Below are 286,541 nucleotides of genomic sequence, written 5' to 3'. Positions count from 1 at the left end.
GATGAGAGCCTGAACCAGAGCGAAGTAAGTAGAAATGCAGAGGAGGGTCACCACAGGGATTAGAAACTGCCCCACCTGAAGACTAAGAAATAGAGAAGAAATGCACACTGGGGAAAAGGCAGGGCACTGTAGCAGATAACACAATGGTTAAAGCAAGGACTTTAGATTGAGATGAATCTGGGCGTTCGGATTCCTGCTCTTCTGACTGTGTGGCCTTAAATGAGTTAATTTCATTGAAGCTCAGTATTCTCTTAGCAAAATAGGATAATATCTCCTTTTTGATCAGGGATCTTAAAGAGACTGAATGGAGTAATGGAAAAAGTGTTTACCTGTTGTGCCCAATACATAGCATGTAAGTGCTTGACAGGGGACAGTAGGTAATTGTGCCTGGTTATTCATGGTGTAGTGACCATGCTGGTGAAATTCAGCAAAATAGAAAATTCAGGAGGAAGAGCAAGTTTGGGGAAGTGATAATGATATTAAGATAGTAGCTCATATTTGTACAGCGCATTACAGTTTTCAAATTTCTTTTGTGTCCATTATCCCATTCAATGTTCAAAAGAACCCTGTAAGTCTACTTATTTCATTTCTAGGACTCCATCCTAGGAAAAGTATCCAAAATGAGAATAAATCATGAAAAAATGCTTATGAGAGAAGGTAAATTTTTAAAAAGCAAAATGAAAAATCGTATATATAGGATAATTTTAATTACACATTTAAAGTAGACTGGAAGAAAATAAACCAACATACTAGTTTTTTCTAGATAGTGGTATTGTAGAAGATTCTTTTATTTTTCTTGATGTATTGCTGCATTTTTCAAATTTTTTATAATGGATACATATTAGGGCGCCTGGGTAACACAGTTGTTTGAGTGTCTGACTCAATTTCAGCTCAGGTCACGAGCCCAGGGTCGTGGGACTGAGCCCCAAATTGAACTCCACACTGAGCACAGAGTTTGGGATTCTCTCTCTGCCCCTCTCCCCTGCTCATGCTCTCTCTCTCTAAAATAAAAAAATAATGGGGCGCCTGGGTGGCTCAGTTGGTTGAGTGTCCGACTTTGGCTCAGGTCATGATCTCACGGCTTGTGAGTTTGAGCCCTGCGTCAGGCTCTGTGCTGACGGCTCAGAGCCTGGAGCCTCTTCAGATTCTGTGTCTTTCTGTCTCTCTCTCTCTCTCTCTCTCTCTACCCCCCCGCCCCACTCACACCACTCTGTCTCTCAAAAATAAATAAACATTTTAAAAAATTAAATTAAAAAATAATAATAATTTTTAAAAATAATGGATATGTATTATTTTGGTAATGGACGAAGAAATGATTCACTTCTGTTTTGTTTTTCTTTGTCTTATTAACAATGACCTGTTGGGGTGCCCGGGTGGCTCAGTCCGTTAAACATCTGACTCTTGATTTTGGCTCAGGTCATGATCTCACGGTTCGTGAATTCTAGCCCCATGTCGGGTTCTACGCTGACAGTGCAGAGCCTGCTTGGGATTCTCTGTCTACCTCTCTCTCTGCCCCTCCCCGACTCACTCTATATCTCTCTCAAAATAAATAAATAAACATTTAAAAAAAACCAATGACCTGTTAAGAAGATTGGTTAGTCATTATTATCATCTCTACTTTATAATACTAATACTGCTATTGATAATGACTGTAACTAACACATATAGCACTTACGACATGCCAGGCATAGTCCTAAGCAACCTAATGGATATTAAGTTTAGATACGAGTTTAGAATTTATTAGAATTGTAACATTTTTATGTTTTGGGCTGTAAATAATAGAAATGTCTATTCAAACTGGCTTAAACAAAAATAATATTTGTTGGCTTATATAACTGGAAAAATCTAGAGGTAAAGGGGTAGAGATCAGGCATGGTTCCAGTCAGGACTTCAGCTCACATCTCTGTGATTCTCCTGGTCCTCCTCATGAGGCAAGCTTCATTCACAGGCTAACAATGAGTCATTTGTAAAAATTTTGGATCCTATGTTATACCAACACAAGAAATTATCCAGAAGTAGAGACAGCTTCTACCTCAGCCTTCTAAACAAGAGCCCTGAAATTCTCAGGTTGAACAACTTAGGTCACATACCTTCTCGTGAATCAATAACCAAGACATGGGGTGGGAGTAGAAGCAAAAATGAAATGTGCTGAGTGTCTTAAGTAAACCGGGACCTCCAGGAATTGAAGGTGGGGGCAGCATGGAAGAGGGGTGATAATTGAATGAAAATCAAACATGAAGGGAGAATTGGGAAAAGGATACTAGGTAGGAAATAGACAGTATCAATGATCCTATTTCTCAACAATTTAGTTTGGATCTTACTGCTAGGTAAACCACAAATTTCATCTTTCCTCTGTCCCAAATGTCCTTCCTGGGGTCCTGATTTTAGTTCTTTATTTGGTGTTCTTTAACATGTTGATTAAGTAGTCTATGAAACTCCTCAGCTTTTTTTTTTTTTAATGTTTATTTTTGAGAGGGAGGGGAGGGGCAGAGAGGGAGACACAGAATCCAAAGCAGGCTCCAGGCTCTGAGCTGTCAGCACAGAGCCCAACACGGGGCTCAAACCCATGAACCCGGAGATCATGACCTGAGCTGAAGTCGGTTGCTCAACGACTGAGCTGCCCAGGTGCCCCGAAACCCCTCAGCTTTAAAATTACTTGATCTGGAAAAAAGTATGGAGGTTCCTCAAAAAACTAAAAATAGAACTACCCTATCACTCAGCAATTGCACTACTAGGCATTCATCCAAGGGATCCAGGTGTGATGTTTTGAAGGGACACATGCACCCCCATGGTTATAGCAGCACTATCAACAATAGCCAAAGTATGGAAAGAGCCCAAATGTCCATTGATGGATGAATGGATAAAGAAGATGTGATATATATATATATATATATATATATATATATATATATACACACAATGGAGTATTACTCAGCAATCAAAAAGAATGAAATCTTGCCATTTGCAACTACATGGATGGAACTGGAGGGTATTATGCTAAGTGAAATAAGTCACAGAAAGACAAATATTATATGACTTCACTCATATGAGGACTTTAAGAGACAAAACAGATGAACATAAGGGAAGGGAAACAAAAATAATATAGAAACAGGGAGGAGGACAAAACAAAAGACACTCATAAATATGGAGAACAAACTGAGGGTTACTGGAGGGGTTGTGGGAGGGGGGATGGGCTAAATGGGTAAGGGACACTAGGGAATCTACTCCTGAAATCATTGTTGCACTATATGCTAACTAATTTGGATGTAAATTTTAAAAAAATTAAAATTAAAAATTAAATAAATAAATAAAATAAAATTACTTGAAAACTGGGGCCCCTGGGTTGCTCAGTCGGTTGATGGTCCAACTTTGGCTCAGGGCTTGAACTCACGAGCCGTGATCATGATCTCATGGCTTGTGAGTTCAAGCCCCACATCGGGCTTAGACTGCTCAGAATCTAGAGGCTGCTTCCCATTCTGTGTCTCCCTCTCTTTCTGCCCCTCCTCTGCTCATGCTCTGTCTCTGTCTCTGTCTCTGTCTCTGCCTCTCTTAAGAACAAAATAAACATTTAGAAATAAAATGAAATAAAATAAAATAAAATAAAATAACTTGAAAACCTTTGAGTTGAAGATAAGATGTAGGACAAGCTAATATGACATCTTCTTCTTTGGCTTATTTGGTTGTTTGTTGTTTCAATTAAGAAATGTCAGAGAGAGGGAACCCAGCTGATTTCTCAGGCAGAGCCTCACAGAATAAGAGTGTCAAGAAGCAGACTCCAAAGCCTATTCTTGGTTTTTTGTTTGCTGTTTTGTCCTGTTTTTTTTTGTATAACAGCTTTACTGAGATGTAATTCACCTACCATACAAGTCAGCCATTTACAGTGTACAATTCAATGGTTTTTTAGTATATTTATAGATTTGTGCAGCTATTACCACAATTTTAGAACATTTTTATTACACCAAAAAGAAACACTGAACCCATTAGTGTTCACTCTTTTCCCCCCCCAGAATCCCTTCCCCCAGCCTTAGGCAACCACTAATCTACTTTCGATACCTATAGATTTGTCTTTTTAAGACATTTTATACACATGGAATCTTTTCTTTTTTAATTCTTTTAAATGTTTATTTATTTTTGAGAACGAGAGAGACAGAGCATGAGTGGGGGAGGAGCAGAGAGAGAGGGAGACACAGAATCCAAAGCAGGCTTCAGGCTCTGAGTTGTCAGCACAGAGCCTGATGTGGATCTCGAATCCACGAACCATGAGATCATGACCTGAGCCGAAGTCAGACAGTTAACTGATTGAGCCACCCAGGTGCCCCTCACATACATGGAATCTTAAAACATGTGGTCTTTAAAAAAAAAAAAAAATGTGGTCTTTTGTGTCTGGTTTCAAGGTCAACCATGTTGCAGCCTGTATTATACCTCATTCCTTTTTATTGCCAAATAATATTCCATTATACATGTATACTACTTATCCATTAATCAGTTGATGGATATTAGATTGTTTCCAGATTTTGGTCATTATGAATAATGCTTTTATGAACATTTGTGTACAAGTTTTTGGGTGGATATGTGTTTTTCTCTTGGGCATATACCTAAAAGTAGAATTTCTGGGTCATACGGTAGTTCTCTGTTCTGTAGATCAGAAATTTGATCTTTTCTGAACCCTTAAAGTACTATCTTAAGATAACCAAATCCAAGAGATTGCTTTTTGTAGATCTAAGAGATAGTACATTAATTGACAATGGGGTTCAGATTTTAAGGAGACTAGACTACTGAATACCATTTGAGAACATTCTTTCCAAATATCAAGGTATATGAAAAATTGACAATCACTTCATTTAGTTTTTTTTTTTAATTTTTTTTTTAAACGTTTATTTATTTTTGAGACAGAGAGAGACAGAGCATGAACGGGGGAGGGGCAGAGAGAGAGGGAGACACAGAATCGGAAACAGGCTCCACGCTCCGAGCCATCAGCCCAGAGCCCGACGCGGGGCTCGAACTCAGGGACCGCGAGATCGTGACCTGGCTGAAGTCGGACGCTTAACCGACTGCGCCACCCAGGCGCCCCCATTTAGTTTTTAATTTAATACAACAACTCTCCGCGGCTTAAGAAGACTGGAAAATTTGTTCCAAGTTACATTGAGAATAGGTAGAAACAACAGGGTTTGAACCGAGGTCTCCCTCTTTCCAGAACTCTTTCTTAAGGACTAGACTAGACAGAGATTGCTTAAACAACACCAAATATTTTACTGTTCATTTGTTGGAAGTGAGTTTTTCCCATCTTTTCACCCACAACACTATTCAAGCGGATGGCTGCTTAGTATGGAAATGCTGACTTTCAGTAGCTTTCTCTGCAAGAGGTACCGTGGTATCCAAATTCTGGAGGCACCTTAATGTGGCTCTGTGTCTACTGACTTTTTATGAGAAGTGGTTCCTGATCACATTTTCTGGCACACCTCCTTAAAAGCACAGTCAGCAGCATTCAAAGCAGCTCCTGGATGCCTGCCCTACAGGGACTTTTGATGATGTGTGTACTATTTTGAGATAAAAAGGGTTCTGCATGCAGTAGTCCAGAAACGTATTCTAAATCAGCCTTTAAATCCCTCGTTACATTTTACATGATGGAGGCTGCTGAGGACTTGAGTTGTGTCCAGATATGCCATAGCAAACTAGGTTTCACCCCTCTTTGGGATGGGTCACAGACCAGACAGGGAGCTAATCACCATGTAGAGAGTAAAGCTACTGTCATGCCTTCAGATGTTTCTAATCTTGGAACGACCAGATTTGTTCCAGATCTTTTCAGAAAACCAGGGTTGTACCACCTGTACTTTGATGGTAGGTACACACTAAATTATACAGCCGTGATAAACTATTATGAAATGAAGATTCATCTTGAGGAGTTTTGTTACATTTGTTAGATGCAAAAATAGTATTGTGGTGTCGTGAGAAAAATACTTTTTTTCCCTTGTAACGCATACCAAAGAGTATCCAGGGGTGAACCTGAAGAGCAAGAGGGCGCCCCTAAAGGAAGAGCTTGTGAAAAGCAGACAGGACTGAATAGCTGATACAAATAATTTAAAAATGCTTTAGAACTGCTACTTGAAACATTGAGATTTGACTCTGTACGCAATCTTTCAGATCTGATAGAAATTATGCAGGGGCACCTGCGTGGTGCAGTCGGTTGAGTGTCCAACTCTTGGTTTTGGCTCAGGTTCATGGGTTTGAGCCCTGCATTGGGCTCTGCATTGACAGTGTGGAGCCTGCTTGGGCTTCTCTCTCTCCCTCTCTCTGCCCCTCCCCTGCTCGTGCTCTCTCTCTTTGTCTCTCTTTCTGTCCGTCTCTCTCTCAAAATAAATAAATAAACTTTAAAAAAGAATTAAAGAAAAAATTATTTACACTGAAGTGCATAGAGAGGTAAAGTATAAAGCAAATGTATCAACTGACCTATTTGGTGTGCGTAAGTGGTACTTGGAAAACACAAAATCAAGTTAACATCACCAAATAAAAAGACTGTAACTGTTTCAAGTTGTAAAGCCTGATGTATGCGGCAATAACTCATCCTTGCAAGGGAAGTTTTTCTTGTAGTGGTTGTTTTTAATCTTTTGCTCTTGGCTGCTGCCCTAGATAGATTAAGGTTGAAGTTTTCAGGATCTATGAGGTTGAAATTACAGTAACAAAGGGTGCAGATAGGTCTGCGAATTCTTACTTTCAAGAATAAGTCAATAGTGGCTTTCTATCTACTTCTTCGTCATACCATTTGCTTAGTTCTTTGTAAAAATTTTTGGGCTGTATAATTCTAAATTCTGTTTTTTTTTTATCATTCAGCTATGTTATAAGCCAATTCTCATTTGAGTTCAGAGGTATCTGATGAAAGTCAAAGTCAGTTCTCAGCCATCCATCTACTTTATGTGTTATTCATGACTTCTTAGTTTCTCAAACTGCTAACTCTCTTTTCAGCCATTCCTTTGAGGAATACAAGGAGATATATATATATATATATATATATATATTTTTTTTTTTTTTTTTTTTTTTTTTAAGTTCTAAGCCCAGTGTAGGGCCTGAACTCATGACCTCAATATCAAGAGTCACATGCTCTACCAATTGAGCCAGACAGGCTAGCCAGACACCCCAAGGATAGATAGATAGATAGATAGATAGATAGATATAGATAGATGCTGCTTTTTTCTTTTAAGAAATAGCCCCTTTATTTTTTTGAACTTTTTATTTATTAAGTAATTTCTATGCCCAGTGTGGGGCTCAAAGTCATGATCCTGAAAACAAGAGTCTCATGCTCTACCAACTGAGTCAGTCAGGCACCCTCTAAGGATTTTTTTTTAAGTTTATTTGTTTATTTATTTTAAGAGAGGGAGAGGAGCAGAGAGAAAGGGAGAGACAGAGAACCTCAAGCAGGATCCACACTCTCAGTGCAGAGCTTGATGCGGGGCTTGAACTCATGAACCATGAGATATGACTTGAGCCGAAGTCAGTTGCTTAACTGACTGAGCCACCCGGGTGCCCCAGAATATGTTTTTTTTTTAAGTCAATTTTACCCCTGTTTGAGAAATCCTGGCAAAAGGAAATTGAGGCATGAGGAAAAGAAAGAGATAGATAAGATAGAGAAAATCATGGTGAGACAATCAGTTAAAGCAAACTTTGGGGGGGGTGCCTAGGTGGCTCAGTCAGTTAAGTGCCCAACTCTTGATTTCGGCTCAGGTCATGATCTCATGGTCTGTGGGTTGGAGCCCCAAGTTGGGCTCTGCGCTGACATCGTGGAGCCTGCTCAGAATTCTCTCTCTTCCTCTTTCTCTGCCCCTCTCCTGTTCATGCTCTCTCTCTCTCTCTACCCACCTCCCACCCACTCATGCCCTCTCTCTCAAAAAATAAACACTTTAAAAATAAAAAATAAAAAGCAAGGTGAGTTAAAAAAATAAAGAGGAAAAAAATAAAGTGAATTTTGGGGATTGTCTGTGGCTTTCCATTATTTAAACTCCATTTCTTATCAAAAACTAATGCAGTAAGACTGGCCTTGTGCATGCTGAATAAATACCTCAAAATTTCCCGAGTTAGTAGCTATTTTTGTCTGCCACTAAGTCACTTTGAATCGCTGAGCATTAATCAACATTAAGGAAAACTGGAAACTCTCAAGCAATTGCTGGCACTTTAAACATGAATAGGCTATAGCTACCCAATTCCTGAGCCAAAGGTATTTTATATTTCTGTAGTGATTATATTTTCTAAAGGTAAAATTGAGATGTACGATCAGATAATGAGATGAAATATTTTAAGTCAGACCATACCTACTTGACAGTTAAAATACTATTTTCCCATTCTACCCCTTGTTCATAATTGCTTTCATTATTGCAGATTGGGCAAACCTGACCTTAATCAAAGCAGCAAAATAACCAGAAATCACATTGCTTAGATAGTGAATATTCCTCAACAATGTCAGGTCATTTTTTTAAATGTTTATTTATTTATTTTGAGAGAGAGAGTGCAAGCAGGGGAAGGGCAGACAGAGAGGGAGACAGAATCCCAAGCAGGCTCTATGCTGTCAACATAGAGCCCAACTCAGGGCTCCAAGCCATGAACCATGAGATCATGACCTGAGCCGGAATCAAGAGTGGGACTCAACGGACTGAGCCACCCAGGCACCCCCATTTTCTTAATTTTTCTTTCTTTTTATTTTTTATTTTTGAGAGAGCATGAAGGAGGGAGGGGCAGAGAGAGGGAGACAGGATCCAAAGTGGGCTACTCACTGTCAGCACAAAGCCGGACGTGGGGATCCAAACATGAATAGTGAGATCTCGACCTGAGCCGAAGTCAGACGCTCAAGTGACTGACCCACCTGGGTACCCCACCCCTCTTTTTAATAAACTAGTTTTTAGAACCGTTGTTGGGCCATTTAAGAAAAATGGGTTTAAGGGCAGCTGGGTGGCTCAGTTGGTTAAACCTCCAACTTCAGCTCAGGCCATGATCTCACAGCTTATGTATTTGAGCCCCGTGTGGGACTCTGTGCTGAAAGCCCAGAGGCTGAAAGCCCTCTCTGTCCCTCCCCCGCTCGTGCCCTGTCTCTCAAAAAATGAATAAACATTAAAGTTTATTAATAAATAAATAAATAGGTTTACAATTCTGACAGATCTGATTTGCAAAAACAAAAGAGAGAAAAGGCAATCCTGCTATGTTCAGCATCAGGAAGATTATTCTTAGAGTATTGTGCACAATTTTGTTTTCCCTAATTGAAGAAAGATGTGCACAACTTGGGTATAGTCCCAAAAAAATCAACCGAAACATTCATAGGCTAGAGAGTAAGCCATATGGAATTTGTCATCCAGATATACTCACACAAATGGGAAATAGTAAATGTTCAAGTTTATTCATTACAGCATTATTCATAATGACAAAAGATTGGGGTGCCCAGGTGGCTCAGTCAGTTGAGCATTGGACTCTTAATTTCAGCTCAGATCATGATCTTGCAGTTCATGGGATCAAGCCCCACATCTGGCTCCGTACTGAAGGCATGGAGCCTGCTAGGATTCTCTCTCTCTCTCTCTCTCTCTCTCTCTCTCCCCCCCCCCCCTCTGCCCCTCCCTCACTCTCTCTCATTCTCTCTCTCAAAATAAATAAATAAGCTTTAATTATAAATAAACTTTATATATATATATATATATATACACATATATATATATACACACATACACACACACACACACACACACACAGTGACAAAAGATTGGAATCCACCTAAAAGTTCATCAATGTGAGACTGGTTTGATGAATTATAGCACAACTATACAATTGTATTTATTGTAGCTGTAAAAAAGATTGAGAAAATTCTTCATATTGTATTATGGAAGGAGCTCTAAGACATATGTTAAGTGAAACAAGCAAGTGCTGAACAGTGTATGAATAATGCTGCTATCATGTTAAAAAGTAAAAGGAAGGGCATCTGGGTGGCTCAGTCGATTAAGCATCCAACTTTGGCTTAGGTCATGATCTCACAGTTCATGAGTTTAAGCCCCGCATCCAGCTCTGTGCTGACAGCTCAGAGCCTGGGGCCTGCTTTGGATTCTGTGTCTCCTTCTCTCTCTGCCCCTCCCCTGCTCATTCTCTCTCTCTCTCTTTCAAAAATAAATAAACCTTAATTTTTTTTTCTTAATTTTTTATAGTAAAAGGAGATGGGGTGCCTGGCTGGCTTAGTAGGTGGGGCATGCAACTCTTGATCTCAGGATTATGAGTTCGAGTCCCATGTTGGGTGTAGAGATTACTCAAAAATAAAATTTTTAAAGAGGCTCCTGGGTGGCATAGTCAGTTAAGCGTCCAACTCTTGATATCTCTCTCTCTTTCTGTCTCTCTCTCTCTCTCAAAATAAATTTTAAAAAATCTTTAAAAAGAAGGAATAGGAGGGATGATATATTTATATCATATATATATGACAGCTATATTTATATCTATTTGTGTATGCATAAAGACAATCTCTGGAAGTAGACACAAGAAATCAATGATAGTGATTACTCACAAAGAGTAGGTGGGAATTAGATGAATGGGAGATCGAGAGTTAAAGAGACTTTTTATATTATAGATTTATATACCTTTTGAATTTTATTCTTGCAAATATGGTACCTTTTAATAAACCAAATAGATCATTCAAGTGGACAGCAAAAAAGAAAAGAAACAAAATGAAGAATGGTAAAGGGGATGAAGATTTAAATTTTGTCTACATCTATGATGAGCCGCAAGTAACACATCTTATCTGAGTATCTCCATAAGCGGTGTAAATTACCTTATGGTTAACTCACTTGCAAAGACAAACAATGAATGAATTGATTGTGCCATAATATAGTTCACTCATGATTCAAAGATATAACCCTAATTTGCAAAAGAGAAGATTGAATTAGTATTGGATTTTTCCAAAATGACAAGGAATTGGTCAATAAAAGAATAATATAGTTCACCATTCCCTCAACTTAATAATGTTTGTAAAGCACTTTATAATTTGAAAACTGCTTTGACATATTTTATCTCATTGGGCACATCTTTACAAAAACATTATGTGGTATATAAGACAGAAATTTCTGTTTCTCATTTTGCAAATTGAGAAATGGAAATAAAGAGGAGACAGATACTTGTGGGTAGACTCGACCAATAGAACAGGATACATGAGACCAGAATTAGCTTGCAAAATGAGACACCTATGATCACTAAGGTATTGCCAAGTCATTGGACTCCTTAGATGTACTTACAGCTTTAGAGTTTTTCTACTTAGGCTCTTTGCCTAGAGTTATTTCTCAATTATTAATTTCCCTTTGTTCTGGTTGAGAGATTTAGCTGAATTTCTGACTCATGTTGTTTCTTCATAGTGAAATGCAGAGAAACTCTTTATCTCCCATCCTTTCAATCTTAAATTTTAACGCAAGAATCATGGAAGATGCAGATTCAAATGCAGATTCTTAGCACCTCTCCCCAAAGATTCTGAGTCACTGAGTATCAGGTGGAGCCTAGGAATATGCTTCTTTTATAAGCATGTGGCTATACTTGTCCAAGTGGTCTGAGCATTGCCCTAAATAATATGCTCAAAAAGAAGTGCAATCATTTGTAACTAAGAACTCTGTGTGGCTGATTAAAATTAAAAAAGCTTCTCAAATCCTCTTTGCAAGCTCATTATTGTTACTGAAAGAGGCAAAGGCGAGGAGCTGGGAGTGATGATTAGCCTCTAGTGAATTGAAGAAAAGTCAATGGTGGCAATACACCTTGCTAATATTTGCATAGCATTCCAGGGAAGATGCGCAAAATTAAATTGAAACTCATCAGATTTATTTCCTTTACCTCCGAAACTCTGAAAGTATGAAATTGAATTCATCTTGGAGGGTTTGAACAACCTGCCTATTTGCTTCTAAGAAGAATTTTAAGTGTTGACTGTGTCTATTAAAGACCTAAGTGGTTTGAGACTTGGTTACCCTAGTGACTGCCTCTTTCCCTCTGTAGGGCTGCAGCAGTCTGAGATCTGGCAGGGCACATCCACAGACACGTCCCAAATTCCATCCAGGAAAGAGGGAACGGAAAACCACAGAGGCCTCATCATGGAGGACCCTTGTTTATATAGCTTCCTTCCCACTCCAATCTGGGTAAAGCCCCTCATCTGACTTCCTTCAGAGTTTGGACCAACATTTATCTTTCTTCAGCTGGCTTCTCCATAAGGGAGTATTTTGTGAAAACTGCTTTAAAATAATTTAAAATGGTTGAATGCTCAAAGTGCACCTTTATCATCAGTTGAAGGCTTTTATGGTTTTACATAACTTTCTGAGTGTTTTTAACTTTGTACTCATGGCCCAAGGCAATTATCACAAAGGACATACTTTTATTAATTGAAATAATAAATACTTTATAAGTGTTCTAATAAAATGTGGTGATTTAAAGTTTAAATGGTATATTGAGTCATTCAAGAATAGCCATGGAGCACCCTTCTGTGAAAGCCAAATGGAAAAATACAGAGGGAGAACAAACTCAATGAAAGGTTAAATCATGCTGCACCAGGTGAACTCACAGAAACAATGGAAAGAATTGTAAGAAAAATCTTCTCATGAATTTTCAAAAGAAACATTCACCAGAACTTTCATTTGCTAACTATTTCTCTTGGGTTCAAAGATTAGCGGATGCAAATTTATCTTGCTACCCTGTCAATAGGGCATGTCCTCTACAGAAATAAGAGTCACCTGAGTTGTACCCACTTATGGGCCTTACGGAGTTATTGAAAACATATTGGCCAATTTCCTGTTCTCCATACTCTGCCTCTATTAGTTAGTTGATCATTAATCTGCTTTCTAAGAAAGAGATAGATACAGCGACTAGAAGTTTGTCCAAGGGCAAAACTGGGTTACCTATTACATTCGTCTCCAATCCTTAAACTCTCTTTCACAAATAAACATAAAAAGGAGCCTTACCTGGATGGGTTTCTTCTGTTTCTTGGTAAGATCTTTATTTGAAAATCTTACGGGGCACCTGGGTGGCTCAATTGTTAAGCATCTGACTTCAGTTCAGGTCATGATGTCATGGTTCGTGAGTTCAAGCCCCACATCGGGTGAGCGTGAGCCCAGGGTGAGCTTGAGCCCCGCTTCTCACTTCCCGTAAAAACACAAGCCCCGCTTAGGGGGAGCCCTGCTTCTCTCTCCTTTCTCCCTCTTCCTCCCCTGGGATTCTCTCTCTCTCTCTGCCCCTCCCTCACTTGCGCCCTCTCTCTCTCTCTCTCTCAAAAAAAAAAAAAAAAAATGGAAAGAAAGAAAAAGAAACTCTCAGAGATGCAGGACAGAAAGCCTAAGCGGCTTCCCAAAAATAGCAGTCTCCAGGGAAGAGCGGCAAGGGCTCTAATTAGCTAGCTCTGCCTTTGTCATTCATGTACTATCCAGTTTCCTCACCCAGAGTTGCACATGCAGAAGATTTTTGAAACCAGGAAGATGGAAGTGGGAAACTGGAAAGTGCAGGAAATGACCACAGCTGCAACATAATTCCAGACCAGCTCTGTCCAACGGCTCTTTCTGAGGTATGGACGTGTTCTGTATACGTGCCGTCCAACACAGAAGCCACTAGCCACATGTGACTGTTGAGCACATGAAAACCTGCCTAGTGTGACTGAGGAACAGAAATGAAAATTTTTGTTTAGTTTTTCTAAACTTAAATAGGCACATGTAGCTAGTAGCTGGTAGCTGCTATAGTGGACAGAATTACTGTACTATTCACATATACAATCCTAAACCAAGTAGATAAAAAAGAAAAATGTAGTTGATCACTTGAACATGTGGTATCTATACAACACCAAAACCCTATTTTGCTTTTTTTCCCCCTCTGAACTGAATGGAGTGAATTGGCAGATGAATTTGGCATTATGTAACACGGTGAAATATAAATGAAATACACCCAGCAAGCCTGAGTGGATGTGGATTACATTAAATATTTACACACTACACAACAGATCTTTTGTAAAGGGCAATGGTATAAACCAGAAGCTTCAATAATAAAGGGGTGGTAGGGAGGGTTTTATTTATATAAGACCTGTTGTTTGACACCTAGGCCAAAGGCAGTCCAACCCAGCTGCCAGCAGGTGACTTGGGTATCACAAAATAAAATGATCCAATTGGACTTAAACTGCATTTGTATGATGAATAAAAAAGATGGGAGATATATAAACCAATCAATATTGGCAGTGGTTATTTTAGCTAGGTTTTTGCTATTGTTATTGCCTTTATCCTTTTGTTTTCTCCAGATTTTCAGCATTGAGCTATAACATTTTTTTAAGAAAAGAAGTTTTTTCTTCAAAAGAGGAAAGCACAGGGGCGCCTGGATGGCTCAGTCGGTTAAGTGTCCGACTTCGGCTCAGGTCATGATCTCACAGTTCGTGAGTTCGAGCCCTACGTCGGGCTCAGTGCTGACAGCTCAGAGCCTGGAGCCTGCTTCACATTCTGTGTCTCCCTCTCTCTCTGCCCCTTCCCTGCTCGTGCTCTGTCTCTCTCTGTCTCAAAAATAAATAAACATTTAAAAAAAAAAAAACAAAAGAGAAAAGCACAGAGAATAATATCATAAACATTCATGTGCCTACCATCCAGTTGAACAGTTGTTCACAATTTGGTGTATTTGATTTGAATATTTCTTTCTTTTAAAAATAAAATAAAATACAGGACACGTGGGTGGCTCAGTAGTAGGTTAAGCGTTCAACTTCGGCTCAGGTCACGATCTCGGGGTTTGTGATTTCCAGCCTCCTGTTGGGTTCTGTGCTGACAGCTCGGAGCCTGGAGCCTGCTTCAGATTCTGTGTCTCCTTCTCTCTCTGTCCCTCTCCCAAACCCTCTCTCAAAAATAAAATAAGACATTTAAAAAATAAATAAAATAAAACACTATAGCTACAGGTAAAGTCCCCCGAGTCCCCGTCCCCAGTCCCACTTCCTCTTTCTCCCGAGAAGAACCATAAGTAGGAGTATAATATGTTTCCCCACATATTTGAAGTACTTTTTCTATATATGTATATATTCATGAACAACATATAGCACTGTTTTCTGTGTTTTAGAATTCACAATGTTCTTCAAAGAAGACATATAGAATGTCCAAGAGGTACACGAAAAGATGCTCAACATCATTCATCACCTGGGAAATGCAAATCAAAACCACACTGAGATATCACCTCATACTTGTTACAATAGTTATCATCAAAAAGATAAGAGATAACAAATGTTGTCCAGGACGTGGAGAAAAGGGAATCCTATTGGTGGGAATGTAAAATGGTGCAGTCCCTGTGGAAAACAGTACGGAGGTTCCTCAAAAAATTAAAAACAGAACTACCATATCTGGATCCAGCAATCCCACTTCTGAGTACATGTCTAAAGGAAATGAAATCACTACTCAAAAAGAGATCTATACCACCCCCATGTTCATTGCAGCATTATTCTCTATAGCCAAGACATGGAAACAACCTAAGAGCCTATCTACAGATCAATAGATCAAGAAAATGTGGTAATTAAATGTAATGGAATATGATTCAGTCCTTAAGAAGAAAATCCTGTCTTTTGTGACACTACGTATACACCTTGAAGACATTATCTTAAGTAAAATAAATCAGACAGAGAAAGAAAAATACTGCATGGTCTTACCTATGTATGGAACCTAAAAAAGTCATACTTAAAAAATAATAAAATTAAATTGAAAAGTCATAACTTTTAAAAACAGAATGCTGAGGGGCACCTGGGTGGCTCAGTCAGTTGAGCATCCGACTTTGGCTCAGGTCATGATCTCGCCGTCCGTGAGTTTGAGCCCCACGTCAGGCTCTTTGCTGACAGCTCGGAACCTGGAGCCTGTCTCAGATTCTGTGTCTCCCTCTCTCTCTGACCCTCCCCCCTTCATGCTCTGTCTCTCTCTGTCTCAAAAATAAAAAAACGTTAAAAAAAATTAAAAAAAAAACCAGAATGCTGATTGCCAGGGTTTGGGGAAGAGGGGGGAAGTGGGGAAATGTTGGTCAAAAGATACAAGCTTCCAGTTATAAGGTTAATAAGTTCATGGTGACTGTTAACAATAGTTAAAAATATTGTAGGGGTGCCTGGATGGCTCAGTCATTTAAGTGTCTTACTTCAGCTCAGGTCATGATCTCATAGTTCTTGCGTTTGAGCCCCCTATCAGGCTCTGTGCTGACAACTCAGAACCTGGAGCCTGCTTCAGATTCTGTGTCTCCCTCTCTGTCTGCCCCTCCCCTGCTCGCACTCTGTCTCTCTCTCTCCAAAATAAATAAACATTAAAAAAAATTTTTTTTAAACACTGTATTGTATACTTGAAAGTTGTTAAGAGAATAGGTCCTAAATGTACTTATCACAAAAAAGAAATGGTGATTGCGAGGTGAAGTGAGGAATGTGTTAACCAACCCTATTGTGGTAATCATTTCACCACATATAAGTGTATCAAATCATAAGACTCTACACTTTACACTTACATAGTGTTACACGTCCATTGTATTTCAATAAAACTAGAGAAATAAAATTTACAATGAATTACATTGCATATGTTTCTACAAATCACTCTTTTCATTCACTTTTATGTTTCCAAGAGATGTTGAAATATACATGCCTTCCTTAATTAGATAAATTATTTTTTTTTAGTGCTCCATTAAAAGCCACCACGATTGGGCACCTGGGTGGCTCAGTTGGGTAAGTGTCAGACTTCGGCTCAGGTCGTGATCTCATGATTTGTGGGTTCGAGCCCTGCATCAGATTCTGTGCTGACAGCTCAAAGCCTGGAGCCTGATTTAGATTCTGTGCCTCCCTCTCTCTGCCCCTCTCCCTCTCACACTCTGTCTCTCTCTCCCTCAAAACTAAATAAACAGTAAAACCCACAACAGACTGCTGGGTGGCTCAGTCAGTTAAGCATCTGACTCTTGATTTGGGCTCAGGTCATGATTTCATGGTTCCTGAGCCCAAGCCCCACGTGGACACAGACTGACTCAAGCTCAGAACCTGCTTGAGATTCTCTTTCTCTCTGCCCATCCCCCGCTGGCACACATGCTCTCTCTCTCTAAATAGATACACTTTAAAAAATAAAAAATAAATATAAAAACCACCACCACAGTAATGAAAAGTAACATTTTTTAGCAATTGGAAGGTGTAAGCTCCAAGTTCCTTCATCTGAGTTTCAAAACAAGCTGGGAAGGAAATGTTACTATTAAGCCCATTTAACAAATAAAGCAACGTAATTCAAGAAGTTCAGGTACTTGTCCAAGGCTAAATAGGTAACAAAAGGAAGAACCTGCCCTCACACCCTGGCTTTTGCAGCCAGGAGTTTTGGAGAATAATTTGCCTGCTGTAGATTTTTGGGTTTTTTTTTTTAACGTTTATTTATTTTTGAGAGACAGGCAGAGTACAAGCTGGGAGGGACAGAGAGAGAGGGAGACATAGAATCTGAAGCAGGCTCCAGGCTCTGAGCTGTCAGCACAGAGCCCAACGCGGGGCTCGAACCCACAAACCAAGAGATCATGACCCAAGCTGAAGTCAGACACTCAACCAACGGAGCTACCCAGATGCCCCTGTAGTTTCTTGGGAAGCTAGAATCCTGGGTTTTCAGTTAGCCCCAAGAACCACCAGGTAGGGTAAAAAATGCTGGGCAGAATTCTCCCTTACTGACTAAAGAATGGTGAGAGCTGAGAAGTCACTAAGAGGGAAGAAAATTAGAGCAATTGAGAAAAACAGAATGGGGGATGGGGGTGAAGAGAAAAATAATCATTTTGGTCAGGTATGTCGTGTTCCCAAATTTTGCCCCAGATGTCCATAGCTCGGAAAGGATAGGCCAAGGTTTAGGAAGATTGAGAGACGTGGCTTAGATATTCTTCCACATTTTCAGCGTCCCAGTGGGCGACCCTAGGGCTATTGGGTGGGACAGAAGGTAACACTGCATTTCCCTAGAGCAGTGTTTTCCCAAATATAGGAAGTACCAACATTTTTAAAATTTTATTTCATTTTTAAATGTTTATTTATTTTTGAGAGAGAGAGTAAGAGCAGGTGCATGAGTGGGGAAGGGGCAGAGAGAAAATCCCAAGCAGACTCCACACTGTCAGCACAGAGCCCAACATGGGACTCAAACTCACGAACCATGAAATCATGACCTGAGCCGAAATCAAGAGTCAGATGCATAACTGTTTGAGCCACCCAGGTGCCCTACAAAGATAATTAAAAAAAAATTTTTTTAATGTTTATTTATTTTTGAGAGAGAGAGAGAGAGAGAGAGAGAGAGAGAGAGAGAGATTGAGAGTGCAAGCAGGGGAGGGGCAGAGAGAGAGGGAGACACAGAATCTGAAGGAGGCTCCAGGCTCTGAGCTGTCAGCACAGAGCCCAACTAGGGGCTCAAACTCACGAACCGTGAGATCATGACCCAAGCTGAAGTAACCGACTGAGTCACCCAGGTGCGACATATATTTTTATATGTTACAGTATGGGTGTTAGTTGAATGGCAGAGTCTTAAAGTGAGGTCTTTTTCAGTTGTTTGAATTCCTCTCTACTCAGTTTATTGAACAGTCTGAATCAAGTGGAGAACAAACATGAAATGTTTTATTTTTCCCCTTCTGCCATGCTCAACCGAATCTCTTTTCCCATTATTTTGTGAAAGAAAGGAGAGGGGAGAAATGTGTCTCCCTTAAATGATGTCTGACCTTCTGGCTGCCTTGCCTCTCTGGCTAAAACTTACTGGTTACGGATGCCCCTTTGTTCCAGTATCCAAATTCTGGTTCTCACATTAGCGTGAGGGTGAGCGCTTCAGTGCGGCCTACATCATTCCTGGACATCAGAGGCTCACTCGGCCTGAACCACTTCAACCGTCCCCCATCTCCCATTCCCAAGGGTCTCAACTAGGGTCGTGTACACATCCAGCTCCAGGAGGGTCCACCCAGCCTCCTCCAAGGCCTCTGTCTCCACACCCCGTGCTGGCATAGCAGCTCAGGCCAGGGAGACTGATTCCAACCTCAGTGAGGAGGGGAGATACCCACTCCTTTCTTCCTCTTCCGTGGTTTCTGTGACTGATTCTCTCAAGACCCTCACTGCCTCAAGGCAGTAGCATTCCTGAACTGCCTAGTCATCGTACGTCATACCTGACCATGCCTGAGAAGTCAGGACTGATTTCCTCCAGCCCCTCTCTCCAGGCATCTGCTTTTATGGACATATAGGGACATAATGATAAAGTAGCAGAAGCAGGCTCAGGGGCCTCCTGATAAGCCCTGAGAAGGTATCTGGACTTTATTGTTTTCAACTCTGTACAGAAGGTTGGGGCACAAAAAACCTCCTTTGTTCTCAGCCTGGGATCCCAGTCGCAGGTTCTGATTACATCAAGGAGAAATTCTCTGTTGGTGTTAGTATGTCAAAGTCACCTCTCTACATTTTCAGGCTCCTTTTCCAAGCAGAGAGAGCAAGGCTTCTTTAGGCAACATCTGTCTGCAAACTAAGGCCATTTGGCTTTTCTTGTGTTTATTCTCACAGAATTTTTTATTTATGACAAGTGATAATGGATTTTCCACTCGCCATAGCAAGAGAATGTTTTATTTTTAGATGGCCTTATATAAGGTTTTCAAAAAGTAATTTGTTTAAAGAAAAATATTTGGTTGATAATTATGCAGATGTAAGTGGACATGGAAAAATAGTGAAAGTGGTATTTGAAACAGTGAAACTTTGTGAAACTTACAAATGTGCCTTGGGGCTCATATATATATGAGCCTGGGTGGCTCAGTCAGTTAAGTGTCCAACTCTTGATTTCAGCTCAGGTCGCGATCTCACCTCAGGTTATGATCTCATGGTTCGTGGGTTCGAGCCCCAAGTCAGACACTGTGCTGGCAGTGCAGAGCCTGCTTGGGATTCTCTTTCTCTCTCTCCGTCCCTCCCCAACTCACATGCTCTGTTTCTCTCTCTCAAAATAAATAAATACCCTTAAAATAAAAATAAAAATAAATGTGACTTAGAAATAAGACTTGGGGTCCCTGGGTGGCTCAGTTGGTTAAGTGTCCAATTCTTGGTTTCAGCTCAGGTCATGATCTTATGGTTCATGAGGATGAGGCCCATATCAGGCTCTGTGCTGGCAGAGACAGCTTGGGATCAGAGACAGCTGGCAGAGACATCCCTGCTTGGGATTCTTGCTGTGCTCCTCCCCTGCTTGCTCTCTCTCTCTCTCTCTCTCAAAATAAATAATAAACATTAAAAAAAAGAAAGAAGGAAAGAAATGGGGCACCTGGGTGGCTCAGTCAGTTAAGCATCTGACTTTGGCCCAGGTCATGATCTCATGGTTCGTGAGTTGGAGCCCCATGTTGGGCTCTGTGCTGACAGCTTAGAGCCTGGAGCCTGCTTCAGATTCTGCGTCTTGTTCTCTCTCTGTCCTTCCCCCACTCATGCTCTGTCTCTCGATCTCAAAGACAACAACAACAACAACAACAACAACAACAAACATTAAAACAACTTTTTAAAGAAAAAAGAAGTAAGAGTTAAATTGAGCTGGGACATGAAATGTATTTAAAGAAGCTTACTGACACCTGGCTGGCTCAATCTGTGGAGCATGCGTCTCTGGATTTCAGGGTTGTGAGTTCGAGCCTCATGCTGGATGTAGAGATTACTTAAAAATGTATATATTAAAAAAAAATTTAATCTTACCAATAGAAAAAAGGTAGCTTACCAATAGATGTTTATTAAATGTTAGTGATTTATTATAGTACTGAATATCACATGCCTGGTAGGTTTATTAAAACAGACTTATTACTGAGGGTTGGTGGGGGGTGGGAGGGAGGGGAAAGTGGGTGATGGGCATTGAGGAGGGCACCTGTTGGGAGGAGCACTGGGTGTTGTATGGAAACCAATTTGACAATAAATTTCATATAAAAAAACAGACTTATTGATGTATAATTTATATACTATACAATTCTACATTTTTTAGAGAAATGCTCATTTTTTTAAAATATTTTTTTTTATTTTTGAGAGAGAGAGACAGAGCACGAGAGGAGATGAGAGGAGATGGCAGAGAGAGAGGGACACACAGAATCCAAAGCAGGCTCCAGGCTCTGAACTGTCAGCACAGAGCCCGACGTGGGGCTCGGACCCACAAACCGTGAGATCATGACCCAAGCCGAAGTTGGATGCTCAACCTCCTGAGCCACCCAGGTGCCCCTAAAATTCCACATTTTAAGTGTATTTTCAATGACTTTTAGTAAATTTACAGAATTGTGCATCCACTACCACAATCCGATTTTAGAGCATGTCCATCACTCCCCAAAGATCCTCCATGCCACTTGCAGTAACTCTCCCACCGTCCTCCCCCAGACCCCCGCCACTCTAACCTTCTTTACGTCTTTATAGGTTTGTCTTTTCTGGATTTGCCTTTCCTCATGCAATTGGACTTATAGAATACGTGATTCTTTTTTGTGTGTGGCTTCTTTCACTTAGCACACTGCTTTTGTGGTTCACTCATGAATAATATTGCTGTGAACATTCACACACGAGTCCTTGTGTGGACATATGTTTTCATTTCTCTTGGATAAGTGCCTAGCAGCAGAATTGCTGAGTCGTATGGTAAATTTATGCTTAACTTTTTAAGAAACTGCCAAAATGTTTCCAAAGAAGTGGCATCATTTTCCATTCCTACCAGCAAAGGATGAGAGTGTGGGGCGTTGTACATGTATTATTTTGCATAGATAGGTGTGATCATATCCTAACCACTACTTTATAGGTGGGAAACCTGAGACTGAAGAGGTTAACTGACTTGTAGCCTTGACAAAGCCAGTATTCAACCATATCTGATTCCAAAGCTATCCTATTTCTACTATAGGCTTTGTGCTGGATGTTTGTTTCCTTCAGCAGAGACGGGGGAGGGTGCTTTGCTTTTGGCCCCCTCACTCTGTGGAGCCCCACAAGAGACCAGGTGACTAATGGAGCCTCAAGCCAGGGAAGGAGGCTTTCCGGTTTTTGCCCCCTGGTCCTGGATGCCAAGCCCCGGAAACGATTTACATGACTCATTTATTTCTTCAAGTTTAGAATGAAACTTCAGTCCCGCTTAACGGGTGACACAGCAAATGAGCAAGCTGGGCAACAGAAACAGGTCTCCATTACTGTGGACTTTGACAGTCTGGTAATCGCTTGGCTGGCCACAGAACAGGGACAGGAGAGTTTTGCTTTCCTCTTGTCTCTGAGTCAGCAAGTAGTTGGTTACTGAAATCACATCCGCTAACAAGTCCAGGCAACTGCTGACTGCATTGTTCCCTGTCTTGTTTTGTGTGGTTGATCAGAACACAAACAGCAAGATGTGTAAATTGATTATATAAACACATGGGCGACAACATAGTCAAACTGAAAAGACCAAGCAAGAGTGCTTGCTTTCTGTAATCTTTACCTTCAGCAGGATTTTAATAAAAGTCTATCTTCTCTTACTCAGACCTTCCCACTTCACCTTCCCCCAGGGCACCATGTTAGGGTAAACAAGCATGGAGTCTGGCATTTTCCTTCATTCATCCTTCACAGCAGGGACTGTGTCTTGCTCAGCTTTGTGTTCCCTGCTGTGCTTAGCGTGATGTCTTGTAACATCAGACCTTCCTCATATCTCACCTGGACCGTGGCAATCAATCTCCCAGTGGTCACCCTCCACCTCTATCTCCTCTCTGCAGTCCATTTTCCACACTGTCTCTTGAATTATCTCTCCAAAACACATTTTTTATTTAAAGAGAAATGATTCCATTGTATTATTTAATTAGATGCATGGTGTTGCAAATATGGCAAAGTTAATGCCATATATGTCTGTGCATTTAAAGATGCCCGCTGATTTATGGTGTGGCCCAAAGAAAAGAAAAAAAAATATTTTAAAGCTGTCAGTTGCTGTGGGGGAAAAACAAATCCATATTCTTTAGCAGGTTATAAAAGACCATTTGTAACCTGGCTCAGCAACCTGCAGGTTTGATTTCTCACTATTCTCTTGCCCCCTCTGCTCCAACTAAAAGAACCACTGGAGCGCCTAGGTGGCTCATTCAGTTAAGCATCCATCTGACTCTTGATTTCAGCTCAGGTTATGATCTCACGGTTTGTGGGTTCAAGCTCTGCATCCAGCTCTGTGCTGGCCATTCTCTGGCCATTCTTTCCCTCTCTCAAGATAGATAAACTTAAAAAATAAAATAAGATAAAAGAACCACTTATTAAGAGTGCCTGACTGGCTCAGGCAGTGGAACATGAAACTCTTGGTAACATGGGACTCTTGATCTTGGGGTCATGAGTTCAAGTCCCACGCGGAGCATAGAGCTTGCTTCAAAATAAATAAATAAATAAATAAATAAATAGGAGGCTTCTGTGTGGTTCAGGAGGTTAAGCATCTGATTTCGGCTCATGGTTCATGGGTTCAAGCTCCAGATAGGGCTCACTGCTGTCAGTGGGAAGCCTGCTTCAGATCCTTTGCCTCTCTCTCTGCCCCTCCCCTGTTCACGCTCCTCTCAAAAATAAATAAAATTTAAATTAAAAAAATAGATAGATAAATAAATCACTTATTTACTCTGTTTATATTTCCTAGCACCTGCTAGGCTTGAACATAAAGGGGGGCTAGACAAATATTTTTTGGTAGTTGTTTTGACCTGTTAAGAGCTATATTAATTCAATAAGGTTTCTTTTTTTTTTAAATTTTTTTAATGTTTATTTTTGTGAGAGAGAGACAGAGCATGAGTGGGGGAGGGGCAGAGAGAGACAGACACACACAGAATCCGAAGCAAGCTCCAGGCTCTGAGCTGTCAACACAGAGCCCAACTCGGGGCTTAGAACTCATGGACCGTAAGATCATGACCTGAGCTGAAGTCAGACGCTTAACTAATTGAGCTGCCCAGGTGCCCAATTTAATAAGTTTTCAAAGGAGGCTTCTACTAATTCCTAGGTCTTTCTTCATAACAGAGAAGGTATAAAAATGATAAATAAAGGACACTTTTTTTTTGTTCTCTGAGTGAAACTACTAATTCATTCAATCTATGTCTTAAATGTTTAAAGTTCTTTTTATATCTTTATTTTAAAATTTCAGAAGTGTCCACCCTTCAAAGTAGAAGAAGTTCATAAAGAAATAACAAGGGGCGCCTGCGTGGCTCAGTCGGTTAAGCGGCCGACTTCAGCTCAGGTCACGATCTCGCGGTCCATGAGTTCCAGCCCCGCGTCGGGCTCTGGGCTGATGGCTCAGAGCCTGGAGCCTACTTCCGATTCTGTGTCTCCCTCTCTCTCTGCCCCTCCCCCGTTCATGCTCTGTCTCTCTCTGTCTCAAAAATAAATAAAACGTTAAAAAAAAAAATCTTTAAAAAAGAAATAACAAGAGTGCTAATTTTCCTAACGTCAGACAGTTTAATGAAATGCAATTGAAAAGCTTGAATGGTCATTTAAACTTGACCTGCTAATTATTTTCTTGAGAAAACATAACACAACAAAGAAATAAAGAAAAAAAAACATACATGAAAGGTCTCATATAGGGTATTCGAGATGGCTCACATTTTACAATCCACATGTAGGTCAACATTTAACGGTCCTGTGGATGCCATTCTTTGAAATGGATGAGTTAAAACCACCAAGAGAGGGCCACCTGGCTGGCTCAGTTGGTTAAACATCTGACTTCGGCTCAGGTCATGATCTCAACAGTTCACAAGTTTGGGCCCCACGTCAGGTTCTCTGCTGTCAGCACAGAGCCTGCTTCAGATCCTCTGTCTCCTTCTCTCTCTGCTCCTCCCCCATGCTCTCTCTCTCTCTCTCTCTCAAAAATAAATAAAACATAAAAAAAAAAAACCCACCAAGAGAATCTTAGTGTTTAGCCAATTTCAGATTAGCATATACATTTGTAAATTTCATGATACATTAATGATTTTGCCATCAAAATGTCCTATTATGTGTATGACCACCCTCATAAGCAAGTTGACACAACAGAGGTTATTATTTTTTATTTTTTAACCCCCTTTTGTTTATTTTTATTTTTTAACCCCCCACCCTCTCAAACCCTTTAATAAAATACTTACAGGTATTACTTAAAAACTAAACCATGTGCCAAAAAAAAAAAACTAGTAAAAAAATTGTAGCACATTTGACAACAAATTAATATATTATATAAAAAGCTATTAAATGAGATAGAACCCTGTATCCAACAGTGTTGATGGGCAAACGGCTTGAAAGACAGATAAAGGAAATAATAGGATTAATAGATGATATGAGAAAGTCATTCAGTTCTTCACCAGAAACCAAGATACCACCATTTGCTGAGCAAACTAGCCAAAGTTAAAGAAAAAAATTAGTTTTTCATCCATGCCTGGTGAGTATGTAGTAAAACAAGGAACTAATATATTTCTGGTGGCAATATAAAGCTGGTACGGTACTTTTGTAAAGCTATTTGGCAATACGTGCCAAGGATATCTAAGGGAATAATCCTACATGAGGAAATAAAGAAATATAATATGCAGAAAGATATTTGTCAAAACATTATATACAGTTGCAAACTACCTAAATATGCAACAGTAAGAGACACAAGAGAAATTATTATGTATTTATTTGATGAATAGGACAGAGCAAATATGAATTGGCATGAATGACTCTCATAAATATTATATCAAAAAGAAAATAAAAGCAGATTGTAGGATACATACTGTATGGTAGTAATTATGCAGGTGAAGCTACTTAGTGAGGGATGCATATGTATGTAGTGAAAGTATAGAAATGCATGGACTGAATAGTTTCTTCCCCTCAGATCTGCAGTTTTGGGGTAGGGCTGAAAGTAAGAACTGGTGTAGTTCTTTTTTTTCTTCCCATTTGAAATACTGGATGACTTTCAGAAACACGAAAGGAATGATTTCGAAGGACCTGGTAAACAAGCGTGCGGCTTCACACAGAGTAAAAATCCCGATGATTTGGTCAGACAGTTGGGTCATAGAAGATGCGTCTCAGTAAGGGGGGAATTGTTAGTTTATTTTTTTGTGTTAAGTTTCAGATGTTGGCATCTGATATTGATAATCTGGTATTGATAATCTTGGGTAAGTCAATTATAATAAGAGATGACAAGAAAAATAAAGTGAATATATAAGATGAAATGATCTTGTCCCTACTGAAATAATAAAATGTGTTTGTTTTATGTATTTCTAAACCTGTTTATAACAATGCTTTATAAGCCTTGAAAAAGAGAGTGCAGTATTTTACAGTTTCGAAGATAATGGGACAATGACTTTTTTTTCTTGTTTTTATTGCCAGGAACACCATCAATTTATGTCTATCTGTACTTGGGGAATGGACAGCATCTTATTAAACTCTCTCTAAGGAAACCATTCTATGGATGGGAGGAATGGTGGAAAAAATGCAATAGGAAATACAATCAGAAAGCTTCCAATGTTGTATGACATCTGCAAAAACTGACTTCAGACATCCAAATAGTGGGGAATGGTGTAACTTTTCATCTCATGAATGTACTCTTTTTTCCAAGTTTGGCAAAGTCAGTGCTGCTAAGTGTTTATTCTCCTTTCTTTGTCGGACCTTAGGGTATACTGACCAGTAAGTATTTGATTCTTCTTTTTGAACTTTGTTTTTAAACATTTATTTATTTTTGAGAGACAGAGAGAGACAGAGCATGAGCAGGGGAGGGGCAGAGAGAGAGGAAGATACAGAATCTGAAGCAGGCTCCAGGCTCTGAGCTGTCAGCACAAAGCCTGATGCGGGGCTTGAACTCACAAACTGCAAGATGATGACCTGAGCCAAAGTCGGTTGCTTAACCGACTAAGTCACCCAGGCGCCTTTGAATGTTCTTAGCATATGAAATTTTCTGAACTCTGCATAGGGCCTTGCTTTGGGTGTGTCATTTTTTTTTAAAGTTTATTTATTTATTTTGAGAGAAACAGAGAGAGCACAAGTGAGGGAGGGTCAGAGAGAGAGGGAGAGAGAGAATCCTAAGCAGGCTCCATGATTCCAGCGCAGAGTCTGACTCAGGGCTCAAACTCACCAAACTGAGAGATCATGACCTGAGCTGAATGCAAGAGTCCGATGCTTAACCAACTGAGCCACCCAGGCTCCTCAGGTGTGTCATGTTTTTTGACATTACTCAAAGTGTGGTCCATGCACCAGCAGCAATGGCATCACCTTAGAATTTGTTAGAAATGCAGAATCTCAGACCCCACCTCAGCCTTTCTGAATTATAATCTGTATTTTCTACAGGGTCCCCACATGACTCATATGTGAATTAAAATTTGGAAAGCACTGATGTAGCCAATTAAGAAAATGAAATTCAACATAAAAGTCCCTTGGATTTTAGTAATTATTAAAAGGCAATGATTCTTAGCCTTTATGGAGTTTTGGACTCTTTGGAAGCTGCTGGAAACTATGAAGTCTTCCCTCAGAAAAAATGCACATATGAACTGGAACATGATATTTAGCATAAAGCTTTTACAGAGACACAAGCGTTTCAAGGTTAAAAGCTAGGGCCCTATTTTTCTTCTCTAACCTGGGAGAAAACTTTTCAACAATTTGCGTATGAATGGACTGAATGACTAGGGCCTGAACACGACCTGAATAGTAGAAATGTTTGTGTGAGCCTGTGACTTTTGTATGAAGATACAAAAGAACCTAAAAAGATTTTTTTCTAGAAACATAGTGACCAGCAATGACTGCATTTGTAGGTATTAATGATTAATGTTTCTTCCTGGTGAGGAAATAAATTTAAACTTAAAAAAAACTTGATTTTCTTTTGAATACAATGAAGAGATTGGATGCCATGCTAGAATTTGAAAAGGAACCTTGATAGAAAAGAATCCTGCTTAATTCTCAAGTTTTCTGTTGGTTACTTTAATATGATAAGAAAGCAAAGTTAAGAGAATATTTACATTCCATGACCACAGGGGTAGAGTGAATAAAAAACACTGTTAAGAAGGAGAAAAGGTCTTACTTAAATTTAAATCTATGTAGAACCTGCCTCTTGTTAATGTTTGCTGAAGAGCAAAAGCTCAGCAACTTAAACTCCAAACATAAAGTATCGTGATAGCCATTAAAGTACAACAGACCTTTCTCCTCCCTTTTTACTGTGTCCTACTTTTAATAATCAGAGAAGTGTGGTCCTTACTAACAGAGGATTATTTCTCTAGCCAATGGTACTGTTTTCCTCTCAGTCTTTAAAATTATGCATCCATAGCCCTGGTAACAAGATCACTGTGTTTTATTCTTCTTTACTGCCACATGTACTAGAAAAATCCATCCAAAATTTTTTATCTGATTTGCATCAGCAATATCTATTTCTGAGGATTATTCATGGATTACCCATATATATTCAGAACAATGTTTCTGTGGATCTTAATCTGTGCTATATTTGGCTTAGTGTTTTGTTTTCTAAAAGATTTTCCATTTCCTTTCTCCCATTCAGTATAAGACATACCCCAGTTTACTGTTCAGCCAGCCAATCAATGTATTTGCAATCTCACTCAGATCAAATGGGGCCACATGAAAGGTTTAGCAAGCGTAGAACACTATACAAAAAGAGGGGTTTAACTTAAAATAGAAATTGCCCTGTATTGATTTTTTTTTTAAATTAAGCTTTAAGTGAACCAAAAAAGGTGCTCCGAATGTTCTAGTGCTGAAAATTCTTAGAAAGTATTTTTTAAAATGTTTTCTGGGAGCTGTCTTTTTGGAAACCGGTTCTTCGCATCTTCTTAGCCTACTCCACTAAAGGTCCGCCCCTCACCCCCACGCCCCCCCCCCCACACCCCTGCTCCATTTCGCTACCCATACTACTGCTCCCACCACTGACTCAGAATCTGCACCTGTCTTTCTCTTCCATCCACCGTTGAGTCCTGTTATTTTCTTCCATATTTGTGCAGTCAGAGGTTAAGAAAATTTGTATTTATAAACAGGAGGGAAAAGTTGGTAAAAGGCCACAGCTTGTTTAAAACAATCTATGTTTATTGTTTTAAGTTTTTATTTATTTATTTTGAGACAGAGCGTGCAAGCGTGCGCAAGAGAGTTGGGGAGGGGCAGAGAGAGAGGGAGAAAGAGAATTCCAAACCTGACACAGGGCTCGAGCTCATGAACTGCGTGATCATGACCTGAGCCGAAATCAGATGATTAACCAACTGAGTCACACAGGTGCCCCAAAACAATTTACCTTTAATACAGCTCTCTCTTCTGCCTAGAAAGTAACTTTCACTAAAAAACAACCAGCAATGGAGCTACTCTAATGGTTTAGCCACAAATGAAAGCCTACCTGCATGCTGCTACTTACACACCGCTTTGGAACAAAAGGTGTGATCAGAGAAAAGAGGATTTTAGATCACAATTTGTGTTTCCTACTCTCAGTGACGAGTGCAGAGAGGATCATAGGTAACCTTGGCAAGGGAGCAGACCACAGGCAACATGATAAAGCAGGTCAAGTGTGTGTGGAGCAGAAACCTCAACCCCTGGGATTCCAGAAAATTCTTCTTAATAATTGATGCATCTCATACATCTCATTTCTGTGGAGTAGGCTCTTGATGCCTACATATTTTTCTGTGGTGTTTCCTATGATTATTGTTACTATTTAGGAAAACTACTAATCTGTATTTAATTAGTAAAACCTTGGTTTGGGAGCATAATTTGTTCTGGAAACACGCTTGTAATCCAAAGCACTTGTGTATCCAAGCTAATTTCAAGAACCATTGGCTCAGTTGTGATCATTGACGTTAGGCGTCACATACTACTCGTATTGCAAGACATCGCTCATTTAGCAAGTTAAAATTTATTAGAAATGTTTGCTCATCTTGCAGAACACTCGCAGAACAAATTACTCACAATCCAAGGTTTTACTGTATTTTGCATCTGGTCACCGTTTCAAAGTCTCTTATAGACTCGATTGCATATCAACGCATCTCCTTTGGATTTCTGCACATAATGCTGATTTTGTTTTTTCCCTTCCAAGAATTATCTCTTATTTCTGTTTTATATTTTAGTGCATTGGTTTGAACTTCCAGGGCAGTGTTAAATCATTGTGTAACTGTGGCATTGTTGTTATCTTCTTTTAATGGAAATGCTTCAGTCAATTATTATGAGTTGGATACTGTAGTGGGTTGAGTTGTGTCCCCCTAAATAGATATGTTAAAGTCAGAGCCTTCAGTATCTGCGAATGCGATCTCATTTGGAAATTGTCTTTGCAGATGTAATCAAGTTAAGGTGAGGTCATACTGGATTAGGGTGAGCCCTAAATCCAGTGATTGTTGTTTTTATAAGGAAAGGGAGATTTGGAGACACACACCAACACACAGAAGGAAGACAGCCACACTAAGACGGAGGCAGAAATTGGAGTGATGTCACTATGAGCCAAGGTACACTAGAGATTGCTGGCTACCACCAGAACCTAGGAAGAGGCAAGGAAGGATTCTTCCCCAGAGCCTCAGGAAGGGACATAGCCTTGACAATGCCTTGATTTTGGACTTCTAGTCTCCAGAACTGTGACAGATGTCTGGTATTTTAAGCCATCTAGTATGGTAAATTGTTCTTAGGAAACTAATACAGATATTGTTTGTGGTGTGTGTGTGTGTGTGTGTGTGTGTGTGTGTGTGTTTACACAGATTTTTAAGAAGAACACTTCCACTTCTCTTTGCTTTTTTGTTTTTATAATATTTTTGCCTTTGGAGGGTGCCTGGGTGGCTCAGTTGGGTAAGTGTCCCAACTCTTGATTTCAGTTCAGGTCATGATCTCAGTTTGTGAGTTTGAGCCCTCAGTTGGGCTCTGTGCTGACAGTGGGGAGTCTGTTTAGGATTCTCTGTCTCCCTCTGTCTCTTTCAAAATAAATAAATAAACTTAAAAAAAGGATTTTTATTTTGTAAGTAATCTCTACACCCACCGTGGGGCTCAAATTCATGATCTCGGGATCAAGAGTCGCAGCCAGGCATCCCTCTTCGATTATGATATTTTAGAAAATTGGGGCACGTGGGTGGCTCAGTGGCTTGAGCATCTAACTTCAGCTCAGGCTCAGGTCATGATCTCACATTCTGTGAGTTCGAGCCCCGCATCAGGCTTGCTTCTCTCAGCACACAGCCTGCTTGGGATCTTCTGTCCCCCCCCCCGCCGCCGTCCCTCCCTCACTCACACTCTCTCTCTCCAAAATAAATAAAACACTAAAAAAAAAAAAAGAAGATTAAAAAGTAATGAGTACTCTTATCTATTAAATACTCACAAAATATTTTCAAAATATTTTTATATATTCATATACATATAGATGATTTTATGTAAATCCATAAATGTGAAGATAGGATATATCTTGGATTTTATGTTTTTAAATTTTATTATTTTTAATATATATATATATATATTTAACGTTTATTTAATTTTGAGAGAGAGCAAGCAGGGGAGGGGCAGAGAGAGAGGGAGACAGAGGATCCAGAGCAGGCTCTGCACTGACAGCAGAGAACCCAATGCGGGGCTCGAACTTGCAAAATGTGAAATCATGATCTGAGCTGAAGTCAGATACTTAACTGACTGAACCACCCAGGCACCCTGGGTTTTATGTTTTTTATATTGTAGTTTTGTTTTTTTTTTAACTTGGCACTCTCCTCCCCTTCTCCTGCCCCTCCACCCACGTCACCCCAACCCACACACCTAGGTAACTGTTGAATTATTTTTTCTCCATGCTCAACCATATACATAACACATATGTCATACATATATTCACAAACATACAGATATCTGTACATACATACATGCACATAAATATACAGGGGCATTCTCATTATTTGCTTTCCAAAAATGAAACATTACACATGTGACAGTCAGTTATATGTGTCAACTTGGTTATTCCAACAAACACTAACCTAGGTGTTACTGTAAGGATATTTTGTAGGTGTGATTAAAATCCATAATCAGTGATGTTAAGTAATATCCTGGGTAATCTGGGAGTGCCTTATCCAATGAGTTGAAAGGCCATAAGAACCAAACTGGGACTTCCAGGAAAAGGAAGAAATTCTACCTGTGAAGGGCAGAGAGTTCCAGCCTGCTCTTCTTAAATGCGTGTCCAGTGGAATTTGGAATTACCTAGGCCAGCCCCCACAGTTGTATATGCCAATTCCTACAATAAGTCTGTTAATATATGTCCTTACTGGTTTTGTTTCTCTAGTTGAGACCTGGCTAATACAACATACTTTTTTCATTTTGCCTTTTTAATTCAACAGTATTTCTTGGAAATCACTTCCAGCCCACTGATATGGCTATAGTTCACTCTCTTTAATCACTGTGTGTTCTATGATGTGAATGTACCACTATGCTTTGACTGTTTCCAATTTTATGCCATTATGAAAAATGCTGCATTAAACACCCTTATGTTGGTGATTTTCTCCTATAATATGTATATATATACATACAAATTTAATTTTAATTGGTGTTACTACCTTGCTTTCCAAAAAAATTGGAACAATTCATAATGCCACTAACATTATATAAAAGCACTCCAACAATAGATGCTACTGTTCTTTTTAATATTTCTGATTAATATAAAGTCATATCTAGGGGCTTCTGGCTGGCTCCGTAGTGCATGTGACTCTTGATCATGCAGTTGTGAGTTTGAGCCCCTCGTTGAGGATAGAGATTACTTTTAAAAAAGTTATATCTAGGGCACATCTGGATGGCTCAGTCTGTTAAGTGCCTGACTTCAGCTGACTTCAGCTGGCTTCGGCTCAGGTCATGATTTCACCGTCTGTGAGTTCGAGCCTGGCATTGGGCTCTGTACTGACAGCTCAGAGTCTGGAACCTGCTTCGGATTCTGTGTCTCCCTTTCTCTCTGCCCCTCCCCTGCTCGTGCTCTGTCTCTCTCTCTCTCAAAAATAAATGAACATTAAAAAATAATAATAAAATTTAAAAAGTGATATCTAATAATTTAATTTTCATTTCCCTGATACTTAAAGTTTGAGCATCTTTTAATATGTTAATATGGTTTGGAGCATTTGGATTTGCTCTTTCCTGGTGTTTTCTTATTACCCTTTGTCTATTTTACTAATGGGTTGTTAACCTCTTTTTATAAACTTATAAGAAATTGCTTTTTGTTTTCTGCATAGCAAAATTTTCACATATTGCTTATTGACTTAATATACGGAATATATAGCTGAAGTTTTTATTTACAAGGAATTAAAATATACCTATTGTCTTCATTTTAGCTTTTTTTTCCATTACACCTTCCTGGCTTCAAATCTTGGTGAAGAATGTCACTGATACCCCAGAAGAGGTGGTACATATAGTATCCTAGATTATCTTAGAAGATTTTTATTTTTTATTTAGATCTCTTAGTAATTTTTATACTATGTTTACCTGAAAAACCCAAGAGACTTTGGTAAAGCCTAATCATATATAAACATTATAAACAGATAGAGACTCTGTTTTAAATTCTCCTTAACATACTCTTAACCAATTTAAAAGTTTTATTGAATTATGATTACAGTTTTCAGAAACTCCAAAGATAATCTTAACAACTTTATAGAGGTGTAACTGACATACACTAAATGCACATGGTGGGGCGCCTGGGTGGTTCAGTCGATTAAGCATCTGACTTCAGTCAGGTCATGATGTCACAGTTCGTGAGTTTGAGCCTGACTTTGGGTGAGCATGAGCCCTGTTTTGGGTAAGCCTTGCTTGTCTCTCTCTCCCTCCCTCTCTCTCTCTCTCTGCCCCTCGCTCACCTGAGCCCTCTCTCTCTCAAAATCAAAAATCAAAAAACCCCACAAATAAAAAAAATAAAATAAAATAAAATGCACATAGTTAGGGATGCCTGGGTGGCTCAGTGGGTACAGCATATGACTCTTGATCTTGGTGTTGTGAGTTTGAGCCTCACAAAGAGCTTACTTAAAACAAAAAATAATAAATAAATAAAATATATACATATATAAATAAATGATACACATGTTTAAAGTAGGCAACTGAATAAACTTTGCAATTTGTACACATCCATGAATCCATCACAACAATCAAGAAAGTGAACATACTCATCATTTTCCAAAGTTTCCTTTTTTTAAAGTTCATTTATTTTGAGAGAGAGAGAGAGACTATGAGAGGGGAGAGGCAGAGGGAGGGGGAGAGAGAATCTGTGCTGTCCACTCAGAGCCTGACTTGGGGCTCAATCTCACAAACTGTGAGATCATGAGTTGAGCTGAAATTAGGAGTCAGATGCTTAACTGACTGAGCCATCCAGGTGTCCCCTTTTTTATTTTATTTTATTTTTTAAGTAGGCTTCACACCCAATGTGGGGCTTGAACTCACAACCCTGAGGTCAAGAGCTGCATGCTCTACCAACTAAGCCACCCAGGCTCCCCCAAAGTTTCCTTTTGAACCTTTGCAATCCACTCCCCATGCCTCCCTCACTCCCCACACCCTAGACAATCACTGATCTGCTTCCTATCACTACTAATTAATTTGTGCTTTCTAGAATTTTATACAAATGTAATCATTAAAAACATATTCTCTCTTTCTTGGTTTGGCTTATTTTACTTGGCATAATTACTTTGAAATTGATTTATGCTTTTGCATGTATCAATGGTTTATTTCTTTTTCTTGCTGAGTAGCACTCCATTGTATAGATATACCACAAAATATTTACTCATTCATTTGTTAATGGACATTCCAGTCAGTGTTGATTCTTATATGTACAGCATTGTTTGAAAGTTGAGAGTAGGCTTTTCCATACATTTTACATTAGTGTTTATTACCTGTATGGGTTCTTGCATATACAATAAGCAGTGTGATCTGAGAGAGAAGACTTTTCCACCCTTTGTACATTCATAGGGTGTCTGTGTCTCTTCTATATGAATGTTGTAATATTTAATGAGGTACAGCTTCTGCTGAAGATTTTTGCACATTCGTTGTATTTAAAAATTTTTAAATATGTATTTTAGTTTGAGAGAGAGAGACAGAGCATGAATCGGGGAGGGGCAGAGAGAGAGGGAGACAGAATCCGAAGCAGGCTCCAGGCTCTGAGCTGTCAGTACAGAGCCTGATGAGGGGCTCAAACCCACAAACCTCAAGATCACGACTTGAGCTGAAATAGATGCTTAATGGACTGGGCCGCCCAGGCATCCCACATGCATTGTATTTATAAAGCATCTCCCAAACATGAATTTTCACTTGCTACTGAATGTTTTTCATATTCCTTACATGCATAGGATTTATCTGCAAGTATGACTTCTCTAGTGTCTAATGATGCTTGACTTCTGAATAAAAGCTTTCTCATACCTACTACATTCATAAGATTTCTCTTTTGTATGGATTATTTGATGAATAACCAGGTTTTTACTTTTGGCTGAAGATTTTCTACATTTATTGCATTCATAGAGTTTCTTTCCAGTATGAATATTTTGATCTTTAATGCAGTATTACTTTTAGCTAAAGATCCTTCCACATGGGTTACATTCAGGGGTTTCTTTCCAGTACAAATTTTCTCATGCTCTGTGAGGTTTGCTTCACTACTAAAGGCTCACTTTCTTTATATGCATAGGGTTTTTTTCCAGTACATCTTCTTTAGTGTCTAATGAGTCTTGGCATTTGAAGAGAAGCTTTTCCACATTTATAAGGTTTGTCTTTCGAATGATGAGTATAAAGTTTTTCTATTACAGCTGAAGGCTTTTGCACATTTATCACTTTTATATGATTTCCTCCCTTTATAGATTCTTAAATACAGTGAGGGATGAGCTTCAAGAAAACACTTAAGGTGTGCCTGGGTATCTCAGCTGATTAAGTGTCCAACTCCGGCTCAGGTCATGATCTCATAGTTCGCAGGTTTGAGCCCCACATAGGCCTCTGTGCCTACAGCTTGGAGCCTGGAGCCTGCTTCAGATTCTGTGTCTCCCTCTCTGCCCCTCCTCTGTTCATGCTCTGTCTCTCTGTCTTTCTCTCAAAAATAAATAAACATTAAAAAAAATTGAAGAAGTAAAGAAAACATTTGAAGAAAGACAGAATACTTGACTACGTTCAGCACATGCATGAATGCACACTTCTCCAGTATGCATTTTCTCATGATCTTTGAGGTATTGCTTCAGGCTAAAGGTTTATTACATTCATGAATTTTTCTCCAGTATGAATTTTTTTTATGTGTAAGGAGATTTGAGTTGGCTGGAGGCTTTCCAATATATCTTATATGCTATAGTTTCTCTTTTGGATTAATTCTCAGGTATCTGTTGATATTGTATTTCTTTTTTTTTTTAATGTTTTTATTCATTTTTGAGAGAGAGAGAGACAGAATGTGAGTGGGGTTGGAGCAGAGAGAGACGGAGACAGAATTCAAAGCAGGCTCCAGGCTCTAAGTGGTCAGCACAGAGCCCGATGCAGGGCTTGAACTCATGAACCTCGAGATCATGTCCTGAGCTAAAGTTGGAAACTTAACTGATTGTACCATCCTGGCACCCCCAACATTAAATTTTTGAGAGAAGACTTTTCTTACAATGATTACCCTTAAATGAGGTTACTGCAAATAAGATGAATCATAACATACTCATTATAATAATTCTTGCTTACACAGCTTCCCTCATATCAAAATCCAAGTTACTACCCCAATTTTTCAAACTGAGTCACATCCATAAAGGTATTTTCTTGAAATAACAGTGTTTGATGGAAAGCACTTTTCCATTTGATACATTTTCTGCTTTTTACCTTGACTGTATTTCAGGAAAAAAGATGCCACTTGAGGAAGGGAAGCAAAAATAATATAAAAACATGGAGGGGGACAAAACATAAGAGACTCTTAAATATGGAGAACAGAGGGTTACTGGAGGGGTTATGAAAGTGGGGATGGGCTAAATGGGTAAGGGGCATTGAGGAATCTACTCCTGAAATCATTGTTGCACTATATGCTAATTTGGATGTAAATTAAAAAAAATAAAATTAAAATTAATTTAAAAAAAGATGCCACTTGACTTAAAGTTTTCATAATGCTTCCCTCTCTGCTTATTAAACTACCCAGGCTTCTTCTGGACATTATCTTCTTTCCAATTCTTTCTCAACATGCATGACTCTGGTTGTTTGAACTGAAGATCATGTCTAGTTTTGTGACTTAAGATCTCTAGGAGTCTGGGGCACCTGGCTGGTGCTCTTGATCTCGGGGACTGTGAGTTCATGCTCCATGTTCGATGTAGAGATTACTTAAATAAATAAAACTTTAAAAAAAAAAAAAGATCTCCAGCAGTCTGGACCACAAACAAAAGCAAATGCCCTGTAACAGCAAGTTATTTTGCAGTCATCTATTTTTTTGGAAGATTTTAATTTTTTAAGTAAGCTCTACACCTAACGTGGGACTTGAACTCACAACCCTGAGATCAAGAGTTGCACATTCCACTAACTGAGCTAGCTGGCCATCCCTATTTTTTAAGTTGATTTTATTTTTTCTCCATAATAAGTATACTTAATTTTATACAAAAACATTTAAAAATATTTATCTGTTCAGTTCCTTTTCTTTTCAAATCCAAAAAACAAACAAAAACAAACCCAAAACTGTTATCTCATAAATGCTCATAATCCCAGCCATCCCATTCAGTACCTACCCCACTCCAACACACACAACCTTGTACCCATATAGCTTCTTACTCAAGTACCATAAACTAGGTGCTTAAAACTGTAGAAATTTGTGGGGCACCTGGTTGGCTCAGTCAGTGGAACACACAACTCTTGATCTCAGGGTTATGGGTTTCAGCCCCATGTATGGTGTAGAGATTACTTAAAAATAAAATCTTTTTTAAAAAAGTGTATTTATTTATTTTGAGGGAGAAAGGGAGAGAGAACATGCATGAGTGGGGTAGGGGCAGAAAGAGAGGGAGAGAGAGAGAATCTCAAGTAGGCTCTGCACTGTCATCATAGAGCTCGATGTGGGGCTTGAACTCACAAACCATGAGATCATGACCTGATCAAAATCAAGAGTCAGACGCTTAATGGACTGAGCCACCCAGGTGTCCCCACAAATAAAATCTTTAAAAAAAATAATAAAGGGGCACTTGGGTGGCTCAATCTCTTTTGCCCTTTTTATATGAACACCAGTCGTTATGTTAAGGCTCAACCTATCTAGTACAACATTATCTTAAGTATTTATATCTGTAAAGATCCTTTTTCCAAATAACTCAGTCACAAGTTCCAGATACGAACTTTGGAGGACACTGCCTAATGCAGTATAAACGTCAAATACCCAGTTATACGCATAGTCACCCCACACTTGAACCCTCTTAGGTTTCTTTCTGAATGACCCCTATCTAAGTGTGAAGCTCTGAAAATTTCTGACCTGGTCACAAACTCCTTGATTCTTTCTCTGCAGCCCACCCAATTCCAATATCAGTCATCCCCTTTCCTCATAGTGCAGACCTGAAGCCAAATGACTGGGCTTCTGGGTTTTTTGTTTTTGTTTTTGTTTTTGACTATTATCATGTTTTATTATTTTGAAATGATAGAAAAGTTGCAAAAATAGCACAGGAATTACCATACACCTATCATGCAGTTTCTCCGTATGTTAACATTTTAACCATATGTACATGGGAATTTTTTTCTTTTTCTGAACTGTTTGAGAATAAATTGCAGATACATTTTTCCTTCATTTGGTGTATATTTCTTAAAAGTAAGGATATACTTTTATCAATCCACAATACAATGCTCAAAATCAAGAAATTCACATTTATACAATATTATTATCTCATCTACAGATTTTATTCCAATGTGGCCAGTTGTTCTCTATATGTGAAAAAATGTTTTTCCCGGTCCAGCATCAAAATCCAGGGCATTTAGTTGTTATGGTTTTTTTTTAGTCTCCTTTAGTCTGGAACAGTTTCTCAGGCTTTGTTGTTCGTGACATTAACTTTTTGTTGCTGTTGTTTAAGTAGTCTCTAGAGACACCCAGGTGGCTCAGTCAGTTAGGCATCTGACTCTTGATTTTGGCTCAGGTCATGAACTCACAGTTTGTGAGACAGTGCAGGGATTCTCTGTCTCCCTTTCTCTCCACCCCTCCCCTGCTCACTCTATCTCTCTCAAACTAATAAATAAACATTTAAAATAAATAAATAAATAAATAAATAAATAAATAAATAAGATATGTTAAAAAAAAATAAAGTAGGCTCTATGCCCAATGTGGGTCTTGAACTCATGACCCTGAGTAAGCCAGCCAGGTGCCCCATGACATTAACATTGTTTTTAATGACATTAACATTTTTAAGGTGAGTACAGGCTAGTTATCTTGTAGGATGTCTCTCAATTTGGGTTTGTTTATTGTTTCCTCACAATTAGGTTCAGGTTATTAATTTTTGGCAGCCATATTGCAAAAGTGAAGTTGTATTCTTCTCAGTGTATCATAGGCAGAGGCACATAGTCCCTAATGTCCTATTCCTGAGGATAATAACTTTGATCACTATGATGGTATCTGCCAATTTTCTCCACTGTAAAGTTATCTTTTCCCCTGTAATTAATAAGTATCTTTTGTGGAGATATTTCAAGACTGTGTTGACATCAAACCATCAAATTTTCATCTGTTGGTTTCAGCATACGCTGAAAATTCTTGTTTGAAAAACTTTAATAATTGTTTCAGTTGCTTGTCAAATGGTAGTGTTCTTTTCCCAGTGTTCCTTTTTCTTTATTCCTTTGCTTTCCTCTATAATGATGAGCTTTCCCTTTTCACTCACTGACTTTGTTGTTAACCTTTATCATCTCCTCACTCTTGTCAGCTCTGTGATGCATTTAAAAAAAGTCTTTTTCAAACAGCAGATACAGCATTTTTGATGTTTTTATTGGCCTAGTTTATCTGCTACACTATGGGCAACAGATTCCAATCATCACCTCCCATTATTTCTTCAGGCAACTCCTACTGTTTCCCAACCCTCTCTTGAAATTGCTATTAAGTTACAAGCTACTTGCACCTCCATCTTTCCAGATCCAAAGGTTATCTGCCTCTATCTTTCTTTACCTCTCAGCAAAATTAGCTGCAGCTATTACCCCCTTCTCGAGACACTTCCTTCCCACAGCTTCTCAGACATCATCCTCTTCTGTTCTCCTTCTGTTTTACTGGCCTTCACAGTTTCTTTCTTCACAGTTGGATCTCCTCCTGTCCTTCACCTCTAAATTCAGCAGCTCCCAACAACAGCTTAATCCTGGACCTTCTTGTGTCCAGAGAGTACAGATACTCTCTTCTTCACCTAAGCCTTATTAGATGACCTATCTATCTAATTAGACTTCACGTAACCTTACGTACTTAAATTTTTTAAGTAGACTCTATGCCCAATGTTGGCTTGAACTCATAACCCTGATATCAATAATTGCATGTTCCACTTACTGAGCCAGCCAGGTGCCCCAACCTTATGTATTAAAAAAAAAAATTTTTTTTAATGTTCTATTTATTTTTGATAGAGACAGAGTGTGACTGGGATAGGGACAGAGAGAGAGGGGAACAGAAGATCTGAAGCAGGCTCTGTGCTGATAGCAACAAGCCCGATGCGGGGCTCAAACTCACAAACTGTGAGATCATGACCCCAGCTGATGTCAGATGCTCAACCAACTGAGTCACCCAGATGCCCTCAACCTTATGTATTTAAATACAATTTATAGTCTGATGAATCCTGAAATTGTGTCATAGCCCTGATCTCTCCTTGAATTCCAACTGTCAGTACAATACGACCAGTTGGGTTTTAAAATATATACTTCAAATGTAACATGACTACAAGGGAATCCTGCATTTTTTGACCATTTCTCTCCCAATCTTCCCAATTTATGTGAAGCCATCGACATTTACTTGGTCACCCAATTCTCAATTTTTCTTTCTTTTTAAGTCTTTTTCAAGCCATTCTTTTTTTCTTTTTTAATGTTTATTTTTGAGAGAGCGAGAGTGGGGGAGGGACAGAGAGAGGGAGACAGAGGATCTGAAGCCAGCTCTGTACTGACAGCAGAAAGCCCAATGTGGGGCTCAAACCCATGAGCCAGGAGATCATGGCCTGATAACCTGAGCTGAAGTCGAGGCTTAATTGATTGAGCCACTCAGGTGCCCCTTTTCAAGTCATTCTTGATCATTCTCTTGTCATCACAGAAACCCCCACTCTGTTCCATTATTTTATCTACTTGCAAGTTCTGTGGCTTTACCTCCAAAATATATCTCGTGTCCACAAACGTCTCCCATCTACACTACTTCTACTTTAGTCAAGATCACCAGCATTTCTTAGAGTATGCTGCAACAGACCTCTAACTACCCTGTCTCTTACTTCTTGCCTTCTCGCCAACAAAGTAAGCTCCCAAGAGCACCAGAATTATCTTTAAAAAATGTTTAAAAGTTATACCCCTCCTGAAAGCCTCCAACTACTTTATTTTTAATACTTATTTGTTCTTGACAGAGAGAGACAGAGCGTGAGCTGGGGAGGGGCAGAGAGAGAGGCAGACACAGAATCCAAAGCAGGTTCCAGGCTCTGAGCTGTCAGCACAGAGCCCGACGGGGGGCTGGAACTCACAGACCGCAAGATCATGACCTGAGCCAAAGTCAGCCACTCAACCGACGGAGCCACCCAGGAGCCCCTAACCTCCAATTACTTTAAACTGCACATAGAATACAATAACAATGTCAATACCACAGCCTTCAAAGCTTTGTATGATGTACCTGGCTCTTGCTATCTCTCCAAGTTTTCTTGTATCACTGTCCCCCTTGTTTTGGATTCCAGCTACCTCACTTTCTTACTGTTTTTAGTGTGATAGAGTGAAAGCTCCATAAATGCAGGGATTTTTGTGTCGAGTTTTTCCTTTTGTTTACAGTGTTGACAAATCCCAAAGCACCTAGGACATTGCCTGGCATATCATAAGCATTCAATGAATACTAATTCAGTGGGGGAATGAATCAATATGTGCACACCATGCCTTTTTTTTTTTTTCCTCTTACGTTTTTACATTTGCCATTTTCTCAGACTGGAATGTTCTCCAAGATCTTAGCAAGGATGGCTTTTGTTTCCTTCCTCCAAGTTTTTATCTAAATTCTAGTTAATTAACATACAGTGTAATATTAGTTTCAGATGTAGGATTTAGTGATTCATCACTTACAACACCCAGTGTTCATCACCACAGGTGCCCTCCTTAATATGCATCACCGTTTAGCCCATCCTCCCTCACAACTCCCCTCCAGCAACCCTAAAATCCTCAGCGTTCTTTGCAGTTGAATCTGTTTTATGGTTTGCCTCTCTCTCTTTTATTCCCCTATGTTCATCTGTTACATTTCTTAATTCCACATACGAGTGAAATCATATGGTATTTGTCTTTCTCTGACAAACTTATTTTGCTTAGCATAATACTCTCTAACTCCATCCATGTCATTGCAAATGGCAAGATATTCTTTTTTATCGCTGAGTAATATTCTATTGCATCTCTCTCTCTCTCTCTCTTTCTCTCTCTCTCTCTCTCTGTATGTATTCTACTTCTTCTGTATCCATTCATCGGTCAATGGACATTTGGGCTCTTTCCATAATTTGGTTATTGTTGATAGTGCTGCTATAAACATTGGGGTGTATGTATCTCTTCAAATCTGTATTTTTGTATCCTTTGGGTTAATGCCTAGAAGCGCAATTGCTGAATTGTAGGGTAGTTCTATTTTTAACTTCTTGAGGAACCTCCTTACTGTTTTCCAGAGTGGCTGCTCAGTTTGCATTCCCACCAGCGGTGTAAGAGGGTTCCCCTTTCTCCACATCCTTGTCAACATCTGTTGTTTCCTGTGTTGTGAATTTTAATGGCTGCCTTCCCCCCCCCCCCCCCCGCCCTTCCCCCATTATTCTAGTCTCAGCTCAAACGTTAGTATTTTAGAAAAGACATTTTTGACACTCTATTTAAATTGTCAGCATTTCCCTCTCCTTTGCTTTTTCCTGCTTTAGTTTCTTCACAGCACTTATCATCGCCTGGAATTATCTTGTTAATTTTCTTCTGATGCCTCTACTACATACAGTACATATTCAATAAATACTTACATGCCCAAAGGGGTGAATTTTACTGAGTGTAAATTTAAAATTAAAAATTTATATGAAATGCAGAGTCCTGAGTTTCACTCAAGGCCTTCTGAATAAAAAAATCTCTGGGGTGGTGTCTCCCTGTAATATGTGTGCACTCTAAAGTTTCAGATCATTTCTCCAAGTCTGTGAGGGTAACTGGTGCTTTGCAGTCCAGATGGCCCCATTCCTCATGGCAACTTCCTCTTTTGGATTCCTTGGTGTTATTTCTGGTCAGCGGACCTCATTTGGGACCATTGTAACCCATTAAGGGGCATGTAATGTCAAATATCAAAATGGGGAAAGTTTTCTCTAGAGGTCAAGAGATACAAGAGCGGACCTGTCCAGTCTCTGGCATTGTTTGTCTGCTTACAGCACTAAAGGGGAACACTGGAGTGACTCTTTTAACCAATACAGTCTTTGTTAAGGCAACTGCTTCCAAGTGTCTGTCCACTGAAGAGTTACTAGCATCCGCCTTATCAGGCCCCAGATTACGCTTTCTTCTCAATTAAATTCAAGTGTTTAAGGATCGCTGAATTCTAAGTCCAGCGTGACCTCCATCTCTGTGGAGGAACAAGACATGGTCTAGTCATGGTCTACCTTACAAGGTAATCAACTGTCTTGAAGCTTGAAAAACACTATGTTCTTCTTTCCACTGTTTCCAGTGTTTTTTTTTTTTTTTTTTCGTTTTTGTTTTTAATAAACGAAACAGTGAGGAGGACATTGCTGAATGAATTTTACAAATTCCCCTCCCCACCAGTGGGTGTTTTCCAGTCTCAAGTCTTTTGCTTAGTTGTGCCTTCTTCCCCTTCTTCTTGGTTAGCCAATTAGTTTAGCAGTTTTGTATGTCTTATCGTCATTAACACCCTCTATTCGTTTGAGTTCCAGCGTGGGAGGTACTTTTACATGCAAATCTGTCTTCAAAACAATGTAGCAAGGTAGATGTCTTGGAAGGGAACACTCCCTGAAGGTTCCAAGGTTCGAAGTTTTTTCGAGATTTAGTTGCCATTCTTATTCAGGGTGTGTAACGAGGGCTGGGCGTCTTGCTCCAAAGCTTGGGCTCATTTCTGTGCACTTGGCTGCCCTTTGGGGAGGCAATTTTAAGGGATGGTAGGATGTGGAAGCCTGAGGTTAAGAAATGAGTGATTGAGTTGCCGGTTCATCAGTGTTGGATAATATTTCGTGTTTCTGAAAATCATTTCCTTTTTCAGAATGGGAAAGGGTAAAGGAGAGATGCAGTGAGGGGCTCCAGGGTTGGGCAAGGACTGAGCAAAGACGCAGTCGCGCGGTCAGAGGTGGCGGCGCCATCAGCCCCAGGAGGAGCGGCGCTCGGATCGCGCTGCACTCCGGGAGGCTGGAGCCCGAGGCCCAGGAAGGCGCTTGACCACCGGTCGAGGCCGGCGCCGCCTTCGGAGTTGGCGCGTAGCATCCGTACAGCTGAGCCTCCGCAGGCAGGTCGGCTTCAGGTGCAAAACTGTGTGAGGGCGCCAAGCAGGAGCACGCCCGTAAGCCGCCGGCGCGCTCCCCCCGCCACATCCCCTGGTGCGGCTGCTCAGCACACCGAGCATCTCGGGTGCAGGGGGCTGGCTCGGCCCAGAAGAGCACTCCAACCCGTCTAATCCGGCCACCGAGGTTGAACGTTTCCCCACCTCCGCGGCCACGGGACCCTCAGGGCCGGCTTGACCCTGAATCCTAAGAGTCGGGTTTTCTGATTGGCTGAGAGTACAAACGCAAGCGAGCGCTGACTGAGACCCGCTCTTTGATTGGGTTTTAAATGAACAGCAGAGCACGAAATAAAGAGGCCTTCAGTCATTGGGCCATTGTGTGAATCTCCTTTTGGCTTTCTCTGCCGCCTGAATAAGCGTCTCAGGATCTTCGTCATGAGTCTTAAATCTGGGCCTGTCAGTTCGCCCCAGCATTACTCGTCTCTAAGCAGGGCATGGGGTTTACGCAGTTCAACCAATCATATGACGTCGAGATCAGGTTGCCAGGCAGATTATGCTAATAAGGCCCCGCCTTTTATGCTGCTCCCACTCTGCGGCGGGAAGAACCACCTGGAGGTGGCGGGGGGGGTTTGATTTCCATCACCCCTAGGGAGAGAGGATCGGGGACCCGCTGATCTTCCAGCTCCCCTCACCCAACGTCGTGTAAGTACCTAAAGGATTAAGGGAACCGGATAAGCCAGCGTCCAGAGTACCCCATCGACTGGGAGGGTGTTTCGTCTTTGCTTAGTCCCACCCAAAATGGCGCCAAGCTCTTTCCGCGTCTCAGAGCCCGGCCGGGGCCAACCGACCGCGGACCCGGGTGGGGGGGGGAAACTGATGGTGGTGGTGGGGGGGAGAAATCCCGGCGGCACCGCCCGATGGTACAGTCCAGCCGGGGCTGGGACAAGGCACCTCACTCGGGGTGGGGGGTCAAACCATCTGCACCTTCTAAGGGGAAAGGGGCAAAACCCCCTAAAGGAGCCCCTCCTGGCGCTGCGTTCAGCGATGGCTTCGGCGCCTCTTGGCCCCTGCCTTCCCCGCGCGCAGCCTCCCCTCTGCGACCCCCGAGTGGCTCGCACGCTCCGCCGGCCGCGCGCACCTCTCCTCCCCTGCCCGCGTTGGTTGGGCCGGGACGGCAGTTTGGCGCCCTGCGCGCTCCTGCGGCGGCGGTTGGGCCGGCGCTCGGGGTGCGGCGGCCGCTCGGGGTGCGGCGGGCGGTCTCCGCCGGCCCGATACCCGGGGGGCGGCGCGGGGGTGGCGGCGCGGTCCGGGCCTCGGGGCCAAGCGGACGGTCGGCCCGCGTGATGGAGGGCTCCCGCGGCTGGGGCGCCCCGCTTTGTCTCGTGAGGCCGCGCCACCCACCTGCCATTGATTGCCGGTCCCCCCCAGTCCCACATTTACAAGCTGGCGTCGCCGGGACCCGGGGAGGCCGGGCTTGGAGGGGCGTGGGGATGGCACGTTTGGGTCAGTCTCGGTAAACAGCGTCCCGGGGGTGGGCAGGGCGCTGGCCGAGGTCAACCTGCGCCCGGTGTTGCGTGCAAAGGCGTGAGCCCGAGGCCCTTTGCGAGCGGGTTGGTTGTGTGTAGTTCCAGGCGATCATCAGCTTTCCTTAAGCATTTCTAAGTCCGCAGCCAGGTGTTAGGTACTCTACCAAGTAAGATGAAAACGCGGCGCTGTTGAATTTTTGTGTGCGGGCGTGTTTAGCCTTGTTTGGAGGATTTGCTGGATTTCAATTTTCAAACAGTGTTTGTGTACATTTAAGCACAAGGAGGGCTGCTGGTGGTGCTGTCATCGAGGATTAAGTGTGCGACGAGTCCCACCCAGCTCAGCCCTGTGCCGAAGTCTGCGCCATCGTCTGTTCAAATCTCGTCCCCCCAAATTCTTGATCCTCAACAGTACTTACCTTCATTAAAAACCAAAAGAATCACTCGTGACTGTACTGTGGCCTCTTTGCCCGACCCATTCCTTTGACATCACTCTAGCTTTTGCAGTAAGCTCTTTGAAGGCAGGAAGGTACACTGTTTTGGGTACTCTTCTCCGCACTCCACACCCACTCTCCCCCCCCCCCCCCCCCACCTCAGTAGTTTGCACCTTCAGGAACCATACTTCTATGTTGCCGTCCAATTCAGAAAACAAAATTGTCATTGTTGGCGGCAAAGCCCTGTTGCAAGCAGTGTTGATTCAAACTGGTATATTTAGAAAGTTACTTCTACGTTTACTTTTTTCGTGAATTGAGGTGAACTTGACAAATGAGCCGTTTTAAAGCGAACAATTTAGTCGTCGGTCTACATTTTAAAATTTTCGACCAAGACATTTTTCCCACCTTGAGACTCCTTAAGAGGAATCAATTAAGATTGATTTATTCTTTGAGCATTAAACTGCTTTCTGTTTTTCTAAGTGAAGCATTTTTTAGTTTTCTAATGTTTTGCAGCACAAGTATTAATGTGTGCATCTGTATTGTACGCGTGAATATAATCAAGATTCTACTACAGACAAGGCATGGGCCCTGAATGCTTTCTTCTTAGATTAGCGTGGTATAAGGGATAGCCTGTCAATGCAATATAATCCTGTTGATTGGCACTGCCTCAGATTCCACCTGTCTAAATTTTTTCTCCCTAGTTTTAACAATAATACGTGATCGTTGTAGAAAATGCAGAAAACCTAGGAACAGTATAAAATACCATAACTGAAAGTAAAATTACCAGAGATAATCCCTGCTGCTATTTTTAGTGTGCTCCAAATCTTTTGTGTGTGTGTATGAAACATTTTTACAAACTCGGCATCGCGTGTGTGGTTTTTGTATCTAGTTTCCGTTGTTTTTAATGTAGATGGGTAGGTACCCTGAGGACTTCGCTGATGATTTGCCACTTGCAGTAGTTTTCCCCATTACTTGAAGGGGCGTCATGAAATCCTCTGAACTGCAGGAATTACAGCGTTTGATTTCTTTTACTTTTTACAAACGTATCCTGATGGGATGAGTTTCTGTATAACAAGCAGAATTGATCAGAGTGCTTAATTTTACCTTTTAAGCACTAGTCAACACATCGTAACTACATACTTTGATTTGGTAAAAGTGATAAACGGTGAAACTCTTGTTTGCAATGTTTGAATGGTTTAGTGCGAGTCTGTTTTAAAATTGAATGCTGATGTACTTTGACCTATTACCACATAAAATACATAATCTCCGACCCTACCTCTTGCCCAGAGAGTGGAGACACGCCCTGTCCAGCAATTTGTATGTATTTTTACAGGCAGAATTTACTGATTATTGTCTAAATTTATCATAAGTACTTCAATAGATTAGCAAATAAGAATTTGATCTGGTGTCTAGATCTTAAGACCCAGTGAGTTAAGAAAAAGGAAATGGGGGCTCCAGGGTGCCTCAGTCCTATGCAGCTCAGTTCTGGGGTTCCAGCCCTGCCTCAGGCTCTCTGCTGTCAGCTCAGAGCCGGGTTCAGATCCTCTGTCCCCCTCTCTCTCTGCCCTTCCCCCATTTGCTTGCACTCACTCTCTCTCTCTCTCTCTCTCTCTCTCTCTCAAAAATACATAAAACATTAAAAAAAAGAAAAGAAAAAGGAAACGTTTGCTACCACCAAATCTTTGCTGAAGGGTACCTCTGGAATTCTCCTTGGGTATTGTGTGGGAGGAGGAGGGTGAGAGGGGAGCTCTGACTTCATTATTTTGGTTCTTCTCTGTTGAAGCCTTCCTCTCCCTCTTCTGGCATTTTACCGTTTACATGATTTACTTAAATCACTGCTAAATCTAGCCTCTGTCTTTTTTTTTTTTTTTTCAAAGCCACATTCCTATTTCAAGATTTATGTGGAACATTCTGAACAGGTGCCTTTCCAGTTTATTGCCTACAGCACCTTCTGTGACATTGATACTTCACTATTAGTACTGAAACATTATTTCCAATTCCCTTTTCCAAATCCTTCAGAGGCTTACACATTACCTGTGTAGATTTTAAATTTGTTCAGGTTATGGAAAGCACCTGGAAGTAGTTTTTTTGTTTGTTTTTATCTTTTGTTTTTGATAACTTTGAAATAGTTTAGAGATTACTTGGTGGGGGTGGTGAGGAAATGGGGAGGTAGGGGAGAAATTATGGATAATTCCAAATCACAATTATAGCAAGACTAGTTACAATGTAGAGGAAACAAATATCATAAAATCAATACTGTACAATACTTTAAGAACCTCCAGTACATTGCTGAAAGGTCATTATCTGCTAAAATGGCCCATTATTGTTTGTTATTCATTTCCTAGTTGAACTCTCATTTATTTCAACATTAGAATATTGGAGCTACATGCTCCTTTTCTTGACCCATATCCTTCACTTTCTGGGTCTCTCTGGTTGTGATCCACAGCCTCTTTCCGGCTGTGATCTTTATACACACACACACATACACACATATATATATTTAATTTATTTTTTTAATGTTTATTTATTTTTGGGAGAGGGAGAGCGAGAATCCCAAGGAGGCTCCACACTGTCAGTGCAGAGCCTGATGCGGGGCTTGAACCCACCAACCGTGAGATTGGGACCTGCTCTAAAATCAAGACTCAGTCGTTCAATCTACTGAGCCACCCAGGTGCTCCATGTTGTGATCTTTGAAGGGCTGCTCCTGGGGCACCTGGGTGGCTCAGTTGATTCAACGACTGACTCTATTCTAGCTCAGGTCATGATCCCGGGATCATTGGATGCAGCCCAGTGTCAGGCTCCACACTCAGCTTGGGTTTCTCTCTCTCTCTCCCCCTCTCTCTCCCCCTCTCTTCCTCTGTCCCTCTCCCCACCGTGTACCACCCACCCCTCTAAAAAACAAAATAAATAAATACATTTATTCAAAAAAGAAAAGAGCTATTCCTTAGATCTATGCCGTCCAACATGGTAGCCAGTAGCCGTATGTGGCTATGGAGCACTTGAAATTTAGCTTGTGCTGTAAGTGTGAAAAACATGCTAGATTTTGAGATTCGGTATGAAAAAAATTCAATTTATAAAATACTATAAAGTTTAGTATTTTTAAATTAAGAGAATTCTTTAAGTTTACTTATTTATTTTTGAGAGAGAGAGGGGGACAGAGAGAGAGGGAGAGAGGGAGAGGGGCAGCTAGAGGGGGAGAGAGAGAATACCACACAGGCTCCATGCTGTAAGCATGGAGCCCAACCTGGGGCTCTGTCCCACAAACGTGAGATCATGACCTGAGCTGAAATCAAGAGTCAGACGCTTAGCTGACTGGGCCACCCAGGTGCCCCTATTTATTTATTTTTAAGTAATGTCTATACCCAGTGTGGGGCTTGAACTCATGACCCGGAGATCAAGAGTCCCATGCTCTTCCAACTGAGCCAGCCAGGTGCTCTTAAAATACTGATTATATGTTGAAATGATAATATGTTGCATATACTAGGTTAAATAAATATATAATTGCAGTTAATCTCACCTGTTTCAACTTTTAAAAGATGTAGCTACTTAGATTTAAAATTACATATGTGGCTTGCATGTATGGCTTATATGATATTTCTATTGAACTGTGCAGCTTTAGACTTAGTTTGATAGGGGTGGGAGTGTTTCTAAGCAGTAAGCTGTAATAAGTAATTACCTATGTATTAATTAATATGTATTATTACATACACTTAGTACTTAATATGGAGTAAGTAATAAGATAATGTATTATCTTTTCCTTTCTATGGTTTCATCTAATAGATACTGCTAATGTGTACATGTGTCTGATTTTTTTCTTAGTGCTTATGATAGCTCTCTCAGACACATTATTCTTTTGAAGAAAATCTTAAAACCACCTCCAGATAATTGAGTTAACTGTTGAATTAATGTATTCAATTAATCATTTGAACTTAAAATAATAAAATGGAAATCTGTTGAGCACATAATCCATTAAAAAAAAGTTGAGCTAAGCATAATCAGCTGAATTTTCTCAAACTTGGTCTGCTACTTACTCATTGATTTTTATAATGAATCACTTTTGCAAAGATTTAAGAAATATTTCTAGGCAAAACTTGAAATTGAGAAAATCAAGCTCACAGTTCTTTTTCTCCTATGACTTAGGAAAAGCCCATGATAATTTGATTTCAATTGTGGAACATTTTGGACCACCAGCTCATGGGACAATTGTCTTTTTGTTTTGTTTTGTTTGTTGTTTTTTTAAAGTAGGCTTCATGCCCAGCGTGGAGCCCACCATGGGGCTTCAACTCACGACCCCGAGATCAAGACCTGAGCTGAGATCAAGAGTTGGATGCTTAACCAACTGAGCCACCCAGGTGCCCCTGGGATAACTGTCCTTTTAAACACAAAAGAGTCATAGCCTACAGATAAAATCATATCCCTTTTACACCTATAATTGAAAACATTGAGAGTTTTGCCCCAACTTACCTTTGTAGAAATATTTCCTTTTACTACCCTGTATGGAGGTTTGATATGGTGTAGCATTGAACAGCATGGGCTCTGCAGGGAAAAGAATCTAGATTTATAGACTAGATTCACTTGACTCATCTTGGGTCCATTACATAATATCTGTAAACTTAGTTTATCAAATCATTTGGCTAGTTTCTTAATTACTATTATTTGTTAATTTTTTAAAATGCTTATTTATATTTGAGAGAGAGACAGAGAGAGCGCAAGCCAGGGAGGGGCACAGAGAGAGAGAGAGAGAGAGAGAGAGAGAGAGAGAGAAAGAGAGAGACAGAATCTGAAGCAGTATCCAGACTCTGAGCTGTCAGCACAGAGCTGGACACGGGGCTTGAACTCAAAAGTGGTGAGATCATCATCTGAGCTGAAGTCGGATGTTCAACCAACTGAGCTACCCAGGTGTCTTGACTAGTTTCTTAATTGTTAATGGGGATAATAATAGTATCCCTCTCATAGTCTCAGTGTGAGGATGCTTGTCATTAATTAGTACAGTAGTATAAACAGCTCAATAACAAAGCAAATAGTGATCAGTGGGTCAGTATCTGTTTGCCGATTTTTGGACCCTCTGCTTCAGCCAAACTGGTCTTCCCACTGTCCTTGCAGTATTCTGGAGATTTCCTTCATGTTTTCACTCCTTCATTTCTCAAATGGAATGTTTGTCTTCTCCTTGTACATCCCCACTCCCCTGCCCCCAACCCAGCCTCCTCCTCCAGTTCTGCCTACCAAATTCCAATCCATCCTTCTAGAGCAGTTGGTTGGTAATTTTTTTTTTTTTGTTTTTTTGGTAAAGAACCAGGGACTAAATATTTGTGGTTTTGTGGGCCATATCGTCCCTGTTACAACTATTCCTTCACCCCTGTCGTGTGAAAGCATGGCTGTGTTCCAATGAAACTTTATTTATGGGCCCTGAAATGTAATGTAATATAACTTTCATGTATGATGAAATACTCTTTTTTTTCTAAGTCTTTGCAACTATTTTAAAATGTAGAAACCATTCTTAGCACACAGGTTATATCCAAAAATAGGTGTCGAGCCACACTTGGGCTGTAGTTTGCCAACCTCTATGCTAGAGCAAGTCGAAAGCACATAGTCTTTCTTCACTGAGGCCCTATTTGACCATGTTACTTGGAAGTGATCCTTTTGTCTCTGTCCTACAGGATTTTTGTACTGCTTTGTAATTAATAGTACCATTTATTGAGTAATTAATCTGTATCACGTAGCAATTATTTGTGCTTATGTCTTGTTTCCTAAACATGTTATAAATTCCTAGAAGTGATGGATACTTTTTTGCCTCCCTCGTCATATAGAATGCGGTACAAGAATGCCTTTTACTTACTGGATTCTAAATGTTTGGAGGAATAAAGCAGTGAGTGTAATTAAGGTATTCAAAGTGATTTCTGAAGTTTTCTTCCCTTCAAAATTATTTTTTTTTTAAGTTTATTTGTTTTTGAGAGAGAGGGAGAGAGTGTGTGAGCATGAGTGGGGGAGGGCAGAAAGAGAATGCCAAGCAGGTTCTGTGCTGTCAGTGCAGAGCTGGATGTGGGATTCGATCTCACGAAGTGTAAGATCATGACCTGAGCCGAAATCAAGAGTCCGATGCTTAACCAATTGAGCTACCCAGGCACCCCATTTTCTTCAAAATTCTTATTTTTGTGTGCAAATCTCTACCATTTTCTTAGCATTGCTTGAAGATTTTGAGGCCAATCTGTTGGGGGTTATTTTCAGTCTTGCTACAAACCATGATTGTAGGCAACCTTAGTCTCATGTCCTTCTGGTAGTGGAACACCTTTGAGTAAATGTTGCTTTGTGTTTTTGACCAACCATTTTAGTTGTTTTCTAAGGAATTTGTTTATGTTTCATCCTTAATGTGTGACATTGACAGAACCATATTGTAACTACTTTACAAATGGAAAAAAAGGAGGCAATTTTAGCAAATGATTTAAGAGTGGTGGGAGCTAAGGCCAGGAGCAAGGTGTGTGGGTTCTCAATCCCAGACAACAGTGTGTATATTAACAAGATTTCAGTCTCTTACTTATTTATTCATCCTGTCTTGAAGTTGATGAATGAAATTATTCTGCATTGTAAGTACTTCATACATTGATAACTATAAGGACCTACAACCAGTAGGTGTTTAGGCCACTTGTTTATGTGACATATAAGTTTTCTCAACTACATTAAACCTGCTGAGGTGAGATATGACATAAGTACAAAATGATAATTCTAGAATTAAAACTAAATTATGGGGTGCCAGTGGAATGTGTGACTCTCGATCTCAAGGTTTTGAGTTCAAGCCCCAAGTTGGGAGTAGAGATTATTTAAAAAACAAAACAAACAAACCCCAAACCTAAATTATATAGCTGAAATTGTACTTTGATGAACTTTGTTTTATTGAAAAATTTTAAGTATGTTTATATTCATTCTTTTATATATGAATGATATATGAGTTATCCCAAACTCTAGCTGTCTCATCAAAAAAAAATGATATATTTTTATACATCATTTAAAAAATCATTTCTTTTTTCAGACTATAGGAGCTGTAGGACTTCTGGTTGGCTCAGTCAGTGGAGCATGTGACTCTTGATTTCAGGGTTGTGATTTGGAGCCCCATGTTGGGTGTAGAGATTGTTTAAAAATAAAATCCTAAAAAAAAAAGTATAGGAGATATATTTTAAGTCTAACAAAATATGTATAAAAGACCTTTACAAAAAAATTCTAAAACTTTATCGAGTGACTTTAAGTGAAGTCTAAATAAATGAAGAAGATACACTGGGTCAAGGATTGGAAGATTGGATATTGCAGTATGTCAGTTCTTTGGAAACAGACTTATAGATTTAATATAATTCCAGCAAATTAAAAAAACAACAACAACTAGACAAGCTGATGGGGTGCGTGGGTGACTCAGTCGGTTGAGCGACCAACTCTTGATTTTGGCTCAGGTCATGATCCCAGGGTCATGGGATCGAGCCTTGTGTTGGGCTCTGTGCTGAGTGTGGAGCCTGCTTAAGATTCTCTCTCTTTCTCTTCCTCTCCCTTTGTCCTTTGCCCCCCCCAAAAAAAAACAAAAACAAAAAACTAGACAAGCTGATGCTAAAATATCTGTCAATGCCTAAGAAAAGGCAAGAGACTCTTGAAAAAGAAAAAAAATAAATTGGAAAAACTTCTCTACTGGAAGTCAACAAAAGCTATAATAATTAAGACAGTGTAGTATTGGCACCAAGATAGACTAATTGATCAGTGGAATGCCGCAGGAGTCCAGAAACAGATTCACATGCATTCAGACACTTAATTTATGACCCAGGAAGCATGGCAGTTGAAAGGCAAAACAATAAATCTTTTAAGTTAACATAGGAGAATATATCCATGACTCAGTATAGGTCTTGAATATTGAATCTTATTGTAGATAAGATGTTACCTGCACTAATAAAATAATGGGCAGAAGTCTTGAACGGGCCCTTCAGAAAAGGAGATATCCAAATGTCTAATAAACCGATAATAAGGTGTTCACCCTTGTTAATAATTAAGAAAATGCAAGCTATAACCACAGTGCCATATTCCTGTATACCTAAATTATAGTTGGCAATAACAAATTCTGAAGCTGTGTTGAGCAATATGAATATTCACACCTGGCCGATGGGAATATAAGTTGCTATGACTACTTTGGGAAAGCAGTTTGGTATTACCTAGAAAGTAAAAAAATATGCAGTCTCTAAAGCCCAGCAATTCCAGTGTTAGAGAAATGCATATACATGAGATAACCAGAAAGTATATTTGGAGTAATTTTCCTGATATGAGCTGACTCAGTTAACACTGAGTATTTGAGGGCTGCTATTTTCTGTTCTGTACACACAGGTAGCTTTTGTTTTGGTACAACTGTGAATTAATGTTATTTATATTTTCCCTTTCTGATGAATATTTTAATACAATCTTCCATCCAATCTGTTGTTTAGTTCCTAAAATAATGCTGGGCACAAAATTGGCATTTAATAAATATTATGTTTCTAAAAATTGTTGTTTGAATTTTTATTATTTTTATAACTTTGTAGTTACCTCCACTCTCTGGCCCATTTAAACCTCTTTGTGGGTTTGGTAAATTATAACCTCTTTGGGTTCCTTTGAGATCAAGCCTACCCTAGTGATTGCATCATCTGGTAGGAGGCCAAGGCAACAGCAGCAGGTCCAACCCAAGCGTGGGTTCTGGCAGCTTTGCCTAGGAGGACGCTGTGCAGCAGAGAAGGAAATGATCAAGCTCTGGAGTCAAAGGGATCTGGGTTCAAATCCCACCTACCAGCGTTATGACCTTGGACAAGTACAAATTTTTGGTTGTTGTGAAGATTGAAATTGAGTATTTTTAAATTTTTTAAAATGTTTATTTATTTTTGAGAGAGAGACAGCATGAGTGGGGAAGGGGCAGAGAGAGAGGGAGACACAGAATCTGAAACAGGCTCCAGGATCCGAGCTGTCAACACAGAGCCTGATTCAGGGCTCGAACTCATGAGCCGTGAGATCATGACCTGAGCCAAGTTGGTCGTCCAACCGACAGAGCCACCCAAGTGCCCTGAAATTGAGTATTTTTTAATTTTTAATTTTATTTAAAATGTTTATTATTTATTTTTGAGAGAGAGAGAGAGAGAGCCTGAGCATGGCGGGGGGTGGGAGGGCAGAGAGAGAGGAGAACAGGGGATCTGAAGCAAGGTCTGTGCTGACAGCAGAGAGCCTGATGCAGGGCTTGAACTTGTGAGCAGTGAGATCATGACCTGAGCCAAAGTCAGAAGCTTAACAGATTGAGCCACCCAGGAGCCCCAATTGAATATTTTTTATTTTTTTTAATTATTTTTTTTTTAATGTTTATTTATTTTTGAGACAAAGGGAGACAGAGTGCAAGTGGGGGAGGGGCAGAGAGAGAGAGGGAGACACAGAATCTGAAACAGGCTCCAGGCTTTGACCTATCAGCACAGAGCCCGACGCGGGGCTCAATCCACGAACCGTGAGATCATGACCTGAGTTGAAGTTGGACGCTCAACCGACTGAGCCACCCAGGTGCCCCTTGAGTATTTTTTTTTAAAAAGGCCATCTCACAATGCCTGGCATGTGATAGATGCTCAGTAAATGGTAATAGCTATAATTATTACTATTCCCTTGGTGTTTACTTACTAACATTGGATTTCCACAGTATACATTTTCATTAAGATGGACTATGATTATGCTGAATTTTAAAATAAAAAACTGCATCCATTAGGGGATTCTAATTTTGTGGTTTCCGTTAACTACTTCACTGAATTTGCAAATGAATCCAACATGTTTTAGTCTACATTTGAATGAAATGGTTTGTAGAATGAAAGTGTTTGTAGAGTAGATATGGCTGAGCTTTCTAAACAGGAATGCAATGCCACTATTTTGTTTCTCTTTATGGAAGAAAATGCTAATCATGTAGTTTTAAAATTCTATCAGTTTTAATTTGAAATATACACATTTTCTTTTTTTTTGAAATATACATATTTTCTTGTGAAACATATCAGCTGAGAACCCTTGCTTATAGTTAAGAGATATTTATTCCCAAATCAATTGTTTAATAATGAAAACATATTAAAATGTCTTTTAATTGGAAGTAAAACTTTTCTGGATATACCTTTATGATCTAATACTTAACCTGGGGTGATCATAACTTTAATAGTTATTAACATTTATAATATGCTCAATACTATTGTACTATATTGTAACTTTTTACTTGTCTTCACATTCAATATTTTCACCTTGCTCTGTACTTTAAGAAATGTCCTGGCTTGAAGAAGAAAGGAAGGATGGAAGGGAGGGATAGAGAGAAAGAGAGAGAGAGGTAGACAGAGAGAGAAAGAAAGAAGGGAGGGAGGAAAGAAAGAAAGAAAGAAAGAGAAAGAGAGAAAGACATGAAGGAAGGGAGGGAGGGAGGAAGATAGATAGATCCTGGCTTATAGAAGACAATTGTGAATACTAGACCATGCTGGCCTCCTATAGTTAGTTTAAGATGGAGGAAGTTGAAATTTGAAGAAGATTGAATTTTGATTACAAGTCTTACTCATATGCCAGTAAGATAGAGTTTTTATGGAGACAATAACTGCTTCCCCTTGTCATCCGTCTTGTTAATCAAATGCTTGTTTTTGACCATTCTGTGTTTTATTTTTAAATTTGCAAACAAGGGACTGAGGTTGAGGAATGAAAATTTGAAAAGGAACAGCAGGTGAGACCCACATTAACCTGTTGTGGGGGAGTGAATTGGATATAAAGGGAATTACTTCAAACTAGTATCAATTTGCTTTTTGTCCTGGGTCAGCGCCATGGTCCCGCCATGGTGCTGTGTATATTTCAGGAGTTGAAGTAGCCTGAACAGGTAGTCACGCTGTTTTCTCTTGTATTAAACACATAATGTTAATTAAGGAAAATTGTGTTCCAGAATAATTTCCTGCAACCAATTTTAATAGGAAATTCTTTTTTTTAAGTTAAAACAACTTAAACCACTTGAATTTAAAGAGACAGCTTAGCTCTGCCCCTGCCCTGCTCGCTTTTGCTCTCTCTGAAATAAGTAAACATTAAAAAAAAAAGAGAGAGAGAAACAGCTTAGTACTTAAGATTATGCTTCTTTACATTATCCAGTAATTTATCCTAACAATTTGGGATTGTGATGGTTGAGTCATCGTGACGATGGAGAACCATCTGTAAGAAAGGCTTTTAGAGCTTCAGAACACCCATCTGCAGTCTCCTACTTAGTTACTGCAATTGCTAATTCAACAGAAGAGCTTGAGATATTTGGGCCAGATAGCTTTCTGTGTCTAGGTGTGCCAAGGCCACAGCAAGTATTTGTACCCCTGCCAGTTGTCTGGTGAAGCAATGCTACTGTTTGAAAAGGGAGCTGGGGTTAAATGCTTGCAGCTATGTAAATCTATTATCTGAAGTTGAAAAACATGGGTGCTCAATATTACTTGATGAGTCATTTGTAGCCATTCGTATCCATCGTTGAGTCTTCAAATGTTCCTCATACATCCATATTTACTTTGGAAGCTCTTTTCAAATGTTACTCATTAAGTAGACAGAACAGATTTGCTTGTTAGCAAGTGGTGAAGGGAAGCTGGAAAATCAAATACCCATCAGAGCAAGGTGGTTGGCAAGGAAGACGACCTAAATTAACAATTGCCTCAACCATTTCAGAATTCTGACATAAATTCCGCAAACATTTTAGAGAGGCTGGTAAGTTATGTATTTTGAAAGGTGTCGGGATTCTTGCTTTTTGTTTAGTAATAAAGCGTTTTACTTTGTTTTGTTTTTTTTTAGGTGATGACTTATAGCACTGAAAGTTTGTGTATGAATGTCTATTAATGTCACTAAGCCCCAGTAAGAATTCAGAGCTCTGATCCTTCCTTGCATATTAAAGGCAGGTCTTGGCCTAATTATAATCAGTCTCTCATATTACTTCTAGAATGATTTTCAAAAAGTGTTACTGCTGTGATAAAAGATTTTTCTTTCCTCATTTGTCCAAGGGTTGGCCAGATTTGGCTGACATCAGAATCACTTGGGGACATTTACTTATTTAGTTTTTTTTTTTTTTTTTAAAGTTGATTTATTTTTGAGAGAGAGACAGTGCAGGAGCAGGGGAGGGGCAGAGAAGAGAGGGAGACAGACAACCCGAAGCAGGCTCCAGGCTCTGGGCATCAGCACAGAGCCCACGAGGGGCTCAAACCCATGAGCCGTGAGATCATGACCAGATCCAAAGTCGGATGCTTAACCGACTGAGCTATCCAGGTGCCCCTATTTAGTTTTTAAAAATATGGAACACCACGAGTCTGCGTGCTATCCTGGTGTAGGGGCCCTGCTAATCTGAACGTCGTTCCAACTTTCCTATGTGTGCTGCCGAAGGGAACACCTCCTGGGGATGTTGAAAAACTAAAATTCCTGTGGTTCCCGCCTATGTCTGCACTGAATTCTCAGGGAAGTGAGTGCAGGGCTGGCTCAGTTGGTAGAGTATGTGACCCTTGATCTCAAGGTCATGAGTTCAAGCCCCATGTGGGGTTTAGAACTTACTTAAAAAAAATTCTCAGGAGTAAGGCTCTGGAATTTGTTTCTTTGCCTAGCTCCCTAGGTGATTCTGATAAAACCAGTTCGTGAACTTTGGGAATTGTAACTCTTTTACAGGCTCATCCTGTTCCAGACTTTTCTCTCTCAGTACGCCCTGAGCATGCCCTCAATTCCTCTCAAGTCTGGAACTTTCTTAACCTGTTTTAATATATATATATATATATATATATATATATATATATATATATATATATACACACACACACACACACACACACACACAGTAATATATAATATATAACAATTACATAATAACATAAATATTATGTATGTACACATATGTCAAAGTTCTTGATGTTTATTGCCAAATTGCTTCCTAGAAGGTCTTCACTGATTTAAATGCTCATCTTTCTTTTTCTTTTTTAAAAATGAGTTTATTGAGGTATCATTCATATACTATACAATTCACTCATTTAAAGCATACAGTTCAGAGGCTTTAGTATATTCATAGAGGTTTGCAAGTGTCACCACAGTCAGTTTTGGAATATTTTCATTACCTCCAAAAGAAATTCCATAGCTCTCATCCATGTTGTCCTAATTCCCCATCTTCATTCTGCTGCCTACCTCTATTCATTTGCCCATGCTGCGTATTTCCTACAAGTGAAATCATTCAGTATTTGGTCCTTTGTGACTAGTTTCTTTGACTTAGCAGAGCACTTTGTACCTGGTCCTATCAGACATGCCATACTACAGTACTTTCCTTACTGGTGGCCACAAATAATTCCAGTTTTTTTTTTTTTCCTAAGTTTATTTATTTATTTTGAAAGAGAGAGAGAGTGCAAGCAGGGGAAGGGCAGAGAGAGAGAGAGAGACAGACAGACAGAGACAGAGAATCCCAAGCAGGCTCTGTGCTGTCAGTGCAGAGCCCGACATGGGGCTCAAACCCATGAACTGTGAGATCATGACCTGAGTCGAAACCAAGAGTCGGATGCTTAACCAACTGAGCCACCTAGGCACCCCGTTTCAGGTTTTTTTTTTTAAGATTTTATTTTATTAAAAAAATTTTTTTAATGTTTATTTGTGTGTGTGTGTGTGTGTGTGTGTGAGAGAGAGAGAGAGAGAGAGAGAGAGAGAGAGAGAGAGAGGGCATGAACAGGGAAAGGGCAGAGAGACGCAGAAGGAGACACAGAATCTGAAGCAGACTTCAGGCTCTGAGCTGTCAACACAGAGTCCAATGTGGGGCTCAAACCCACGAACTGTGAGATCATGACCTGAGCTGGGGACAGATGCTCAATGGACTGAGCCACTCAGGCACCCCTTATTTATTTTCAATGTTTGTTTGTTTGTTTGTTTGTTTGTTTAGCGCCTGTGTGCACCCGCGCACCAGTGCAAGCGCAGGAGGGGCAGAGAGAGGGGGAGAGAAAGAGAATCCCAAACAGACTGAGAGCTGACAGTGCAGCTCCCATGAATGGGGCTTGATCTCATGTACCATGAGATCATGACCTGAGCTGAAATCAAGAGTCAGACAGTTAACCAACTGAGCCATCCAGACACCCCAGTTCTTCCATTTTTGATAAACACAGTCATCAGATAGAAGAGGAAATGTTTTCCACAGTCTCATATCTTTGGGATTGCCCTCACTTTCCTACTGAGGGAAGCAGCCAGCCAGGCCTTGAGGGATCAGATCCTGGGCAGAGGGGATGTTTATGAAAATGAGCCCAGGCTTTCTGCACCTGCTTTTCCTCTTGGACCATTTTTCAGTTCTTGGGATGTATCAGGAGTCTCAGAAGCTGGTTGGAAGGGGCTTGCTGAGAAGTCTGAGAGGCAGAGAATCCAAAGAGCTTTAGGTAGTCTCTTGGGACTGGAGAGATAAAGATCCGAGTTGAAGGGAGTCATAACAGGAGGGCCAACATTTCAGAGGCAAGGAACACACAGAGAGGTGAGCCTGAGACTAGCACTGGTTTTCCTCTGAAGGTATTCACTGCTAAGCTCTGCTGGTCAAGGGGCTAACAAGCACAAAAGCAACAGAACAGAAGAGCATGGATTTTGGTAGTCTCACATTGCTGGGGTGATAGAAACTGGAACTCAGAGCCCAGCAAGGACAAACCTCCCTAGGTGACACCTCAGAGTCTCTGCTGCAACTCCCAGAAGGTCAAAGCTAGGAGCAGACCCAATCTTCTAGTTTCATAGACTGCAGAACAGCCAGGGGTCAGCTCCCTGGGACTCAGTGCCCTGTCCTCCCGCAGCCTGCCATGGGATGGATGGATCGTGGAGGAAGATGGTAGCTGCCTGTGGGAGAGGGCACCATGAGGCTTTCAGGCGGTGGTGGTGTCCTGTTCCTTGTTCCACCGCCTTTACTGTGTGAACATCCCTCAAGTCGGATGCTAATGATTTGTGCTCTTTTCTGTAGGCCTGTGATACACTCTGCTGCTTTGAGGTTCCCTCCTAAAATCTTGTGAGAGGAGAATAGAGGACTCCTGACAGACTCTCTTTGAAATTGCTTTCAGGTTTTACCAGCCAACTAGCTATTCTTTGTAAAAAGGAAAAGGCAAACATCAAGGTTTAGCATTCTTTAGAACTCACACTGAGTGGTGGTTCCTTTTGAACCCTCAAGGATTTTAATGTAGAATTGTGGGCTCAGACCCCCAATAAGACTCTTAGCCAAGGTTTTTCTTTTCTTTGAGGAAGGAGGAGGACTCATTGCCTGGTGGGAAGATTTCTGCATGGGAAGTAGAAGGGCAAAGGGACAGATAAATGGAGGGGGAAAAGAAGGCCAAGGTTACCATTTCAGTTCTGCTTCATACTGCTTGATACACTTCATTCCTTGCTTGTTTTTGTCATCCTGTGTTTTTAATCTTTATTGTTATTATTACTTTTAAACCTTAGTTCAGTTCTCTTCTGGTTACACAGTGTTGTTCTTGATGACGGCCAGAAACGAATTAGGAAAGTTTCTTTAGGATATATTCTGCCGTGGTTTTTAGACTGTAACGCATCAGCCTTGTAATATTAAAAGTGCAGCTTATTCTGAAATTTGCCTGCCATCATTGCTCATTTACCCCATTTCGGAAGTTTTTTCTGGAGTTTTTTTTTCCAATGGCATAAAATTTTACCTGGAGGGGCACCTGGCTGGCTCAGTTGGTAGAACCTGTGACTCTTGATCTCAGGGCGGTGAGTTCAAGCCCCATATTGGATCTGGAGCCAACTTGAAAAAAAGATAAATGAATAAAATAAGATTTTATCTGGCGGAGTTTTTCTGCAATCTTGAACTTTTCATTATTTGCTTCACTGTTAACACTTATAACAAATGTTAAATGTGAATGGTGTCAGTAAAAATACCTGGAGGACCCCACTGTTATCACTTGTCAATTTTTTATCTTTACCCTCAGACCTCTCTGGTGATACGGAAATATTCCAAATCCATAACAGCTTACTTAGAAACACTTTTTACCTTTGGAACCTAGTCAGAGGCTTGTTGTTATTACATTTTAAGTTTGTTGAAAGCTTTTATGAAAGCCGAGTTTCCCTCATTATTTTTCCCCCTGCTCGCACCTAACTGGCTTCCCTGATTATTTACTTTCTCAGAAACCCTTAGTTCCGTAGGCATATTTTCCCTAATTAACATTGTGTTTATTTTACTTCACTGTGGAATTAAAAATAATATTGTAGTCCTGTGACTCTGCCCTCAAGCATGGGTTTGCAGTAGCCCTTTAGCTGGGGCAGGGGGGCACAGTAGGGTGGGGCTGAGCCCTGGCAAACAGAGGGGGCTCAGGCTGACCAGACCCACGGCTGGGCAAATTATGCCACCTCTCCCTGCAGTCATTTCTCGCTCTGTGAAATGGCACACAGTGTGGCCTTAGTCTCTTCCCAGGGTTGAGGTCAAGAGCAAATCAACAGCATCTGTCGGGGTGCTTGGAACCTCGCTGGACGAGGTTCTAGTATTGTTCTTTTAAACGTCTCATTTCTAGTTTTTCTCAATGTTCCCAATTTGTTGTGAATTTTTAAAATTGCGACACTTACGTGACAGCTTGTTTATTAGACTTCCTCTTCCCAGCAAGATTGGAGAATTTGTGCTGAAATTTGTATAATTTTGGGATTTGCCCGTCGCTACTTGCGCTACCAGTTCCTGTTCCTCCTTTAGAATGGAGTCCAGTACTTTTTTCTTTTCTTCCGAGTTCCGAAATGATCTCTCCCAGAAATCAGTTAAATGTAAAACCTCTACTTGCCATTCTAAGTGAGTGAACATAACAGAAGCCCTTTATTTTCACTTCACTTGGCCTAATTTTATAGCTTTCGAATTTCATACTACACCTCAGTCATGGAGTGGTTAGCAGCTGTTCAGAGCGCTCGTTTATGACTCTGTACTGTTGTTTTCTGAGTGATGAAGGTATGGGTTTTAAACAACTTCATTGGGTTGTTGTGCTATTAAATTGATTCACAAATTGATAAGTGGTCATTGCTTACACTAGTGACTATGGCACGGAAGGCACTCAATACACGTTAGCTATCCACATATCCTGTCCCCAGGGTTGGCCCTGTGCACACTGCGCCCCCGGGCCATGCCCCGGGCACAGTGCCAGAACCAGAGGGCTATGGTTAACAGTAGATGCTCCCGTGGCTGGTGGGATAGGGAGTTTCCCAAACTTTGCATTAAAAAACATGGTGTAAAACCCAAGATGAATCAGGACAGGGGGCTGAGATCCAAGAAATAAATCTAGAACCAGAGTCAGGGAGTTTGTGGGGTAGGAAACCAGGATGTGAGGGAAAAAAGGAGCAGTTGAAATAGGTCCACAGGGCGGCCTGTACTGACTGGGCCTTTAATAAGAAAGTGAACTGAACTTGGCTTCCTTTGTACCCTCTCACCCACCCACCCTGCTCCCCCTAAAATGAAAGTCTCAGAGGTCTCTCTTGTCAGGGAGGTATTTGTACCAAAGAAGTGGGAAGAATGAGACTAAGGTTGGACAGGACGTTGGCAATAAGAGCAGTCACTTCTATTTATTGTTCACCTACTGTGTGCCAGACACTTAGGGGGTGCTTTATATGGCAACTATCCGGCTAGAAGAAAAGAACAGCTAATAGGCTGTCAGGAATTCCAGAGACAGGTGTATTGGAAGTCAGCCCCTTTGACCTGAGCTGGGAGTGATTGCAGTGGTGACCTCAGGAGTGCAGGTTCAATCTGGCTGGACGGAGGCCATTGGAGGGCAGGGTTCATCTTGGATGGGAGAATCGATTAGGGGCCCCGAGTGACCATGGGTCACTTCATGGTCCTGATGTAAAAGGGACCAGTAGAATCCCATGTCCAGCATGGTGGAGATGGTTGACCGTTACTACTGCAGCCATATGGTGTATTTTTATCTTAATTTGTTTTTGTGGTAAAGTATACATAAAATAAAATCTGCCGTTTAACCATTTTTCAGCGTACAATTCAGTGGAGGTTAAGTACATTCACGGTGTTGAACAACCATCATCGTTACTCATTTTCAGAACTTTTTCATCACCCCACACAGATACTTTACCCATTAAACAGTAACCTGCCCAGGACCTGGTAACCTCTCTTCTACTTTCTGTCCTGATGCATTTGACTATTCCAGGTACCTTGCCTAAGTGGCGTCCTACCATATGTGTCCTTTTGTGCCTGGCTTATTTCACTTAGCATAATGGCTTAGAAAAAAAAATTTTTTTTTAAAGTTTTTATTTAAGTCATCTCTACACCCAACATGGGGCTTGAACTCATGACCCTGAACAAAGCTAGATCAAGAGTCACATGCTCCTCCTACTGTGCCAGCCAGGTGCCCCCTTGTCATAATGTTTTTAAGGTTCATCTGCCTTGTAGCATCTGTCAGAATTTCCTTCCTTTTTAAAGCTGAGTAATATTTCATTATATGTATAAACCACGTTGTGTTTCTCTTTTCATTTGTTGATGGCACCTAGGACGTTTTTAACAGCAGTGTTCTCGGCACTTTACCAGGGTCCCATTTGTTCCCAAAAGGTCACTGTACTTAGTAGTCTGAGAATGGTGGGAGCCTAACAGGTGTCTCCTCCCCCAAACCTGACTGTAACTGTTGGGCATCTTTTACCTCAGGAAATCTCTAGCATGGGAATAATCTCATGTTCGGCTTTCCCTTCTAATTCTTACCCAGTTAGCTCAGAACAATCAGATTCACTTTTTGTCTTTGGCTTTTCTTTCCCTTCTCCTGCCCATCCCCCCTCCCCCCTGCCTATTTTGCTTGTTAGTTATTCCTTTCTTAGATTTCTCTCCACCCTGACTCTGTTTATTCCTGTGTTTTCCCGCCTCCTTTCCTCCCAGTCTTATCGCTGTCTTCTGGAATACTCGTATCTCCTTCTGTTTCCTTGTTGCTTTCCTCTCTTTTCTTCTTTTCTTGCCTTACTCCCTTCTCTCTTTCCCCCAGTTAATTTCTTCTTGCTCTACCAATTTTAATTTATGGCTCAGAATTGACCCTAATTATTACCTCTTTCATTTAACACCTAAAGTGCTGACTATATTCTAGTGTTCTACGCACTTTGCAGATATTAGTGCCCTTAATCCTCTTTACACCTCTACGAAGTAGATCCTGTTCTTGTTTCTGTGTTATATATGATGACATTGAGCCACAGAGAGGTTAGGTAATTTGTGCAAGGCCAACCGTTGGTGAGGGGTGGAGCCAGGATTCGAACCCAGGAGTGTGGCTCCAGCTTATGGGCCTGACCCACTTTGCCACACTGAATGGCGTTCCCTAGCTCACGGGCAGAGGGGTTTTGTAGTTCATGGTCAAGTTAAACGTAAACAATGCTTGTCCCACCAAGCTCTAAATATTTACAGGTGCCATATCCAGAAGTCTCATTGTAGCAAGGGCTCAGGGGCACAAGAGCACCTGGCCGGGGGTCCCAAACAGGGCACGCTGCTCACAGCTGTCAGAATCCAAAGGCAGAGAGAGCAGTGGTGGGGAAACAAGAAAGGAATTTATTTCAGTGAGGCCAACACTGGGAAGATAGTCCAGTGTCTCAAAGACTGTCTCCAAAGTGCCAAAAATAGTTGCAGGTTTATATAAGGAAAATGTGGGGCAAAGCTGGGTGGGCACGTGCAGGTGGGCAGGAAAGGTCAGGTCAATCATTGTCTTGGGGTCAGTCACACTGAGTCTTGTGTCTTGCTGGCCCAGGGCAGTCCTTACTTCTCGAGGGGGCAGGTTCGGTTCCCATCAGGGAAGGTTATGCTCTCAGAGCCTTCCATCCTCTACAAAAAAGAACCCAACTGGAAAGTTTAAGGTCAGAACAGAGGCAGTCAGAGTCTGTTTTCATCATCTTGTATCTTTACAGGAGTCTTTACAACTTTTATCTTACACTATTTGAACCTGTATTTTTTTCAAGTACCATGATTTTAAAAAATCATTTAATCTTAATTATAAAGGTGAAAAGTATTTTGACAAACTTATTTTCTAAAGAGGTAACTGATTTTCCTTAATACATTTAGTTTTGTTTTCTAGCTTTGTTTAATCACTGACATCTGACATCATAACATAACAGATGGTTCCTTAAATTTTTATTTCAGCTAAATTTATGTTATTTCAATTAAATTATTAGTAAGTGAACTTTTTTATTATCCAGGGAATCAAAATATAGTACGTAACATAACTTTAAAGGAAATATACAAAGCATTGTCCATCAATTTAAATTATCACCGTTTGGAGTGTAATCCATGTCTAAGTTGCTTTTTGTCTTCTACTCATCTTTACTGGGAAGGTTTCTCTAACTGGGGAGTCAAGGACAATAAGCTTAAAAAAAAAAAAAAGGAAAGCTAAGATAAACAGTTTTAGGCAGTGTAAGAAATCTCTGCCTAAAGCATCTTCTAAATCTTTTCCACATTCAGTCCAGTGGGGGCAGTGGGGTGGAGGGGTGGAGGGGTGAGAGCCCTACAAGTCACCGGCTCTGCTTTTTGCGCTCTTTATTTGCTGTGTGACTTGAAGTGATGCACCTAATCTCTGGTTTTTCAGTTTGTCATCTACAAAATAGAAGTTGCTCCAGATGGGTGGTTCTCAAACTACTCCCCGCCACCCCGCCCCTTCTGGCCCAACACTAGTGCTCTACAGCTGTACCAAGGTGTTCTTTCTTTTAAATAAAAATAAAGGGTACAATTTTCTTAGTTTTGAGTTTTTACCACATGAAATCTCATTAACCTTTTGTTGCTGTTTCTGTCAGTTGTCTTAGCCAGCACTAGGAGGCCACAAAAAAGTGGCAAAAAGAAAAAAAAATCGGGGAAAACTTGGAACCCTAGTCCTGCTTAATTGATAGGTCTTTCTTTCTTTCTTTGAGGAGGGGGAGGGGGAGAGGGAGGGGGAGAGGGAGCATCTTAAGCAGGCTCCATGCCCAGTGCAGAGCCCGACATGGGGCTCCATCCCATGACCCTGGGATTATGACCTGAACCAAAATCAAGAGTTGGACACTCAACTGAGTGAGCCTCCTAGATGCTCCTATTTGATCATTTTTGAAAAAATTATAAAGTGAGGTCAGATGTGATTTTTATGTAGTTTATGTAATGGAGTTATTTGTGCTGGAATCATAACACAGGTGAAGTGTTCTTAGTTTATAGGATGAGAAACAGTGTAGAATAGTGGCCAAACACACGAGCTCGGCAGCAGGATCACTCAAGCTCATATTGAGCTCTCCTACTTACTCTCACTAGCTCTTACTAGCTCAGTTGCCTGGACAAAGCATTTTACCTCTTTCTCAGTCCTTCACCCATAAGGTGGAGATAATAATATACCTACTTCATGATTATTGTGAGGATTAAATGAATCAATGCATATTAAGGTGCTTAGAACATGCCTAGCACATAGTAAGTATGTTACAGATGTTAGCTATTGTTATTCTGTAACAAATGTATTAATATCTAATGGTACTCAGCCAAGAACATTGATTTCCCGAGCTCTGTCTTTTAAACCTATTTGAGAGCCAAGGGCCTGGAATTTCTCTTCTTGTTCTGAAATTCTGTTATTCTATGTCATAGAATTGGATTCCTATAATCTTCTTGCTCCCTTTTTATAACTTAGTGCCTTACTGAACATGTTTTTTCTCTATACATAGAGTGAACTCACTTTTTTCATTTATCAAGTAGAATCTAATCTTAAATAGGGCTTTAGAAGGGTTTCCTTTCTGTTTCTTGACGTAAAGGTGTTTTTATATTACATACATTAGTTATAATTGTTACCTATCATTAAATACCTAATATACTTTATTCTTTGTCCTTAAGGCTGAAGAATCTGAAGCTCAGAGAGAGTAAACAAATTGTCAAAAGCTCTAAGTGGCAGATCCAAGATTCTAAGCCAGGCTATCTGACTCCAAAGCTTGCCCTGCTAGAAATACAGCAAATCTGAGTTCCTATTCCAGTTGCTGTAGTGTTTATGGAAACTAATTTAAAGCAAGGTCAAGCAGCTCTCCTTTAAGTGGCGACTAATTTCTATGTGAGTATTCTATTTTTTTTTTTTTTAATGTTAATTTTTGAGAGAGAGGGAGTGTGGAAAGGGCAGAGATGGAGGGGGACAGAGGATCCAAAGCAGGATCTACACTGACAGCAGCGAGCCCAGTGTGGGGCTCGAACTCACTAACTGGGGATCATGACCTGAGCCAAAGTTGGACGCTCAGCTGATTGAGCCACCCAGGCGCCCCTCTATGTGAACATTCTTGAGGAATGATCTTTTTATACAAGGGTCAGCTGAAGTCACCATGTAGCTGTTCATACTCGTTCAAAGAAAGGTGAAAGATCGAACAATGACCATAAGCAGTTGTTTGTGTATCAGGTCAGCGAGCCTCTGGGCCCAGCCACATTCTGCTTGCCCCAGAAGAACCTCTTGTCTGTGCACACTTCTGTCCTCACCCCGAGGGGAGGCAGCTAGCCAGTCTCCTGCCTGGCCTGTGGCCTCTCTGTTTGCCACCCAGCCTTCTTGCGCTACCTTGAGGATTCCTCACCTCTGGCAGCACCGGGCTGGCTTCTGTGTTCCTGTGTGGCAGTGATAATATAGGTACAACGTGGGCAGTGGGAGCTCAGGGAAATATTAGGGCGAGATCTACACAAACACTCTGCCTCCTCCTCCCCTTCTGTGGTGACTGGTCCCCTTCTGTTCCCCTCATGAGCCCATCCACAGCTCCTTCTCCGGATTGAGACCCCGCTTCCTCCATTTTATTCCTCACACTTTTTATGTGCATTTTGCAAATCTGTCAGTCTCCCTCTAGCTTCTTTCTATGGTGTGTCTAGTGTTGGATTTCAGGGAAGGAGCCAGCAGTTTATGATAATTAGTCAGTTTGTAATGAGCCAGGAAAGTTAATTTGTAAGTGCACTGTCTGCAATGTGGGACAGCTCTTTCCGTATGAATAATGATGGCATATAAGGTGCCAGGCCAACACAGAAACCGCTGTTGAATTCTTAATGTTTCTGAGTTTTAATAATGTACCAATAATCCTATGGAATTTAATTTCTCTGTGTAACAGCATTTTCTTTTTATTTTTAATTTTTTTCTACTTTAAAAAATGTTTATTTTCGAGAGAGAGAGAGAGAGAGGGAGAGACAGAGAGAGAAAGAGAGAGCACATGTGTGGTGGAGGTGGGGGGAAGGGCAGAGAGAGAGAAAGAATCCCAAGCAGGATCCGAGCTGTCAGCACAGAGCCTGATGCAGGGCTTGATCCTGTGAACCATGAGATAGTGACCTGAGCCAAAATGAAGAGTGGGACACTCAACCCACTGAACCACCCAGGTGCCCCAATAACTATGTATAACAACATTAAAATTTTTTAAAATGTATTTCTTTGTTTATTTATTTTGAAAGGGAGAAAGTGTATGTGCAAGTGGGGGAGGGGCAGAAAATGAGGGAGAGGGAGAGAATGCCAAGTAGACTCCACGCCATCAGCACACAGCCCGATGCGGGGCTCCACCCCACGAACCCTGAGATCGTGACCCGAGCTGAGATTAAGAGTTAGACGCTCAACCAACTGAGCCACCCAGGCGCCACTGTATAACAACATTTTAAAGTGAAATTGTGTTTATAGTTCAACCCTTATCTTAGGTACACATCTACCTTTGAAGGCAGACCTGTGCCTTGTCTAACACCTCTACATTCAGGTGATGAAGTGAGAGTCTCTCAACTTTAAGTCCTGGGCAGTTCTGGAGTAGTGGCTTCATTTAGCGCTCTAGGCCCAGTGGTGGTGGGAACTAGGCTGGTGGATGATGAGGGGGTATGGCTCAGGGGTGAATGGCAGGATGGGAACTCTAGGAAGTAGGAGGAGGGCAGGCATTTGGGGAGGCTGGGCACAGTAGCACGCTCTATTGACCTGTTTAGACCCAACCTTATTAGTGAACTGGCTGGAACAGCAGGCATGTATCTTTCCTTCTTCCTTCCCCTTACTCTTCAGTGTGGTCAGTCTTTTCATGCAAGTATTACTGGGATGAGCTGGGAATTGGGCCGCCTGTCTCCTCCACCAGACTGTGAATTCTACAGGAGCAGGGTTTTTGCTCACCTTTTTATGTGTTTGATGTTCACAAAGCATGAAAAAATATTGCTACCATTTCTTGAATGTTCATCATTATGCTATGTTATCCCAAGTGTTACCATGTTTTATTGAATCTAAGATGTCTATGGTAAGATACATAATTGCTTTATGTATTGTTACAAAAGAAAAGGCCTTGCCAATTAAACTCTGATACAAGTGCTTTTGCCGCTTAGAATTTTTATTGTATACTTACTGAAAGAGCTCTTGTAGATTTATTTAAACATGGATTTTTATCACATTGCTCTTATGCACACATAAAAGGGAAAATGTAAGTGAAATAAATTGATTAAGGTATTCCCCCAATTTTATCACTTCCAGAGTCTGACTCTTCAGAATCTTTTCTGACTCAGAGTCATTGATGTATCTCTGTGTCATCAAGAGTGTTGGTGATGCAGTATTTCTTAAAAGAAGGCATACTGTCTCCAGGAATCCCCTCCAAGCAGCTAGTACCCATTCTGGGAGTTTTAATCCCAGTGTTTTTTCACTCGATCTGTGGCAGGCTAGTGTTCCCCGTATCCCAGTAATAACAGTGCATATTCATTGCCATCACTGTCTCCCCAGGTCCTATCGGCCATTCCCAGTGATGAATATTTGCTTCCCTAATCAGATTTATGCTCAGCTGCTGTTCCCATGCCTTTCAGTTTTAATGCCAAATTATAGTGTAATCTTTTTGAAGACATTTAAAATGGCAGTTAGACTCAGGGTGTCCAGTGTTGACAACATCATGACTCAGTGAAGCGAGGACAGAGCTAATGAATGGCTGTGAGCAAGGTCACACGCAAGCAGGCAGTGGCATCCACATCCTGACTGCCACCTGGAAGATAGTGACCACAGGACACAACAGTTGTAAAATGGATTCAGAAGTGTTAAAATGTGGGGAAAAATGCACTATAGGCTTGACAAAATATAGATTGTTAATTCCAACAACAACCATGCTGGGCAGATCATTTGGATTTTCAGATGAGAAAACTGGGGATCAGTGTGTGGCTTATAACGTCAGAGCTCCTAAGCACCTGGTAGATTTGGGAGAGTAGAACCCAGGTTTGTCTGATTATAAAGTTCATACTTTCAACTATACAACATTATTCAAGAAAAGATAACTAGACTAGAAGCTTCAAGGAGGCAAGGATTACTTACTTATTTTAATGTTTATTTTTATTTTTGAGAGATAGAGACAGAGCACAAACGGGGGATGGGCAGAGAGAGAGGGAGACACAGAAACCGAAGCAGGCTCCAGGCTCTGAGCTGTCAGCACACAGCCTGACGTGGGGCTCGAACTCACGAACCACAAGATCATGACCTGAGCTGAAGTCTGATGCTTAACCGACTGAGCCACGCAGGTGTCCTTGTTTTTGTTTTTGATACACTGATGTTTCTTTTTTTTCTATGTTTATTTATTTATTTATTTATGAGAGAGAGAGAGAGAGAGAGAGAGAGAGAGCGAGCATGCATGAGTGGGAGAGGGGCAGACAGAGAGGGAAACAGAGAATCCCAAGCAAGATCCGTGCTATCAGAGCAGAGCCTGACATGGGGCTGAACCCATGAACCACAAGATTGTGACCTGAGCCGAAACCAAGAGTTGGACACCTAACAACTGAGCCATCCAGATCTTAAGGACCCAGAATTGTACCTGGCATATACTAAGTACTTAATAAATAGTTGTTGAATAAAGTCTTTAGAGAGAGGATAGAGATGCAATCATGTCCTATTTTCCTGGAAATGAAATCTATACATTTTGGACAATGGGTAAAAGCAGGGAAGATGGGTGACAATTTTCTAGACAAAGTGTAGTGTGTAGTTTACCAGTTCTTTCAGGTCTTAGAAGAAGCACAATGGTGAGGAATGGAAGGATGTCCATCGCTAGCTAGGAGGCTGTCAGCACCAGGCTGCTGGACAGCACTAAAGTAGTTCCTGGACTCTTCCTCCCCATCTCAGATAAATCAAGATCAACAAGGGAGGTACCTAGCTGGCTCAGTCAGTGGAGTGTGTGACTCTTGACCTTGAACATGAGTTCGAGTCCCATGTTGGGCGAGGAGCCTACTTAAAAAAATAAAATATTAAAAAAAAAAAGATCAACAGGACTCTATGAATTGTATAGTTAAAATAAATAAAAATGGAGGGACATCTGGGTGGCTCAGTTGGTTGAGCATTGGACTCTTGATTTTGGCTCAGGTCTTGATCCCCAGGTTGTGGGATTGAGCCCCACATTGGGCTCTGCATTGAGAGTGGAGCCTGCTTAAGATTCTCTCTCCTCTCTCTCTCTCTCTCTCTTCCTCTGCACCTCTCCCACACTTGCATGGGCTCTCTCTCTCAAAAAATAATAAATAAAAAATAAATAAAATATTAAAAAATAAGGTTTTAAAAATAAAAAAGGAAAACAAATCTGAGAAGACTTACTATCCAGGAAATTTGTATATAGGGCATATGTTATTGGATCAATTGCTGGGTTTAAGAAAATACATGAAATGTTTTGAAAATTCTGAAAGTCTTATAGCTCATCTGTAAGATATAAAAGTTGACATATTTGGACACTACTATGTGCTAGATCTTGTGCCTAGAAGTTTTTCATATATCATGTAACCCTTATAATAACTCTAGGAGGTGATTACTGTCTTCATTTTACATATGATGATATTGAGGGCAGACAGTAAGTGATTTGGCCAAGGTTATATACCTGTGAACAGTTGAGCCAGTCTGGGAGCCAGGATGTTCAATTGGGATTCTGTGGATTTTCTTCTGCACTCTGCTGCTTCCCCTCTAAGCTGTTTTCTTTTAAGTTTTTATTTATTTGTTTGAGAGAGAGAGAGACAGATGGTGTGAGCATGGAAGGGGCAGAGAGAAAGGGATAGAAAATCCCAGGCAGGGCCCGAGCCGCCAGCATAGAGCCCAATGAGGGGCTTGAACGCACAAATCGTGAGATCATGACCTGAGCAGAGACCAAGAGTCTGATGCTTAACTGACTGAGCCACCCAGATGCCCCTCCCCTCTAAGCTTAAGTCAGGACTAGACTTTAGAAACCACTTTACACTCTCATTTTACAATGGAGACACTGATACTAGGGGATATAAAGTTACTTAGTAGTGGAGTCATGTCTAGAATTTAGGTGGCTTTTTTCTTAAAGATTTGATTAAAAATTTTTTTAAATGTTTATTTTTGAGAGAGAAAGAGCATGAGCGGGGAAGGGGCAGAGAGAGAGAGGGAGACACAGAATCCGAAGCAGGCTCCATGCTCCAAGCTGTCAGCACAGAGCCTGACGCGGAGCTCAAACTCACAAACCTTGAGATCATGACCTGAGCCGAAGTCGGATGCTTAATTGACTGAGCCACCTAGGCACCCCTAAAGATTTTATTTTTAAGTAATCTCTACACCCAACGTGGGGCTTGAACCCACCACTCTGAGATCAAGAGTCACATGCTCTACTGACTGAGCCAGTCAGGCACCCTTTAGAATTTAGTTTTCTTGAGCAATTTATTAAACAGTAAGTAATTATGGAATGTCACACTGGTGTTTTAAGTAGTTTCGTAGCTACAGAAGCTGAATAGTTTTACAACTATATTTTAAAGAACAAGAACTACCAAGTGAGTATTCTAGGGACTGCTTTGGATTCCGGACACTTTCCGAATTAAAGAGTTCTCACCCTCTTGGGTTCCTTTATTTGCTAATGGTATTCTAAAATTATTGGGAAATGCGACTGTGAGCAGTATTTCACATCCTCGTTGCTAAATTTTACTGGCAAGCTTTCCTACGTGTAGATTAACTATTGCGTTGTTTTGCTCCACATCTGCTAAGTAGTTATTTCCTTTTTTTCTGCCCTTTATCCTTGCCTTGTGTAGCTTACTGGTGTTTTATGCCGTGTAATGCCTACTCCCTTATTTGGGTAAGATTAGAAACAAGATGTTTCAGTCTGGGGCAAATGTCCTGTCCCTTCCTGTTTTGCTTTTCTGCTCCTCTCCTTCCTTCAGGTGCCCTCTTCTCTGAGCCCCTTCTTGAGCACCCATTTGGGACCAGGTGTCCTGTTTTCCCTAGCACACTGGAATTGCTTTGAACACTCCATACAGATTATTGGGTACCTGGCACATGGCAGATCTGGAGTTCCTCTCATGAGCACACACATTCCTTGGCCTGTAAGAACTTAATAGTTGAGATTGGAGAGCCAGACAATTTGATAGAAACATGATTGAATACCTTTTTTTTTTAAAGCTAATATGTGAGTGTTATGTAGCAGGCATTGTGTTAATAAGCACTTCACATTTATTATATCATGTCATTCTCTCAATAACCTTATGATTCCCATTTTACAGAGAAGGAAGGGGAATTTAGAGAACTTCTGTGTTCTGTGTGAGGTCAGTTATGTTTCAGAATTGCTACCCAAATCCAGGTCCAGAGCCCAAGCTCTTAACCACTGTGTTCTTGTACTGACTACTGCCTCTGCACAGGTCAGAGGACTTTTCCCTGTGTGTCCCCTGTGCCCTCACTCACCGTGTGCCACGGTTGGAATTTGAAAACTAGTAACAACTTACGAGTCAGACAGCCTCTCTAAATGATTCAGCATCTTCCCTCAGAGGCTTCAAAGGAATTCAAGATCTGAACAAATGTAAAACAGTGTCCAAGTTATTATCACAGTATTGCTTGTAATAGGAAAAGATTAGAAATAACCTAAGTGTTGGGGCGCCTGGGTGGCTTAGTCGGTTGAGCGTCCGACTTCGGCTCAGGTCATGATCTCACAGTTTGTGGGTTCAAGCCCCGTATCAGGCTCTGTGCTGACAGCTAAGAGCCTGGAGCCTGCTTCAGATTCTGTGTCTCCTTCTCTCTCTGCCCCTTCCCCACTCATGTTTTGTCTCACTCTGTTTCTCAAAAATAAATATATGTAAAAAAAATAAAATAATAAAAAAGAAATAACCTAAGTGTTGATCAAAAAGAGATTGATTAAATGAATTAGAATATATTTATATAATGAAGTGATGCAGCTGTGCTAAAGAATGAGGAAATAACATATAGATGTGGGACAATATAAAAGGTAGGGCATTATGTGGAATAAACATAACTTAGAAGAGATGTTACTTTGCATAGAATCAATAGTACGCTGTCATTTGTGGTGGGAGAAGCAGAGAGTATATGTATGTATGTATGTATGTATGCATGCATGCTTGTATGCAAGCCCTGTGTCCAATGTGGGGCTTGAACTCACAACCCAGGGATCAAGAATTGCATGCTTTACTGACTGAGCCACCAGGCAGGCACCCCTCTATTTTTGTTTGTACATGCATAAAATATCTGTGGAAGGATAGACAGAGATTGGTAATATAGGTTACTTCTGTAGAGTGGTTAAGGGATTCCAGGTAGGGAGATTGTCTGCTATATACCTTTTGTGTGTCTTGAATTTGGATTTCAAATAATAAGCACCTTCCTAGAAATGAAAACAAATACAGAAAGGCTTTCAAGGCTGTGTATGTTTCACGAATGTGTGGGATAAGCCTGCCTTCGTCCTTGCTCCATCCCAGTGCCTGGCATAGTATGTACTTGCGTATTTGTGCAATCAATGAACCGCGTTGAGAAAAATATCTCAAATTCCTGTATAGGAAGGGTACAGCATCTCTTTTGTGGTATGCCTGCTAAAAATACATATCCTGGATCTAACCATGAAGAAACATCAGACAAACTCAAATTGAGGAACAGCCTGAAAAATAAATGGCCTGTGCATTTCAAAAATGTCAAGGTCATGGATGGCTAAGAAAGACTAGGGGACTGTTCCAGATCAGAGGGGATGGGGGGATATGACAACTGAACGCACTGTGTACAATGCCAGATTGGATCCAGGGCCAGAAAGAAAGTTGTTTCTTTCACCATAAAAGACATTAACTAGACAGACAATTAGCAAAATATGAATAAGGTCTGTAAATTAGGCAATAGCACTGTTACATTGTATCTTCCTGATTTTGATAGTAGTACCATGAGAAAAAGTCCCATTTTTAGGAAATAGGCACTTATGATTTTAGTAGTAAAGTGGCATTGTCTGCAACTGACTCTCAAGTAGTTCAGGTAAAAAGCAAAAGAGGGAGGAGAGAGAAAGAAAGAATGGTAAAGTAAATGGGGTAAAATGTTACCATTTGGTGAGTCTGAGTGAAGAAATACAGGTATTCTTTCTACCATTTTGTAGCTATTCTGTCAAACTATTAAAAAAAAAATATTTCCTGTATGGAACATTTTGTGATTTTATAATACTGAGCCTTTTATATCCTCTTATACAATTTTATGGTTTTCTTCATGTAGATCTTTATATCTTTGGTAACATTTAGTCCTAGATTTCTTTATGTATTTGTTCCTTTAAAAAAATAACAGGTGGGGTGCCTAGGTGGCTCCGTTGGTTAGATGTCTGATTCTTGGTTTCGGCTCAGGTCATGATCTCACAGTTTGTAGGACTGAGCCCCACAGTGGGCTTTGTGCTGACAGCATGGAGCCTGCTTGGGATTCTCTCTCCCTCTCTCTCTGTCCCTCCCGTGCTTACACACTCCCTCAAAATAAATAAATAAACTTAAAAAAAAAATAACAGCTTTGTTGACTTATAAGCCACATATTGTATAGCTTGCCCTGAATGTCTTTTTATACATGCTTAAATGGCACTGTTATATAAGGAAAGTATGCTTTTTTTTAAAACAATAATAAACTTTTTTAGGGTATAATGTACATATATTACATTTTTTTTAAATGTTTATTTAGTTTTGAGAGACAGAGAGAGAGAGAGGGAGGGAGGGAGCAGGGGAGGGGCAGAGAGAGAGGGAGGCACAGAATCTGAAGCAGGCCCCAGGCTCTGCTCTCGGTAGTACTGAACCACCCAGCCTAATTTGCACATATTTTAATTGAATAGGTTGACGACTTTTTTTTTTAAGTTTATTTATTTACTTTGAGAGAGAGAACCCTCAAGGAGGGGCAGAGAGGGGGTTGGGGACAGAAGATCCGAGCAGAGAGCTGGATGCTGGGCTAGATCTCACAAACTGTGAGATCATGACCTGAACTGAAGTCAGACACTTAACCAACTGAGCCATCCAGGCTCCCCTGTTGACACATGTATTCCCTCTGTAACTACCCACCAGTCTAGATAGATACAAGATAAAGAATATTTCCATTTATGAGAAAGTTCCCCAAACCCCTTTGTTTGTACATGCACCTGTTGGTAGATGTAGGTGTTGTTTCTAGTACCCTCTGATGGAGAGAAGAGTAGGCTGTATGGGGGGGTGACTATGTGTGGTGGGTGTGGTTTCTGTGGGGGTAAGGCTGACAGTGCTGAGATGAAGCAGGAACAGTCTCCTCAGAAGATCAGAAGAGGCTGCCAGGCGGTTGGGATGTGGCAGTTCCTGTATTCCGGAGTAAGGCCCAGACATTGGATGTTCCCATCTTTTCTTTCTTTCTTCTTTGGGTCTTATTCTGGTTCAGAGGTTGGAGGGTGTACAATCTAAGAATGTGCTTCTTGGCTTATTTCCATTGATAATGGGGAAAATTCTGACTGAATCTGGTCTTCCTTACCTTTGGTTTAATGGTGTTCTGAGCAGTTTTAACCTTTTCTGTTTACGTATGCTACTTTCATGGGGTGGTGGGAGGATGTATATCAGGCACAGTTGCCCTATTAAACAGCAAATCTCACGTGATTCTTAATATGTCAGTGTTTTATCATTATGAAAAAGAAAGATTGATTTCCTTTTTTTTTTTTAATTAAAAGAAAATTTTTAAATGTGTATTTTTGAGAGAGAGAGAGAGAGAGAGACACTGAGTGTGAGGGGAGGGGCAGAGAGAGAAGGAGTCACAGAACCCGAAGCAGGCTCCAAGCTCCGAGCTGTCAGCACAGAGCTCTCAGCACAGAGCCCGACGTGGGGCTTGAACTCAGACTGTGAGATCGTGACCTGAGCTGAAGTTGGACACTTAAGTGACTGAGCAACCCAGGCACCCCAAGAAGATTGATTTCCTTAAAACGCCTATTTTGGAAAACAATAGGGTTTCAAGATGCAGAGTTAGTGCATGTTGATGTTTAGTAAGGCTTGTGATTTGTTCATTAATTGCTCCTGTATTGACCAAATGCGAAACAGTCTACATTTGTGTTCACCAAATTGTGAACTCAGAAAACTCAGAAAACTCAGCCCTCCTCGCCTGCCATTTTTCCCTTGTTTTGTGACTTTTATGATTCTGCTATACATTTCAAGTAGGGGGTATAGGAGGTCAGTGTTTAAGCAAGTGTGCAGGGGAGAGCTGAGCTGGGGCCGTGCAGCATTCAGGAGTGCATGTGAACCCATCACTTATCTGTGTTTACCACCCAGGAACTTCATTCTCCTTATCAGCAGAGCTAAGAGAGCTACCGTTAGCTTTTTTCCCCTCTCTATTCCACATTGTTGACCTTCGGTATTTATTCATTCATTTATTTATTTTTTAAGTTAACCCTACCCCTAACATGGGGCTCGAACTCATGACCCCAAGACCAAGAGTCGTGTACTCTGCTATTGAAGCCAGCCAGGCACCCCAGACCTTCAGTATTAAAAAAAAATTTTTTTTGATGTTTGTTTGTTTATTTATTTATTTATTTATTTATTTATATAATTTATTGTCAAATTGGTTTCCATACAACACCCAGTGCTCATCCCAACAGGTGCCCTCCTCAATGCCCATCACCCACTTTCCCCTCTCCCCCACCTCCCATCAACCCTCAGTTTGTTCTCAATATTTAAGAGTCTCTTACGGTTTGCCTCCTTCCCTCTCTGTAACTTTTTTTCCCCCTTCCCCTCCCCCATGGTCTTCTGTTAAGTTTCTCAGGATCCACATAAGAGTGAAAACATATGGTATCTGTCTTTCTCTGTGTGACTTATTTCACTTAGCATAACACTCTCCAGTTCCATCCACATTGTTACAAAAGGCCATATTTCATTCTTTCTCATTGCCACGTAGTATTCCATTGTGTATATAAACCACAATTTCTTTATCCATTTGTCAGTTGATGGACATTTAGGCTCTTTCTATAATTTGGCTATTGTTGAAAGCACTGCTATAAACTTTGGGGTACAAGTGCCCCTATGCGTCAGCACTCCTGTATCCCTAGCAGTGCTATTTCTGGGTCATAGGGAAGATCTATTTTTAATTTTTGGAGGAACCTCCACACTGTTTTCCAGAGTGGCTGCACCAGTTTGCATTCTCACCAACAGTGCAAGAGGGTTCCCGTTTCTCTACATCCTCTCCAGCATCTATAGTCTCCTGATTTGTTCATTTTAGCCACTCTGACCGGCGTGAGGTAGTATCTCAGTGTGGTTTGATTTGTATTTCCCTGATGAGGGTTTATTTATTTTTGAGAGATAGAGAGATAGAGAGAGAGAGAGAGTAGGGGAGGAGCAGAGAGAGGGAGACAGAATCCGAAGCAGGCTCCAGGCTCTGAGCTGTCAGCACGGAGCCCGACGTGGGGCCTGAACCCACAGACTGTGAGATCATGACCTGAGCTGAAGTCGGACACTTAACCAACTGAGCCACCCAGGCGCCCCCAGACCTTCAGTATTTTAAATGAGGGTTACACCTATTTAATGAGTGTGTAGAACATAGCAAGCATGCAATACATTGTATTATCATTATAAATAATTTCTCCATTTTTACCTTTTTGTCCAGGTGTGTTATCTTTTACAAAGCTCTTTTTTTCTCTCTCTCTGTGGTTGAAACTGCAATTTACTAAAATGCATTTATCTATTTAAAGACGTGGTTCCTTTTCTCTCTCTTTCCAGGCACGTTGCAGAGAGGTCTTTCTGTCCTTCATGAACACGCGCGTGGTGGACAGATGACTGTCCCCCACCCTGTGCTGTTCTAGGTGCCCTGGACGTGGAGCTGTCCAGTAGGGGGAAGGATGGATTCCAAAGATGACAGCTCACACGTGTGGTCTACATCTGCAGAACATGAAGAGAATGCTGCACAGGTGAAGAGTGGCCTTTCCAGCTTGGTACTGATAACAGTTTTTCAGCTGGGTACAGTTTGCGGACAGCTACAGAAATTGCAGCTTCTCTGTAGGGATGAGTAGCTGGGAGGGAGCAGCACACAGGACTTGCACAGGAGGAATAAGGAGGGTTTTATCACTTTGAATGCTCCATCAGTGTGAGTCACTATGATTTAGAGGAGCTCTGTGACCCCCCCCACAGGCTTCTCTGCCATTTCTGCAACTTATCGTCATACTTTGTTTCACTGTTGTATTTTATGTTATTGGCACTGAAAGCCTCCAACTGTAGTGTGTTTCTTTTATGTTATCTCCTATAGGGTTTTGATTCTTCACGTGTAATGAAGCACAAAGTATGTCTGTAGAGTGGCTTTTTCTTTTCTTTCAAATTCAGAATGTAAAGGTCTAATTGAAAGTGGTCCCATTGAGTCAACCTCTTTCGAGGTTAGTCACTTACTAAAATGTGGCCATAATGGATGATCACTGCCTTTTGGACTGTGATCATAGCCAGCTGCATGTTCTTTTGAATATTCTTAGCAAAGGCAAATGTCTGCTTTTTTGGTGTGGATTTGAATTTTGGGAACAGTCAGCAGTCATATGGAACCACACGTGGCCAAAGTATAAAACTTGATTTTTAAGCATTGTAATAAATATGCAATTTTAATTCAGTGTTTTGTTAAATTACATAACCTTAGTATTATAATCAAAATCAGGCAGTTAACATTGAGATCCTTAAATATACACATTTCATTTAGCTTAAGTAGTATGACAAATGTTACAATAAATAAAGTTGATCTTCAATACTTAAAAACAAACAAACAAACAAAAAAACGTTCTAGTGATGCTTCTAGCGGAATAGCTGAGAAAACTGTGCTGCTTCTCATAGAAAACATTTTGAAGACAACTTTCATGTAGCTATGTATTTTGGTGTATTTTGTTTATAAACAAAAACGTAGTCCATTCAGAAACAGGGTCCCCATTTGTAGGTAACCAGATAGTAGAGCTCAACACCCCTCATTGAAGTCCCCCTTCTCAGTTGATTCTTTTCCTAGCCAAGAACTCTGATTTAGCAAAGTGCTGAGTGATGGAGACCAAGTTTTGATGTTAATGAACAAATCTAAAGTCACAAAATTATCATGTAGCACTTAAAACTGCAAATATGTTATAAGCTTAATTCTTCCAATAGACAAATTATATCTTCATAGACAATCAAATTTGTGTAGAAACTGGACTAATCACTGAGTATAGAAGTGGAGGTTTGTTTTATTTCTCTGATGGTTTGATTCTGTTTGGTCCCCAGGTTTCTTTCTGGGGATTAGATTTGCTTATTTCATCTTTGGAATCTACTATTCTCCACTGGAGAACACTGGAAGAAAACAAGTTAGGTCTGAAGCCAAGATGATATAAGAGTAAAGATCCCAACCTAACTTCAGTATCAGCACATAAATTATTTCTCTCCCAAAATGTGTACTTGGCCATCTGCTTCCATACCTTCAATATCAGGCATCAGGCTATGTGCCAAGCTCCAGCCTTCAAGAATTCAAACCTCCAAAGCTGACTACTCAGAAAGCATTTTATAGAATTCAGTTTCTGCTTTAGTTCTTGGTAGATAGAAAATTACTTACCTTGGTGATAACTGCAGTAGTTTTCCAAAACCCCTTGAAAGTGCTTGATTAGAATTTCCTTACTGGCAAGGAAGAGTTCAGTTACACTCACTGATGTAGCAAACGGTCACTGACATGTGTCCATATAGACTTGGATTGTGAAAAAACATGTAGGAAAGAAAGTGACCTTGTGTTAATGTGTCTCCCGAAAGGCACTGTTAGTTATAAAGCATGATATTTATGATGTGTTGAGAGCCATTGGCTTTTGAGTTGACATTTTTTTATATTACAGAATAATTTGTATTTTGTATTTTGGTCATATCGACAACCAGGAATCTTCAGTCACATTTCCAGGTTTAGCTAACTGCCCCCTCAGGACTCCCCAAAAGAGATGTCTGCATTGGACATTCGAGGCAAAGAGAGATTTATATCAGTTGCTTAATATAAAGCAGTAAATGATCTGACAACAAGGTCATTGGATCCTGTCTCCAAGTCACTAATAGTGTAGATGAAGGTGTATCAATTCTTCTTTCATTGGGGATGTTTTAGAAATACAACCGTGTACTGTGCTTGGTCAGCCATACAGCTTTGTGAGATTGGTTTTGTTCTACAAGGACACTTTCTACCTACTTGCTGCTTTTTGCCCCAGGTGCACTTTGTTCCTGACGCTGGAACTGTGGCTCAGATTGTCTACACTGATGACCAGGTTCGTCCACCCCAGCAGGTGGTATACACGGCAGATGGTGCCTCCTACGCTTCAGTGGACGGTCCTGAGCATACGCTGGTGTACATCCATCCTGTGGAAGCTGCACAGGCATGTGAAGGATTATTGTTTGTAGTTCGTTTGTTAATTGGTTAATTCACCAGTGACTTCTGTGTTCATTCTCTGCCAGTCACTGTGCTAGGTGTGGTGATGTATGATATGCTTCAGATAAGATTTGTGCTCTTCAGGAGCTTATAACTATCTTGGCAGAGGAAGATGTGCTTTGTTTATTTAAATTAAATGTGATGAGTTAGAGCACTGCCTTCCCATGAGTTCTTGTCCCAGTCACTATTGACTCTCAACTTGTTACTTTTCTTTGTATCAAGAACCAGGTCAAAAATGGCATTTAGTTTCGTATAGCTTAATCAAAGACAGATCAGTGAAAACCATACAGACTATTTCAGTTAAATATGTAAGCAAAAAGTCCTACTAGCTTATTAACTACTATTTATTAATTTACTGATTTGTAGAACTGCGATGGAAGCAAAGGTAAATGCTGCAAATTAGAATTACTTTTATTTCATTTTTTTCTCAGTGACTTGGGGTGTTAGTTTCCAAATGCATGACACATATATATACACGGGTGGGCACCTGGCTGGCTCAGCTGGAAAAGCATGTGACTCTTGATCTTGGGATTGTGAGTTAGAGCCCCATAATGGGTATAGAGATTACTTGAAAATAGAATCTTAAAAAAAAAACAACAAAAAAACCCCCAAACCCCCACAAATATTTAATTGTTAGTTTGTATGTTACCACTTTAGAATGCACAGAGCACTTCTAAATGTATTTACAAAAAAGTTCCATACTTTTATAGTAGAATCCTGGTAATAAAAATTTACCCTCATCCAATATTTAATCAAGAGACTCTAGTCACTCTCAAGAAGAAACAGGGCCCACCTAATTAATACCTTTCAAATTTATATGAAGGTGAAATCACCTAATAGTCAGATGGTACTTTCAGAATGCTTCTGCTGCATTTTAGTCACATAACTATGTTAAAATAAGGTCATATAGTTTATGTAAAGAGCCCAACTTTAGTTTATTACTATGTTACTAAATGTCTGATTATGAAGAGAAGTACAAATGTCTGACTTACTAGAAAAATTAGATGTTTGACTTATGATAATTTTTTTCAGTTTATTTAAATTTAGTAATCTCTACACCCAAGGTGGGGCTTGAACTCACAACCCTGAGATCAAGAGTCACCTGTTTTTCTGACTGAGCCAGGCTGGTGCCCCCCTGACTTAACGATAAGTTTTAAATATCAAGTCTAAGAAATCTTACAACTGGCTGAAATTCTCCTATGTGTACCTCTGGAATCAAAACTCAACTACAGTTCTTATTCCCCTAGGTTTGCTAAAGGCTTGAACAAATTAGAGGAAAGAAAACTTTTCTGGATTGGTGATTTTTTGTGGTGCCCTGGCTAAAATAACTTTGAAGATTTTCCTTCTCTAGTTAGCTTTGTTGTATCATGACCCAAATTATTATGTGTTTATAATGAGAACTTTTCAAAATTATGATTTTACTGGCTTTATCCAGGGATGAATCTGTGGAACATTAAATTCAACTTATTTTCCTTCTCGTTCTTTTTTGCTAATGAGCATGCATTGTGTTTGAAAGATATCCTTGTGTATATACTAGTTTTCTGTGTGTCTGTGTCTCTATCCATTTTCGCTTAATCACGAGTCTCCTCCTGTGATGTATAGTGTCATGTGTGAACGTATGCACTCTTGTTCATGCCATGTCTTTTACGTTTCTGTGACATACCCTTTTAATTAGTGCTGACATTCAACCTCAAGAGAGATTTTGCTTAAGAGTAAAATTGTCCAGTATGTTAGCTAGTTGAGATGGTTAACTTATACAATCTCTTTGGAGCCCTCTGAATGAAAGGCTTTAGCTAAAAGTACGATTACTATCTTTATCTTCTTTATTAATGAAGGATTATTACTAGCTACATGGGAACAAAGCCTGTCAAGAATTTTTCCTGTGCAGGCAAGCTGTCTAAAGATTTATTGATATGTTTTTTGTTTTGTTTTGTTTTTTGCCTAGACTCTGTTTACAGACCCAGGGCAGGTAGCTTATGTCCAGCAGGATGCTACAGCTCAGCAGGTAATGAGTTGTTTTTTTTTTGCCTTTTTATTGTTTACCGTTCCCTGGAATGTGCCCCCCTCCCCCACCCTATGCTGTGCATTCTCTGGTTGTCTATTTCTTATGTGTTACAAATGGTCTCTACTTCCTTTGATGAAAACAAAGCAAAACATAGCCCGAACACATTCCAATCAGTACATATTGAAATAGTCTGGTAATAAGAAAATGATTCATCAGGAAAATGTGAAAATTAAGTCTATCAATAAGATATTGATTCAAGTTCCAAAGAATAATCCTGAGTTAAAAAATGTCTCTTTTTGGAAATTTGGAAACATTTTGGTACTTTTCCTATTTTTAAATATTAGGGAAAACATTTCTATATGTAAATTTGATAGCACCCTTTCTTATCCTAGCTTCTGAAAAATTGAGATCCTTCTTGGTTTTCTTTTAAAATGTTTTTTTCCCCTTTTATCCATATTTCTAGTATGTTCTATTTTACTTTGAGGGATTTCTTCCTTATTTTCCTCCAGATTGTGAAACTGGTAAAGAAGGTATAGAAGCTAGATACCCCTCAGTCTTACTGTAAAGGAGCGATGGATCCAAATGGTTTTATTTCCATGTTGGCTAGCGTGACTGTTACTTAGCGGTACTACTGAGTGTCATGAGTGATTATGAAGTAAATTCCCATTAGTAAGCACTTTGTGCATTTAAATTCTTTTAGTAGATGATTCAGATACTTCCATTTGAAATATGAACAGTAGTTTTGTTAATGTTATTTATGAAATCTAGAGAGAATTCTTAGGAGTCTTTGTCATTTAAGTTATAGTTGAATTTATTCCTGATTGATAATAATCTGCAATTTTGTGGTGTCTGTGAACTTGAATGAGAATTTGTCTTAATCTGTTGAGGCTGCTGAAATACAATATGATACACTGGGTGGCTTATAAACAACACAAATTTATTTCTCACAGTTTTGGAGGCTAAGAAGTCTCCAGGTGTCTGGGGATGCCCGTTCACGAGGGCTCTACCTTCAATACCTAATCACCTCTCAGAGGCCCCACCTCCTAATATCATTACGTTAAGGATTAGCTTTCTTTATTTTTATTCCCTGTGTAGCTAATATACAGTGTTATATTAGTTTCAGGTGTGGGATTAGCTTTCACCATACAAATTTTGGGGAGACACAGTCCATAGCAGAGTTATTTTATTTTAATAGTTTTAAAATAATTAGGTATATTCTTGACAAATCATATCCTTTTCTGTATTTATTGATTCCATCAAGCAAACAAAGGCTAGATTTAATTAGTTTTGACAACTTGGCAGAAAAAAAATTTTTTGTCTTTCCTAGGTGATTAGTTCATTTACTCAATTTTGGGGTAATGATTTTTTTTTCATAAAATATTGAAGCAATACAAAAAACAAAAACAAAAAAAAAGAAGTACATAAAAAAAAAAACCAAATTCTGTCCAGAAACATCCTCATTAACTTAATATTTGGTGACTATTATTCCAGACATCCTTCTAGACATACAAATAGATAAACAGGCATGGGGGGGGGGGGGGACAAATGGCATTGTGCCCTAATGCTGTTACGAATCTAAATGCTTTAAACTTAAATTGACTTGAGCAGAAGAAACAAAACTGAGGTGAAAGTAAAGGAGGTTGGAGTCATCATGTTCTCCTGGACTGCACTTGAGCTCTAGTCCTGTGTTGTCCTTGGCTCCTGCTGTGATAAGAGCATCACTGACGCTGACACTTCCTCCCAGTGTCCTCACCACTGTTCTGTGTCAGGTGCATTATTATTGTGACTCATATATTTATGTCCTGCTCACTAACCACAGTTATTTAGAGTTTAGCTGCATTCTCTACTGGCATTTCAATCTGTAGAAATCTTGAGTCTAATTTTGATTATTTTCCTCATTCCTTCTCTGTCTTCATGCCTATCTGATACTTTATCCTTGAAGTTTTCCTTGGAAGTCTAATGACTTCGCCAGCATATGAATCAGAATTTCCCTATACAGTGTATGTCCTTGAGATGTATAGGTTAAGACTATTTCAGGAGCGTTTTCATTTATCAGACTTTTGAAAATCTTTTCAGTTTCATTTGATATGTTTACTTTTCAGGAACATCAGTCACAAGTATATTGACTCTTCTTCTAGTTCTGTACCTAATCTATTCTCTATAATCATTTTTATATCTGTTCTCTTCCATGTTATTGTGTAGTTTCCTTTGTGTCCACCGTGTGTGTGTTTTTCACTTTTTAATGAACTTACAACATACATCTAGAAAAGCACAAAAGATTGTAAGCATATAGCACACTGATATATTGTGAAGTAAGCATGCAGTATAACCAACACACAGATATATAGAACATTCCCAGCTCCTGAAAGCCAACCTCATGCTTCCTCCTAATCACTTCTTGTTCCTTCCTCCTCAAAGTAACTACTCTCCTGCTTGCTAACATCGGAGATTAATATTCCATGGTTTTGAACTGTATATAAATGGAACTATTTAGTCTCATTTCCTTTCTTTGTGGCTTCTCTGGTTCAGCATAAGCCCCCAGAGATCCGTTTGTGTTGTTGTGTTGTTGTTGTGTTGAAGCTGTGGGGTTTTGTTTCCTTCTTGTTTTATTGCCATCTAGTATTCGGTTTTATGAATATACCACAATATATATTCCAGAGTGTGATCCTTTCTCCACTTTGTTCTTCAAGAGTTTCTTGGCCCCTTTTCCACATGCATGTTGGAATCAAACTGGAAGTGTCCACAAAAGTCCTGCAGGATTTATTTCGCTTGGAATTTCATTGTATCTATGAATCAGTTTGTGAAGAATTGACATCTTTATAGTTTTGAATCCTCCAATCTGTGGACATGATATATCCCTAAGTTTAAAATAAAAGTTAAAAAACTATCTTCTGAGTAGTGAATCTTACACATCCTTCAGTGGACTTATTCCTGGATATTTGGTGTGTTTGATGATATTATAAGTGGTATAATTTTTAAAGTTTTCATTTTTTTAAATGTTTGTTTATTTTTGAGAGAGGGAGAGACAGAGACAGAGTATGAGCAGGGGGAGGGGCAGAGAAAGAGGGAGACACAGAATCCAAAGCAGGCTCTAGGCTCTGACCTGTCAGCACAGAGCCTGATGTTGGGCTCAAACTCACGGACCAAGAGATCATGACCTGAGCCAAAGTCGGGCACTTAACCGAAGGAACCACCCAAGCGCCTCTACAGTTTTCATTTTCTAACTTTTATTTTGGATTTTCTTAACAAACAGTCATGTTGTCTGTGAATACTGACACTTTTCTTTCTTTCTGATACTTTCTAAACCTTATGTCTTTTAATTTTATTTCTTTTTTGTTCCCCTTTTCATCTATTGGCTGGGATCTCTAATACATTGTTGAACAGAAGTGGTGCTAGTAGGTTTCTTTTTTTTCCTTCCTGGTCTCAAAGGAAAAATTTTCACTATTAAAAATGATGTTTAATGTAGGATTTTTAAAATATATATATTTAAATGTCTATTTATTTATTTTGAGAGAGAGCACATAATAGGCTTAGAGAGAGGGAGAGAGAATCCCAAGCAGGCTCCATGCCTGGCGTGGCAGGGATCTCAGGAACCATGAGGTCATGACCTGAGCCAAAATCAGTAGTTACATGCTTAGCAGACTGAGCCACCCAGGCGCCCCTATGGATGTTGACTTTTCTCAAATGCTTTTTCTGAATCTGTTGAGATTTTTCTCCTCTTTTCTGTTAATATGGTGAATTATATTAATTGATGTTTACAAATTAAGTCAGACTTGCACTCTGGAATAAACTCTACTTGATCCTTTTCATATATGTCTGAATTTGGTTTGCTAATATTTTTTTGGATTTTGCATATTTATTCAGTAGTCGATGGTGTTTTCAACTAGAGTATTTGATTTTTTTCTTTTAAAATGACTTTCAAATATCAAATCATTATGTTGTATACCTGAAACTAATATAATGTTATATGTCAATTACAGCTCATTTTTTTAAAAAAGAAGCAAAAACAGAAGTAGCTTTCATGTTGATTTTCTTCTTTTAATAGCATCCTGAAAAGCTACATTGTCATTATTGACTGTATAGCATGTGTGTGTGTGTGTGTGTGTATATATATATATATATATATATATATATATATATATATGTATTTTAATGTTTGTTTAATGTTTTAATGTTTAATATTTGGAGAGAGAGAGAGAGAGAAAGCATAAGTGGGGGATAGGCAGAGAGAGAGAGGGGGACAGATGATCTGAAGCAGGCTCTGTGCTGACAGCAGTGAGCTGGATGTTGGGCTTGAACTCATGAACCATGAAATCATGGCCTGAGCCAAAGTCAGGTGTTCAACTGACTGAACCACCCAGGTGCCCCTGTATAGCATTTTATTATTTATATTCTCTGTTTATTGTTTTATATGTAAGTTATTTTCTTTTTTTGCTACTATATAGAACATTGCCATAGATATCATATCCACTTATTTCCTTAGAATAAATTCCCCAAAGAGAAATGATAGAGACTAGAGGTATTCATATTTAAAGTTATTTAAGAGCCAAGATTTTTTGTAAAAGTGAAAAAAAGATACAGATGTAAAAATCAAACAAGTTAAATAAAATCCCAGAATGCTAAATCTGAATTAGAATGTCTGTGTAAACTCATAATGTGTTTTCTCTTAAAACACATGTTTTCTAGTTTGGACCACTGAAAAGGTTTAGCCCGAGTCATCAATCCAGTAACAATGAGCCAGTGTGGTCTCTAATACAATTTTCCAATAAAAGGGAAATGGCAGATTCAAGCTCTGGGACAGGAAATATACAGGATGTGCCTCAAGTGTCTTGTCAGAATGCAAGGAAGGTAGTGAAAACTTCTGGGGTCCTGTGGAAAGAACTCACAATCCAGCTTGAAAATGTCAAAATGGGACATTTGACCTGTAAAAAAAGGAAAGCATCAACAATAGATTGAAATACATCAAATGTATTTCAAATCTGTAAGGTCATTAAATAGTAAAAGAAATAACTCATTGGTCACTCTTTGAGGATGTTGGGGACGACCACATTATTTGAAAAACTGGTAAATGTTGGAAAGGAATCCAGCCTTTCTCTCTGAATGCACTCAGGTAAATAATTACTTGAAGGAAATTTCTTTATAGGAGCATTCCAACTAATAAATAAAGAGAGGGTGATTGGCTTGGAATATCACCATTTTTCATTTCCTAATGAAATGGGGATCTAGGCAATGATCATCAACAATAGTCTGAAAGCATCAGGAAAAAGCTGATGAGGCACTTTATAATGGATGGCTCGACCTAACCCTCTGGACGTAGTTAATATCACTGAGAAGAGAGAACCATTCATTATAGGCCTCCTGGTGTTGTGTACCTCCTATTGCATTTTATAACATATGAAGTGTTCCTCCCCCAACACCGAACACCTGAATCTCATTACATCTCCAGATTCTACTTTCAGCTTAGAGGAAGCACAGTAGACAAAATGGAACAAGTAAAAGACACAAAAGGATGCAGTCAGTGTAGTTGGACTGTGGGAAGATCTTTGGACAAATGGCCTATTTTCTTCCACATGTAAATTGTGAAGGAAAAGAAGAGGAACAGGAATTTACACATTCAAGGAGTCTTCACAGACATATCCATCACATGTGATATGTGGACCTTGAGTCCTGATTTGAACAAACTAACTGTTCAAAAACAGCAGCATGAGGGGCACCTGAGTGGCTCAGTCAGTTTGGCGTCTGACTCTTTTTTTTTTTTTTTTTTTAATTTTTAAAATTTATTTTTGAGAGAGAGAGAGCATGAGCAGGAGAGAGACAGAGAGAGACACACACAGAATCCGAAGCTGGCTCCAGGCTCTGAGTTGTCAGCATAGAGCCCAATGCGGGGCTCAAACTCACAAGCCGCTAGATCATGACCTTAGCCAAAGTCGAATGCCTAACTAACTGAGCCACCTAGGCGCCCCACGGTGTCTTGTTATTGGCTCAGGTCATGATCTCATGGTTATGGGATCCAGCCCTGAGTTGGGCTCCATGCTGAGTGGAGCCTGCTTGGGATTCTCTTTCCCTCTCTCTGTCTCCCTCTCTCTGCCACTCTTTCTCTCTCTCTCTCAAAATAAATAAATGAATAACTTTTTAAAAATGCAGCAGTGTAAGACAATTGGGGAAATTCTAACACCAGCTACATATTTGATATTACTAAGGAATTGTGCATACAATACAGAAGTTCTTTTCTTTTTGAGATATCTACTAAGCCATTTATTTATAGATGAAAACGTATCATGTCAGAAGTTTGTTTCAAAATAATTTAGTGAAGGGGAAAGTGAGTGGCAGGATAACTGAAATAAGGTTGGCGTTCAATTGATAATTGTTGAAGCTGAGTGATGGGCGCATGAGGTTTATTATACTGTTCTCGCTAATTGATGTGTTGAAAATTGTTTTATTTATTTATTTTTTATTTATTATTTTCTTTCTTTCTTTCTTTCTTTCTTTCTTTCTTTCTTTCTTTCTTTCTTTCTTTCTTTCTTTCTTTCTTTCTTTCTTTCTTTCTTTCTTTCTTTCTTATGAAATTTATTGTCAAATTGGTTTCCATACAACACCCAGTGCTTATCCCAAAAGGTGCCCTCCTCAATACCCATCACCCACCCTCCCTCCCTCCCACCCCCCATCAACCCTCAGTTTGTTCTCAGTTTTTAAGAGTCTCTTATGTTTTGGCTCCCTCCCTCTCTAACCTTTTTTTTTTTTCCTTCGCCTCCCCCATGGTCTTCTGTTAAGTTTCTCAGGATCCACATAAGAGTGAAAACATAGGGTATCTGTCTTTCTCTGTGTGACTTATTTCACTTAGCATAACACTCTCCAGTTCCATCCACATTGTTACAAAAGGCCATATTTCATTCTTTCTCATTGCCATGTAGTATTCCATTGTGTATATAAACCACAATTTCTTTATCCATTTGTCAGTTGATGGACATTTAGGCTCTTTCTATAATTTGGCTATTGTTGAAAGCACTGCTATAAACATTGGGGTACAAGTGCCCCTATGCGTCAGCATTCCTGTATCCCTTGGGTAAATTCCTAGCAGTGCTACTGCTGGGTCATAGGGTAGATCTATTTTTAATTTTTGGAGGAACCTCCACACTGTTTTCCAGAGTGGCTGTACCAGTTTGCATTCCCACCAACAGTACAAGAGGGTTCCCGTTTTTCCACATCCTCTCCAGCCTTTATAGTCTCCTGATTTGTTCATTTTAGCCACTCTGACTGATGTGAGGTGGTATCTCAGTGTGGTTTTGATTTGTATTTCCCTGATGAGGAGCGACGTTGAGCATCTTTTCATGTGCCTGTTGGCCATCCGGATGTCTTCTTTAGAGAAGTGTCTATTCATGTTTTCTGCCCATTTCTTCACTGGGTTATTTGTTTTTCGGTGTGGAGTTTGGTGAGTTCTTTATAGATTTTGGATACTAGCCCTTTGTCCGATATGTCATTTGCAAATATCTTTTCCCATTCTGTTGGTTGCCTTTTAGTTTTGTTGATTGTTTCCTTTGCAGTGCAGAAGCTTTTTATCTTCATGAGGTCCCAATAGTTCATTTTTGCTTTTAATTCCATTGCCTTTGGGGATGTGTCAAGTAAGAAATTGCTATGGCTGAGGTCAGAGAGGTTTTTTCCTGCTTTCTCCTCTAGGGTTTTGATGGTTTCCTGTCTCACATTCAGGTCCTTTATCCATTTTGAGTTTATTTTTGTGAATGGTGTCAGAAAGTGGTCTAGTTTCATTCTTCTGCATGTCGCTGTCCAGTTCTCCCAGCACCATTTGTTAAAGAGACTGTCTTTTTTCCATTGGATATTCTTTCCTGCTTTGTCAAAGATTAGTTGGCCATACTTTTGTGGTTCTAATTCTGGGGTTTCTATTGTATTCCACTGGTCTATGTGTCTGTTTTTGTGCCAATACCATGCTGTCTTGATGATTACAGCTTTGTAGTAGAGGCTAAAGTCTGGGATTGAAAATTGTTATTATAAACGGGAAAGTTATTTGCGGGGATGAGAGGGAGTTATTTTGTATATGTGCTGCGGAAGTGAGCACTTGGGAAAGTTATTTTGATAAGACTCTCTAAATTGCTTTGCAGATGCTGAAGAATTTACCTTCCCACTAACGATACGTGTGAATACCTATTTCCACTCACCCTTGCCACACTGAGTATTTGCATTCTTTTCAAATTTTGCCAATCTGATAGGCAAAATGGCATTTTGTTGTTTTAATATCAAGGCATAGTTTTAATTAGAAGTTTTGCTGCCCTTGGCACCTCAAAGAGCCCTTCATTTTCTCTAATCTCCAGAAACAATCTGCTCCTCTCATGTTTTGTAGTCGGAGAGCTCTCTGAGCCCTGGTGTTACGAGGTGGTATAACTATTGGCTTAGCACCTTTCCTTCTTGCAGTTTCCTTTCAACCAGCATGGCTTTTATTTCTGCCTCTAATAAATACCTTAGAGATGGTCAGTTCATTCTGTGACCTGGAAAAATTCTAGATAGGAAGTTAAGAGTGACAGTTTACCACAGCGGATGAGTGCTTTTTCCCCTCTCCCCTTAGCAAAAACTTTCCTATTTTCAGTTGTTTATAGTGGTGGCAACATTCATCTGAAGCCTTTTTCATATATGTGCATCCCTTGTCCTTAAGGAAGACACTGGCACTCTCCAGACCTAGAAGCACGCTCTCCCCTTTGTTTCTGAAAATGAACATGTGTGACTCCCCACACACTGAGAAGGAAATATGCTACAATGATAATTGGTCTCAGTAGGAATCCAGAAGCATTCTGTTGTGTTTGCTGCTGTCCAATGTAGTTTCATATTTCACTTCTGGGATACATTGTATCCTGAAATGCATTATGTAATTTCAGAAATAATTACGGAGACTGATATTAAGTGGGCAGGAGAAAGTGTACCATAAGTTGAACACATTCTTTTTCCTTGTCCTGTGTTTTGTTGTGCATGATAAAGTGCATAGGATTAACATATTTTTGTTGCTTACTCACTTCCTGTGAGTGAACTTGGCACACACAGCTTGCCTCCTCACTGCCTGGTTGGTGCCTCCGGAGCAGGTGTGGTTACCTTGTTGCTCTGGTATTCAAGGTGTGTGTGATGTTTACCTCCTCTGGTGCCCTCCTTGAACAGACTTAACCACATAGGTGCCACTGTGACGGAGTGGAAAAAGCAGGGCAGAGTCTGAATTTGAATTCCCTCTCTGTCACTTAGGAGCCGTGTGGTAGTGTTACCCGACCTCAAAGGAATTTAAAGACATGCCTAGCTCTCCAGAAATGTCAGTTGGCTTTGAATTATTAATTAAACAAATTTGTAAGGTGTGCCCACTGTGTATTAAGGTCTGTGCTACCTAGAAATACACTGGTTACCTAGAAGTGATTATCATCGACACTAACGCTCACAGTATCTCGCGTGATTCTGGTCTATACACAACCTCTGCTTTAGCGTCAGTTCTTCAAGCTAATGCTGAAGGATTCAAGCCTTTTAGTCGCTACAGCCTTTCAGGAGTGTTCCAGCACGGGGGAGGAGGAGGTTGTTGGTACTATTTTAATGTCAGCTTTCTCAGCAGTGGCCAGAAGCCAGCGGTAACCTTGCCCAACCACAGTCTCTCTAGCAGCATCTGTTGGGAAAAAATGCATCACAGCTTCACTGGGATAACTCTGGGTTACTGAATTCATTCGTTTCGGTTGGCTCTGCAACGTGATAAAGTATTTATGTGGAGTAGAGGTGGATATATATGCTTTAGTTTGTTCAGTGTGTGATAACATTCATCACTAACGCTGGCATGAAATTTAAGTGGCTTCGAATAAAGGGTGATAAGGAAAACGCACTCTGAGATAGCAAGAATAGCTTGGTTGCAGGATCAGGAGAGGATCCGGGGGGAGGTGACGCACGCAGTTTCATTGCCAGAAGTCCCTCGTTCTTTTCCTTGACGAGTCTCACTTCAGTGGATGTTTTATCCTGTTTTTATTGTGATGCTGAAGCATCTCCCAGGATTTTGTTCTCTCATATAAAAGCTTCTAAAAGGCCCTGAGCCAGAGATGGAATGTCATATACGAGTCTGGCTCCTGGGTTAAATGAATGCATGTTTAAACATGCTCATGCTATTTTGAGGTAACTGATTTTATCTGCTCTCTGGAGCCTGAGTGCTTCAAATATTGGGCAGTAATCATAAGCTGCTGTACAGCTGTCCAGGTCAGATTCTGTAAACACAGACAATACTGTTTCTTCATGGAGTTTGAGAAGTTCTTAGAAGCACGACTGAGGAGCACCTGGGTGGCTCAGTTGGTTGAGCATCCTACTCTTGATTTCTGCTCAGGTATTGATCTCAGGGTCTTGGGATCAAGCCCCTCATCGGGCTCTGTGGCATGGAACCTGCTAAATGTTCTCTCGTTCTCTCTCTCTCTCTCTCTCTCTCTCTCTCTCTCTCTCTCTCTCCCTTTGTCCCTTCCCTCTCCCCTGCTCACGCACACTCTCTCTCTCGCTTAAAAAAAAAAAAAAAGAAGCACTACTGAAAAAGGACTTTCTGTGAATACAGTAGAGTTCCTTTACGTGGCTGAAGAGATTAATGTCATTTCCTAAAGGGCCAAATGTATTTCTATAAATGAATCTTCATTGAATCCCTGCTACATGCTCTTTTAAGGTTGTGGAGGAAGTATGTGATATCTCAGTCCTTAAAGAACTTGTGATAGTAGTTGATTATTATTAAATCAAGCAGTTACTAAATGCCAGATACTCTACTACTGGCCTCATATACATAGTGTTTCATTTTATCCTCACAACAACTAATGAGGCATGTATGACTATGTCCATTTGACAGGTAAAGAAACTGAGGTTCAGAGAGGCTTTAGTAACTCACTAGTGGGGCCGGGATTTTAATCCAAGTCTGTGTGAGTCCAAAGCCCATGGTCTACTTCCTCGAGGTGCAGTTGGAGAGGCAAGAAGGACTCACATGCAAATGCACGCTAATTGAAACCTAGATGGTGTTTGGCACTGGATACAAAGCTATGAGAAATAGCTAATGTGTGAGGCGTCAGAATCAAGACTCTAAAGGATCTTGGCAGACTGGAAGAAGAGAAAAAGTAACAAAATGAAATTACTGGAGATAAATGCAAAATCTGCCTGCCCCCCTCCCCCCCCATTTAAGTAAAAATCAGCTATTTAAGTCATGAGGAGGAGTAAAATGGTTTAATAGCACTCTGTGGGAGGAAGAAAGGACTCAGGGATTTTAGTTATTTTCAAGTTCAAACTGGGTCAGTAGTGGAACAATGGCTGTCATCAATGCTAATGTAATCTGAAGCCATATTCATTTGAAAATGTGGACTCCATTGATGAATACTTGAAGACAACAGGATGGTGAGGGATCTGGAAATTTGGCCATGTGAAAATGCTTGAATGAGGTAGGGGTTTTGGTCTTGGAGTATTTGCAGAGCCTCTTATCTTCGCCAATTCTGTCCTACTTGAGAGGAAAGGTGCAGGCGCTGCCTCCTGCATGGAGACAGGGAGAACTCAGAACTCGGCCTCACGGAACCATCACTGAATGATTCCAAATGATCTGACCTGTCTGGTGAGATGATGAAATGTTGGAGCAGAGGGATGTTGTAGAATGGGATTCCGTGACTCCAAATGCTACAGGGATCAGAGCAGAGGAGAATCAGGGAGGACTAGAGTGGTCAGAGATGGTTCATGGAGAAACTGCAACACGACAGGGTTTGGGAGATTGGTGGGGGAAGAGCCTTCTGGGTGGGGACGGCAACATATGGGAAGATAAAGAAAAAAGGAGTAGGCATTTAAAAAACTTGCTTTATTTATTGAACAGGAAAGTGACATGACTTGAGTATGGGCAGTGGAAATAAGATTGGATAAAAGAACCTGGGGTAGCATATAACCCCGTGACACTTACTTAGGTAGGGAACTTTTTAAGGTGTCTTAAAAAGGTGTCTGCACTGTCAGTACAGAGTCCAACACTGGGCTTGAACCCACGAACTGTGAGATCATGACCTGAGCTGAAATCAAGGGTTGGACGCTTAACCGACTGAGCCCCCAGGCACCACCCCCGCCCCCTGCCGTGTGTTTAGTTTTAAAAGTGAAGTGGTTGAATATTGGTCAAATTATTACTTACACTGTGTTGTGTCCACCCTGAAAAGGCAGGAGGGGACCCCCCCCCCCCCCCCACACACACATACGCACACTCAAAATTGAGTTCAGATGTTGAGACATGACACCACGGATACACTGAGAAGGTATGGAAAGGTTTGAAATCTCTGAGGAGACAGGGCAGGCACTAAAGCAGGGAGCGCCCAGGCTTTCTTAACAGCTTTCCCAGATGTGGGGTAGAAATTGCAAAGATGAAGGCAGCCTAGAGCTGGAAATAGTTTCTTCTTCAGGGTCTTGAAGGGAGCTGATGTGATGAACATCTTCCACCAGAACCTCGTAGTGTGTGTGTGTGTGTGTGTGTGTGTGTGTGTGTACCAGCCAGGTGAAAGCAAATGTGTGCTAACTTTATGGCTAAACTTTGTCCAGGCCTCATTACCGGTGCATAACCAGGTGTTACCTTCAATTGAGGGTGTGGACGGTTCAGACCCTTTGGCAACACTGCAGAACCCTATGGGTAGACTGGAGGCCAAAGAGGAAGAGGATGAGGATGAGGATGAAGACACTGAGGAAGAAGAGGAGGAGGATGGTGAAGACACAGACCTGGATGACTGGGAACCGGATCCGCCTCGGCCCTTTGACCCGCATGACTTATGTAAGTATGAGCTGTTCCTTGGGAGTGTGTGTGGTCACAGCAACATGGTTACCATGTGCTGAGGGCTTCCTGTGTGCAGATGCCGTGCTTCCTGCTCTGCGTGTGCCATCGTACTCAGTCCCCGCCGCAGCCTGTGAGGGAGGCGCTGATGCTTTCTCGTGGGTTCAGATTTTAGTGATGAGTGAACCGATGGTCAGAAGAAGCTAAGCAGCCTGCTCTGTGAGTGGTTCACGTCACGCAGGAATGAGTGGTGGATCGGGTTCGGAGCCCAAGTCTCTGAGACCAGCCCTTGAGCTGTCACACCACTGGGGTACGTTTGTCCAGTCCTGGAACTTTCTGCCACTTCAGCTTCAACAAGTTTGCTTTGCTGTCTTGCCTCTCTTCACAGTAACCTTTTAAACATGCCTATTATATTGTAGGCACCGGTGGTACATTTTCTGAGTTACTTAATGCTTTCCATAGCCTTTTGATGGGGTTGGTCGCTTTCCAGAGATGATGTTAATTGAAAGTCAGGATTGCAGCTCAGGTGGTCTGGCTCCAGTGTGACCCCCGTTAACTGCCACACTTACTGCCTCTCTGTACTGTCTGCTTTGGGAGAGAATGGGAGGGTTCCTGCTTTCACCTACCAAATCATTGCTGCTTTTCATCGATTTTCATGCTTACATGGCGAAGTTCGTATCTCATTTAGTTGAATTACTGAGGCTGTTCAGAACTTTGTGGACGCGCCAACTCTTTCCTGGGACCTTCTGTGTGGTGATGGGAAAGTCTGTGTGCTTGGGGCCAGTGCTCACCTCCATGGGCAATAGAGAACTTCCTCATTTTGTTTTTCCTTGAATTCCTGAGTTTTCAAAGCAACTCCTTAGTCAAATACACATAAGGTTACTTTATCTTACAAATAGTAATACAAAGTAACTCTCTGTTATTGGAGAATTGTAGGAATTGAAAAGTACCTATTTCCTAAGCCAGGTCATCACACAGCTGCAGTTGGGTGAAAGACGTTTGGTTAATTAAATGTGGTTAAGGGTCATGAGTAGGATGCCTGTGTAGTCCAGGCACTTTTCTCTGTTTTGTGGCCATTTATATCTAGTGCTGGCAGTTAGCTTACAAATAGGTACCACTGGGAAAGAGAGACTGAGTGTAGATGCTGAGTGCAAAGTTATCACTCCTAGAAAGAGCTGGAAATGTGTCCTGTCTGGTCTGTGCTAACTATCATTCAAGAGAATGCAGGATGGAATGCTAAATTCATTCATTCATCTTAGCATTATCTTCCCACAATATGCATTGAAATCTCAAACTCTGCATCGTGCTCTGTTTGAGTTAGACATTCCCAGACAATGAGGCTTCTATGACTCCCTTTGAGGAAACTGATTAAATGGTATTGTCAGGGTTTTTTAAATAGCTTCACTGAGCTATAATTTACATACTATAAAATTCACCTATTTTGTCTTACCAGATTTTGCAGCATTTATCCTAATAAGCTCTTCTTTTTTTCTTTTCAGAACTGTTATAATTGATTTGTAAATTTAGTGGACTACTATGTGACTTAATCTCCAGTAGAGAAATAAATCACTGCCTGTGTATTATTTTTGATAGGCACAAGCAAATTCTGGCTTTTAGAGGAAAGGGACAGGATTTTCTTGGTCTACAGTCTATGAAAGCTGGTATATTACAATTGAACGGGTAGTATAATTGTAGGAGTTAATTGGATTTTGGCTTGCAACCTTAGATTGGGGGGGGGCAGGCTTCAGGTTAGAACTTTTTACTTGAGATCAGGTGATGTTCAGGAATTTGACTTTAAGATTTTCTTTCTTTTGCAGGGTGTGAAGAGTGTAATAACGCTCATTCTTCAGTGTGCCCAAAGCATGGCCCCTTGCATCCAATCCCCAATCGGCCTGTGCTCACTAGAGCGCGAGCGAGCCTCCCCCTGGTCCTCTACATCGACAGGTTCCTTGGAGGGGTGTTCTCCAAAAGGCGCATTCCCAAGCGCACCCAGTTTGGCCCTGTGGAGGGACCCCTTGTCAGGGAGTCCGAGCTGAAAGACTGTTACATTCATCTGAAGGTAATTTCTGCTTTATTATAGTTCACTCTTGCTCTTAATACCTTTTAAAGAGGCACATGTTTTCCTACTGATTTTCTTAATTCCATAGCAGTTGTTTGCTAGTATTTTCTTTCCCTGCTGAATTTGTTTGGAAGGGAAACATTTTCTCTCTCCCCAATACATTGGAGACTGCAGTTTCAGCCCCCTCCGGGATTATTCTGAGAGGTGGCCATTCTCAGGGGCTGCATTGTCTGCTGGAGCTGCTGTCACAACTACCACAGTCTGGGTGGTTTCAAGAACAGAAATTTATTGTTTTTCATAGCGCTGGAGGCTGGAAGGCCAACATGCAGGTGCTGGTGGGGTTGGTTGCCTCTGAGGGCTCTCTCCTCGGCTTGTAGACAGCCTCCTTCTCTCTGTGTCCTCATGCCTTTCCTCTGTGCGCGCACTTATCCCTGTGTCTCTCCATGTCTCCCAATCTCCTTTTCTTTCTTCTTTTTGTTTAAATATTTATTTTTGGGAGAGGACAATTTCCCTAAAATAGGAAGACTACTTTTCAGTTTCTGAAACAGGTCTGAACTGTTGAAGCTGTTGTTAAAGAACGGCTCACCTAATATTAAAGTGTATTTATACTGATCCCTGTTCTTCACATTTGATGCTTTTGCTTGTATCCAACCTCTGCGCTGTCTGCTTCTTGGACAGCCACTCTGGAGAACCACGAAAGGGCAGCAGGAAGGGAGAATATTTGGGGTGTGGTTTTTGAGAAATCATCTGTTGTCATGGGGAGGTTTTCTTTGGTGAATGCTCAAGATCTCCAAGAAAGAATGTTACTTTGTAAAGAGAAATACATATCACTAGGCTACTCATAATTTTTTTTTTAAATATTTATTTTTGAGGGAGAGAGAGAGAGAGCGCGTGAACGGAGGGAGGGGGGCAGAGAGAGAGGGAGACACAGAATCCAAAGCAGGCTCCAGGCTCTGAGCTGTCAGCACAGAGCCTGACACGGGGCTTAGACCCACAAGCCCTGAAATCATGACGTGAGCTGAAGTCGGGAGCTTAACCGCTTAACCGACTGAGCCACCAAGGTGCCCCTAGGCTACTCATTAGAAGTGAATGCAGTTGAATCCCTAAAGTAAGTAACTTGTAAGGAACTAGAGAGTATTTTGCTTTGATTTCCCGGCTTATTTACAGCATTTTTTTGATGTGTTAGTTAATGATGAAGCCTCAACTGAAGCTACAGTGAGATTGTTAACTTTAACATTTTGCCAGGTAATTCTCAGAAAATGTCCTTTTCCTTTTACATTTGGCAAGACACAGTGCCTGTATCTTTCTAGATACAAAAGGAAGAATAAGGATACATGGTTAATTTAAGGAGCAGTGTTTTGTATATTACTACACTAATGCATGTTAAAAGTTTTGTTTGTTTTTTTGGTGTGGCTTTTTACGTTCTCTTTGGTTACAGGTTTCTCTTGAGAAAGGGGACAGAAAAGACAGGGATTTGCATGAAGACCTGTGGTTTGAGTTGTCTGATGAGACCCTGTGTAACTGGATGATGTTCGTACGTCCAGCCCAGAATCACCTGGAGCAGAACCTGGTGGCTTACCAATATGGCCACCATGTGTATTACACAACAATAAAGAATGTAGAACCCAAACAGGAACTGAAGGTACAGTGCTGGGGGCCGTGGTACCTTTGTCAGAAATAGTGATTGTTTCACGCTTTTCTTCTTATTTTTTCTCTGAAGTGGGATTCTTATAAAAATGTTCTTTTCCTTATAATTTGCTTACTTATTGAGTACCTGCTGTGTACAGTACATCTGTGGTAATTCCATAAATGAAAAAGAATGAGGGGCGCCTGGGTGGTTCAGTCAGTTAAGCGTCCAACTTCGGCTCAGGTCACGATTTCACGGTTTTTGGGTTTGAGCCCTGCGTCAGGCTCTGTGCTGACAGCTCGGAGCCAGGAGCCTGCTTCGGATTCTGTGTCTCCCTCTCTCTCTGCACCTCTCCCACTCACACTCGGTCACTCTCTCTCTCTCAAAAATAAACATTAAAAAAAAAAAAACAGAATGAAAAGTGTATGACTTTGGGGTCTGTCCAACGCCTACAATAAGGCCCATGGGTAAAGAGGTAGTTGTGTTTGGGGAACAGACTGGTATTTGTGATGGAGTGATTAAAGTTGGGGTCACTTAATGTCATTTACACACTCTGCAGAATTGGTTGGAAACAGGAAATCTTATAAAATCAAATTTAGATGTATAGGCAAGATCTCTTTACCGGATTACTTCGTTTTACCCAAAGAATTCTATGCACTGCCTTCTGATTTCAGGAATCTATTTTGGGGGGATAACCATAGAAATTTGTCTAAATATTAACTCTTGATGACATAATGAAAATTCTGCTGTGATTCTAAGGAAAAATTCTTGATATAAATGAAAAAAGAGGTGAGAAATGATTTTATCAGTACATGAACACTGAATTGCACAGTGCTTCAATGGGGTAAGAGTGAGAAATACGTACCTTTTTAGGGGGAGAACAAAGACCTAGGCTTTGTTCAAAAGTTATACAAAACCCGTGTCTTTGAAACCATCAACTAGATGATTCATTAGCCCCAAAGAAAATATACGAAAGGAGATTCATATCTCATATTATCCATCGCAGTAAATTCTTGATACCAAAGTGAATACTTCTCGACTGAGGAAGGGAGATTATTTTCTCTCTTAAATCAGTAGATAGAACTGTAGAGGTAAAGACAGGCAGAAACAATTAAATAAGACTATCAGTGTAACAAACAACCAAAACAACAGATGCAAAGGAAGCAACAGGGTGGGAGAAGTATTTGTAATACACGTTAAAAGGTTTAAGATAAAAAACAGAGAAAACACCTCTACCCTTTTTGGTATCCACACAGACACATGACTGAATACCAGGAACAGACTTTATTTGGAGGAGGAATCACTAGTAAAGAAATATTAAAAAATGTTTTTTCAATGTTGATAATTATAAAACCCTTAAAACAACTCTGAGTTACTATTTTTATTAATTTAAATTAGCAAAAAATAAATGGATGTAGTACAATGAATGTGAGGGTTTAAAAAATAGGGATATTTGTTACAAAATTGCAGTATTTTATGGGATTATTTCTGGCTGTGTGTAGTAAAAATGTACTTGGCTTGGTAAATCCAGTCCTTGAAAATTAGTCTGAGGAAATAATTATAAACAAAGATAGAACTAGATACATTCTAATTTTGTAATGCCGTGTTTCACTGACTCAGATACCCAGGACTTGAAGATGAACCATTATTTTATACACCATTAAGAAAAAATATGTTGCCACTTTAAGCTATGTTATTGTGCTTATTTTTATCACCAAAAAGAGTAATTTTCTACTTATTGTAGGAGCTGTGTTAGACTTATTTAGAGATAATTTTGAAATCATACCACATTTCTGCATACTTAAAAAGGCACATATACGCAGAAAATTGGTTAAGGTATAAACTGCCTTTGTGTACAGTGTAACTTTTTTTTAAGTTTATTTGTTTTGAGAGAGAGAGTGAGAGAGCGGGGGGTGGGGGGAGTTGCAGGGAGAGAGGGAGAGAGAGAATACCAAGCAAACTTTGAGCTGTCAGTGCAGAGCCCAACTTGGGGCTCAATCCCACAAACTGCAAGATCATGGCCTGAGTCGAAATCAAGACTCAGGTGCTTAACAAAGTGAACCACCTAGACGCCCATAACATTTAAAAAAAACCCAGAATCACTGTTTTACTTTGTCATGGATATTTGTGTTTTGTTTATCTGTTGTCTTCTGTGCCATCAAGGTGTTTGTGATGCTGTAGTATTTAAAAAAAAATGTTTATTTATTTTTGAGAGAGAGAGTGTGTGCAAGTCGGGGAGGGGCAGAGAGAGGGAGATACAGAATCCGAAGCAGGCTCCAGGTTCTGAGCTGTCAGCACAGAGTCCGATGCAGGGCTAGAACCCACGAACTGCGAGATCATGACCTGAGCCGAAGTCGGACGCTTAACCAACTGAGCCACCCAGGTGCCCCGATGCTGTAATATTTTTAAAATAAATGATCTACTGTTGCCTCTTGGATATTTTTCCAAACTACTGATGGCATTTCTGTGCAAGTTTTGACCCTATGCTTTCTCACTGACTGAACCCATATGTCTTTTCCCTCAATTAAAACACATATTTTTGGAAGTTAGGTGGTTTTTCATTAAGTCAGTAGGAAGTTTCTGACAATTTGATGTTTGGTATATTCATAGAAGTCCTGTAAGGTGATCACACCAGCCTTGCATTTCTTTGACATTTCCTTTATTTATTCTCAGGGAGATGGCTTTTTTTTTTTCTTTTTTTCTTTATTTTGCATTTCTTGTCAAGTGTTAATAAGTCATGGAGTGCCGGTGGGGCACACAACTGAATGAGGTGAAAACAGTGTAAAGAGCATGGCCAGGTTTGTACAAGAGAAACGAACAGGTAGTGAAAGAAAGCTACATTACAGCAGTAATTGCAGAATGCCATGGATAGTGAGGTGGTCTGAGATATTAAAATAGGAGAAATAAACATCTTGGAATTGATGGAATAGGGTAGAATTTATAACAGCAAAATGATAAACTCAAAATCCAACTACAGGTCCTGGTCAAGTAAATTACAGAACACAGATTCTGTAGAATATTATTCCACAATTAAAAATGAGGTCTCAAATATTTCCATATAGTTAAAATAGTGTGTCATAACAATTATACATGATTAATTCATTTGGCAATTAATATATTGAACTCCTGAAACTCTGTTTCAGACACTAAGAAGAGACAGACTGGTGCCTGTGTTCTAGAGGGAAAGTGGGCAGAAAGATGTAAATAAGCAAATACAGTTGAGCCTTAAACAAAACGGGGAGTAGGGGTGCTGACCCCGCAGGCATTTGAAAATCTACACAGAACTTTTGTCTCTCCAAAAAGTTAACTATTAATAGCCTACCATTGATTGGAAGCCTTACCAATAACATAAACACTTGATTAACATACATTTTGTATACTGTATGTATTATATGTTGTATTCTTACAATAAAGTAAACTACAGTAAAGAAAATACTATTAAGACAATCATGGCGGCGGGGGGGGGGGGGGGGGCGGTGTGCCTGGGTGGCTCAGTCAGTTGAGCGGTCTGACTCTTGGTTTTGGCTTGGGTCATGATCTCGTGGGTTCATGGGATTGAGCCCCATGTCAGGCTCAGCCCCATGTCAGGTGTGGAGCCTGCTTGGGATGCTCTCTCCCTCTCTGTCCTTCCCCCTCTCTCTTTCTCTTTCAAAATAAATAAATAAGTATTAAAAAAAAAAAAAAGACAGTCATAGGGAAGAAAAAGTGCATTCACAGTACTCTACTATAAAAAAAATTGTGTATAAGTGGACCCATGCAGTTCAAATTCCTGTTGTTCAAGGGTCAACTGTAATATCAAATAGTGGTAGGAACTATGAAGGAAACAAATGGTGCAGAAAGAGCAGATAGCAGGCAAGGGACCAATTTAGAAATGCTGGAGAGGGAAGGCCTCACTGAGGAGATGATAAGTAGGTGAGGGACTATGGAATGGGAAGGAGCCAGTGCTGTACAAGGGCTAGGGGAGGTGAAGGGGAAGAACCCAACACTCCTGATGGTGGACCAGCAAGGGCAAAGGTTGGGGTGGGAAAGATCTTAGCCTGTTTGAGAAACTGCAAGCAGGCCCTCTTGCTGAAAGGCAGTAAGGGAGAGTGAGAAGACCTGGAGTAGATCATGGAGCCCTTTAGAGACCGTCATCGAACATGGCATGTTTTTTATGAGTGAGAAGCTGTTTAAACATGGGAATGATGAAATCTGATTATGTTTTTAGAAGCCTTCTCTGCTCCTGTGTCAAGAATGGATTGGAGGGAGCAAGAGTGGAAAAGAGGAGGCTTTTAGAACAACAGGCAAGAGCGCGTCTTGGCATGCATCTTGGTGGGAGAAGCAGAGTTGGAGAACATTTGAGCTGTTCACAGTTCTTGCTGAAGGATGACAGAAGGACACTTAGAAATATGAGATACCTTTTAGGTTTCAAGTCTGAGCAGTTGGTTGGAAGGCAGGGTATTTATTGAGATGAAAAAGATGGCCAGGGGTAGGGGTGCAATAGGGAAGCGACTAGAATTCAATTCTGGACATGTTAAGTTTGAGCTGTTTGTAAAGCATGCCAAATACCAGGTAGGCATGGAATGTATGTAGAAGGAACAGAGAGGGAGGGTCTGGGATAGGGATATTAATTTGGGAGCTGTCGACGTAGAGTTGGCTGGAAATAGATGTGGTCACTTTAGGGAAAAATAAGAAGGCCCTGGACTTGGATTAAGCTCTGAGGAAGCTGAGAAAGGAAGAGTCCGACGAGGAGACTGAGCAGAAGCAGCCAGTGAGATTGGAGGGAGGAGGAGACTCAGGAGAGTGTGGTAGCGTTTGAAATCCTCATTGGTGATCCCAGCAAGACCATTGGGTGACATGTTGGGGTGGAAGCCACTATGATTCCAGCTGTGTGAAAACCCGTGTTTACATACAGATAAAACAACCAGAAGGCTATGCTTTATTTTGATGAAGAGACTATTAATATTATCTCTTGTGAAGTTGTTCTGATAACAAAAACAATTTTTTAAAAAGGAAAAAGAAAACACACAGTGAGTGTGTCTTGGCATGTGAGCTTCCTGACTGACCATCTGGTGTGAAAGAGATCGGCTCCCAGTGCGATCTTTTTGTTGTTTGTTTGTTTTTTGTGGGTTGTGGGAAAGCCTGAATTGTTTTATGCAAGCAGGAGAAAGAATTTACGCATGCACAGAACATCTGGTGATGTCCTTTAGTTCTTGATGCCATACTTGGTTCTTGCAGGTGTGGTATGCTGCATCCTATGCTGAGTTTGTGAACCAGAAAATTCATGACATTTCTGAGGAAGAAAGGAAAGGTGATTGGACTTTTTTCTATTTTCTATATGAATTGTAAATTGTATATATTACATCATTATGCAATCTCCTAATTTTTCTACCTCTATATATCTAATGATATTCCAGTATTTTTTTGTTTTGTTTTGTTTTGTTTTGTTTTTCCAGCTACATATCCCTGTCTAATTCTAGGATCAAATGACAGGGACATGTTTACATTTCTTTCGTGGGTGCTGGAAAACAGTATTTAATATAATGAAAACCTCCAAATACTAAATTAGAACCTAGACCAGAGGATGATCTCTATCTAGATTTAATCATCTCTGAGGACATTAGCAAGACAGGCATTGACTTTGTTTTTGATATAAATATTAGTGAAGTATAATTTACATACAGAGAAATGCACAAATCATAAGTATACAGCCTGATGAATTTTCATAAAGTGAGCATATCTATGTAACCTGCATTCAGATCAAGAAACACAACATGAGCTGTACCTTGGAAGTCCATTGTGCCTTTTTCCAATTCTTCTTCACTCCCAAGTGTAATGGATCTCCTGACTTCTGATACCACAGATATAATATGCTTGTTACCAAATTTCATAAAAGTAGAATTATATGATGTATGTCTGGGAATATTTTGCTCAACATTTATTTGTACAATTTATCCATATTGTTGTATATTCTTGTAATTCGTTCATCCTCATTGCTATTTGGTGTTCTCTTGTATGAATATACCATAATTCATTTATCTATTTAACTGTAGATGAAAATCTAGGTTGCACAGTGCACTTCTGACACTACCTGGGTTAGGTTACGTTTTTCCAAGTTAAAGGCCACGTCTTTTACAAGACTCTCTTCACTTCAGACACTATCTGCAAGCTTGGGGTTCCCATGCTACCTGTATTTCTGACCAACTAACTACAGTTTAGGGAGCTAGTATCTCCTTAGGCTAGATAATTTACCAGAGTGACTCACGGAACTCAGAAAAGTGCTATACTTAGGATTATAAAGGACACACATCAAGACCAGGCAAATGAAGACATACTTAAGGCAGGGTTTGTGAGGGTCCCAAATGCAAAGCTTCCATGTTGCTAGGCCATGTGACTTCCTTGGCACAGTGATACGTGATTTCCAACCAGGGAAGCTCTCCTGAGCTTCAGTGTGCAGAGTTTTTATTGAGGCATCACAACATAGGAATGGTTGATAGAATCATTTGGGCACACGATTGAACTTACTCTCCAGCTCTTACTCCCTGGCTGATACCACCTGTTTCAAAGCCCCAACCCTGTAATCACATGGTTCAGCTTTCTGGCACAGGCAGCCCCCATCCTAAGTCATATTAGCAGAAACTCAGGTATGGTCAAAGACCACAACGAATAACAACAAACACTCCTATTACATGGGAAATTCCAAAGACTTACAGGTTATTTGCCAGGAACCAGGGATAAAAGCCAGCCAAATTCTTTATGATGCAACAGGGTTGTTTCCAGTTTTGGGCTAATTTGAAAAGTGCCACTGTGAACATTCTTCTACGTGTCTTTAGCGAACATTTGTGTATATTTTTGTGGGGTGTGTATTCAGGGGTGGAATTGCTGGGATCGGGTGTGCCAATAATCAACTTTAGTAGATATTTAGTAGATACTGTAACATTTTATTATTGAGCATTGACTTTTAAGGTTTTTTTTGTGACAAAATATGCCTTCAGATTATAAAACCTGGATCTGAATCACTAAGGTATCTGAATCCAGATTTCCATTGTAGCACATTTCTGCCTTTCCGGTGTGGTGAGGTTGTGTGTGTGTGTGTGTGTGTGTGTGTGTGTGTGTGTGTGTGTCTGTTGGGGAGGTGTCAAAGGGTAGTATGACAGAGTTTGTTCTTTGATGTCATACATGAATGTAGAAGAAAATAAGATCCTAACAACTACTCTTTGTCAAACTGTAGCCTTTGATTTTATCACAAAACAGTAATGCAAACAGCAGACACTACGTTTATGAACGCTGGGCTACCCGTGAGATGACATTGGTGGAAGTACTGGGCACTTGAGTTTATCACTGTCTGTTGAGCATTAGCCTCTATGATTTCTCTCCTGTGACTACAGTTCTTCGCGAGCAGGAGAAGAATTGGCCCTGCTACGAATGTAACCGCCGATTTATAAGCTCGGAGCAGTTGCAGCAGCATCTCAATTCCCATGATGAAAAACTGGATGTGTTTAGCAGGTATAATGAGAGAGAAAGTTTCACCAACTCAGTTTTTAAAGGTCCACATTCATTTCCATGTTTTCTGTAAATTAACGAGTGTTTCTGTGTATAGACAGGTAATCAGGTGGGCTGCTGAGGGAAATTATTTCCTGTTCTTCTTCTTCTTCTTCTTCTTCTCCCCCTCCTTCTTCTTCTTCTTTTAAATGTTTATTTATTTGAGAGAGAGAGAGAGAGCAGGGGAGAGGCAGAGAGAGAGAGAAGAGAGAGAATCCCAAGCAGGCTCTGTGTTGTCAGTAGAGAGCCCAAAGTGGGTCTCAAACTCATAAACCGTGAGATCATGACCTGAGCTGAAATCAAGAGTTGGATGCTTAACCGACTGACCATCCAGGTGCCCCCACTGAGGAAAGTTTCTTATCTGTCATTTCCTTTGCCCCACCCCCATCCTCATTTACTATTTACTTCTTTTCCAGCATGACCAGAGTACCCAGCAATAGGAGATCCTTCCCCCTCAGTTATATCTCCCCTAACTTGAGATTCTGGGATAGGAATTCTTAAGATAGCACATTCTGCATCTTTGATTTGTAAACTTTTTTTCAGAAGTAGGATTTCTTCATCAAACTTAATCATAGGTTTCATTCCACTGTCTGAAAGAAATAAATCAGAGAGAATCATATAGGATGGGGTAGGCTGGAGCCAGATCAGGTAGGCTTTGTGGATAATGGTAAGAAATTTGGATATTATTCTAAGCATGATAAGAAGTCTTAAATGGTTCTGATCAGGGAGTACCTGTGATGTGAATTTATGTGTTGAAATGTCATGCTGGATAAAAAAAAATGTCACTTTTGCTTTCATTGGAGCAAGAGTGAGGACGGGAGGCCAGCTGGAAGCTATTTCAACAGTTCAGGTCAAGAACGAGAGTATGTTGGACTAGGGTGATGGGACAGATGTAGGGTTGCCAGCTTTTACAGGACTTGAAAAGAGAAGAGATGGTGTGACAAGGCATTTAGGAAAGTAAGAAAGTCAGTGTTCTAGGGAGGTACAGCATGACTGCCTGCAAGGTAAGAGCTCCCTTGAGGTTTATGGTCATGACATTAAAATAAGACCACTAGCATGCTGGGTGTCATTTTCCAGCTCCGTTTGCTGCAATAATGTCAGTGCAGAGCAGCTGGAGAATTGGATTGCACAGTAGTTTCTCCCAAGCACGTGCAACACAGCAAAAGTGATGGAGCAGGGATGGCAATCGAGAGCATACACGAGGGAGTGCTGACAGCGAACGACTTTGCTTAATGTGTGGAAAGAAGGGAGGGAAAACATCAAGAAGACTTAAGACTGCAAATAGGTGACAAGGACTAGATTGTAGGTGGTAGTGAGATAGAAGGATTTTTGAGTCCAGGTATTTGAGGATGTGCGCTAGAAAGCTAGAGATAGCTTTAGAGTGGACGATGCACAGAATTGGCGTAAGGCGGGAGGCTCTGCACTTATTGAGGATAACAAGGTCTAGGATATGACCATGGGAGTAAATGTCTGAAGTGGGTGGAGGACACAGTGAGAGTTGAGTCATTTTCTGTCAGGTGTCCCTAGAACTCTGTTCATGGCTCTATTATAGCACTTTTTGTGTTTTATTGTGATTTTTGCTTTACGTGCCTGCCGCCTCTACTAGACTTCTGAAGGTAAAAACTGTCATATAGAACTTGTCTTTATTGCCTAGCACAAGCGTGACACATGGTTGGTAAAGATATTTGTAGGCTAGCTGTTAAAAAGAAATTTGAGACAATTAGGAAAATTTCAACTTTGACTAGATTTAATAATATTGAGCAACTATCAGATTTTTTTTAAGGTGTAATAATGGTATTGTGGATATATATGAATCTTTTTAAAGTATTTATTTATTTTTGAGAGAGAGAGAGACAGACAGAGCATGAATGGGGGAGGGGCAGAGAGAGAGGGAGACAGAGAATCCAAAGCAGACTCCAGGCTCTGAGCTTTCAGCACAGAGTCCAACGCGGGGCTGAACTGAACCATGAGATCATGACCTGAGCCGGAGTCGAATGCTTAACCGACTGAGCCACCCAGGCGCTCCATAATATGAGTCTTTATGTTGTGGAGACGCTTACTGAAATATTTACGGATGAAATAACATCTGGGACTTACTTCACAAATAATCTAATGGGGGCGCCTGGCTGGCTCAGTCAGTAGAACATGCGACTCTTGATCTCAGGGTTGTGAGTTCAAGCCCTATATTGGGTGTGGAGCCTACTTACCAAAAAAAGTAATAAGTAACTAAGAAAAAATCTAATGGGTGTTTGTGTGTGTGAGTGAAATAGTGGGAATATGATGGAATAAAATTAGCCATGAATTGCTAAGGATTGAAATTAGGTAATGGGCACATTGGTCTTACTCTCTAGATTTGCCTAGGCTCAGAATTTTCAATAGTAAGGAGCCTTTTAAAAGTTCTGGAACAACATATAATTTTTGTTAAATTGTGAAATAGATGAGTGGAAGAATAAAACATGATCTGATTAATTTTATACATATCTCTCGTACACATCTCCTTTTCTTTTAATTCCAATGTAGTTAACATACAGTGTTATATTGGTTTCAGGTGTACAACATAGTGATTCAATAATTCCATATATTACTCACTGTTCATCAAGTAAGTGTACTCTTAATCCCCTCACACACGCATCTTCTGAAAGAGATTTTAATGATACACTTTCTGAATTCGTTTTATTAAGGAATTTTTGTATGCTAGGAATCTATTAAAGGGGATGAAATTGATTTGGTGTTTACTAGGCATGTTATGGAACAATTGAATTAGAAGTTTGTTTTGAGCTTCCAGAAGCTTATGGTAAAACAAGAAAGTTCTTTTGAAGCCAGCCACAGTTCTTGGAAGGAATAGGAAGTGAAGCAAGGAGACAAGAAGGAAAGAATGGAATCTCGTTTCTAGGAATGGCTATAAGGCTTAGCGCGTTCTGTCCTGTCTGCATTTCTCATGGCATTTCAGAGATATGTTTGTGCTTCCAGAACTTTCAATAATGAAATGGTGTCAGTGCTTTGAGTTTTTATAGCTCCTTTTTTTCCTGAATAATGTAAGAGCTATCTAGATGGCAAGGATGAGACGTTTAGAAAGTGTATATTATCAAAATGACTGTTCCTGTTAGAAAAAGAATCAAGACAAGTAGTAAAATGAGAGAAAATCAAGATTCAGGGCTCATCAGGACCATCGAGGGAAATATTTGTTAGTGAGAACTGTGTAACCATGACTGTTTATAACCCAATCTTTTGTCCCCAGAACAAGAGGCAGAGGAAGGGGACGAGGCAAGAGGCGATTTGGCCCAGGTCGACGGCCAGGGCGCCCTCCAAAATTTATCCGCTTGGAAATAACCAGCGAAAATGGGGAAAAGTGTGATGACACGACACAGGTATTGGGCGAGGGAAGAGCTCCTTCCTTGTCAGATGCTTGCTTAGGGGACCTGGAGCAATTACCAGGTTTCAGTACAAACATCCCCCCAGAGGCTGAGCATCCTGCCATGCTGGTGCTTTGCCGCCTGTTCCTTAAAGGGTGACCGGAGAAAGGCAAGAAGAACGTATTCTTTTTTTTTTTATTCATAATTTATTTATTTTTTAATTTACATCCCAGTTAGTTAGCATGGAGTGCAACAATGATTTCAGGAGTAGATTCCTTAATGCCCCTTACCCATTTAGCCCATCCCCCCTCTTATAACCCCTCCAGCAACCCTCTGTTTGTTCTCCATATTTAAGAGTCTCTTATGTTTTGTCCCCTTCCCCTATATTCATCTGTTTTGTATCTTAAAGTCCTCATAGGAGTGAAGTCATATGACATTTGTCTTTCTCTGACTGACTAATTTCACTTAGCATAACACCCTCTAGTTCCATCCACGTAGTCGCAGATGCTAAGATTTCACTCTTTTTGATTGCCGAGTAATACTCCATTATATATATATATATATATATATATATATATATATATATATATATATATACACACACACACACACACACACACACACACGCACACACACACACACACCCACGCCACATAAGAAGAACGTATTCTTGAATGTTACAACAAAAACCCAACATTGCTGCCCTCAAGATTTGAGATTGATCAGAGATATTACTGGGGGACCCTGTTTAATCCGTTGAAACAGTTGAAATGATTATATTCCAGAAGAGTTCTCCCATTAGAGTCCTTTCCTCAAGAAGTGATCTGGAATATCTCCTAGTTTTCACAGCCTGGGGATGGTTTTCCCAGAAGGAGAATTTTTTTTTTTTTTTTCTGGGTATCATGACTCTAGCCATTTAAAAAATCATGCAGGAACTCTGAATCTTAGCTGACGATCTCTGTAGCACGAGTCTCTACCTAGGTGGGGAAATAATTCCTGGTTGTTGCAATTTCAGGACTTGCTACATTTTTCCACCAAGGAGCAGTTTGATGAGGCTGAGCCAGCGACTCTGAACGGGCTGGATCAACCAGAGCAGACTGCTCTCCCCATCCCACAGCTGCCACAGGACACCCAGCCTTCTCTGGAGCATGAGCCAGAGACTCACAGCCTGCATCTGCAGCCCCAGCATGAGGAGAGCGCGCTGCCTGCCCAGAGCACTCTGACGGCCGATGACATGCGCAGAGCCAAGCGTATCCGAGTAAGTGGGGAGCGCGGCTCCTCCCTGATGAGGTGCTGCCCTTTCTCCAGTCAGCTGGCTTTCGAGGCGCCACGTTTCCTGACTTACTATTCACCGTCCACTTCGAAATCCTGCATCTAACCTACCACGTGCTTGATTCCCTTATTTCAGAAGAACGTATTCACTATTTCTCAATGTCTTTGTGTCCTGTGACAGGCTGGAATGGCTGGTCCTAGATCCCATCAGTTTAGTAATGACACAGAAGCCTGGCTTTTGGCAGCTTCGGGACAAGAATAGTTCAAATAGGATCACGTTCTGGATCCCTAAACTCACAGATTGGAAATGGGGAAATAAGTCCACTTAATTATAATAATGATTTACAGCGAAGCTGTATCTGTGATTTACAGCGAGGCTGATCTGTGACTAATGAGAGCTCTCAGGTTAATTCTGGGTAAATGAACTTGGTTGTCTACAGTTTCCAAGGGGAGACTGGCAAATGTCATTACTCGTCAAAGCAAAGGGACCCGTGGCCGAGTTGATATGGCAGGTACGCTTTACACACCCAGGACAGCTTGAAGTTTAAGCTCCAGGTTCAGAGTTGGTCAATACCTCACTTCTGTGGCCTGCGTCTTGACTTTAGACCATGTGGCCACGGGACCTCCTTGGCTTCCAGATCAGATGCGTGTTAGTCTTTTTTTCACAGATAGCCTCAGAGTCTGAGTTAGTTGCTGCAGGGGATGCATGTGGAGAGCGGGATAAGTGCATGTGCTGACCAATTTACATCCAGAAGACAATTACTTATACCCCTGTCTGTGGCAGCAGGGTATATACTTTTATTGTACTTTATATGTGGATAGAAAGAGGGGTTTTTCTGTATAACTTCTCAGGCTTCACAATTTCTAGATAGGTGATTGTTTTAGCTTATGTTTCTTTTGGACTTCTCATTTGCCTATGGGCTAGAAGGGACCTTGAAAAATAGTTCAGTCCATGCCTTCATGTAAAAGTACATTTAAACACTTTCAGCTGTGTAATAGTATTCAAACATCCTTTTTACGGGTCCTGTGATGGAAACACATAATACTCTTGGCTCCATGTATATTCTTTCAAAAGGACATGTAAACATACACAAACATAGACCAGAAAGGCAAAAAGCTGTGAATTAATACCTTCCCATCTGTCATTCTACATTATTTCTCAATCTTCGTTTTACTCTCCTGCTCAATTACTGTCTTTTCTGCTTTGGCCATTCTGAATTTTTACGAAGTTCAGAGAAATGCTTACCAGATTTAATTTTTTTTGAAGGAAAAAAACCAACCTCAAAGCCCACACGTGTAGTGAAGTTGTGGTTGTATAAGCGTAGTGTGGTTATAACCATACTTGCATTCTTCAGTGAGTTGGGTGACTGGTTTAGGTACAGGGTTCCTTGTGTCAAAGCCAAAGCCATGTGCATGTGGCTTCTGGAGGTCAGTCTTAGTTGAGCTTTTGTTCTTTTTCCTTTCACACATTCTAAAAAGTAGGGCTATGTATTTTTTCATCTTTTCTATCCAGGTTGGTAATGACCAACTGAAGGGAAGTCTTCCAATCCAATTGGTAATGTAACTATTTTTCTCTCCTCTAATGCTGCCTGCTCAGTTGGAGCTGCAGGTAGGTTTGTTTCCTGTGTCTCACATAACAGAATGTTATTTAAGTGTTTGCCTGACCTGCTCTTCTTTGCAACCTGTACGTGCTAAATCCTGGTGGAAACTACAATTTGGTTGCTACAGTGAATGCTAATTAGTTAATGAGCAACAATTGATCTTCAGATAGGTCAGTGAATAAATTGTGGGCGGCATATTCCTCCTACACAAAATAAAGGGTAGGACCAAGCGATCTCCAAGGTCCCTTCCAGCTCTACAACGACTTGAACGACTTGTGGGATAGTCGTGAGATCTGACTATAGGCTCGGCACTGTGCTGGGGGCACAATACAATTTTCACATGAGTCCTGTCCTCTAGGAGCTTATAGTCCAATTAGGGAGATAATGGTCATGTAAGGTGGCTTACAGTTGAGTGCTAGGTTTAAAAGTGTAACCTGTAATTGTTACCAAAACTGGGAAGCTAGGAAGGCCAAAGAAAGAGGAAGCAGTCAGGGAATATGGATGCAGCAGTTCATGGATGATGTGAGATTTAAACAATCTGGGAGAGAGACGGGAAGAAGGTAGGCTGTTTCTGTGGATGGTGGCCATAGGATCAAAGGCCAACACACGGGCATGTGCTTGGAATGGTTATGGGACAGTGCACATGGTAGCTTGACCCTAGTGGGTGCCAGGTGAAGGACAGTGGAGAGTGAGATTTGTTGGCTAGTCCACCAAAGGCTTTGAAAGCCGGGTAGAAAACAGACAGAGAAAAGTTAAAAGTAAATTAATTAATTAAAAAGCCAACAAACAGGGCCCCTGGGTGGCTCAGTTGGTTAAGCATCTGACTTTTGATTTCAGCTCAGGTCTTGATCTCAGGGTTGTCAGTCCAAACCCCAAGTTGGGCTCCATGCTGCATGTAGAGCCTACTTAAAAAAGTCAACAGGGGCGCCTGGGTGGCTCAGTTGGTTGAGCGTCTGACTTTGGCTCAGGTCATGATCTCGCAGTTTGTGAATTTGAGCCCCACATTGGGCTCTGTGCTGACAGCTTGGAGCCTGGAGCCTGGTTCAGATTCCGTGTCCCCCTCTCTCTCTGCCCTACTCCCACTCCCACTCTGTCTCTCTGTCTCAAAAATAAAAATAAAACTTAAAGTCAACAGGATTTATTTCTTTTTAGTGTCAAGATCAAAATAATATGCAAATTGATCAATTAAATTAAGTTCCCTTTAGCTATTAATATCAAACTTGAGAATCATTATAGGTATTTGTCTATAAAGAACGTTGTCTCAGAATTCATTAAAAATTTTTTTAATTAAAAATTAAAAAAAAATGTTTATTTACTTATTTTTGAGAGAGAGAGTGAGTGAGTGCAGGGGAGTGGCAGAAGGAGAGGGAGAGAGAATCCCAAGCAGGTTCTGCACTCTCAGTGTGACCCAGCACAGAGCTCAAACTCAAGAACCATGAGATCAGGACCTGAGCCAAAATCAAGAGTTGGATGCTTAAACGACTGGGACACTCAGGTGCCCTTTAATTTTTAAATGATCTTATTTTATTTTTTAATTTGAGAGAGAGAGAGAGAGAGAGAGACAGAGAGAGAACACTCGTGAACAGGGGAAAAGCAGAGGGAGAGCGAGGGAGAGAGGGAGAATCTTTTTTTTTTTTTTTTTTTTAATTTTTTTTTTCAACGTTTTTTATTTATTTTTGGGACAGAGAGAGACAGAGCATGAATGGGGGAGGGGCAGAGAGAGAGGGAGACACAGAATCGGAAACAGGCTCCAGGCTCCGAGCCATCAGCCCAGAGCCTGACGCGGGGCTCGAACTCACGGACCGCGAGATCGTGACCTGGCTGAAGTCGGACGCCCAACCGACTGCGCCACCCAGGCGCCCCGAGAGGGAGAATCTTAAGCAGGCTCCATGCTCAGTGTAGAGCTGGATGTGGGGCTTGATCCCACAACCCTGGGATCATGACCTGAACTGAAATCAAGAGTTGGACACTCAACCACCTGAGCCACTCAGGTGCACCTAAGAACTCATTTCATTGTGGGTTGAATCCCTTATCACAGGTTTTAGCAACCATAACATTGTGGTACCATTGAGGATCTTATATACCAAATAGTATGGCATGGTTGGCTGATGGCAACTCAGGGATCTGAAGATCCATAATGGATCCATCTGTGCTGCTTCTGCCACTTTTCGTGGTTTGCTCTAGAAATATGTGCCAGCACAGCTCTGAACTACAGAGGATACAAGTGGCCTGGAAGTGGGTTGGGGTGGGGACAGTTTTCAGCACTTTCACTGCCCCGTGCTGTGTGGATTACATGAGGATCATTAGATCAGAGAAATACGGTCTTCAGGGCTTCATGGGGATTAGAAAGATGACAAGAACAAGGTTTGTGGACAGAACTAAGAATGAGGAGCCCGGTGGCTGGTCAGTGATCAAGTGTCTGAGGACACTCCTGCTAATCAGGAATGGCAGAAGACTTATTAGCATAATAGTCCAAAACAAAATCGAGTTCTGAATTTGGTGCCCAAAAAGGAATGGAATCCCTAGTGGGACCAAGATCAGTGGTACATTGTGTCTGCCCTTGGAAACCTTATCAAACTTGGATAAAGGAAAACTGATTCTTACCTGCCAAAAGCACTCTAAATCTTGAATGTCTGAACCTCAGGACAGTATTTGTTTATTTGCAATATTTCCATTAAGTTTTAGAAGTAGCCAGAATAGTGTAAGCTTTTATGTAAAATAAGTATTTGTTCAGGCAGAGTAAAAAGATTAGGTAACTGCTGAACCGTATAACAGTGCAAGAAAGCTCTGTGGCTGACGTGAAAAAGGGCTACTGTTTAAGATCTCTGCAGATACTATAAAAGAGACCTTGAAAAAATTCATCTTGATTTTCATATGGAATACATTTCATTAATTCTGAAACTTTTATTGAACACTTCCTATGAGCTAAGCTATATGTCAAGGGATTTGGATACAAAGGAGAATAAAATATGATGCAGTCTGGAAGCAACCTCAGTCAACTTGGGAAGACAACAGAATTTCTAAATACCTACTTGAGATAAATGAGTAGGTAAAATGTCTCTCCCAGCCCTGTGAGAGACCCCTGAAGAGGAAGTTTTCTGTCACATAGTAACTGTGTTCAGAATTTCCACTAACTAAAACATAATTATTTTGCTTTTCCCCGAATGATTATTTCACTTTAAATTCAGTTTAGACATTGCTTCTTGTAAGTAATTTGAAAGTAAGGGGTTAAGCATGGTTCCTTGTACTTTTTTCATCGCACAAATAATGCGTTAAGGTCTCCTTTAACCCTTCAATTACTATTCCCTCATAGTTTCATAAGCATACCCACTCACAGATATATTTTTTTGAAGGATTATTTTTCCTTCTCCTAGCTCTCTAGAGCATTCTCTCTGGCCTTTTGAGGAACTAATGAATGAGTCTTCATTATAGTATAACTAAAATACTGATTCAGAATTCTCTGTGTGAAAGATGATTCTGTTGATTTGCTCTCAGTAGAGCATGAGCTGTTTTTCCAGCCGTAGTGATGAATTTGCATTGAATATCCATCCATAGTCTGCCACTAGGATTCCCTGTAACAATTGCATGAATTTACAAGATAGCTAATCAACATTAGAAGTGCGATCTGTGACTGAAAAAAAAAAAAAATTGGCTGGTCTAGACAGAGAACAAAGTGATAAGCTTAACTTTCTTAGCATGGCCTTCTAACCAGTGGAACTAACTAGCTACACTGAGAACTTGTCTTCTGCAATTTCTAAGTAGGAAGTGGTCAAATACACATATTCCATTTATGATGGGTGTTCATGTATCTTGTGTCATGAATAAACATGTTCATATAAATCTGTATCTTTCATTTCTCTCTCAAGTTTCTTTTCTTAAATTGAAATATAATTCACATACCATAAAATTCACCCTTTTATAGTGGCTTGTAGAATATTCCCAAAGTTGTACAACCATCACCATGATAATTCCAGAATATTTCCCTCACCCTCAAAGAAACCCTGTATCCATTGCCTCCTTCCCTGCCCCTGGCAAGTACTGCCCTTCAGTCCTTTTTATATCTTTTATTTCCTCCTAAACATTTTAATCAAGCTTCTAATTATTTTTCTCAAGAGCTTCAGCAAGTAACATTTGGCTGACTTGCTCCAACCTCATTAATGCGTGTGTGACTTATCCCACATCATTTCTAATAAATCTTCTATTATTCTACTCCATTCGGGGATTTATTTTTTTATACAAATCCTTGATTGGGAATTATTTTTTGGGTCTTACTTAAATTCTTTCACCCCCTCCCCCCAACATCCATAAATATTGTGAGACATAAAAGAAATTTGTCTTTTCAGCATTTGGGGCTTGCTTTGTTTTTAATGTCTTCACCAGAAAAATCTTCTTTCTTTAAAAAAAAATTTTTTTTTTAATTTTTGAGAGAAAGAGAGAAAGAGAGACAGAGAAGCAGACAAAGAGGGAGAGAGAGAATCCTCAGCAGACTCCATGCTGTTAGCATAGAGCCTGATGAACCCTGAACCCTGAGATCTCGATCCCATGAACCCTGAGATCATGACCTGAGCTGAAATCAAGAGTCTGACGCTTAACTGACTGAGCCACCCAGGCGCCCCTGAAAGACTTCTTTCAACTGTGTGTCCCGGAGTTGAATTTCTATGGAAAGTCTGACTGCAGAGATCATCCTACTTGTCTATAAAGGTGTGAGCTGCTTCTGCACTTGATTTCCTCACTAAATAATCGTATTTGTGTGTGTCTTTCAGAATGCAGCTCTTCAGCATCTGTTTATCCGGAAGTCCTTCCGGCCTTTTAAGTGTTTGCAATGTGGGAAGGCCTTCCGTGAAAAGGACAAACTGGACCAACATTTGCGCTTCCACGGGCGGGAGGGGAACTGCCCGCTGACCTGTGATCTCTGTAACAAGGGCTTCATCAGCAGTACGTCCTTGGAGAGCCACATGAAGCTCCATTCAGATCAGAAGACTTATTCTTGCATTTTTTGCCCAGAATCCTTTGACCGCCTTGATTTGTTGAAGGATCATGTGGCCATTCATATCAATGATGGCTGCTTCACCTGCCCAACCTGTAAGAAACGATTCCCAGATTTTATCCAGGTGAGTGTCTACTCCTGAGATTCCTGTACACTTTCTTCTTTGGTAAGAGACACTTCGATGTTTGGGAAATTGAGACTGCCTGCCGCCTGCATTTTCATCCCTTCTTTGAACTTTACGGTTGAGAACGGTATTTCTTCAATCAAGCTGCTTTTGATAAACAAAAGATTATTATGACCCTCAATTGTCCAAATCAGACATTGGCATTTAAACATTTAAGTTTTATTACAAGTAACAAATACCCAGATCTGATTATAATTTTTACAAAGTCTTTCTTAATCTTTGCCAGTACCCTCTACTCATAAAATATAGAGAGCCTGTGGAAGACATACTCCCATTTCCTGGCCTGGAAACATTTTCTCTCTACTACTGTGGTATCCTGTCTTGCTTTACTAAGGTCATGCATTTTGGAAGGAAACAAAGAGAAAGTTGGTATATAATATACTTTTGTGTCAAGCACTGACCTCCTTCCTTGGACTATAGTCTGGAGCAAAATAGGTGAGGATAAATTCCAGAATATTCATGATTTCATTTGGACTTCAAGTGATGATATGCTAGTTCTATGCTAGTCAATGAGTAATTAAATATAAATATCTAATGAAAAATATTCTCTTTTAAAAAAAATTACCCAAATAAAAGATCATAGTTTTATTAGTGTTGGGACTCTTGGTAATTGTATCACTTCACACAAGCAATTAGCAAGTGGCTTAAGGCAGAATCTAATGGCAAAAGAGACTCAAAAACAACGAAGCAAAATGTCTTACAGAAATACCTTGATATGACTACTTAGCTCTCATTCACAACTCTCATTCATTGGATATTTATGGCTAAGAGAGTTCAGAGGTCATATTCCTTTATTTAAGTTATCTAAAAGTATAGGGAATAAGTCTCAATTAAGGAGAAATGATGCTGGTGATTGTATTTTTCTCATAAATGCATAATATATTTTATGTCATCCAATTCATGTCTTTATTCTTCAGAACGTGATTTAATAGAAAGATGTAAAAGGACCAATTACTAAAAGGGGCTAAATTGCTTCTGTACATGTTGGAGGCAGGAAAAAGTGAGAAAGAATTATTTCTTTATCTTTCTGCAGATAATTTTTAGCAAGATTCATTTAAATCCAAAGGAACTCTGCTTTTAATCTTAAAGAGAGAGAAGGAAAAATGGGTCTTATGTGATCGGGGCTTTGACTAAGCAAGTACTCTTTCTTCCTCTTCTTCAAATTCAGGTTAAGATTTGTAAGGCTTTCTGGCTACTTGTTCTGTTTCTTTGTGACAGGGATACTATGTGTGATTGAGGCCAATTATCAATCACATCTGATTGGATTACACCGCCAGGTTGATGAAAATCCATGGTAATGCGTTTGGCTCCCTCTAGTGTTGATAAGCCACCTGTTGCCATTTCATTTGGTGCTTGAGTCCTCTGACTCTTTCGTGTCTTCTGCCAGGTGAAAAAGCACGTGCGAAGCTTCCACTCGGAAAAGATCTACCAGTGTACAGAGTGCGACAAGGCCTTCTGTCGTCCTGACAAACTGCGTCTCCACATGCTCCGACATTCGGACCGCAAAGATTTCCTGTGTTCCACATGTGGAAAGCAATTCAAGGTATGTAAGCAGGGAACAGCCTAAGGTAGTTCTCATGCTGCTGAAATTATGTCAAGCTAAGGCCTGTTCATTTCATCAGTAAATCACCTACTTACAAAGAACTGAACTTGAAATGCATTTTATGTCTCATGTTTGACTTAGTTATTATTATAAAATTAAGGAAAAAAACTCACCTTAATTTCTCCAAATAATTAATTCAAATTGCTGAATAGAGTAATACCACATCTCCTTAAAAGATCTAAATGCATAATGAACAGAACTAAGTTGCTATTGAGGAATTCCTAAGAGAACAATACATTTACTTACCAAATCAAGAGATTTTTATTGAGCACTTATGAAGTATTAGAGCCTAGTAATTGAGCCCTGAAAGTCGTAGGACTCTCATCTAAGGGAGGTGGGAAATCTGTAGAACACTGAATGGCTTAGACAACTTTAGGGGAATGGTAATGACTCCAAGGATTAAAATAAGACATAATCGGGGTGCCTGGGTAGCTTAGTTGGTTGAGTGTCCGACTCTTGATTTTGGCTCAGGTCATGATCCCAGGGTTGTGGGATCGAGCCCTGCATTGGGCTTTGCACTAAGCAAGCTTGCTTGGGATTCTCTTTCTCCTCTCCCTTTCCCTCTGCCCCTCCCCCATTTGCTCACTTGCTCTCAAATAAATAAACATTAAAAATTTTTTTAAAAATAAAATGAGACATAATAAGTGTCAGTTACCTGCCTGGAATTTAGAAGAAGCAAAGGAAAAACCTACAGGAGAATCAGATAAGAATTAAACAAGTAAATGTGGAAATAATAAAGTGTTCTTCATTGGGAAATCAGATGGTTTGCATTCAATAGAGAAACTCCAGTAATATGGTTGTATGTCATGCTGTCATAGAAATGAAAAGAATCAGAAGTGGATGCAAGAAGGAAAAACTAATTTGAAAAAGTTGTATTACATAGAATGTGTAGACATTAAAGAGAAATAGGGAGTAATTTTCAGAGTTTAAGTTGATGTATTGTGGAATATAATCCTGATAGCTTTCAGTATACAGTAGCATGGTTTAGAACTAATGTGAAAGGTGTAAATGGGCCTAGTATTTTTTGTTGTTGTTTCTGAATCAAAAAACAACACCAACAGTATATGTAAAAGGAAGGATCCCTGTCTTATGATGTTAACCGGCTGGCCATCCATCCATCCTATCCATTCCATATTTTTTCATAATCTCTTTTGTGCCAGATGTTATTTTCACCATGCAGGTAAAACACCTTGCTACTTTCATGTTCTCCTTTACCTTCACCCAGTGTATTACACAGGGTTCAATCAGAGAAGCAAACCCACTAGAGTTGTGCAGTAAAGGATTTTCTTATGGGAATAAGAACTTCATTATAGAAGAAGAGAAGTAAGAGTCTGGCAGGAAAAGTTGGAGGATCAGAGAAGAGTCACTAAGGCACCCTTCTGAAGCCCTGGTCTGTGTAGATAATGGGAATTTACCTGGGAGTCTGGGAACCCAGGCACCTGCACCAGGCTCAGGAAAGAGAGCTGGTGCTGTCCGTGGGAGGCTGGTGCTGCCTGTGTTAGTGAACGCGGACTGGCCAGCGGCACCTGCTCCCAGGAAGAGGGCTGGTGGCCTAGTGGGAGACAACAAGGGTGAGTGAGGCTGTCCTGCATCTGACCCACAGCCTCATGGCCGCTGCTTCATTTCCACCTTGCAGTCTGGTGCGAGCCTCTTTCTTAGCTAAGACTAACTGGGAACCACACTGGGAAGGGGATCCGTGTAAATGTAGTTAGTTCCCTTTAGTCAGATTGACACATTATAAAAGCACAATGTACCTACAACCCATTTTTCAGACTATAGTGAGTTATTTTTCTAGAGAACAAATCTGATGCCATGTCCCTTCAGAAAAACCCTTTAATTTTAATTAATGTTCTTAAAGTTTATTTATTTATTTTGGGAGAGAGAAATTGAGAGTATGCCCGAGTGGGCAAGGAGCAGAGAGAGAGTGAGAGAGTGAGAGAGAGAGAGAGAGAGAGAGAGAGAGAGAGAGAGAGAATCCCAAGCAGGCTCCATGCTGTCAGCACAGAGCCTGACACGGGGCTTGATTCCACAAACCATGAGATCATGACCTGAGCCAAAATCAAGAGTTTGACACTTAACCAACTGAGCCACCTGGGTGCCCCAAAACCCTTTAATTTTAATAGCCACCTAGATAGATTCCTAAGTGCTTATCACTTAAAAGTCACCACAAGGCACCTGGATGGTTCAGTCAGTGGGGTATGCAACTCTTGATCTCAGGGTTATGTGTTCAAGCCCCATGTTGGGTATAAAGTTTACTTAATTTAAAAAAGTCGCCACAAGATTTGGCTCCCATAACAGAATATACAGAGTTGTCAAATCACTAAATTGTACACTTGAAACTAATGTAACCTTGTGTGTCATTTAAACTCTAGTGTTTTTTTCGGGCACCTGGGTGGCTTAGTTGATTGAATGTCCGGCTTCAGCTCAGGTGATGGTCTCACAGTTTGTGAGTTCCAGCCCTGCATTGGGTTCTCTGCTGTCAGCACGGAGCCTGCTTCAGATCCTCTGTCTCCCACTCTCTCTGCCCCTCCCCCCGCCAATGAATTACAATAAAAAAATAATAAACTCTAGTGGTTTTTTTTTTACATGTTTATTTATTTTGAGGGAGAGAGAGAGGGAGAGAGAGAGAGAGAGAGAGAGAGAGAGTGTGTGTGTGTGTGTGTGTGTGTGTGTGTGTGCTTGTGTGCAAGCAGCAGGGTGGGGGGCAGACAGAGAGGAGGAGAGAGAATCCCAAGCAGAGCCTGATGCAGGGATTGATTCCATGAACTGTGAGATCATGACCTGAGCCGAAATCAAAAAGTTGTCCACTTAACTGACTGAGCCACCCAAGCACCCCTACCCTCTGGTTAAAAACAGAATCTGGCTCCCAGTTACCTCTGCATTTCCCCCTTCCACTTTGTACTCTGTTCTACTGAACTGTGTGCTTTGCTTAAGTGTGGCATGCTGCCTCTCCTGGAGGCTTTGCATCTGCTCTCCTTTACACCCCACCCCTGCTTGAAATATACTTTCCGACTCTCTCATCATTCCACCCAGCTGATGGCACTTCGTAGAGGCGTTTCTTGCTGCCCTCCCCTCCACTGGCTGAAGTGCTTCTGCTTCTCCTGTGTGTTCCCCTAGGACCCTTTACTTATAACCTTGTCATAGCACTTATACTGAGTTGTAATTGTCCTACTACACGCTCCATGAGGGCAACACGTGTAAAGACAAGGCAGGACCTTCTGGCTTTTAGGAGCTCTCAGGGTTTTTCTTTCTTTCTTTCTTTCTTTTTTTTAAATTTTTTTTAATGTTTATTTATTATTGAGAGAGAGAGATACAGAACATGAGCAGGGGAGGGGCAGAGAGAGGGGGAGACAGAGAATCTGAAGCAGGCTCCATTCTCTGAGCTGTCAGCACAGAGCCCAATGTGGGGCTTGAACTCACAAACTGTGAGATCATGACCTGAGCTGGTCAGTCGCTTAACCAACTGAGCCACCCAGGCGCCCCGGTTTTTTTCTTTTCTTATACAATTTTTTTTAATGGTTATTTGTTTTTGAGAAGGTGCAGGTGGGGGAGGGGCAGAGAGAGGGGTACAGAGGATCCAAAGCGGGCTCTGCGCTGACAGCAGAGGGCTTGATGCAGGGGCTTGAACCCACAAACCATGAGATCATGTCCTGAGCTGAAAATTGGACACGTAACTGACTGAGCCACCCAGACGCCTCAGGAACTCTCAGTTTAAAGAGAAGATTAGAGGGACACCTGGATGGCTTAGTCTGAGGAGCGTGTGACTCTTGATCTCAGAGTCTTGATTCGAGCCCCGTGTCAGATAGAGAGATTACTTAAATAAATAGCACTTAAAAAAATTATTACTGCTACTGTAATAAAGAAAAGAATAAAATGCCATGAGGATGAACTCTGACTCCAGGTGTAGGAGAGACTTCATAAATAAGGTGACCCTTGAATTCATGAAAGGGTGGGGAAGAGTTAGCCTGCTAGAGAAAGGGACAGGAGGAGGAGGGAGGGAGAGAGGGATAAAGACACCCCAGAGGCATTTTAAAGCTGGGCTGAACTAAGGCACAGGCAGTGGGCACGGAGAAGAGGGCCCCTATTCAAAACAAACGTCTGAGGGAGAATTGGTAGGACTTTGTGTCTGGATGAAAGGCTGATGGTTAGACAACGAGGGCTTGGGATTTGTAGCTTGGGAGGCTAGGTGTTTGGGAAAGTTGGTGATCCGGCAGCAAGATTTAGGCAGGAGGAGAGAGTAGGGGTGTAATGGATTGGTGTTAGGGCTGTTAGGATGGAAAAGCCTTGCTGAGATTTGTCCTTCGGCAAACATGTCTGTCTCTGCATGCAGAGCACAGAGAAGTACTATTAGTAGGCTTTTGGACTTAGGCAGTGATTCAGTAAAAATAAATTGGCTTGTTTAAAGGGAATAGGTGGGGGAAATTGGTGAATATAGAAACGTAACAGAAGTCTGAGGCGGTGACTTTGATCACTGTATCTAAAGAGACTAAAGATAAATACTGTTATTTAGGGCGGGGTTTGTAATCAAGACTTTACTGCAAATAAGGAGACTCTCAAATTCTCTCCTGGGCTTTCCAGGAATTAGGTGGGTGGCAGTAGGAGGAAAGAGCAGCTGGGTGTCGTGCAGAAGGGAGAGGTAGGTGAGGGGTGCCAAGCTTTGGAAATCTGAATTCAGCGTGGTTCCTGATACGTGGTGGGCACTCAAGAAATACTTGTTAAATGCACTGAAAAATGCAGTGGTTAAATAAAAGTCCCTATACGGAAACGTGGGGAGGACTGTTCTGGTGAGCAGGATCAAAATCTTTATAAGACCAGGGCGCCTGGGTGGCTCAGTCGGTTGGATGTCCAGCCTTGACTCAGGTCATGATCTTGTGGTTCGTGGGTTCGAGCTCCATGTCGGGCTCTGTGCTGACAGCTCGGAGCCTGGAGGGAGACACAGATTCTGCGTCTCCCTCTCTCTCTGCCCTGTCCCTGCTTGCACTCTGTCTCTGTCTGTCTCTCAAAAATAAATAAACATTAAAAAAAAAAAAAAAACCTTTGTAAGACCAGTAACAGTTTAATCATATGTGTAAGAGAAGAGAGCCATGCTGGATAAGGGAGCTGGCATTTGTTTGAATTCGTTTTTACTCGGGATGGGCTCTGCCTGATTTTCTCTCTACGGACTCATATCAACCTGTATCACTAGATGAGGTCATCAAACTAAGATCTGTGACCTAGACCGTAATGCTCCATCCACAGTGGGCCATGGAATTGTTTACTTGAACCTCTAAATCCACAAAATGAGAAATTCTTAAATTTATGTGGGATTTAGAATAATATCATAACATTTGCTAAAATGTGTGGGAATTGAGCATTCATGTGGCTTTGTAGATCTAGTATTACTTATCATCCATTATCAATTTACCTTGTGGTTTGTAATACCAAACCTACTCCATTATCCTTTGATCTCTTCCACATACACGTGAAGTCCTTCTTCTCAGAGACCAAGGCTCAGTGGGACACACTTACTTGCTAGTGGACAGAGTAATCCCGGTCATTTTTCATGTCCTTGTACCCTCCAGCACCCTAGCAACTCAGGTGCATCATGGCAGGTTGTGCTTACTAAGAACTTGTATTGCTTTTTTTAATCCTTTCATTGAAAGCTTTTCTACCCCTGCTCCCCACTCCCCTGCCTTTTCAAAACTTCCCTCTAAATAGCGAAAAGACAAACTACGGGAACATATGCAGAGGATGCATAATCCTGAGAGAGAGGCCAAGAAAGCCGACCGCATCAGCCGCTCCAAGACGTTCAAGCCTCGTATCACGTCCACGGACTACGACAGCTTCACGTTCAAGTGCCGCCTGTGTATGATGGGCTTCCGGAGACGGGGCATGCTGGTCAGTGCCAAACGGCTTCCAGACCCACCTATTTCTGTTTATGGGGCTGGCTTCTGTGCAGTATCCTGTACGAGATTGGTCAGTAGGTTCTGTCCGTGGTTTGGGGAGAAGCCGGAAGTGCGTAATGCCCAATAGGGTTCTCTCCTTTCCAGGCCCCCCTGCCCTCCTTTGCCGCAGCTCATTTCTGGTGACCTCTTGGGAGAGGTCTTTTTTTGTCACTTTTCATTACTAGTTTTCTTTGCCTTCACCCTTCTCAATCTCTGCTCTTATACTTTATTTCCCTCTTCTCTTTTGTGTTCCTGAACATATTTTCTGGTGAGGTCTTTCCTTGTCTCCAACTGCTCCCTTTTCCAGATGTGATACGACACTAAAAGGAAACAGCCCCTCAAAGCTGGGTATGTGAACCCAGGTTAGCAGACACCTTAGGGTAGCCAGTTCACTGCCCTCAATTCATTTGGACCTCATTACGGTTTTGGCAGAATATATTTCTGCTGGCAGCTAGAGGCATAGGGCATTATTTACAACTTAGAACCTGAGTTTGCATCTCATTCAGTGTCCTCAGTAAGGCTAGGGCACTAAACAATGAAAGACAGGTTTGCATCAGGAGAATTCAACAACGAAATTCGTGCCAGTGTAATTTTCAATTTTCCATCAGCGGGTCTTCCAGTCAGAGTGTTAATGGAATCTGCAGTGACCCAATTCCCCTTCAGTAATTTGCTGAATTACTGTTAGCTCCCGTCAACGGTGACTGTTAAGGCTTGGTGTCAGATGGGCCTGGCAGTGCTGGTTCTGGCCACATGCCCTATTGTTTTGGGGCACTGCTTCAGAGAATGCCAACAGTCAGACCAGCAGTCTAGACCAGGGGCGTTTGGTTAGTGTCTGTCTGTAATGGCTCTCTTTTTCTCATTTGCTTCTTCCCCTCTTTAGGTAAATCACTTATCAAAGAGGCACCCAGACATGAAGATAGAAGAGGTGCCAGAGTTAACTCTGCCCATCATAAAACCCAACCGCGATTACTTTTGTCAGTATTGTGATAAGGTAAAAGACAACGTGTCTCTCTGGGAGCCCTGTGCAGAGCCCATGTGTCTGCATGTATAAATACATACTCGGATCTTGCAGTTACTCTTAACAGATGGTTCCCTGTCTCTCGGTAGTTTTCCATTCAGATGAGAAAGGGCTAGAAGCGCAGCCTCATTTTAAGCCAATTTTTTTTTTTTTTCTGAAGCATTAGTTGACTTTGTGTTTAACACTTTTCCTTCATTCTGTGATTTTTGTTATAAAGGTAGAGGCTTACCAGGAGCTTAGTATATGAATTCATTTCAAATTCCTAAGCTCCAAAGTGAAGATGTTCATCATCCTCCTTGTAAAATATACAGGTTTTGGATTTCTAGAAGATTGAGTAGGAGGTAGAGAAGTTTTGCAATGGAAGACTCTTTGTACTATTTCATTCTTACTTTTGTGCAGTTACAGAAAGACAGAATATACACGTATTGTTCCATTGCAATATTGTTCCCTTATACAATGTAGTTGTGTCAGCTTAAAACTGGGAAGCTTTCTAAAGTGTAGATTCATCATTTCAGGTACTAGTCGCTATTAGACTTGCCATTTTGGAGGATTCTTTGGCATCTAGTACTAGTAAACATATGGGAGCTTTTGCAGAAAGGCAAAATGGGATGAATGGGCCTTTGAAACAATCCTTTTTCTGTGATTATGTAACCACCTCTTAAACTTTACGGTAAAGCGTATTTTTATTATTGCTATCTTAGATATATAAATTCCAAGAAGATACTTAGCATATCTATATTATGTTCTTATTTTATTTATTTAGGTTATATCCTTATTATCCTTTAATAAATCTGTTAATATATTTTATTTTGGGCTACATGAATGCTTTTTCTCATTTCTCATACCTAACAGTGGAACCGTTAGTTTCCTTTAAGTAAGAAAGTGGAACCGCATACAGCTTTCATGGTGGAGCATTTGAATTTGCAGGTTTATAAAAGTGCCAGCAAGCGAAAAGCCCATATTCTGAAGAACCATCCAGGGGCTGAGCTCCCACCAAGCATTCGCAAACTCCGTCCAGCTGGCCCTGGAGAACCAGACCCCATGCTGAGCACCCACACCCAACTCACTGGCACGATCGCCACCCCTCCCGTCTGCTGCCCTCACTGCTCCAAACAGTACAGCAGCAAGGTATGGGGAAAGGCTTTGACTGCATCTGAATCAAGGTCATTATTCAAGGAATCTCTTAAGAGAAGGTGGTGATTCACTTGCTCTGAATTGATGGGGCACTAACGGAGTTGTTTTCCTAGGTCAGATGGCTAAGGAGCTGCTTCCTGAGAATAGGGACCGCAAGTCCAAAATGAGAAGAGAATAGTGGAATTTCCCCAGTTAATGCATCTCATACATAGGCTGAGCACTCGATTGGTTTCCTCTTCCCTTGGTCTGCGGAGGGTCTCATATTTGAATATTCTATGATCATAGTTTATGAGCTCAGGCTTACAGGAACACTACATAGGAACTTATGTGATAGATCTTGAAAAGGGGTCATTCTTGGTTGGGGGGAGGTTGTGATTGATTGCTGTACGTATTGGTGGATTAGGGGATGCTATGAGGTATTCTGACCTTGCTTGACATTGTGGGGGTCACATGAATCTTCAATTTCTTTTCAGCCTCTTTCTTTTTCTCTTTCATACTGTTGTGCTGCTTTGGGAGGAACAGGCGTGGCGTCAGCATCACTCTATTTTTTTTTTGTTGTTGTTTTTTTAAGGCATTAAAGACCTTAGGAATCTTTGGAGGGTTTACATTTGAGAAGGGTGGAAAACAACAAATTCTAGTAATTATTCTTGGTTTTGCCATAATTTTTCAGACCAAGATGGTACAACACATTCGAAAGAAGCATCCAGAGTATGCCCAGCTCCCTAACACCTTACATACACCACTGACAACAGCCGTGATCAGTGCTACCCCAGCTGTGTTAACCACAGACAGTGCCACTGGAGAGACCGTGGTGGTAAGTGTGTGACCGAGGAGGGCACCTCACCTCCTTCAGTGCCTATCACAGCTTCCATTACCACAGCTTGTGTTTATCTTGCTATTTAATTGGCTGCAAATGTAGCCCATTTTCCTTCAGTTTTCTGCACAGGGCATTATGCTTATGGTTGGTTGGTCTCCTAGTCGATGCTTTCCAAAGCTCTCTGTACAAGGGGTAGCAAGAAATATTCAGTGCTGCTCCTCTGTGGCGAGAGGGTAACTCCATTGGGCCTGACACAGAGAGATAGATACAGATATATAGGTAATCTTCCAGCATCTTCTCACCTTTGGATTTTTTCCTATCTGAGCTCAGGGCTAGTTTGTACAAGCAGGAGTGTTACCAGCTAATGTGTTTTTTGGTGACTTTTCTAGACAACAGACCTCCTGACCCAAGCCATGACAGAGCTGTCCCAGACGTTAACAACAGATTACCGGACACCGCAAGGGGACTACCAGAGAATTCAGTATATTCCTGTGTCACAGTCTACATCTGGTCTTCAGCAACCGCAGCATATACAGCTGCAGGTGGTGCAAGTAGCTCCGGTACCGTGTCACACTTACTTCTCTTTACCTTCATGCATGCCATGTTGCCACTAGCCAATATGGCAGGCGGGCCATCACAAGCACCCAACTCTCAGAGCTGGGGCTGGACCCGACGGAATGTGCTTGTGCACCTAAGTTCTGAGTCTAAGGCATTCGTAAACCCCTCCCTGTCCCCCCCCGCCGGCTATAGAGGGCTCTGGACTCAGCAGCGTAAGAGATTCCTCTCAATAGCAGTGTAGAGATTTTAGGCTCGAGTGTACACCGTAATCCCGTGCCATTGCAGGACAGTACCATATGAACTCTTTCGGAGCCTCTTCCGGACCCTTGAGCACCAAAGTTGACTATGTGGTGAGGAACCAGTTTGATAAGTCCCTATGTGGGCATCGAACAACTAACATGAGTGGGAGGTTGTGAAGAGTAATTGTGAGTTTTGAGTGTCGGTCAATATCTTATTACTACAGAGGTATAACTGTGTTCCTTCTATCAGACGATTAGTAGCTCATTCTCACTAATTAGGGAGTTAGAAGAAGGAATCCTCCCTAAACTATTGTTTTACTTAATTATGCTGAGGAAGTGTACTCCAAATGAACAAACTTGTTGCTTTGAAATCATTTGGTCTCTGAAAGTTTAGAATTAATACCAGAGTGGGAAATGGGGAGTTGCTACTGTCATTGACTGTTCTTGACCTTTTTTTCCCTTTGGGAAGGTTCTTAGCTTCAGCCTTTGGAGGAACCTTTGAATCCCTGAAGTTGCCTGTAGAGTATGATGTATATGTACATTATTCTAGAAAAGGGGACTGTACTTTAGCCAGGTTTTCAGAGATGTCTGGGATACATAAAAGGTTAGGAAACACTATTATAGTGGGTCAATAGTGACAAAAGCTAAAAGCAAACTCTCTTGTTTGATCTCTTTTAACTGATCAAGGGTAGGTCATTAAATTTAATTGAAACTTAATGGAAAAAGACTTGATTCCTGAGAGCTTCTCATTCCAGCTTTTTATAAGGAGCTGTATTCCTTCTATCTCCTTCTTTTCTAGAGTTAGTGTTAGTGGCTTCTGTTTTATAAGCATAATATTTATTAATTTATTTATTTAGAGAGTGCATGTACGTGAGCAGAGGAGGGACAGAGAGAGTCACAGGCAGGCTCTGCGCTCAGCACAGAGCCCAATGTGGGGCCTGATCCCATGACCCTGGAATCATGACCTGAGCTAAAATCAAGAGTTGGACTCTCAACCGACTGAGCTACCCAGGCACCCCACATAAGCGTAATTTTTAAAACTGTCTTCTTTTCTGGACCACTTAGGTAGCTCATTCAGTTAAGGGTCTGACTCTTGATTTTGGCTCAAGTCATGATCTCACGGTTCGTGAGTTCGAGCCCCGCATCAGGCTCTGTGCTGACAGTGTGGAGCCTGCTTGAGATTCTCTCTTACTCCTTCTCTCTCTCTCTCTCTCTCTCTCTCTGCCCCTCCCCCACTCACCTCTGTGTCTCAAAAATAAATAAGTAAACATTTAAAAAAAAAAACCCAACTGTCTTCTTTTCTAACATTTACCAGCTTGGCTCAGGTATGGGCTCTCTGGGAGTGAGGCTAGGCTGTCGAGTTCCATCTGCTCTTCTGCTGGAATATTGTCCTAGCTGAGTATCTTCTCTGGAAGGATCTCCCTTACTCTCCATCAATATGCATCTGGTTCTCCCTCCAGGCCACATCCCCTCACCAGTCTCAGCAGTCCACCGTGGACGTCGGCCAGCTCCACGATCCTCAGACCTACGCCCAGCATGCCATCCAGGTGCAGCACATCCAAGTCACAGAGCCCACTGCCCCTGCTTCGTCGTCATCCCAGGTACGCTCTCCGACTGTTCACCCGGGGGGTAACACAGCCTAGGAAAGTTTCATGCAAAGGGTAAGGTGTTAATAAATATTTTTTGAATGGATGTAGCTCTGCTTTTTCAATAACAGACTCTGTCATTCAGACACAATAAGACTCCACAAAGTCACCTTCCTCACCAAAATTCAAGAAACACCTTAGCAATTGGATACTATCAGACAGTCCTTTAGAATAGGAAGCAAAGTCTCTAGGATGTAAAATCACGGGGCTCCGTTTGGTCAGGGGAAGCTAATCACTGAAAGCAAGTGTGTCCACAATGCCAATATTAAAACTGGAGGTGTGGGGGGGGCACCTGGGTGGCTCAGTTGGTTAAGGGTCTGACTTCGGCTCGCGTCATGATCTTGCCATTTGTGAGTTCAAGCCCCGCGTCGGCCTCTGTGCTGACAGCTCAGAGCCTGGAGCCTCCTTCAGATTCTGTGTCTCCCTCTCTCTCTGCTCCTCCCCTGCTCATGCTCTGTCTCTGTCTCTGTCTCTCTCTCTCAAAAATAAACATTAAAAAAATAAATAAAATAAATAAAATTTAAAAATAAAATAAAACTGGAGGTGGGGCACCTGAGTGGCTCAGTAGGTTAAGCATCTGACTCTTGATTTTGGCTCAGGTCATGATCTCACGGTTCATGAGTTCAAGCCCCACATTGGGCTCTGTGCTGACAGTACAGAGCCTACTTGGGATTCTGTCTCCTTCTGCCTCTGCTCCTTCCCTGCTTCCTGTCTATTTCTCTCTCAAAATAAGCAAAGATAAACTTAAGAGAAAAAAAGAAACAGGATATGAAGTGAAGGTATCTGAACCAGAAAGGATGCATGTAGTCCCACCTCTGATATCCACTGGTTTCGCATGCAATGTGCCTAGGTAATTAAAAGTTTTAAATCATGCTGACAGACCGTTAAATAAAATATGTTCTTTGCAATGACATGGATGGAGCTACAGAGTATTATGCTGAGTGAAATAAGTCAGTCGGAGAAAGACAGATAGCTTATGATTTCTCTCATATGTAGAACTGAAGAAACAAAACAAGCAAAGGGGAAAAAAAAGAGACAGAGGCAAACCAAGAAACAGACTCTTAATTATAGAGAACAATGTGATGGTGACAGAGGGAAGGTGGGTGAGGAGATGGGTGAAATAAGGGATGGGGACTAAGGAGGGCACTTGTGATGAGTACCAGGTGTGGTATGGATGTGTTGAATCACTTGTCCATCTGAAAGTAAGATTACATGCTATGTTAACTAACTGGAATTTAAATAAAAACTTAAAAAATGTTCTGTTTTCCAACTTGATATATACATATACTTTCATAATAACAAAATTGAAAAGTATGTGTAAAGTAATAATTGATTCTAAATCACATGGATAGAGCCAATTCTAAATTGCTTGCATTTCTGCCAAATGCGTGGGTGGCACTGGCAGTTGCCTGGCTGGGGTGGGAAGAAGTGGGAGAAAGGATTTCTTCCCTCCTTTGCTGGCTCTGTGCCCTTTGAATTGCTGCAGAAATCCATAGGATAAACACCTACTTTCTCCGCCTTCCTGTTCACCGAGGGCCGTTGGCGGTGGGAGGCTGCGCCTCTTGCCATCTGACGGCCTCTCCCCTCCCTCTAGTGTGAGGTCCAGCCACCGCGAGGTTTCTGTTATTTACTTCTCCCAGTCCCAGATAGGCTGCCTCTGTCCACAAAGGGCCCAACCTCCCTCCCCCCCACCCCCAGCATCACACCACTAAGTTTCTCAAAGAGGCTGGAGGGACTCCTGTGAGTTCCTTTTCAAGAATATGGTGGCACGGGGACAGCCTTCCCCAAGACAGCTCTCCCTTTCTTCTCATGCAGCCTCCAGCCTGCACCTCACAGGGCCATCTTTGTATCCACATAGATACTCTGACCCACACGTCTCAGCTTCTTCCACATTCTTGCAAATGGGGATCCAGTGGCCACCCCCTTGGTTCCACGTGCCCAAATACCATTAACAGAGCCTGTATCCAAAAGATAGGACCCTTGCAGGATGACAGACCCAGGGAAGACACTTGTGCAGCCCTGGAAGTGGGTACAGGGCTGTTTCCACAGGGAATGGGGGACTCTGGTTCCCAACATGTCACCTATAAGGGGATACATATTCCAGGTCTGTGGTCTAAGGATGGGTCTTGCCAGGGTCTAAGGACGATGTGGATATATGGATAAGTTATAAAGGTTCAGAAGAGGGAAAGATTATGTTTAGCAGGGAATCAAGTGTATTTATGTGCAAGTGGTGTTTGAATTAGGTCTTGAAGGAGGGGTAGGATTTTGACATGGTAGTTGGGGAAGGCATTGAGATCTGAATGTGCTCTCATTGTGAGTAAAGACACAGAGTGGGCAACTGGTGCATTTAAGGAAAACTGTTTAGGTTAGTAACAGGAAATGATGTTTGAGAAAACAGTTAGAAAGGCAGTTTGGAGCTGGCTTAAACACAAACGATGGAGCTTGGACTTTATCCTGTGGACAGGAGTAAGCCTCTCCACTGGATGTCTGCCTGTGTACCTGTGTTCATCTCCACTAACTGGGTGGGATTTCCCAGTGTTCTCACTGGAAATGATAATTTCTGAGTTCTGCTACAGATTCACTTTGTGATACAGGCAAGTCCTTTAGCTTCTCAATTTTTTACATCTTATGTAATGGAGATAATTATACTTTCATTCACTTATCGTTCTGGTAAGCTTGGTGAAATTAATTTTGGGGATATTCTTGTAGATAATTCCTTGCAAGCTAATTAGGACTGCATCGTTATGATTGCTTTTCATTAATCCTGATCTTATTGAAAATACTATTATTTTAGCAGTGATACTTTCAGTGTTATAATTCATGTTAGCCAGATTTATTTTCTTCCGTTATTTGTGAGTCTTAACTATACTGGAAGTTCATTGTTTTCTACTCCTGCTTTGTCTTTCTCTCTAGGTATCTGGGCAGCCCTTGAGCCCTGCCTCCCAGCAGTCCCAGCAAGGGCTCAGTCCCTCCCATATACAAGGCAGTTCCTCCACACCCGGCCAGGCTCTCCAGCAGCAGCAGCAGGGCTCCTCTGTACAACACACCTACCTACCCAACGCTTGGAATTCTTTCCGTGGCTACTGTAAGAAATGGGGATAATGCTGTGTAGCTCATGGGTGGGGAAATCTATAGCCATGGGTCATAGTTTCATTAGCTTTAGAAATAGATTTTCTGGATTAAATTATCACTAGCCATTTTCTGCAGTCTGTAGTGCATGTACTTGAATGAGTTTCATGACCAAGTTCAAAGCAGCATTCTGATCTCAGAGAGCCACCCATTTCAGAGACATGAGGAGCACTGCCAGAGGAAGTAAGTGGAGGCAGGTAGACTAAAGAGCAGAATAGGTGGTTGTAGGATATGTTGATTGCCTTCATATCAAAGGATGTGCTAGATCCTGGGTATACAAAAAATTTATATTGACATTCGTATCAGTAACACCACACAATAATAATGTCAATTTCTATTAAGTTCTCACTGTGTGCCTGGAATGATTCTAAACCATATATATATTGCATTCAGGATTCACAACAACCTGTAAGTATAATTATTTTTCCACAATTTATTTATTTATTTTGAGAGAGAGAGAGCTAGCAGGGGAGGGGCAGAGAGAGAGAGAGAGGGAGAGAAAGAATCCCAAGCAGGCTCTGCACTGTCAGCACAGAGCCTGATGAAGGGCTCCAACATATGATCCGTGAGATCATGACCTGAGCTGAAATCGAGAGTTGGACACTTACGACTGAGCCACTTAGGAACCCCTATAAGTACAGTTGTTATTTGTGCTTTACAAATAGGGAAATTCAGACACAGAGTGATTTGCCCAAGGAACATAGTACCTAGTTTCTCAAGTATTTAGAGGATTGGAACCCAGGCAGTCTGGCTTCAGAGTTTATACTCCAAACCACCCCACTGTGGGTGGCCTCTCCTTATAAGATGGTCTTTGGCTCAAAGAAATCATTATCTAGTAGAGAGAAAGAGATATGAGTAGTTGCTTTCACAGCTCTGCAATTAGTGTTACAGAAGCAGTAAAAGACTGACTGCTCAAGGTAACAGATTTGGTGGGGACAGTAGTCTTGGATATGAGCTGCAAAGTGTGAGATCTTTATGGTCAAAGATCTGGAATAGAGGAACAGTTCGACCTCAGGAGCAGGGACTATGAGCAGCAGAAGTGGAGAAGAAAGGGAGACCGGTGCTGATCATTCTTCTACTATTGATTTCCTTCTTTGAGTCTGTCTCCACTGTCATTGATCTTTGGCCATGTTATATACATTTGGTATGGAATCAGGCTCAAACTCTACCTTTTAGTTGTGTTTACAATCTACTCTCTTAAATATTGGTGGTCACAATGAGGGTTTAGTCTTGTTTCTAGTCAGGGAAAGATTCCTACTCATGAAATACCAGAATGCTGGTGAGTACACTGATATTTACACTAAGTTCAATTCCTATTAAAGAAATGTGGAATCATGAAGATTGCCATGGTAATAATAGTATGAGCTAGTATTCCAACCTGAAGAAAAGATTGTGGAATTTAAGGTTTTTTTTTTTTTTTTTAATTAAAAACAATTTTTTTTTAATTAAAAAAAAAATTTTAAGTAGGTTCCATACCCATTGTGGGGCTTGAACTCATGACCCTGAGATTAAGAGTCACACATTCTATTGACTAAGCCAGCCAGATGCCCTTGGAATTGAACTTTTTTTTTTTTTTAATTAGGGAAAACATTTAAAATATGCAAAAATAAAATAGCATAATGAATGCTTTTGTAGCCATTATCCAACTTCAGTTATCAACTCAGAGTCAATCTTGTCTCCTCTGTACCTCCTATCATTCTTTCCTAGACCTCCAACTATATAATAATCCATATTATTTCATCCATAAATATTTTATTTTTAAAAAAAAATTTTTTTAAATGTTTTATTTATTTTTGACAGAGAGAGAGAGAGAGAGACAGAGCATGAGCAGGGGAGGGGCAGAGATAGATGGAGACACAGAATCTGAAGCAGGCTCCAGGCTCTGAGCTGTCAGCCCAGAGCCCGACGTGGGGCTCGAACTCGTGAACCACGAGATCGTGACCTGAGCTGAAGTAGGACGCTCAACCGACTGAGCCACCCAGGCGCCCCCATAAATATTTTCTAAAACACAACTCCAGTACTGTTCTCAAAGCTAGAAATAAATGACAGCAATTCTTTAATAACCATCAAATACCCAGTGTTCATGTTTCTGTTACTGTCTCGTAATTTTTCTTTTAATAATTTGTTTGTTCAAATTGGGTACCAAATAAGTCTCAAGCATTGCAATTTGTTATTTCTTTTGAGTCTTTTTTAAGATTTTAATTTTTAAGTATTCTTTATACCCAATGTGGGGCTCAAACCTACAACCCCGAGATCAAGAGTCACCTGTTCCACTGACTGAGCCAGCCAGCCCTTGAGTTTTGTTTTTTGTTTTTTGTTTTTCTTTAATGTTTGTGTTCTCTCTCTTTTAAGTTGCAACTTCTGTGTTGAAGAAACTGAGTCATTTGTTTGGTAGAATTTCTCACATTCTGGATTTTGCTGTTGGCATTCCTAAATTATCATTTAAGGTGCTTTCTTCTGTCCCTTTTATTTCCTGTTGACTGGAGGCTCAGTCAAATTCAGGTTCAGTTTTTTCCCATAAGATATTTATGGCTGGTGGTGTGTACTTTCATCAGGAGGCACATAATGTTTGGTTGTCTGTCTTTTTCTTTGGTTCCACTATTTCATTAGGAATCATAAAGTTGTCATATTCTGATTCTATCATTCTTCACTCACTTATCAGCTAGGAAACTTCTGTAAAGAAAAAGTTTTTGTCTTAACAGATGATTCTGAGGTACAGTTTGCACAGGAAAGTATAGTTTTACACTTAAATATCCAGTTCATCTCCTTCATTTACCGATTTTAAAAATAATAAGTTATTTCCTAGTATTATCCAAGGTGACTAATGAGGGGTATGTGTGTGTATCTTAGTATCATTGTGTACTCATGAATTTCAACACATTGGATATGTTTCAAACCATTGTTACCCTTATTGATGCTAAGATTATGCCATCCTTGGCCAATGGGAGCATCTTCAAATTGGCCTCTGTGTCTTTTCTATATGACTCCGTAGTCTTTTTAAAACATTTTTTATTTTTTATTTATTTTTGAGTGTGTGAGAGAGAGAGAGAGCACACGTGCATGAGTGGGGGAGGGGCAGAGAGAGAGAGAGAGAGAGAGAGGGAGACACAGAATCTGAAGCAGGCTCCAGACCCTGAGCTCCAAACTGTCAGGGCAGAGCCCAATGCAGGGCCTGAACTCATGGTCTGTGAGATCATGACCTGAGCTGGAGTCAGTTGCTTAACTGACTGAGCCACTCAGGTGCCCCCTTCGTAGTCTTTTATAACATCTTGCATGCTGGTATGATCTCATGTTCTGGGCTCATCTTAGAAGGTTTCCTGCACCAGCTCGGGAATTAGCCAGAAGCCAGAAGCTTTGGGTCCTTTTAAAGGAAAATATTATATAAAGACCATCAACTGTATGCTAGGGTGAACTTTGTTTTTAATTTGCTTTAATAACACTGCGGTGAAATAGAATTCTAGTTAGATTACATTGTGATTACTAGGCAATAGTGGATACATTTGCCAGTGATTCAAATCCGAATATAAAAGATAAAAATATGGAGCTAAGAGGTAAACCTTTGCAACTTATTTCAAGGTTTTAAAAAATCATTGAATATTTTGTTTTATGGATATTCAAAGGCTCATTTGGGAGTGATGCATTGATTGTTTCTGATATTTGATAATTCTTTGCTAACCTCCTATGATCATTCTTATCAGAATATTAAGAAATCATATCATTATAAAATTCTCACAGCAAGCAAATACATGAAAATGTCTCAATGGGGAATGTGGCCACTGGTTAAGTATTTGTTTCTACAGCTTGTATTAAAATCTGAGACCACTGAAATATGGATATTTCCTGTTTTTCAGCATCAGAGATTCAAATGATGACGCTTCCCCCAGGTCAGTTTGTGATTACAGACAGCAGTGTGGCCACTCCTGTCACCACTGGCCAAGTGAAGGCAGTTACGCCGGTAAGTTATCTGCTCATGAGGGCTTTCCTGTCCATCGTACTGCACCACTCTCCCCTCCCTCTATTTCCTATTCCTCAGCTTCCCATATCTGAGTTAGAAATACCTCCTCTGTATTCCCATAACCCCTTATGCTATATTATAACCCTTGTTTTAATTTGTTTAAATTATTGATTTACTGTATATCTTTTCCTAGCAGACAATGAATTCCTTGAAAGCTGTGTCCTGGTGTTTATCTCTTTATTCTCAGTGCCTTGCACAGGAGACTGGATTATAGCAAATGCTCAATAAATACCTATGCAATTAATAACTATAATGAACCTCCCAGGTCCATATACATACAGATTCACAATTGATTGCCTTTTTATGTGCTTTGTGGAGAGTATTCATGACTATTGGTCCTCAACTGGGTTGGGAGAAAATAATAAAATTAATGTTATGGAGCTCTTTTAAACTATTTTATTTTATTTTTATTTTTTAAATTTATTTTTAAGCTTATTTATTTATTTTGAGAGAGAGAGAGAGCATGCACACGAGATGGGGAGGGGCAGAGAGAGAGGGGGAGAGAGAATCCCAAGCAGGCTCTGTGTTGACAGCACAGAGCCCAATGTGGGGCTTCATCCCTCAAACTGTGAGATCATGACCTGAGCCAAAATCAAGAATTGGACGTTTAACCGACTGAATGCAGGGCCTGAACTACCCAGGGGTCCCACTTTTAAAATACTTTATTTTATTTTGTTGTTTTTAAAAATTAAAAAAAAATGTTTATTTACTTTTGAGAGAGACAGACAGAGTGCGAGTGGTGCACGGGCAGAGAGAGAGGGAGACACAGAATCCAAAGAAGACTCCAGGCTCTGAGCTGCCAGCACAGAGCTCGACACAGGGCTTGAATGCACGAACCATGAAATCATGACCTGAGCCGAGGTCAGACACTTAACCGACTAAGCCATCCAGGTGCCCCTGAACTATTTTAAACATTCAACCCCCTTCCTGGTGAAAAACATTGCCATGAATTATCTTGTTATATTTAGATTAGGCAGGTCAATGTTGATTGTATCTGCTATCTCTGTTTTTGTCTTCACTGGTTTGTTCCGGCTTGCCTCTAAGTAATTAGAAAACAGAGTGTATAAATTTAAATTAAGAATTATACTTGTATGTGGCTAGGGATATTGGGAAGTCTTCCAGGGAAGACTGTTTCCCAAGAAGTCTCAGAGAGCAACAGGGTAGTCTAGTGGCCTCAAAAACCTGATTGTTTTTCCCAGAGCATGCTCAGAGCTTACCCATTTCTCAGCACACAAACTCACATTCCCTAGTCTTAGGAGAGATGTATAAATCCAGAGTAACACTATTGTCAGTGAAGACCATAACTAATATAAAATGGAATAGTCTCGCTGGCATAATCAGTGAAATTTTTACTGCCTATGGGACCCACTGACTCTTTACCTTTCTTTGGCCAGGAACTCGTTTGAGAACCTGATTATAGCCAAGGATGTTCCCCTTTCCCTGCCACAATACACACACACACACACACACACACACACACACAGAGACACACATACATTTAAGGTACATTTTCCAGGGTTCGTAGAATTTCTAAAGCCTACCTGTGGACCACCTAGTAGTTCATTGACCCTAAGTGGAGAAACAGCCCCCTTCCTGTTAGAGAAAGACCCACATGGGAAACCAGATCATTATCAGAGATTGATGAGTGTGCACTCATAGCACATGGCCCTAGATATAACAAATGGTTATTTGGCTATGGCTTTTGTTCTGGACAGTGCTTGGAAAGGCTACTGTCTGGGCTTTCTTCTGTGACTTCTTTTTTCTAGCCTATATAGCAGACCAATCACCCTACCAATGGACACATTCTTTCTTTAAAAATGTTAACTTAAGGGACTAGCTAGCTCCAGGTCTGTGAAGGTTTCATGATCAGAGAAAGAATAATGACAATGCATATTTTCATAAAGCTAAATTTATTCAATGTAAGGGACTTCATTCTGCGATTGTATTCTTCCTATGCTTTTGAGTGTTAAAATTTCTCTCATTTGACAGTTAGTGTCTTAAAAATGACTTTACTTGGTAAAATAAAATTTGGGAATACTTATTATTACTTTTAATTTGCTCATCTATGAAATTCTGAAGTCTAGGAACCTCTGACCCTGACTACTGGTCTTGGGAGCCATTCTGCCTCTTTAAGGAAACTTTCTCTCTTCTGTGATGTATTTTGTATTACTCTAGCAAAGAAACTCACAAAAAACAAACAAAAAAAATTAATCTACAGACAGCAATCTTACGAATTTCAAAATTCTTAGGAGTAGTACAATAGCACGAGTTTTCCTTTGCCACATAGATTACTGTCATGATGCAAATTTCTGTACCTGAAGCTCTTCACTATCTCATTTGGTAGAACAATCAAAGCGCTCCTTTAAATTACCTTTGTAGTCTCTTACTCTGATCCATCCCCTCTAAAGCACTTACATAAAACATCTAACATAGGTGTCTATGTTGGTGTTACTTTGTAACATCTCCTTTCCTATTCCTTCTTTCTCTTTCCACCAAGAACCTCCCCACCAGTTTTAGACCTCAGATTTCTAAAGATCTTTTGTTGGTGTGTTTGTTTTCTGTTCTAGGGTCATTATGTGTTATCAGAAGGTCAACCAGAATTGGAGGAAAAGCAAGCTTCTGCTCTCTCTGCGGGAGTCCAGGTTCAGCCAGCCACACATGGTGACTTGGACCCCCAGACCACCAGCCAACAGCAGCCCACACAGTACATCATTACAGCCACCACCAACGGGAATGGGAGCAGTGAAGTGCATATCACTAAACCTTAACTTCCACCCTGGAGCTAGAATCCAACAGTCACACCATGTCTTTTCTCATTCAGAAGTCTGAAAGCTTCCAACAGTTGGAACTCTTTTTTAAGATTTATCATTCACTCAAGAATTTGGAAACCACAGTTTTGACACTGTACACACCCCAGGGCTTCTTTTATCAAGGTCATCTTTACCAAAATGACTCTTCAAACCCTAGGAACTTCTGCCATGGAATGGAGACCTTTAAGCGGAAAGTGGATTTCAAGGTGGAGAGACTTTGCCTTGCTCTTGGGTTGTTTTTTTTTAATACATTGGTGGGCCTTACTTTTCCTTTGTGGAAATATTAAGTGGTGTATCACGTTTGTACCAAAGGTGGAGAAAGGATGTGCCAAGTTCATGGCCACTGGACTTCTTAATTCCGTGCCATGGCACCATAGGAGATGGGCATTTCATTAGGTCAGAACTGCTTCATCTTTTGAGTTTGCATTTTCAGTAACTTAACAAAGGGAGCCTATTGAATATGAAAATAAAAATGATGAATAGGTTTGACAGTGATGTTCTGAAGGAAAAATTTTTATCTAGATTTTTCTTATTGCTGATTAAAACAAAACAAAACAAAACAAAACAAAACGACTTGCCTCTTTGGAAAAACTGTTGGCAGGCCATTACTGGAAGTGCTTTGCACAGATGCTGGCCTTCAGCAGCTTAGGCCAGAACCTCCTGTTCTGATAGAAGTTACTTTCTTAGTCTACAATGGTAGACTCCCTGTAAGAGAAAAGGTTTGTTTGATGTCAGCAGAATTTGAACTCCTACATTAAAGCTTTGCCTCCCGTTCTCTGGTTGTGGTGTATTAAGAAGGAGGTATTCAAGATATCGGTACCAAGAAAAATTACTAAGATAATTATGTATAGATAAAGTGGAAAGCACTGAAGCCTTGTCCTGCCTTGCAGGATCCATTTACCATTCACTGGTGAAGGATGAATTCCTTGATCTTACCAGGTGTACATTCAATTCACATCATTCAGTGTATTTTAATACTTCTCGTGCTGTCTTAAAATGAACATTCGTTAAGGTTGGATGGAAAAGTGGCCCTCCTTATTTCTTAACACTTTTAACTTCTGCATATTATAACTCATCTGGACCTTTTAATAAGATGACCACCTTCACACTTAGGGGAAAAATAGAAATATTGGGACCATTTATATGTCAAGGCAATTATAAGGGATATGGAAGAAATCTAATCTTTATGTATCTTACACTGTCATTTGGGAGAGGGAAAAAATCTGCTCAGTGACAGTTTTTTTTTTTTTTTTACATGTGTTCCTGTTTGCAGTCTTGTTAACTATGAATTCAATGGGGAGAAAGTATTTCCCTTCTTTTTACTGTACATTCCAATTGTACACATAAAACATCGCAGAAATCAGAATGTATTTTAACAACTTTTTGTGACATACTAACGCATTTTTAGAGTACTTATTGTGTGATAGAACTTACCACTCCGGAATAGAAAGACCTAACTTCAATTTCAAATGAAGTTAGCTAATCTATTTTATTTACATTTCTGGGTAAAAACTCATTCTGTAAATTAAAAGTATAGGCTTCATCACAGTAAAGATACCTTCCTGGAAAGGAAACAATTCTGTTGAAATAACTTTACTAATATGTAGATTTTGCACTTTGTTTTTGAGACCTCATTCATTCAGTTATCCCTGAAAATTTGGGCACTAATATGAGAAAGTTACTTGATAAATGTGTAGGAACTAGGGATGGACTCTATCTTTGGTAACAAAGAGGTAATGTCGATGTTTTCAATAGAAAATATTGTCCCTGAGTCACAAAACAGAGACTCTGGGTCCCAAAGTCCCACAGTGTAATGATTGTAAATATCCTAGTGTCCGATCTAGAAAGACTAGGTGAGGAATATTAGACTTTGCCAAAGGTCCAGTTTAATTTTTACACCTTAAATTTGGCCCTGTTGGGTCCTTTTTAATTTGAACCAGCAAGGTACCTCCCCTTCCCTCAGGAATAACTTATTGATTAAAATAGAAATCTGTCACTGAACGGAATGTTCATTTTATGCCAGTTATTTCAAGTTGTAAAATACACAGAAGAAAATACTTTGGAAGGACCTCTTTGTTTCTTTCCCATCTAAGTTTTTTTTTTTAATTTTAATTTTTTTTTTTTTTTTTACTTTTTTTTGTCCTTATGTGGAGTAAGTAAAGGATCTGAAACTATTTTGTATCAACCAGAGATGCAGGTGGCGGTAAAGCCAAACAACACTTCTTTAAGATCAGGTATTCTGCACGTTCATTCCAAGTTGAGAGATTTTCAAAAGGACTTGGATTTGAAGAGATGGTAGATTAAAGCCATCTGAAGACCAATATATGGGGGGAAAATGTGTGTAGCCAATGTTTATATTGTGGCCTCTCTTCAGACGCATTGGCACTCTAAACTTCAATCAGTGCAGTGTGAAAATTTCAGAGTAGGTTACGTATAGATTTTACATTTTTATTGTTTGATTTGTGCCCACATAAATAGACATTTCATCATGTAAAATTCCTATTATTCTGGAAAAACCTATTGTTTTGATCTTGAATTGTTTTCTGATTTGGAATTATCCTTTCAAAAAACTCTCAAGATATCTAGGGCTAAAAAGCACTTCATGAGATGCTAAAGATGACCCACAGGTTGAAAATGTTGACCCTATCCTGTTATTTAAATGTGAACATTTATTGTACATTCAGTGAGTTATAGTGTTAATAGTCTTGTGCTACTCAGCAGGTGTAAAAATTAATAAATATTTTTTTTTAATAAACATCTTCCTTGTTTGTATGTGTGAAGCTACTGAGATGGTTAATTTTTTTTTTTTTTTTTTTAATATTATTACGGTGTTTTGACTCTGGTTTACTCAGGTCAGGGTCTGGTCAGAGACCCAACATAAGGGAACTTAGGGATGACAACTATGGAATGGTGTTCCCCTGCCCTTTTACTTGGTGGTTCCTAATTCAAGAACTTTCCCATGGTCTAAGTGGCAGGGACTAAGGGTAGCAGGGGAGCAAACACTGGGCTTTGTTTGGAAACCGCTGTTTTCCATCAAGGGAGGAACATTAGTTTGGCCTGCCAGCTTTCCTGACATTTGCATCCAGTAGAGAGAGCTGAGTATGGTTTCTACAACATTGGTGGGAGTAGCTGTGGATTAAGTAGTCTGAAGCTGTTCTAAATAAGACCTGGTGAATACGAAAGGGACCTACATTCTTAACAAGAACGTTATCTAGTTTAAATTTAAATGTATTTCTTCGACGTGTGTACTTTCTTTCCGAAAGTCAGCGGTCCAGGGACAGGAGGAAGATATGAGGACACGCAGGGGCACAGGCTCCGAGTCTGCGTTCTCCCCACTGAAACTCAAGAAACTGATTTTCACAGCTGTAAAATGAGAATAGTGCGTAAGAGCACACAGCTGTAGTACAAAGATAGGGGATAGAAAGTGCTTAGCATAGTGTCTGGAGCAAGGGCTCTCTGCAAAAGTTGGCTAATAAAATTGCATTCACTCATTCATGGGCCTCAGTTCACGGCCAGGTAGACTACAGACGGACACTGGCAGCTTCCAAGCCAGGTGACTGCAACCCAATATAGAGCAGCGCTGGCTTGCGTTGCCCCAGACCCCGCCCCGCGCGGCCCCGCCCCCGGCACTCTACAGGCCCCGCCCCGCAAAACCCCGCCCCTTCCGCCGCCCGAGTCCGGAGCGTGCACGCACCGAGACGCCTTGCGGGAGCGAGCGCGTCCGGGAGCCCGCGGGCCGAGAAGCGCTGCGGGTAGGGAGACCCGCGCCTGCGGCTCAGGTGAGGGCGGGCCCGGGGCGGTGAAAGGGTTAAAGTGGAGCCGGGGAGCCGGGGGAGGGAGCGGCTGGGCCTCTGAGGCTCTCTGCTCCTGTGGGCCAGGGACCGGGGAACGAGCGTGTCGGGAGCCGGGCGGCCGGGTGGGTGGGGGTTAGGGTTAGGCACGGTGTGGGGGAGGGGCCGTGGGCGCTGAGGTGCAGCTTAGAGGGGCGGGACCCGGGCCTTGGGCAGGGCGGGGTTGGCTAGGGAGGGACTTGCTGGGGCGGCGGATTTGGAGAGAGCTTTTGCTCCGGAAACAGCCACGGGTTTAGCTTCTGCGTTCGGGAGGGTCCAGGAGGCCAGGCTAGCCCAGGTGCAGAGAAAAGGCCCTTGGTAGACGCCTTCCTGGTCTAGTTAAGGGGGCTAGGACGCCACAGGATTTAGAAATCCTTGGCTTCCGGGGTTCAAATCCTCTGGCAGCTACCTGCTTTTTGTATTTTGGGATCCTGTTCAGAATAGTAGCAGGACAAAGGTTGCCGCTCAGATAGATTAAATTTAGCTACACCTCCATGGTAGTTGAAGAAACTGTGAACAAAGTTGTGAAACGGGCGATCCTCCTAAGAGTCCGGTAGAACATTGGCTTTGCAGTTATTACCCTGTTCTATGTCAATTCTGTAAAGAGGACCCTACTCTGAACATCGGTTGCTGCTGCAGAAATTTTTTTTTCTGTTTTAAAGTTTTGTTAAACTCATGTGTCATGTGCTTTCTCACCTGCTTGGGTTATTTAGGCACCAAGAATGTTCAGGATGTTGTAATTCTCCATGTACTGAAAGGTGATGGAGTACAATTGCTTTGAGACCATCTGCTTTGTTCAACACTTATCTTCCTGCTGTATCTTTACATAATCTGAAATCTCTAAAAGATAACTTGAAATAATTTGTGGGAAGATGCTTACTTTAGTAGTATTACAGTTCTGTTTTTATCATTTAAGGATTTTGGAATCAATTCATTACAATACTGTGTTTACATGACTGCATTAAGTCATATAAACTGTTATCCATCTGGAGATTATTTATTGTAGGATTCCAAGATTGGAAATAGTACACAGGACCTGGTACAACCCCCCTTTGTCTTCCAGATAAGGAAATTGACACTCGGCAAGGTAAGATTTGCCTAACGGCACCGAGATTAAGCTAGAAGTTTGGCATTTTGACTGTTAAGTCTGTTTTTAGATTCCATTTTACTGCGCTTGTTAGGTAGGTATAGGAGAGAGAATGGGTTTAGCAAATGTTTGTAGAGTGATTCCTTTCAAACTCCCTGTGGTCCTGTTAGTTTTGTTCAATCCTATGGCAGTTTTACAGCTGATTTCTAGCCATTAGCCTAAGGAGATGCTCTCTGAAAATGTGTTAATATGTACATTTCTAAAGGTGACTAGTGGCGTTCAGTTATTATAGGAAGGAGAAACAACATTACATTTACATGGTTATAAATATCAGATGGACCTTTAGTTGTCAGATTGACTACTAAATTTATTGGCTGTCATGATCAAGTGCTTGGAAACCCCGGAGTTTATGTGGACTAAAGTCATATTACCATGCTCCCTTTTCACAATTTCAATTGAGAGTTTATACAGGAGGTATAGTGAATATCTGTTTGTAGTCAGGCAAACCTGAGTTTCAGTACTACCCCTGGGGTTGGGCAAGTTATTTGGCTGCTTTGATCCTCAATTTTAATATATCTAGAATAGATATGATAACCCTGTCTCACACAGTTGTAGGAATTAAATGAGAAACATGAAAGGCCTTGGACTTAATAGGTCCTCATTAAATGACTTACTGTTAGCGTCTGAGCTTTACTAGTCTATATGGGTTGTCAGAGATTTTTCTTTGTTAAAGTACAACAAAGAATTACTAAAAAAACGAAACAATAACTGTTAGATTATTTTATAGCGGAGAGATTATTGGCCTGAGAAGTCTAAATTATGAACTCTGATCTGTTTATCCTTTAATCTCTAAGTCTCATTTTGCTCAAATATAAAATGAAGGTGTAAGAAATTGTGTAGATTTGGAAGCATTCTGAGCAGTAAGAGACCTACTAGAAAAGGTTTGAAGATTGAGATAAGAATGCAGTGGTACAAGAGTGCAGAGGTGTGTAGTTGCACTTAGGGTATGAGGATAAGGTATAAAACTAGACTTGAGATTGACTATTTTCTGGGCCAGAATATTTTCTGAAGGAGTGTTAATATCAGCCAGATCCCTTGGATTCCTGCCTTTCGGTATACCTAGAGGTATGACTGCATATATTTGTCTAGATTATCTGTGGAACATAAACAATGGATTCCTTGGACCATATGCTGACGGATCCCCTGGAACTGGGTCCATGTGGAGATGGCCATGGCACACGTATTATGGAGGACTGCCTCCTGGGGGGCACCAGGGTTAGTCTGCCTGAGGACCTTCTGGAGGATGTAAGTAGTAGCACCGCCACCACCTTTTTCTGTCGCCTTGTGTATAACTGCTATGCTAAACCTTTTCCACACCCTACAAGTTTTCAGTCTTTCGTGCTCTCTTTGGTTTCATTTTATATATTGCATTCAGAGTGATCTCTCTCTCTTTTTTCCATGCTGTTCTGCCATCTTGGCTCCCACCCCCTCTCTCTCTTTTTAACGTAAAATTTTTAACATTCTGATTAAAGAAGAAACTATAAGCTACATCCTGCATGTTTAATAATATGTCAATATGATAGTATTATAGAAGCCCTATTTTTAACCAATTTTGACCAATTAACAAGAAATTGTGTATTTTAAGGACAAAATTATGGTTATGTTTACATTAAATTGGTTACCCACGTTGTGGATCATGAAACAAAACCCAAACATACTATCTCTGTTAATAAAGTAACCCTGTAGTCAGTTAATAGTGCATGGAGATTTGTGTGCTTCTGGCCTCTTTCACGGGTAGGCTGTGTAAACACCATCATTATTAAGGTGGCTGCTACTTGTTAAGTGCTTATTAACACGCAAGGCACTACGTATGCCAAAACATGTATTTAACTATCTTGTTTATTTTGCCATGTTTTACTTATAGAGACAGGTGTAGAGTGTCATTTAGCAAACATTTATTTGTGCATTATACAATTTTAGGAGATAATTTCACTTAGTTATAATTGGTTCAGATTTTTCTTTCGTAATACGTCAAACATTGTAGATAGAATTAAAGCCACCATTTATTCTCTTTGCCACCTGAAGTAACAATTACTGAAGTTGACATATATATCCTTCTCATCCATGCTTTCTGTACCTACTTTTTCAAATAAATTTCTTCATGTTATTCGTTTAGTCAGCAAACACTTTATGAAGTACCTACTCTATGCCCGACACTGAGATACTAGGCTTAAAGTGGTGTGCAAAAATAGATTTACAGGGGAAGATCTTGGATACTGAGGTGCATTGGTACATGAATGCAGAAATGTCTACCAGGTGGTTGGATTTCTGGGTTGTCTCCTGCTTATGTTGGTGGCTCTCTGTTGTCCTTAGGATAATGTCACAAGTATTTAACACGTTTATAGGTCCCTTGCTCCTCTTTTCTTCTGTCTGCTGCCCCCCCTCATTTGTGTTCTTGTCCTAGCCATACATTGCCTCAACTCTTTTAATTATAAAAAAAGTAAAATGTGGGGCGCCTGGCTGGCTCAGTTGGTGGAGAGTGTGGCTCTTGATCTCAGGGTCGTGAGTTTAAGCCCCACGTTGGGCATGGAACCTACTTAAGAAAAAAAGTGAGATGTATCATAAGAAGAGCATATAAAATCCATGTTTCTACAGTATGTATACAATTGAAGCAGTAATAAAACACCCAACTAGCTACTACTTGGGTTAAGAAGTAGAATGGGCCCATTCAAGCAGTATCATTCAAGCGCCCATCTCATCCCTCTTCATTCTCCCCGCAGGTAACTGCTGTCCTTTCTTTCATATTAACTCTTACGTTTTTATGGTTTTGCTCTGTGGATTTAAAAAATTTTTATTTATGTATTTTTAAATAATTTCTGTGCCTGATGTGGGGCTTGAACTCCTGACCCTGAAATCAAGAGTCGCGTGCTCTACTGACTGAGCCAGCCAGACACCCCTGCTCTGTGGACTTTTAACTCTCCTGCCTCATCATCTTTTTTTTTCCCCTTTCCTTATCCCCTAATTAACTATCTTAAATGTCACTTCCTCTGGTATATGTTCCCTGACATCTTGAGTCTGGGAGGTGTGCTTCTCCTATGTGCTTATATGCACATTAGCACGTCTTAAGCAACATTGTAATTGCTTGTTTTCCCCTCCAGGCAATGTGTATACCATCCTGCTGCTGGTCTCTCTTGTGAGGTGACCTCAACTCCTCAAGTTCTCTCCCATGTTAACTGTTTGCTGCCCCTCATTTTAAGCTGAATTCAGTTGTCCATCATACCCCTTGTTGGCAGAAATGAAATTCTCTTTACTGAGATTGTTTTTCCTTTGGATTATTTTTAACATTAAAAAAATGTTTGTTTATTTTGAGTCGGGGGGAGACAGACAGAGAGAAGGGGAGACAGAGAGGGGGAGAGAGAAAATCCTAAGCAGGCTCCACACTCAGCGCAAAGCCTGACCTGGGGCTTGATCTCATCAACTGTGTGATCGTGATTTGAGCTGAAATTAAGAGTCAGATACTTAACCGACTGAGCCACCCAGGCACCCCTCCTCTGGATTATGATTTACTGTTGGGTATAAGATAGTGGTTTATATGTAGTCTTTATTATTCTCTAAGATTTGAGCATTAAATGAAGATAATTGACATTTTGGTTCAAACAAACTTAAGAACTTGGATGCAGTGATGGTTACACAGCACTGTGAATGTACTTAATATTACTGAGGTGTACACTTAAAAATGGATAAAATGGTAAATTTTCTGTTCTGTATATTTTACCGCTCATAGGAAAAGTTAAAAGCTTGTTTTTCTCCTGGTTTTCTGAATTCTCCTAGCCCGAAATATTCTTTGATGTAGTCAGCCTCTCAACATGGCAGGAAGTATTGAGTGAGTCTCAGCGTGAACACCTCCAGCAGTTTCTGCCCCACTTTCCTGAAGACAGTCTCGAGCAGCAGAATCAGCTCGTCCTAGCCCTGTTCAGCGGGGAGAACTTCCGCTTTGGGAACCCTCTGCACATTGCCCAGAAGCTTTTCCGAGGTATGCTGCTTGTCATTCTATTGTTGAGAGGAGTGGGAGAAGTAGGAACACATTCACTTACACGAATACTCCTTCTTCACTTATTGAACTTATTTTTGTGAACACATACTGGCTCAGAGACTCGTTGTGTGCAATACTTTGTCTAGGCCATTCTTTTCAGTAAAAATTTTTAACTTACATAGGAAACATAAATCATAAGTGATTGATTGTAGTAAGAACTGTGTAACCACAACCCAGATCAAGAAATAAAACATTACTAGTGTCTTACAGCACCCTTTATGACTAGGCTTTAAGAAAACTTAGAAATAGTTTACCATTTACTTGACCACATGTACATATGTGGATATATGTATTTGTGCGTCACACATACATACACCTTTTTCTCCTGTAGAAAACATGATACTTTCCTGCTAGGCACTTCAGCATGTATGTATCCTTTAACAAGGACATTCTATGTAATCACAGCCCCATTACCGCACCCAAGAAATTTTGCACTGAGCAAATAAGATCACAGACTGTCTCACATTCAGGTGTTCTCAATTGTTCCCTAAATCTTCTTTATAGTGGTCACTTATTTATTTATTTATATTTTGAGAGAGAGGGCACATGTGAGAGGGGCAGAGAGAGAAAGAATCCCCAGAGGGAGGGAGGGAAGGAGAGAGGGAGGGAAGGAGGGAGGGAGAGACAGAGAAAAAGAAAGTGGGGCTCACCTGAAGTGGAGCTTGTGTTTTACCTGAAGCAGGGCTCGTGCTCACCAGATGTGGGACTTGAATTCATGAACTGTGAGATAATGACCTGAGCCGAAGTCAGATCCTTAGTGACTGAGCCACCCAGGTGCCTTATAGTGGGTCTTTCAATTCAGGATCTCGTCAAGGTTCATGTATTGTGTTGGATTTCATGTCTCTTGGCTCCCTGAATCTGGGGCCCTCTGGCTTTTTTTCTTTGTCTTTCAAAAGCATGACTTGTTTTTTTTCAATTTAAGTTTAGTTGACATATAATGTTAGTTTCAGGTGTACAACATTGTGATTCTGTATGTATATTCTGAAGTAATCCCCATAATACATGTAGGTACCATCTGTCACCATATAAGTTATTACATATTATTAGCTGTATTTCTTGTGTTATATATACATTGTATCCTTTTGTCTTATTTTATAACTGGAAGTTTGTAGCTTTTAATCCCCTTCCCTGTTTTGCACAGCCTAACCCTTGCCCTCCTACAAGGCAGTCACCGCATTGTCCATATCTAGGAGTCTGTTTTTTTAGTTGCTCATTTGTTTTTCAGATTTTACATAAAAGTAAAATCATATGGTATTTGCCTTCCTCTGACTTATTTTAGGAAGCATAATATCCTCTGGGTCCATCCACGTGGTCTCAAATGGCAAGATTTCATTTGTTTTTTAAGCTGAGTAATAATTTCCATTTTGTATATGTAAAATGTTTATCCATATATTTATCTTTATCTATTCATCTGCTGATGGACACTTAAGTTGCTTCCATGGCTTGACTCGGTGCACATAGGGATACATATACACTTTCGAGTTAGTGTTTTCAGTCCCTTCATATAAATACCCAAAAGTGGAATTGCTGGATGGTAGTTCTTTTCTTCATTTTGAGGAACTCCATACTATTTTCCACATTGGCGGCACCATCTTTTGTTCCCACCATTAGTGCACAAAGGTTTCATTTTCTCCACATCCTCATCTACACTTGTTATTTCTTTTTGATAATAGCCATTCTTTTTAAAATTTTAAATGTTTAAAAAAATTTTTTTAATGTTTATTTATTTTTGAAGGAGAGAGAGAGAGTGAGCAGGGGAGGAGCAGAGAGAAAGGGAGACAGAATCCAAAGCAAGCTCCAGGCTCTGAGCTGTCAGCACAGAGCCCGATGCAGGACTTGAACTCACCATGAGACCATGACCTGAGCCAAAGTCGGATGCTCAACTGACTGAGCCACCTAAATGTTTATTTTGAGAGAGAGAGCGAGTGAGGACGAGCCGGAACGGGCAGAGTGAGAGAATCCCAAGCAGGCTCTGTGATGTCAGTGCAGAGTCCAACGTGGCTTGATCTCAGGAACTGTGAGATCATGACCTTGATCTGATCAGAGATCCAGAGTCAGATGCTTAACCAACTGCGCCACCCAGGTGCCCCAATAATAGCCATTCTGACAGGTGTAGGTATCTTGTGGTTGTGATTTGCATTTTCCTGGTGATTAGTGATGTTGAACATCTTTTTCACTTATCTGTTGGCCATCTGAATGTCTTCTTTGTATAAATATTTATTCAGGTTCTCTGCCCATTTTTAACTGGATTTTTTTTGGTGTTGAGTTGTAGGAGTTCTTTATATGATGCAGATATTAACCCCTTATTGGATAAATCATTTGCGGATATATTCTCCATTCAGCAGGTTGCCTTTTTGTTTTGTTGATGGTTTCCTTTGCTTTCCTTTGCTTTTTAGTTTGATGTAGTCTCATTTGTTTATGTTTTGCTTTTGTTCCTCTTGCTTGAGAGAGAACCAAAAAAATATTGCTCAGACTGATGTCCCAAGAGTTTACTGCCTGTGTTTTTTTTCTAGGAGTGTTGATGTTTACATTTAAATTTTTAATCTCCTTTGAGTTTATTTTTGTATATGATGTAAGAAAGTGGTCCAGTTTCATTCTTTTGCATGTAGCTGTCCAGTTTTCCCATCACCATTTGTTGAAGAGACTGTCTTTTTGCCATTGTATATTTTTGTTTTCTTTGTTGTAAATCAATTGACTATATAATTTGAAGGTTTATTTCTGGACTCTGTTCTGTTCCATTGATCTGTGTGTCCTTTGTGCCAGTCCCATAGTGTTTGGATTACTGTAGTTTCACTGTGTAGTTTGAAACAAAGGAACGTGATATTTCGTGCTTTTTTTTTTCTTTCTCAAGATTGCTTTGGCTATTTGGGTGGTTCCATACAAAACACACTGATAGTTTTGAAGAGTCCAGGGCACTTGAATTGTAAAATGTCCTGCTTTCTGGGGAATTGTCTTGTTTTCTCATGATTAGATTTGGGTTAAACGTTTTGCCACGAATATTAAATGGGAAATTTTACGCCCCCCCCCCCCCCCCCCCCCCCCCCCGCCCCAATCACTTCAGGAGGCACATGATGTCAGCTTTTCAATGTTGGTAATGATGCGTTTGATCTCTTGGTTAAGTGGTATCTGCCAGACATACTGATTGTAACGGTATATTTTTTCCTTCCTAATTAAGAAGGAAAATGTAGGATTAATACTTTGGGACCATGTGATATTATTCTTACCCCAAAGCCTTTGGTTTACTCAGTGGTTTAACATCCATTGATGATCCTTGCTTGAATCTGTTATTACACTGGGGATTGCAGAATGTTTTGGGGCCACTGTTAAGCCACCATTTCCTCTCCAATGGAGAGAAGCAGAGGGAAGCCTCTTTTCCCCTCTTTGGGGTGACTTTGCTTTGGCAGGCAGTCCTGAAAGTACAGTGCATCTTCTTGAGTTTTGTTAAACTGGGCAACGTGATAGCTACAAAAGCCTGGAGGGAACAGGCTTATCATTGCAGATCTTTCATTACCTCAGCTATTTTAAAACTAGCATTCCCTCATTTGGTGGGTTGTTGGTTTAAAGACGAATTCTCCTCTGTAGTTGGCAAAGGTTTCCTGCAGCCAGCGGCCTTAGGTGGGAGTAAACCATCTCCTCCAGGAGAGCTTGCCTGGTTTTAGAGGGGTTCTGTCAGGGACTTGTGTAGTGTTTGCAAACACAAAACAATAGGACTGTCTGGTGAGGATACAGACAAGGAATGTCAAGACAGGAGTTCCTGTGTGTTTCACCCTGACCACTGTCATATTTCAGGTCTAGTGTTGCTGCAGATGTTTGCAGTTCCATGGTTGTTAGTTCTTTCTGAGCTGTCATTGTGTTCCCATATTCTTTTACCTTGGGCTATCTTTCCTGATTCTGTTGTAAATATCCTCCTGTTTCATAAAGGATCTTGTGTCATAAACTCCTCACTTCCCACTTCCAACCTCCACCCCAGCTCCCTGTGTTCATTTCCATTCTGACCCACTTTACTTGTCTCAGAGGAAGGAGGAGTTTTTTCTTCTGTTTAAGATTAACCTGTGCTCGTGATCCTTTCATCTTTTACATCCTCTGGGACCTTTTTTCCTCAGTAAACCATCCCTTCTGTCCTGTGGATTCACATTATTTCGCTATTCACTCCACATGCTCTTCTTCAGCCTATGGATGCGACCAGGGGTCTCAGACTAAAAAAAGTCCTTAACCATCTGTCCCCTCTGTTGTCTTCTGTCATTTGCCTTTTAATCTCTAAACTTGTTGAAAGGTATCCATAGATAGCTGTCTCTTTCAGTCATTCTTCCCGTTCCCTCATGGCTCTTACCTTATGACCTCACAGAGGGTGCTCTTACTAATGCCACCAGTGACTGCTTTTTTTCTTTCCCTTCAATGTTTTTTTTACTTTTAAATTTCAGAGCTACAGAAGACTTCATAATAGACAAAGTCCCAAGATTTTATAACAGACACTCATATACAGTTGACCCTTAACACAGACAGAGGGGTGCCTGCTTCCCACTCACTCACAAATCCGTGTATAGCTCGATTCTCCGAGAACTTAACTAAAAGCCTATATTGTTGACCAGAAGCCTTACTTACAATAATCTGTTAACACTTTGTATATTGTGTGTGTTACATAAATTGTTTTTACAATAAAGTCAGCTAGAGAAAAGAAAACACTATTAAGAAAACCATAAGGAAAATACAGTTATAGCATGTACTGTAAAAAATCCACGTATAAGTTGACCCGCACAGTTTAAACCCATGTTCAGGGGCGCCTGGGTGGCTCAGTCAGTTGAGCGTCCGACTTCAGCTCAGGTCATGATCTCATGGTTCGTGAGTTCAAGCCCCATGTCGGACTCTGTGCTGAGGGCTCAGAGCCTGGAGCCTGTTTCAGTTTCTGTGTCTCCCTCTCTCTGCCCCATCTCCACTCACACTCTCTCTCTGTCTCAGAAATAAACAAACACTAAAAAAATAAATAAATAAAATCCGTGTTCAAGGGTCAGCTCTGTTCTTCACCAGGTTCACCAGCTATTAATGTTAACATTTTACCACATTTACTCTCATCATTACTGCATATATGATTACCATCATTGTTTTGCTGAACCATCTGAAAGTATTGCAGACATTGCATCTCTGAATTTTTCAGCATTAATCTCTGAGGAATAAGAACATTGTCTTACATAACCACAAATGATCAGATTCAGAAATACTGTAACACAATTTTTCTGTATTTAGATTTTGTATATTAATATAAAACATAACGTTGACATACTGTTATATAGTCCATGCTCATATCTCACCAGTTGTTCCAGTGAGCATTTTTTCCTGCTCCATGTCTCTTTTATTTTTTTAAATTAAATTTTTTTTTGAGAGAGAGCGCACGTGCATGTGTGTGTGAGTGGGAGAGGGGCAGAGAGAAAGAGAATCCCAAGCAGACTCCACACTGTCAGTGCAGAGCTGGATGTGGGGCTTGAATTCATGAACATGAGATCATAACCTAAAGTCAGCCACTTAACTGAGCCAGCCAGGCACCCCGGTAGAGCACAGCATCTGTTGTCTTGACCACTTCCTCCATCTTGAGACTTTCCCCCACTTTGTATCAGTGGCTCTTCCCTGGCCTGGATCTCTTCCTGTGTCTTTGACACCCTATCCCCTACCCCACTTTCTTTGCTAACCGCTCATCCACTCATTGTTCTTGTCTGTTCCTGCTGTTGAGGCTCCTTTCTTATCTCCTTACTTGCCTTCTTCCACTCACCATCTCTTCACTGATGACTGTTGTCTGGGCTGCTTTAGCAGCTGTCTCCACACAGCTCCCAGAGTGAGCTTCTTAAAACTCGCTTTGCAGAATATTTAGCAGTTGCCTTCACTTGAAGTAAAATTCAGTGCCTTCAAGGCTCTTTGTGACCTGGCCTCGGCCCACTTATCCAACTTCATCTGGTACTACTCCTTTTCTCCCTGTTATCTAGACCAGCGCTGGTCAATGGAAATATTACATGGGCCGTGTGTTCAAATTAAAAATTTCCAGTAGACATATTAAGAATTATAAAGGTAGTTAAGTTAATTTTAATAAGATTTTAATTTACCATAATTATTAATAATTTCAGTTGTATTTACTTCATACAAAATATTTTTAACAGACGTATAGTATTTTTTTTAAGTTTATTTATTCTTAGAGCGAGTGCACGAGCAGGGGAGGGGCATTGAGAGAGGGAGAGAGAGAATTCCAAATTGGCTCTGTGCTGTCAGTGCGGAGCCCAACATGGGGCTTGATATCACAGACTTGATCATGACTTGAGCCAAAAAAGATTCAGATGCTTAACCAACTGAGCCACCCAAGCTTTCAAAAAGTGGGGGAAACTAAAAACTGAAGGAATAGAATTTTAAAGAAATACAGAGGCAAAAAAGATATTAGTCTAATTTTTATATATCAAATAGCATCAATAGCATTGAACTCTGGGCTTGTTTCTTGAAGGTCACACTTCCTATTTCCCTACAGCAGGCAGCATAGCAAGGTGGGTAAGAGCCTGGGCTCTGGAGCTAGGCTACCTGGGTTGAAACCTGATTCCCCTTTTATTGGCTGTGTGAACTTGGGCAAATTATTTAACTTCTCTGTGCCTCAGTTTGTTCATCTGTAAAATGAGGATTTAGTAGTGCCTTTTTTATGGGGTTATTATGAGGATCGAGTGAGTTAATATATGCAAGGTCCTTACATAGTGGTGGTTGTCAGGTCTACTCTAAGCATTTGTTATTATTACTTACCTTTGATAGTATTAGGGTGGTTGGGGGGAAAAAGAGAAAAACACTGTATAATTTGATCCCTCATTTTATCTTTTCTAAGATTTAGCTTCTGAATCTTGCCCTCTCAGTTCTCATCATGGCCCATCTGCTCAAGTCTAATATGTCCACAGTGGACCTCTCCTTGACCTGTTTATTTCAGGCAGTGATTTCAGATGCTCAGGTTCAATGACAGGGTACCATGTTCAGTTGACCTTCCCATTGCCCTGGTCCTGCCCCAGCATCAGAACTATCAGCAGGTCTAATCCCTCTCTCAGATATATATCTCAAGTCTCTCTACTTCCGTACGTGCCAGACATTGTTCAATGCTGTGGAGGTGTAATGGCCTTACATTCTGAGAAGGAAAAATAGATGGTGAACAAGCAAATACTTACTGGCATTAAGTACTTCAAAGAAAGAGGAGGGTAATGGGACTAGAGTGATGGGAAGGAGCTGTGTTAGAACTGGTGGCTGGCCAGGCCTTCTCTGATGAGATGACAGCAGAACAGGCTTAGCGAGGGTAGGAGGAGCAAGCCGTGAAAATATTAGGTGTTAGTAGGAAGCATTGCAGGTAGAGGGAACTTCAAGTACAAAGGCCTTGAGAAAGATACGTGGCCTGTTCAAGAAACAGCATGGAGGCCATTGGGGCTGGGGTAGAGGGAGGAAATGGGAGACTGGTGAAGATGAGGCCAGAAGTAGCCCAGGATAGATCGTGAAGGCCTGCCAGGCCATCTTTGGACCTTGGCTTTTATTCTAAGTGTGGAGGGAAGCCGCCATCATCTCACCTGGACCCTTGTAGTAGTTTTCCTTCTTCCTCCCTCCATGTCATTCTGCTTTAACCTCTTCAAATTATTTGTGTTCCACTTAGGATAAAATCCAGCTCCACCTGTGACCTGCAAGTTTCAGTGTGGTTGGATCTCCACCCAGCTTCCTCAGGCATCGCACGCCCCCCCCCCCCCCGCTACAGCCCACTCTGTGTTAGTCATGCAGACATTTCCTTAGGTTTGGGGACATGCCAAGTTCTTGCTTCAGGTCCTCCCTTAGCACAGGCTGTTCCTTTCGCCTATTCACCATTTTTACTTCTCATTTGTAAATTCCAGTTTATTTTCCTCTTAATGAAACTTTTTAAAACGTTTGTATAACTTTTACCAGTCAGTTAACATTTTGCCACAGTTGCTTTAATCAGACTTCATTTTATGTCTCATTCTTTAGAGATCCCTTTCCTGAAACAACTCCTTACTCTCTACAATTTTTTCACGTTAATTTCCGATAGTACTTACAAGAGTTGACTATTTCTTTTTTTCTTTTTTATTCTTCTTCTTCTTTTTTTTTTTTTTTTTAGAGAGCATGCAAGTGGTGGAGGGGGCAGAGGGAGAGAGAAAGAATCTTAAGCAGGCTCCACGCTCAGCATGGAGCTGGATGCGGGGCTTGATCCTACAACCCTGGGATCCTGACCTGAGCGGAAATCAGAGTCAGACACTCAACTGACTGAGCCACCCAGGCACCCCTGTTTATTTTCTGTCTCTTATTGGACTGTAGACCCCACATTGACATAGATTGTTTTCTTTCCCCCTGTACTATATTCTAGTTTGGTACAGAGTTTACCACACTTTAAGCATGCATTAAATATTTGTTGACCTGTCAGTACATCTATGTATACATGTATATGTGTATATATATATATATATATGTGTGTGTGTGTGTGTGTGTGTATATAGGTATAGATATCTAGGTATATATCTAGATATATGTAGTTGTACTTCTGTTCTTTTAAGATGGACACTTTAACCCCGAGGTGGTTAAGTACCGGCAGCTGTGCTTCAAGTCCCAGTACAAGCGATACCTCACCTCCCAGCAGCAGTATTTCCATAGGCTGCTGAAGCAGATCCTGGCTTCCCGGAATGTAAGTAATGCTGGGAACTAGATACCAGATGTGGACAGTGAACACACAGATCTCATTACTTCAACGGTTGGTTCAGGTACCAAATACAAAAGGTAGCAAGCACTAAGAGGAAAATGCTGCCAGTTAAGCCATGAAACAGTTAGGTTATATCATTCTTTCTAACTAATTTTAAGATGTAGCCTGATTTCAGAGATGTGAAAATATGGGAAAGTACCTCTTAAAATTGATGAAATATCAGAGTTTCAGTATTTACCAAGGTAAACAAATGACTTTGAGATCCATCTTGGATTATTAAAAAGAAGCAGGTTGCTCTGCAGTTGCTATATGAGAGCACACAGGCCTCCAGATATCCTGATGGATTAATAGTGCATCAGGCCTCATGGCCTTGGGATCTGGTAAGTCTGGTAATCTTTGAGGCAAAGTTGTTACGGTTCTAAGTGGTCCTTAAGATTCGATATGGAAATAGTTGGGTGACTGGTATAAAAGTGTTCATTCTTGAAGGAGCAGTTCACCCCTCAGATTTAAGATACTTTGCAACATAGTAATCAGTAGAGGCCCTTTTTATTTGGACATACTCTCTTATGTGCATCTCTGTGATCTGAAGGGAGGGACTTGAGCTTGTTAAACAAAGTCTTCTCTTGAAGAAGATGTAGTCTCCAGGGAATGCACCAGAACAAGCTTTGGATGATGACATGTATCCCCATCTGATTGCTTCCTAGGACCTGCTGGAGATGGCCCGACGGAGTGGCCCGGCCCTTCCCTTCCGCCAGAAGCGCCCTTCACCATCCCGCACTCCTGAGGAGCGGGAGTGGCGGACCCAGCAGCGCTACTTGAAGGTCTTGAGGGAAGTGAAGGAGGAGTGTGGTGACACAGACCTGTCCTCTGATGAAGAGGGTGAGTGTCTGGGGGCATTTGGAGTACCTGGGGTGGTGGATCTACACCAGCAACTTGTTCAGTTGGAGCCAGTGGTAGCCATTTATCTCCCCAGCAAGGAAGCCATCTCAGTTGTCTGTCTTTGGTGGGGTGGAAAATGGGGCTCAGAACCGCTTAGTCTTTGGGCACCGAGATGTTCCTGGTAGATGGGGTGTGAGTGCATACCTTTTTTAGCATTGATACTTAAGTGGCATTTGAGCTTAGATGAGATGAATCCCTGCACAGCAGGGCTCTCCACAGTAGGCCTGTCTGGTCCTATTGTGCCACTTGAGAGAACTGCTTTTCCCCTTACAGGAGAGTAGTAGTGACTGTTGGCCTGCTGCAATGCGACCCCATCACTCTGTTGAAGTCTCTCTTCCTGGAAGAGCCGTTTAAATGACCTAAGTGTGCTCCAGTTCGTCTGGAGAAGGGTCAGAAAGGAATGGTGGAACCCTGGCCTCCATGTTGTTGGCTTAGCCTTGTTGAACCCAAATGGCCACTTACCCAATCTCCCCTATTGGAGTCCACAGCCACGTTGGATTTACAAGAAAAATTTTCTTTTGAAGATCTCAGCTCATGGCTTCCGAGCTCTCCAGCGCGTTCTCCTAGCCCTGCGGTGCCCCTGAGGGTGGTGCCCACGCTTTCAACCACGGATATGAAAACTGCAGGTGAGAACTGAGTGATGCCGTGGATGTTTTGGGAGATCAGGATGTAGATCTGAGAACTCCCTTAGATAGAGGTGGGCACTAGATTCTTACCTGCCAGGGAATTGAAGCAGTGCTCTTTAGAAGTAGGAGATTGAGAGAAGTTTTTGTACAGTTCCACTTTTTTACAAGTTAGGTAGGCCTTCCTTTCTTCCTTTGTTTGGAAACTTCTCCTTAGTTTCTGATCAGCTGGTATTTTCGGCTAAAGAAAGTAGATTCTTAAAATAGTACTTAGGAGCAGTTCAGTAATAGAACAAGAGGGGTAACCAGAGCTATAGCAGTTTCTTAGAATGTCTGTGAAATGAGAGAGGAATTTTTAATTGGGGTAGGAATCAAAGAAGAATGTTAATTTTTGGTGTGTTTTGGAGCAGCTAAGTAACTGAGGTCGTTGTTTTTGATTGAGGTAGTGAAAAGCTGAAGAGTTGATCCTGTGACTGTTTCAAGAATGTTTGGGCTTGTAGTACACAGGACTCAGGAGGGAAACACGGAGAAACATGTTATATTTGAGTATCACAAGTGGCCAGAAAGATTTGAATTTGAGCATCATGTTAGTGAATGACCTAGTCCATGTGGTTTGGTTCGTTTTCTCTCAGATAAAATAGAACTGGGGGACAGTGACCTGAAGATAATGTTAAAGAAGCACCATGAGAAGCGGAAACATCAACCAGTAAGATTGGGTGGGGTGGTTGTTAGAGGTTTTCAGTCTAATGTTTTTGGATTGGCTATTGAAAGATGAAGGTAGTGACAATATCATTATTTATGCTTCCTTTTCTGTCACTGTTGGGGGACAGGAGCAACAGTAGAGGCTAGTTAACAGCAAAGATAGGAGGAAGACAGATGCCTAACATAGCGTCTGATTTCATCTTTACAGCAAGACTGGTACATGGATCGTTATGTCCGTTTTACCTGTGTTCAGAGAGGTTAAGGAGCTTGTCGTTGCCCCTTTGGCTAGGAAGTCAGGGGTCAAATCCTGTGCTCTTCTCACTTTTTACTCTTTCTGTTCCTTCACTTTGACCGAATCAGGGTAATGCCAGGGCAATCAAGCCAGTCCATCTGGCTTGAGGGGAGGAAGAAAAGGCAGACCATCTAAGGTGAGATGGGAAGTGTCACACCCTGGAAGTCAGCAAATCCCTTAACTTCTCTGAACCCCATTCTCAGACTGTAAAGTACAGTGATACTTAACACGACTGTTTGAAGAGCACATAACATAAGGAATGCAAAAGAGCTTTATAAACTAGATGCTATGTAGTAGAAAGGTTGGAACTGAGTTCTCCTGTGCCCCTTACGCAAGGGCAGTAGTTTTAATCTCCATACATTTTTTGATTCAGCATGATTTCCTCAAGTGCGCCCAACATCTGATTGTATCTGTTAGGTAAATTGGCAAAATCATTGGCAGTTTTAGCTCCTTATTTGGGCCTCTATAACAAATCTCTGAATATCACATCCAGGATCATCCGGACCTTTTGACAGGGGACCTGACTCTCAATGACATCATGACTCGAGTAAATGCTGGCAGGAAGGGCTCTCTAGCAGGTAATTGATATCCTCTGTAGGTAGTCATTATCTGACTGTGGTGTTACGTTATGTAGACTACTTACATGTGGCAAAAATAAATGAAACTACAGCTTTCCTTCTTGCTGATAACCTTTGTTTTTATCATTGCATCTTGTGGATTTATAGGTGGAAATGAATATAAAATCAGTACAGTAGATCTTTGTCTCTTTAATAGGTGCTAAAATTAACCTGTAAACCTTTATAACCTGTAAAATCTCTCACTAGGTTTGGTTAAAAAACAAAACAAAAACAACTAAATGTCTTAGTACTAAGACTTTTCTTTCTTCTACTGGTGGGTGTTGGGAAAATAACATGCAGATAACACCCCTCCCTTCCTGATGTACAAAATGCAGTTCTCTGATTTTTGTTGCCTTTTCTTCGCAGCCCTATATGACTTGGCTGTCCTTAAAAAAAAGGTTAAGGAAAAAGAGGAGAAGAAGAAGAAGAAAATAAAACTGATCAAATCAGAGGCAGAGGATTTGGCTGAACCCTTAAGCAGTGCTGACGGGATCCCACCTCTCTCACAGGCCCCTTCTCCGCTGGCTATACCTGCTATCAAGGAGGAGTAAGTGAACAACACATAACCTGCTCAAGGGTGAAAGGTTAACCCGGGGAGTGTACCTAGTGCTCATGTGGAATGAGCTGGTATATGTTGAATCTGTGTAAACACACACACACACACACACACCCCACAAAAGACCTGAATCCCAGGGGACCTGCTAGGGAATTTGTATAGTGTGGTCCCTTACTGAACTTTTCTATGACTGTTAGGTTTAGAGGGCCTAAGCCATCTGGGGATGTTGTCTTCATCTTTTTGGTTGTTCTTACATATTTTTTCCTTTGTTAGGCCTCTTGAAGATCTCAAGCCTTGCCTTGGAATCAATGAAATATCTTCCAGTTTCTTCTCTTTGCTATTAGAGATCTTGTTGCTGGAGGGGCAGGCTAGCCTTCCTATGGTAAGAGTTTTGGAAAAATCAGGTGTACGTCAGAGTTTTTGAATTGTGGAAAACTTTAACGGTCTCAAGCTAGAGAAGAATAATTCTGGGTTCCTCCCAAAGCTCTGCAGTTAACTTGCTTTGTGACTTGCAAACATACTCTGGCTTGTTCTGGCACATCTCTGGAATTGCTGGTGTAGAGTAGAACTGTAACTGAGTTCTGCCTTTACTTTCCCTTAGCTGGAGGAACGGGTTTTGGATTGGCAGTCCTCTCCAGCCAGCTCCCTCAATAGCTGGTTCTCTGCGGCCCCCAACTGGGCAGAGTTGGTGTTACCAGCCCTGCAGTATCTTGCTGGAGAAAGTCGTGGTAAGGTACTTCTTTCTTTAGAGTCAAGTATTTTTTCCCCTCTTTGTTTATTTCATTCTCCTGGTAAACTGTAGGCTTCCTGGTTCAATCCATTATGGCTTTGCATAATGCTGTACCTTGGGGGGTCTCTGCTGTCCTGATACACTATCATACATTCAAAAGTTATCTAAGAGGTCAGGGATGGTAATTATTCTGAGTTTAGTGCTCTGTCTGACCTGTGTTCTTGTTCATGTGATTCATTTCTTGCAGCTGTACCTTCCAGTTTCTCTCCGTTTGTTGAATTCAAAGAGAAAACCCAGCAGTGGAAATTGCTTGGTAAGTAATTCATACTGCCTATCCATAGCAGTAGGTTTTCATTCTCTCACTTCCTCTGCTCAGCCTCTTTTGTCTTCCAGTCAATACAGTCTAGTAGAATCTTGAAAACAGCAATATTAAGCCTGTTTTGCTCAGTAAAAAAATCCTTCATGACCTCTTTAGTATCTCACACTAAGTTTTACTGCTGTATTGGATTTTGGCTTACCCCAGGTGGGGTGGGACAGCCCTTCTATTACAATGCATCCTGATACTTGTGAATTTAAATCTGCAGGGGTATTTACAGTAGCATCCACATTTGAATTAATTGCACCTATGGTTTTAGATTAATGTGTAATAGTATACTGTTTTTCTTTCCTAACAATGGGCTTTGCTGTTGAGGATAATGTGCAGTAAGATGTTGGACAACTGTTGGGGCGCCTGGGTGGCACAGTCGGTTAAGTGTCTGACTTCGGCTCAGGTCATGACCTCACGGTTCGTGGGTTCAAGATCCGTGTCAGGTTCTGTGCTGACAGCTCAGAGCCTGGAGCCTGTTTCAGTTTTTGTGTCTCCCTCTCTGTCTGCCTCTCCCCTGCTCGTATTCTGTCTGTCTGTGTCAAAAATAAACATTGAAAAACAAAAAAAGATGTTGGTTAGCCCTGAATAAACTATTTCCAAGGATTGGGATTCTTATTTTTGTTTTAAATCTACAAAGTCCCCCTTACTAAGTTGTAGTATCATGCACCTGAAGTAACTTGGTGACAGTTATGACCCTGGTAAGAGGAAAACTCTGTGTTGATTTTCTGCTGAAATTCACAGACCTTTCTCTTTACCCTCTTGAGTGGTCTGTGAAGAAAGAAATGGAGATAAGGTTGTGAACTCAGTAGATCCATTTATTTCTTACAATGTGTATTTAGCTTTTAGGTGTCAGGTATTATGTTAGGTGCTGGAGTATATAATGAATGTTCATTCAGATGAAATAATAAATATATACATTCTGGAAGGGGAAAGTACCAGAAAGGATGGAAGTTTATGTTGAGGTGTTGGTATATTCTGCAGAGTTGGGAGGACCTTCCTGAGGAAAGAACATTTCAGCAGAGACAGTAATGATGACTAAGAAGGAGCTAGGCAGGCTGAGGGGAAGAACATTCCATATGGAGGAAGCAGTATGGTTTTGTGGCGCTAGGGAAGATTCAATTCGAAAAGATTGCACGAGCCCACATAGAGAGCATGATAGTCTGGACCTGAAGAGGGAGAATGGACCAATTTGAGAAAGTTCTAAGTGGTAAAAGCCACAGGACTTGGTTATGACTGGCTGTGGGGAGTGAATGGAGAGTGCCATCAGGCATCATTTCCTGCTAGATTTGTGCCTAGTGGTGAAGATGTCATTCACTGAGGTAGGCAGCCGTGGAGGACGTCTTGCCTCAGGTGAGGGTGAAGATCTTGAGTTTAGTTTTGGACATGCTGAGTGTGAGCTGCCTTTGAGGTATTTTAAGTATTGATGTTGAGTAAGCAGTGGGGTGTGTGGATTTAGAATCCAGATGGGAGAGTTAAGGCAGAGAGTTGTTGGCATGTCTGCAGGAATTGAAGCCAAGGCATAGGGAGGAAGTGTGAAGTGAGGAGAAAAGAGGGCCTTGGACTAAGCATTGAGAAGTTCCAAGGCAGAGCAGGCTGAGCAGAAGTGCCTATGGAGAAGTGACTATAGACTTGGGGGGAAACCATGAGATAGTTGAATCTTGGAAACCAGAGGAGGACAGAGTCAGGAAGTGGGAAGTGGTAATTAGTTTTGATTGGTCCTAAAAGTTTCAGTAAGATAAAGCCCACGGATCTGTGGACATAGAAGAAATGGTGAATTTCTTGTAAAAATGATTCTTTGTCAGGATGATGGGTGTCAAGGACAGTGGGGAGCTGAAGGTGACCTATGATAGTTGACTGCAGCTCTGTCTGGCTCTGTAGGGCTGGTGGCTTGAAGTCAGCCTGGAGGGGTACTTATGCCCAGGGTGGCAGACTGTCTAGGACCAGATAATAAGGATTTTAAGTTCATGGACCAGATAAAACCGGCGGCCAGTTTGCTGATCATAATGCACTCTTGTAGATCTGCAGGTGCTACCAGTCAGGGCCTCCTTTCCTGTAGCCAGTTAAACCTTTACCTGTGCATGTCTGGTTAAAGAGACCGTGAATCTAAACATCTCTTTCTAGAGTTTTAGCAGTGGAGGGGACGAAAGTTAGGGAGACTTGTGGCCAAAGGAGGCATTTTTTTTTTTTTTTTTAAAGGAGAGAAAGTCTAAGAGAGTCCAGGTGTTGATAGGAAGAGTACAGTGGAGAGAAAGAAGCTGAAAATACAGGAGAGAAGGGAGAATTCACCATAAAAATCCCTGTGAAGATGGGGAGGGATTGGCCTTGGATGGCAGAAATGGCAGCACATTTCTTATTGTAGGCAGAAACAGTGGACACCCAGCAGTAGGCTGACGGTTGTATTGTGGGAACGTTGAGGGAGTTGGATTTGATGGCTTTTCTGTGTAAAGTAGGAGGTGAGAGAGGTGAGGTTGTCATGAGTAAGAAGGGGAGGTTGAGAGAATGGGGACATAGTTGCTGTGGTTATGGGAAGCTAGCTTGATCAGAGGTTATGTTAGATTGCCAGACAGCATTGAGGGTCCGTTGAGGCTGCTCATTGGGCATTTTTAGTGGTATTTTTTGCCCTTTTGTGTGTTTTTTCTTTGGCAGCCCTCAGCTCTCTGAGATGAAGCATGGAGAATGTGGACAGTTGAGATTGTGAGTTTTGTGGGATTGGAATGATGTAGATACAGGAGCAGTGGTTAGCAGGTATTACTGTATTGGTAAGATTGCCACTGAAGTGATGGACACGGATGGAACCCAGTAGGGAGGGAAATGTGACAGAAGGGGGCTTGGAGAAGTGCAGGTGTCAATGGACTGGAAGCCCTGTTGAGTCACAGTGCTGTTTTGGTGGGAGAAGGGAAGTAAGCAAGGGTTCTGGATGACTGTGGTCTGGGAGCAGAAGGTGTGAATTAGCGTAAAGGCTGTCAGCTCTGGCTGTGTCCGGCAAGCGCTTGGAACTTTTTAAAAACACTGATGCCCTAGGTCTTACCCATAGACTTGTGTGGGACCTGAGCCTTAGTATTTTTAAAAGTTCCCAGGTGATTCCTGTGTGTATGTAGCCAGGGTTGAGGGGCACTGGATTAGTCATGTTGAGGATGTGGCAGTTTTAGCTAATGACTACATCCAGTTGTGATTGTGGGAGTGAGTGGCTGGGGTGGAGTGGAGGGAGGAGGTCATGAGGACAGAACCAAGGGGTTTGGATATTGGCTGTACCATCTGTATGGATGTGCCAGTTGCACAGTGTGGCAGGGAGTAGACTGGTGAGCCAGGTGAGCCAGAGCTCCCCGTGAGGAATGACTAGGTAAGCAGCTGAGAGGAGCAGGGGACAGGGTGGAACAGGTGGATGCTAAGATCCTTAGGTACCAGGCGTTTGTTTTATTTTGATTTTCCAGAAGAGCTGGGGGGAAATAGTTTGGCATCAGTGATGGGATGGAAGGAGGAGCTCCACTCTGAAGGGCGTGGCTGTGAGAGGATAGGCAGCTGGCAAACCCGAAGGTTGAAGGACTCGGGAGAGGCCGACTTCACACCAGGCAAGGATGTGGAGGGAGCGATGCGGGAACAGGATTAAGGCTATAGGGAAACTGATTATGAAGAAGCATTTCTAGAGGACAGAGCAGAGTACGAGGAATCTTCCCAGGATAAGGAAGTTCAGCACATTCTGGGGATGGCGGTACCGCACATTGTCTAGTGAAAGCATGTAAGAGTCCTCAGAAGTGTCATCTCAGCTGCCTCTGAGAAGGGTAGGGCCCTGGGGGCTGTATTCTTCCCACAAGCTGTCGTGAGTGCTCGTCTCTCTAAGGAAGGTCAAGGGGTTCAAGCTTTTCTCTTGCCTGGGGGCCTTCTTGCTGCTGTGCCGGTTGCCAAAATGTCTCTGGTGACCCACTAATGAGAAGAAGACTTTTCTGACCCCTGCCCCCCACCATGATAAGGTAACTTTTCTAGGGTAAGCTTCCATAATATCCTTTGTGACACCTACCACTTTGAGGTTTTATTAATATGTATTCTTGTGTCACTTGACTGTAAACTCCATGAGAACAGAGACTGAGTTCATGGAATAACCCTAGCCCATGCAGTGCCTGGCACACAGTGGTTACTCAGCAAATCCCTAGGGAATGAGTGATTTACTTAGGAAACATCCGGAAGTGGTGGTCCAGGCGATAGTATGTGCACAGGTCCTGATGGGTTTTCTCTCTGGCATAGGAAAAAGTGGGATTCTGAGTAACACTTTAGATTGTTTTATTATTATTTTGCCTTTTTGTTTTTCTGATAGGCCAGTCCCAAGATAATGAAAAGGAATTAGCTGCACTCTTTCAACTATGGCTAGAAACCAAAGACCAGGCTTTCTGTAAGGTAAGGTATTAAAGAAATACCAGATCTGGGGCGCCTTGGTGGCTCAGTCATTTAAGCAACTGGCTATTGATTTCAGCTCAGGTCATGATCTCACAGTTTGTGGGAGCAAGCCCCATCTCAAGCAGGAGCCTGCTTGGGATATTCTCTCTCCCTCTCTCTACCCCTTCCCTACTAGTGCACGCATGTGTTCTCACTGTCTCTCAAAATAAATAAAAAATTAAAAAAGGAATACCAGATCTTTCTTACTGGGTTTCCAGAGCCCTTAAATTAGCCAGAATTCTTTAGTCCATTTACCTGTTCATGTTTTCCTTTTCTCCAGCAAGAAAATGAAGACAGCTCAGATGCCACAACACCTGTTCCTCGGGTGTGAGTATAATACTTTAATGGTGGGTGGTTTTCCATGAAATTATAGTTTAAGGTACTGCCGTGGTTTTGCTGACATTTCTTAGCATGTTAGAGCCATAGTGGACTTTAAAGATCCTAGGAGTCCACTGATTATTACCTGCCTTAACATACCTGAGAAGGGCAGCACATTCCCATCAGTAAGAGTGGCTTTCTGAGCAGAGGATTCTGAATTGGGGGAGGACTGCATAGTGGAGTCTTCGAGGTGGATGTAATCTATCTTGTAGGAGGGCTTACTCTTTTCCCCAAATTCTCCTTCAGTTCCCATTTGAGAAGGATTCATCTAATCTGTCTTTCTCATTTTACCTATGAAGAAATTGAGTCATGAGTTTAAGTGACTTCCTGAAGGTTAGTGACAGGACTAGAATTTAAGCCTCTTGACCTCTAATCCTGAGCTCTTTATATTACATCATGTCATGTGACTGTTTCCAATCTGGTGTGGTCCCTTTTGTTACCCCCAGCCTCATTGAGATACAGTTGACATATAATATTGTTTAAGTTTGAGATGTACAACATAATTGATTTGATGCATGCATATGTTATGAAATGATTACCATAATAGTTGCATTTATTATCTCACATAATTATCCATTCTTTTTTTTTGTGGTGAGAACATGTAAGATCTCTCTTCTTAGTATGTGAACCAGTATTGGTAACTGTAGTCATCATGCTGTGCATTCGATCCCCAGAACTTACTCGTTTTCTAACTGGAAGTTTGTACCCTTTGACTTGCCTCTACTCATTTCCCCCATCCTCCAGCCCTTGATAACTACCATTCTACTCTCTATTTTTGTCAGTGCGGCTTTTTTTAGATTCCACATATGTGAGATTGTACAGTATTTGTCTTCTCTGACTGACTTATTTCACTTAGCATAATGCCTTCAAGGGCCATCCATATTGTTGCAAACGGCAAGATTTCCTTTTTTATGGTTGAATCATATGGTGTCTTAAGGAATATATATGTTCATTGGCTGGTAGGCAGTTCGGTTGTTTCTGTGTTGTGGCTCTTGTACATAATGCTGTAAATAAGGGTGCACATATCTTTTCAAGATTTCATTTCCTTTGGAAGTGCACCCAGAAGTGGGGTTGTTGGATCATATGATAGTTCTAATTTTTTAAGGAATCTCCATATGCTTTCTGTAGCAGCTGAAGCAGTTTAACATTCCTACCAGCAGTACACAGCAGTTCTCTTTTCTCTATATTCTTGCTAACATTTGTTGTTTTTTTATCTTTTTGGTAATAACTATTCTAACATGTGTGAGTTGATCTCTCATTGTGGTTTTGATACATGTAGATTTGCAAATATTTCCTCCCATTTGCTTTTTCATTTTGTTTTCTTTGCTGTGCAGAAGATTTTATGTGATGTAGTATCACTTGTTGATTTTTGCTTTTGTTGCTTATGATTTTGATGTCATGTCCAGAAAAGTATTGCCAAGATCAGTGTCCAAGAACCTCTTTCGTATGTTTTCATCTAGGAGTTGTACAATTTCAGGTGTTATAGTTAAGTCTTTAATCCATTTTGAGTTGATTTTTGTGAGTGGTATAAGATGGGGTCCAAATTCATTCTTTCCCATGTGGATATCCAGTTTTCCCAATACTATTTATTGAAGAGACTGTCTTTTCCCCATTGAGTGTTCTTGGCTCCATTGTCAAATATGGAGCCAGTGGTTTGACCATACACAAAATGGTTTATTTCTGGTCTTTTGATTCTGTTCCATTGGCTTATGTGTCTGTTTTTATGCCAACAGTGTACTATTTTGACTATTATAACTTTGTAATAAAGCTTGAAGTCTTCATATGTGATGCTTCCCACTTTGTTGTTCTTTCTCAGGATTGCATTGACTATTCGAGGTTCTTTGTGGTTGCATATAAATTTTAGGATTTTTTTTCTGTTTCTGTGAAAAATGGCATTGGTATTTTGATTACGTTGAATCTATAGGTGATTTTGGGTTGTATGGACATTTTAACATTATATTTCCAGTCCGTGAACATAGACTATCTTTTCATTTATTTGTGTTTTCTTCAGTTTCTTTAATCAGAGTCTTACATTTTTTAGTGTACACATCTTTCACCTCCTTGGTTGAATTTATTTCTAAGTATTATATTGCTTTGATGCTGTGGTTTGGTTCTTTAGATTCCTGAATGCCAGCATGGAGGGCCAGCCTGAATGTGACAGAACTGTTTATGTAACAGGGGTATAGAACTCACTGTCTCTTGGAAGCAGAAAAACCACCATGTCATATTACAAATTTGAAGTCTTTTGTTCCTCTAAGGCTGAATTTTTTTGTTGTCATTACATGGGGCTTAGCAACAGTACTGAAAACAGGTAAAAACGTCAGTCTCACTACCTAGTACTTTTCTGGATTTCTAAAACTCAAGTAATTTTTGGAAATACAGGAGTTACTTGGTAGGATCTGGAAAGTCAACTTTTGACCTTTGTGGGAACAGAGTACTAATGAAGGGACATTTTTTTCATGGTGCAAAGGAATGGTTCTGGGTGCTGGAGAAGGGGTGATGGATACAAAATTCTTTATGTTCCAGAAGAACTGACTATGTGGTGCGGCCCAGCACGGGGGAGGAGAAACGAGTTTTTCAGGAACAGGTAAGAAATACCTAGAACCCAGTGAAAATCTCTGCCTCTGTGTGGCCATGCTGAGAAAGCTCTGAGCCCGATCTTCTTGGAGTCCAAATTCTTAGAGGGAATTCATACCCTTAACCTTAGACATTCTGTTGGTTGAGATTGTTTGCTGGGGGGTGGAAATGGTGTGAGGAAAGGGAGTAAGAAATGTTTTGATGGGTTTTTCTTCCAGATAGCAAAATAAATTTACATTTATCTCTCAGTCCCTTTGGTAATGACTGTGGCTTTGGAGACCACCTAATTCCACTCTGGTTGGCTCAGTATTCCTAGTGGAATAGCCTGTTCCCGTTAGTCTCTCCAGGTTGATCTCCTACTGTTTGAGAGTGTTAGAAAGAACCCCACTAATTCTGACTTAGGTGCCTTGTTCCTTTTCTCTTGTTAGGAGCGTTACAGATACAGCCAGCCTCATAAGGCATTCACCTTTCGCATGCATGGCTTTGAGTCTGTAGTGGGGCCTGTGAAAGGTGTTTTTGACAAGGAGACCTCGCTCAACAAGGCTCGGGAGCACTCCCTGCTGCGCTCTGACCGTCCTGCCTACGTTACCATCCTGTCTCTTGGTATGTGCCATCTATTTCTTTCTGTCATCAGCTGTCTCTCCCAATCCCTGGAAGGGCTTTGAGGGTCAAATGTAGTTTTATGAGGCCTTGGAGTTTGGGACATGAAGGGGGATTCTACCCCCAGAGATTAATGCCAGGAATCAGTTTCTTCCCTGATGTCTTGGGCTCACGTTTACTTTCATTCAGGAATTTTTACAGACCAGCCAACTAGCGTAAATGTGGAATTTGCTACCTCCAGGCTGATTCTTTCATTTTATTTTTTATTGTTTTTGAATGGATATTTAGCAGAGGAGATTTATTTTTCCATATATATATATATATATATATATATATATATATTAAGTTTATTAATTCTTTGAGAGAGCACATGCGTGGGGAAGGGGCAGAGAGAGGGAGAGAGAATCCTAAGCAGGCTCCGCATTGTCAGCTTAGAGTCCGACTCGGGGCTTGATCTCACTAACCGTGAGATCATGATCTGAAGCAAGATCAAGAGTCAGACACTTAACCGACTGAGCCACCCAGGTGCCCCTAGACGGATTCTTTAAAAAATTTTTTTTTATGTTTGTTTATTTTTGACAGAGAGAGAGAGAGAGAGACAGAGCATGAGCGGGGGAGGGGTAGAGAGAGAGGGAGACACAAAATCTGAAACGGCTTCAGGCTCTGAGCTGTCAGCACAGAGCCTGATGCGGGGCTCTAACTCACAGACCACGAGATCATGACCTGAGCCGAAGTCGGATGCTCAACTGACTGAGCCACCCAGGCACCCCTAGACGGATTCTTTTAAAGATAAGACGTTTAACCTTTTTTTGTGCCATGAAGCTCTTTGGCAGTCTGGTGAATCCTGCAGACTCTGTCTCAGGATTTTGTCCTTATTTATTGTTATTTATTTATATTTTTTATTTTTTTTTAAAGATTTTATTTTTAATCTATATACCCAACATGGGACTCAAACTCACAACCCCAAGATCAACAGTTGCATGTTCTACTGACTGAGCCAGCTAGGTACCCCAGGATTTTGTCTTTTTTTTGTTTGTTTGTTTGTTTATTTTTGAGAGAGTGAGTGCAGGTGGGGAAGGGGCAGAGAGAGAGGGAGACACAGAATCTGAAGCAGGCTCCAGGCCCTGAGCTGTCAACACAAAGCCTCATGCAGGGCTTGAACTCATGAGCTGTGAGATCATGACCAGAGCTGAAGTTGGACGTTCAACCGACTGAGCCACTCAGGTGCCCCCAGGATTTTGTCTTTAAATGAATAAAATACTTAAGAGTTCTAAAAGAAACCAGCCCTGTTAAAATATTTATCAAAATCTTAAATTTATGGTGCAGAAATATATGTGTTTTTTATGTTATTAAATGACAGCCTTTAGTAGCAGGTCACTTAGCTCCTATAATTTCCGAATAGCGATGAGTGGAAATGGTATCGTGAGTTGTCTACAGTAGCTGTGACGTGTGTGATACGAAAATACCTGATTTCTGTCGCAGTATCACACTACCGCCAATATAAAGTTTGTTACTGTTGCTCATAATTGAAGGAAATGCTAAATTTTAGTCAGATATATAACTTTTTTCCTCACCCGAGTTCACAGGCCTCAGTTTTGGCTCAGGGTGTCTGAAGTGTAGGAAACTGTCTCCAGAGGGCAGTGTCCACCTAGTGCTGAGTCTGACTAAGGCAGAGACACCTCAGTGAGCTTCTCCATACAAGAGCAGGTAGAGGGACAATGCTCCTCAGTGGCAGCCCTGCTTGACTCTTCGACTTTCCATTTTCTGATGTCCTCAGTTCGAGATGCTGCGGCCCGGCTGCCTAATGGGGAAGGTACCAGGGCCGAGATTTGTGAGCTGCTCAAGGACTCCCAGTTTCTGGCACCAGATGTCACCAGCACTCAGGTAGGATGGAAAAGAGACAATGTTTTGTTCCAAAATGGATTTAAGAAAACCTACAATATACAACATAATGATTTCTTAAAACTGAATGAAAAAGAGGAAAGGAGGAGATCCTGAGAAATGTGAACAGTGATGACCTATGACCCTTGCAGTCTGTGGAGCACAGATTTCCCTCTACCCTTTACTTCTGCTTCTACTGCAGCTTCTTAGGTCACTGTCTCCTTCAGGGGACAGCGCAGTCTCCCAGGAATCTTGCCATTGGTAGTATTGCCACCAGACTGAGATAGGATCTGCGACTCACACCCGGTGGTTTTTCCCTGGTGTCTGAGTCTGACTGGTCCCTTTTCCACTTTGTTCTGCTTCTCAGGTGAACACAGTAGTGAGTGGAGCCCTGGATCGGCTGCATTATGAAAAAGACCCGTGTGTGAAATACGACATTGGGCGAAAGCTGTGGATCTACCTCCATCGGGACCGGAGCGAGGAGGAATTTGGTGTGTGAGGCTCTGACTAGATGAGGGATGCTTCTGAGTTATTGCCCCAATTCCATTCTGCTTTGTGATGACGTTCAGGCAGGATAGGAATATAGAGTCAAGACTTAGCCCGTTGGCGAGGCCACCAGTGAGGCCTTGGCTCTTAATGAAACCACGCTCCTTACTGTGCTGAGGTTAAACTGTTGCTGAAACTTAACCACCTTTGTTTGCAGAGCGGATTCACCAAGCACAAGCAGCTGCAGCTAAAGCCAGAAAAGCCCTTCAGCAAAAACCCAAGCCTCCATCCAAGGTGGTAAGTGACCTCCTGAGAGCAGCTGCCTTAGCGGTGTCAGGGATGGTGGCAGCCAGGCCTTCCCTGAATTCCCTGCATCAGGAACCATGCCATCCTTTGGTGACTTTGGCTAAACTATCTGCCTTCTGCTTGTAGAAGTCCGGTAGCAAGGAGAGTTCATTGAAAGTCCTCAGCAGTGGCCCTTCTGAGCAGAGCCAGATGAGTCTCAGTGACTCCAGCATGCCTCCCACTCCAGTCACACCTGTGACCCCCACCACTCCGGCTCTGCCTGCCACTCCGATCTCCCCTCCTCCTGTGTCCTCGGTGAACAAAAGTGGCCCTACTTCTGTCTCAGAGCCAGCGAAATCTAGCTCAGGGTAAGCTCTTTCACTGTTTTCTCCAGCTTTCTCCCTCCAGAGATCTTTTGTGTGTATGGCTTAACTTGCTTTATTTTTTAATCATCCCCCTTGCCCCCATTTTCTCGTAGTGTTCTTCTGGTGTCTTCACCCACAATGCCACAGCTAGGAACAATGCTCTCCCCGGCTTCCAGCCAGACTCCACCAAATTCTCAGGCAGCCGCCCGTGTGGTGAGCCACTCTGGCTCGGCTGGACTGCCCCAGGTGCGGGTGGTGGCCCAGCCTGGCCTTCCTACTGCTACTCAGCAGTCAGCAGGGCCGACTCAGACACTGCCACAGATGCCAGCAGGACCACAGATGCGCGTTCCAGCCACTGCTACTCAGTCCAAAGTTGTGCCACAGGTAAACGGGGATGGCAGAGCTGGACCTCAAGGTGGTCTGATGGGTCCAGTTGGCAGAGTGGGTAAGGACCAAGGAGCGTTAGATTATTGCTGCTGCTGCTGTTTAACACAGCGACTCATTTGTTGTTCAAAGCTGGCTAAGCGTTTTTAAGTCATTGTATTTTACATGTTGGGAATCAGAACTTTTGAGAAGTTTAGTGATTTACCCAGGATTGTAACATCAGAATCCTGGTGGATGGAGGTGGAATGTGACTCTAAATCTCAGGCCCTTTCCATTGTGCCTCTCATCTTAGCCATACCGCTAATAGTTGGGTAATTTTAGAGAAGAGTCTTACTTCCTGCCTCAGTTTCCTTTGCTATAAAAGGGTATAATATTTGTTCTCCGTATGTAGGAATACAACAGGATGTTAAATGTGAAAGCTTTCTGAAAATTAAGGTGCTCCACACAGATACAAGAACTTTACAATGTGCATTTTAGAGTATAGTGAGCCTTAAGCACCGATAGAGCAGAAGTAGTCTCGGGGGAGCACTTCCTGGGCAGTGGCACATGCCAGAAGTGGCTCGCTGTGCCAGGCTGTGTCTCAGTATCTAATTGAGCTCTCTACCTCACGCTTGAACCAGACAGTAATGGCCACCGTGCCAGTCAAAGCTCAGACTGCGGCGGCCACTGTGCAGCGGCCTGGACCTGGGACAGGGCTCACGATGACAAGTCTCCCTGCCACAGCCAGCCCCGTGAGCAAGCCAGCCACCAGTTCTCCCGGGAGCTCCGCTCCAAGTGCTTCCACAGCTGCTGTCATTCAGAATGTCACAGGACAGAACATTATCAAGCAGGTCAGTGGAAATCTCTCTGGGTGGATCCAAATCCTTTTTCCCAAAGCAGAGGATAGTCCGAGATCTTAATGATTTGTAGCCTTTGATCTTTAGTTCATGGGTATTTCAGTGGTGAGTTCCCACCAACGGCAGTACAGGCTTCATAGATGCTGAAGATTTCCCCTGTTTCTTTCCAAAAAATTCAGCATGTAGTAGTTGAGCTTCTTGATTTGGAGTAGACTTCCCACGAATTTACTTAGCGAATATCTTGTGGTGTGACATTATACACTTTGTTGGCCTTTCTGTTTACCTTTAATAATAGTAGGATACATTTCTATTTTCCTGGCTATGAACATGCACAGATGATAATTGAACTTCAAAGAATGGTTAGGCAGTGGGCGGCTTGATCTCAGGCATGTGAGTTTGAGCCCCACATTGGGTACAGAGATTACTTAAAAATAAAATCTGTAAAAACAACGACACAGAATTTTTAGGTAAAATAGCAATGATAGGTGTGCTTATCATGTGCCTGTACTGTGCTGAATATTTTATAGATATTAAATAATTTAATCCTCATAACGCCATGGGGTAGGTGCTTTTGTTATTCTCGTTTTATAGATGAAGAAACAGAACCATATAATGGTAAAGTATTGTCATTTTTTTCATTAAATACTTACTGAGTGCTGTTTTGTGCCAGGCTCTGTCCAGAGTGTTGTGGATGTGGTGGTGTATGACATAGACTGAATCCCTGCTTTGTGGGCTTATCTTCTCCTGGGGCTAGGGGACAAAAACCACTTCAGGGACAGGTATAGAAGAGCTATGAACATCAGTAGCCAGGGGTAGGACTACAGAGTGACAGGGGTGCCATTTGAGCTAAGGTGATCTATGAAGGTCTGAGGGGAAGAATGATATTAGTGTGCTGTATTTTGATTATCTGGGGACAAAGCATTCTAGGCATAGGAGTAGTAAATGAAAGGGCCACGAGTTAGTAATATGCTTGAAGAACAACAGGAAAGCCATCAAGCGTGTAGCTTAGTGGGCAAGTGTCAAAGTGTTAGAAGGGGGGGCTGCTTGAGAGGTTAGCTGTGGTTAAGTCATGTTGGACTTTGATTTTCTCTTAAATGTGATGGGGAGCCATTGAAAGATTGTGAGCCAGAGCGACTTGATCTAGTGTACATTTACAGAACCCCTTGGCTGCCGCGTAGGACGGAATTCAAGGGACAGGAGCAGAAGCAGGGAAACCAGGGTGGAGGTGGTCGCAGCAGGTCCAGATCCTCAACTGGTGCTGGCTTGTGTGCATTGTCTTTGGAGGTAGGAGAGGCAGTGGGATTCCGGATATGGGGTTGACGGTAGAGCCAGTGTGATTCTTCTCCAGTGGGCAGATTATGGGGTCTGTTGAAAGAAGGGAGTTGAGTGTGCCCCACAGCTTTGGGCTTGAGTGATTGGGTAGATTGTGATATCATTTACTGAGATAGAAGAAAACACTGGGGTGCAGATACTGGAATACAGACTGAGAGAAAAGTGTTGAAGTCAGCACCTATATCGGGTATACGAAGGTGTGAATGACATGAAGCTAAAAATTGATCACTCATTGGTTATGGGTAATGAGTGCACTTGACTGGGCCCAGCGGATTGGTGGTGGTTTGGGAATGGATTCAAAAGAGAATGTAAGATGAGGAAGTAGAGACAGGGAATGGACGCAGTTTTTAAGCAATTGCACTTTCAAAGAGAGCAGAGAATGGGGGCTGGTGGGAATGTGGAGTAAATGAGGATCTGCTTCTGTGTACGTTGGGAAATGTTAAAGCACATTTGCATTCTGATGGCAGCAGTCAGTAGAGAGGAGGAAATTGCTCATGCAGCAGGCAGTCCCTGAGGCTAGAAGAGTACATGTGTTACACATGGCCTTCCACAGGCATTGGTGCAGCTCCAAAGCCCATGCTTGATCACTGTGCCATACTCCTCTCAAAATTGAAGATCGGCACAACTATAAATAAAAGACATTTTTGAAACAGTTGGGGATATACAAATGTATATTATTAGATAATACTTGTAGGTCATTATTGGGTAATAATAGGTGGGACTTTTTTGTGTGAGTGTGGGACTTTTTTGTGTGAGTGTGGCCTGACGTGTGATCTGTCTTGGAAAATGTTTCACGTGCACTTAAAAAAAGATGTGTATTCTTCTGTTTTTGGATGGAATATTCCATGATCTCTGTTAAGTCCATCTGGTCCAATGTGTAGGTGATTACTATTATTTTTTTAATTTAAAAAGTTCTTTTCTGTGTTGGAAATATGTAAAGAAGTATTGATCGGCAAAATGCTATATATTGGCCTACTTTAAAATATTCCAACTCCTCTGTCCAGCACCTCCCCACCCCCCCACCCCCAAAAGTGGGGAAGGATAGATAAAACAAGATTGGCAAAGTGATAACTTTGAAGCTGGGTGGTAGTACATGGATTTGTTACACTGTTTTCTACTTTTGTGAATGTTTACCAGTTTTCAAAACAAAAGATTAGAAAAACGTGAAAGACACGTACCCACGAAATGGAGGTTTGTGTGATCATACTCATAACCATTTGAGCGCTGGGAATCCCCTTGTCAGTGCTGTCTCTTCCCTATCCAGGTGGCAATCACTGGGCAGCTTGGTGTGAAGCCCCAGGCAGGCAGCAGCATTCCACTCACAGCCACTAACTTCCGTATCCAGGGTAAGGACGTATTGCGTCTGCCACCCTCTTCCATCACCACAGATGCCAAAGGCCAGACGGTTCTGCGAATCACTCCGGACATGATGGCCACGTTGGCCAAGTCCCAGGTTACCACAGTGAAACTGACCCAGGACCTCTTTGGGACGGGAAGCGGCACTGCGGGCAAAGGCATTTCTGCCACCTTACACGTCACTTCAAATCCAGTCCACGCGACGGATAGCCCTGCCAAGGCCAGTTCGGCCAGTGCCCCTTCGTCCACTCCAACAGGTACCACCGTGGTTAAAGTGACTCCTGACCTCAAGCCAACAGAAGCCTCCAGTTCAGCTTTTCGCTTGATGCCGGCACTTGGTGTGAGTGTGGCAGACCAGAAGGGGAAAAACACAGTGGCTTCTTCAGAAGCAAAACCAGCTGCCACGATCCGCATCGTGCAGGGCCTGGGCGTGATGCCCCCCAAAGCAGGCCAGACCATCACAGTTGCGACCCATGCCAAGCAAGGGTCCTCAGTGGCCAGTGGGTCTGGAACTGTCCATACTTCGGCGGTGTCCTTGCCCAGTATGAATGCTGCCGTGTCCAAGACTGTGGCCGTGGCCTCTGGGGCTGCAAGCACCCCCATCAGCATCGGGGCAGGAGCCTCTGCTGTGCGGCAGGTCCCTGTCAGCACCACAGTTGTTTCCACGTCCCAGGCTGTGAGTAACATAGTGGGGAAGAATAGCCCTTCTGCTTGGGGAACTTGTCTTTTGAGGAATGGAAAGTAGACCCTGTCTCTGTCACTTCATTTGACCCACACAGGCTTATTTCCTACTAGGCTCTTTTGTTTGATTTTGAAACAAATTTCTGAAGTAGTGTGTACATAAGTGATTAAAATAGTACAGAAGTACATAGAGTAAAAAATAAAATTTCTTTCACCGCTCTCTACTTCTTCCTTCATGAGGACTAATTACTAGTATTTTGGCATTTATCCTTCTGGTCCTTTTCCCGAGCATTTTCGTACAGTGTGTACACATTCAGTTTAAACAAAAATTCCTGTGAGAGAGCTTCATCTGTATACTGTCCTGTGGATTGCCTTATTTATTTAAAAATATGTTTTGGGGATTGTTCTAGATCCTACACGGATATTGATGGCATTCTTTTTAATGATACCTGATAATCCACAGAAGGCATGTGCTTTACCCTTTCATCTGTTAAAGAATACTTTTTTACTGTTTAAGAGCAGTGGTGCCATGAAGAAACACATGAAAGTATTTCTGGAGCGGAGGTAGAATGGCTCAGGTATACATACTGAAGGTTGTGATAACTCTAGTTGTGCAACCAAAAAGGCCCTACCACCTTCCACTTCCATCAGCAGCTCTCCTGTTTCCCCCATATCCTAACAAATGCTGGATATCTTGTTTTTTTCTTTCTTTTTTGTTTTTTTAACTTAAGTACCCATCTTACTGGTGAAAAGAGTTCTTTTTCTGTTTCGTTTTCCTGATCTTTAGTGGAGTTGGGCATCCATTCATATGGAGATGGGCATGTGCTCTCAGTGCAGAATAAATCTTTGCCACTTTTCTTCTGGGGTATTCAGCTTTTCATGTTTGGGTGGTTCTGTATATCTTCTGGATGTTAATTCTTGTCACCTATAGAAAATGTTTTCTTCCAGCCTGTTATTTTTTAACCTTGCATGTGGAGCCTGCTCTACAGGTATTTTATCTGATTAGATCTATCAACATTTTCTGCTATGGCTCTTAGGTTTTGCATCTTGTGCCATTCTTACTCCAGGGTTATAAAGATACCAGCCTTCATTTTCACAACATTTTCAGGGTTTTAGAAAAGGTGTCACCGATAATCCATTTGAAATATATTTTGTGAATGGCATGTCGTAGATATCTCATTTTGTATTTCTTACTTTGTTCCAACATCATTGACTGGTTTATTCCTTACCTGCTAACTTGAAATACTACATTTATCATAAAGCAAATTCCCATATCAACATAGGTGTGTTTCTGGGTGCATGTGTATTTCTACTCTTTAGTTTCTGGATAAGGAGCCCTGTTCTGTACAGTGGGGTGAATACGGACAGCATAAAACACAGTTTTACGTTTCCTAAGCAGGCTGTATAATAAAACCTCAGCAATTTGGATAAAAGCCAGAGCGGTGGAGGAAGAACATTAGTAAAACCAACCAGTCAACAAACTCTGAAATACAGTGCGGCTTAAAAGGAAGTATTTATTTAGGTTCTCATATCACAAAAATTAAGGAAGCAAGGAAACAGTGCTTACTTGGTCCACTTTGCTCTTGACTCCTCACACAGAAAGGTAGTAGCCAGGGGCACCTGAACCTGAAAAGCATGTGAGGGGGTGGGAAGTAGTGAGCAGTGATTCTTTTCTCCATCTAGTCAGCTAGTTAGGCTAGTTCACCAAGGGGTGATTCCAGTTGGTGTTGTGGTGGTCTGAAACTTTTGACACAACTGAGGCATTCTTAAGAAAACCACCAGGAAATCCACCTGGAGGCACCATCTCAAGGTATTCTGTTTTCTGTTGGCATCTTTCAGTGCTTTCTGATGCACTACAAATTGTGAGTAAACTGTGGAGATTGGTATGGGGAGCTGTGACACAGTTTTGCACCTGAGGGCCCGGCTTCTTTAGCAATAGCTTGCTCAAGGGAAATGTCGATGCTTTTTCTTAGTATCCTAGCAACTACTTCTCTTGAATCCGTTTTTAAAATCAGATTCACAAAAGATTTTACTGTATGTAAATTTTATTACCAACCAGGGGTTAAAAAGCAGGTGGCCTAAAAACAGGTGATGCAGTGAGCTCATCTTTGCCATCCTGAAATCCCAAAGACTAGGCGTGGTCACCTTCTGTTTTGTTCCTTTTAGACCTTATTGGCTTTGGGGTTGGACTTTTCACTTGGTTGAGTTTATTATTAATGTCCCTTAACTAACCTCTTATCTCTGGGAGAGACGGAAAGCACCTGGAAAATGTGACCTGTTGCTAATCTAGCATGCCCTGCTGTCTGCTCCCTACCAGTGAGCCTGCGCCCCAGTGAAGCAGTAGTTATGCACTCTGTTAACTCCTGAGTGCCTGTGTCCTTCATCACACTTCCTTCAGTACTGTGTGCCAGGTACCGGGAGGCACATGGATGATGAGGTGCCTGGCCTCGAAGGAGCTCAGACTCTTACTGTGCTCAAGTGAACACACGCTTTCCTTAGTGATTTAGTGCACCTATTTATCCTGCTGGCAGCAGTTTTATATGGTTGTTGCTCTTGTAGGTAGTGTGAACGAGGAGCTGCTACACAGATCAGAGACTACCTAAATACAGTATGTGAGCTCTTAACCACAGCCTATTGGCAGTTTTATGAGAGCAGCCTGGGCCCACACCTCAGAAATATCGGGACCCTGCAGTGTACAGGAAAAGAGAGTATCTGAGTGCTCACTCCTCAGTTCTATGGCCCTGTACGTGACACTTGGGGGTTTCCTTATCTAGCCTGTAAACCTGATTTCATTTTCTCTTTAGGGGAAGCTGCCTACGCGGATCACAGTTCCTCTCTCTGTTATTAGCCAGCCTATGAAGGGCAAAAGTGTGGTCACGGCCCCCATCATCAAAGGCAACCTTGGAGCCAAGTAAGTGCTGTAGTGATGGGCGGGTGGGGCTTCCAGGTGGCTCCTTGCCACACAGTGGAGAGGCAGCTAGTTTTTCTGGGGCTCTTCTTGAGTATTTCTCCTTTGTTGTGCTCACCAACAGTATTTATTGAACACCTAGTATCAGGTGCCAGGGACACAGAGAAGCGATTAAAATAGACAAAAAGCTGTGCTATCTTCAAGCTTACCTTGTAGGGTGAGGAGAGAAATTATAGAGTAAAATACCCTATGGGGTGGTGGTGTGTACTGTGGAGGAAAAGCAAGGAAGGGGATGACGGAACATTCTGTAATGGGGAGGGCTGGTGACATGGCTCAGATGGCAGTTTCCAGTGTGGGTGTTGGGGAAGGCCTCGCTTTCACATTTGAGCCCTGTGCTGTGGTGTTCTGAGCAGGAGGTCTTACTTGGGAAGCTGGCCTTCCTTTGGTCTTGACTTAAACCAGGATAAGGGGCATGATGAAATCAGTCTGATGGTTGGAAGGTGGCTGTTTTGGGGGAGAGTTTCTTGTCTGAAACACACACCTTCCTGGGGTTCTGTCCATTATTTCTGCTGATCGAGGTATGGATGTTGGGGTCATTGTATCCAGAGCCCTGGGGGCCTTTGGGCTTGCTCTTTTTTCATGGGAAGCATAGAAGCTAGGAGAAAGGTGGTCTCACCAGCTGGTTTCCATTTCAGTCTAGAATGCAGGAATTTTCACTGTGCTGCTGACCTTCCTGTTTTCCTTAAACATGCGGCCTCATTCTGGGCCAGAGAGAGCACCCTGCCTGTCATTATGCTTCACTGGTGCTTTCCATTCACAGCCTCGGCGGGTTGGGCCGCAATATCATCCTGACCACCATGCCAGCGGGGACTAAGCTCATTGCCGGCAACAAGCCCGTTAGTTTCCTCACTGCCCAGCAGTTGCAGCAGCTTCAGCAGCAAGGCCAGGCCACACAGGTAAGGTTCCAGGCAAACGGTGGGCTCTACCAGGCCTCTTTTTCTCTTGCTGTTTGCGCTCAGCTGAGGAGCTCGTTTGCAGCCTGTTGACCAGACCGTCTCTCTTTGCAAACAGGTGCGCATCCAGACTGTCCCTGCATCCCATCTTCAACAGGGAACAGCTTCTGGTTCCTCCAAAGCAGTCTCCACTGTTGTTGTGACCACAGCTCCATCTCCTAAACAGGCACCTGAACAGCAGTGATTCAGAGAGAGAAAGATGACGTCCTTGAAAGCACACACCCAGGCTGCCCTTCTGGCTTAAAGGAGGGGAGCAGGGAGGTTGTGTCGTCCTTCTCAGCTTGTCTGTTGAAGGGAAGGCCAGCAGTGGGATGATGGCAACAGTGGCGTGGATTCTGCCACCACACTCCACAGTGGAGCATGCTGAGAAAAGTCCCCTCCAGGCTCCAAGGGCTGTTCCGCTCCGATCCAGGAGAAGCTCCTCTGTTTGGGGATGAAGTCATAGTTGTGCCACACGAGCCATGGTTCTCTCCTGAGAGCCAGACACCGGGGGAAGGCTTACAGCTGCAGATCGTGCAGACCATCAGTAAGCCTCGTTCTTGATGTGGATTGTATTTTTTTTTAGCTTCTGGTCTTCTCTGTGACTAGTGGTCTGGATAGGAATTTTATGTCCAGAAATTTTTACGTAACTTATTTTTTTAAAGAACCTGTTGTATGTCTTTATCCAGTGGAAACCTGGGCTTTATAAAGCCCCCACTCCCCACTGCCCCGAACTGATTATTCTCTTGACCAGAATGGGAGAATAGCAGGATTCTCAGTGAGTTGGTGGCTGACTTGAGAGCTGCATGGCAATGGGGAGGCTGTCAGCTGGGTAAGAAACCAAGGGAGTGAGATAAGTGAGATAGCGTGGGTTCCCTGAAATGGGATTAGTTTGGCACTACCTCATAAAGATGAGGTATCAGGATCTTGACTGTGGTCCGTATCTTCATCTGCTGACTTTGTCCTCCTTGTCAGGCCTGTTCACACAGAAGTTCAGAGCCTGTGGACAGGATAGGCAAGTGCCAGCAGACATGCTGTTCTTGCGGCATAGACTTTATTGCAGTTCAGAGGTTACATGTTTTGCTTTGCTCCAGGGCAAGAGTCTGCAAACCACAGCCCTGGGGTTGGCTACCCGTTTTTGTAAATAAAGACTTATTGGAACACAGCCCATGGCCATTTGCTTATGTATTATCCTTGGCTGCTTGCAGTCAGGAGGCAGAACTGAGTAGTTGCCAGAGTCCAGATGCTCCTCAGGCCTAAAATGTCTCTTATGTCCTCAGGCCCGTTAAGTAAAACTTTGCAGGCTTCTGCTCCAGAGTAGAGGCGGCAAGAGGAGAGAGTGAGTGGGTGTGCCCACTGGGCGGACGAGGCAGCACAGTCACAGGAGAGGTCGGTCAGGGTTTACAAGTCCTTTAATCCTGGCTGCCTCTCATTTCTCAGCCTCCGTCAAGCTGTGGCAGAGCTCAGAACAGTATTTTTAAATGTAGTAAGTAAGTAAAGCACTGGTTGTTAACAGTATATGCCTCTTTTGTATGGGAGCAGGGTTTGGATGGCAAGGCTGTTCTGCAGTGTCAGGGCCTCTCTCTCTCGTTTCCAGATTATTAAAGATGTGTCTTTAATCTGGAAGTTCAGTGATGATCTTTTATGGGGTCTGGTGAGGAAGTGGAGTTGAGGGGCAGAAGGTCCCAATGGTGTAGTTTAGAGGGGTTGCAAGGTGGAAGCTGAGTGATCAGGAAGATTGCAGAGAAGGTCAGGGTGGCTTGTGGCTTTTGAGACATTGCATTTGATTTTTAAAGCAGTTCTGTAAATAGACATCATCAACCGTCTTCTAACTTCTCATCCCTGGGAGAAGTGGTGAGTCTGAGTTGAGGTTAAAGAGAAAAAGACATAAATCCAGTCTTCTGATTTTAAGTATCCTTTCTTTTGCCTTCCTAGGGGAGGATGGCTGTATGTCATGCTGAGCTGTGGGGACAGTTGGAGCTAGGGTGGTAAGCCCAAGGTACAGAGAGCTGAGGCGAATTGGCGGAGAGGTGACTTGAGCTTTTGCTAGTAGTGGGGGGCCGGCACAGATGTCCCACTGGGAAGCGGGGAGAGGTAGGGACTGCTGTGAAGGAGAAAAATGGCCTTTTAGCTGAGTGGAGGAGAGCACGTCTGTGTTCTCCAGTACTTTGATATTTGCACATCATTGCTTCCTAGAGGCACATTTCACATGAAGAGTCCACGTGACTGTCTGAATGAGAAAACGGTAGAAATTTGAGGGATCCTGTCTCAGGTATTTATTGTTGGTTAAAACAAACCCCTTCCGAATTTACTTAACAAATGATTACATGAAGATAGCCCTGGCATTCAGCCCCAGCCCTTCACTGACTTTTCTTTACTGAAGTCACCTGGCTGTGACTGTCTCTGAGTGCCTGCAGACATTTGTCTGCATGCTTGGGGAACAGGGATGTTTCAGGATGTTAGTGTAGGACTGACTCCCTTGTAAGTACGATTTGGTACTGCCCAGCCTGTCAGTGGAGTACTGAGGAATGGCAAGCCCCAGCTGGAGTTGTTGAAGTGACGTCACCAGCATTTGCATGCTGTGCAATGTGGTTCTGTGCATACAGACCTCAGGGGTCTTGTAGAGATGTGGTAGCGATGGTGGCTGTTTTGGGGGGGAGTAAGTCCAGAAGAACTCATGGCAGCCACTGAGCCTCTGACGCTGAGGTTCAGAGGTTGGTAAAAGTGGTCAGACCACATGTCTAAGACCAGATTCGGTGAATAGCGTTGTTTGTGATGGGTTTGTATTGTAAACCCATCTAAGAATGTTTTTCTCCAGGGTTGACCAATTCCATGAAGGTACCCCAAACTGCTGCTGTGAAAGGGATTTTACAGTAAGTTTCAATATTGTATATCTGGTCTTCACACCTCAACTGCTTGCTCTGGAGAAAATACTACATTTCCTTAGAGTGTGGTGCACTTCCCCCACCCTTCAAACCTAAAATGGAGATCTTTACTATGAAAGTAAAACTGGGAATAGGTTCCTTATACCCAGCTCCAGTCTCTAAAGAAAGAATATGTTTTAAATTAATTGCTCATAGTGCTCGCTTCGGCAGCACATATACTAAATTAATTGCTCATAATAGATCCTTCAGTACTTGTTGAATGAAAGTTTGGTTTCCTAGTTAGCAGGCCAATGAAAGTAGACCCTGAAAGGGGACCACAGGTTCTCTTCTCATAACTGTATTTTCAAGTAGCTCATTCTTAACCTCTGACGTGTGACTTCAGCATTGAAAGGCTGGCTAGCCGTGGGAGGTCAGCTTTCACTTAAGTACAGCATTTCTTCCAGAGAGCACCCGGTGCTTTGTGTAAAAGATCTCTACCGCATTTGTGGGAAGTAGCAGGAAGGAAGCCGGCTTTTGAGTCCTGAAGGCTGGCTTCCCAACTTGGTAGCTGTGTGACCTTTGGCTAATCAACTTCTCTGAAGAACCTAACGTGGCTTCCATTATAGATGGTTGTGTGAATCAGGTGGGATACAGTGCATTTCAGAGTGTGGAAAGTGTTGTGCAAACCAATGGTACTTGGTCTAGAAGACCTTTCAGAGTTGGCCTAGGCCACTTTTATCCGTTTGTAGAACTTTACCAACTCTCCATGTTCCTTTGTGATTTTGTCGCCTTTGTGCATCCTATTCTCTGTGCCTGGAACGTGCTTTTTTTTTTTTTTTTTTCTACAGGGCAAACTCCCCATCTTCTCCCCTCCCTTGTAGTTGTACTTACCCCTTAGGGCACCAGTCACCCTGTATGTAAACGCTTTCATATCTTCGCCATTAGACTGAATTCCTTGCTGGACAGGGATCTCCTTAATCCTTTCAACCATTTCAGTGCTGGCGCAAAGTAGATGTTTAATAAATATTTGTTGAAGGAGGTTTTTTAAAAAAAAGAAAAAACCAGATCCAGAACCAAGATTAGACTGTCAGGACTTTATATTACTAGTTCAAGAGTCACATCTTTTGCACAATTCTTACCCTTTGCTTTCAGCTGTATTGAAATTCAAGGTCTTCGGCAACCTGCCATTTTTCTACCTCATTATACAGACTTCCTGTTAGTGTCTTCTTATTAGAGTTCTTTTGAGGAGCCAGAACATTTGCGTTCCAGCTCTCAGCTGGGCCACTGACTAGCTTTCTGATTAAAAAAACAAAACAAAACAAAACAAAAAAACACCTTTGGCCCAACGTCGTGACTTATCAGTGATATTACAGTACTCTGGAATATTAATGGTAAATTAGGAAATGTTTAGTAACATTTAAAGTACCAAAGTTTGTGAACTATTTTACTTTAAGAAGTATGTGGTAGAATTGTATCTTTAAAATAAAGTCAGTCTCATGTATTTACTTTCTGATAAGAAAGTACCTGTTTTCTTGAAATTTGAAAAAGAGAGAAGTTATCAAAAGCAGGATGTTCTGCTGGATTCCTATCCCAGACTCATCCTGTGGCCACTTACTGTTCTCAAACTTTCAGAGTCTTTTATTTCTCTTCATACTGAGACAAAAATAAAGGCTTGTGTCATTTTTCTTTATGAAGGATACCACAGCAGCACAAACTTTAGCCAATTAAATGAGAAAGTGCAAATACATAGAACCGTAAGAGCAGACCAAAGGAAGCATTGAAATGGAGGAGACAAGCTACACCTTTGCACACTCTAGCTGTTTGTGCTCAAAGGGACGTGTCCACCCCGCACTGATCACGGGTAGCCTCCTCACTCTTCATCTGAGCCAGTCAGGAGGGCCGTCTGGTAAGTGTGATCTGACTTCAGCTTCTGAATCCCAATGATTTCTCCTCCGCACCTCTTTAACCGAGTCAAATGGCTATAATAGAGCAACAATAAGAAACCATGAAATTAGCCCCCCGAATTCCCTTATTCTCTCAACCAAGGATGTTAAAGTTATCTACTGGTTCTTAGCGCATTTTCTTTGTAAGTCCACCAGATGCTGTGGTTGTCTGCATATCTCACTTCTTAGGCAGTGTTCACTGGTAGATAAAGGGACTCATGATTAATAATATTTAATAGTTAATGTCATAACAGTCTAAACCTAGGTCTCCTGCCTCCCAGTGTATGTTTCACCGACCAGGCAGTAGAACTAAAGGAAACTGTGACCTTCTCTTCAGTTTGGTCTGCGTGGAACTGTGTATGTGATGTATATCTGCTTTGGGTAGGTAAATCAGAAACTAGAGGGGCAGCTACAATGATAGAACTAATAATAGCATATCCTAAAAGTCGCTTGCTCTGCAGTTCAGGACGGTCTGCCATTGACTCATAGGGTGACCTCGATCAAGTTACTCAGTCTTTCAAGCCTTGGTTTCCCCATCTGTAAAATGTTACCGTGTATACCTCATAAAATAATGAGGATGCAGTGGCGTAATAGACTTGTGCTTCCCACAGTGCCTGGGAGAGTGAGTGCACAGGAATGATCAGCTATCCCAGTAACCTCTGAACAGCCCTCAAAAGGGTACTTGCTGTCATGGCATCGTGTCTGATTGTCACATCTCTGGGGAGGAGGTGGGGCAGATCCAGGAACAAGGGTCTGCAGTCCAGTACCAATGCCTAATTCAGAGGTTTTCCTTTCACCCGATAGCCTTCCAGTCTGTCAGAACTGCCTTTGAAACCTGAGTCTGTGAGGTTACTACGACCAGACAGCCCTTCAGCCTTTCAATATCTCGCCCATTTGCAGGTGTAGACTACCTTGCACAGAACTTGGCAAGTATTTGGCACTCATGAAGTGGTGGAAGTTAGCATTGGTTAGTTATGAAATGTGGGCCACTGGAAATAAAAATGCAGTGCAGTAGATTTTGGGGACAAGGGGTTAGGAGAAAAAAGCTAGACAAAAGTTGTCTTCCTTTGGACTTACCAGTAAACGAGAGAGTAGTTGATGGCCACAATGCAGAGGGCAGCCATGTAGTGCCAGCAGAAACACATGGTGATGAACATGATGTTTGCTTCATCTTTCTGGTCCCATTCGGGTGCTCCAAACGGTGGGAACAGCACAAACCCAATCTGGTGGGTAGTACAGAGAAGTCGGCCTTAGTTGGTTCTGAGAGGCACAAGCTTACGTCCTTCCCGTGCTACCCAAGTTTCCATGCATTCCCATTACCTCCTATTTCTCATACCTCCATTAGCATAGAAAAGGCCTTTTTGCACAGGAGAAATGACCTGAGTCAATTCTGGTTTTAGTATGGGCTTATTAAAACGAAATATCAGGGCCCACATTGCAAGTCAGCAGTTTAGCAAGTGGAGCTTGTAACAAACTATAGAAATGACCCCTGAAAGTACTGCATGTGGAGCCCTGTGAATGGGGTCAGCACCTCCACTGGGGAGGGCAGATGGGGAATTTCTTAATATGCTCTTTATGCTCCGTGGATTCTGCTTGTCAATCCGTGAGCAAGATATTAATGGGTAAAATTAAATCATGGGGCGGACATGGGGAGACCAGTGGCCATCTCAACCCATTCACATGGCATGTCAGTGCTGCCCCTACATGACTTCTCTTGACAAACTCAGTGGGGCTCCCTGAATCCACACAATGTGAAGCGCACTGTTTTGAAAAATTACCTGCCAGAACCAGGTGCCCTGAAGAATAACAAGAGTGGTTCGGAAAAGTTGCAGCACAATGTTGTCCCGGAGGATCACCTCTAAGAAGATGCTGAAAGTCCCTCCAAACAGTGCACACAGCAGGAGTGAGTGGATGTGCTGGTCCAAGGGTGGTCGGTTATGGACATGGTAGTAGAAGAGAAAACCTGCACAAAGCCATTTCAGCCATCAGAGATTTGCTGGTTTCTACTCCATTGCTAGAATGCCCTCTTACACCTGTCTCAAAGCGAGATTTTTCAGCAGTTACAAAGTCAGTTTATGTGACGTGGGGCAACAGACGCAGATTAGATTTATTTTGTGTATGAAGTGGATATAAGTTGCAAAGGATGTGTCTTAAAATCTCTTAATCCGTGGTAGCTTCAATACAGGATGTGTAGGTGAAACACGTTGCTGATTCGTGACAAATCGTGTGTGTATGTGTACTTGAAATTCAGTTTTGCCCTGATTCAACCTTTCTTCGTCTCTTCCTGGGGTTCAGAAGTGAGGTTGTTGGATTACAAAGTGCCTTCTCATTACTCTGGTTAATATGAGTTATATTGGGAGATCTGTCCTAGCTGCTGGGTGGGTCTCCTGAGGTTTGCAATGGAGTCCAGGCAAGAACACTCCTGGGTGGGGGGTGGAGTGCAGTGTCTCCTCCGCCGGACAGAGGGAGTTCTCTGGCATGGGTAGCATCCATCCACGTTTTGGAGAGTTCTTGTGTGTTTCAGTGTGCATGTGCACTCAGGTACATGAGTGTGATGGGGGAGGGAGCAGGGAGAGGCCAAGTCCCATGCAGGTTTTTGAAATTCAGAGATTTGGATTTTCTGGGGAAGGTTATTATCTTTGCAGTACTTCTGGTCTTTATATTCTGGTCTGTTACAAATGCAATTTGTCTGTCTCTTACTTTGTTATTTTTTTCCATCCTTACCCCTAAGTTACCTTCAGTGAATACTGCCATAGCCATAACCAATCTGTCCACCCCCAGGGGAACGTGGGCGATGAGATAGGTGAGCATGTCCACGATTCCCGAGACTGCAAAGAACAGATACATGGTGCTGTGCTGCCAGTTCATCAACTTCACCCACTGGTTTTCATGGTACAGGTGGAAGTAGGGCCCATCTGGAACAAACTGCTCTGCCAGGATCCCTGCAGGGAAGTGAGAGTGGAAATTAAGGAGGGAAGTGTAGCTCCGGGGCAGATGGGAAACAAATGCCCCCAAGTCATGAATGAAGTCGAGATGCGAGATGCGAGATGCGAGATGCGGGATGCGGGTGAAAGCCTACTTTGCTCTCTCAGATGCAGCTACTTGAGTATAAAAGAAGGCATTTGCTGAGGAGCCTGTGTAGACCTCTTGCCTTTGTTGTTTCTTTGGGGTGGGGGTGCAGAGCAAGGAAGCAATAGAAACAGCCACACAGGTCCCCAGGATATTTGTCCAGTGGCTGAGATGAAGGCAAGGCATCATCACTTATGTGGGAATGTGGCTGGTACGTTCATCTCGGGGCTCAGTGAGCAATGAAAGAAGTCGCGGAAAGGAACAAGTAGGTGGCAAATAATGGAATCTGAGCAGAGACACGCTGGTGATAAAGGTACCTGTGCACGCCTAAGGGGGAGAAGCAGCTGCCAGGTGTGTCTGTGAGGGCTGACTTCAAGTGCATGGTTTTCCTGAGCACAGAGTGAGCACCTTCCCCTAGCTTTCAGTCTCTGTGCCCTAAACACTGGGAGAAGCAGGTGAGGGCCCCTTCACTGCGGTGTCAGGAGACGTAAGCCTTTGAGATGGGGTAGCTCTCAGTTCTTGTCCCTTCTCTGTCTTTTGTTTAGGAAAGCAAAAGATTGGCCTTTATTCCTGGTGCCCATAACGTTCTTGGGGCCTCGAATAATCCTCCACGGCGACATTCTGAACCCTGTTCTCCAAACTTTGTTTTGTTTTAAACCCAGCCCCTTCCTGAATTTATGCATGAAGGAGCAAGGAATTGGTGTAAACAAGCTGGGAGAAGGGAGGTCCACTGACACTAGAATGGAAGTCCTGTGGCAGCAGGGACTGTTTGGTTCCCCCTTGTAGCCTTAAAACCTGGAGCAGTGAGTTCCTGCACATGGTAGGAGCTCAGGAGACGTTGAGTGACTATTAATTTTCACCCAGCAAAGAGGCCAAATATTTTTCTGGCTCTATTTTCTAGGCAAAGTTGATGCTGTCCTTAGCATTTAAGCCATATAGTTCCTGTCACTTCTCAACTCCAGAAAGATGAGATGCCTGGATGGTGAATGGGAAAATTCAGCTAGACCAGGCAAACCAAGCTAAGCACCTTTGCTCCCTCCAAGAGAAGCTGCTGGTGTTGCTTCCGTTCCTTCTGAGAGACAGCCAAAGTGATTCGTGGCAAAATGCAAGTGCAGAATAAGATCCCTCATTACTCACGTTACTCAGAGCGGATCCTGAGGAAGAACACTTTCTACTATTGGCACGGCTGGCCCTTTTTCATGTGGCCATTAGTGGAGTGGAATGGATGACCAGTCACGGTGGAAGGACGTGAAATTTTGTTGGAATGGGACACAGTAAGGGAAAATCCCTTTCAGACAGCCCTCTGTTGGCTTTTTTTGGGGGTCTCTTCCACTGCCTCTCTTATTAGCCGTCCAACATCAAGTTCCCGTCTTTGTAATTGCTTGAGATTTGGGGTTGGAGGATATGCCAAGGAAGTGGGTGGTAACTACTCTTGAGATTCTAGTGGACAACTGGAAAAAAGATGGTTTTTTTCTAAAACTAAACTCCATTTAGTACTTTCTTATAACTCATGTACATGAGCTCACTCTAATTTGTTCTATTTTTTTATTTGTGTTTTACCTTTTTCATAAAGTGTATCTTCTGTTCCTACATCTTATACCTGTGTCCTTCTAGGGCAAAGAATGTAGTTTATTTGGCAGTGTTTCATGGTGCACTACGATGTAAGGTGCTATTAACTGTTAACATTACAAAGCTCAGTGCACAACAGATACTATAAAATATTTACTGGCCGACTGAATATCCCTGTTTATTATCTGCTGGTGGAAACATCCATTTCACAGGGACCAGAAAATGGGTTCAAGTTCTGCATGTGATGGGGAGACCCCTGGACCAGATAAGCCCCTTCTTACCAATGACTGAAAACAAAGTTCGGATTGCGGCTTCAATGATCTCAAGGCGCTGATGGTAATGAGTCAGTTGGCTGCTTTTCCCCTTTTGGTGGAAGTATATCAGTGGATACTTCACTGACCACCACAGTCCAACTATCAAGAAAAAACTCCCTGGGAGAGCATGGCCCTTAAAGTTTGCCATCAGTGTTCTTGGACACCTAAGAAAATAGGGGACAGCTGTTAGGTGACTGAATGAAGAAAACATAAATGTATATTTTGGCAGGAAACACAGTGTGTGATTGAGGATTCCAGATCATAAGCCATGTTAAGAAGGATCCACTCATTCTCATAAAATAAGCCTTCATGTTATGTCATCAAAGTCCTGTCTGCTGAGTGAGTGCCCAAGAGAATACTCCTGGCTCAAAGGCTTTTTTAAAAACATGGGTAAAATAAAAGGGGGCTGGGGATGGGGAGGAGGGTAGGCAAATATTTACTGATCGCAGGGTGCAAAAGCTTACCTAAATGTGGAGAGAATTAAAGAAAATTCATCCATGTAAGTATTTTTTGCATATCAAAAACATTAAATCAGGAAGACATTTGTAATAGTTATGGTAAATGGCTATTGTGTTAGTCTTTTGCAAATAAGAAAATGGGCAAAAGACATGAATATGCAATTCACAAAATGATACAAATTGATAAATACTGTAATTCCAGATGACAAATGAAGGTATAATATCATTTTCCACCTAATTTGAAAATAATTTGAAGATTTAGAGATTTGAGGGGCACCTGGGTGGCTCAGTTGGTTAAGCGCCCAACTTTGGCTCAGATCATGTTCTCATGATCTCACAGCTCAGAGCCTGGAGACTGCTTCAGGTTCTGTGTCTCCCTCTCTCTCTGACCCTCTCCTGCTCCTGCTGTGTCTCTCAAAAATAAATAAATGTAAAACAAAAACAAAAATCTAGAGATTTGATGCAGCCTTCTAATATAAAGGAATATGGTCTATATGATTCAAATTTGGCAAAAGTAAAAATGATTATATAGGGACATTCAGTTGACTAAGTGCCCCAACTCTTGACTTTGGCTCAGGTTATGTTCTCATGGTTTGTGAGTTTGAGCCCCAAGTCAGGCTCTGTGCTGAGAACTAAGAGCCTGCTTAGGATTCTCTTGTCTCCTCTCTCTCTGCCCCTCCCCCACCCATATATTCTCTCTCTCTCTCTCTCTCTCTCTCTCTCCTTCCTCTCTCTCTCAAAAATAAATACACTTTAGTAAAAATATATATATAAAAACACCACCTTATTCCAAAAAAGATAGCAGTCATTTATATTTATCCCATTTACAGTCATGCAGACTATACGATTAAAATGGTAAGTATTGGTTTAAGATGGCAGATAAGTAGGGGGACCAGGATTTTCCTCAACCCTCAAACACAGCAGTATTGAGGTCAGATCACTTGAAACACCCAGGAATTCGATCTGCGGAGTGGCAGAAAGATCTCCTCAGGTGGAGGGAGACAGCTTGGCAGGATCTAGCCTTGAGCTGAAACTCAAAGGTACAAAAATGCATGACTTTCTCCTGTCTCCAAATGGAGCTGGAAACATGGCTGTGCTCCTGGGGAGGAGGGAGCCAGCCCAGAATGCATAGCGCAGTGTAATGATCTCAGGGGTACACTGGAAGAGAACAGCCCCCTTCCTTGAGTATTGTGGGAAGAGGGTTTATTGCCTATCGAAGGACAAGAGTTCCTGTAGGTACCAGCCAAAGACCTTTTATCAGCAGGGCAGGGTGGCACTACACCAGAACAGGGTCTACAAAGTGCAGGGCCCCTTAAGACATGGGGTTTTGAATCCCAGCTGAGTGCCTAGGAGGCACGAGAGACTGGAGCAGGGCAAGCTGACCCCCCCAGCTACTCTCAGAGGGCTGCATGAACAGTGTGGTTTGAGACACTCGATCTGGGGAGGAGAAATTGGGGTGTTGCCATTTTTTCCCCGTCACCAACACAGTGGGGCTTCAGAGAGCAGCAGAGCCCCCAGTGGAGGGGGGACCTGCTTTTTTTCCTTTCTCTTTCTCTGAACTTAGCTTTGTAGTTTTCTCTGGTCTTTTCTCTCAATTTTCTCTTTCTGTGGGATCAGGCTCCACCCCCCCCCCCCCCGCCTCGTTTTCTTTTTCCAGGGTTAAACAGACAAAGCACATCTGGCTGAAGGTCCAAACACTCCACCACTACAAGCAGGGAGGAACTCTGCAGAGGACTGTCCAGTGGAATAGAGCAGCCAAATACACGACAACAGAGTGCATGCACCAAAAACACTTCCTGAAGTGTCAGGTCCTGGATAGGGTATGATCCCTTTTTAAAATAGTACTCTCAGGTGCAAGTCACATAACAAGCTTTTAAAATACACAAAAGCCAGAAACTTAGCCAAGATGACAAAATGGAAGAATCCTCCCCAAAAGAAAATTCTGGAAAAAAATCACAGAGAATTGCTCTCAAGACAGATATAAACAATATATCTGAAAAAGAATTTAGATTAAAAGTCATAAGACTAATAGCTGGCCTTGAAAAAGTATAGGAGACAGCAGAGAAACTCTGCAGAGATCAAAGACCTGAGAACAGTCACGATGAAAGTACTATAATTGAGGTGCAAAATAAACTAGACACAGTGACAGCAAGGATGGAAGAAGCAGAACAGAGAATAGGTGAAATAGAAGATAAAATTATGGGAAATGATGAAGTGAAAAAAAGAGGGAAAGGAAATTACTGGATCAAAAGGGGGGAAATTAGAGAACTAAGTGATTACATGAAATGAAACCGTATCTGTATCATAGAAGTTCCAGAAGAGGAAGAGCAAGAGAAAGGGGCAGAAGGTTTATTTGAACAAATTATAGCTGAGAACTTCCCTAATCTGGGAAAGGAAGCAGGCATTCAAGTCCAAGAGACACAGAGTACTCCCTTCAAAATCAACAAAAACAGATCAACACCACAACGTATCATAGTGAAACTGGCAAAATACAAAGATAGAGAATTCTGAAAGCAGCTAGGGACAAATGGTCCTTAACCTGTAAGGGTAATAGCATATCTTTCCACTGGAACTTGGCAGGCCAGAAAGGAGTGGCAGGAAATATTCAATATGCTGAATAGGAAAAACATGCAGCCAAGAATCCTTTATCCAGCAAGGCTGTCATTCAGAATAGAAGGAGAGATTAAGACAAAAACTAAAGCAATTCATGACCACTAAACCAGCCCTGCAAGAGATCGTAAGGGGACTCTCTGAATGGAAAGCAGCAAAGACTACAAAAGATCAGAAACATCACCACAAACAAAACCTACAGATAACACAATGGCACTAAATTCATATCTTTCAATAATCACTCTGAAAGTAAATGGACTAAATGCCTCAATCAAAAGACACAGGGTATCAGAATGGATAAAAAAACAAGATCCATCTATATGCTGCCTACAAGAGACTCATTTTAGACCTCAGGACACCTGCAGGTTGAAAGGGAGGGGATGGAGAACCACCTATCATGCTAATGGATGTCAAAAGAAAGCCATAGTAGCCATACTTACATCAGACAAACTAGATTTTAAAACCAAGACAATAACAAGAGATAAAGAAGGGCATTATATCATTAAAGCATCTATCCATCAAGAAGAGCTAACAATCATAAATATGCCCCAACATGAAAGAACCCAAATATATAAATCAATTAATCACAAACATAAGCAAACTTACTGATAATGTAATTATACTTACAACAATGGACAGATTATCTAGGTAGAAAATCAATAAGGAAGCAATGGTTCTGAATAACACATTGGGCCAGATGGACTTAACAGATATATTCAAAACTTTTCATCCTAAAGCAGCAGAATACATATTCTTGAGTGGACATGGAACATTCTCCAAATAGATCACATACTGGTCACAAAACAGCCCAAGTACACAAAGACTGAGATCATACCATGCATATTTTCAGATCACAACGCTATGTAACTTGAAATCAACCACAAGGAAAAATTTGGAAAGATCCCAAATACATGGAGGTTAAAGAACATTCTACTAAAGAATAAATGGGTTAATCAGGAAATTAAAGAAGAAATTAAAAAATACATGGATGCAAATGAAAGTGAAAACACGACAGTCCAAACCCTTTGAAATGCAGCAAAGGCAGTCCTAAGAGGAAAATACATTGCAGCTCAGGCCTATCTCAAGAAACAAGAAAGATCCCAAATACACAATCTAACCTCACACCTAAAGGACCCCAAAATTCAGCAGCAAATAAACCCAAAACCAGTAGAAGGGAAACTGTAAAGATTACATCATAAATAAATGACATAGAATCCAAAACAGAGTAGAACAGATCAATGAATCTAAGAGCTGGTTTTTTGAAAGAATAAACAAAATTGATAAACCTATACCCAGATTTCTCAAAAACTAAAGAGAGAGGACCCAAATAGATAAAAATCATGAAAGGAAGAGGAGAGATCACAACACCACAGAAATACAAACAATTATTAGAGAATACTATGAAAAATTTTATGCCAAACTGGACAATCAGGAAGAAATGGACAAATTCCTAGATACACACTACCAAAACTCAAGTGGAAAGAAATGAAAATTTGAACAGACCCATAACCAGGGAAGAAATTGAATCAGTTATGAAAAATCTCCCAATAAATAAGAGTCCTGGGCCAGATGGCTTCCCAGGGGAGTTCTACCAGACATTCAAAGCAGAGTTAATACCTATTCTGCTCAAACTGTTCCAAAAAATAGAAATGGAAGGAAAGCTTCGAGACTCATTCTATGAAGCCAGTATTACCTTGATTCCAAAACCAGATAAAGACCCTACTAAAAAGGAGAATTGGAGGCCAATATCCCTGATGAATCTGGAGGCGAAAATTCTCAACAAAAAACACTAGCAAACCAAATTCAACAGTACAATAAAAGAATTATTCACCATGATCAAGTGAGATTCATTTCTGGGATGTAGGGCTGGTTCAATATTTGCAAATCAATCAACATGATATGCAACATTAATAGAAGAAAGGATAAGAACCATATGATCCTGGGGGTGCCTGGGTGGCTCAGTTAAGTGTCTGACTCTTGATTTCAGTTCAGGTCATGATTTCATGGTTCATGAGTTTGAGGTCCATGTTGGGCTCTGCACTCACTGCATGGAGTCTGTTTCTGATCTTCAGATATTCTGTCTCCCTATTTCTAGCCTTCCCCTGCTTCTCTTTCTGTTTCTCTCTCTCTCTCTCTCTCTCTCTCTCTCTCTCTCTCAAAAATAAACATTAAAATATTTAAAAAATAAGAACCATATGATCCTATCAATAGATACAGAAAAAGCATTTGACAAAATACAGCATCCTTAATAAAAGCCCTCAAGCGAGTCAGGATAGAAGGAACATACCCTTACATCATAAAAGCCTTATTTGAAAGGCCCACAGCTAATATCATACTCAATTAAGAAAAACTTAGAGCTTTCCCCCTGAGATCAGGAACACGACAGGGATGTCCACTCTCCCCACTGTTGTTCAACATTGTGTTGGAGGTCCCAGCTTCAACAACCAGACAACAAAACGAAATTTAAAAAGGCAGCCAAATTGGCAAAGAAGAAGTCAAACTTTCACTCTTCATAGATGACATGATACTCTACATGGAAAACCTGAAAGACTCCACTAAAAAACTGCTAGAGCTGATGCATGAATTCAGCAAAGTCACAGGATATAAAGTCAATGTACAAAAATCAGTTGCATTTTTACACACCAACAATGAAGCAACAGAAAGAGATATCAAGGAATAGATCCCATTTACAATTGCACCCAAACCCATAAGACATCTAGGAATAAACCTAACCAAAGAGGTAAAAGATCTGTACACTGAAAACTATAGAAAGCTTATGAAAGAAATTGAAGAAGACACAAAGAAATGGATAAACATTCCATGCTCATGGATTTCAAGAACAAATATTGTCAAAATGTCGATATTACCCAAAGCAATCTATACATGCAATGCAATCCCTATCAAAATAGCACCAGCATTCTCCACAGAACTAGAACAATTCTAAAATTTGTATGGAACCAGAAAAGATCCCAAATATCTGAAGTAATATTAAAAAAGAAAACCAAAGCTGGAGGCATCACAATCCCAGACTATAACCTGTATTACAAACCTGTAATCATCAAGACAGTTATGGTATTGGCACAAAAACAGACACATAAATCAATGGAATAGAATAGAGAACCCAGAAATGGACCCACAATATATGGTCAACTAATTTCGACAAAGCAGGAAAAAGTATCCAATGGATAAAAGACAGTCTCTTCAGCAAATGGTGCTAGGAGAACTGGACAGTAACATGCAGAAGAATGAAACTGGACCACTTTCTTACACCATACACAAAAATAAATTCAACATGGATGAAAGACATAAATGTGAGATAGGAAACCATCAAAACCCTAGAGAAGAAAACAGGTAGCAACCTCTTTAACCTTGGCCGTAGCAACTTCTTACTTGACATGTCTCCAGAGACAAGGAAAATAAAAGCAAAAATGAACTATTGGGACCTCATCAAGATAAAAAGCTTCTGGGGGCATCTGGGTGGCTTAGTTGGTTAAGTGTCCAACTTTGGCTCAGGTCATGATCTCATGGTTTGTGGGTTTGAGCCCTGCATCAGGCTCTGTGCTGACAGCTGGGAGCCTGAAGCCTGCTTCGGGTTCTGGGTCTCCCTCTCTCTCTGTCCCTCCCCAACTCATGCTATGTCTCTCAAAAATAAATAAACATTAAAAAAATAAAAAAAAAGCTTCTGCACAGCAAAGATTATCAGTGAAACTAAAAGGCAACCAATGGAATGGGAGAAGATATTTGCAAATGCCATATTAGATAAAAGGTTAGTATCCCAAATCTATAATGGACTTCACAAATTTGGGGCGCCCGGGCAGCTCAGTCAGTTAAGCGTATGACTTTTGATTTTGGCTCAGGTTATCGTCTCATGGTTCATGGGGTTGAGCCCTGCATTGGTCTCTGCACTGACAGCTTGGAGCCTGTTTGGGATTCTCTCTCTCCCTCTCTCTGCCCCTCCCCTGCTCACTCTCTCTATCTATATCTGTGTCTCGAAATAAATAAACATTTATTTAAGAACTTACCAAACTCAACATCCAAGAAACAAATAATCCAGTGAAAAAATGGGCAGAAGACATGAATAGACACTTTTCAAAGAAGGCATCCAGATGGCAAACAGACACATGAAAATATGCTCATTGTTCATCATCAGGGAAATGCAAATCAAAACCACAAATGAAATACCTCTCACACCGGTCAGAATGGCTAAAATTAACAACTCAGGAAACAACAGATGTTGGCGAGGATGTTGAGAAAGGGGAACCCTATTGCTCTGTTGGTGAGAATGTAAACTGGTGCAGCCACCAGTGTGGAGATTCCTCAAAAAATTAACAGTAAAACTACCCTATGGCCCAGCAATTGCACTACTAGGAATTTACCCAAAGGATACAAAAATGCTGATTCAAAGGGGCACATGCACCCCAATGTTTATAGCAATGCTATCAACAATAGCCAAATTATGGAAAGAGCCCACTGTCCATCAACTGATGAATGGCTTAAGAAGATGTTATGTAAATATACATATATACAATGGAATACTACTCACTGATGAAAAAGAATGAAATCTTGCCATTTGCAACAATGTGGATGGAGCTGGAGGGTATTATGCTAAGTGAAATAAGTCAATCAGAGGAAGACAAATATCATATGATTTCACTCATATGTGGAATTTAAGAAACTTAACAGATGAACATAGGGGAAGGGAAGGAAAATAAGATAAAAACAGAGAGGGAGGCAAACCATAAAGGACTTTAACACAGAGAACAAACTGAGGGTTGATGGGGGGAGTGCTGGGGGTGGGTTAAATGGGTTATTAGCATTAAGGAGGGAACTTTTCAGGTTGAGCACTGGGTGTTGCATGTAAGAGATGAATCACTGGGTTCTACTCCTGAAGCCAAGAGTACACTGTCTGTTAACAACTTGAAAATAAAGAAAATAATAATAAAAAACAACAACAACAACAAAAGATAAGTGTTAGCTAGAACTGATTCAGAAGAAAAATGATTCTAATCCTGGGGGACCTGGGTGGTGACCTAAAGAATGTGTAAAGTGGGAGAAAAACAGCAGGTGATGGTGATTAGAACATGTCTGCTAGGAACATAAAGATGGTCTGCACATGCTATTCCAGCCCTGGCCATCAGGGACATCTACCCCTCTATCAGTGGTACATGGTCAGGGCTGTTTCACATCTGATACATTTACAGCTGAGGTCTCCACCCTTCACCAAGAACTTTCACAAGTTTTAAAAAAACTTTATAGTTAAAAAAAAAAATCAAATTGCATTTAAAATTCTTAAAATGAAAAGCAGCAGCCCCATGTCCCATCCCTCCTCACCCACTAGTGAAACCACTTTAAACCCTTCCCATTGTTTCTTCTGGTACTTACTTCCACAATTCTCATTCATTTGTGCATGCTGCCATTTGTTATTATATCGTTGTCAGGCATTATCCACCAACTTCCTGGAGCTCTCTTATAACCTCTCCCTCCTCTTCAACCGGTCATGTTCACAGTAGTTACATTATGTTCATTTGCTTAAATCATTAGTTTCATTATTATGGCTCTGTAGATCCAAAGTCCTTACCAGAGCTGATAAATCCTACATGATCCTGAGCTATCTCTTTGACCTCTCTCCTACCCCTTCAGCCGTGCAACACAGGGTCCCTTCCACTGCCTTCCATTTCCAAGCACAGACCCCCTCCTGCTTCTGGGCCTGGGCTGTCTGTTCTTTCTAGTGGTTCCCCACAGAGAGCCAACAGGTCTTTCCTTCATTTTCTTCAGGTATCTGTTCAAATGTTACTTTATTCCCTGACTACTTTGTGAAAAGTAGCAGGCATGTCCCACTTTCCAATCCAGGTATACTACTGCTTCTCCTCCTACTTTTCCTTCTCCCTCTCCTCCTTCTTCTTCTCCTCCGCTTCCTCCTCATCCTGGTCCTCTTCCTCCTCCTCTTCCGTCTTTTTTTTTTTTTTTTTTAAGAATTCATTGTATGTTTATTATTTACAGCCAATCATTACCTAACAAATGCTATCTGGTGTACGTCTAAATTTTCTTTAAGGCATGGATCACTATCTGATATTGCATATTGATTTTCTTTTTAGCATCCAGCTCTATCCACTAGAATGTACACTCCCTGAAAGGAGGGATTTGATCTGTTTTGTTGTTGCCGTTAGCCCAGTGCTTACAGCAGGCCCTGACTTGGTAAGCACTCAAATATTTGTGGAACGAATACATGCTCATCCAAGTAGCATATTATGGGTTGTATTTTCACCATTGTTATTTTATTCTGGAATTAATATTTGCCTTGTTTTTCATTTGTTTACTTTCCCATATACCTAATCACTGTGTTTTTCCCCAAAAGAGCTAACAGATCTGCCAAATGTCCTCCAAATTAATGTCTAGATATTCAAACATCAGAAAACTTGTCAGTTCCATTTTATTCCTAGAGACCTTTCTTCCAGGACCTTTTATCCTCTGTCCCCAAAACTGGACTGGTTTTCTATCATCCTGGAGCATTTGGCACTATCTTTTAAATTCCCTTTGCCTTTTCCTGTTTTTGACCCCCCTGTTTCTTGGATGCCATTTATTCTTCTGTCCTGGTTTATTTCCATTAATATGCCTCTAGTTATTCCCCAAAATATGAACAAAAGGTAGATTCTTTGAGAATTTGTATGGCTGACAATCTCTGCATTTTTAAATAATCAAAACAGGCTTCCTTAATCTATTCATATTCATTGTAATTATTAACGTGGTTACATTTTGCTACTTGTTTTCTATGTCTCTTTTATGTTTTTTCAAAAAGACTATTTTTTTAGAGCTCTAAACAACAACAAAATTGAGAGTAATGTACAGAGATTTTCCCTACACCTTTTGCCTGCACACGTGCATAGTCTCCCCTATTTTTGATACCACTCATCAGAATGGTGCTTTTTTTTTTTTTTTAAACCAAGGATGAGTCTACATTGACACATCATAATTACCCAAAGTCCATAGTTTGCCGGAGGGTTCATTCCTGATGTTGTGCATTCTATGGCTTTGGACAAAATTATGACATGTATCCATCATTATAAATAACACACAGAGTATTTTTACTGCCCTGAAAATTCCCTGTGCCCTGCCTGTTCATTTCTCCCCCTCCCCTACCTCTGACACCACCCCTTTTTATTATCTCCATAGTTTTGCTTTTTCCAGAATGTCAAATGTTAGAATCATACAGTATGTAGCCTCTTCAGATTGGCTTCTCTCACTTGCTAATAAGCACTTTAGTTTCCTCCGGGTCTTTTCACGGCTTGATGGTTCATTTCTTTCTGGCACTGAACAATATTCCATTGTCTGGATATACTGCAGTTTATTTATACACTCAACTACTGAAGGACATCTTGGTTGCTTCCAAGATTCTGGAATTATGAATGAAGCTGTTAGAAACATCTGTGTGTAGGTTTTGTGTGGACATAAATTTTTATCTCCTTTGGGTAAACACCAAAGAGCAAAATTGGTGGATTGTATGGATAGTTTTGCAGGAACTGCCAAACTATCTTCCAAAGCAGCTGTACCATTCTGCATTTTCACCAGCAACGTATGAGAGTTCCTGTTACTTTACACCCTCCCCGGCATCTGGTGTCAGTGTTCTGGATTCTGGCCATTCCAGGAGGTATGTTGTGCTGCCTCATCATTTTCATTTTCATTTCCCTGATGATATACTACGATGTGGAGCATTTTTTCATATGCTTACTTGTATGTCTTAGGTGAAGTGTCTGTCAAGGTGGTTTGGCCCATTAAATTTTTTTTTCTTAAGTTTTAAGTTATTTTGGATATCAGTCCTTTATCAGATGTGTCCTTTTGCAAATATTTTCTCCCAGTCTGTGGCTTGTCTTCTAATTTTCTTGATTTTTGTCTTTTGCAGAGCAGTAGTTTTTAATTTTAATGAAGTCCACCCTTATCAGTTACTTCTTTCATGGATAATGTCTTTGGTGTTGTTAACCTAACAAGGTATCACCATATGCAAGGTCATCTAGGTATTCTTTTATATTATCTTCTAGGAATTTTGCAGCTGTGCATTTTACATTTAGATTTATGGTACATGTGGTTGAAACAAAAGTTTCAAGTTTTGTGATGGTGTAAGGTCTGTGTCTAGATTAATTTTTTGCATGTGGATATCCAGTTGTTCTAGCACCATTTATTGAACAGACTATCTCTGCTCCATTGTGTTGCCTTTATTCTTTTGTCAAAGGTCAGTTGATCAAGGTATATTTCTGGGCCCTATATTTCATTGATCAATTTATCTATTTTTTTGCCAATACCACATTCTCTTGGTTACTATAGCTTTAACATAAGTCTTGAAATTGGGTAACATGAGTCCTTTGACTTTGTTCTTCAGTATTTTGTTGGCTATTCTGCATCTTTGGCCTTTCCATATAAACTTTAGAATCAATTTGTCAACATCCACGAAATAACTTTCTGGGATCTTGATTGAAATTGCATTTAATCTATAGATCTAGTGGGGAAGAACTGACATCTTGACAATAGTGTCTTCCTGTCCATGAACATGGAATATCTTTCCATTTATTTAGTTCTTTGGTTCCATTCATCAGAGTTTTATGGTTTTCCTCTCCTTATTTTGTTAGCTTCATACTTATTTCTTTAAAAAAATTTTTTTAAATGTTTATTTATTTTTGAAAGAGAGAGACAGAGCATGAGTAGGGAGGGGCAGAGAGAGAGGGAGACACAGAATCAAAGTAGGCTCCAGGCTCTGACCTGTCAGTATAGAGCCCGACACAGGCTTGAACTCACAAACTGCAAGATCATGACCTGAGCCTAAGTCGGATGCTTAACAAACTGAGCCACCCAGGTGGCTCAGGTACCCCAGGTACCCCAAGTATTTCTTTTTTGCGGGGTGCTAATGTAAATGTTGTGTTTTTAATTTCAAATTCCACTTGTTCTCTCAGACCTTTTTTGTTCCTCTGTTCCTTGTTTACTGCTGTCTTTTGTGTACAATTTTTTTTAATGTTTATTTATTTTTGGTTGGGAGACACAGCACGAGTAGGAGAGAGACAGAGAAAGAGAGGGAGACACAGAATCCGAAGCAGGCTCCAGGCTCTGAGCTGTCAGCACAGAGCCTGACGCAGGGCTTGAACTCATAGACCGCGAGATCGTGACCTGAGCTGAAGTCAAACTGTCAACCGAATGAGCCACCCAGGTACCCCTAATGTACTATTCTAATTCTTCTTTTCATTTTTTTAAGCTATGTTTTTGAAACCTTATTTTTCTTTTTTAGTGCTTGCTCTAGGAATTACAGTATGCATCACTGTCTATTTTAGGTTAATATTAACTTAATTCTGGTAAAATATAGCAGCTTTGTTAATTTATAGTTTCATTTCCAACCGCCTTCATCATGCCATTGTTGGTATACATATCAACAGTCAATAAATATATTAAATATAAGTATGTGATATATATTATAAACCAACAGTATTGCAATTAGTGCTTCAAATAGGCCTTTTATTTTTTACTTTTTTTTATTAAATTTTGAGTTTTAATTCCAGTATAGTTAACAGACATATTAGTTTTAGGTGTACAATATAGTAATGCAACAAAAAAATATGGAACACTTCATGAATTTGTGTGTCAATCTTGTGCAGGGAGGGGCCACATTAATCTTTGCTGTATTATTCTAATTTTAGTATGTGTGCTGCTGAAGTGAGCACTAAATAGTCTTACATTTTTCAGGAAATAGAGACAGATAGTCTTTTATATTTAATTACATATTTACCATTTCTAGTGCTCTTCATTCCTTCCTGTGCATTTGAATAACCCTCTAATCTCATTTAGTTCTAGCATGAAGGATATCCTTTAATATTTCTTATAGAGCAGTTCTGTTACCAATGAATTCTTTCAGTTTTGCTTTTCTGGAAATATCTTTATTTCATCTTCATTTTTGAAGACTAGTTAGGTTGGATATAGACTTCTTAGTTGGCAGTTTTTTCTTTCAACACTTTGATTATATCATTCCACGGGCTTCTGACCTCCCATGGTACTGATGAGAAATCAGTTATTACTCATACTGTTATTTCCCAGTGAGTCACTTTTTTTCTTGCTTTCAAAATTTTCTTGTTGGGGCACCTGGGTGGCCCAGTTGGTTAAGCCTCCAACCTCAGCTCAGGTCATGATCTCACAGTTCCTGGGTTTGAGCCCCGCATCCGGCTCTGTGCTGACAGAGCACAGATATTTATTTTATCTCCCCAAAATAAATAAACGTTAAAAAAATTAAAAAAAAATTTTGTTTCTTGATATCTTTGGCTTTCAGCCATTTGACTCTGACATATCTTTGTGTTATTCATTTTGTAGGTTTTTTGTTTTGTTTTTGTTGTTGTTTTTATCTTGGCTGAGCTTCTTGGGTCTATAGTTTAATGTTTGTCATCAAACTTGGGGAGTTTCCAGCCATTAATTCTTCAATTATTTTTTCTGACTCCCTTTCCCTGTTCATTCCCATGTTTAACCCATTGAGCCAAGGATTTTCAACCTCCCAATCACTACCCTGAACCGTGTCTGTTTCCCCTGGCAGCAAAACTATTTGTTTTCATGGTTAGCACCAAGTTACTTAAAAGTCTTTGAGTGAAGGGAATTAATGGCAGCAGCCCCAGGCAACAAGGCCATAGTCTCCAACTGTTGTTACCTGAAGATCTAGTAGCTTTTCAAAAATAAAAGCTTCTGTTGAGAGCTTAGCTGAAGTACTCCATATTGCTGTCTCCTCCATTTTGTGTAGCCAGGTGGCCTGCAGGGGCGAACATGCCCTAGATAACAGCTGCAGGGTCACAAGTAAACGTAAGTTCAAGATATGAGTTCCCCAATGGCCCTTGTGATAAACAGTTCCCCTCCTCTCAGGGCCTTCCCCTTATGCAGCCCTTGAATAAGACCCCTGTGAGGCTCACCAAAACCCTGTTCTTTCTTGTTTGAATTGACCAACCCAGACTTAGCCTGGGAATCCTAAGGGCTCTATTTGTGGGTCCCAGTAAAGGTATGTGCACCAGGTCCTGCCACAGTCTCCATGTGTACTCTGCCTTGACTTCCCCGTATGGCCCCTTGAGGCAGGACTTGTACCTTCTCCACCACCTGGGAGTAATAAAATTCTCTATTTCAGTAGTATCTTGTTGAACAGAGACTCACCATCAGACACCTGGGCACCCTTCTTAGCAAATGTTAATTTAACAAAGTCACAACAGCTTCTCAATTTGTTGTCTGACTTTTGTTCATTACCAGTTCCCAGAAATGGCTGGTTTTGACAATTTTGTCTAGCTTTATACAATTTTTTGGCTTGTTTTCAGTTTTTTGCAGAAAGAAACTGCCTACCTATTCATTCTGCCTTAACTAGAAGGCCTTCTTCCCCTTCTTTTTTTTCATTTTTTTAAGACCCTATATTGATCAATATTTTTTTTTAAATTCTAACGTTTATTTATTTTTGAGAGAGAGAGACAGAGTGCAAGTGGGAAGGGGCAGAAAGAGAGGGAGACACAGAATCCAAAGCAGGTTCCAGGCTCCACGCTGTCAGCACAGGGCCTGATGCAGGGTTTGCACTCATGAACTGTGAGATCATGACCTAAGCCGGAGCTGGATGCTTAACTGACTGAGCCACCCAGGTGCCCCACTGATCAATATATTTTTTTAAAAACCTCCATTTTCTTTTCATGTTTAACTGAGGTCCCTCTCAAGATCAAGCCTGTTATACTCCTTTGTCTTCCTAGCCAGAAGTGCAGAAAAACCAGCTTTGCAAATCCTTCCTGTCCCTTCTCATTTTTTTTTCCTGAGGAGCGGTACCCTAAATAAAGGCGGAGTCCTTGTCTGTCTTTCTGTAGTGCATACCACTTGTCAAACCCCACCCTTCCCTTTTACCTGGTTTAAGATGCACCTCAGTGGATGGTAGGGCCCACAGCATGTCTGTAGAAACTGTTTCTAAATTTACTTATGCTACTTGGAAAGCTGAATACCTTGATTTCGTGAGGGAGAGGAGCAGGGAGGTAGATTTCTTCCATTAATCAATTATTAGATTAGTTTATTTGCTTAGCTACATCATAGGACATGTGGTAGAAATACAGGATGGGTCAGTTTCAATAAGGAGAAACAAGGTAATAACTAATTTTAAATAGAAGAATAAAAATTTAGACTTCTGACAATTTTGATAACACCATTCAAACAGGCTAAGTCCCTGAGAAGTCTAGCTTAAAAAAATAATTTAAAAATAAGTATTAAATAAAAAAAAAGCAAATACTCAAGGGGTAAGCTGCCAAGAATTACATGGTACAAAATATTTCAATCTAAGGAAAACCCACAGAGAAGAAACATCAGAAAGTACTTCTGCAAGGACAAGTTTCCTAACATTCTTATTTTAATATATTCATTCTTTTTTGATATTGTGTGAGATAGCATGGGAGTGTGAAGGGAAGATTGAGTGTTTTGGAGAGGTGGTAGCTTTTTTTTTTTTTTTTTTTTTGTGTTTATTTTCTTTTTGAGAGAGAGCATGAGCAGGGGAGGGGCAGAAAGAGAGAATCCCAAGCAGGGTCCATGATGCCAGCACAGAGCCTGATGCCGGGCTGGAACTCACGAACCTCAAGATTGTGACCTGAGGTGAAGTCAGATGCTTAATGGACTGAGCCATCCAGGCAGCCGTGGAGAGGGAGGGGGTAGCTTTGAGTTAAAGCTGGCAACCAAGAAGACTAATGGTTCATGTTATGTCTAAGGAGATCACAGGAAAAGGAACATCATTTGAATAAGAGGTTTGACATGATTTTCCTTGCCCTCCTCATCTTTAGCCATTTCCCCTCTCTATATTCTCTATTTTTCATTGGAGGTAAGTGAAATGAAGACAGGTTGATGGTGTCCAGAAGAGAAAATGTGGGTAAGAGTAAGGAAGAATAGGGGACAAGGAAAAAAGAGGACAGAAGAGTCATAGACATAGAGGGAGCAAAAGAGATGAAAAATTATGGCCAATGTCATTTGCCTGCACTTAAAAATAAAACGTGATATGGGCCTTAAAAAAAAAAAGCCTGAATTTTCCCTTATTTTAGATGAAGAAAGTACACACAGTGGAAGGATAGGATGTATCTAGATGAGTGACAGACTCAAAACCAAGAAGAAAAATGAATTTTATTTTCTTCCTTGAGTGCCTGGGCTTAGCAACCAGCACCCTCCAACATTAGAACCAAGGACTTGGCTTTCATACTTACTAATACATACTTAATGAATTATGGTTTATCTTCACCATGGGATATTATGTAACCATTAAAAAGAATGAATTAGAGCTATACCAGCTGTTCTAGAAGGTTTTCCATGAGAGAGCTGGCTGAGACAAGCAAGATGGAAAAAAACTATTACTTATAATATGACTCCATTTTAAACAACAAAGGTAATGTCCTGCATATATGTATTACATATGTATACAGGTATATGATTATATGAACAGGGAAAGCAAAATGGAAGACTACTTTGAGGGTATTTAACACTATTCATTAAGTATTTCTGGCTCTCTGTCTTCTAGGCACATGGTATGATTGCACTTTCTGGCCCCCTTGTCGTTGGGTGGGGTCTTGTGAGTTGTGGGCAGAAGTGACATGTGTTGGTGCTGGGAGGAAACACATAATTAATTGGCAGTTCCAGACCCCTCAGAACACATTTCACTTTACCACATTACTATCAATGTTCATGACAGTAGCTTCTCCATTAGTCTAGATCCCAGAGTGAGGAGACATTGAGCAGAGCCCCAAACAAGCCATGATGAACACATGGCATAGGAAAAATAAACAGTTGTTGTAATGAGCCACTAAGCTTCGTGGACTGTTTTTATCTAGGATAACCTAAGTTGTTATGAGTCGTACAGATATATGAGGTTAACATGTTACGGGTAGGACACTCAGGCTTTTGCAGTTTCTTTAAAAAAATATTGGAAAGGGGCGCCTGGGTGGCTCAGTCAGTTGAGCGACCGACTTCGGCTCGGGTCATGATCTCACGGTTTGTGAGTTCAAGCCCCATGTCGGGCTCTGTGCTGCCAGCTCAGAGCCTGGAGCCTGCTTCTGATTCTGTGTCTCCCTCTCTCTCTGGCCCTCCCCCACTCATGCTCTGTCTCTCTCTGCCTCAGAAATAAATAAACATTAAAAAAAAATTAAAAAAATATTGGAAAGCTTTATCATATCAAAGGAAGAAGTTATGATGCTGTAAGAATGGTAGAATTTATACCAAAAAGGTGCCAAAAACTATTTTGGCAAATTGTATCTGGAACTGTCCTGACTCGTGCCTTTTCTTTCTGATATCAGACAGACACATTTTATCTTTTGAAATGGTGCCCAAGTTCTCCTTGGCTTGAAGATGGCTGTCTTCTCCCCGTGTCTTCACATACATCTTCCCTCTGTGTGTGCCTGTGTCCTCTTATAAGGGCAACAGTTAGATTAGAGACCTCCCTGATGACCTCATTTTAACTTAATTATCTCTTTAAAGAGATAATCTTTAAATATAGTCACCTTCTGACATACTGGAGATCAGGACTTCAACACATAAATTGGGGGATGGGGAGCATAATTCAGCCCATTGTACATTTTATTTATTCATCACTTAATTGACATTTCCATATACTTTTGTAGATTTAATTACTAAATCACTACAAAAGACAAATCAGATGTATCAAAGAAGACACTCTGAAGGTTTAAACAACCTTATTAAGTATTGCTGCTTTGTATTTCTGGGACAGTTTTTCTTAATGAAAATCGCCCTCATATGGTTCTAGAAGTCTCAATGCTTTCTTGCTATTTCTCTCTTACTTTTTCTTTTTTTAAATAACAGCCTTATTGACATATAATTCATATACCATAACATTCACTCCTTTGAAGTATATAATTCAGTGATTGCTGGTATATTCACAGTTGTGCAACCATTACCACTATCTGATTTTAAAACATTTTCATCAACCCCAAAAGAAATCCCACACCCATTAGCAATCATTCTCCATTTCCTTTCAACCCCTCTGACTCTGGCAACCACTAATCTACTTTCTATCTCCATGAGTTTGCCTATTCTAGATATTTCATTTAAGTGGAATCATATATCTCTGCCTCTTTCACATAGCATGGTTTCAAGGTTCATCCATGTTGTAGCATGTAAAAGTCCTTCATTCCTTTTCATTGTTGAATAATATTGCATTGTAAGATATGTCACATTTTGTTTATCCATTCATCTGGTTTTTAAATCTTAATCTTTTAATTTTTTAAAAAGTTTTATGTTTTAAGTAGGCTCCATACCCAATGTGGGGCTCAAACTCATGACCCTGAGATCAAGAGTTGCATGCTCTACCAACTGAGCTAGCTAGGTGCCCAATCCTTTATATTTTTACTGAAGTATGGTTGACATATAATATCCATTCACGTGTTGATGGATATTTGGGTTGTTATGAATAATGATACTATTAATATTGGTGTATAAATTTTTGTGTGTACCTATGTTTTCATTTCTCTTGGGCATATACTAGGAGTGGAATTACTTGGTCATATGGTAACTCTATGTTTAACATTTTGAGGAACAACCAGACTCTTTTCCAAAGTGGCTGCACCATTTTCCCATCTCACCAGCAGTGTATGAAGGTTCCAATTTCTCCACATCCTTCCCAACACTTGTTATGTTCATCTTTTTAATTTTAATCATACTAATGAGTGTGAAGTATATCTCATTGTTTTGTTTTATTTTGCTTCCCTAATGATTAGTGATGTGAAGCATCTTTTCATGAGCTTATTGGGCATTTGTATATCTTCTTTGGAGAAATGCCTATTCAAATTCATTGCCCATTTAAAAAATTTTTAAATTGTTGAGTTGTAATATCTCTTTATATATTATAGATACAAGTCTTGTATCAGATATATGATTTGAAAATATTTTCTCTCTTTTTAGGGGTTGTCTTTTTACTTTCTCTATTGTGTCCTTTGGATCACAGAAACTTTTGATTTTGATTAAGTCAGTTTATATTTTTTTCTTTTGTGGTTTGTGCTTTGGTGTCATATCTAAGAAGCCATTGCTTAACTCAAGACCATGAAGATTCAATCCTATGTTTTATTCTAGGATTTTTACAGTTTTATCTCTTACATTTATGTCTATGATCCATTTAATTAACTTTTGTATGTGGTGTGAAGTAGTGATCCAACTTCATTTTTTGCATATCTAATTGTCCCAGCCATTTGTTGAAAAGATTTTTCTTTCTCCCATTGAATTGTCTTAGTGCCTTTGTCTACCTTCTACTCTTGAAAATGGATTTCATCAATCTTCAAAGAAGGGCCTTGCCTACAATAAGATGAAACTGTGGCAAAGAATGAGTAATTCAACAATTATGACACATATATTAAATGTTTTAATAGAGTGTGAAGAGTGTTATGACAATGAAAGTAGGACTCTGACTCAGCCTGGGAGAAATAGGAGAAAGATTATAGAGGGAAGTGTCCCTAAAACTTCCTTGAAAAACAGGTAAACATAGGTAGTGTGCGTAAAGCTCCAGACAGAGCAAATAGTACATGCCTAGACTAAGAAGCAGGTGTAGCCAATCATCCATATGGTCAGAATCAAGCTAGATAATGTTTCTTACTCTCTTTACCCTACCATTCCCACTTTCTTTACCAAGAAAGACCTAATGTCATTCTCTTCCATGGCTGGAATGCATTAAACCTTTAAATTGTCTTAGGTTGGGAATGAACAGAACAGTATACTTAAAAGTCAAATCAACCAGACATTGTAGTCCTATGTGCCCAAGAATCTCTGGAAAGGATATAAACCAACTCACAAATGGGCCTGAGGAAGGTTAAGTTAGAAAGATGCAAGTCAAGTTTTATATTAGTTCAGGCGAATTCTATTTCCTTAATTTCCCTAAAGGAAACTGGATTCCTACATGTTCCTTTAAGGGGGAAATACAGTCATATAATAGAAAGAGCACAAACTATGGAGCATCAATCTTTGCTGCTTTTACTGGTAAGGTCATGGACAACTTCCCTAACCTCTCGGTACCGTTTCAGTACCCTTTCTTCCAAAATGAGGACCTTAACACTACCTCAGAAGCATCTTGTGAGGATTAACTGAGAATGTCTAGCAGCTAACTATAGTAAGTGTTTAACAAATATTAGTTTCCTCTCTTCTCTGGTGTTCTCATACTTATTCCTACAATTAATGGGGGAGAAACCTGGCTTCTCTTTTAGGAGAAGTATAATTATTGAACTAAGGCTGCTGTATCTTTTAGTACTAACTTCAAGTGGGGAGAGGGGAATTATGTTGAACCTTTACCTGACCCTGGAGAGGGTAGTGGGTTTTTTCATTTTTTAAAATGTTTATTTATTTTTGAAGGAGGGAGAGAGAGAGAGACAGAGCATGAGTGGGGGAGGGGCAGAGAGACAGAGATGGAGACACAGAATCTGAAGCAGGCTCCAGGCTCTGAGCTGTCAGCACAGAGCCCAATGTGGGGCTTGAACTCACGAGCTGGCCCAAAGTCAGATGCTTAATCGATTGAGCCACCCAGGTTCCCCTGAATACCTTTTTAATAGAAATGGGATATGTGTTTGGTCAGTAGGCAAATAGGTAATGGGGAGAACACAGAATATTATTTTGAATCTGTCTTTGCCAACAGAAACACTTAGATGGCTTCTGGCCTGAGTTTACTTTGGAATACAACCAACCCTGCCTGACTCAGCTTTCTGTTACTCTGCAAATAACAAGCCTAATACCTCCCGCCTTCTTCTATGAGCTGCTTCGTAGTAAAATGCAGAGGAAGCACAAGGTACAGAGTTGAAAGTTTTCTGTGGCCCATGGCTGATGTGACTATGGTTTAGTCCTGAACTTCAGGCAGAGTATCTCTGCTCTATAGTAGCCTGGGAGCCCTTAAATAACTCTGGAGTCTGTCACTTTTTAAAAAATTTTATAGCTACTACTGTCATTGTTATTTTCTCTGTAAGTTGGTAGGTAGGTCTTTGGTCAGAAGGCTCAAGACCAGGATAAGAATTTGAGCCTTGTTCTGGCATGAGTTCATGATGCCGTGGAACAAAATTCCATGAATAAGAGCTCAGTTACCTCCCAAGTGAGTTTAGATTTCTAAGCAAAAGATGGTTTAATTCCTGCTTCCATTTTTTTTTTAATGGGATCCCATTAAATATGCTGGGTGCTGAGGAAATAATAAAATGAATAAGAAATGACCCCTCTTAAAATTTGTATGGAACCACAAAAGACCCTGAATAGTCTAAGCAATCTTGAAAAAGCAAAGCAAAGCTGGAGGTATCACAATTCCAGACTTCAAGTTGTATTATAAAGCTGTACTAATCAACAGTATGGTATTGGAATAAAAATAGACACATTGGTCAATGGAACAGAATGGAAAGTCCAAAGACAAATCCACAATTATATGGTCAATTAATCTTTGACAAACCAGGAAAGAATATCCACGGGGAAAAGATAGTCTCTTCAACAAATGGTGCTGGGAAAACTGGACAGCAAAGTGCAAAAGAATGAAACTGGATCACTTTCTTACACCACACACAAAAATAAATTCAAAATGAATTAAAGACCTCAAGGTGAGACCTGAAACCATAAAAATCCTAGAAGAGAGCACAGGCAGTTATTTCTCTGACATCGGTTGTGGCAACTATTTTTTCTAGTTAGGTACCTTAAGGCAGGGGAAATGAAAGCAAAGATAAACTATTGGGATTACATCAAAATAAAAAGTGTTTGCACAGCAAAGAAACACAACTAAATCACACAACTAAAGGCAACGAAAAGGCAACCTATGTAATGGGAGAGGATACTTGCAAATGACATATCCATAAAGGATTAGTATCCAAAATATATAAAGAACTTATAAAACTCAACACTCAAGAACCAAATAATGTGATTAAGAATGGGCAGAAGATATGAGCAGACATTTCTTCAAAGAAGACATACAGATGGTCAACAGACACATGAAAAGATACTCATCATCACATATCATCAGGGAAATGCAAATCAAGACCACAATGAGATATCACCTCACACCTGTCAGAATGGCTAAAATCAGCAACACAAGAAAAAATGGATGATGGCAAGGAGGTGGAGAAAAAGGAACCCTTGTGCACTGTTGGTGGGAATACAAACTGGTGCAGCCGCTCTAGAAAACAGTGTGGAGGTTCCTCAAAGAGTTAAAAGTAGAACTACCGTATGATCCAGCAGTCACACTACTGGGTGTTTACCCAAAGAATACAAAAATTCTAATTCAGAGATACATGCACCCCTATGTTTATAGCAGCATTAAATAAATACAATAGTCAAACTATGGAAGCAGCCCTTAGCACTCAGCGTGGAGCCTGACATGGGACTGGATCCCATGACTCTGGGATCATGACCTGAGCTGAAATCAAGAGGCGACACTCACCCGACTGAGACACCCAGGTGCCCTTTAATCTGTGCTTTTGATTGGATCCTCACCTGTGTCCTCTGAGTTCTAGCACTCATGAACTTCTCTCACCCTTTGTTGCCTTCTTCCTGTCAACTATAATCAGGCCCAAGAATTTTTCACACAAAATAATAAGAGAAAAAGGAAAAAGAAACAAAAAAATCTGTTTGGACCTGGGTCCCTGAAGAACCACTGTGTATCTCTCTTCCTATTTACCATTCCAAACATAAAAGTAATATAGCTAATGTATATAAAAGTTACAAAGAATAACAGCTGTGTGGCATGACTCAGCTTAACAGAACATTACTAACATCTTTGGAGCTTCCTATTGACAATCCTTGATAGCTTCCCTGACTTCCCTCTTGAGAAGTAGCATCATTTTGAATTGTGTGTTTAGCAATCACTCACTTTTGTCTTGCTCTATATTACATACATTTAGTACATACATGATCTCCAAACAACATATAGTTTTGCAAATTTTCAAACTTTATACATATGTTCTCAAAATAGGTGGATCTTTTTCTCACCATCTCACCTAGCCCAGAGCCAAAATGCCTTTGATAATAGGTTTATTTATAGACAATTACAGTTTCTAATATTAAAATTATTTGGAAAGTCATTAATTATTGAATTAAATTACCACTTAAATGAAATTGTCTTTGGATAGAAAGGGATTTTGATGGTTTGTGTACTGCAATCAAACATTGTCAAAATCAGTTAAATTTCATGAAAAAACCTGGAAATACAATTGCTGTCTCCATTTAGTTCTGCTCCTTCACCACCATGACACTAAAATTATATTCACAGGTGTCACCAAATCTCTTCATATTGCTTCATCAGTGGAAATCTTTAAAATATTATCTGAGTAGACCTCTCTTCTGTTCCTGTGCTACTCTGTAGTTGACACCATCCTTTAGTCACTCATTTTTGGAATTATCTACTGCTCTTGGCTTTCAAGATACTATTCTCTCCTGGCTCCCTTCATCTGCTATAATCTTCTTTTTCTCCCTTAAATGGTCCTCTTCTTTTTCCTGTCTCTTAAACACGAGCAGACTTTGGTCCACTGTTCTATATAGCTTCTTCTGGCAAGAACTCATACATACCCATAGTTCCATTACCACCTGCACACTGATGACTCTTTTCTCTAGCCTTGACCTTTGCCCTTAGTTTCAAACTCATATATCTAACAACTTGCTGAACCAATAGACACACGAAAACATGTAGATTCTTCTTAGACACCTCAAAGTCAACATGTCCTAAAACTGAATTCATCATCTTCTTTCCCCACCAGATTGGTAATGGCTTAACATCCAGTTACTTCTAAAGCCAGATTCCTAGGACTCATCTGAGACTCCCTTTTATCCCTCTCTCTGCCCTGCAGTGTCCCAATTCCCCAAGAGACTAAAATATTCTGCTTATTTTGGCTACCCAAATTTTCTGATGTTCTCTTTCCTTTCTAGTCCTACGATAGTTATCTCATTTAGGCTCTCATTGTCTTTTGCCTGGACCACTGCAGTGCCTCTAATCCTGCCATCCATAAATCCTTCTTCCACTCTGCTACCAGAGTCATCTGCCTAAGATGTAAATGTGACTACGCCACTATAGAATCTAAAATATTTCACTGACTAACCACCACCCAGATGTAGTCCATGCCCCTTTGCATTGCATATACCCAGAATGTGGCTCTTGGCCTGTCTCTCAAGCCTCATCTCCCATCTGTCCCCACCACAAACCTTACAGTGCTCATGCTATTCCCTCCACCTTGTGTGTCTTTTCTATTTTTTCTTCGCATGGCTTCCCTTTTCTCAGTTTTCGATAGGTGTGCCATATCTCCTCTAGAAAGCCTTCTGTGAACTTCCAGGCTAGGCTATGGCCCCACCTCTGTTCTAGCATAGTACATTACGCATATCTTGATTTTTATCACTTAGCCTGTTATATTAAAATTACACATTTACATGTCTTACTCACTAGACCATAGGCCCCTCAAGAGCAGAGATCTTATCTACTTCGTGTTAAAGTTCCCATAAACTTTCCCATAAAGTTCCCATAAAGCTTGCCATATAATAACAGGTCTTGATCTGAACTGGACTAAATCAACCTAGCCATAATCCTGAATCATGAGGACACTAACTCCTGAATCCAGTCATTTCTAAGGGTGCTGCTCTCATTACTTTTTCATATAATTTTTAGAGCAAGATGAGTCCTTGAGAGATCATCTAGTCCTTAAGAGATCATGCCTCTCAGACTGGTGTACAGGTAAGCCCCAACAGTCAAAATATCTGAAATCACATGACCAACATGGTTACCATCGTAGAGTTATCAATTTCACCTTAAGATTTTGGGGAAAATGATTTTCATGTTAAAACAGAGATGTGGGGTACCTGAGTGGCTCAGTCTGTTAAGCATCCAGCTCTTGATTTCAGCTCAAGAGCATAATCTCAAGGTTGTGAGATCAAACCCCACATGGGGCTCTGTGCTGACAGCATGGAGCCTGCTTGGGATTCTCTCTCTCCCTCTCTCTCTCTGTCCCTCCCCTGCTCATGCTCTCTTTCCAAAAACCACCACCAGCAGCAGCAGCAGCAGCAACAACAACAACTAAAAAGATGTATTTGAAGGTAGCATAAATTTTTTTAGCACTAAGGGAGACTATAGCTTATGCCATCCTGTTTTCAGCCAAGCCTCCATACCATGAGAATACAAGTTCTATGGTGAGTGGTAGCATTTGAGAAACACTAATCTACAAGATCATTTGATCTTGTAGTTTAGTTCTTGTTCTCTATAAAAATAAACAATCCCAGTGAGAAAAAAGCCTAGAAATTATCTCAAAAACAGCCAGAAGAGAGAGATTTTTCGTCCTGGGTCTAGGTTAGTTTAAACAGGTGTCCACCTGATAGGCAGGATAGGTCTTCTGAAATTAGTACATCAGTGTGCTTTGTGCAAAATATACCAGAAGACAAATGAAGGTAGGGGAGAAGAGACAGAAAAAAAATGTTAGAACGGAACAAAGAGAAAGTCTGGGTCAAAGTGGGGGCCAGATCAAAGAGAGTGGAAGGAAGCAAAGGACAGTACAAGAATGGCATGGAACAAGAGAGAAAAAAACATCCAAATAGAACTGTGATTAAAAATGGTGCCAGATGTAGGGTGTTTGGTGATAACCCAAGAAATTATTACATCTTCAGTAAGATGATACAGGGAGTTGTCACTCCTGGAAATTCTACCTGAAGTCCTGGTAGAAGATCTTCCCAGTCTTTTTTCCAACAGCTGTTCCACACATCAAATTTGAGAAGGAGGTACCATCTTCCAGAAAAAAAATGGCATAAAAAGATGCAAAGGAAACAGAGGAAACATCAAGGGGACAAGTAGGAAGGGTTAATTTAAAATGGGTAATGGAGTCGATTTATCTAGGGCCTCTTATGTATCAAGCATGGTTCTAAGTGATGGCGAAACAGAGATAACAGGGCTGGACCCCAGTCTTCAAGGGCTTTGCCGTCTTCTTTAAAGGTGCCTGAGAGGGAAGAGCCAACAGTACAAAATCTGGTATCTAATGCCTAGGCTTTCTGATGAAGATGTCTTTGAAAGCTAAGTCAGGAATCATTCCTGTGACACATATTATCTGGTGCCTTTTTGTGATCTAAAACTTTCCCAGCAAAGAAAAAGTGCTGACCCTGCCCTAAGTTTTGGGTATCACATGTCAGGCTAAGCAAAGAAAGAAAACAGTATGGATTTGCAGAGTGATCTTCAAGGGCAGAAATTCTCTCCCAAATTCTGTAACTAAGACATTCTTTGGAGGTATTAGGAAAATATTTTCTCAATATAACCTCTTAAAGAGAAATAAGAAGCTAACTATAATTTTCCATCTTAATTAAATATTCTTCTAAGTGTCATTATTAAGATTAAGATAAATATTGGCATGATATGGAGCTTCTCCAAAGGCCCTAACTTATTCTGGATTAAGTATTTCTCCGCCGATGGGTAATAAATGTTTCGCAAATGGTTATTCCAAAACAATTTGTTGTACTTGTGCTTACAAGACTTTTATTACACTAAAATCTCAGACCTTTTTATTTTTACTTATTTATTTTTTAAGTAAGCTCTATGCCCAGTGTGGGGCTTGAACTCACAACCTCAAGATCAAGAGTCACATGCTTTACCAACCGAGCCAGTCAGGTGCCCCAGAGCTTCTTGCTTTTTAATAGAAAAGAACTCACTCTCCGTGGAAGCCTGCTGATTGTCTCCCTGCTGCTGACAAAAGACACACAGAGGAACACAGGGGTGCACAGAGGCAGCCACTTCAAAGGGGGGGGGGAGAGTCAAGAACTAAATTCTGAATGTTTGAATCCTAAACTACCACTTACCCACTCAAAACAAGAACCTTTCCTATTAAATGGATTACATAATAAATAAATCAAACTTACTAATGGTCTTTTCTCAAACAGGAATAAATGGCTAGAGATGGGGTCTTCCTGATGAGAAACTGATTAGACTAGAAAGCTGCTAGAGACACAATGATGAACCATCAAAAAAGCCTGCTCTGGATAATCGCCCTACAATGAAGCTCACAATCTGCAAGGCACACTCACAGACTATACATTTTGGCATTTTTGGTACACCATTCTTAAACACGGACAGTTGAATAAAGCTTCTGCCATAAAAGGCAGAACAGAAACAACAGAAAAAAAAGGGGCCTTTGAAAATATACAGACACCATTTGGGATACTCTCAAAATTAGAAAAAAATCAGAGCTAATATTCTCAGGGAAATAGGAAAAGATACTGCATCCATAAAATAGGAGCAGGATGCTATAAAAATTTCTTGAAAGCCGCCTCACCCCACCCAAATAAAAGTCCTTGGGAATTAGAAATATGGTGATAGAAATGTAAAAATTTAATATAAGGGCGGGAATATTTATTAGAACTAAAAGATTAGAGATTTTTTTTTAAATAGAAAAGATAAGAAACCAAGAGGGAAGATTCAAGAGATCCAGCATCTAAGTAATTTAATGTAAGTTGCAGAAAGAACAGAGGAAATTATGCGACAGAAGAAAACTGAAGAATATGATTTTTAGATTGAAGAGTCCTTTAAAGTATCCAAAACAATGACTGGGGGGAAAAAACCCAAACCAGTATGAACTAACAACATTGTGAAATATCAGAACATGAGGACTAAACAAAAGAAAACCCTACAAACTTCCAGACAGAAAAAAAAATGCATGGGATCAGAAATCATAATGGCATCAGCTTCTCAACTGAGCGATAAGAAGGGAGAAGAAAACGGAGCAATGCCTTCAACATTCTGAGGGGAAATTAATTCCAACTGATAACCTATATCCAGCCAAACCATCAATCAAATATGACGGAAGAAAAATGACATCATAAATGTACAAAGACTCAAAAAGCCAGGTCCTGGGGGGCCTGAATCTTCTATAATTTGGGGAGCCCTCTTTAAGAAAAAAATAATAAAATTACCAACACAAAATTGGGTGTGAACATGAATATTTATTTAGATTGAGAAGAGAAATCACAACAAATGGGAACCTTGGAGATTCATGGCTCTTTCTTCTAAAATCTTTTTAGAAAATGTGCCCCAAATGCTTCATGATGGCGACCTGGCTTTTCCTCTCCACTTGTCAACTTTCAACAGTTTGCAGCCCTCACAGAGGCCCTGTGAACTTCAGCAGCTCCTGGATAAATTTGCCTCTGTCTCCACGTGGCTTTTCTCAGGAAGCCATGCTCCAGCAAGACCAAGGAGTGAGAGGGCACAGAATCCAAGAAACAGGAATCCGGTACAATTGACAAGGTGGCAGCAAAGGAAGCTCCCAGTGCAACAAGTAGCTCAGAATAACCAGTCTCAGAGAATATGGGGCTGGGCAGGGATGCTTCCAAGAAAAGCATATCAAACTGACTACTTACTTGATGCTTAACTCTCTACTGAGAGGAATTTTACCATCCTGTCAAAGTTTGAGTCAGAATTGTAATGAGTACTCAAAAAACCTAAGCAACTGAAGAAGAGGTAGCAATTACTAACTCCAGGTATAGAGAAAGGTTGTACAAGAAAGGAAGTGTAGAAATCATGGTGTATCGCATAGCTGGAAAAAGTCATAATAATGTAAACACTAAACATTGCTATATCAAAAAAAAAATAGGCTATAACTATATTAGGACCTTGCAAGAAAGGGAAACAAATATGAAAAAGAATAATGAGGGTATAAGAGAGCTACATCCTTATCCTCCCTGGTAGGATGTCAATAGATACTATCCAGAACTGGGAAAAGAATGAGAAATAGCCAGTATTAGCATGTTACTTGGGAATATGGTGGTAAGTATGAGAAAAACATAAATGAGAGACTGAAAGTCATTGCCTCTAGGGAGGTAGCTGTGTAGACTCAGTAAAAGCCTTGTAGAACTTGTGACTTTTAAGACTCTCCATTTATTTATGTTGACCAAAATCTAGAAACAGCCTCAAGAGGGATGAGACAGAAAGCCTTTGGAAATAAAATGAAGGTGCCTCTGATAAACTAGCCCCAATTCAATGTTTTTCAAATTATGATCCTGTGACCACCTGTGTTCAAATTATCTGGAGTGTCAGCTTATCATTCAGATTTATAGACTCATTCCAGACCGAAATAATCAGCATTTCTTGGGGGTGGACCTCGGAATCTATAATTTTAAAAAGTTCCCCTACACCCACTGCATTATCTATTGCTTTTTTAATAAACCAAAAAACAACAGGTAAAAATAAAATAAAAATAAAATAAAAATAAAAATAACAACAACCCATATAGAAACAAAGAGTCAATGACTCATAAAACATATTATGGCAGATGCTGCTAGTTGCTCACCCTATATCTATTTTCCCCTTCTTCCTTAACAGACTCCCTATTTTGTTATATTGGCAACATGGCTGGCTAAAACACTAGATTTGCTCAGGTTTTCCTATAATTAGGAGTGGTTATGTGACAGAGTTCTTATATGAATGAGGTATAAGCAGTCTATTGGGTGGAACTTTCAAGAGTGATATTATTATAAAAACAAGGACAGATTCAGCTGGCACATGCCTTCTGCCCTTCTTTCTGGTAAGCCCTCTCTGATACGAAGAGGTGCCTGTCTCTCAGTGAGGACAAAAGGTGCATGCTAAGGATGGTGGTGCAGGAAGACAGAGGAATCTGGCCCAATCCTCAACTTCTCACCCCCAGACATCCAGCTATTTGAGAAAAACAAACTCCTCACTTACTAAGTTATAGTAGGGTTTTCCATTACTTGTAGCTGAATGAAGTCCTAATGACATCTCATCCTTGTTCAAACGTTTGTTTGGTAAGTACTGAACGCATTTTATTGAGTGCCCACTACGGGCACTGTGCTCAGAAAAACACAATGGGCCAGACCAAAAGGCTTTTTCTCTCACGGACTGTGGAATCCAGTTAGAGTAGGAGAATCTACGGATATTTGAGTCCAGGATTCAGGGAGGCTATAGTTTGCTGTCACAGACCCAAAACTGAACCACTTGACTTATGTATCTAGGAAATCCTCGAGGGACCACATGCTGGAAACAGCAGTAGTCTGAACACTGGGAAGCCTAGGTTTTAGCTGCAGTTCTTCAGCCAAGTAGGTTTGGGTACTTGCTTAATTTTTCCTGAATCCCCTTTTGTTCTCGGAAGAAACAAAAAGATTGGGCATGATAAATATTTCAGGCTATCCGCAGCTCTAAAATATTTTTGCAGTTACGATGAACAAAGATGGGCATGAAAGATACCAAACAAGAATGTTCCTAAATTTAGATTCTAAGAGTTCGTAGTCAGAGAGTATGGTAAGTAAATGTTCAGGAAAAACAAATCACAGACAACTCCTCACCCCCAAATTACACAAGCAAACAAAAGAGCTCCCCTGTAGGGAGCTGAGGTATTATGGAAGAAGTTCTGGCTTAAGGTTGGCTTTGCCACTTAACAGCTGGATAACCTCAGGCCAGATACTCAGTATTTCTGTTTCAGTTTCCTCAATTATGAAATAAGCTATTACTATTTCCTCACAGTGCTGCTTATGGAAATCGCCTTGTACTCTAAAGCTGCCGTGGTATCAATAATGGTTTATAATATCTAAATTCCACAGGGAAATACATGAGTGTACTTTGGTATCTTCAGCTTAAATTCTTCATCACAGAAGGCTGATAGAGCTTTTGAGTTTCAGGGAGCCTGGGTGGCTCAGTTGGTTGAGCGTCTGGCTCTTGACAGCGAGGAGCGTGCCTGGAATTCTCTTTCTCTTCCTCTCTCTCTGCCCCTCCCCTGCTCCTGCTCTCTCTCTCAAAATAAATAAATAAACTAAAAAAAAAAAAAAAGATCTTTTGAGTTTCTTTGTCCCTTCAGTAGTGCACCTTGTGACCCATTTTATTTTCACACAGAGAACAGACAAGAGAAACAAAAACAGCTCAAATTCAAATAATCTCTGTTTATTTCTAGCCCCCAGTAAAGGTTTGGGGGAGAAGACTGTTTAATTAAAAGGGAAGCTGAGTCCAAATGACGTGTGGGGATTCCAGTACTTACTTGTAGCCTCTAATTGTTCCTATTGGATATTGCATAGTATTGTACGTGATCTAGTTTTTGTTTCATGACCTGTCCATAGAAACAAATACAGATTTGAAATCTGTCTCATACATGCCCATTAGTTGATGACAGAGTGGTGACTTCTATTCTCTTACCGACAATTATAAAAAGTTTTGCAATAACAGGAAATTTGGCTATGGAATAGGCTCTACATGTGGTAAAACTGCCCTTACCCACTTTCAACAAACAAATGCATTTGAGGGAAAGAGATAATCCTTTAATTATAACCAACATAAGCAATTTCTGTACTTTGACCATTTAAACATGGCAGCCGATGTTAACTTGAAGGTGGTAAGGAGACAAGAGAGAAGTCTTTCTTTCTCTTTACTCCTTTTCTCCCCCAGCCCTTGCCAAATCCTATCTCAAAGTTCCATTTGCTAAGATTAGGCAAGAGACACACCAAGGACATACTGGGGAACATTCCAAACAGAATCACTGGTGTCAACGCGAGCTTTGATAGTCTCACTTGGGCCATCACAACCAATTCCAGAACCCACAGAATACATGAAATAAGTACGTGGTGATACTGTGCCTCCCATGGAACAAGTGAGAAGATATCAAAGTCCTTTAAAAGGAAAGTGAATGCTTGGCTTTCCTAATACCAGAACCATTAGTGCACAGCCAGAAATAATGCCTCCCTTCTGCTTATGTCAGGCACTCTCCCTTGGAAAATCAGAGAACCATATTCAATAAAGCTTTCGTATCAATTGCATGGCTTTCTCAGAAACTCTAGGAACAGAGGGTAACTACATCCTTATTGAGCCCATGAACTCTCAGTCCATGAAGAACTATGTTGGACTCTCAGAGTGTATGAGGAGTCTCCCCTGCGTGGTTTAACATGGACAAACCCCAGATTGTATTGAACAGGTTGCACATCTGGCCAAAGAGTACATGTTTCTTAGGAATGATAAGCCATACTACCTATTAAAGTGAATGTAAAGACACGTAAAATTCTTATGCCACTTTATGAGCCAAACAGGGTGGTGAGTAGGGCAATGAGGCAAATGATCAGGGATGGGGAGGAACATGGCACTCACTGAGGGAAATGGCGGAAGACGTGAAGGAAATGGTCACTTCTGTGACTCTTAGAAGAGGTAGCTGGCTAAAACTTTGAAAGGCTGAAATGCAAATCTTTCTTATATCTAGGGCTAGATTACGTTTCCAGAGGTTATCCTTCTGCACCCAGGCAGGGTCCCCTAAAACTATTTTTAGGTCCAGTGTAAACCTCCCCAACCCCTGCTAATCTTACCTCTTTGCGCCTGACATCCGTTTCTACCCACTGAAGTATTAGTGGGAGCTAAATCATGACCCAGGAAACTTTATCAGTCAATCGCCTCTTATTAAATTCTAGGCTTCCTGGTTTAAGGAAGTATCTGGTTGGCGGTGTTTGTGGAGTGGCGCTAAAAGGACAGACAGTAGGAGGTAAGTGCCCACGGCGGTGTGGAGCTGGAGAGGAGCGGTCATGGGCCGGGTGTCCCCGGATCCTCGGGTCCTCGACGGTGGGGTGGGGGGGAGAGGGGCGTTGGTGGAATGGAGGGCAGGGGCTTCGCCCTCCGAAGCTCCGCTCGCCTGGCCACACGGTCGACCTGACTGGCTGGGGACGCAGCAGTTTTCATCCTAGGGCCGCCGGCGACCCGACCCAGGTGCGCACGGCTCCCGGGCAGTCCAGCTCCTCCCCCTGCCCTGCCGGAGCCCGCTCCCCCCGCCGAATCCCCTCCCGTTCCGAGCGCCCCCCTGCCCTGTCCGAGCCCCCTCCCCATCGGAGGCCCCCTCCCCTGGCCCTGCGTCCGCGGAGTCCGAGCCCCCGGCCCGTGGCGGAGTCTCACCTGCGCGGAGCGCCTCCGTCCTGCGCCGACTTCGGCCGCCACCCAGCAGGTGCGAGCGCCCGGCCCGGCCCGGCCCAGCAGCGCGACTGCCTGCCCTCCCCACCGCAGACTGACCGCCTCCCCCCGCTGGTGCCGAACGTGCGAGCCTCCCCGCTCTAAGGCCGAACTTCCCTCCACGCCCCCCGACACTCCCGCCGGGGCCCAAGACACGCCCTAAGGTGTGCTCCAACAGGGGCGGGGTCCTGGGCACCCGGGGCGAACTGCGACTAACCGTGACCTCCTATGATGCAGAGCAATTACAGAAACCTGGGAGGCGGCGGGGACTGTGGCGAAGAGGCTGTCGCAAGGAAGACTGTTTACCGAGCGACGCAATCAGTGAACACACCAACGAACTAGTCACCGATCTCCCTCCAGCAAAGGCAGGCACTTGTGTCCTATCCTGGACGAGAGTCCAGTTCTCTGGTTTAAGCTTGGGGTCACATGAGTTCATTCATTCATCCGACAGATCTGCCGCCTGTTACACCCGCGCAGTTCTAGGTGCTAGAGAAAGAGCTGCGAAGGAGACAAAGCCCTTGCTGGAAGGGGCTCCCTTCCTGCTAAGAAATGCACGCCTTTCTTGCAGTAGCCTGTGATCTCGGTGCCCTCATCTGTAAGGTAAGGGGTTGGCCTCCTAGTTTCCTACCCTAGCTCATAATCCCCTGTGGAAGTGAAAATCTTCCCCCGAGGCAAGATCACGGCTCCGTCTCAGACCTACTGATCAGAATCTCCGGAGGAGGTCGTCAGAGGTACCGGTTAAGAGTTACTTAGGTGACCAGAGGAAGTCAGGGCTGAGAATGGCCCCTCTGGATCTCTAAGATGCCTTCCAGCTGACCCCATTGTTGATAGTCCTGGAAACCAAGAAAGTCTTCATGGAAAAGATGCTGCATGTGGGTTTTAAAGAAAGGCAGAGGATACACCCTAGCAGGGCGGCAGGGGATAGGATCCCAAGGGCAGCTTCTCTTGATCAAGTAGTCTTTCTTTTTTGTGAAGTCAAAAGAGACTTTTGAGAATAAGGCATCAACTTGAGCAAATCCTTCCTCTATAAAACAGAGTGAATGAGGCCTGGTGGAAGAGATAACGACAGAGAGGCACTGCTATCACTTAAAAGGCTAATGGAGCCACACGCCTCAGATGCATAATGCGCCAGTGCCTGGAGCTGGAAGACCACCTCTTTTATTTCCCATCAACTTGGGAATTTACTTAACTACTAGGTCTCATCTGGCACTTGTGCACATCCATTGTTTTTGAAATGGCTGAGAGGGTGGAGTCCTGGATGCCTGTTAGTTACCCTGGGGAACACCGTTCCCTGTCACCAGATTCCTGCAATGGTCAGGCTTTCTTTTTAGTGATCGTGTCCTCTAAGGCCATGATGATGAAACAGATGTGTGACTCCTCAGTAGTAGTTACTGGTGGGGGAGATGCTTCTTAACATTGAAAAATTGGAACTAAGAAAATTGTATCTGTTTCAAATTGTAATATCCAAGTGCGAGGACAAACTAGTTCTTACAAAGTAAGTTTGTCTTTAACTTGATCTATAAAAAGAACATAAATCAAATAGCTTAAATCAAACAGGTAACAAAAGATAAATTACTAATATATCAACAACCATAAGTTAATACAAGAACAGCTACCAAGTATGATAAAACCATTAAAGATAACAATGAAACAGGTTAATGTCTAGAAACAGATCCAATTATATGTGGGTCTTGATAAACACAAGGATGGTTTTTAATTCAATGGGAAATGGCTTATTTTTATAAACGTTGCTGGCATAATTGACGATTCTTTTGGAAGATCTTATCATAGACTTGCTCATTATCCAATCTCCCCTAGTCATCATAATCCCAAGTGGGCAAATGGCCACCCAGAATGAGTACTATTTTTCCCAGCCTCCCTTTTAGCTAGGATGGATTATGTGACTAAGTTCAGGACAATAGGTTGGAAGCAGAAGTAGTATAGGCAACTATTCGCCTGAAACGAAGGGGACACACCCATCTTCTCCCTGCTCCTGTCCTGCTGACTGGAACGTGGAGATGGCAGTCAGCCATCTTGTACCATGAAAATGAACTGTGGAGTGAGGGATAAAAGGAGGCTGGATTCTTGGATTATCTCACACAGTAGTCTCCATACCAGTCCTGCAATGCCCATCTCTAGATGACTATGTGAAAGATACATAAAACTGTATCCGGTATAAGTCACAGCTATCAGAGGTTTTTGTCACATGCAACCAAATTCATAACCTAACAAACGCAGACCATCTTTCCTCATGCTTTAGACCATGAATAAACAAAAATTGAAGATGGATTAAAGATCTCAATATACTATTTACTTTGCCCAGTAATTGCAATTTGGAGACTCCATTGTATGGAACTGATATATCATAAGAACCTTAAGGATTCGGACTGCAGAATTATATATTATTTATATTATATATTATTATATATATTATTTATAATAGCAAATGTTTGTCAGTGTGGGAGTAGTTAAATATGGTATAGCATGTCCGTTATATGACATAGTGTGCAGTTACTAAAAAGGCTGAATTAGAATTTATATTTATTGACCAGGAAAATAGTCATGGGGTATTGTTATAGTTAAAAAGTTTGCAGAGAGGTAAGGGATTTTTTTCTTTTTCTTTCTTTCTTTCTTTCTTTCTTTTTTTTGTGGTAAAATATACATAACAATTACCATTTTAGGAGGTGCCTGGGTGGCTCAGTTGGTTAAGTATCTGACTTTGGCTCAGGTCATGATCTTGCAGTTTGTGAAACTGAGCCCTGCACTGGGCTCTGTGCTGACAGCTTGGAGCCTGGAGCCTGCATTGGATTCTGTGTCTCCCTCTCTCTCTGCTCCCCCCCCCCCCCCCCCCCCCCCGCCAACTCATGCTTCGTCTCTCTCTCTCTCTCTCAAAAATAAACATTGAAAACAATTACCATTTTAACCATCTTAAATTGTGCACTGTAGTGGCATTAATGACATTCACATTAATGTGCAGTCATTACCACCATCTATCTCCAGAATTTTTTCATCATCCTGTACTGAAATTTTATACCCATTAAATAACTATCCATTCCCTGATCCTCCAGCCCTGGGTAACCACTTTTCTAGATTCTGACTCTGAGATTGACTACTCGAGTTTTCTTGTTTAATTGAAATCATACAGTATCTGTCTTCCTATGTCTAGCTTATTTCAGTTAGCCTAATGTCTTCAAGGTTCATCCATGTTGTAGCATGTATCAATTTCTTTCCCTTTAAGGCAGGAATATACACTACATACATTACATGTAATATGCTACATTTTGTTTATGTATTTATCTGTTGATGAACATTTTGATTGTTTACACCTTTGGCTATTGCAAACAATGCTGCCATAAACCTTAGTGTATAAATATCTCTGGGTTCCTGCTTCCAGTTCTTTGGTGTATATATCCAGAAGCGGTGTTGAATCAAATGGTAATTCTATGTTTAAGTTTTTAAGGAATTGCATTACTGTTTTCCACAGCAGCTGCCCCATTTTGCACTCCCAATATCAGTGCACAGGGTTCCAATTTCTGCACATCCATGCTAACACTTGTTTTTTGGGTTTTGATAGTAGACATCCTAATGAGTATGAAGTAGTATTTCACTGTGGTTTTGATTTGCATTTCCCTACTGATTAATGCTGATGAGCATCTTTTCATGTGCTTATTGGCCATTTGTATATATCCTCTTTAGAGTATTGTCTATGCATGTGACTTTCCCATTTTTGAATTGGGTATTTTGGCTTTTTGTTGTGGACTTTTAGCAATTCTGTATATATTCTGGGATTAATACCTTATCAGAGATACATGATCTGCAAATATTTTCTCCTGTGGGTTGCCTTTTACCCTGTTAGTGTCTATTGATGCAAAAAAATTTAATTTTGATAAAACCCAATTTTCTATTTTTGCTTTTGTTGCCTATGCTCTTGATGTCTTATCCAAGAAATCATTGCCAGATTCAGTGTCATGAAGATTTCCTCTATGTTCTCTCTAAGACTTGTATAGTGTTATCTCTACACTTAAATCTTTTATCCATTTTAAGAAGATATGGCATATACATAATGGAATGTTACTCAGCGATCAAGAAGAATGAAATCTTGCCATTTGCAATGACATGGATGGAGCTAGAATGTATTATGCTAAGTGAAATAAGTCAATCAGAGAAAGACAAATACCATGTGATTTCACTCATATGTGGAATTAAAAAAAAAACAGGTGAACATATGGGAAGGGGAAAGAGAAGGGGAAAGAGAAGAGAGGGAAAGAAACTGCAAGAGACTCTTAATGATAGAAAACAAACTATGGGTTGCTGGAGGGAGGTGAGTGGGGGATGGGCTACATGGGTGATGGGTACTAAATAGGGCACTTGTGATGAGCACTTGGTGTTGTATGTAAGTAATGAATCACTGAATTCTACTCCTGAAACCAATATTGCACTGTATATTAACTGACTAAAATTTAAATTAAGAGAGGGGAAAAAAGTCTTTTATCCATTTTGAGTTAATTTTTGTATATGGTGTTAGATAAGGATACAACTTCATTCTTTTACATTTGGACATCTAGTTTTCCTGGCACCATTTGTTGAAAAGATTGTCCTTTCCCCATTGAATGGTCTTCCCCCATGAAGCGTCTCGGCACTCTTGTAAAAAAATCACTTGATGATATACATAAGGGTTTATTTCTGGGATTTTTATTTTATTACATTGATCTATATGTCTGTCTTTATGCCAGTACCACACTGTTTTGATTATTGTTGCTTTGTAGTAAATTTTAGGTCAGGAAGTATGAATCTTCCAAATTTGTTTTTCTTTTTCAAGATTGTTTTAGTTGTTTGGGATCCATTGAGGTTCCATATGAATTTTAGGATGCATTTTTCTATTCCTGAAAAAAACATCTTTGGGATTTTGATAAGGATTGCACTGACTATACAGATTGCTTTGGGTAGTGTTGATATTGTCTTCCAATCTATGAACAGAAGATGTCTTTCCATTTCTTTATGTTTTCTTTAATTCCTTTCAACAATGTTTTGTAGTTTTTAGCATACAAGTCTTTCACCTCCTTGGTTAAGGTAATTCCTAAGTTTTTTTTTTTTTTTTTTTGATGCTATTGTAAATAGAATTGTTTTCTTCATTTCCTTTTCAGATTTTTATTGTTGGTGTATGGAAATACAACTGATTTTTGAGTGTTGATTTTTTATTCTGCCACTTTGCTGAATTAGTTTGTTACTTCTTTTTTTATTAAAAAATTTGTTTATGTTTATTTTTGAGAGTGAGAGAGACAGAGCACAAGTGGGGGAGGGGCAGAGAGAGAGGGAGACACAGGATCCGAAGTAGGCTCCAGGCTGTGAGCTGTCAGCACAGAGCCTGACATGGGGCTTGAACTCATGGACAGCAAGATCATGACCTGAGCTGAAGTTGGATGCTTAACCGACTGAGCCACCCAGGCGCCCCTAGTTTGTTACTTCTAACAGTTGTGTGTGTGTGTGTGTGTGTGTGTGTGTGTGTGTGTGTGTATAATAGGCTTTTCTACATATAAGAAAGATCATATCATTTGTGAATAAAGAAAAATTTATTTCTTCCTTCCTAACTTTTCTTGCTTAATTGTTCTGGCTAGAACTTCTAATACTGTGTTGAATAGAAGTGGAAAAAGTGAGCATTATTGTCTTGTTCTTAATCTTAGAGGGAAAGTTTTCAGTATCTCACCACTGAGTATCATGCTAACTAACTGGGTTTTTCATATATGACCTTTATTATGTTGAGGTATTTTCTTTCTATTTTGAGTTTGTTGAGTGTTTTCTGTGAAGGGATGTTGAATTTTGCTCGGTGCTTTTTTCTGAATTCACTGAGATGATCATATCAGGTTTTTCCCCCCTCTAATTCTGTTAATATGGTGTATTATACTGATTGATTTTCATATGTTAAACTCTCCTTGCATTTCAGGAATAAGTTCCATTTGGTTATGCTATATAATCTTTTTTTAACTTATTATTTTTTTAAGTTTATTTCTTTATTTTGAGAGAGATAGAGGCAGCGTGAGTTGGGAGGGGCAGAGAGAGAGAGGGAGAGAGAGAATCCCAATCAGGCTCTGTGCTGGTATTGAACTCACAAAACTTCAAGATCATGACCTAAGCTAAAACCAAGCAACCAACACTTAACTGACTGAGCCAACCAGGTGCCTGTGATATAATCCTTTTGAGATGCTGTTGATTTCTATTTGTTAGTATTTTTTAAAGGATTTTTGCATCAATGTTCACAGGGATATTGATCTATAATTTTCTTTAACTGTAGTGTTTTGATCTGGCTTTGGTATGATGGCCTCATAAAAATGAGTTAGGAAATGTTCCTTTCTCTTCAAAAATTTTTGGAAGAGTTTGAGAAGGATTGTTTTTAGTTCTTCTTTAAATGTTTGGTAGAATTAATTTGTGAAGTCATTAGGTCCAAGATTTTTCTTTGTCAGGAAGATTTTGATTATTGATTCAATCTTCTTAAAAGTTAAAAGTCTGTTCAGATTTTCTATTTTTTCATGGTTCAATCTTGGGAGGTTGTGTGCTTTGTCCATTTCATGCATGCTGTATCATTTGTTGATGTACAATTGTTCTTTTATAATCCTTTTTATTTGTATAAAATCAGTAGTAATGCCTCTACTTGTATTTTAGATTTTAGTAATTTGAGGCTTCTCTTTTTTTTATAGTCACTCTAGCTCAAGGTTTGTTAATTTTGTTAATCTTTTTGAACAACTAACTTTTGGTTTCATTGATTTACTCTTATTTTCTGGTCTCTATTTTATTGTATTTTTTAATTAAAGTTTTTGTTTTAAGTTTATTTATTTATTTTGAGAGAGAGAGAGAGAGAACATGTGTTGGGTAGGGGCAGAGAGAGAGGGAGAATTCCAAGCAGGCTCTCCACCATCAGCGCAGATTCCAATGCGAGGCTGGATCTCATGAACTGTGAGATCATGACCTGAGCCGAGATCAAGAGTTGGACACTTAACTGACTGAGCCATCCAGGGATCCCGTATTTTTTTTTTTTAGAGGGAGAGAGAGCATGTGAGTCGGGGAGAGGGGCAGAGGGAAAGAGAGAATATCAAGCTGGCTCCATGCTCAGCATGGAGCCTGATGTGGGGTTTGATCCCATGACCCTGGGATCATGATCTGAGCTGAAATCGGAAGTCCAACATTCAACCAACTGAACCACCCAGGTATCCCGTCTCTGCTGTAATTTCTATTATTTCCTTCCTTCTGCTAACGTTGGGCTTGTTTTTCTCTTCTCTTTCCAGTTCCTTCAGTTGTAAAGTTAGATTGTTAATTTGAGATCTTGATTTTAATGTAAGCATTCATAGCTACAAATGTCCCTCTTAGTACTGTTTTTGTTGCATCCCACAAGTTTTAATGTGTTGTTTTCATTCTCATTAATCTTTAAGTATTTCCTAATTTCCTTTGTGATTTCTTTTTTTGACCCATTGAGGGTTTAGGGTGTGTTGTTTAATTCCCCCACAGACTTGTGAATTTTTAAGTTTTCCTTCTGCTATTGATTTTTCTTTTCATCCTGTTATGCTCAGAGAAGATGCTTTGTATGATATCTATGTGTTTAAATCTATTGAGGATTGATTTGTGGCTTGACATATGGTCTATCCTGGAGAATGTCCCATTTGCCCTTGAGAAGAATGTGTATTCTGTTGTTGGGTGAAGTGTTTTGTATATGTCTGTTAGATCCAGTTTATTTTTTCTTTTCTTTTTGTTTGTTGTTTTGTTTCACAATAATGACATACTACGTAAACACACAGGTGGTGTGTGTGTGTGTGTGTGTGTGTGTGTGTGTGTTTGTGTGTGTGTGTGTGTGTTACATGTATGAGTAGAAAGGGAGGTGTGGAAAGCTACGTTGGTTACCTCGTGGGAATAACAATCGACAGGAGAGAGGCAGGGGAGAGATTAACTTCTTTCCAAAAGCATGCTCCAAGCTGAAGGACTGTCAAGGGTGACGGAATCTAGATCGGGTTGTATGTGATGACTATCCTAATACTGGGCTCAGGAGCAGGTGAGCAGTGGGGATTGCACTTTGTTCCCCTAATCCTCATGCAGAAACTGTGATTTGCCAGTACATGAAAGAAGCGCTCGACGGATTAGATTTAAGAGAAGCATGAGTGGCTCAAAGGGAATAACTTATACCAGCCATCTCTTGTGGAATACTTCACAATCACTTTAGACTCATTTCTTTGTTTAGTCTTGGTGGTGGCAGACAGTTCACGTGAGCTTTGACAGGTGTCCGCAGGTGCAATCACAGACTGCTTCCCCTACTTGTCTTTGCTTTGCTTCCTGCCTTGGGGCTGCTTTGAAGCTTGCAGGATGTAGAACCTTGGCAGGACTCCACTTGGTGGTCATGTCTGTACACCTGGGAATTCGGGAAGGATCAATGACAATGAAGCCACTCTCCATCAGTGGGGAATAGTAGCTAACCAATAAATGCTTTACTCTTTTGTCCCATGGGTGGAGAGTTCTGAGACATATTTCAAAAGTCTCCTCAAGAAGTACCGGTCAGAAAAGAAGTCCCAGTGGCCAACTTGTCCCTCCGTCCTGTGACACTCCTGCTCTCTGGAATCACCTTCCCGAATACACTACCTGCACACAAACTTTTTTCTCAGACTCTGATTTGGGGAAACCTGGGTAAAAGCAGGAGCTTTGTCAAAAGGCCACAGGAGGTAACTTGAAGGAACAGTCTGAAGATGGGAAAGTTTGAAAATCCAATAGAATGCCAACAATTTATAAAAACATATTGAAAACATAAGTCATAGTGATATGCAAAAGAGAAAGATGACTAAAACTGTTGAGCAGAAAGTGCATTGGTTACCAATCGCAGGAGAACATGCTAACTGCATAGAGGATAGCAAAGCTATCATAATGCCAACTACCAGGAATAGAAGTCCACACATTCTGGGGGAGCCTGGGTGGCTCACTTGGTTAAGTGTCCGACTTCAGCTCAGGTCATGATCTCACGGTAAAGTTTGAGCCCCTTATCCAGCTCTCTGCTGTCAGCATGGAGCCTGCTTCGAATCCCTCTCTCTCTCTCTCTGCTCCTCCCCCACTCTCTCTCCCTCTGTCTCTCTCTCAAAAATAAATATTAAACAACAACAACAACAAGAAATGAAGTCCATATATTCTGCTCACTGCATCTTGGTGTCAGAGTCGGCAAGGAAAACACAACACTGTAGAGCCCTGGATGGAACAATGCTTTACTCACCTAGAGAAGAGAGAGAATAAGATCATTTCTACTTGTGTCTCCCTCCAGCCCTGGCAGCCAGTGTAGGGCAGCTGGTCTGTAGGCACCCCCTCAGGCTACAGCAGAAGGACCCTAGCTCCTCCGCCATGGAGTCTGAAATACTGAATGCTGGTGGAGTGCCTGAGGGCCATTGACACTCATGCTTGAGCAGAAGAAAGGAGCACACACTGAGTCCGAAACAGGGGAAGGTACTCCCACACAAGGCTGTAAGGCCAGCACAGTTGTGTGGGCTCTTTGTCTCTTGGTGAGGAAGTGCTCTGGGCTGAAGGCCCATCCTTAAGGGGCCATGTGGGGGTTGAAAGTCTGCACCTGAGACTGCCTTTCTCAGCTGTCCACCCAGCAATCCTCATTCGACCACTGAAACAGCAGATGAAACATAGCAAATCCAACAGGACCACTGCCCACCTCGAATTTGGAGGCCCATAAACAATCTATATGGATATGGTTTGTTGCCAGAACCTCCTTGTTATTTTGAGATAGCACTTTACTAGGGTTAGTAGGAGGACCAGATCCAAGAGGATGGCCAGGCCTCCCTGGAGGACGGTCCTTAACCAGGAACCCCAAGTGCATGTGTTATTCCAGTTAAAGAAGTCAAAGAATTAGTCTAAGGGGATCTTCCAGCTGAAAACATTCCACCTGAGCATGGATTTTCTACAGCTTGGTTTCTACTTTCCTTGAATTATTATTATTATTTTTAAAAGCCAATTTATTTATTTTGAGGAAGAAAGAAGGAGAGTGTGAGCAAGCACAAGTGAGGAAGGGGCAGAGAGAGAAAGAGAGAGAGAATCCCAAGCAGGCTTCATGCTGTCAGTGAAAAGCCCGATGCAGGGCTTGATCCTGAGACCCTGAGATCATGACCTGAGCCAAAATCAAGAGTCTGATGCTTAACTGATAGGGCCACCCAGGCACCCCTGAATTATTGATATATACACAGCAAGGGGCGTTGGCAATAATACAAAAGCCACCCTGTTCCATCACCACCATGGCTAGTGAGTTCGGCGAGAATAGCATGGGGCGTAGTGTTAATATCTCCACTATAGTTAATGACAAGCTGTAAACCATTTTTTTTTTTCCAGGGCATATACCAGGTGTGAGGACAGTGACAGCAGAATGGAACCAGCTGTCTGATTGTTTTTCTTTCAGACTGTCTCTGGCAATCTGGCAATGTGTCACAAGGGTGGGGCTCTTCCAATTTAGAGTATCATTTTGTACAAACACCTGAGAACCCTGAAATTCCAAACAGCAAGCCCCATCTGATGGTGACAAGCACTTCATAGCCCCATATGTCCCTCAGAGAACATATAACTCAGAGGAACACATGTCACTCGGGCCAGGGAGCAGTCTTTATGAAAGTCTCTAGCCCAATTGTACAAAGCTCGTGTCAGGTTTAACTACAGGTTAGGTGACAAAGTAAAGTTGCATGATGTATGACAGTCTCATACCACTGATGATGTTTAAAGTCTGCCTCTCAATTTGTGTCTATGTTGGAGGAAAGCTTCATGCATGGGGTACCCTGTGGATAGGAACCTGCACTGAGGTTGTCATTCTCGAATTGGAACTTTCGATAGCTGTTGGGACGCCTGTGAGATTAGCAATAGACCACATGTAGACTATTTGAGTAGGGGGAGGAAATGCTCCAAATATATGGGTAGATACTTCAAACCCTCTGCTGCTACCACCGTGCCAATTTTCACCAATGTGTTGTCAATTCAGATACCGCTGGGTATCTGAAGGAACAACACGGGGAGAGATTAGTTTTCTTCTACCCCCTGACTACTTCATGTATTTCATGTGGTCAAAGGTGTTCCTGTCTGTTACTTGGGGTACTGGCTGTCTAGGTATCGCAGCCCTGGGTCTCTGTCCCAGTCCCAAGGCTACTCCACGGTCACTCATTGCCTTGTTGCTTGATCCAGACCATTCAATCCTGGGTATCTAGTTCATGAAAGTCATGTTCTGCACAAACTTGGCACATCCCATAATGTCACCCACCTGAATGAAAAGATCAGCTGTCCTTGGCACCACTAGAGATCTCCTAGAACCCTGGTGCTCCTTGTAACCATCGCCTAGAAACATCACCTCCAGATTAGTCAGGAGGCCCTGTCCAGGGTACTATGGCAGCCTAAACTGCATACCACTCCTGAGACATGTGCTCTAAGGAGAAAGAAGAAAAGAAAGGCCGGGCGTTCTGAGATTGGGATTCTGCAGGCACAGCCTGATCAGATGGCTTCCTGGTCCACCTTCACCCCGACCACGGTTGGTATTTCCCAACATGCATTGCAATGCCATATTTCCCTTTGTGTTGGAGTGCAATTTTTAATGTCTATACTGCCCTACTCAGGTAGGGGTACCACTCCACTACCAGGTCATCATGATATTCTTTCTTTAGTTGCTGTTTGAGTTTACTGCTTTATCATCTGATGGCTCCATTGGCCTGTGAGAGATAGGGCACATGAAAAGTCTATTGTTTTCATGAAAGCGCACCCATTGCTGTGTTGTCTGGGCAGTGAAAGCTGTTCCTTAGCTAAAGTGCCATAGAGTTTCTAAACATATGATTTAAGTTATTTTCAAGGGCAGCTATGGAAGTTCCAGTGTCTACATGTTGGACTGGAATGGCAACAACATAGCCTGAATAAGAGTCAAAAGCGGTGAGGCACCACTGGTGCCCATGGCTGGGGTCAGGAGCATGATGTGGTTAATCTGCTAGACCCTTGGTTAATGTGTCCCAATTCTCTTCTTTGGATGATTTGTGTCCATTAGCAAGATTCCCAAGATTGTACTGTTTCCTTAGTTTTGACATCTTCCAGGATCACTCCTTGGGCCTTGGCCTATTCTTGCATCTGAAGTAGACTTCCGTGTCCAGTTCATTGACGTATCCTTTGGGCTACTGTTGTTACCCATTGGGTACAAGCTTGATTGACATGAGAGTTCGTTCATGTTCCATTTTAAAAAGTCCTTTGCCATGAGCATTAACATGAGCATTAACATATATTTTTCCTTTCCAGGCAATAAGGTGCTGATATAATCCTTGTCCCCATACAAGGAATCCCTTAATAATAGGCAAACCTATTAAGGGTTTGCCATTCTCCAAACCAGATGACTAGGCCATTGGCAATGACTCATGAATTGGTGAAAATGTAGCAAGCTTTGGTGGTATGGGTGGCCTGCACAATCACCACTGCGTGGAGTCCAGCCCACTGAGCAGAATGTCCATGTACAGTCCCAGCCTTTAGTTTTGCAGAGTCATCAGTGAGCCATGCCATATTGTCAGCAGGCACATCTTTAAATCTTGGGCCCCAGGTAGTCATGGGGTGGGGGCAGGGACAAAGCATTCCTTGTGGGTTGCTCAGTCCTTTCTGGTAAGCTGGCTTGCTCATGGAGGCTACTGGTCCCTTGAGGTTGTGACTGGGCCTGACCTTGGATATACCACTCCTAGTTAATAATTGAGCTCTATTGAACTTGCCCAATTTTATTGGTGGAGTCGTACTTGGATGACTTGGATGTAAGCATTCAAGTAAGAATGGGCATTTCAGGTCACAAGTCATAGGTGGTATCTGGCTCTAAGATGTTAGTCTCTACCAAGACCTGATTAGCAAGCCAGCAGTTGCTCTTTAAATGAAGTGTGGCTGGTGGCTGCCTTAGTCAACCCGTAGTTCCAAAATCCAAGAGGCCTACACACCCTAGCGGCAGTTTTTTTAAAAAATATTTTAATTTTATTTTTTAATTTTTAAGTAGACTCCACATCCAATGTGGGGCTCAAACTCAGGATGCTGAGATCAAGAATAGCATGCTCTTTTTCAAAAAAGGAATGACATCTTGCCGTTTGCAACAACGTGGATGCAACTGGAGGTATTAGGCTAAGCGAAGTAAGTCAGTCAGAGAAAGACATGATTTCACTCATGTGGAATTTGAGAAACTTAACAGATGATCATAGGGGAAGGGAAGGAAAAAATAAGATAAAAACAGAGAGGGAGGCAAAACATAAGAGACTCAAATACAGAGAACAAACTGAGGGTTGATGGGGGTGGGGAAAATAGGTGTTGGGATGAGCACTGGGTGTCATATGTAAGTGATGAATCATTGGATTCTACTCCTGAAGCCAAGACTACATTGTATGTTAACTAACTTGAGAATAATAATAATAATAATAAAATCCTTAAACATTAAAAAAAAAGAAAGAAAATAAGAGTAGCATGCTCTATCAACTGAGTCAGCTGGGCATCCCCCTAGTGGCAGTTTTTTTGTTACCACATACACTAATTAGCATGTATAGAGGTTGTGGACAACTGTGGTGTTCAGGCCCCAAAGGTCTCAAATGCAGCAGCTGGGCCATGGCTTGTAGAACAGTTTTCAAGACTTGCTGCTTTCAAAAGGCATTTCAAATTAGTAGTATTTTTTTTTTTAATTTTATTTCTTTATTTTGAGAGAGACAGAGACAGAAAGAATGGGGAAGGGGCAGAGAGAGAGGGAGACAGAAAATCCCAAGCAGGCTCTGCACTGTCATCACAGAGCCTGATGTGGGGCTCAAAACTCACGAACCATGAGATCATTACCAGAGTTGAAACCAAGAGTCAGATGCTTAACTGACTGAGCCACCCAGGCGTCCCTCAAATTGGTAGTTGTATAGGTCACCTTAACAAGGGGAACAAAAGAACATCCAAATTGGGATACATGCTGTACTAGAGAAGGCCACCTCCTTTTTAATAGCGGGCTCCACCAGGGGCAACAATTATTACTCTATCACGGATACTTCTTTGGCTTTGTGCACAAGTGACCCTTGGAATTGCACCTGCTGTGCTGGGTCCTGTACTTCATCTGGGCTTAAAGCCCACTGCCATGAGTCATTGTATCAATGCCTAATGGCAGCACCGCCTCCACCTGTCTTTTGGCGGGCTCCACTACCAGATGTCATTAATGTAATGGATGGCCAAAACTCCTGTAGTGACCTGGGTTTGTTGACGGTCAAACCCCACACACTTGTAGTATGTTGAGCATATGAGCACCTGTCTGCCATGGGTCACCTCATTTACCCCCAAACGTCCCAAGCTCATTAATTTTCAGGTCCTTATGGGGACCTGAAAATATTGTCATGTGGGCACCAGTATCCAAGAGCTCCATGAGTCTCGATTTTTCTCTTTTCCCTTTTTATCCTGGCAGGGGTACAAGGCCACTGACCCACAATGGGGATCTGAAGACCTTGGCCCCATCCTTAACTGTGCCCTCCAGGCGGAGACATTTGTGTTTGCAATGTCCCTTTATCAAACAGAAACACCAGCCGGGCTGCCTGAGACGCCCCTGGCTTCTGTCCATCTATGTCTTTCAGCTTTTGTATTTTATTCTTAGAGAAGGATCTCATTTCAACAGTTCTGTTTTCAGCAATGCCATCGATGGTTTTTCACTGAGTGAAAACAGATCTTATTTGAGGCATGTAAATGACTGGGACTGGGTGGAACTCCCTGCACAGGACTCCCTTACTTCCCTTAGACACCACCAGTGACCCTAGTTGTTCATAACCTTGGGTGCTTTCTAGGTGAAACCTGCAAGTGGTCCCATACTCAGAGGGCAGGAAGAGACCCAAGAAAGAGGCAAACCACTTCAGATTGGTGGATGGCAGGCTTAAAAAGCAAGGGATGAGGTCCCAATAGTTCCTTTTTCTTTTATTTCCCTTGTCTCCGAGGACATGTCTAGTAAGAAGTTGCTATGGCCAAGGTCAAAGAGGTTGCTGCCTGTTTTCTCCTCTAGGATTTTGATGGTTTCCTGCCTCACATTTAGGTCTTTCATCCATTTTGAGTTTATTTTTGTGTATGGTGTAAGAAAGTGGTCCAGTTTCATTCTTCTGCATGTTACTATCCAGTTCTCCTAGCATCATTTGCTGAAGAGACTGTCTTTTATTCATTGGATACTCTTTCCTGCTTTGTCGACATTAGTTGACCATATATTTGTGGGTCCATTTCTGGGTTCTCTATTCTATTCCATTGATCGATGTGTCTGTTTTTCTGCCAATACCATAACTGTCTTGATGATTACAGCTTTGTAATACAGGTTAAAGTCTGGGATTGTGATGCCTCTAGCTTTGGTTTTCTTTTTAAATATTACTTTGGATATTTGGGATCTTTTCTGGTTCCATACAAATTTTAAGATTATTTGTTCTAGTTCTGTGGAGAATGCTGGTGCTATTTTGATAGGGATTGCATTCAATGTGTAGATTGCTTTGGGTAGTATTGACATTTTAACAATATTTGTTCTTCTAATCCATGAGCATGGAATGTTTATCCATTTCTTTGTGTCTTCTTCAATTTCTTTCATAAGTTTTCCATAGTTTTCAGTGTACAGATCTTTCACCTCTTCGGTTAGGTTTATTCCTAGGTGTCTTATGGTTTTTGGTGCAATTGTAAATGGTATTGATTCCTTGATTTCTCTTTCTTTTGCTTCATTATTGGTGTGTAGAAATGCAACTGATTTCTGTATGTTAATTTTATATCTTGCGACTTTGCTGAACTCATGTATCAGTTCTAGCAGTTTTTTGGTGGAATCTTTTGGGTTTTCCACATACAGTATCATGTCATCTGCAAAGAGTGAAAATTTGACTTATTCCTTGTCAATTTGTATGCATTTTATTTCTTTTTGCTGTCTGATTGCTGAGGCTAGGACTTCCAGTACTATGTTGAACAACAGTGGTGAGAGTGGACATCCCTGTCTTGTTCCTGATCTTAGGGGGAAAGCTCTCAGTTTTTCCCCATTGAGGATGATATCAGTGTTGGGTGGTTCATATATGGCTTTTATGATCTCGAGGTATGATCCTTCTATCCCTACTTTCTTGAGGGTTTTTATCAAGAAAGGATGCTGTATTTTGTCAAATGCTTTTTCTCATCTATTGGGAGGATCATATGGCTCTTATCCTTTCTTTTATTAATGTGGTGTATCATGTTGATTGATTTATGAATATTGAACCAGCCCTGCAGCCCAGGAATAAATCCCATTTGATCATGGTGAATAATTCTTTTAATGTACTATTGGATTTGATTTGCTAGTATCTTGTTGAGAATTTTTGCATCCAGGCTCATTAGGGAGAAGGAAACAATCAACAAAATTAAAAGGCAACCAACGGAATGGGAGTAGATATTTGCAAATGACATATTGGATAAAGGGTTAGTATCCAAAATCTGTAAGGTACTTACCAAACTCAAGATCTAAAAAACAAATAATCCAATAAGGAAGTGGGCAGAAGACACGAATGGACACTTTTCCAAAAAAGACATCCACATGACCAACAGACATGAAAAGATGCTCAACATCACTCATCATCAGGGAAATACAAATCAATACCACAATCAAATCCTCAAATCACAAATCAAATCTTCAAATCCACAAATAGAAACTTTACACCTGTCAGAATGGTTAAAATGAACAACTCAGGAAACAACAGATGTTGGCAAGGATGTGGAGAAAGGGGAATGCTTTTGCACTACTGGTGGGAATGCAAACTTGTGCAGCCACTCTGCAAAACAGTATGGAGGTTCCTCAAAAATTTAAAAATAAACTACCCTATGACCCGGCAATTACAATACTAGGTGTTTACCCAAAGGATACAAAAATGCTGATTCGAAGGGACACATGCATCCCAATGTTTATAGCAGCACTATCAACAATAGCCAAATTATAGAAAGAGCCCAAATGTCCATCGATTGATGAAAGGATTTATATATATATATATATATATATATATATGTGTGTATATGTGATATAAAGAGATGTGAGGTATATGTATATATATATATACACATATACCTCACATCTCTTTATATCACATATATCACATCTCCTTATATCCATATCATACATGTATATATAATATATATATACACACACACACACACACACATCTATATATATGTGCATATATATGTATATATAATGGAATATTACTCCAAACCCTGAGATCATGACCTCAGCCAAAATCAAGAGTCAGACCCTCAACTGATTGAGCCACCCAGGTGCCCTTTATTTCTTTTTCTTGTCTGATTGCTGTGACAAGGACTTATAGTACTGTGTTGAATAGAAGTGGTGAGAGTGAGCACCCTTGTCTCGCTCCCAGTCTTAGAGGAAAAGCTTTATTTTACCTGCATTCTTCTATCCCCCAAACCAGTATTACGCAGTGCCAAGAAGGAACACCCCAGCAAATTCTCTTCCCCAAATTTAATTATAAAACTGGACCAAACGGTCAAAATAATCATTCCAGCGCTCTGGAAGTTGACCAAAGGCATATGACTAATTTAGAGTGGTTATTAATGAAATACTAAACTTTGAATAAAAACAGTAGGTTCTGTGATTATTGTACCTGAGACTGCTCCCATTCCTTCCACCTTCCACGTCAGTTTTTGGGATATTCTAGCAGGGTGTTCAAGCTGTGAATACCCACAGCTTCACCACCAGAGGGGTCTCACTTGGTTTTGAATGGACTTAGCAAAGTCTACTCCTAGCAGGATTGGAAGTGTTAGTTATGATCTCAGTAGCAAAAAACATGTAACATCAATGGTTCAGTTAGCCTGAGGTTTCAGTCCTGGATGGCACAGGCAATGAGGTGAGGGACTGGCCAAAAATTTAATAGAAGATCTGGAATATTTCAGGACAAGTTTCCACATGTCTGAACAGAATAGACCAGAGACGACCCAAGATATTCATACCAACAGCATGATCCATGAAAGAAAAATCTGGCACATTGAACATCATCAAAATGAAAACCTCAAAAGGCACCAGTGAGAAAATCAAGTCAAGCCAACAGAGTGGGAGAAACTATTTCCAAATTATGTATCTGATAAAGGGCTTGTGTATAGAATACACTAAGAAGTTTTTCCATTCAATAATAAGGAGGCAAATTAAAAAAGGCAATTAAAAACAGGCAAAATATTTGAGCCTATATTTCACCAACAAAGGTATATGAATATCTCAAAGCCCATAAAAAGATGGCTAGCAAAATTAGTATTAGGAAAATGAAAACTAAACCATAATGAGATATCAATATACCCATAAAGATCATTATAATAAAAAATGCAGAACCCCCCAAAAAAACCCTCAAGATGATGTCAATCAGGAATAATTGTGGAAATAAACATAAAATACAGACAATTATAAGAATTGGGGAGGATACGGATAAACTGAAACCCTCATATATTGCTTATAGCAATGTAAAGCGCTATGGCCACTCTGGATTACAATTTGTCAGTTTCTTAAAAAATTAAACAAACTTATCATCTGACCAAGCAATTTCATTCTTAGCTGTGTATCCAAGAGAAATGAAAACTTGTGTCTACACAACAACTTATATGTAAATTTTCATAGTGTTATACATAATAACATAATATTCAAAAGTGGAACCATTTCAAATATCAATTAACTGATGAATGGGTAATCAAAAATGTGTTAAATCTATAAAATGGAATACTGCTCGACAACAGAAATAAATGAGCTGCTAATATGAGCTTCAACATGTGAGAAGCTAGATAGAGAAGACCAAACGCTGTATGATTCCATTTATAAGAAATTTAGAGACGACAAATATATAGAGATTTAAAGCAGGTGAATGGTTGCCTGGGGCTGGAGCAGGAGCAGGAGCAGGAGTAGGGATTGATGGCAGTTGGGCAAGATGGAATATTCTGGAACAATGGAAGTATTCTAAAACTCAACTGTGGTGTTGTTTGCACATCTTTATAAATTTACTAAAAATCATTGAAGTGTGCAGTTACAATGAGTGAAGTTTTTGGTAAGTTATACCTTAGTATAAGGTATTAAAAATCATAATCCGTGACGGATAGGGGGTGGAGAAGTATTGAGAAGCTGGGTGATAAGCAAGAAAAGTTCATTATACTATTCTTTCTACTTTTGTATGTGTTAAAAAATTGCATAGTAAAACGTTCTAACAAGCTGAGGGCTAGCCCTGTTACATGTGAATTAAGTTGGAGAATTTACACTTTCTGATTTTAAATTGTAATATACTAGTCAAGATAGTTTGGAACTGGTGTAAGGACAGGCATGGAACAGAAGTGAAAGTCCAGAAATGAATTTTTAACATTTATGCTTAATCGATTTTAGACAAAGGCAATTTAAAGAGGATTAACAAATAGCCTAATGGAACAAAACAGAGAACTCAGAGATAGACCCATTTGTTTACATAAACTTGTATATGACAAATTTGGTGCCACAAATCAGTGCTTAGTAGATGGCGTTGGAAAAATTGGCCCATAAATAAAAAAATAAAACTGCCTCCTTTCCTTATCTTTACCGATTTATAGAGGTGGACTTCAGATGTACTAAAGATCTAAAGGCACATTTCTAAAAAAGCTTACATAAAAATATCTTTGTTACTATTTAAGACCACAAAGCACAAAGCATGAGACAAAATAATTTAATGGATTTCATTGTATCAAGATTACAGATTTTCGACCTAGAGACAAGGTCAACACACAGACATAGATTGGGAGAATGTATTTGCAATATCTAAACCTGGCAAGAGATAATTAGTCTCTAGCTATTAGCTAGAATATACAAACAATTCTTGTGAATCAACAATGAGAAACCCAAAAGAAAACTGGGCAAATGATACAAACAGTAATTTCCAAATGGAGAAACCCAAATGAAAAGTAATAAAGAGATACTCCAACTCAATAGCAACTGGAAAAATATACTGTGTATTAAAACACTGGGCATCAGATTGGCAAAAGCCAGAAATTGGATAATGCCAAATGATGTAGGCGTATTGGAAAAATAGGGACTCTCCTGCATTGCAGGAGGTGTGGTTACTGGTACAGTTTTATTTTCAGAGCACTTGTAAATATTTGGTTTAATTAAGCATTCCAGAGAAATTTCCACACAGGCTCACAGCAAGACAGGTACCTAAATGGTCATTGTAGTTGGAGACAACTGGACCAATGCAGGTGATACACAGTATTGGAATGTTGTGCAGCAGGAGAAGCAGCAATGAAATGTACACAATAACATGAATCTCTTGTAAAAACACTGCTGAGTAAAAATAGGAAGAAAGAACACCTTCATATAAACTTAAAGCACACACACCACCACCACTACCACCACCAATATGGGTGAAATATGGAACTAAGAAGAGACATACAAAACACTTCAAACCATGGTTAAGAGACACCTGAATGGCTCAGTCTTGGTTGAGTGTCCGACTCTTGGCTTTGGCTCAGGTCATGATCTCATGGTTCATGAGTTCGAGCCCCATGTCGGGCTCTGCGTTGTCAGCTCAGAGCCTGCTTGGGATTCTCTCTCTCCCTCTCTCTGTCTCTGCCCCTCCTGCATCTCTCTCTCTCAAAATAAGTAAATAAACCTGAAAAAAAAAAAACCAACAAACATAGTTAACAATGGAGGTGAAGGATGCGGAAATGAGGGAATGGAAATAGAGAATGAGGATAGAAATGTATACATAAATTCAAAAACCCAGGGGACGGGTCTTGTGCAGACCAATAAGGATTACTTGCTGAAAACTGGGTAAAAGGCTTCACTCAATCATCTTAATCTGGGATCCAAAGGTGGGGACAGGTGAAGGGAAAATCACTTACGAGAACATCTTCAGATTAGTGGTTATTTGGAGTGATATAGGGAAGAAAAATAATGGGAGGGATCTGTATTGGTTACATCAGGATAGTTTAATTTTTTAAAATAGATAATATATATTCCATAGCCTCTGTATTAGTTACAGGCAATAGAGTTTATGGTCAAAATCATGGGCTCTGGATGTAGATTATCTGAGCCCAAACCCAAATCTTCCAACTGTGTGACTTAGTACAAGCTTCTGGACCACTCTGTGCCTCAATTTCTTTATCTGTAAAATGGAACCAATAATAATATCTACCACATAGGACTGATATAATTACCTAAATTCATGTATTTCATAGAAGAGTATATACATGGCATGTACTGGGCTTGGCACACAGCAGTAGAATATAAATGTTTTCTATTACTAGAGAGATCTAAAGCAAAAAGGACAAATGGCAAAGAGAAGAAAGGTACAAACAACCGAATGTAGGAAGAATAGAAAGGAGTCAAGTGAAGCAGGATTTGAAATCTCGAAGATTAGAAAATTCTGTAGAAATAACCTGTGTCAGTTGGGCTTTTGTTCCTCTTTCTTTTTAGCAACTTTTTGGCTTATTAGCACCAAAAATTGGGGAAAGGAAATCTGCTAATTCTGTAATTTTGAGGCAGCATGTGCTGCTAACGGGTCTGATGAGGCAAAAGAGTGAAATCTTGGCTAAAATATAGTTAATAGGTGTTTTTTTGAATTGATTTTTTTTTTGATCAATGGATAGATTTTTCCCCCTTGTATATAGGTCATAGTTCCTGCTTATTTGCATACCTGGTAATGTTTGATTGGATGCCAGACATTGTACATTGTATGTTATCAGGTGCTGGGGTTTCAAAAATTCCTTTAGATTTTAATGGGCTTGGTTTAGAGTACAGTAAATTACTTGGAATGGGTTTGATTTTATTGAGGCTTGCTTTTAGGCTTTGATAGGATAGGTCAACCCAACTTTTCATAGAGGGCTAATTTGGCCCCCCGAGGCACTATGTTTCTGAGCACTGGGTCCAATGTTCCAGGTGTTAGGGAGTCTTCCAACCCTGGCGAGTGGGAGCACGATTTCTGGCCCCATGTGATCTGCGTTCTCCTTTCTGGTGTTCATTCCTCAGCCTTGGAGGTTTCCTTATACGTCCTCAGCCAAAGACTCGAGGGACTCCTCTGTAGATCTCCGGAGCTCTCTCTCTCTCCAGTTCCCTCTGTGATACTTTGCTAACAAATTTTCATCACCTCGCCCTGCTCGAGCTCTAAACCTGTCTCCTTAACTCAATGAGAATGCTAGACTCGGTTTTGGTGTTCCCTTTCCGTGTCCAGTCTGGAAACTCTCCAAGTGGTGAGCTGGGGCACTTTAGCGGTCATCTCACTGTTTTTCCTTCTCTCAGGGATCACTGACCTGTGCTGATGGAGTTCCAATGTCCAAAAACTTTTGTTTCATATATTTAAAACTTTTGTTTAAGGAGGAAGGGTAAATGCAGTCTCTGCTACTCCATTATGATTGAAAACAGAAGCTGAATGTTGGTTTTTAATAAAGTTTTCATCATGTTTAAGTAGTTTCTTTCTATTCCTATTTTGTTTAAGTTTATTCATTTATTTTGAGGGACAACATGAGTGGGGGAGGGACAGAAAGAGGGAGAGAGGGGGAATCCCAAGCAGGCTTTGCACTGTTAGTGCAGGGCCCGATGCAGGGCCTGAACTCACAAACTGGGAGATCATGACCCCAGCTGAAATCAAGAGTCAACCCAGCCACCCAGGCACTCCCCTCTCTTCCTATTTTTTTTTTAATGTTTATTAATTCATTTTTGAGAAAGAGAGATGGAGAGAGAGCATGAGCAGGGGAGTGACAGAGAGAGAGAGACAGAGAGAGAGAGAGAGAGAGAGAGAGAGAATCCCAAGAGGCTTGGCACTGTTAGCATAGAGCCCAACATGGGGCTTGATCTCACAAACTTCGAGATCATGACCTGAGCTGAAATCATGAGTTAGAAGCCTAACCGACTGAGACACACAGGCACCCCTCTATTCACATTTTAATTAAAGTTTTTATTAGACATGCTTTTAAATATTAGGAAAAAACTTTCTTTGTATTTATTCATAACATCATGTAGGGTTTCTTCTTTAGTGTACAAATGTAATGACTTATATTGATAGGATTCCCATTGTTGAACAACTTTTGCACTCCTGGAATAAACCCTTCTTGGTCATGTATTATTTTTATATTATCATTAATATTATTTTTTAATGCTTACTTAATTATTTGGGGGAGGGGAAAAGAGGGGGAGAGAGAGAATCCCAAACAGGCTCCACGCTGTCAGTGCAGAGCCTGATGTGGGGCTTGATCCCATAAATGGTAAGATCATGACCTGAGCCGAAATCGAGTTGGACGCTTAACTGACAGAGCCACCCAGGCACTACAGTATATTATTAAAAAACACTGCTAAATGAGCAATGTGATTGAAAGTCCTGGGATGACAGCCTCTCAGCCTAAGAGCAGACTGGATTGGTGACAACTAAAACATTGCATCACAAGAATGTATGTGTTCGGGCCTTGGGCATCAAAATAAAAAATTTCCCCCAATTAAGCTATTTAAAAATTCTGATGGGGTCACCTGTGTGGCTCAGTCAGTTAAGCGTCTGACTACTGATTTCGGCTCAGGTCGTGGTCTCATGATCATGAGATCAAGCTCTGCATCGGGCTCTGCACTGACAGCGTGGCACTTGCTTGAGATTCTCTCTCTCTCTCTCTCTCTCTCTCTCTGCCCACCCCCCCGACTTGAGTGAGCAGGCGCACAAGCTCTTTTTCTCTAAAAAATAAAAGAATAAAAATTCTGATGGGTTCTCTGTCATTTTCAGGGATTCCTTTTTACATTTGAAAGCTTTCTTCATGTTTTTCTTTTTATATGTTACATTGCTTGAATTTGTCCTACGGTGCACTGATGTTCTTTCCTTTTCTTCTTCTTTTTAGTATTTTTTCTCTGTATTTCATTGTGGATGGCTTACATTGCTATGTCATTAAGTTCACTGGTTTTTTCTTTATCATCATCTAATCTGTTGTCAATCCAATCTAGCAACTTTTCAACTCAGAATTGTATTTTTATTCTCAGAAATTCAATTTGGGTATTTTGGATCTTCCACGTTTCTACCAACATGCTCAGTGTCTCCTTTAACTTCTTGAACATTTAGGAAACAGTCATACACAACAGTTATAGGAAACTGTTTCAATGTTCTGGTCTACTTATTGTATAATCTGTGTTGTTTCTGGATTTGGCTTCATGTTTGCTTTTTCTCTTCTTTACGGATGGCATTTTTCTGTTTCTTTTGTTTTTTTGTTTTCTTTTCATGCCTGGTAATTTTTGATTGGATGCAAAACATTGTAAATTGTACCTCAGGTACTGTACCTAAAAGAGATTAGCAAGTGTCTCGGTGGCCACCAATTTGGCCGCAAGAGCTGGCATGACGCTCCTTCCTGTGGATGCAGAAAGGAAAGCAAGAGAAGTGGCCATCCTCTCCTGGAGCAGCTGCCTCCAGTCCGCACTCCAGCCTGAGGCACTTGCTCTCCCGTTACCGATTAGCTAAGGGTCTGTGCTCAGGCCAGAAGCAGTAATGGTGACTGGAAAAGAAGGGTCCCCTGGGAAAGTTAGTGGGTCCAGCTTCAGGACACAGTAAGTCTCAAGGGCAGATGAGGGGAGAGATTTTAGTATCAGTAAAGTGAATCATAAGAGACAGAGGAAAGCAGCTTGAGCAAAGACAGGAAGAACCAACTGACCAGAGGAGGGTAGGTGCTTGCAAAGAAGGTTGTTGATAGTGTCTAAAGGGATCCTTCTTGAACCACCCAGGAACTCTGATAACAAGAAGCAAGAATGAAAAGAAACTGCATCCCACTGTCTTTGCTGGGGTGAGCTCAAGACAGAAGCTATGCTATTATTTAAAAAAATTTTTTTTAATGTTTTATTTTGTTTTTTGAGAGACAGAGAGAGAGACAGAGCATGAGCAAGGGAGGGGCAGAGAGAGAGGGAGACACAGAATCTGAAGCAGGCTCCAGGCTCTGAGCTGTCAGCACAGAGCCCCATGCGGGGCTTGAACTCACCAGCCATGAACTCACCAGCCGTGAGATCATGACCTGAGCTGAAGTCAGAAGTCAGACGCTAAAGCAAATGAGCCACCCAGGCACCCCTATGCTATTATTTTTTAAATACTATTATTCTTGTCAACCATAGTCTTTGATATTAACCCTCTAAGATTAATGAACTTAGGGAATATCTGTTATGGAAGAAATAAAATTCTGAAACATTAATATGTATACACATGATATATGACTATGGTAATGTCTAACAACTAAGACTTGAGAACTATAGCTTGAAACTTCATGATGTTAGGTAACTTGCCACCTATGTCTGAAGGTTCTTTGGACACACAGGAAATCCCTTAGTGTTGCTTTAGTATGCACTTTTTGTTTTTTTTTACTGAGATCAAAGAAGTCTTAATGCATAATGCCTGAAGGTCACATGTGAGAGCAACATTAGTTTTGATGCTTGCATATGTGGCTTCAATATTCACATTTTCTATTTCTATTTCATTATTTGTCAGGTATATTCTGTGTGCCACTTAATGTCCGCTCCCCCCATAAGAATATCAACTCTTCAAGGGATCATGCTTTGTGGTTACCACATGTGGAGTGATTATGAAGTGGACAAACATTTTATAGGCCTTATGTTGCTTAACTTATACATCCCTCTGAGAAACTGAATTTCTTACTTTTATCTCCATTTTCAGGTTTAGGAAACTGAGGCATAACGAGGTAAAATAAGCTGCCCAAAGCCAGATGGCAATTAAAACGTGAACTCTAGAACTGTCTCACCCATCTCTGAATAGTACTCAAAACTGAGTATCTGACTAATGCTCGGTAGAATGTATAAAGCATGTAGTTGCCCCATTGTGAACACAAGATGGCGCTGCAGGCCCAGCCACGCTGCCTTGTTGGCGCAAGAAGAGGAGATTGGCTCTGTCTGGTTCACAGGTTGACCACTGCAGTTACTAGGACAGAACTTCCAGAATCATTGACCAAAACTGAAATTAGAAAGCGCAGATTCCTGAGGCGCCTGGGTGGCTCAGTTTGTTAAGTGTCTGACCCTAGGTTTCAGCTCAGGTCATGATCTTGCAGCTTTGTAGGTTCAAGCCCCACATAGGGCTCTGGCTGCCTGCTTGGGATTCTCTCTCTCCCTCTCTCTATGCCCCTCCCCCACTCAGGCTGTCTCTGTCTCTCTCAAAATAAATCAATTAACTTAAAAAAAAAAGAGGAAAAAAACTCGCAGATTCCTTTGGGACTTCATTTTCCTATTTTTAGAATGGGAAATCTGTCACTTATCTTCAAAGAGCAGAAATGACATAAAATTGTGCAGTAAGTATTTTGTATATATCAGTGAGGGGACCTGATGATATCAATAAAATTATTTTACTCATATGCAGTGTGAGGACCCAGGACAGAGAATGGTGACATGGAATCTTCTTTCCTTAAGGTAATACTGCCTCCTTACCTCCACCCAGGATTATAAATAACTCCTGGTGCAGACTTTTTTTAATGTTTATTTATCATTGGGGGGGGGAAGAGAGAAAAGGAGACAGGATCTGAAGCAGGTTCCATGCTCTGAGCACAGAGCCTGACATGGTGCTCGAATTTACGAACCACGAGGTCATGGCCTGAGCCAAAGTCAGTCCCTTAACTGACTGAGTCACCCAGGTGTCCTGGTCCAGATTTTTTTAAGGGCCTACATGTACATGTGGTACCTTCCCCATCTCTGCTTGTCTCTTTTTCCAGCGATTCACAGCTCTCTTCATCAAAAAGTTCTGCATATAAGAATGAAGAATAACTATATGATCTCACATAAACTTCCTGAAGATAGTTACTGGCCCCACCAATTGGCCTTATTTATCTGAGTGATTCTGTGACCTTTTCCCAAGGCTCTCTCCTACCATTTAAAATAAATCTGGTGCTGGGGCGCCTGGGTGGCTCGGTCGGTTAAGAGTCCAACTCTTGACTTTGGCTCAGGTCATGATCTCAGGGCTTGTGAATTCCAGCACGGCATCAGGCTCTGTGCTGATAGCATGCAGCCTATTGGTATTCTCTCTTTCCCTCTCTCTCTCTGCCCCTTCTCCACTCATGCTTGTGTGCTCTCTCAAAATAAATAAATAAACAAAAAATAAAATAAAATACATCTGGTGCTTCTCCCGACAATCTCTTTGAGATCTGTACATGCGTCACAATATTCTAGTTGTCCACTGCTCACGGCCAGCCTCGGTGTGCTACAATCATGCAATCCATTTCTTGCAATAATCAAGTCTATATCAAACTTGAGTTTGTTTCCTTTTCTTTCAAATATATTTCTCAGAACTGTAATCCCACTCCAAAATATATACCCAACAGAACTGTATGCATATGTTTACTAAAAGACATGTTCTAGAACGTTCACAATGTCTCTATTACTAATGTCTCCAAACTGGAAACTGCCCAAAGGCCCAAAGGTGGAATGGATGAATAAACTGCGGTATATTTCCTCATTGAAATACTGTACAACAATGAGAATGAATTAACTACAGCCACACTCAAGAAGAAAGAATCTCACAAACTTACATCAAGTGAAAGAAGCCAGTCACTAAAGTATACATACTCTATGATTTGAAATTAAAAAAAGGAACAAAACAGGAAAGTTAATCTACAATGTTAGAAGTTAGAAGTTGCCCTGGGGTTGGGGGTGGAGTAGTGACAGGAAGTGGGGCTGGGGGCTTCCGGGATTTTGTAGTATTCTGTTTTTTGATCTGGGTGCTGGTTTCACAGATGTGTCCTCTTGGTGAACATACATCAAGGTGTAAATTTAATGACTTATGTATGTTTCTATATGTATGTTTTGTAAAATGTACAAATGTCAAAAAGAAAACCACAGGCCCCAATGGGATCACTTAATGGTAAGGGCCTATGTCAGCAAAACAAGACTTAATACCTAATGTAACCTAAGTGCAGTTTCAGCCCTCCCTCCCCATGTAACCTTTAACCAGTCAACATGGAATTGCTTGGTCAGCACTAGAAATTTACTGATAGATTCCTTCCATTCCCTTTAGGAGGATGACCTTGCCTAAAACAATGGATTCTCTGCTAATAATTTCCTTTTTCTTACTCTCTATCTTTACAAACTTTTCCTTTTTTGCAGCCTGATGGGGCTCCTTTCAATTTGCTAGATGGGATGCTGCCGATTCATGAATCATTCAAAGGAGCCAATTGGATCTTTTAAATTACTCAGTTGAATTTTTGCTTAACACACAAAAAAATACAGAAATATATTGTCATATGTAACTGGACTCCATTCTGGGCTAGTTTGCAACTATACTTTGAAGGGAGCTAGGGCTTCGTATAGACCCTGCTGTATAAGAATCCAGGCCCTGGTTCTGGTCATCCCATGAGAGTAAGAAAGCAGATTTTAAAGGAAGCCATCTCCATGTCTTTACAGTTGTTGAGAAGGAAACCACAGGCCCAAAATGGTGTCACTTAGGCCAAGTCCGCAAACCAAGACTTCATGTCTAACCAGAGTGCAGTTGCAATACCCCTAGGAATGCAACCTTTAACCAGTCAACAAGAAATATCTTGGCCCACACTAGGAAATTTACTGATAGAGCACTTCCCCGCCCCTTAGGAAGGCGACCTTGCCTTCCGAAATGATGCATTCCTTGCTGATAAATTCCCTTCTTTTTTTTTTTTTTTTTTTTATGCCCTCTCTTTGCCTTTAAAAATCTTTCTTTTGTTTAGATCAGCGGAGCCTCCCTCTACTTCCTACACAGGATGCTGCCTGATTCTTACGTCATTTAATAAAACTAATTAAAAATTTTCCGTCGATTTTTTTTTTTTTTAACACAGTCCTTGTGTATTTAAAGGATGGGACCTGTATAGGAGCCTGTTTTCAGATTCATCCTTAATGCTCATCCATTCCCTGGTCCTCCTTTACAAAAAGTACGGGCTTGAGAATTCATCCCTCTCAGTGGTCGCTATGCTATTGTCTTCTCTGCATTGTTCTTGGTCTCTGCTGCACAGACCTTCCAAATAAGCATGCAATTGTCATCAGTTCGGAAGGCTGTTTGGGAACATTGGCTTAGCTTGGTGATGTTCAGGGATCCCGGAAGGGCCCAGCTGTCGGGAGGCCCAGGGATGTCAGGGAGCTGGGGGAGTGGGGGTGGAGAGGAAGTCCTGGAAGTCTCAGGGATTGGGCTGCAGGAGGTTCTGAGGGGCCCAGAGGTAATGTGCTCTCTGACAAGTGTTCAGTCTTGGTGTGGAAAATTGGGAAAGGAAGAGGAGAAAAGGCAGGGAGGAGTGGGTTGGAGGGAAGCAAGGGAGGTTACTGGAGGTGGAGGAAGGGAGGCAGAAGAGAAAAGTGGCCAGCAGAGGAAGGGGTGGGGAAGTGAGGACGTTTAGGGGCACTAATGGTGTTTTGACATATTGTGTAGAGAATGATTTCTACAGCCTGGAAGAACTTGGGGACAGCTGTTAGGAACCTTTCATGGGATGATAGAAAAGTGAGTGGGAGCAAGGGGGGCGTGATGATTAACAGGCAGCTTAATGTGGGGCTGGAAGACGGCCTGCCATCTTTAGTGACTTCATAGGTGGTCACAGTTACAGCTTCCAGTTCTGTGGATATGGCAAAAACAGATCTCAAAGGTGCTGTGATGGAGGAGGGAAGATGAGTTCTCAGGGGACAAAAAAGAAGTTCCCCTTTCTATTTAATTATTTCTGTTTCAGCTCACAGGCCTGTAGAAGCAGCACATCACAAGTTAAAAACTCCAGTATCACTGGCCCTTGCATCCCTCTGATCTCACAGGAGAGCCAGACCCTTCGAAGTCTGCACCAAGGGTCTGGGGTCCTGGGGTATTGTGATTTATAATAAGAAATATATATTTGGCCACTGTCCCCATTTCTGTCACAGGGCTCCTAAAACTCCTGGAATTTCCTGTGATGAAAGCAATAAGGGTGTATTTTGTTATGTTAATGAGGTGACTTTTGGAAAGCCCTAAATGGCCTAAGAATGGGGGGCTGGTTGCTGTGGAGATCAACCCAGCAACTAGAGGGTTGGGACTTTCAGTTCCTGCCCGCCCCTCCCCCCCAACCCCAAAGGGAGAGGGGCTGGAGCTTGAGCTCAATCACCAATGGCCAATGATTTAATCAATCATGCCTATGTAATGAAGCTTCTATAAAAATCCAAAAGGATGAGGTTCAGAGAGCTTCTGGGTGCTGGAGAGGGTCTGGAGGGTCTGAGCCCCTTCCCATACACCTGGGCTTTGCTTCTCTTCCACCCCCCTTTTCCTGAATTATATCCTTTTATAATAAACTGATAATCTAGCAACTAAGATGTTTTTCTGAGTCTGTGAGCTGCTCTAGCAAGTTAAGTGAACCCAAGGAGGGGGTGGTGGGCATCTCTGATTTACAGACAGTCATTTGGAAGCATAGGTAACTCCCTGGATTTATGATTGGCATCTGAAGTGAGGGGGCTGGGGGGGGGGGGGAGTCTTGTAGGCCTGAACCCTTAACCTGTAGGATGGGATGTTATCTCTGAATAGACGTTGTTTCTGTGTGGATGTTATCTTGGGGTAGACAGTGTTAGAATTGACTGAAACTGTAAGACACCTGGCTGGTGTCTAGGAATTGCTTGGTGTGGTATGGCAACCCCTGCCCCTCACATTGGAATTGGGTACAGATTCCACATTGGATATGGTGAGCAGAAGCTTAGGTCCTACAGGAGCATTTCATGTGTTCGTGTAGCTCATGTACACATTAGCTCACACAGGACAGCAGCTGTATCTCCTGGGCTAGAAGCACCCCTGCACATTGCATATGAGTTTTGTAGATCTGCTCTACCATTGCTGTGCTGGGTACCTCTCTCTACTTGGAGTTACAGTTTAAGAGAGGGACCTCCAAGAAGGGATGCTTATGTCCCAGAATTCTGAAGACTTTATGTGAACTTTCTCCTTTTATGCTCAGAATGCTCTAAGGCCTCTGGGTAAGTGCCTGTTTCTTCCTTGTCATAATGAGTTCTAGCCCAGAAAAGTTCTTAGCACTCCCATCCCCCACACCTTACAAAGACTTCCATTGGGCATCTCGCAAATGCACCAGACTTACCTGGATCCCAATGATGGACCCAACCTTAGTTTAAGCTCAGATTCCTGCCTTATCTAAAGGCCTGGCTTTTATTGAGGAACAGGCTGAGTTTATCTTTGGACTTTGTTCTTCCACTTATCTCCGGTTCCACTGTCTGGGGCCTGTTCTTTCTAATCTAGTGTTCGAATCACCACTCCTTACCTCTTCACCAAAACTCTTGTTCTCTGTTACTTTCTCTCAGAATCTTCATGCTTTCAAAAAGGCTAGGGACATTACTGGTCTCGTAAACTATCTAACCTAATCAGAAAATCTAAAGGAGATACTACCCTCCTGCCCTGGGCTCTCCATCCCAGGCAAGATCAAAGGGTCCCTGTTTATAGCTGACACAATTGTGTATGTAGAAAATCCTAAGGGGTCTGTAAAAATCTTCCTAGAACTAGTAAGTGAATTTAACAAGATTCCAGGATATAAAGTCAATATACAAATATCAATTACATTTCTATATACCAGTGTATTAGGGTTCCCCAGGGGAAGAACCAAAGGGATGTGTGTGTGTGTGTGTGTGTGTGTGTGTGAGGAGAGAATATACAGAGTGTGTGCCTGTGTGTGTGTGTGCATATATCTATGCACTATTCTCTCTATTCTCTCTCTGAATATATATATAAGAGGAAGAGCAAGAAAGAGATTCATCTTAAAGTGTTAGATCACACAGCTATGGGGGCTGGCAAGTCTGAATCTGTAGGGCAGGCCAGTAAGCTGGAGACCCAGGGAAGAACGTGCTGTTCCAGCTTGAGGCTGAAGGCTCTCTAGAAGCAGAATTCCTTTTTCTGTGGGGGACCTAAGTCTTTTCTCTAATTGCATGAAACCCCACTCACATTATAAAGATTTTACTCAAGCTCTAGGGATTTAAATGTCAATCACATCCAAAAAAATACCTCACAGCAACATGGAGACTGGTGTTTTACCCAAAGCTGGGTACCATGACCTAGCCAATTCAGCATAAAACGAACTATCACCACCAGAAATAATGATTAGAAAATAAAATTAAAAAACAATACCACTTAAAAGCTCCACAAAATGAAATACTTAGATAAAAATCTCACTGATTTTGGTTGGCCAAAGAACTCAAAGACCTAAATAAATAAAGAGACACACTGTGTTCATGAAAGGGAAGATGTAACATACAAACGTTGGCAATTCTGCCAAAATTGACCTATAGATTGAACACAGTTCCAGTTAAAATCTCACCAGGACATTTTGTTGATGTAGGCTTTAAAATTTATGTAGAGAGGCAAAGGATTAGAATAGCTAAAATGGTTTTGAAACGTACGAATAACGTTGTAGGAATCCCACCACCCACTTTTACGACACACCATGAAGCTTCTGGCATCAAGACAGTGTGGAATCGCAGGTTACACACTGATCAGCAGAGCAGAATAGAGTCCTGACATAGATCCAGCCAAACAGGGCCCGCTGATTTTTTTTTTTTAAGTTATTTATTTTTGAGAAAGAGACAGAGTTCTAGTGGGGTAGGGGCAGAGAAAGAGAGAGACACAGAATCCGAAGCAGGCTCCAGGCTCTGAGCTGTCCGCACAGAGCCCGACGTGGGGCTCAAACTCATGAACCACCGAGATCATGACCTGAGCCGAAGTCGGACGCTTAACCGACTTGAGCCACCCAGGTGCCCCAGGACCAGCTGATTTTTGACAAAGGTACAAAAACAAACAGTTCAGGAGGGAAAGTGTCCTCTTTTTAATAAATGATGTTAGAACAACTGGACATCCATATGCAGAATAAAATAATATATAGAAAAGAACACTGACCTCAGAGCTCCTACAAAAACGAACTCAATGTAGATAATAGGTCTAAATATAGAATGGAAAACTAAAACTTTCAGAAGAAAACAGGGGTTTTCTCAAACCCTCGTGACCTGAGGTTGGGAAGCTATTTCTTAGGTGGGATACCAAAAGCATGGTTCATTAAAAAAAAATTGATAAATTGTTCTTCATCAGGATTAAAAACCTCCATGAAATATGCTTTTAATAAAGTGAAAACACTAGATACAGCCTGTGAGAAAATATTCGCAAACCACACATGGTCATAGGACTTGTCCACAGGATATGTGAATACAGATAAGCACACACAAAAGAGTTAACATCATTAGGTATTAGGGAATTGTCAAGTAAAACCACGAAAGCATTAAGGTACTGCTAAGCCATAAGATGCCACTATGCACCGAAGATAGTTAAAAGTTACTGGTGATCCTAAGCACTGCTGAGAATACGGAGCAACTTCAATTTCAGACATTTCTGCAGGGGAATGAAAGGTGGTACAGCCATTCTGGAAGGTACTTTGACAGTTTCTTATAAAGTCCACATACAGTTGCCATAGAACCTACTCCTTAGAGAAATGAAAGCTTACGTTCACATAAAAACCTGTATAGGAATGGGTTACCGATGCTCTACTTGTAATTGCCCAATCTGGAAACATCCCAGTGTCCGTCAGTGGGTAAGTGGATAAGCAAATTGTGGTACATCCATACAATGGACTACTACTCAACAATAAAAAGCAATGAACAATTTTTTTTAATGTTTATTCATTTTTGAGAGAGAGAGCGCAAGTGGGGGAGGGCCAGAGAGAGAGAGAGGGAAACAGAATTCAAAGCAGGCTCTAGGCTTGGAGCTGTCAGCACAGAGCCTGATGTGAGGCTCGAACCCACAAAATGTGAGACCATGATCTGAGCTGAAGTCAGGCGGTTAACTGACTGAGCCACCCAGGTGCCCCAGGAATCAACTATTTATACATGCAACAATCAATGACACTTCAAGGTACGCTGAGTGGAAGAAGTTGTATCAACGAACAGTTCACAGATTGTATTTCTCATTCGTACGTCACTTTTTAAATTTTTAAAAAATGTTTTTATTTATTTTTGAGAGAGAGACAGAGCACAAGAGAGGGAAACACAGAATCCGAAGCAGGCTCCCGGCTCCAAGCTGTCAGCACAGAGCCCGACGCGGGGATAAAACCCACAATCATGACCTGAGCAGAAATCAGACGCTTGACCAACTGAGCCACCCAGGCGCCCCTCATATGTCATTTTTATATGAAAATTTTGAAAAGACAAATATTGATGGATCATAGATCAGTGGTTTCCAGGGTTTAGGAGTTGGGGAGGCTGTGATTATAAAGGGAGAGTATGAGGGAATTTTGTGGAGTGATGGCGCTACTTTGTACCCTGGTGTGGTGGTTGCATGGATCGAAACGTGTGTTAAAGTTATGTAATTGTATACAAGGGAATCTCCTTGTGTGATTTAAAAAATAAAATTAATAAAATTGTAGAGGATGGACAGTGGATTCTAATTCCTCCTCACTAAGGTGAGGCTGGTGATCTATAATCTTTGCAGCTACTATTAAAACGTCAACTTGACTTTGTGCCTCTTCTCCAAGGTCCGTGTATTTTGACTTGGATTCTTTCTTTGGATCCATTATGACTGAACAAAAAGACTTCCTTTTTTAAAAAACTTTTTAGTGCATTTGCTTCTTTTGAGAGAGAGAGAGCAGGGGAGGGGCAGAGAGAGGGAGAGAGAGAATCCCAAGTGGGATGCGGGGCTTGAATTCACTAACTGTAAGATCATGACCTGAGCTGAAATCAAGAGTCAGATGCTTAACCAACTGAGCCACCCAGGTGCCCCTGAACAAAAAGACTTCCCAAGTTTTCCTTGTCAACTCCAGGAAGCTGCTAACAATCTTCTTCTCTCAGCTGAGTGCTCAGTATGGGCCTATAGCTGTGTTCTCCTGCACACTTTGATAATGGAGATTTTCCTCTCATTTATTGAGGTATCATTCTTCGATGGTGTAATACATAGGTATTAATCATATAGTTTGATGAGTTTTGACAAAACTGCACAGTGGTGTGTTCGTAAATGTTTAATGACTGGCTCTCTGGTGGAATAGAAAGCCCCTGCATTGTAGTATTCGAATTGGTGTGGTATGAATACTTTTACCATGGTGAATTCCAAGCTACCGATGTCAACCAGCTTGCCAACTTCCTGAAAATTTAACAATCAGCACTCTTGATGGCTACTGTGGGTGCCAGCACAGCACTGCCTATACATACCTGTGTAACCATCACTGAAATCAAGACCTAGGACATTTCCACCACCCCACAATTTCCCTAGTGTCTCCTTGTAGTCCCTCCCCAGCCCCAACCTGTGCAAACTACTATTCTGATTTCTACCAGCACAGATGAGATGTTTGTATTCTAGAACTTCATAAAATTACAGTATTTATTTATTTATTTATTTATTTATTTATTATTTTGGTCTGGCCTTTTCTCCCCCTGATATTTAAGATTTACCCCGATTGTCGTGTTTATCCAGTTGTCTGTCCCTTCTATCGTGCTGTGGTATTACAGTGTATGGATAGACTACAATCTATCCTCTTGATAATGGGCACTTGGGTTCTTTCCCGTGTTGGGTTTTTCTGAGTAATCTTGAAAGGCTATGAAAGCAGGAGGTTCTCCTAATCTTGGCAAAGACTTTTTCTGGTGGAAAGAAGGGATGCTCTTGAAGCTTTATATTTTACTGGTGATAATAAAAGACCATCTCTGAAAGTGTTTAGTACATGGCAGGCATTATCAATAAACGTTAGAGTCTCAATTTGGTAGAATTCTGTTTCCAGGCCCTGTGACCAGAAACAGATTGCCAAGGCACCTGGGTGCCTTAGTCAGTTAAGTGTCCAACTCTTGAATTTGGTCAGGTCATGATCTCATGGTTCATGGGATCAAGCCCTGCACAGGGCTCTGTGGTGACAGCACAGAACCTGCTTGGGATTCTCTTTCTCCCTCTCTCTCTGCCCCTACCCTGTTCGTGCTCACTTGCTCTCTCTCTCTCTCTCTCCTTCAAAATAAATAAACTTAAAAAAGAAATACATTGTCTTTTGGAGAAGGGCCAGAATTAACCACTCTAGAGAAAAGAAAATCTAGACTATTTAAAAAAGTTTCAGAGATTCTATTTTTTCATTTGGTACATCCATTTCAGGAATATTTCACAATCTTAACAATGAGGAAAAAAAATTTCTATGTTAAATATTTTCTGTTATACTTTTGAAGCCTATTTATCATAAATAGTATCTGGTTTACTTTATACACATTTCATTTTTAATTTATGTACATTATCTCATTTAACTTTTGCTGTAACACACTGCAAGGACCCTCTCCTTTAAAGATATGGAACGCTAAAGCTCAGAGAGAGTTAAGTAACTTTCCCAAGTTCACAGAGCTAATGGAAATTTGATCTCAGTTGTCTGACTCCAAAATTTATGCTTTTTTTCACTGCAACATGCTTGCTGCCCTGTGTTCCACAACTCAGTATTGATAGGCAGCACCTATTATTGAAATAATGGCTGCCTATTTTGCTTTGATTCCGACTATTCTAGTAAGCACACCATCTTGTATTTTCACTTGCTTTTTCCATTTCACCAGTACACTTCCAATAAGCCCAATACTGCTTAATTTAAGTAAGCAAATTACCTACAGGAAAGTTTGAGTTGACAAATCAGCATGTTACAGAATGTTCAGTAGGTGGCGCTGTTTCCCTGACATTGCAATGACATCCACACGCCTTACGTCACTAGGGGGTGTTGTCCTGCTCCTGGAGAAGTGTTACTGCTAGGAGAGCTCCCTCTGACTCTTGATTCCCCAGAGCTGACACCAGAGCCACCGAATCAATCTCAGCATATTCTTTTCCTTCAGTGGGGGACCTCGAAGTCCTATTTCTCCGTGTGCCCATTCAGCTAGAGTTCTTATGTTAATAGTCTTCTGGACCAAGTTTAATCCAGAGACAGGTTCATGTTCAGCTCTCCTAGAAAAGTACAGGACTGAGCAGAGCTTGCCCACTCAAGTACTAGGCAGAAGTCTATCTCCTCTCTCTTTTCCTCTTACCTTCCAAGGTATATCTCGGGTCCTACACATCCCAGGACCAAGACCATTTCACGCAGTATTCTCTCCGGGCTTCTTAGGCTCTTATCACTCTGAGAGGTGAGAAGTCACCAGGGTTTTGAAAAAGTCAAGGCATGAAAAAGTCGTCTGAAGAAGCCAAATGTAATGATCAATAAAGGTGTTCCAGGTCCACCCTGGCATTTGTCTGTCAGGAGAAGCCTGTCATTGAGACACAAAACTAGATCCTGTTAATATGCTATCACTTAACACAAATATGAATTTCTTTGGCAAATTCTTCTCAAGGGCAAAAGGAGTGCGCCTCCTTATCCCTGTTCTTGCCAAGTTAGCACCCTGGGGGTTTCATCAGAGACAGGTAGGAACAGGAGACAGGGAGGCTGGGTGACCTCCATCAGAGGTGAATGCTGCAAACCTGGGTTATCCCTTCCAGAACCATCTTCTCCAACTGGCCCTGGGCAGAGAATAGAAGGCTGCAGGCTTCCCAGCATCTTACCTCCTTACTTTATTCTAGCCATGAGGCCAACAATTTCATGGAGTCCAAAAGCCCTTTTATTTACTGCCACAGGTTTTTGGCGTCCAGAACTTCCTCTCAAGCAGGGGCAGGAGGAAAGAGGGAAAACCCAATGCTGGAAATGAAAGGATGTGAATCTGTTAAGGATAGAGACAATCTGAATGTCAGAGAAGGAGTGGGTGAAATTTTGGATGGAAAGGACCATGAGAAAATGATATCTTATCTGAACTTTTGCCCCATTCACAGAGGTGATGTAGGAGGGGCAAGAGGGAAGGAATGTAACATCCACTGAACTCACTTCTTAGACGTTTGACTGCAGTACCCCATGCCCTGTGTGAGTCCCAGGGCCAGCCCAGGATGTTGGTAATGGAGCAGAAAGACCTGAATTTGAATCCCTCACCTGCCATTTATGTGTAGTTTGAGTACAGACTGAGGCTACTTTTCTCCTTTGTGGAATATGGATAGTAATTCTCCCTGTAAGTTTGCTATGAATATTAAATAAGATTGTTTATATATATATATAAAATATAAAATATATATTATATATATATATACACACACATACATAAAATATATATTTACCTTGTTCTGTGAGTGTTCCACATGACAAGCAAACATTTCTAATAAATTATAACTTGATAAACGAGCGATGTCTTGCAACACAAGTAGTACACGACACCAAACGTCACATGATCACAACTGAGACAATGCTTCAAGTGGGGGAGGGGCAGAGAGAGAGGGAGACGCAGAACCCAAAGCAGGCTGCAAGCTCTGAGCTGTCAGCACTGAGCCTGAAAGGGGGCTGGAACTCGTGAGCTGTGAGATCATGACCTGAGCCAAAATCGATGCTTAACCGCTTGAGCCACCCAGGCACCCCAATGGTTCTTGCAATTTGCTTTGATATACAAGTGCTTTGGATTACAGGCATCTTTCTGGAATGAATTACGATCACAAGCCAAGGTTTTACTACATATATATATATATATATATATATATATATATATAAAAGCCATTAGTACAGGACCTGAGAGCTGACACACAAGAAATAGTGGTGACCGTTCTATTTTACTCCCTTAGGTTTAGTACCTTTGTTCCACCTTATAGAACTAATTCAGAGACAACACACATCATACTACCCAAAAGCAATCACATGAAAAAAATCACCATAATTTTGGCCAGTTAATATTTATGATATAACAAGTATTGGGCTGAGCACCGTGGACAGAAAGGAAGAAAGAGCACCCTTGAACTTTAGGCAAAGTCAGGTGTGTGAAGCAGCCGGCACTGCAATAGGAGCCTAGTTGGCACTTCACCATGAAGGGTTCAGGTGCCTGGCTCTATTGCCCTCGTGGCCTTCACCCAGGGCCAGTCTCCTGAGGGCCTGGGTTCCACCAGGGCCAGCCATTCCCTTCATGACAGTGGAAGGCTTGTTTCCTTCCTTGAAGACTTCCAGACAATTTTGACCAAAGAAAGGACTTTGAGTCAAGTTCTTGGAGTCAAGCACTTCAGTAGGAAGTGCTTACAGAAGCCAAATTTCAGTGTATGATCTGACTCCTGCTCTGACTCCTGCTCACCTCTCCAATATATTAATTTTCACATCTGCTGTGCAGCTCACAGTGCCCTGAACCTATGCTTAGTATGAGTACCTACGTACTCTTCAGGATTTCCAAAAGCACTCTTTGTTCCATAATGCACTTCCTTAGCCCCTTGGTAGATCTAACTATTCCCCCGCCATGGATTCCCTTTATGGATGTCCATCCCAGTCATTGCACATGACTATTTACTTAACCGTTCTGAGTCTTCTAGGCTCTCACACCTTCACATCTTCAGTGCGCTGCCCAAGGAAGAGCCCAGAACATGGTGGACATTCAGTACCAGCTTACTGAGTGGATGAATGAAGGAAAAATGGTATACTCCACTTTAGAAAGAACTTATGTAAGGTAGAAATTTCTGGGAGCACCTGGGTGGCTCAGTTGGTTAAGCGTTCAACTTGATTTCAGCTCAGGTCATGATTTCACAATTGTGAGATCAAGCCCTGGGTCAGGCTCCATACTGGGAACAGAGCCTGCTTAGTTCTGTCTCTCCCTCTTCCCCTCCCCCTCCTCCACTAGCTCTCACTCCCTCTTTCTCTCAAAAAAAATTTTTTCCCCATAAAAACCAAACTAAGCCAGTGTCTCTTTCAACCACACTAGTATTTTATGACTTGGACAATTGATCTGATGCTTTAGTCATTGTTTCTCTATAGACCCTAGAATGTATTTACATTTTTAAATAATTACCAGAGCAAGATGTTTACTTTTTACTTCATATATTAAGTCCTTCAAATAGTTGCTACCTTCAGAGGAAAGACTCTCCCCCCACCTCATGGAAAGCATCTTCTCAGGTGACATGTGGCAAGGTCCTTTCCTGTGAGGTGGTACATGGCTGCCATGTCCCTTGGGCTGGACTGAGGTTGGGAGTGTCTCTCATGGTTTTTGGAATGGCCAACTGGGATTGGGCTTTAGAGGTGGGGCTCAGGGATGTCAAATAATCTTATTACTTAGCATCAGAGGGTTTGAAAAAGTCTGTGGCAAGGGGCAGGAGGTGGGGTGAGGGACTTTTTTTTTTTTAAGTTTATTTTTATTTATTTTGAGAGAGAGAGAGAGAGAGGGAGAGAGAGAGAGAGAGAGAGAGAGAGAGAGAGAGAGAAAGGCAGAGAGAGAGGGAGAGAATCCCAAGCAGGCTCCACGATGTCAGCATGCAGAACCTGACACAGGGCTCGAACTCACGAACTGTGAGATCATGACCTGAGCCGAAATCAAAAGTTGGAAAAACCGACTGAGTCACCCAGGCGCCCTGGAGTGAGGCATTGTTTCAATTTTGGGGTTGCTTTTCTAGGGCAATGAGAGTTCATTTGCCAGTTTGGGTTTGGTGCAGCCCAGTGGGGGGTTATCCCCAACAGGTGACTCCACTGACAAATTCCTCCCAAGATACTGTCCATTGACAAATTCCTCCCTCCCTGCTTCCTCCAATCAATGCAGAAGCAGGAAGGATCGGGGGGGGGGGGGGTGAGGGGAAGGGGGAAGGCTATGGTTGGTGTAGCATAGGGAAAAGTTGACTTGTCAGGGGCTGAGCCCAGAGCTGAGACACTGGAAAAAAGCTCATTGCGTTTTTGCTGCCAGTCATTGCAGATTGAGCTGGGGGGGAAGATTCTGGGGTCTAGTTTCCTTTTTCTGGGAAGCATTATACTTCTTCCATTTCTCTTACATCATCTACCTCTCACGCGTCCACAGGGGATAGCTCTCCTTCTGCAGCATTAGGGTGTGTATAGAGCCTGGGTTCTGGAACTAGACTCCCTAGATTCAAAATGTGGCTTTGCTTCTTTGTAGCTATGTGACCCCGGGGCAATTCACTTAACTTCTCTGCAACTAAATCATCTCTTCTATAATGCAGGGTTCACTTCAAAAAGTGGTGGTGAAAATTAAGTAGATTGATACACATTAAATGCTTGCAACAGTACTGGCACATAATTGGTACTCAGCAAACATTAGCTATTATTACTACCTTCCTCTTTTCCCAACCTCTCTCTTTGATGTGGTCTCTCTGTTCAGAAGGTACTCATTGATGTTCGTGTGGAAAATACCATGGTGGGCGCTGGGGGAGAGACTGAGATTACATGTGGTCTCTGCACTCAAGGGCTTATGATATGGAGAGGTGGAGACAGAAGCAAAATACTAAAAGTGAAGAATAAGTTTGTGCTAAAATATGTGCTGCTGATATATGTATTAGGAATTCAAAAAAGGGGAGAGTAGTGTGGGTTGAAGAAGGGCTTCGTGAAAGAAACAGAACTTGATTTGGGTCTAAAAGACGGAAGAGTATGGAGACTTAATTTGCTGACTTGCTGCCATTTACAGCTCTCTGAATTGTTCTTGCTTTTATGGCAGTATGGCAAAAACAACTTTTACCGCTTAGCTCAGGAACATCCCCATGATGGCAGTTTACCAGGGAGCTTACACAAAGGCTTAGCCACTGCTGCCTTTTTTTTTTTTTTTTAAAGTTTTTACGTATTCATTTATTTAAGTAATTTCTACACTCAACATGGTGCTTGAACTCAGGACTCCGAGAATAAGAGTCACGCTCCTTGGACTGAGCCAGCCAGGCACCCTGCCACTGCTGTCTTCATAACTGGAAAAAAATGCAAAAAGTTTAGGGGCTCTCCCATTCCACTGAATATGGCCTGAGAGCAAATGGTCCCACTCTGGGGTTCAGCATCCCCCCCCCCAGGTCCCCCACACAACCACACCACAGATGACTGACTTCTAGGTTGGTAAATTCCACGCCACTTGCGTTGCCCTTGTTCCCCTCCACAAGTCTGCAAAGCATTAGGCATTGTATTAAAAGAAAAATACCTGCCATTGTGCATCCAGACCGGAAAAAGAGGATTGTCTTCCCAGAGGACACTCAGTTATTGTTCACTGAGAATTTTCATCTCTTTCTGTCTCTTTCTTTAGCTTTTGGGTAGGCTCAAGTGAAGCTGAGTCAATTTTGGTGACTTTGGTAGTTGAGGGTCAGCGGGTAAGAGTTGCTGACCAAGTGCCCTAGCCCAATGGTAGACCCCAAACTCTGGACACATGAGAATCACATGAAGAGCCTGTTGAAGTTACACATGATGGGACTTTATGGCCAGTGATTCCGAGTCAGTAGGCCTTAAGTGATGCTCACGAGTTTGCATCTTTAACAAGCAAACCAGGTAATTCTGCTGAGGGTGGATCATGGACCACACTCAGTGAAAAACATTTAGAGACCACAGCTAATGGGGACTTTGGCAAAGGATGCAAAGGAAAATAGCCAGAGGCGGAGCTGAAGGCAGAGGGAGTGATTTTGAATGGTTCATAAACTGAATTGAATAGGACATTAGTTAAGGAAAACTGTCAGATCACAGACTCAAGAAGACCCAATGCAGGGATTTCCAGCTGTATTTCAAGGAGTACTCCAGTCCTCTGGAATCACCATCATGGGGATGCGGAAGTTGAGGATGCTACGGGAATGGTGGTTTGCGACCAACCCTACTTCACCCAGAACACCGTCACTCTGATCTACTTTTATCTATGTGGCTTTCACGTAAGATATCATTTGAAAAGTGGGAACTGCTGAAAGAGGTTGAAAATTCACTGACCTAGAGACAAAATTTCAGTCCCCGGAAATAACCATACTCTCCTTGAGTAGCTTTTGGAGCAATATTCCATCAGGTCTTGATTGCTCTCTTTGCAAAGGAGGACAACGTTGGGCAGGATGCTTCTGTATTACCTGCTTCATTTCTCCCCTTAAGCCGCTTGTTCTATAATTTTTGTGTATTCCAGATCCATTGGAGGATCATCTGAAAGCTTTGGAACTTTCCTTAGAAAAATGTGCACATATGCACATACCTATAAACTTTAGCATTTATTTTCAGTGGGTCTCTTGGGCTTCATGAAGCCCATCCATGAGCTTGGTGATCATCCCCCATTCTAAACTTTATTTTATTTTATTTTATTTTTAGCAGAAGTTCCAGTGTTGTTTTTTTTTTTTTCCAAGTCTTCTCAAGTAGACTGTAAGTCTCCTGAGACTGAGTGTAGAAATTGCGTATTCTCCAGAGAGGTGGTCTCTAAAGTGGAAGGGCAAGATGATCCATTGCAGTATAAGAAGAAAATATTAGAACTTCTACTTATATTTAATCATACCCAATTTTCTATAGCAACTTCTACTTTTCTGTGTGTTCTGTAAAGCTCATTATATTACTAGGTTATGTTATTTAAATAAACATGGCTCTATTGGGGTTGCCTGTTAAAAACTTACTATAAGGATACCTGATTTTAAAAGTTTGGAGTACCCTACCTTACAGAATTTTCATGGTTTTTTGATGCATTCTGTTGGGCAGTGAAGACTCACAAAAAAATTGTGTAATTGCTGTTCTCTGGGAACTTACAGTTTACTCTTATACAAGTAAGTGTCCATTGTGGATGGGGGATCTGACTGTGCATGGTTCACTTGACTCCAAGTCAGTAACTATATGATTAGATCACTGTTTGGAGAAGAGTCCCTTGATGAGTACTTAGAAAGTACCTGTTCATTTATAGAGGTTCCTCAAGAAACTAAAAATAGAACTACACTATGACCCAGCAATTGCACTATTAGGTATTTACCCAAAGGATACAAAAATACATATTCAAAGGAGTACATGAACCCTGATGTTTATAGCAGCATTATCAACAATAGCCAAGATATGGAGACAGACAATGGCCCAAGTGTCCATTGTCTGATGAATGTATACAGAAGATGTGGCATATCTATATCTATATCTATATCTATATCTATATCTATATCTATATCTATATCTCTATCTATCTATCTATCTATATGATGGAATACTACTCAGCCATCAAAAGGATGAAATCTTGCCATTTTCAAGGACATGGATGGAGCTAGAGTGTATTATGCTAAGTGAAATAAGTCAATCAGAGAAAGACAAATACCATATGGTTTCACTCATATGCGAATTTAAAAAACAAAACAGATGACTATATGGGAAGGGTTGGGGGGGAGAAGAGAGGGAAACAAACCACAAGAGACTCTTAAAGATAGAGAACAAACTATAGGTTGATGGAGGGAGGTGGGTGGGGGATGGGCTAGATGGGTGATGGGGATTAAGAAGGGCACTTGCTGTGATGAGCACTGGGTGTTGTATGTTACGTGATGAACCACTGAATTCTACTCCTGAAACCAATATTGCATTGTATGTTAACTAAAATTTAATCTAAAAAAGAGGAAAACCAAGAAAGTATCCGTTCATACCCTTTGTGTATGTATGTGTGTATATGTATAAATATAAATGTAAATATAGATATAAATTTATATGCAATTCCTGGTCATGGCTTCTAGGAGAGATACCCCAGAGGGATGCCTAAGTTGATATGGAATGTGAAAGAGCTTGTCACATTTTACAACCATTTTAGGTAGAGAGGCACTATCAGTAATCGTTCTAGAATTTTTATATGTGAAGAGCTCAGGAATGGCAATCTTTTTGGAAGTACAAAGCTCGGGGTCTTATGTAGCAATTCCATTCCTGTTACTCAGGTTTGGTCTTAGGCAGATGGTGGACACTATGGGGTGAAGATGAACATTCCATAGTTCTTAGTGCTGCCTCGGGATCTTACGGGAAACCAAAACAGAGTTTTGAGGAAAAGGTAGCAAATTGGAGAGACCGGGGCAGAGGAGTCAGGACGAGGACTCAGCTGAAAAGAGAGCATACCAGCCCTTCTGAGGACTTCGCAGTGGGGGGAATCAAACCCCCAAAGAGAGTATTTCTCATCGCAACTGCCAGACTGGACCCATCTCTCAACAGCTGTCAACCATTTATTAGTGGGACTCAACCGAAGCCAAGGGAAGGGGGAGGGAGAGCAGACAAAAGGAGAGAATAAAGTTGTGTTAATTACCAGTCCATTTCCATGATGCAGAGGTGACCCGGTCTGTCATCTCCTTCCCCGTGGCCGGTGTTTTGTCGGGTCTGACATTTGCAGCGAGTGCTCCCAGCCGGGCATCTGTTGCCCCCATCGCCATGGCGACAGCAGCTGCAGCAACGTGTCCTCTGAGAATGTGCTGCCCGAGGTTTCAGGAACCATTTTGGAAGCATTTGTCCCGACAGTGTCTGCTAATCTCCCTTTCATTTGTAATTATTTTATCGCCTTGATTCTCTGCTTTGGCATTGTTCCCAAAGCTAACTCTGCTCCCCGACACTGGGGTCCGTGGGGAGGTGTCAGCCGCCTCGGCCCCGTCTGGGTGGAGATGAAAAGGAAGTGGAAGGAAAGACTTGCTAGGGGCATGGTGTCTTCAAACGCGCCCTGTCTCCTGTAGGCAGCCCTGGGAGGGCCCGGGCTGATTGAAGTAGCCCGAATTATGAAGCCCAAAGCCTTTGAGGCCAGCCGCCCCATCGAGGCCAAGAATAATTGAACAAATAGTTTATCTGGCTAACCAACAGCTGTAGAGCCTAGGCGATTTGGAGAGGATTAGGGGCGAGCAGTGAAAGGATACTCCCACAGGGTCCTTCAAATCCTCATCCTGAATTCTACCAACAAAGAACACATGTTGAAACCCGGGAATTGCTTTTTAAGTCCGTTTTTCTCCCTTTCCAAGTGACTCTGTGCAGTGCTTCTGAGAATTTTAAGTGGCTATGGCAACCAACTTTGGGGTCCCTGCTACTGGATTCTTGGCAGTCGCTGCCTTTGGTTCCCCTAAACCTTGTTTTCACCCGAGACAGCTCAGACTCGTGTGGAAATTCTGATCACTCTGGGAGGTGCCGGAGGGTTGCTGTCTTTTCCTAAAGTCTACATTGCTGGCAGCTGTTGTAATGTCTAAGTACAGTGCCAGGGCCAAGTTCAGGTTAGGATGAAAGAGAGTTATGAGGGTGGCTGGATGGAGAGAGAGGGCATAGGAATCCCCTTCCCCATGTGAGAACAAACTGGCGGTGGGGGGGGGGGGGAAGCTTCAAACAGACCAAAGATTTAATTTTTTAAAATGCATATTTGTACTTAGATGAAAATTTGGGAGAATTTCTATGTTCAAACCTTTGAAACCTTGAGGTGAGTCATGTGTTTCTGTGATTGAAAACCCAGAAATCACACAAGCCATAGAAGATTGAGAAATTAAACACTATAAAAAAATGCTGCACGGCAAAAACACTGCGTGCAAATATGATTAACTGGAGAAAATATTTGTGATTAGGATCAGAAGAAAGGGCTAATCTTCCTAACAGATAAAAAACTCATAGACATCAATCGCCAAAAGAAAAATGAGTGAGGATGTGAACCGATAGTTCATAGGGTAGAAAACAGAAAGGGGCCCTATATATATAAAAATGATGTTCAACTTCATTCATAATAGGAGCAATGCAAATTAAAATTATTCTGAGATACCATTTTTCAGCCATCAGATCGGAAAAAGTCCAAAAGTTTGAGAACACACCGTGTTGTGTATCTGTGAGGAAATAGAACTCTCTTGCATTCATGCTGGCAGGTAAAAGGGAGAATAATTTGACAATATCTATCAAAATTACAAACACATGTAACCTTTGACCCGGCAGTACCACTCTTGGGGATTTACTTTATAGAAAATTTCATCCTTGCAAAATGACGTACACAATTATGCCCCTGGTGTTTAACAACAAAAGACTGGAATCAATCCACATATCCATCGAGAGGGGAGTGACTCAATTATGATACTGCCCTACAAGAGAGTGCTACACAGCTGTAAAAAAGAACGAGGAAGCTACCTGGGAACTGATTTCCAAGGTATATTAAGTGAAAAAAAGCCCAAGTGCAGTGCGGTGTTTATAATATGCCCTTCTTCCTGTAAGTAAGAGAGAAAACATTATCTGCATTTGTATTACCTTCAAGGGACTCTGGGAAAGATGCACAGACTACTGTTAAAATTAGCTGTAGAGTCAGGAACAAATGGATAGTAAGTGGGGTGGGGTGATGTCACCGGATACCTTTTTAGGTAATTTGATTTTGGACTATTGTAATACTTATCCCCAAACAAAATAAAACTACTTCATGTAAAAGACCAAACAAACAAACCTGGGGAAAACATGTTCCCAAATACGGTCACAGTTGTAACAGCTGAGTTTGAGTGGGGTAGAGCAGAGAATGCACCCCCAGACTCTTCACAGGTGCAAGCACCCTGCTTGGGCTCCATGAGGCCAGTGCCTGGGGACAGTGTGGCTCCAGAACCCTCACCACTTCCGTAGGCCCATCCTGACTGGCCTGAGAAGGGGCTGGCACCAGAGAACTCTGGCCTTGTGGGTGACAGCCCGGGCAATGTATGCCTGTAAGCTATCTTGTGTGGCTTCTCCAGAGGTCCCCAATCTCCCTTTTCTTCACAAGAGTTTCAAATTTCTTAAAAACAAGGCTCTGCCCATAAAGAGTCCCATATTCTAAGGCACTTGAGAATTTGGGTCCCAGACCAGAAGCCCCTATTCATTTTCGTTGCATGAGAATCTTTAAAAAAAATTTTTTTTTAAGTTTATTTATTTTGAGAGAGAGAGATGAGAGAGAGAGAGCTAGTGAGTGCTAACATGAGCAGGGGAGGGGCAGAGAGACACAGAGGGAGAGAATCCCAAGCAGGCTCCACACTGTCAGTGCAGAGCCCGATGCAAGGGGTTAAACTCATGAACTGTGAGATCATGACCTGAGCCAAAACCAAGTGTGAGAAACTCAACACACTGAGCCACCCAGATGCTCCCATGAGAATCTTTAAGAGAGGAGCAGTGACATGGGCTGAGTGCAGCAGCCCCCACGTTGCACCCAGCTCCCCATAGAGACCATCCTATGAGACCAAGAACCACAGACCTGGAGAGAACCACCTGGAGTCTGAGCAGCCTGCTTGGAGCGTGCTGGGGACTCATGTATCCATTGAAAAACATTGACATGGTGCTAGAATATGAATAGAATACGGTTGAGGTGTTTTACAAACATTAACATATTTAGTTTTCATAACAACTCCATGAGGAAAGTATCCCCCAGTGTAGGATAAGGAAACAGGCTCAACGAGCTTACCCAACAAGCTTGATGTAAGCGGCTTGCCCAACATCCCATGATTGGAATATGGCATGGCTGGATTTCCAAATCAGGCATTCAATATTTACCTAACATACTATGCTAACTTTTATTTTCAAAATTGAGGTAAAATTCACATAACATAAACTAACCATTGAAAAATGTACAGTTCAGTGGCATTTAGTACATTCAAAATGTTGTACACCCATCACCTCTATCATGCCCCAAGGGCAACCTGTGGCATTCACTCCCCGTTCTCTTCTCTCCCCTGCCTCTGGCAACCCTCCATCGATCTACTCTCTGACTGGAAGGATAGGATAGATATTTTATCTAAATGTGACCTCTGTGTCTGACTTCTTTCACTTAGCGAAAGTTTATGAGGTTGTAGCATGTATCTGCATTTCATTCCTGTTTATGGCTGAATAATAGTCCCTTGTATGGATGTGCCACATTTTGTTACTCTTCTTCGGTGATGGACATTTGGGTCATTTCCATCTTTTTAAGTTTATTTCTTTCTTTATTTTGAGAGAGAGAAAGAGAAAGTGCCAGTGGGGGGAGGGGCAGAGAGAGAGAGAGGGAGAGAGAGAGAATCCTAAGCCCGCTCTTCACTGTCAGCCCAGAGCCTGACGTGGGGCTGGAACTCACCAGCCATGAGATCATGACCTGAGCCTAAATCAAGAGACAGCCGCTTAACCGTCTGAGCCACCTGGGCACCCCTGTGCTGCATTTTAACAGAGGTAAGGATGCTCCCACCTTCATGAATCTTAGTTCTTGGGGCTGTCACCTCTGCCATACTCCTTATCCTTTCTCCTGGACAAAAACAAGACAAGGAGTCAAAAGCCGTCAGAGGCTGCTGAGTTGGGAAAAGCCTCCACTGGGGGAGAAAAGTGGGAAGTTAAAGTTGGTAGTGGAGCCCTAGAGGCTACGCTCACTCCCACCTGTGGAGTCATTTTTCAGCAGCCACTCAATCTCCTATTGCCAGGAAGGTGCCAGGGGGTGGAGGCCTTCCTGCCCGGCCTCAGTGTGGCAGAACAGCAGGCTTGCTGAGGCTGGACTCCTGTGGCGGGGGCCTCCGGGGGCCTCTCCCAGCAGCTCTGAAGTGTTGCCAGTTCCCCTCCTGCCCTGGGGCATGGGGGACAGTGCTGTGTCAGAAGACTGACAGTGGAGAGCTAGCTTCCCAACGTGTGGACACCCCCCTCCCCGCCCACAGAGTCTCCTTCCATGCTCCTCAATCTTCCATGGCTATTCTTTCGCCATTTCCAGCTTTTGTCAAGTTCGTCATTACATCATCTGTCAGCTTCCCCACTCCCCAACCCCCCCACCCCCACTCCTCTGGGGCTGATCGATTCCAGTTTCTCTGATTGGTCCCCATTTTCTTCATCTCAAGTTCTTCATGCCCTCCTTCCATCAAGTGGCCCAGAAATGACCTGTCTGGGGTTTGATTGGATCAGAATGAAGGCAGGGACAGTCACATTGTGCTTGAGGGTGGGGCCTCTCTCCTCTCCTGAAATTTCAAATTTTTGCTAAAAGCTTGTTTCTCCTTTTTTCCCCTTTGCCTTCACCCCCACCCCACCTTCGCCACCCCCATGGCTTTTGGGTTTTGTACCTCTTTCTTTTTTCTCTGAACTTTTCAAACAAAAACCACAAACTGGTGACTGTCGGGTTACGCCTGACCAGCAGGTATGTTTTTGAACATGTTTTTAAAAGTACTTTTAAAGAATATGAGCTACCATTGAACAATCGGGGAGTTTAATATAAAAATCCAGTTAGCCGGCTTCTCATAAAAAATTGGCACGTCTGGCTGTGCAGTGCCTGTGCTCCTTCAGGGAGCAAGCAGCTGACCCTCGTGGTGGCTGCCTCTCTCTGCAGGGTCTCAAGTTCATCAGAGACCCACAGCTCACACAATGTACACCTGTGACCCTCTCCTGGCCCAGAGGCCCTCATTTTTTAAAATTGTTTTTATTTATTTTAAGAGACAGAGAGTGAGTAGGGAGGGCAGAGAGAGAGGGAGAAAGAGAATCCCAAGCAGGCTCTGTGCCATCAACACAGATCTGGACTTGGGGCTTGATCCCATGAACTGTGAGATCATGACCTGGGCCATGAAATCAAGACTGGGACACTTAACCGACTGAGCCACCCAGGTGCCCCTCAGAGTCTCTCATTTATATGACCTTCCCGACCTCTCTTGTACAGTTAGAAGCAGAACAGAATGAAATTACTTTGGAGATGTGGGTAAAGAATTCCAATCGACTCTGGACAAATGCCTTTACTTTTCGGTGAGTTCCCAGACCAGCCACGGCATCAATCGGTGGTCACCTACCTCAGAGATTTATTTTGGTAGGAGGCTGGTGGAAGCTAAGGAAACACTGCTGGGGCTTCAGTGATTTCGACTTCAATTTTGTTGACTTTGCAAGATATTCACTGAAAAGTTGCATCAGTATGTAAAATGCTTTATAAAACCGAGCAAGTATTGTTCCCTGAGGGAAAACATCTTTTCGCGGATGCAGGCTTGGTTTGCTGGAATGCTGAGAGAAGAGAAGACATTGCCTAAGACTCTAAGCATCCACCCCGTCACGAACACGACACCCGGAACACCCAGGGAATTAAGAAAATCCTTAATTAAAAAAGTAGCGTCGTCACTCAAGTCTGGAAGGAACAGAGGCAATGGGAATGTTTCAGGAAAGGAAGAGGGAAGAATTCTAAAAAGAAAAATGTTTGTGAAGGTGGGTACCTGTGTGTGTGCCGTTGAATGTCCATTTTTGCCCATAAGCCGACCAGTGCGGCAGTGTGAACATGCGTGACTGTGAAACTGGGGCATGTGGTTTGTACGTGAGAAAGGGAGATTGCACACTCGTGTGTCAGAGTAAGGAGATTTCTCTTGCGTTCATTCCCCTTTCCAGATGTTTCCAGAAGCCTGAGCATTTATGAAGTTTCTACCGCTGTTGTCAACCGTGATTCTTGACTGATGTGTCTGTCACATCATTCTTACTCCTTCATTCTTCCTTCTTTGCCAAAGTGTCTTTTAGGACAGGAAAGATTTATTTTCAAAAGCATTTATTGAGGGGGCACTTGGGTGGCTCAGTTGGTTAGGGGTCCGACTCTTGATTTCGGCTCAGTCTTGAGATCGAACCCCATGTCGGGCTCTGCACTGAGCCTGGAGCCTGCTATGGGATTCTGTCTCTGCCCCTCACCCACTTGCATATATGCATTCTCTCTCTCTCTCTCTCTCTCTCTCAAAATAAATAAACATTAAAAAAAAAAACCCAAAGCATTGATTGAGATCCTGTGTCTTGCCTGGAATGGTTCTATAAGCTGAGGATCTTGGGACAGAAAAGGGAGAGGAGGCCACCCTTCTCACGAAGTTTTTGTTTCTGGTGTGGGAAGACAGATGATGAAAATGGATGTGAAAACACAGACAAGTAGGATGATTTCAGGGAGTGTAAGTGCCACACATAAATGCTGCTCTAAAAGGGGGTTAGTGGAGGTCCTGTGCGATGGCCAGGCCACCAGGCGGGGATCTGGAAGGAAGGTGAGTGCAAAGGCCTGAAGTGAGAGGAAGCTTCCTGTGTTCTGAAACAGCAAGCAGCGGGGGGAGGGGGGAGGTGCGTGCGCTGCAGCCGCGTGGGGGCAGCAGAGGGCGGCCGCCGGCCCTCGTCTCTTGCAGAAACAGGTTTGTGTATTACTATAATTGCAGTGGGAATCCACTAAAGATTTTAAGTAGGGAGTGAGATAGCTTGATTTATATTGATTTATATTCCAGCTTCTGCGGAGATAAGCACTAGAAAGAGACAAAAAGGATGCTTTTGTTTATGTAAATTAGAAATCAAAACGGAGACATTTCCAAAAGTGTTCATTAAAAATAATAAACCCACTGTGGGGTGCCTGGGTGGCTCAGTCGGTTAAGCGTCTGACTTCAGCTCAGGTCATGATCTCACCATTTGTGGGCTCGAGCCTCCTGTTGAGCTCTGTGCTGACAGCTCAGAGCTTGGAGCCTGCTTTGGATTCTGTGTCTCCCTCTCTCTCTGCCCTCCCCTGATCGTGCTCTCTCTCTCAAAAATAAATAAATGTTAAAAACATTTTTTAAAATAATAAACCCATTGTACATTAACACAGGTAAAATGATTTCTATAAAAAAATATTTTCCAAAGCAAATACCTTTTAATAAGAAGAGTGGCATTGTTTTACATGTTTGCAACTCTTTCTAATGTTTGGCTTAAAAGAAGATGGTTGATGTCTCATGCTTGCTTCTAATAAAATGTGTTGTAAGGTGTTTCAGTGGACATTTATGGAGAAAATATGGCTTTGCAAAGGTATGTAATTGTAAAGAGAAGTATTTAAATTTTTTTTAATGTTTATTTATTTTTGAGAGACAGACACAGAGCGCGAGTGGGGAAGGGGCAGAGAGAGGGAGACAAAGAATCCAAAGTAGGTTCCAGGCTCTGAGCTGTCAGCACAGAGCTGGACTCAGGGCTCCAACTCACAAACTGCGAGATTATGACCTTAGCCGAAGTCAGACGCTTAACCGACTGAGCCACCCAGGCTCCCTTAGAGAAGTATTTAATAATCACGGATACTTTTCTACATAAAAAATTGGTAAGTGGTAGTTTCCGAAAGCATAGTTGCATTGTGGAATCTGAAACCATGTGAATGAATTTCACATTCTGCTACATTAGAGTCTATTGGTCAATCTCGCATTTGAACGGATCTTTATGCGTGCATGATTTTGTAACCTCATGCATTGGTCATTTGGAAAATAATGACTCACTGAGTTATGCACATCTTCCAAGTGTTGACAAATTGCATTATGCAAGATAAAAATCGTCGCATTTGTTAATAACACACTGACCTCACTGGAAAAGTCTTTACAGCTGGGGAAGCTGTCAAGTTTATAGGGCAGATACAAGTTTTCCAAAATTGTGATTTTTGGTTGAAGGGTCAAGTATTAGTAACAAATACTGTCAACTGCTTTCATTGAAACGACAGGCTCTTCTCATTTAGTTTTTATGAAAATATCTCTAAATATCCATGTCTGAGTGAATGCAGTTTGTCAGTCACTCTTTCAAGTAAAAATAGCATTCCATGAAAAAAGCAGCTAGTTCAACTCCCAATTCAAATAACTCTCAATTGCTTACCCCCTAGACAGGGTTGTACTTTACTGTGCTACAAAAATGCTCTATGTAGAGTGTGTAACATTTTAAGAAGCTGTGTACTCAAGGATTAAGATTTAATAAAATCAATATTTTTTACTGTTTCATCAAGGAAATTCTTTTTTTTTTTTTTCCAAGTAGGCTTCATGCTCAACGTGGAGCCCAATGAGGGGCTTGAACTTATGACCCTGGAATGAACACCTGAGCTGAGACCAAGAATCAGATGCTTAATTGACTGAACCACCCAGGTGCCTCTCATCAAAGAAATTCTTTTTTTTTAAATATAATTTATTGTCAAGTGGGCAGACATATAATACCCAGTGCTCATCCCAACAAGTGCCCTCCTCAATGCCCATCACCCACTTTCCCCTCTCCCCCAACCCCCATCAAACCTCAGTTTGTTCTCTGTCTTTAAGAGTCTCTTGTGGTTTGCTTCCCTCCCTCTCTGTTTGTAACTATTTTTTTCCCTTTCCTTTCCCCATGGACTTCTGTTAAATTTCTCAAGATGCACTTATGAGTGAAAACATATGATATCTGTCCTTCTCTGACTAATTTCACTTAGCATAACACTCTCCAGTTCCATCTACGTTGCTACAAAAGGCCATATTTCATTCTTTCTCATTGCCAAGTAGTATTCCATTGTGTATATAAACCACAATTTCTTTATCCATTCTTCAGTTGATGGACATTTAGGCTCTTTCCATAATTTGGCTATCGTTGAGAGTGCTGCTATAAACATTGGGGTACAAGTGTCCCTATGCATCAGCACTCCTGTATCCCTTGGGTAAATTCCTAGCAGTGCCGTTGCTGGGTCCTAGGGTAGATCTATTTTTAATTTTTTGAGGAACCTCCACACGGTTTTCCAGAGTGGCTGCACCAGTTTGCATTCCCACCAACAGGGCAAGAGGGTTCCCGTTTCTCCACATCCTCTCCAGCATCTATAGTCTCCTGATTTGTTCATTTTAGCCACTCTGACCGGTGTGAGGTGGTATCTCAGTATGGTTTTGATTTGTATCTCTTCACCAAGGAAATTCTTAAGTGAAACTGGCATTTTTTTCCCCTGTGAGCACTTGGCACAAAGAAGGATGCAGCGATACCGGTGGAGTCTGGTGTTGCCACCTTGATTTGTGCCAAGGCACCAGATGTTTCGCCCACCAGCACAACTGTGAACACGGTGGAAACAACAAATAATATCTTAACATGATTTTGAAAATAGTTTGGACCTCACAGGCTCCCAGAAGAGTTTTGGAGACTCTTTGCTGGTCTGTAGATCACACTATGAGAAATACTGATCTAAATGAGTGTTCAAACCACATAAACATTTAATGTCTTGACTCATAGTCATGCTGTATTAGAAACACCAATCTGATAAATTCAGCTTGTGCCACAGGTGGTAAAGAGAAAGTGTCCTTATAAGACAGTCTCTGGCCCATGAAAAACCATGTCTACTCTTCTCATTGTGCAGTGACCATTTTGCTGCACATCAATAGATATTAAATCTACAGCTCCCCCTTCATCTTTTTCAAGCCCTAATGTCTCCAAGTATTGACACTGAAATAGGTCGGTCTCATTCCGACTCAGCAGAAATGGGGTCGAGCTATATCTGATTTAAGGATAATAGCTGAAAATATCATTCGTTTTGTTCTGCCTGCAGGTGCCAGTACACGTCTAGACATAAAGATTTCTCACTTCATATGATTACTAAATTTGACCAGAACGTTTTATTATAGGGATGATTGGTATCTGTGAAAAATGAAGTTTTGCAGTGCTATTCCATCTTGCACAATTTTGGAAAAGAGATTCAGGAACAGAGTTCCCCCACAGAGAGGACATTGGCTCTCATTTGGTACTTTAGACCTCTGTTACCTCGCTGTGAAACACACTCGCGTGAGTTACAATTACAGTCCTTCCTGCTGTTAGAGAGGAAAGGGAAACAGACTTGTGTCCACCCAAGGGGTCTGCCTTGGCTGACTCTGAATTTACGGTGGGGTGGGTTTAGAATGCTGCAGGGGGAGAGTACTTGGGGGGAGAAGGGGACACCAGACCAATATTTTCACCATCTTCCTTCTTCAAGATCTTATAGTCAATTTTTCATCTGTGAATGAAGGAGGCTGTGCTAGACGACTCCTAACAGTCCTTCCAGGTTTACACCTAGTGATTCTGGTGATTGCCTGCCACCAGGGATCCAGGAGGAGGTGCAGATGGTTTCTTACAAAAGTTCTCACGGTCATCTCTAGGGGGCGTGCCAGACCTCTTTACAGCCTTGAAAAGTCAGGCAGCCAATTCAGCAACCGCTTCTGAGTTCCTTGGCAGGATGAAATTTACTGCTAGGGCAGGAATATGAGGCTGAATTAGTGAGGGGATAAGAAAAAGTGACAATGGCAGGTATTTCATCGGGAAGTACGCCAGGTAAATTGGTCTAGTGAGAATCCCAGATACGAAATGAACTAAAGGCTAATAGTGGACAAGAGTTTTGGAGAGATAGCAGAGAGGCGGAGATTCATAGCTGTTCTGAAAATGAGTGTATGTTTTCATCTAGCACACATTTACTGATCCGGGACTGGCCTGGGCGCTGGGAAAGCAGTGGTGGGCAGAGGAGACACCAGGGGCAGCTTTCATGGGAAGCCTGCCCATTACAAAGTGTTAATGAAAGTTAAGACAGGCTAAGTTCAGACAGATGTTAATAGACAGCTGGGGGGTGTAACCTGGTCTGGGGATCAGAGAAGATCTCCTGAGGGCAGCAGACCATAAGGATAAGTAGGAATTAGTGAGCATAAGGGTAGGTTGGAAGCAGCGGGGAGGGAGGGAGTTAGAGGGCTGGAGGGTGTCGAGGTGAAGGAAATAGCATCCTGGAAGACCTGGAAGGGACAGAGGCATGACGGACGTCCCGGGGACAGTGGAAGGGGGTCGAGTATGGCTCTTCTGTTGAGTAGGAGACGGAGGAGTGGGTAAAAAACGAGACTGGAGTGTTTGAGAGCATTCAGATCACGTTAAGGAGACTAAACTCAACCCTAGGGACAGTGGAAACCATTGGAAGGTTTTAGGGAAGGGACTCAGGGAAGGTCTTTCTAGCTGGAGCAGCGAATGGGTTTAGAGGTAGAACGACAACAGGCTGGGGTAGCTGTGAGGGGTGGGTGTGATCATCCAGATGAGAGAGGAGGTGGGCTGGGGTAGTATGGAGTGGAGACATATTTAGAAGACAGGGAAACTGGGTTTTAGCTGAAGAACTTAGGGGGATTTCCCCCTCCTCAAAACTTATAGCTTCATTGACAAAATTAATAATGTTTTGTTCCTTTCAAGCAATACAGACAATGTGTAGAGATACTTGCTTCCGGTGAAACCTCCTCCCCCACGGAGGCAGATTGTTGCCTCTGTGTGGACAGGTAGCTGTGCAGACCCGTCACTCTTCCTAAGGGACCCTGTTTGCTTCACAGCTAAAATATTCTGGCATTTTCAGCCTTAGAGAGAAAGAGGACACTCAACCAGAGACCCGGATTAACGTGATGGTGTCTATTACTAGGGAATGGTTGCAAAAGGCTCTCAGCTCCATTTAAGAAACACTCTCCTTCTGTGATCTGTCAATATTTTGCAGCCCAGCTGTTTCCACCAGAGACCGTGGCAGAGAATGTAAGCCACTCGGAGCCTTGACTTGGGAGGACAGGGGGTGTGCCTCTCCCAGTCAGAGACACTGGCTGGGCTGCTTTGCAACAAGCCTCAAAAGTGAACCAAAGGCACTCAGAGGACGGGGGACCAGGTGCTGGGCCGTGTCAGAGGGCCAGTGATTGGGATTCTAACAAAGGGTTTTCCATCAGGTGCTGAACACGGGGTCCTTGCCTTCCTACAACTCCAGATTAGCTGTCCTGCACTAGGAACTTTGGAGGCCTGAGCTGGAGCAAACTGGAGTTTGCTGGAGATGTGGTCCTAGGAGCCCCAGGGGAGGGAACGCACACCCTATAACTCTAGAACTGCCCAGATGTTTGTGCAGTGACACACTCAGATCTAACTGATGGCTGGTCTCTTCTCTTCGCAGCCTCTCGCGCGTTCACAGGGACCCCAAGCAGCCTCATAGGCTTGGATTGCACAAAGGCTACTGTGGTTTCTTCTCCGGTCCTTCTTCTTCTCAGTTTCTGTGGGAGCAGGGGTGCAGGGATGCAGATGGGAAACAGAAGTGCTGTGTGATCGGGTGCTATTTCATCCTGGGAATTCTGCAGAACTTACACAATATACTCCTGAAATGCTATGTCAGATCTTTTTTTTTTTCATTTATTTAGAGTGTGAGTGGGGGAGGGGCAGAGAGAAGTGGGGACAGGGTCCAAAGCAGGCTCTGTGCTGACAGGAGCCAGCCCGATGCAGCGCTCGAACTCATGAGCCATGAGATCATGACCTGAGCCAAAGTTGTATGCTTAGCTGACTGAGCCACCCAGGCGCCCCAGTTACTGTCAGGATCTTATTTGTCGAGTTATTCAATAAAATATTTATTGATGCATACTATGTACCAAGCCCTGTTCTAGCTTTACAGACTACATCTGTCAATAAAATAATGGCACTTTGGCAAGCAAACTATGGCACTTTAAAAAAAATTTTTTTTAATGTTTATTTATTTTTGAGAGAGAGAGAGAGAGAGAGGCAGACTGCAAGCAGGGGTCAGCGTGGTGGTGGTGCAGAGAGAGAGGGAGACACAGAATCAGAAGCAGGCTCCAGGTGGCTCTGAGCTGTCAGCACAGAGCCTGCTGCAGGGCTAGAACCCACAAACTGTGAGATCATGACCCTAGCCGAAGTAGGACGCTTAACTGACTGAGCCACCCAGGCACCACTATGGCACTTTCATTGTACAGATAGCAGATAATAAACACTAAATACAGTATTTTGACCCCTTTGGAGAGCATAAACTCCAAATCTGGTTCCGTCCATTCAGGAGGATGCATCATTTTCTCTTGACATCAGTTGTGGTGAAAGGGCCAATGCCGGTCAGGTTCTCAGAGCTCATCAAGAAACCTGGCTTGTAGACATGCTGTGGTAGCTGCTGAGTTAGGAAGATCAGTTCTGTTCATGATGTGGGGAGAGAGAGCAGGGTCAATGGGCAGATAAGTCATGGTAGGAGAGCTGACAATACTGACTCCATCTTTGGCCCTCCACCTTGCTCACATTGGGTCACTCAATGGCCTCTCTTGGGGCTACATGTTCCAGGCCCAGTGGAGATGAATGTCCGTAGCTTAGAAATGCACGCTAAGGCTGGGATGGGGGGAGGCTTGTTTTGGCCTCCCCCGAATCTGTTATCAGCCTGGCATAGTTGGAGATGCAACGTAGTCAGGTGGTACCACAAGATCTAATTAAAGGCAAGTTGTCAGTTGGGTGAATGCAAACCCTTGAGGTGTGTGTGAGCCCTTTAATCTCACTACAGTGCCCTTCTGTGTGTCCCCTCACTCTATAGAATCTGTGCACCAAGGTCTGGATTTTGCAGAGAATATGAGGCTGCCGGATCCCCTGTCAGTAAGTTACCCTGGATGAAACTATGAACTATATGGAGCGGCA

The 286,541-nt window shown here is 41.4% G+C and overlaps 3 protein-coding genes and 2 non-coding genes across 15 annotated transcripts; 2 read left to right on the top strand and 3 right to left on the bottom strand.

The window, feature by feature from the left end:
• The first annotated feature begins 44,999 nt into the window (after window positions 1-44,999).
• On the top strand, window positions 45,000-143,588 carry PRDM10 (PR/SET domain 10). 4 transcript variants are annotated; one of them, XM_042957907.1, is made up of 23 exons: window positions 45,040-45,074; window positions 68,114-68,324; window positions 80,150-80,361; window positions 82,606-82,770; window positions 84,769-84,828; window positions 97,375-97,600; window positions 99,418-99,659; window positions 101,098-101,301; window positions 106,504-106,576; window positions 108,654-108,771; window positions 112,046-112,175; window positions 113,176-113,418; window positions 119,797-120,144; window positions 121,592-121,747; window positions 127,505-127,684; window positions 128,612-128,722; window positions 129,677-129,877; window positions 130,554-130,697; window positions 131,090-131,260; window positions 132,958-133,098; window positions 136,057-136,228; window positions 140,124-140,227; window positions 142,855-143,588. In XM_042957907.1, the coding sequence occupies exons 3-23, from the start codon at window positions 80,269-80,271 to the stop codon at window positions 143,053-143,055; spliced, it is 3,483 nt and encodes a 1,160-aa protein (XP_042813841.1). In that variant the 5' UTR covers window positions 45,040-45,074; window positions 68,114-68,324; window positions 80,150-80,268; the 3' UTR covers window positions 143,056-143,588. The 4 variants fall into 4 exon arrangements, with proteins under 4 accessions (XP_007082747.1, XP_042813842.1, XP_042813840.1 ...); XM_007082685.3 differs by lacking the exon at window positions 68,114-68,324 and having other exon boundaries at window positions 45,000-45,074; window positions 80,150-80,337; XM_042957908.1 differs by lacking the exon at window positions 68,114-68,324 and having other exon boundaries at window positions 45,000-45,074; window positions 97,417-97,600.
• LOC122231585 lies at window positions 58,619-58,720 on the bottom strand. Its single transcript, XR_006208844.1, has one exon. It is a non-coding gene; the product is annotated as a U6 spliceosomal RNA (small nuclear RNA).
• A 3,204-nt stretch (window positions 143,589-146,792) lies between the features above and the next one.
• On the top strand, window positions 146,793-194,664 carry NFRKB (nuclear factor related to kappaB binding protein). Of its 6 annotated transcripts, none has more exons than XR_006208038.1 (28): window positions 146,793-146,876; window positions 147,934-148,014; window positions 149,164-149,319; window positions 151,846-152,047; window positions 160,663-160,790; window positions 161,510-161,684; window positions 162,233-162,370; window positions 163,000-163,073; window positions 163,855-163,939; window positions 164,345-164,525; window positions 164,808-164,916; window positions 165,136-165,262; window positions 165,512-165,577; window positions 169,941-170,020; window positions 170,340-170,386; window positions 172,964-173,024; window positions 173,443-173,617; window positions 175,392-175,498; window positions 175,863-175,986; window positions 176,199-176,278; window positions 176,414-176,634; window positions 176,745-177,015; window positions 177,636-177,845; window positions 180,448-181,215; window positions 184,025-184,131; window positions 184,949-185,084; window positions 185,200-185,667; window positions 193,898-194,664. XR_006208038.1 is itself a non-coding variant. In XM_042957519.1 (27 exons), exons 3-27 carry the CDS (start codon window positions 149,185-149,187, stop codon window positions 185,323-185,325), a joined length of 3,897 nt encoding a protein of 1,298 aa, XP_042813453.1. In that variant the 5' UTR covers window positions 146,793-146,876; window positions 147,934-148,014; window positions 149,164-149,184; the 3' UTR covers window positions 185,326-189,313. The 6 variants fall into 6 exon arrangements, 3 of the variants coding, with proteins under 3 accessions (XP_042813453.1, XP_042813452.1, XP_042813451.1); XR_006208037.1 differs by having other exon boundaries at window positions 190,732-194,664; XR_006208036.1 differs by having other exon boundaries at window positions 189,680-194,664.
• On the bottom strand, window positions 189,855-272,832 carry TMEM45B (transmembrane protein 45B). 3 transcript variants are annotated; one of them, XM_042957520.1, is made up of 6 exons: window positions 272,746-272,832; window positions 194,847-195,043; window positions 192,663-192,869; window positions 191,706-191,890; window positions 191,005-191,150; window positions 189,855-189,963 (listed from the first exon to the last, which is right to left on the bottom strand). In XM_042957520.1, exons 1-6 carry the CDS (start codon window positions 272,757-272,759, stop codon window positions 189,855-189,857), a joined length of 858 nt encoding a protein of 285 aa, XP_042813454.1. In that variant the 5' UTR covers window positions 272,760-272,832. The 3 variants fall into 3 exon arrangements, with proteins under 3 accessions (XP_042813454.1, XP_015393203.1, XP_042813455.1); XM_015537717.2 differs by lacking the exon at window positions 272,746-272,832 and adding an exon at window positions 228,058-228,283; XM_042957521.1 differs by lacking the exon at window positions 272,746-272,832 and adding an exon at window positions 227,787-227,925.
• Window positions 207,535-207,645, bottom strand: LOC122231565. Its single transcript, XR_006208831.1, has one exon. It is a non-coding gene; the product is annotated as a U6 spliceosomal RNA (small nuclear RNA).
• Window positions 272,833-286,541: the final 13,709 nt, after the last annotated feature.

Source organism: Panthera tigris, chromosome D1 (assembly GCF_018350195.1).
Source record: "Panthera tigris isolate Pti1 chromosome D1, P.tigris_Pti1_mat1.1, whole genome shotgun sequence".
Taxonomy (NCBI): Eukaryota; Metazoa; Chordata; class Mammalia; order Carnivora; family Felidae; genus Panthera; species Panthera tigris.
The sequence above is the reverse complement of the archived record's forward strand: the minus strand, read 5'-3'. Positions and strand labels throughout refer to the sequence as shown.

Excerpts from the sequence above, each read along its gene's own strand:
- PRDM10 (XM_042957906.1), top strand. The coding sequence starts at position 80,269 with ATGGATTCCAAAGATGACAGCTCACACGTGTGGTCTACATCTGCAGAA. Across the intron at positions 113,419-119,796 it reads GCAGAGCCAAGCGTATCCGA|AATGCAGCTCTTCAGCATCT; the intron begins GTAAGTGGGGAG and ends TGTGTCTTTCAG. Across the intron at positions 133,099-136,056 it reads CTGCTTCGTCGTCATCCCAG|GTATCTGGGCAGCCCTTGAG; the intron begins GTACGCTCTCCG and ends CTTTCTCTCTAG.
- NFRKB (XM_042957517.1), top strand. The coding sequence starts at position 149,185 with ATGGATTCCTTGGACCATATGCTGACGGATCCCCTGGAACTGGGTCCA. Across the intron at positions 177,016-177,635 it reads AGTCCAAAGTTGTGCCACAG|ACAGTAATGGCCACCGTGCC; the intron begins GTAAACGGGGAT and ends CGCTTGAACCAG. Across the intron at positions 181,216-184,024 it reads TTGTTTCCACGTCCCAGGCT|GGGAAGCTGCCTACGCGGAT; the intron begins GTGAGTAACATA and ends TTTTCTCTTTAG.
- TMEM45B (XM_042957520.1), bottom strand. Across the intron at positions 191,891-192,662 it reads TATGGCAGTATTCACTGAAG|GTTTTCTCTTCTACTACCAT; the intron begins GTAACTTAGGGG and ends GGCTTTGTGCAG. Across the intron at positions 189,964-191,004 it reads AACTACTCTCTCGTTTACTG|CCATTTGACTCGGTTAAAGA; the intron begins GTAAGTCCAAAG and ends GCTCTATTATAG.